General features: G+C 47.7%; 5 protein-coding genes across 13 annotated transcripts; 4 read left to right on the top strand and 1 right to left on the bottom strand.

The window, feature by feature from the left end:
* Positions 1-15,188: 15,188 nt before the first annotated feature.
* Positions 15,189-38,482, top strand: RBBP8NL (RBBP8 N-terminal like). 3 transcript variants are annotated; one of them, XM_075022589.1, is made up of 16 exons: positions 15,189-15,262; positions 20,643-20,816; positions 23,659-23,721; positions 24,226-24,368; positions 25,684-25,726; positions 26,253-26,348; positions 26,740-26,828; positions 27,926-27,998; positions 29,279-29,445; positions 29,958-30,040; positions 31,498-31,661; positions 32,720-33,539; positions 33,968-34,076; positions 36,191-36,252; positions 36,576-36,702; positions 37,922-38,482. In XM_075022589.1, the coding sequence occupies exons 4-16, from the start codon at positions 24,302-24,304 to the stop codon at positions 38,038-38,040; spliced, it is 2,019 nt and encodes a 672-aa protein (XP_074878690.1). In that variant the 5' UTR covers positions 15,189-15,262; positions 20,643-20,816; positions 23,659-23,721; positions 24,226-24,301; the 3' UTR covers positions 38,041-38,482. The 3 variants fall into 3 exon arrangements, with proteins under 3 accessions (XP_074878690.1, XP_074878688.1, XP_074878687.1); XM_075022587.1 differs by having other exon boundaries at positions 26,716-26,828; positions 33,983-34,076; XM_075022586.1 differs by having other exon boundaries at positions 26,716-26,828.
* Positions 38,483-46,062: 7,580 nt separating this feature from the next.
* Positions 46,063-70,760, top strand: CABLES2 (Cdk5 and Abl enzyme substrate 2). Of its 2 annotated transcripts, XM_075020548.1 has the most exons (10): positions 46,063-46,946; positions 60,614-60,685; positions 60,869-60,961; positions 61,693-61,770; positions 63,246-63,354; positions 64,014-64,179; positions 64,936-65,039; positions 65,417-65,523; positions 66,843-67,047; positions 67,515-70,760. In XM_075020548.1, exons 1-10 carry the CDS (start codon positions 46,429-46,431, stop codon positions 67,653-67,655), a joined length of 1,593 nt encoding a protein of 530 aa, XP_074876649.1. In that variant the 5' UTR covers positions 46,063-46,428; the 3' UTR covers positions 67,656-70,760. The 2 variants fall into 2 exon arrangements, with proteins under 2 accessions (XP_074876649.1, XP_074876658.1); XM_075020557.1 differs by lacking the exon at positions 60,614-60,685 and having other exon boundaries at positions 46,366-46,946.
* A 272-nt stretch (positions 70,761-71,032) lies between these two features.
* Positions 71,033-75,224, top strand: RPS21 (ribosomal protein S21). The gene is made up of 6 exons (XM_075020536.1): positions 71,033-71,097; positions 71,328-71,421; positions 72,444-72,507; positions 74,243-74,314; positions 74,924-74,979; positions 75,160-75,224. The coding sequence occupies exons 2-6, from the start codon at positions 71,372-71,374 to the stop codon at positions 75,167-75,169; spliced, it is 252 nt and encodes an 83-aa protein (XP_074876637.1). The 5' UTR covers positions 71,033-71,097; positions 71,328-71,371; the 3' UTR covers positions 75,170-75,224.
* A 36,594-nt stretch (positions 75,225-111,818) lies between these two features.
* On the top strand, positions 111,819-209,204 carry LAMA5 (laminin subunit alpha 5). 2 transcript variants are annotated; one of them, XM_075020480.1, is made up of 80 exons: positions 111,819-112,180; positions 118,291-118,443; positions 152,518-152,635; positions 156,554-156,672; positions 157,051-157,221; positions 157,700-157,797; positions 162,783-162,898; positions 163,823-163,941; positions 164,755-164,845; positions 165,585-165,719; positions 166,188-166,250; positions 167,604-167,744; positions 168,127-168,264; positions 168,522-168,656; positions 169,151-169,285; positions 173,465-173,602; positions 173,785-173,837; positions 174,029-174,128; positions 174,643-174,695; positions 175,098-175,203; positions 175,910-176,009; positions 176,209-176,365; positions 178,495-178,624; positions 181,033-181,175; positions 181,277-181,383; positions 182,112-182,265; positions 182,644-182,804; positions 183,355-183,463; positions 183,983-184,080; positions 184,627-184,828; positions 185,241-185,367; positions 185,561-185,700; positions 186,507-186,622; positions 186,915-187,126; positions 187,360-187,564; positions 187,792-187,936; positions 188,521-188,661; positions 189,051-189,212; positions 189,366-189,467; positions 189,553-189,636; positions 189,899-190,129; positions 190,708-190,821; positions 191,108-191,235; positions 191,459-191,539; positions 191,984-192,198; positions 192,768-192,868; positions 193,351-193,531; positions 193,816-193,959; positions 194,043-194,194; positions 194,270-194,380; positions 195,424-195,535; positions 196,090-196,260; positions 197,253-197,449; positions 197,545-197,661; positions 197,739-197,893; positions 198,117-198,258; positions 198,564-198,666; positions 198,751-198,864; positions 198,985-199,164; positions 199,562-199,704; positions 199,945-200,130; positions 200,416-200,552; positions 201,002-201,155; positions 201,294-201,427; positions 201,552-201,714; positions 202,206-202,337; positions 202,547-202,698; positions 203,080-203,212; positions 203,497-203,637; positions 203,855-203,985; positions 204,068-204,235; positions 204,331-204,463; positions 204,605-204,762; positions 204,889-205,075; positions 205,341-205,493; positions 205,613-205,772; positions 205,858-205,988; positions 206,093-206,183; positions 207,044-207,163; positions 207,302-209,204. In XM_075020480.1, the coding sequence occupies exons 1-80, from the start codon at positions 111,896-111,898 to the stop codon at positions 207,454-207,456; spliced, it is 11,073 nt and encodes a 3,690-aa protein (XP_074876581.1). In that variant the 5' UTR covers positions 111,819-111,895; the 3' UTR covers positions 207,457-209,204. The 2 variants fall into 2 exon arrangements, with proteins under 2 accessions (XP_074876581.1, XP_074876574.1); XM_075020473.1 differs by lacking the exon at positions 178,495-178,624 and adding an exon at positions 178,083-178,221.
* A 34-nt stretch (positions 209,205-209,238) lies between these two features.
* Positions 209,239-257,933, bottom strand: LOC142026966 (proteasomal ubiquitin receptor ADRM1). 5 transcript variants are annotated; one of them, XM_075020523.1, is made up of 22 exons: positions 257,859-257,896; positions 256,922-257,018; positions 243,093-243,257; positions 234,598-234,745; positions 234,282-234,357; positions 232,809-232,943; positions 231,630-231,727; positions 230,730-230,912; positions 227,701-227,808; positions 226,309-226,398; positions 225,538-225,661; positions 223,493-223,614; positions 216,851-216,946; positions 215,662-215,872; positions 215,280-215,396; positions 215,076-215,199; positions 214,561-214,647; positions 212,196-212,277; positions 211,730-211,959; positions 211,258-211,415; positions 210,126-210,228; positions 209,239-209,462 (listed from the first exon to the last, which is right to left on the bottom strand). In XM_075020523.1, the coding sequence occupies exons 3-22, from the start codon at positions 243,127-243,129 to the stop codon at positions 209,356-209,358; spliced, it is 2,436 nt and encodes an 811-aa protein (XP_074876624.1). In that variant the 5' UTR covers positions 243,130-243,257; positions 256,922-257,018; positions 257,859-257,896; the 3' UTR covers positions 209,239-209,355. The 5 variants fall into 5 exon arrangements, with proteins under 5 accessions (XP_074876624.1, XP_074876616.1, XP_074876594.1 ...); XM_075020493.1 differs by lacking the exons at positions 209,239-209,462; positions 210,126-210,228; positions 211,258-211,415; ... (5 more) ...; positions 215,662-215,872; positions 216,851-216,946 and adding exons at positions 217,913-220,688; positions 221,853-221,943; positions 222,623-222,746 and having other exon boundaries at positions 223,486-223,614; positions 257,859-257,921; XM_075020510.1 differs by lacking the exons at positions 209,239-209,462; positions 210,126-210,228; positions 211,258-211,415; ... (6 more) ...; positions 216,851-216,946; positions 256,922-257,018 and adding exons at positions 217,913-220,688; positions 221,853-221,943; positions 222,623-222,746 and having other exon boundaries at positions 223,486-223,614; positions 257,859-257,933.
* Positions 257,934-282,915: the final 24,982 nt, after the last annotated feature.

Genomic DNA, 282,915 nt, shown 5'->3' with positions numbered 1-282,915 from the left:
TGAAGTTCCTCAAGAAAAATCAGTCATGTCCCTCCGGTTCCTGGATCAGTATTTCCTAGGCTAGAGCTTAGGCCAGGTTTTCTGCTGGTGTACGATAGCAAGGCTTGGTGGCTTGGACTGGTGGTGTGCTGATTTCCACCCATGGAGAAGCTGGTCCACCTTCTTAACAGTAGTTATTAATTTCTAGGAGGGCATGGAGAGAGGACATGCAATGCTCACTTGGAGGCTTGGGAAGTCCCAGGATGTTGAAGCTTAAAATAACAGTGGGGTGATGGATGAGGAAACTATTGCAGGTGCATTTTAGGATTTCTGAAATGTTTGAGCTATAACTCGTCTCTCTTTACAAGTCCCGGGTGGCCGGATTCACAGCAAAAAAATACACCTGTCTTTTTATGCAAAGGGATAAAAGAAGCAATACATATAAATGATATTAATGCTCTCTAAAACACCCTGGAAATATTCCTTCTGTGAAATATATATGACAAGTATAGATGACATCTCATAAGGTGACCCAGATGATTCAGCACTTGGCTGCACATGAGTAATGTGGCCATCCCTATCTCTATAACAGTAGCCTCTTTATGCCGTGTAATGCCGTCCAGGAGAAGATGTACAGTGTTTTCTATATATCTAAATGAAGGCTGGGGGATCCAGGTGCCGGATTTCGGCAAGCTCTCTTAACCGTTGCAATGCCCCAGAAGACTTGACGTGGGCAGGGAGCCTTGTTTGTGCATTCGCTCTGGCCGGTCGACGGGCTGCCAGGGCAAGTGCTTCTGCTCTTGCTTTGCCCCCTCAAACATGCCCCGTTTACACTCTCTTTTTATTTGCATTTAAGATTAAGAGCCACTTCTATCCTACACCAGCACAACGAGGGCAGGATGGGACCTGGAGAAACTTCCTTCTGCTTGGCACCAGCTCTGAAATCGCCTTCTCATCAACGAATCCCTACAATGAGCCACGCTTAATGAATCAAAGTGTTAATTAATGCATGCATAAATCCAGCAGCCCTGCCTGGATGATGGCTGGCCCCCTCTGCTACTATGAATTCCTCCCCCTCATCATCATCACATCTTCTGGCTCTCTCCTTCATTAGTTTTTATTTGATGATTTAATACCACCGTTAGCCAAAAAATTATCAGTGCTAGCATGCATGCACAGCAGACTGCAAGTGAGTGTTGTAAAACATGAGGCAATTCATGCTGCAAAGATGTCACACAACCAAAGAAATATCTCCCTCGTTTCCGCTGAGGACTGAATGGACACAGAGACCTGAAAACCTGGGCAGCACCGGTGGCTAGCACTTAACTCTTGTAGGAAGAAAAGCATATAATGGCCAGGTAAAATGAAAGAAAAAGTCGCTTCTTTGCAATAAAACCGGCTATCCTGGCCAGAAGGAAGAGGACCATCACCTCTTAGGACTGGCATTTTAGAGAACATTTTCTTCTCGTTGCATTTGGGATGAGGTGGAGCAAGTCCTGTACAAGCCATGTTACATTTGAAGTCTGAAAAGTGTAAATACGGCTCCAGACAGCCTGTGACCAGCCCTGCTGGCTTTCCCCTTCGGGTCTGCCTCCGAGAACAGCCCGTTTGCTTCTGAAAACAGGAGGTATTGTGTTTTCCTCATCGGCATGGGTTTCAGGAAAGCCATGGTCATTTACTCTCCGGTCTAGTGGTTTCCACCCATCGTACCGCAGACACCCCGGTTCAATGGTCTGAATCAAATATAGTGGTAAGAGAATGGATGGGAGCCCTGAATGCCAAAACACAGGGAAAAGCCACCAGCAGCACGAGAGGAGCTGTTGGTGCGGGCAGGGGACATTTGCCAGTGGTTTGACTGGTCGGCAGTTTGGCTGGGGTGGTGTTAGAAGGAGTTTTCCAGAAGCAGAGCCACGTCTAGCCCTTCCACATACCTTGAGTACATCTTAGGCATCTCTCTGCTCTGTAACCCAGTCAAAAGGGGTCATTAATTCCTAATTAGTTAACCCTTAGTGGTGGTCCTTTGCATTCTTGATATCACATTGTAAGAGCAGCTGTTGACGTGGTCACGTAACCCATGGGGGAACCCTTGTTTCCCAGCTGTAGCGGGATCTCCATCCAGCTGGAGCATCCCATGGGTGCTGCCAGACTTAGGGAAAAGGCCAGTGTGCCTTAGGGATGCACCTAACCCCTTCCCCCGAAGCTGCACCCAAAAGCAAGTCACCCACAGCCACAGACAGTCTTGTTTTACTTGCAAAAACCATAGGGGTGGTATTTTAACATGTTTTCTTCTAATGAGCAGACAGTGCCAGCAGGCATGATTGACCGCCCTGGTAGAAACCACTCACAGCCATGGGCCAAGGAGCTCTGGGCTGAAAATAAAGCCCAGGATTGATGTGTACCCTCCAGGGCGCCTTCTCCTGCCCATCAGCATCCACTCAACATGTTCCTATCAGTTTGAATTTTGGGGACCCAGCATCAATCACCACCGGGAGAAGTGTTTGACACCAGAGCCTCTGGGTGGGCTCAGACTAGTTGCTTTTCTTTGGTAATTAGGAAAGATTACACAAATGATTAAGCCTTTATTTACCATTAGTGACTTGAGTTTACCAAGCCAGGGCAGTGATCTGTCAGCCCCACATTCTGGAGACTCATCCTGAGCACCAGGAGCCAGAGGAGCCGTTGGGCAAGCGCAGAATTGGACTTCAAAAGGGACTTTTGGAGAAGGATGGGTGCTTACCACCCTGGCTCTCTAAAGCTCTTAAGCTGCCGATGGTGCTGCTGCAGCCGTTGCCTTTTCTGGGTTTGCCCTCGGATGCTGAGCAGAAGAGAATATGTTAAGCATCCCAGGCACTGACAGCTAAACGTACACACAGCCTAGATGGCTTGTGCGCTAGATAAAGGAGAGAAAACATCTCCTTGAGAGAAAACACAGGATTTCTCCCTCTGCCATTCTTCATCTTTGTTGACTCCTGATTCCGATCTCCCAGCCCACCGGGCGGGCGGCTCCCAGCTGCCGTCCCTCGGCCACGGGGCTTTCAGAGCCACTTTCTGCAGGGTAGAGTCGCCTTCCCTGTGAACCATATAATCATCGAGGTTCCCTATAGACTGTGCAGGCTTTATGGGGGAAAACTGGTTCCCTGTGGTCTTTGCTGGGGTTGTTGTGTGCCAGTGATGGCTCCAATAGCACACCCTGGTCCACTCCTTGCCCTCTCTTTCTGCACTATGTGGTACAAAAAAATTGCAAATGCCTTTTTTTCGGCTTAGAGAGAGGGAAGTGTTTCTGGATCTAAACCAAATATTCAAACTCTTGCTTTCTGGCATCCAAAGAAATCCAGAGCGGTTTGGTTTGGGAGAAAGGAAGTGCTAGAGCTTGAAAAGTGGTCTGCACTGGTTAAATACAGAGAAAGGTGCATGGGGGGGGGGTTAAAGGAGAAAGCACCTTAAGAATAATGTTAATTATTCAGGACTAAGTGCACTGAACAATACGTCGGGAATTTTTTGTCCATCAGACAAGAGTTTGGATCAATTTGTGCTGCCTTTGCACTGCCATCGATTTCCACTCCCGGACCATTAGTGCTGCCAGGGGGACCTGCCCGTGGGTGGGGGTGGCAAGCTCTGCCAGAAAACCTCTGGGCTCATCTTCAAGTAGAAAAAAAAACCTCAGAGGCTGTGCAGACCCTCAGAGACAAGTCTCTTTGCCTGGCTCATATGTGCCACCGCTTGCTGGTGATGGGCGTTGGGACCCCTGGCCAGACCCCCCCATACTGAGCTTCAGGAAAGCTGCTGAGTGTAAGTCAAGGACAGATTGGGTGAATAGGCACAAAATCTTCCACTAATGGCCAAATCCTGCTGCCAGCCCAGATGGCTGGAGGGCTGCACGTGTGCCAGCATGGGCAGATTTGCTTCCTAAAATAGCTTTTTGGGGTTGATGCTCACAAAGCTCAATATTTCCAAAGGTGTCGGTGTGATGTTTTGTTATGACGTGCCGTGCTGGCCTGTTAAACAGCGTGCCGTCTTCCCTGATAAGCATCGCAGGGACTAAACAAGCTGCAGGGAAATTAATTGGAAAACTGCATCAGTCTCCCCCCGGCTGCTTGGAGCAACAGCAGAGCAGAGCACTCTCATAGAAAAGCAGAGATTTCAGGGATTTCCTTCACTCCTGCCCCAGGCAGGGCAAAGTCTCTCTGGACATGTGTTAGTGTGAGATGTTTTCATTTGACCGCAGCACTGTGAAGGATTTAAATTCAGGATTTTGCACAGACTGCTTCAGTCCTGCCTTTTTGATTTTCTTTATTTCTTTCATACTCACAAAAACCAAAACTGAAATGGGATATTTGTACCCCACAGCTCTGCAGCCCTTGGATGCCACAAATATCTCCTAGCATTTTCATAATGCTGAAATATGGCCACTGCAGTCCATCCTTTGGGACAGGGAGACCTCACGGTCCTGGTCCACCAACAGCAGAGGAAAAAGGGATCAACCACTTCTGAACCAGGGCGACCAGCATCACCAATGAAGCGAGAATTGGCTTTAACTATTTGTCTACATCCTTGCTTTTCTGTTAATCTTCAGGAGTGGGGCGAAGCTGCAGGGATGGGGTCTCTGCATCGAACCGGAGCCCGAGCAGCCGCTGCGCTCCTGCTGGGATTTGTACCCGCACCGGGGTCCTGCCAAAGCAGCAAAGCAGTCAGCACACAGAGATGGGGAAAAAGATTATTGAGAAAGGAAAAGGCTCTACTCTATCCAGATATAGATTAATAAGTGAACCATTCATCTGATAGGGACACGAGGGAAGTTTGCAGGTATTCGGCCCCACTACAATTCAGTAATACCACTTGGCTTTATCTCTTGCCCAAGTAACACAAACATTTATGGAATTACATTTTAAGGCTTTTAAAGGTGTATTTAGAGCGTGTTTCCTTTGAAGTGTTATCTTTGCAAGCTCTCATACGCTGATAAAACCCATGTTTAACTGCCTCGCAAGGAGCGCTCGAAAACTGTTGGTTTGGAGATATTTCACTCTCTTTGGCCAGGGAGAGGGCAGCCTCCGCAGGGACCGTGCTTCGCCCCGTGCCGCCGGTATTTGCCACAGCCCTTTCCCAGCAGAGCCACGGTGCTTGCAGGAAAGCAGCAGTGGGAGGTCTGCCGTGGTGGGATTGATGTGGTGGGTTGATCTTTGGAGGTGGGTAACATCCTCGGGGACTGAGCAGCTCTTCCAGGGCTGTGAAGCTTTAACGCAACGAAACAAGAGCCCTGGGCTTTTGCAGACCTCGCCGCCTGCGAGCTCCGCTTCCCTCCCTGGGAGCCTTCAGGAGAAGCAGCGTGGTGAAACAAATTACTTCACTCCAGGCTGGTTCCAGTTAGCATCCCCATCCCTCCTCCCAGCTCTGCCCAGAGATGAAGACGTTGTTCAACAGCTCATCACTCACCGGCAGGCTCCGAGCAGGCAGCCAACACGCATACCCCGAGCCTCATTCCGCAGGCAGAAGACTTGACCCAAAGCTCCTCGAGATCCATGGAAAGGCTCCAGTGGATTTCTATGGGTCTTGGATCTCAGCAAATGTTGGCAAACTCCACCAAAGCTAATGGGAATGTTGCTGGCAGCGCAGGCTGACGGGTCAAGCAAAGGGAGAAAATTAATTCATCAACCAAGAGGATTTGTCTTCCCTTGAAGTTTCCAAGGAGTTTCTTAATGGGGTACTCATTAACATACCTTCGAGGGAGGAGAGACACCTCTCTACGTGCCATTTTAAATACCAACAGCTCTGGATTGGCATCAGCCGTATTGCAAATAGCTCAAGGGGGTGTAAATATCTCTCCCCATCCCCTTTGCCCCTTTTCTGGTCCTCCCCAGCTCTGCACAGGCTGTCTTGCTCCTGACCTCCACCCTCGCCTGGAGCCGAAATCTTGGCACTGGAGCCCAGCCACGCTCGCTCCAGCCCCTCTCGGCCACCCTTTTGGAGTTGCTTTCATTCATTTTCTTCCCCCCCAAACATGCCCCCCGCCTCCAAAATCACCAGGCACGACTTGTCTGAACGTATGCCGAACCCGATAAGCCTTTGGCAACCGCAAGAATAAATTGCTTTAATAAAAATGAAAACCATTTCGAGGCTGGGGGGGGGGGAGGAGGCAGGGAGGGAAGGGAAGCAAAAGCAAATGCGAAAATAATGTGCAGGCGAGGGCCCATGTGATCACCTGGCAGGAAGAGGCATTCGCAAATCAAAGCATAAATCACGGGGCTGGGAGCAGCCAGGCCAGGCGTGGAGGCAGGCGGCGAAGCCCTTCACCTTCAGGTTTTATTTGCACGTTCATTTCTGCAAAGAGCGCAGAGTGGGTGTTGCTTTTACCTGGCAACGGAGAGGAACTTGCTAAAAATACTTCCCAAAAGGAGTTGCACGAGAACCGGGCTCCTGCTGGGGCGGGGGGGGACCTGGCAGTGCGTGGCTGCAGCAGTTTTGCTGGGGTGGGTGTGCTTGGACCCCTCCAGGCAGGGCAGGCAGAGGTAGGGGAGAAGGAGGGTTTGCAGGAGCTGTCCCCCCCCGGCCACCCTCGTGTGCCGAACACGCTTGCTCAACATCTTCCCACGCCAAGGCGAGGGAGCAAGCCAGGCGAGGGGACCTTGCAAAGATCACGGCTGGAAAGTCATGATTTGGACACAGCTCTTGGCGTGGGTCGGGGGAGAAGTTGGCCCAAATAACCCACGTTCCCCAAAGGAGCTTTCACGCTTGGAGAAGGAAATTTCGCAGAGGTCCTTGCAAATACATCTGATGACGTTGTCTTTTATTTGGGCTCAGGAGGAAGGGACATAAATCACGGGCTCGCACAGCTCGAGCTGTGGCATTGCACAACTGCGTACACCACTCTGCGAGTGTTACACCATGCAAGCGGCTGATCAGCAATGAGGCCCTAGGGCAAGTCTTACATTTCCAAAGGTTTTGGCCCCAGAAGGAGAACATAATGTCAGTAGCACCAGCTTAGCAATTTGTCCACATAAATGCAGTGCTTTTGTTCGCTTTCTGGGTTTGGAGGCAATGGGAAACCTCGTCTAGGGGGTTTTGCAGCCTATCTTGGCAGAGAGCTACTTCTTCTTGCCTAAGAGTTGATTATCCACCACTGCAAACAAAAGAATTAGGTTTTCTATGGTTTTTTCTAAAGAAAATCATTAGATAACAGAAGACTGGTGAGAAACCAGTGATGGGTTAGTGGCACTGGATGCTCCACAGATGGTTTGACATTCACTCTTTTCACTTCAGATGATCTCAGGCAAATCATGTTGTCCTGCCTTTTATTGTGGTATGACCACTTTGCTGCTGGTTTTCCATCATGGGGAAGAGGAGATGGAAACACAGTGAGAAAAAAAACAACTTTGGCATTTTTAGGGTTTGTACATTGGATATTCAGGTGCTGCCCCATTGGAGATAATACATCAAGGAGAGCCAAGAAGAGGAGAGCAGTGAAGCATCTTTCTTTCCAAGGATCTGTGCCAGAAATGAAGTTCAAAATAAGTTTTCTTGTCTTTAAGACTGAGATATTATTGATTAATTAATTACAGAGGGATAAATGATGTAGTTGTGTGTTATGGGTAAATCATTTAAAGCCTACCAAAAAATAAAAATCTGTCATCTTTCCCCAGCTCTCGAGAGCAGGAGCCTTTCCAATGAAAAGCTTTGCTAACGAAGCAGTTGTGAAAAATATTTACTGCCAGAGTTTCTTTGATTGACATTTGCATCTTCTGTAATTTGCCAAACTCTCTGTCCAATTGGAGCGATTTTCATGGGACTATAATTTATGGGAAGGGGTTTTTCCTTCACCTCTCAGTGTCTGCTTAAAAAAACCAAAAAGCATCTTTGGCTCTGAAATTCACACTTAATTTTTTATTTCCTTTTGGCCAGGGAAGGAGGGAGGGGCAAGAGAAAATGGATATAGTAGGAGACAGAGCAGAGATGGAGGAGTAAGAGATAGGAAGGGCTGTTAAGTAAAAAGTTTCTCAAACTATGGGTCGTGGCCACTTAAAAGAGAGCCAAGACGTGTCAGAGGACAGAGGGGTCCTCCCTGGTTCAGCCAAGCGGGAGCCAGCTGAAAACGGACCTGGCTCCCCTCTCCCTATGGAAAAAAAGATTAATCTGGGGCAAGATCAGCATCCTGGTCCAGCTTAGATGGAAGCAGAGGCTGGAAGAGGGGCTGCCCAGCCATCCTCCATCCCCTGGAGGTGGGAGCCAGCCATGAACACTGCCTACATGTTTTCATGTGAGTGAGAAAATGGTTAAAGAAACCCTAATTGCATTAATCTTCTTGCAGAAGGAGGGAAAGGCAGAGGCGGAGGGGAGATGAACCCCAGCACATGAAGCCTTTTCTCATTTCCCCACCCTGGGCCGAGCCGCTGCCAGCTGAGGGGGTCACATGAAGATGGATGAATCAAAAAGAGGGCATTTTTGTAAAGTTTAAGAAATGCTCATTTCCACAGGCTGATTCACCAGGAGAGAGTGGGATAGCTTCTGGCACAGCCCACCCTGTCCTCAGCATCCTCAGCATGGAGCCAGGCACCATGCGCTCTGCAAACCATACGATCCACGGAGCCAGACTATTTTTTTAGGGTATAAAATATTCATATATTGGGCTATTGGGAAAATCTGAGCAACAGTGATAGGAACAGGTGAATTTAGGTGGGATCATGAAAACTTATAATGTGTTTCCTGACCAGACAAGTTGTGCCAAAGTCTGACATCGACAGCTACGTTTCCATCATCCTTTTGCACTTCATTGAGAACAGCTGTCACCCACTTTGCTGATGTCTTTGTACTCTCCTGCACGTTTGCAGCACCTTGGAAGGCAAGAATCGCTCGCCCAGGGTGTTTGCAACCCAGATGGTGCAGGTTCAAGAAGGTGAAGGAAAACTGAGTTGGAGTGGAAAGGACTCATCTGCTTCTCCTTCCAATCGAGAGAAAAATTACAGCTAAAGGGCAAAGCGGCACCAGTGGGAGGAGATCTGGGGTGTGGGCACAGCTCACGGCTGGAGCTGGCAGCGCTGGTCAAAAGAGAAGGAAAAGAGAATTTTTTGCAGGAAATTTCCCCACTTTCTGCAGGAGTCTGGACAATATATTGCCATTTTGAGAGGTAAAAAGGATAAAAAGTGGCCGGCTCCTCAATTTCTGAGTGACTCAAAGCTGTGCTGCTGGTTTTGCATAGCATCTTTGCCAGCACTGGTGTCGCTGGAGTAACGGCGGCTGCGGGCTGGATCCGGCTCTGCTGCACGAAGGACCCCGCAGCACCACAGCCGTCCTCCCCAGAGGCATCAGGTACAGTTTCCAGGGCCACCAGTGAGCTCCATTACCCCGAACAAGTCGCTCTGATCTCTCAAATTGGCAGCTTCTGCATCTGCAAGGGGCGATAACGATATTTACCCACTTCAGAGCAAAGAGCCGGGAGATCTGCTGGAGAGCTGGGCTGCGTAAGCGTCACACATTTATCTGCTATCACCATTTACTTGGACTCTCCGTGGCCGCATCTCATGCAGGTGGGTCCTTTGATTTGGGAAAGACCCACCCAAAAAGCACTGATATTCTTACACCAAACATCCTTTCCAGAAATAGCCTTTCTCTGCCCGCAGTGCTGCTGTGTCAGCGTGAAGCTCTTTGGTCTGGGAATTGATACCCTTTGCTGTGGGTCTAAATATTTAGAGGTTTCCCAAAGTTCATCCTCTGCCTTGATATGCGTTTTGCTCCAGGTTTTGCTAATTATGACAGGAGGCTTGCAAGCAGGTAGCTCCTGGCTTTGATATCAGTGAGATGACTCAGAGAAGCTGAGTTACACTCTCCAGGAGCAGATGGCAGGAAGAAAACCCATGTAAAAACCGAATTTACTCTGTCTGTGCCATCAGTACGCTTGCATTGGCTGCCCTTCTCCCAGCTGATCTGTTTTTATATCTTTTAGTAATGGAAATTTAAGGTAAGTAACGCCTTAAAGCAAGGTTTTTTCAAGCAGATTTCCAAGATCCGTGGGCATCCCTCTCACCTGCACCCTGCGTCACCCAGTGCCACTCTGTGCAAATCCAGGGTGAAATAGTGCAACCGCAGTGCACGAAGGCAGGATGCCTTTGTTATTTAGTGTTATTTAAACACTTCTAGCACCAGCAAACAACTGGTTTAGCTTGGCCTCCCCTTATCCCACTTTTATAGGGCCTTTCCACCTTTGCAAGGCAGGAAAAGCAACAAGCAACCTCCTGGTCCCACTCTTCCAGATGATGCACCCATCCCTTGGGTCCAGCACCCAGTGCTGCCTGCTCTGCTGGGACCCCCCCCAGGCGCACGGATCCTGCCCCAGGCGAGGTCCGAAACCATGCCCTGTGCAGGCAGCTGCAGGCAGCTGCAGGCAGCGGCGGCATTTCCGAAGCTGGCGAGCAGCCTCTGGTGGCTGCTGCCTGCTATATATATATATGAAATATATATATATATTCCCTGATGAGGGGATGGCAGAGCTCTCGGGATGGGGTGGTTTTAACCTGGGAAAATTTCATTATCTCGTTGCAACACTCACCTGGTTGCATTTATATAGGTCCCCTTTATAATTTTGCCTTTCTTTCTGCAGCATCCTGCCAAAATGAGCCCAGTGATGTTGCTCCCATCAGCTTGTTCTTGCTGTGGGGAGCTCTGGGCATCAGTCAGTGGGTTTGCTCTTATAGGGCTTTATGAAAAGCCCAAGAGGATTGGGCTCTGAAGTGACCTCAGGCTTATACTGAATGTCCGGTACTGACATCAGTCAATCAGGGCCAGAAATAGGGACACATCAACCTCAGGCTTGTCCTCATCAGCACAAATCCCACTGAAGCGCTGAGCAAGGGCAATGTTTCACACCTCACCTGCACGCTCAGCTTATGGGCAGGGACTCATGGGTGGGAGTCAGCTGTTGGACCAAGTTGAAGAGTCCTGCATAGTCCATGTGAAGATTTTATTCCCCCGTTAGTATGGCTTCGTACGTGGCATGGACAACTGCGTTCAACTCACTTCGCTTCTCAGAAAACCCGTGCTGATGGAGCAGTCGTTTCCCAGAAAGGTTTCTGCATGCAGAGCCCACATCACTTGCCTTCAAACGAGGGAGAGGATGTATTTCCAAAAATTTCCTGTTCACATGATACAAGCTAACACTTCCTTCAGAGAAACTGTGCTCAGCATGGCTGCAAAAATGCCAGAGCCCTGCTGACAAGGCAATGAAGATTGCAAGCCTGGAAAAACGTTTCTTAAATCTGCACTGAGATGATGGTTAACAAGAGTGAAACAGAGAAGGTAGTAAGAAACCTACCTAAAAAAAATGTACATGGACATTTTTTATGCTGGATCTCCAATCTGGAGCTCTGGTCCTTAATTGCACTGCCTGCCCCGCTGAAGCTGCACTGGTAGGTCCTGATTTCAGCCTAATCCCAATTTATTATTTACTTGCACTGTAACAGGGATAAGGACCGAGCTTCTTGCAAAAAGACAGCTGCTGGCAAGGCAGGTGAAGGATAGAGACTGTGACCCTGCCTTGTGTCTAAATGGAAGTAAGGATGGGCAGGAAAGCTTTGTGCTGGATGGCCGTGCCATGGGGCAGATCAGGGCAATGCAACCAAGAACAGCAGCGGGTGCTGGTGCTGCTCATCCTGCCCTGGAGCTGGCAGACACCCCTGGCTCCTTGTGTCAGCCTGGGTTTCTATTTCATTTTATTTGGCCCCAAAATACTCATCAGAATGGCAGTGGGGCCCCATGGAGTTACATTAGTGGGGGGGAGGTGCGTGCAGGTGATGTTGGCTCCAGCATCACTGACACGTGCTGCAGTTGGCACCATGGATGTACCCTAAAATTAGGCATTGGGTTTTGCTCCCTGTTTGCCTGATTCCTCGCATCTGTAAGTGATTGCTGATGATGCTTTTGTCAGGGCCTTGAGGGCACTAATGGGCTTTAACAGCCCTGAGCAGCTTCACCTGGGCCTTCCACCTACATCCATGGCCCAGGAGCCCATTTCAGCCCAGCATAGGGCTGTCAGTCCCCATCCCAGTGATGCTGGTCTCCAGCTCTGGCCATGTCACCGTGAACTTGGCTGGTGACCTGGGCTCTTAGACGAACCTGCTTGTGATCTCCAGCTCTGCCCTGCTCCATGCTCAGGTACTGCAGCCCAGCTCATGGGGACGATTCTCCCCCCGGGTGTCTTTAGTCCCCTGTGGTGGCCCCTTTAGTGGGAACAAATATGTGCTTTCTTCCATGAAATAGGAATTTTTCCCATTCTGTTGAAACTTGTGAAGTGAAGGATAACCTATATCCGTAATAGATGTTATTTGTGGTGACCAGTTTTCCCTGAAAGCGTAACTCTTGTGCTGATTTGGGGTGGGAGTCAGTATGAATCAGCTCAGGGGATGGGTTTTCTCACCATCAAAACAGTTTTGCTGTTCCATATATTGAGCTGATGCCCTCAGACCAATTAACTTGTTCCTCTCTAATGTGTTATTGAGCACTCTGGTACAAAAAGGTGGTGGGAAAACTCTGAGGGTTGCTTTCTCTGTTAGCAGGAGAGAGGTCTTTTGCTCCCCTTGGGTCCTATTTAGATAGACTTCAAAGTTCTGGGCAAAGAACAACCAGCTTTGGGAATGACGGCTGTTTGGGCCCTGGCTCGGGTGGGTCATGGCAGAGGATGGAGATGGCTCCCACAGGGTAGGCAGCTGCCCAACTCGGACCTCCCAGACCTGCACCTGGGCTACCTGTCTTGGGAGCGCAGGGCTCCCTCCGTTATTTCAGTCACGTCTCTTCCATCCAGCAAATAAGTTGAAACCTATTGAAGGTCCTTCTTGTCTTGCGCAGTAAAGGCTTTTTTCTTATACAAAAAGGGCTTAGAGTTATTTTTTTTATTTTTATTTAAGTTCCCAGTTGTAAAGAATCTGATGTCCTGCCCCAATCTTCTGGCTTTTCAGCCTGGAAGCAGAGCAATCTTTGCTGTGAGCAGTCTGCATGATCTCCAATAGACACCTACAAGACAAGGTGGAGATTATTTCAAAGTGCATCACTTTCTGCTTCCCAGAAATGTCCATTCTGCCTTCTCGAGCACCAGCACAACGCTGCCAGGCAGCCGCTCCTGCCTCGAGTCTCCTCGCTCCCCACAAGCAGCCGCTACCATTAAGCCCTCCTTTCAGTGTTTCCCTTCACCGTGCCCCTGTGGGAGATGCTGCAGATAGAGCAGTCGCGGAACCGTTGGAGGCAGGCAGGAGATGGTGGTGGTGCCCCCATGGCTCATACCGCATGTCCCATGGCTGCTGCGCGGAGGTCTGGCTGCTGCAGGTTATCTCCCCCAGCTCCGTGGCTCTCTATTACCCCACCGCCGCTCCCATGATATCACCAGGCTGGTCTGAGCAAGGATCTCTCTTCCATGTGGTTGCCATTAATTCCACCACCGCAAACATCAGCCTGAGGTACCGGACCATATCGAGCAATCGATCTCTAATTGCTGTATCCCTCAGTACAACAAAAAGTCCAAAAGGAAAGAGAAAGGGAATAAAGAAGCCAAGAGCTTCCCCCTGCCCACCGCAGATGGCTCGTGAGAAGCCTCGGGTGCAAAATAACCCCCCTTCGCCCTGTGCTATGTCCCTCTTGCAGAGGAACGAGCCGGGAATTTCATGCATGCGGAACAACCACCAAACAGTCCCTACAGGTCTGCCGAGGACCACTGCTCACCAAGCGGCTGCTTGTTTCCCTGCCGCCCATTTCCATAGCGTGGGCGTGCAGCCGCGTTCCTGGGAGCCCCGGCTGCTCCCCACCTGCCCGACCTGTCCGTGCGCAGGTAACGAAGCTCAAAGCCACCGTTTGGCAGCAGAGCCGCAGATGGGCGATGCGATTGCTACGGGGAAACGCTGCCAAGGATGCTCAGCGCCGTGCTAGGCTCACCGAAGGAGCCAGCTCAGCAGCTGGGGTGTAAATCGGCGTGGTGACGTTGCTGCCGGTGGATGGATGTGACTTTACGCCGGCTGAGGGTCTGAGCTGGTGGCTGGGGGCTGAGCTCTGGGGATGCACGGCAGAGCTACCTTCCTCGCACAGGACGACGAGGAGGAGGAGCTCAGCCTCCATGCTCCAAATCCCCTTCCACAGGAGCTCTCCTTGTCCACTGGCCCTGGAAGCATCACAGGGAAACCACCCTCCCCAGCTTACGTGTCCTATTAAGCAACACGGACGCGTCCCTCCCGAGCACGGATCCGTGCTCAGAGGTGGCTGCGCCAGCACAGCAGGGCCCTGCGCTCACCAGGCAGCTCTCGGCTGAGCAGGACATGCTGTCTGGGGCTCAGATATGTAGGCGACAACTTTTTATTGCTTTTTATTGGTGCCATGCTGATGGTGAGCCAATGCATCTCTTGCTTTCACAGCCCCCGCGTGCTGCTGCTGCCGTCTGCAGCGATGCGGGGGAAGGCTGTCCCTGCCCAGCCTGGGCAGGGGAATCGGTGCCAGCATTTTCCCGGGGGATGCTGAAAGAGCTGCACTTCAAAGGCTCAGGACATGTCCACGTTGCCTTCGGCTCCACCAGCCCACGGTTCGGGGTGGAAGCTGCTTGTGTCAGCAGCTGGAGCCAGGAGGCAACCCGGGGCTGAGCCAAGGCTGCCAGCCAGGATCGGCAATCAAGTCGCCCAGCCTTTCCCTGCTGGTCCTCAAAGCATCCCCAGCCACTGCAAAGTACCCCCAAGAGACGGTCCAGGACCACGGGCTTTCATCCTGCACTTGTGTCAATTTGGGCACGTTCCTTCCCCTCTCCCGAGCTGGCTGGGCCAGGGGCTGTTGTGTCCCCTGAGCCGTGCCACTCTAGTTTAGTAGGATGCTGCTGCTGTCACATTTGATTTTTCTTTTTTCTCTTCCTCTCAGAAAGAGCCAAGTTACATAAAACGAAAAAATTCCCATCTTAATGGTGGATGAATTATTTAAATGGGTCTGTTTGCTAATGTGATTGACTTCAACCAACAGCACAGGTTGAACTGTAATTATGGGAAAACAATCAAATCTCTATCTGGGTTCGAACCATACTGGTCTTGCCACTTTTTTTGTATTATAGCAGAACCTGTTGGGCAGCTTTAGTTAAGCTGAGCCTCCTTTCTGCTGCTGGGGCAAAGAAACGCAAACCAGTAGAGCCAGTCAGACTGCAAAGAAAAATTATGGCTTATTGTCTGTGCAAGTTCACCCACACTGCTCACTCCTGTCTCCCGTGTCCCAGATGACCGTCTCTTGATCACAACTTAACCGAGCCAGAGGAGTCGAGGGAGAGACGCAGAGGCAGTCCCCCAATGTGAGTATTGTGCCTGCACTGATTTTTATCCGTCCCCTGGCATCCTGGACAGTGTTACGTAGCTGGGAAGGGAGCTGGCATGAGCCATGCATGGAGAATTGCCCAAAATCCGCACAGCAGCGCGCCGGGGAGAGCTGTCACTTGGTGCTGGCAGCCGGAGCCTGCTCCAGCTCCCATCTGATGGGCAGAGGCTGTCGTGTCACGGGTTTGCTTGTTTTTCTGTCCCCTCTCGGAGTTTGTGGAGGAAATTTGGATTTTTCTAGCAGCTGGGGAGTTGATGGCTTGCTGCAAAGTGGCGGCTCTGCCTCTGTGGGCATGCGGGGTCGGCAGGGAGAGGAGCTGAGCCAGCCTGGGTTGCACAGCCACTGCCCAGCCGGGACCCCAGGGTTCTCCTTTCCTCTAACAAAAACTTCTCCTCTGGCGTTTTCCTCTTGAGCATGAAAGGTAATGAGATATCACTGGAATCTGAAATGTAAGAAACGGCATCCAGCTCTAGCTCGGGCAAAGTGAAACAGTTGTGTGAGGGTCAGAGCAGTTTGTGGGTGTCAGGGTTTATGCGAGTACCAGGGAGTCTGGTCACGTTTGCATCTAAAGAGCAGGAACAAGAGGCAGCAAACACCAAAGCTTTCTCTGAGCAAACATCTGGGCTGCGCGACAGCCATGGTGGGAGCAGAGCCGTGTCTGCCTAAATTGACAGCATCTCTATTGCTAGGGCTAGGAAGAACCCTTTTTTCCCTCTGTGGCAGCTGGGAGGTGGGTTGCGGTGACCCCCGCTAGCTGGATGAGGTGGCCTTCTGTCCGTCCCCCCCCCCACCTTCAGACCCTCTATTCCCATGGCATTCCCCATGGGACATCCTGCTGGTGCCCTCCCAGGACAGGCAGATATGCTCCTGCAGGAATATTCAGCAATGCTGGAGCTTGCCGGAGCTCCAGGGGCAGCCCCAAGCATGAGGTATGATGCTGATGGGGGCTGTCGTCCCTCTCTCTGCTCTTCCCTACCTTAAATCCAGGTCAAAGGAAGAGATGGTGGGACTGCTGGAGGGGGGAGGCTGTGTCTGCACAGGCTGCCTCCCTGCGCAGGGATTTTGCCGCTGGGGGTTGGAGTGTCCCCATCACCTGCTCCTTGTCCCCTCTGCTGGGATGGTCCCACGATGGGGAATGCCCTGAAAGCACTTACAGGGGAGATGACCACAGATCGTCCCATAGCTTCAGTGGAGGACATGGGACACTGATGCGTGGTATTGATTCAAAACACAACCTGGGCAGCAAAGTGTCCCCAACACCAATGTGTCACCAACCATTTGGGACAAGCAGAGATGCCTCAGCCCATAAAAATGCCTGGCTGCGCCTGTGCCACTTGTTGGACAGCACAGTGTGGGGTTGAGTTGGTAAGAGAGGACCTGTCCATGATGCCACAGCGGGGCTAAAGCCCCGGTGGAACAGAGCTACCCTGGAGAGAATCAAGTCACTGCTTGATCTGGATCAGATGCAGGATGAAGCCGGCAGAGAGCTGCCCAGCAAGGTAGGGAAGCGTGGTCCCGCGCGAGCCTGTTCAAGAAGCAGATATTTCCCAAATACGGCATCTCCCGCTGAGCTTTGCCCTCGATCCACTCCGGAGCAGTGAAAGGGTGCACATGCCCCGGCTAGCCCGCAAATATGCGGTGTGTGAGGGGCTGCGCTCAGGAGTGGACTAGCTCTGCTTGGCAGACGTGCCTGCAGCTGGCTGGGCTAACGTATGGCTGTGAGGAAGGCAAAGCCACGCTGGGTGGGTTTTTCTTCCAAATTAGAGGCGTTGGGCACTTTCCTTCCCCAGAAGCAAGGAGGTAAGTGGAACTTCCCACCTGTTTTGACATGAGCTGCAGGAATTCCCAAAGGATGGAAATTTGGTGGAATTAGTCCTTGGCATCTTTCGTCAAAACTTTTCCAGGGCTTTCAGAGGCAGTTCATTTGTTCCAGCTGCCCAACACCATAGGCGTGTTCCCATAGCACGTCGGTGATGGGAACCTGGCTCCCAAACCTCACCAGGAGAAGATGCCGAGGCCAGGAAGAGAAAGCATCCACCCTTCCTGCCCCACTTGTGCTTAATCTGGGGATGGCCCAGGTGAATGACGCCTGAAAACCTGTCATTGCTCAAATTACCCAAAAGGAGCCTTGAAAGCAGAGAAGCAGCATCCGGAGATTTGCTCCGTCACTGCCTTAGAAGAGCCACGTGGGATGTGCGGGGAAACCCGAGGCACAAGGTCTTGCCCAAGACTGGAGCGGTGAGCGTGGTGAATGAAAGGGCCCCTCGCAGCCCCCCTGACCTCCCCTCGCCCCAAACCAGGCACCGCTGTGGTCCCAGCAGCTCACAGCCACCGGTGGCCAAGGGGACCGTGTCCTACGCAGGTGTCCTGTGCATCGGTGGGGACCTTGTTTGGGAAAATAACAGCAAACACGACAACATTGCCCTGGGTCTTTAAAGCAAACAGAGCCTTTCCTGCAGCTCCTGCTATTATAAAAGAGAAGTATTTACTGATGACCGAGACTTTAGCCTTACATCAGCAGATAAAAGCCTGATGTGGTCCCCCAGCCCCCTGAAAGCTGGGGCATCCCCATCGGCAGGGTGTCCCAGCCACCTGGTTTGGCTTTTGGACCTGCACCACCAGCGGCTTTAAACTGCCCTGGCCGTGGGGATAGGGCCAGATCCAGCACCCCGAGGCCCTGTGAGCTCCCACGGAGGAGAAGTGCCGCGGACCGTCCCACCCCCATCCAGCCGACCTGGTTCAACCAGTGGAGCCGAAGCACCCAGGATAGTTTTGCAGGACTCAGCCTTCCTAGTACATAACCCCCTTTTTAAACAGAGCTGTAGAGAAAAACTGATTCAGTTAAAGACTTCGTTACCTGCACCGTATCCAGGGGAGAGAGATTTATTCTTTTCATTTGCATGGCCATTAGCTTGACTCGGGATGCCCACGCACATCCTAACACAGCAGGAGCAGAGGTGCCAGTTTATGTGAGCACGATTATGATGGATCTTCACACCCCCTTACCCCCCACAAGACCTGCTTGCCTGTGCAGAACCAGGAATGATGGATTCTCCATCTGTCAGGAGCAACGTGGGCTCCGAGGCATCCTGGCTGCCAAGGTCTTCTGCCATGGAGGAGACGGCGAGACCGAGATTCTCCCCAGGTGCCATGTGCAGTGTAACGGGATCACAAGCGAAGCATGGGGTGATACCACGGTCTATCAGAGCTTCCCAGGGTATTTACCACCCGCTTTCCACAGCCGACGGCTCTGGGGACAGGGGAGGCAGCGGGAGCTTCTTGGCTGGACTGGGTGGAGGTTGGGACCACGCGCCTCCGCTCCCGACGGGGCCTTGAGCTATTCCCTGAGCCTCACCGCTTCTCAATTAAAACACCTGAAAAATGTGATAATGCTTCATTACCCACTTCCCAGAGCATTTTGAGGTGTTAATTAAGTAATGTTTATAGAAGCTGTGGTTACCCCGAGATGCACAGGCAGATAAGTGGCTACTTTTAATCATCTTCTGAATCCTCGTGTGGGCACACAGACCTGCCCACAGGTCCAGCCAAAGCCCACTGCGCTCTGGGGAGCATCACAGCATGGCCAGCGGGTCCAAACGTGAGTATGTCCCCCCCGAGTGGGAGGCAGGACAAATATTTACTGCTAAACCTCAGCAAAGCAGCAGGGAGCTGTTCATCGAAGGAACTGGGGAGGAGGAGGAGGACAAAACCTCCCTCCCAGCTGGGGATGGCATGAGAGTAGACCCCTTAACTGCTCACCCTGCTACATAAAAAACAAATTCTGGTTCCTGGGTATATTCAGGTATTGCAGAGGACTAACTTCTCCTGCTTTAGTGATCCTGCAACACCAGGGCAGCAAAGACCCTGTTCTGGGAGGAGGGATGTCCCTGGGCCCATGGGACACAGGGACACCCACCAGCTAGGGGCTCTCAAGCAGAAATAAGGTAATGGAAGAAAATCCCCGTTGCTTCGGTCATTGCCACGGCGGTTAGAGAAGCAGAAGCTGACCCCAAATGGCCAGGCTGGTGGGGGAGAAACTGAGCTGCTGGGTTTGTGATAGCCGGGGCTGCGCTCTATTATGGCAACGCACTTTATAGGGTTGAAGTAAATAGGTGTGCAGGTTGGGATTTGAGGCTGCACTTCTTCACCTTGGAGGATTCGCTCTTGTTCTTCTCTCCCTGCAACGGGGCACGTCTGCACGCATGTCAACAGGGACAGCATCTCCCTGGCGCTGCCGGTCCTGTTTAACTTGTTCAGGGGGCTGCGACCAGCGCCGGTCCCCAGCAAACCCAAAGGGCCATCAAGAGAGCTCGTAGCCCCCTGCAGCTCCGCACGGCCCCGGGTGGGTTCCCCATCCGAATTCAGCAGAGGCGACCCTGGGGTTTGCAGCAAGGGTTCGCTGCAAACCGGCCTCCCGGCTGGCGGAGCAGCACAGAGCAGCTGCCCTGCGTTGGGGAGGATTTTCGGGTTGTGCAAGGTGGAGGAAGGCACCAAATCCTCCTCCCTGGCCAGGTGAGAGCCGAAGCTGCTCCTCCTGTCTCACCCGTCGGGGGATAATTTTGCAATCTGCCAGCCCCTATCCAACACCCACACTCAAAACCAGCGCGGTGGAGAGCAAGCACTGGGCTCCATTTTAGGACAGCCTGTGCCACGTTAAGTCATACAAATAAACAAATGCCCAGAAAAAAAAACCCAATGCGCACAAAAAACTCTCCGATCTGCCAAATGCCCAGTACATCAGCAAAGCAGATCAGCTTCACGCTGGCCTGCAAAATACTCCTGGCACTGCAGATTTTCCATGAGTGATCAGGCAGCTTTTCTGGGTATAAATTCAATTTATAATTCTAAAATTAGACCAGGAACGTAGTAAGGTAGCCAAGAAAAGAAAGTTTTGCTGGTGAAAGCAGCCCTGCCCAGCAATTGCCCCGCAAAAGGTATATTACATAAATCCAGCCTGAAGCTGAAAACTCCGGCACTGCTGATGGGGAAATATCTGGTTGTAAATCCATTAAGCTTCACTGATCCGACAGTGCCAGAACTTCAGAGTCCTGCCTTTTTTTTTATTTATTTACTTTTTTTTAACATCTTAAGCTCATTTAGCTAATGAGCTGCTTTATTCTTCTGAAGGGAAACAGTGCTAAGGGTGAGGATGTGCCATGGCTCGGTGGAAGCGTGGCCGGCAGCGTTGGGGATGGTAATGAGAGGCCAGGAACCCCCCGGGGCCCAGGGAATGGGGGACGGCTGTGCTGTCAGAGCCAACTGTCTGAGTCCGACCCTTCCCAATCTGAGTCCAACCCTTCCCAAGCCCCCTGGCATGGGCTAGGAAATAACTTTCCTGCCAATTTTCCTTTCCCCAGCCGCAGTCAGGAGCATCCTGAGGAGCCCCGAGGAGCGATGCCATCGGTACCCGGGCGAGGCTGGGGGCTGCCCCAGCCCCGTATGTGAGAGCCGACGTGCCAGGGACCCTGTACCCCAACCTGGATCCCGTGTCCCCCCCCCTCGAGCTCAGCGCTGGGGGACGAAGAGAGCAGGTGAGCAAAGCCATGGCTGTCAGCGACAGCTCTGCCCCGGGGGCTTGGGCTTTCCAAACCCACTAGATTTAAGGGCTGGATGAGGAATTTGCCTTTGGTCCCCGACACTGGGGCTCTGTTTGCAGAGGGCACCCGTCACTTTGAAATACGCCCGGCCCCGCCGGCACGCCAAAGGGCTGCTCCCGGTCCCGCATCTGGCACCGCCGGGTGTATATTACAGTGACAGCTCTGGAAAGGGCTCAGGGCTGTAAATGAAATCCCTGTCTCGGGGAGCAAGCTCCACACTGAGGGACTCTGTGGTCTGGTCTTCATCAATAAATCCTCTCGAGCAGGGCGGAGGAGCGGGGGGCTGTGGCTTCATGCCTTGGCCAGTCCACACCAGGCGAGAAGGGAGCAAAGCTGAAGCCCTCAGAGAGCCTGGGCTGTCTGCAGGGTTGCTCTGCTGCAGCAAAAGGATGAATCCTGGGTACAGATAGAGCGGGGTGATGCTTGTGCAACATCTCTGCAACCGTGTGTGTGCATGGACCAGAGACCCAAAGCCCTCGCCAGGTTTGCTGCAGAGTGGCAGTCCCGTCTGCAGGCAGGGACGGATGCTGGCATCTCAAAAAGCACCAAAAATGGCAATAGCTTTTCCCCGCTGATCGGATCCCCGGCAGGTCACCGATTCCCACTGACCTGGGGACTCTGAGGAAAAGAAAATCAGGAGTAAGTCCCAACCCTGGTGGCACCTCAGCCGCAACCATGCACGGAAGGCAAAGCTGCTGCCCACACCCCAGCCCCAAATCCTGATCTGCCGGGCTCTGCCCGCAGCACTGAGTCACAGCAGCAGCAGAGATCCGGATCTGGTGCTGAGCACCTGGGCTGCCCCCGTGCCTTCCACCTCCAGCCACATCCAAGCCCAGCCCTGCCTCCCCGAACCGCGGGCTGGCACGAGCCCCAGTCTGGATGTCACCTTCCCAGGATGTCCCAGCTGGAGCCCCATGGCCCAAAATTCCAGGTGCTGTTCAGCCCTCCGAGGCACCAGCCTTGGGGAAAGGGCAGCACCGAGGTGGGAAGGGGCTGATCCGGCACCAGCGAGCATCGTAGGGAGCCCACGCGGCCACCGCTGGCTCTGCTCCCAGTTGCAATCCCTTCCCAGTATACAGCACTGGGGAACGCAATGGGAATTAGTGCCTGAGCACATCAAAGCCTTCCCAGCTGGCACTCAGGGTTTCAGCCCCATGACGGCAGCGGTGGGTCTCACAACCTCCCTTCAGCCCTGGGGAGGTGCTTTGCCCAGGGCAGAGCTGAATTTAGAACTCAGCAATCCCGGGAAGTGCTTCCCATCAGCACCAGGGGGTTTGATTTTTCTTTTTTGTAGTAGAGCTGGGTATTATTTTCCCCTGGCTCATTATTCAGTTATGGCTCTCGGGGCTGAGCAGCAGAGATCGGTTCCCAATCCCATTTCACGGCAGCTGATCCCGAGCTGCGCGAGCCGCGACAAGCCATGCCGTGCCTCGCGCGGCTTTTACTTGCTGGGAGAGATCACCCAGCCCTCGGAAAGGGTGGGTTCTGCCCAGAAAAGTGGGAGCAATGAATATTTTTTTTTTAATTGTTTCTCCAGACAGCGAGATCTCTGCTTATTTGCTCAAAACAAGGAAGCTGTTTTGCTGATCCAAGCGTGCTAAGAGCACGCAAGCCGAGCTCGCTGCTTGTGCTCGCCGGCGCGTGCCTCATTTCTTTTGAAAATCAGACGCTTTAGGGGAAAGTTTCTTCTTCCAGCTCTGTGCGCCCACATCTTGCATATGCAGGTGAGCCGGCACACCTCTGCTCTGCATGCAGATAAAGGCACAGGCAGGCTGCCGGCTGGGAGCCGGGCTGGGAGTGTGCTGGAGCCTGGCAAAAAACCTCCCTGTGCCGCCGTGAGGCTGCAAAACCCAGGTCCCAGCCTGACCTTTCACCTTTGAACCACAGAAAGGAGATTTTCTCCCTGGTCATCTCATGCATGGTTGAAGACTGAGTGCCCGGGTGCTTTGTCGCACCCCTCCTGCCCAAACCCCGGGGGACCCTCCACGCTGCTCTGCGGGGATGCTCGGACACGTGCCGCTCCCTGGTACCACCATGGTCCAGGTGGGACCTGGTCCCGCAGCCATTTCAGGGCATCGAAGACTCCCCAAGGCTTTGGCTGATGGAAAGGAAAGAGTTTATCCCAACATCAGCATCCCAGGGAGGAATGAGGTCATCGCTGATGTAATGAGCTTTCTCATCTCCAAAGTTTCCATTTTCCATCCCTGCTAGTAATTTCAAAATTTATGGGATTAGGGGAAAATTCTTAAAATTAGGGTAAAAATTCTTAAAATTAGGGCAACATTCTTCAAAAACAACCACTTTGCTTTCAGGCTGTTTGTTAACCCCCTGCCTTTCCCAGCTTACTGAGCTGGGGGGTGTCATGGGTTGCTCTCCACCTCTCCTGTTGTTTTCACCAAAAAAAAAGGGTTTTTTAGAAAGCAGAGCACTTTATCCGTTCTCTGGGATTATCGAACACTACTGCCAGCACTAAGTGATGGCATTCAGCAGGATGGAGCATTAACAACCCCATAACTTCAATGGGGAAACTGAGGCAGGGGCAGGTGGAGCAGAGACCTGAGCCCAGGGCAGGACCTGGGACACTTCTCCCAGTGCGGAGGGACTGGGGACAGCCAGCACACCCTGGAGTGCTCCAGCTCACGTCCAGCTCCACGGATGCTGTACTCACACTGGCTCTGCACCCGCCAGGATTCCTGTGGGGCTCGGCTCTGTGCATCACCTCTCCAGGTTTCACTGTAAAATGGGGTGAATAACACTCAGTTTGGTGTCTCCCAAGGGTTCGAAGAGGCTGCAGCTGGTGAGGCCACGCGGGGAGCGATGACAGCAGGGCAGCTGAGCGGTACGTGTTGCCTCCGTAGAAGCCGTGCGTGGTGCCAGAGGGAGGAGGGATGCACGGGAGCATCTCGGGACCCGGTGGGAGATGGGTCCATCAGGCTCAAGTAGAAAAGCTGCCGCGACTTTTCCCATCATCAGTCCCCAGCAACATGGTCCCAACATGAGCCCTGCCGTGCCTTCCTCAAGAAGATGCCCTGCCCACCTCATCCCAGAGAAATGCGATTTAAACAGCTCAAAGAGTAGAGGAAAAGCCTGGTTTTTTCAGCTGGGCTTTCAGTTCCCCCATTTTCCGAGCCATCACTCTCTGCTTTGCCCGTGCCCCCAGGCCAGGGCTGAGGCAGGGTGGACAAAAATGCGCCCGCGGATGAGCCTGCTGCTTTGTGCATGTCTGTGGTTTAGCAACTGATTTCACTTTCTAGATTTGGGCTTTGTCCTGTTTCTAAGACTTTCCAGAACACCACATACACAAGACACTTCTCTTTTATTGGACTTTTTCTTTCTATTTTAGGTTGAAACCTGAATAATCTGAAACGAAAGGACATCCTCACACTGGAAGCAGCCCGGCGTGCGGCACAGCCCTGAACATGACCACGGAGAGTTTTGCAGAGTTCCTGAATAAGCTCAAGGAAATCCACGAGAAAGAGGTCCAAGGTAAGGAGACATAACAAGTCTTCTTAAAAACTGGCTAAGCTCCATTTCTTTGTCATGCCACCTTGATCTGTTCGGTTTCAAATAACCTGAAGGGTGGAGGAGCAGGTGTGGATTAGGGAGCTTTGGGAATTAGGGCTCAGCAAGCATCACCCACAGGGATGGATGGGGACACAGGGTGACAGCCTGGCCCTCAGGGGAGCACACCTTCCGATGGCACCTTGGTATCTCTCACCGGTGGAGAATGAGGTTTACCAAGAAAATTGGTAACTTTTTGGATGAGGTGGAGCAGAAGAGAGAGGTTGTTCCCGCATCCCATGTTCCTGGAGAGCAAGCCATGGAGGTGCTCAGTCCCTGCAGGAGTCCCACTTGCTCCAAGCATTAATCACGGGGGATTTGGCTTCTTTCCTAATCCCACTGCCCCAGTCTATGATAAAGGTGAATTGGGAGGTTTGCAGAAGTGACATGCACACCTGCTGGGCATCTTCTCCGAGCGACATGGATTGGAGTATATTTGGATACTGAGGGATCAAAGGAAAAGTGAAAAGATGCAATAATCTATAAGACAGAAGCAGCAGGAGTATGAGGCTCTGTTAAAGAAAACCTTAGAGTCAGGTTGGATAGTTTATTCCTCTAGGGAATAAATTATTCCTCAGGTCATACATTATTAAAATAAGAACTATTAGGTTAAGCAACCAAATGCCAAATCCAATTGTTTTCCTATTAGAATAATTCCCAGTATCAATATTATGAACAAAACAAGAGCGCTTTTGGAGGATTCTGGCTTATGAATTCATTCTTCTCTTGTGTAATTTCAAGCCGTGTGAGAGTTAGAGGAAACTGTTGAGCAATTTAAACCACATGTTTACATCTACTTTGCATAAAATGGATTTGACAAGATGTAACGTCTGCAGATCCATCAGCGAAAGCTGTTCTTGTTCAGCTGTAAATATCCTCCAAGATACTTTGCAGCCCTGAGTTATAAAATACTGCCCACCTGGGAAATGCGTGCTGTAACAAGAAATAAGTAGAAACAGAACTGAAACAGACTTTTTGGGGGTGGGAGGGAAATGCAGACTCATTAAACAGTGGAAATACAAAATGTGCTCACATTTTGTACAACTTTTCCAGCTATGTTAAACTGTGATATTGTTTAACACAGGCAATGTGTTATTCCTTCTTGGAAATAAGGTTGGTAAATTGATGAGGTTTCTGCAAAGCCAGGCACCCTCCTGAAGTTCTCTCATCGCATTTTGTTTCTATGTGCCGGGGAATTGGCAATAAATACCCACCTGCCCGTCTCTGTTAATTATTCCAGGTCTGCAAAGCAAGCTGACGGAGCTGACGACGGAGAAGTGCCGGTGAGCAATGCCACGTCTGCTCTACCCACGCCACGGCGGGATGGAGGGCGGAGGGGAGGTTACACCGCTTCGTTTTCAGACCTCCCGGGCACTCCTCCAAGGCTGCCTGATTTCCAGAGCCTGGTTTGCCTTTCTGGCCCTGCCAAATTCAAACTTCTTGGTGGCTTTTGCCGTGCAAGTCCTCAGCCCAGGCAGGGCTTGGGGTGATCCCAGGCTACCTCCAGTTTGCCCTCCCACCGGCGAGTGATGCTCGTGCCAAGGGGCTCTTGGTCTATTGGGAAGCAATAAACTGGGACAAAGCAAGCTGCTGACTTCAAGGGCGGGTGTCACAGGGCAGCGTCTGGGCTCTAACATATTTGTTTCCCCTCCTGCCACACAAGCAAAAGCAATTCAGCCATACCGGTGTGAGCAGCACGGGAGGCTCAGGGCAGAAATCCTTCCCCTTGACAGGGCGCTGCAGATAAAGGCACAGATTTGGGGGAGAAATCTAATAACCCTCTTTTCTTTGTTCTGTTTCTTCAATTAGCGATGCTCAGAGAATTGAAGAGCTGTTTGCTAAAAATCACCAATTAAGGGAACAGCAGAAGGTCCTTAAAGAAAACGTAAAGGTGTTAGAAAACAGGTAAGATTTATTTTTCAATGGGGTGGTGTTCGGTGGCAGCGAGTGCACCCTCCTAGGGGGAGAGTTTGGGGTTTGCTGTCTTCCCAGAAGCGAGATGTAGCACATGAACCTCTTTTTTGCTCATACATGGCTGCTGGGAGAGTTGGGGGAGCCCGGGCACATGCAGAAGAGCTTTCCTACGCTGATGGTGGTAGGGCTGGATCTGGGGGGATGGAAGGACCAGGGCTGGGCTGCACAGGTGATAACCCCTCTCACCAATTCGGGGTGATGGGCTGGGTGTTCACGCTTCTCCGTGGGGAGGGCAGGAGCTTATTTCCCCCATGGGAACTGTGTGGCAACAAGCTGCCGGCCATGGATTTTCCTCCAGGCTGCGAGCGGGTCTCTGCGACAGATGCATGGTCACCCAGGAACTGGCAAAAAAGAAGCAGAATGAGTACGAGACCTCCCATTTCCAGAGCCTGCAGCACATCTTCATCCTCAGTACGTACCACTGCCTGCTGTAAGCTCGGCTTTGGCTGGCTGAGTCTTTGCTCAGTTAATGCCTCTCCCAGGTACTTGCACGTGAGCCCTCCCGGTGACCAGGCACCCAGGAGGGATTTGGGGAGGAGGGAGGGAGCCAACGCAAGTGTGGGGACCTTGAAAAATTGGATCTGACCAGGACTGTGGATGGCAGCCTACGTCCCTCCCACAAAGCAGAGGTAACTGCTCACACAAAGCAGCAGAGCTGGGAGGTTGCAGTCCTCTGCACCTCCAGAAAAATGAGAAATGCTCATGCCGAGAGCAGCCCCGAGCTGGCCAGGCCATGTCAGCTGCCTGGAAAAAAGATGCATTTGGCACCGCAGAAGCAACACTCTGGCAAAGACAGGAAAGTCACAGCAGCAGCTCAGCACGGGTAAATGGAAATCAAGCAACACTTGTGATGGATCTTCTCCCGAGCCTTTGGCAGAGCTCCCAGCACCGCTCAGGCTCGGAGTGTTTTTCCCTGGGGATCTGGCTGGCCCAGGGAAGGTCGTGGGGGTAAAGGAGATAAGGCATTAGGAGGGATGGAGACGTGCCAGCAGCTTTTGGGTTATCTCCCCTGTTATGCTATTGCTCCCAGAGCGCTGCTTTCGAGCAGGAGCGAGCTGAGGCAGCAGCCCACCCTGCCCAGGAGCCTGCCTGCTCTCACCGCATCACCCAGCTGCTGGGTGCTCACAACTCCCTCTGCCCTTCGGCCGATCCCCCCCGAGGCCCCCAGCCTTCCCTCTAACACAGGATCCCCTCATCGGGGGCTGCTGTGGTGCTCCCAGTCAGGATACTGGCTGTGTCCATCCCGCCGTGCCACGGCCACCACCCCGCCTGGGTCGTGCCCTCCCCTTTAGCAAGCAGACCCCAATCCTTACCAAATCCAAGCTGGAAAGTTGGTCCTTTTTATCCCTTAGCCCCCGGTGTGTTTTCAGAGAAGGAAGGAAATTCGGCATCCCCCCAAAACCTGGTGCCGTTCCCTCCTCCTCCCCCCTGCACCCCAGCAAGCTGCAAGGAGCATCAGCTCTCTCCTTGCAGCACCTGAATCCGCGGCACAACTTGTGTCCCTGCAGCTAACGAGACGAACCGCCTGAGGGAAGAGAACAAAACTCTCAAGGAAGAACTGAAGAGACTCCGGAGTCTGGAGTAAGCTCTCTGCTGGGTTTCATTCATTATGAGGGGTATTGGTAAGACTAGAGGCATCCCCACAGCTGAGCAGGGCTACGGCCAGACCACAGTGTCCTCAGGGGTATTTTAGCATCTAATTCCTACAGATTCCTGTCGCTGTGAGACACCGAAACACCCATAACGGTCTCTAAGTCCTTGTTGACCTTTGCTCACTCCCCTGTTCACCTGCACCCAAGGATTCAGTTTTGGGGGAACAAGGGGATTCAACACCCCAGCACAGGGGATTGCTCATGGGAAGCAAAGCCCTGGGCTGCTCCCCCTGGCCACGGACCTCAGCCTGGGCTTCCATGGCTCTTCCATGGCTCCAGGTCCTCTCCTGCAGCCGGCAGGTTGTGTCATGGGGGAAGGAGAGTGACAGGCAAGGGACTGAGGCAGGGCGAAGGGGGAGAAGGGATCTGCACCAACAGGTTCATATCCCAGCAGAGCACTGTGCTGAAAGCCAAGTAACCTGCCAGACTGGCCAGTATAAACAAATCAGCTCATTCCTCAAGGGTTTAAAGTCCAGAGGAATTAGCACTGAGGGATTAGTTTAGAAATGTGTTTTCTTTGGAGCACGGAAGCGCCATTTGCTTAAAGAGAAATTCTCGCTTTTACTCCTTGGTGCTTCCCAAGGCCTGAGGAGATTCAGAGCTGTAGGTCAGGCTGGGTTTGCTGGGCATCGAGTGCCTCTGCTCTGCTCTGCTCTTCCCTGGGCTGCTGGATAGGAAGATTTCCAGCCAAACACCCATGTCAGCATCAGGATCCAGCCAGGACTTTGTCCAGGACACAAGTATGTGTCTCTGAGACTCAGTGACTCCCTCGTAGTGACCAAGAGCATCAGCCCCACCAACTCGATATGGTGAAGAGGTATAGCCACCACATCCCTGTGCTGAATCCATCCCTACATCAGGCTGAAAGGCCAGCCAGGGACGTACAGGTTCTCACAGAGGTTTTGCAATCGCCACAGTTGGGTTTTGGCTTACCCAACGTCGGGGCTTCCTGCGATGTTACCCACAGCCAAGGGAAATCAGACCTTGAGCTGTCATGTTGGCTCTGTCCCATGCTCCAGACTGCAGCTGAGCTAGCGATAAGCTGCAATGGAAAGAAGTGAGTCTGCGGATCCGGTATATCCACATACATATATATATAAATATGTATATTTATATATCGGGCTTTATAACTTGGACCTCCCACTACACTGGCTCTCAAACCTTTCTTCTGCCCCTTCTCATGCATTTATGTCCTTCTTCTTTCAACAGGGACAGGACAAAGCACCCAGGAGTCACCTCCAGAGAAAGCACCTCCACCCCCAGCTCTCCTTTGGCTTTGCTGTCCCCAGTGAGCAGGAACGCTGGCACGGAGAAAGCAGCTCACAGGGGAGCAGAAGAAGCCCACCATGACGTGCCGGGCGTCGAGCTGGGAGAAGGTGGGTGCTGCTGGCTCCTGCCACACTTGAGGGACATGGGGATGGGAAGAGTGACTGAGCCGTGGTGGAAAGCTGCTCTGGGAAAGGGTCTGGAGAGCAAAGACCAAGCTGTTGGCAGCTCAGATGGACATTGCCATGGGCAGAATAGCTGCTGCGGGGGGGGGGGGGAACACATGTCAAGGGAGAAACACGCTGCTCTGCCTTAGAGAAAAAGAGTGCTTGGGTGCCCTCACTGTAAGACGAGTGCTATGCAGGTGTGGACCCGCCACCCATTTCATGCAGAGACCATGTCATTGCCTTGCTGCCACCCACACATGCGACGGAGGGTATGTTCAGTTAGGTGCTGCCTTGAGCCAGGCAGAAATTTTGGCTTGAAATCTTCAATAGGAGGTGGTTGGTGCCAGCCAGTGGCATCCCTGGGAGGCTGCGAGGCTCCAGCACACTGCAGGGCAGGGCAGCTTGCAACAGTTCTGCGGGACCATCACAGTGGCTGGTTGTGTCTTTTTTTGCAGAAAAGCCTGCAGGACAGAGAAACTCTCCAAGCAGTAGGACTTCCCCAGGCACTGTCCTCCAAGAAGTCAGCCTCGCAGAAGTGGTGAGTTGCCAGAGGTAGCCTGATGTCCTCAGGCCTTCTCCCCACCACTGTGGTCATCTGAACTGGATCAAGAGAGGTAGACTGGGATAGAGAAAGAGTAGGGGGCACTTAGTGGGTGAAACAATTAGCCAAACTTGGACAGTTTGCCGTTGCCAGAGCCAAGGAGGGCACCTACCAAATGCCAGATGCATCCTCTCTGCAGAAACTGCCACTCACTGCAGGTAAAGCGTTTGGAGTTTGGCACCGGCTCCTGTCCCTGCTGTGAGCGCGCACATCTTTGTTTGCTCCTGTGTTTATCCTCCCTGACGACACGTCTAGCATCCTTGAGTCCTCTGCCCATTGCTCTGGTTCCTCTCTCAGATGTTTTGCTGGGGAAAGCTCTGAGGAGTGAAGGACCTGGGGAGATTGTGCTGAGCCACAACTGAGTGTAACTTATCCTGAGTTACAGAGTCAGCTCTCCATTATCTGGGCAAGCAAGAAGTTGGAGATTGTGAGTGTTGGAAAAGCCTGGAGAACATGTAAACTGTGGGAGTTGTGGGTACTGAGAACAAATACACCACAGCAGCCCTGCCCAAGAGCGTTGCAGATGTCTTTCCATCTGCAGCATAATGAATACTGGTATTTTCGGAGGGCCTGGCATTCAGTGGTTGCCATTTTGTGCATTGATGCAAGCCACTCTCTTTAAAACACAGAGAGTATGTGTCAGCTGAGGGATGCTGAGTGATATGGTGATATTGAGCGTTGGGAGATGAGACTGCAGGACCTGGAGCCCTGTTCCTGGTCGTGGGAACTCAAGCCCAGATGCACACCCACATAGATGCTTCTGTTCTGGCACAGGCTTTGCTTACCTGAACTCCACAGAAAACTTGAAAGAGCAGGCGAAAAGGGGTTTTGGTAAGGCTGCAGGCAGACTGTAAGGATAATTAATAGGGATCGCAGGAAGGGTTGGTGACATCTCCAGGTGGGCAGGGGAAAGTCAAGCCAGAACATGTGGTGAGCCTTTCATGACAGCAGATGGAGATGATGATGTCCTGGCCTCACAGCCAGGTACCCCACTGGAAATACACCCATCAAATTAGTGCATGCCAGGAGCTTGCATGAATAAAGTCTAGTGGGCTGACTAGGGGTCAGGGAATTTGCAGGGTCTTATCTTGGTTAAGCCACTGAATCACGGCTTGACTTGAGGGGAGGCACAAGACCTCCTGGGCTACAAATCTGTGCAGCCAGAAAACAGAGTACTGTAGATCCCGCTAGAAAACACGAAGGGAAAATTTCCTGGGAAAACCAATAAAAATATGGTCGAGCTGTTGACCAGACCTGTATCACACAGAGCATTTAGGAGCTGTCTGTCTTGTTCACGCTGGTGAGGAGCTGCATCTCTGCTTGGCGGGGCTCCCCTTCGCTTCCCGGGGTGCACAGCAGAACGGCTCCCCGGGACATTCTCCCCTCTGCCGCAGGTGTCCCAAAGGATCGCCAACCAGCTGCACGGAACCATCGCCTTGGTGAGACCCGGCTCCAAACCCTGTCTCCTGGAAAAAAGTCCTTCGGGGGCAGCAGTGTCCCCATCGGCAAGGAAGACCCCTCTCCCGCCGGAGCGTGAGCGGAGCCCCAGCCTTGAGGCGTGAGTTACCTGCTCGGGGGTTGTGGTGTGGGCCTGATCCGTGGCCCGTTGCAGCTGTCCCACCGTGCAGACTGCGATGAGATGGCCAGTATTTGCTATATCTACCCACCTTCTTCTCCAGACTTCTCCCACAGCCTTGGGGGAGGAGGGGGGTGGGGGGGTCTCCCAGTTTACACCGGCAAAAAATGACTGGAATCCAGCCTGACGAGATCAGCCTCTGGTTACAGACCCATAAAGAGAAGCGGGTGCCCCCACCTCCAGCCGGGAGGAGGACTTGCTTCACAGGAGGCAGCAATCCCTGCTCCTCCTTATCTTTTCTAATGGGCTTTTCTGCAGGACTCAGCACTTCCCCGGGCTTATCCTCCTCATTGATTCCAGAAGCGCAAAGGGCTGAGCGAAACCAGTGAGTTCACCTGTAGAGACAGCAAGTTTCCCAGAGTGGGAGTAGATCTGCCAAGCATTCCCAGGAAAAGCCTGCACACACGGAAGCTGCCAAATAACCAGCGACAGCAGGGACTGGGTTTGCAGGGCAGGTTCATGCACCATTCCAACCTTCTTAGCATGGCTGTAAAAATCTCCCATTGAGTGAGATTAGGAGAGGGTGGGCTGTTCCTCTGTCCTGGAGGTCTTCAGGCCCACCAAGGCGCTAAGAAAGCCCAATGAGGGGTAATTAGGATGCTTCTGGCTGAAAGACATGGTTTGACAAGTGACTTCTCAGCAGCGGTGCTGATGCGAGCGGTCACTGCATCCCCCCACTCGCTCAACCCCTTCCCTGGAGCTGCCGTGGCCCAGGGACAGGAGAACGCTGTTGGACGGTGGGATGGTGATGGCTTCTTGCGGTGTGAGCACTGCAGAGACCCGCTGCCGGCTGCCTGACCCCCGCGGCCACCGGGACCCTCCTCCCCAGCACAGCACCCCAAGGCAAGCGTGATGCACGGGCCGAGAGCCGCAACAGGGCACAGAAAGAGCAGGAGAGACTATGCACATCACTTGCAGGAGCTGGGAAATCGCATGAAAATTCTCTAATTAATGTGATTTTTTTTCCCTGCTCCTTCTAGTTATTTAACAGCAAGCAAACCGGACTCCCCCAAGGTTGCTCCATCCTACGAAAATCTAAAACTGACTGCCCGGAGGGAGCAGCTCTGCCTCCTCCACAAGCACCTTTCCCCGCACCAGTTGGGGCTGGCAAGTAACTGCGCTTCGGCTGACCGGGACGGCAGCAGCTTCTCCAGCCATTTGCTCAGGGCCAAAGACACCGACGGCCGGACGCGGTCGCACGATGGCTGGGAAGATCGCGCAGCCTTGCTGAAGCTCCCTGCCACCATGGTGTACGTGAGGGACCAGCACCTGGAGGAGAAGCTGCACCTCCTCAAGCACAGGGAGCGGCTGCAGCATTTCCTCATGCAGCAATGCCAGTCAGGCCAGCGGGTGGATGGAGACCCAAAGCCCGCGTCCGAGGAGCGGGCCCTCTCCCCGTGGCCAAGCATCACGCCAGGATGCAAGGAGGAAAGGTCCTTCCCGGAGGATGCTGCTGATGGGAAGGACGAGAAAGAGCTTTGGCTGAACCAGGACAGCTCCGAGCTCCGAGAAAAGCCGAAGGCAGCAAGGGACGATGGCACAGACGTGCCGCTGGATCTATCAGACTCTGGCCGTGGCAGGGAAACAAACTGGCACAACCGCCGGGAGCCACGGGGGTCCGGCAGCCCACAGCCGAGCCCCGGGGAGAGCCTCGCCGTGCCGCCAGCCCGCGGCCCCTGCGGGAGACACGGGGCAGAGCGGGACAACTTGCGTTTCCCCTACTGCTGGCCCGATGCCACCCAGGTACTGCCTGGTGATGTCGAGGAGGAGGAGGAAGAGGAGGAGGAGGATGCAGCTGTGGTGAGTACAGCTCGTGTTGGCACCAACCGTGGCCCCTTCCCCTCCCCAGGGTGTCCGGCACTGGTGCTGGCACCCTTACGACCACCATTAACATCCCGTGGGAGGATGGCTTTGCTGTGCGTGAAGCCAACGGGGATATATTTGCACACGGTAAAGTCACGGCCGCTCAGCCCTGGCTCTCGTTCCCCACCTCCCCTCCCCTCCAGCGCCCGTGGGGTTTCTGTCCGGGTCCAAGGACCGGCAGCGCCTGTGCCCCGTCCCGCAGGCTGGTGCAGGAGGCATGCTGGGCTTCCCTGCAACACACCACCAGTGCACAGAAACGCCTCCGCGATGCTCGTCCCCACGGGTGTCACAGTCATCGCGCTGGGGCTGGGGACAGCCCTTTCCTCCTGCCTGGCGAAGGCATTTGTGCTCCCTGTATCCTACAGCTCGCACCCTCACAGGCACATCCGACAAAAAACTCCGCGCCGAGCGACCCAGAGGCCCTTCCAGAGACGGGGGTGAGACTGGATGACAGCGCACAGAAGGGAGAAGCAGGTAAAAAGCCCCAGACAAACGGGACATTTGAGAAGGCAAGAGCAAATGGCGTATTTTGGTGAAGGTATCTTGCAGCCAGGAGCTCTCCGTGCCGGGCTCTGCACGCACCTGCAATCCCCGCCGAGCGAAGCAGTAACTAACCAGCACGGGACACCCTTCCACTGACGTGGGTGCTCCTGGCTCCCAGCTATCAGGGGAGCTTTGGGTTTCACATTTCTGTCCTTGAGGGCTCAGTTTTCAACCCTAGGGATGCCCAAAATTCAGGTTCAGTATCTGTAGGGAGAAAATAACCCCGGCTGTTCTGGAGAAGAGCCCGGTATCTCTGCCCAGCTCAGACCAGGAGCCACCCGTGGGTTGCCTTTGCACACTCTGCAGAGCACCCTGCACTCAGCTGCTGAGTGGCACGGAGTTCTCCGGGAGCTAAAGAGGTCAGTTTAGCACCGACCCATTGGCAAAACCTGCTCCGCGGTAAGCCGCAACAAAACACTGCTGCTCCTGCGTTACCCACCCCTCTCAGGGAAGCAGAAGCTCAGAAGCCGCCCCAGCAGAGATGGGGAAAATGCAAAAGGTTTACACGATTAGCACTGGAAAAACCATCCCTGTCCATGCCCCCTTACTCCGAAGCGTGCCCTGTGCTGGCACAGCGCGTAGGGTTGAGCGTGGAGCGAGGGATGCTGGTACCTGCAGCAGGTAGGACAGGATGCTCTCCTCCTTTTCCCTGCTCCATCCCCTATAAGAGCCATTTCCATTCCCCAAACCAGCAGTGCCCTTCATCTGGGGGACACAGTGTGCTTTCTCCCTGCCTGACCTACGTGGGACGTGGGTGCCAGGTTTCCCCGGGTGGGTGGGAGGCAGCAGCCATGGGCAGCGGAGTGGGAAGCACGTCCGCCGAGAGCTGCTCGGTACCAGCCTTACTGGCTCGGCCAGAAAGTTGGGCTCGCCTGGATTAGTCGGTCTGGGCGTGTCGGAGCGGTTTGGGAACACTCTCCAGAGCAGGATTTTGCACGGTGGAAGAAGAAGAAAAAAAAAAAAAAAAGGGGGGGGGGGGGGGAAGTCCTTTGTGATTTACATGCTAAGGAGATAGCATCACAGCAGAAGAATTTCAGCTGATTACACTCTGGGTGTGGGAATACAGGACTTTCTTCAGTTCTCACCTTAAGGTTGACACAAAGCCCAGGAAACAATACACAAATACTTCTGCGCTTTCTAGCGAACCTTAACCTGTGGAAGGATAAAGGGAGGATGGGATCAGACTACAGGGGCTCTAGGGGTGCCTGAAAGCAGCACCGTCTGCTCGCCCACCTGGGCAGCAAGGGAGGCTGCCCTGCCAACACTCCCACCACAGCTAGACCTGGGTGTCAGGAGCAAGAAAAAATTGAGGTCCTGGAATGCCCCTGCCCCTCGGAAGAGGGCACAGCTCTGTCCCCAGCCCTTTCTGCCCCTCCACGGCCAGCACGGGTGTGCCGATGTGGGTGCAAACGGGGTGATGCCACCGCCAGCGAGGCTCCGTCCCTGGCCCGGGCAGCTTCGCTCCGTGCAAAGTTGGGGTGCGTGTCTGGTGCGTGCAGGTACGTGTCTGGGGTTGTGTAGCCTCCGGGGCTGTGCGCAGCAAAATCTTTTGGCTGGGCAGGGAAGAAGCTCCCCTGCCTTTCCTTCATCTGCTCCTCAGCACGCATTCCCGGCCAAGAGCCACCAACCGGCACTGGTAGCAAACTTGAGGATTGTCCATTTTGGCCTCTTTACCCAGACACGCTTCTTCCCACCTGGGTCTCAAACGGGAAGGTGCAGTCTGGGGTTTTAAATACCCCTCAGCTTCCCAACCTGCACATAGCCACAGACTTCGGGGCAGCGCTTGCGACCTTGGGGTAGCAAAGTCCTACGGATACAGCTTTATTGGGAGCTGGTTCCTCAACGGAGTCCTGTTGGATCTCCCATAAACATCCATTTCAAGCCACGTAGCTCGCAGTGGCTCTGCTTTGCAATGCAGTTTGTTGCTGAAACTGTCTTCTGCCTCAATGGCTCTCAGACCCATCTCAGGCCGGTGGCTTTGCGTCTGCTCGTGAGCTTGTCGGGGTCCTCACCAGCCAAAAAACCCTTCTTTTGTGTTTCCTTAGATGACAATGATGCTGAGTCTGGGAAGCAGGAATCTGATGAGCCGGACACGACAGACAGTGAGGTATGTTTGCTCTCCTCAGCCCATTAGCTTAGGCCGTCAGGTCCGAGAGTCGTAAGACAGGTTGTCCCCACCCAAGCTCGCTCCAGAAGGCGATGGCTTTTCCTACGCGAGGTGCCAAACCCCATTCCCACACTGTTACCCAACTTGATGCTGAGGGATAGAGATATCACTCTTTCCAGCTAGTCAAGAGGGTTTATGAACAACAGCATTTGTCACCACTCCATAGCAATGGTCACAAAGGTCCCCAGCAATGCAGCCAGGCCACCAGCTCCCTGGGAAAGCCAGGGTAGTTTGTAGACTGACTGTTCTTCTCGTTGGTGTAGGTGGCTGCCCCATATGAAGATGATATCCTACAAGAAGCCGAGGCTGATGGGAAATATTTTTGCACCAAAGACAAGGCTCATGCGCTGCAGAAGAAGAGAAAAAGAGGACAGGACCCCTGGACAAAAGGTAGGGAGGAGGAGTTCCTCATGGCATCAGCTTGGGGCTACAACTTCTGCTGCTTCCCAAGGGGCTCCCGTGAAAAACACCCGAGGGCACTGGCCGCCTTCCCTGCAGCAGAGACGAGGGTGTTCCTCCACCGAGTGCATGCCACGCTGTGCCGTGGTTTGGCAGCGGTTGTGTCTCCAGCCAGAGGAGCCCCTGGTAATGGTTAGCCTGGGGGGAGCCTGGGCAGGGTGGCCAGGAGAGCACTCCTCAGCACCTAAGCTAACAGGGCTAAGTCCCTTGTGTTTGCTTAACCGGTCAGGGAGGTGGTGACTGGAGAAGGCCAAATTCCCAGGGCTGAGTTATTGACTTTCAGAGAAAGGTTTCTGCCAACCCTTGTTGATCTTCCCGTCTGGCTGTGGAGGTTTCCCTGCTGACAGAGGAATGTGTTGTACCTGTGTTTCCTACAGGTGAATAAGCAGAAAACTCCTCCTGATAAGGGCAAGGATAAGACAGTGTGCCTGTCAAGTCTTAAAAAGTACTCTGTCAGAAATACCCCGCTACTATAACCCACTTTGTACTGTTGGTAAAGACAAGGAAATGTTGACCCAATTATAAATGTAGAGAGAGCGTTGCTTAAGCATGAAGGGAGCTTGTTTAACAGGCAAGCGCTGCCCCTTGCTCTGTGCCCGGCCTTTGGAGGTGCCTGCTCTCTCGGGGACACCGCCGCAGCTGAGTGAGAAGAGGATTTGCTCTACAAAACCAGCTGCCCAGAGCAATGGAGAAGAAGCTGCCCTGTGCTCCCCAGGGCAGACACCATCCGACCCTCCGGGACTGGATGGGGATGTCCCAAGTGAAGGGCTGGATGCAGTTGTGGCAGGAATGGGGATGGAAAGGCATAAGCCCTCTCTCAGCATGTGGTGTGTGCTGTGTACTGTACTGGAAGGGGGAGAAATCCAAGAAATGCATCCCGCTGGTCTGGGTACCCTCTCGGGTACGCTCCTGCACCAGGTCGGTTCTTTGCCTATTTCTGCTTCGCATGTTGTATCTGTTTCCAGGGTCACACCAGCCTCCCCCAGGTACCCATGCAGCTCACGTGTGAGAGGGGTTTCTTTTTGTCTTTCCTTTGCTGAACTTTGCTTCCTCCTGCACTGTCCCTATTTTGGGACGAGGCCACACTGGCCTCGTCCATGTAAAGCCATTGCTCTGTGGTTAACCCCTGCGGTCATCTTGCTGTTTGCAGGAGCTAAGAAGTCAATGAGAGGGAGAAAGAAAGTCAAAGCGGAGCAGTGCTCGGCAGCGATCACGACAGAACTGGAGAACTGCTCCGCTTCCCACAACGATACCTCTGAGGAGAGCTAACAGCAGGGCAGGGTGAGAAGCGACACAGACGCTGCAGACCAAAGGAGAGGGCTCGGAGACCTCAGCATCCCACCCATGCTGGGAGAGTGACTCCTCCTGCTGTGCTGGGCCAGGCAGTGGGGAATTCATAATGACTCATTAATGAGTAGACCACCCTGAAAATCCTCACCTGGTGCCCCGGGAGATGCTAAGCAAGGAAGAGCCATGCAGGTGATACTGGTGGAGCAGCACATTCGGTGACCCCCAGCCCTGCACCGGGCAGACCTTCAGACTGCTGCTAGGAAGAGGAGATGCTCTCTTTGCAGCACTCGCCCTGGGTCAGGACCGCATTCTTCCCTGGGATTTCATGCAAGGAGAACGGACTGCCCAGACCCCGCTCCCCACGTACGATGTCCCGTGGCTGGCCAAAAGGCGGTGACCGAGCTGAACACCGCAAGGCCCCATGCACAAACCTGAACTGATTAAATCCCTACCCAGGTTTCACACACGTGTGGGTCCTGTTTGACCTGGAGAAAGCCCATGGTTTTCTTTTCTAGTTAAGTGAGGAGCAAGCGCGTGGGTGGGCAGGTGGGACATGTCCCTGGAGAGGACAAGGAGAAGAGCATGGGAAGGGAGGGCTTGCGTGCTCCCTCTCCCCAAGGTGTCCTGCATGTCTGGAAAAGGCAGGTGTGTGAGACCCAGCTGTGGCTCACGGCAGAGCACCAGCTCAGCGGTTCACGCTGACCTTGGCGGGAATGCTGGGACCTTGTTTTCACATGGACAAACTGTCCTTAAACAATTTTTTCTGATGCGTTAAGCATGGGCAAGTTTTCCTTCAGCTTCAGGCGACAGGGCTCTCTAGCCAGGGGTGGGATGAGAAGGGCTGCAGTGAGCATCCCTGCAGCCACGCCATTGCACCAGGAGCCAGGCTGGGTTGTTCCTAACACACGTACGGAGAACAGGGCCAAAACGGAGGGAGACCAGAGAAGTGCCACAGACGGTACCTGCCCTGTCTGAGGCAGCACCATTTCCTTTACCCGCCGTTATTGCTATTTAAACGTGATTTCGTTTGCCCGTTCACAAGAACAAAGGGCCAAGCACAGCAAGCCAAGCACCCAGCCTGTCGAGAGCATCCTTTCTGCACACACCGCAGCGCGTTCCCACCTCCCCAGAGCAAGCAGGCAACAAAACAACAACAAAAAAAAAATCAAAAAGCAGGCTGGCTGTGGAAGCACAGCCTCCAAATAACCCTCAGCAGAGCAGCGGGGCAGAACAGGGTGTTACACCTTGTGCAGAGTATGCGGGTTAACACGCTCCTGCCTGCACCGTGTCCCAGGTGGATTTTATCCCTTTGCCAGAGATCATGTCCCTTGCTGATGGGTTTTTCCTCCTCACGTTCAATCACGTCTCTCAGCAGCATCTAATTAACACCAGGCCAGACCCCCAAAAATAGAGCGAGGGTTGACAGGTTGGAGTCGCAGCAGGAATTTGTGTCTCACTTGCACTGCTGTGGAAACAGCGTCATGCCGAAAAAACCACACAGTAGAGGCTGTGCTCAGCTGGAGAAGCTCCTTTGGGCTCAACCCTTCGTGCTCTGTGCCAAGGAGCAAAGTCCTGGCTTGTGAGTTATCCGCTGGCAGTGGATATTCTGGGAATCAACGTCCTGGTGGTCTGCGCTCAGAAATGCTTGAGGCATCCAGGTTATGAAGCGGTAACGGGTCTAACGGTGAAAGCGGCACCTCCATCCCCAGCACCAGCTGCACTGGCAATGCCCCGTGTCTGGGCGAAGCAGGGGGAGGCGGGTGGGCAGCACGGGAGGACTCTCACGGCACGACCGCCCGATAAGCAAACCCCAACTTACACGGCACCTTCTCCTGGGGACCAGCTCAGCCCAGGTAATGTCCATCTCTCATTTTGCATCTGGGTGCTGTGACGCGGATGCAGCGCACAGGAGCTGGCACAAGGAGGGGATGGGAAGCTGGGGGCTGCTTCATCCCAGCTCAAAACATTCATCCGATCACGGCCGTGGAAGGTGGATCGGGGCCACGAGTGACACCTTCACCTTTCAGTCCTGGCCAGCCAGCACTGCCTCTGTCCCTTGCTCGGACTGACTAGCAGGGGGCAACAATACCCAGAGCAGCCCTGAACACATGTGGTGAACTGGATAAATCTGTCTTTTAAAAATATCCCATCTAGAAAAAATAAAGAAGTCGAAATGTAGACCCGTAAAGAGGCCCCCTCAGACTGCAGGGAGGCAGCCTGGGTTCGAAAGAACTGAAGGAGGGAGGGAGCTTTTATGCGACTATAAAATAATCCCCTCCCTATGCCGATCCCTTGATAAGCAAAATGTGCAGAAGTCCTGCCAAAAATAATGAATTCCTCAATTTCTTTTTTTTCCACAGAGGTTTTTTTTTCCTCCCATTGTACAAGACTGCCACAGAACTCACCTTCATTTCTTGGGCTTCTATCTTTCTTTATGTTGCTTCTTGCCTTTTTCCAGCAGGCATTTTCAACTGATGCCCTGTATCTCTGTGTGGGATGTGTTTAAGGGGCTGGCAGGGACACATATTTCATAGTCAGGGCAGTCGCATGATGACAGAAACAAAAAATAGTTTTGTCAGCTCTGATCAAAGTGCTCCTCTGAGCAAGCTGCTGAATTGAAATGAACTTTATACCCTGCACTTGATCCAGTCCTGGAAACTCGGCTCCTACCCAGCCCCTGGCTTGCTGTTACCCCCCTACCACGTTGCAGAAACATGGATAATTGCTGAAGTCCATTAATTCTTGTAATTATGCTTGTCAGTCTTTTGAGTGATTCTTGACAGATAAATGTATGTATTGATTTGGTGATATGCAGGCAGCCTCAGACTTGAACTGCTGTAAGGAAGAAAACTGAGACCTGCAAGAGTCTGCTTTGCAGAGGTTTTCTGTATGCAGGTTCGGTTCTGCTTGTGGTAATGTCCTTGCAGGACCGCACTGCCCGACGGGTTGATCCTGCCTTCCCTGAGAGCACAGCAGCCTTTTAATAACTCCACTGGAGTTCACCTAATGGCTCCAAGGGGCATCTGTGTACCAGACCCAGCAATCTATGCTTTTTGCAGAGTTGAACTATTTTTGTTGCCACATTTCCGTTCAGCACGACGAGGATGTTTTACACACTGATCTCCAAGAAGCCACTGAAATTACCCCTGGAGTGCATGAGTTACAACCCACAGAGCACTAAAGCAGAAGAGAAGCTGTCCCATGAACAGATCAGTCCCTCTGGGACACTGGCAGCTCATGTTTGTTTTTTTCAGACAAATTATAGCTCTGATGTCATCAGTGACATGATGTAGGTAGGACATCTGGGCCAGTGAACTGGTTTCCCAGAGGAACGGGTTCAGAGCACAGCTTGGGTTCGCTCAGGTCAGGGGCTGGATTTGAAATCGCACACAAATCTGAAAGAGCAAAGGCATGAGCATTTCTGTTCACTTTTAGTCCATCCAAAATAGCAATGACCAGTTCCCTTATTGCCTGTCATGCAAAACAAATTCCGATAACAGACCATCGCAACTCTTTTGCTTCCTGATCCTTAAGCATCTGTACATGCTGAATCATTCTCACAGCACAGATCGTTGCTTGCAGACCCCTCCCCGGTCCTCCCTGTGCATCAGCTTCCCACTAAATTCAGCAGTAAACTGACATTTTCAGCTACTCTCTAGACTTGATTCGTAAAATTTTGTGAGAAATAAGTTTGCGCAAGTCTAGCCGTGAGTATGAATCTCCATCTCGGGGGGGAAAAAAAAAAAAATCGCCACCACACAAAGGTTCCTCTGTTGTGTGTGTAACGGAGACGGTGCTGTGCAGGAAAGTAGGAAGTCCAACAAGCTCGAAGCAAAAGGGAACTGTGCTGGGGACGCGGCTGGCTGCAATGCAGGAACCAAAAGCACCAAAAACAGAGAAATGCACATCACATTCTTCCCCCTTACCATCTTCTGCGGTGGCATTGCCTCTGTGGCAATAGATATTTTGAAGGTGACTTAATTCATGCCTTTTTCGTGAGATTGAGCACCACCTTCTCTGTAGCGAAATGCTTTTAACCAAGATCTGATCGGTAAGTAATGCCCATTTATAGTGCTGGCTTTGGAAACACAGCTTCACTCCTCAGTTCACCACAGGAAAAACTCATTCCAGGCATTACTGAAGTCTTGCTTAAGTCCTGTTTGGGGGATTTAAGTGGCCTGGGCATTTTGTGTAGGTCCTTCCCAATGTCAGATGCATCCTGCACGTGTGGAAAAGGCAGCGCGCTCCCCAGCAGCCTCGCAGGCAGCTCTGCGGTGCGCAGCCAGGAGCTCCGAGGGGCCAGGGACAACTCGGGTGTTCAGAACAGAGCACAAGGGCCAGGCTTTATGCATTTGAAAGGAGGCTGTGAAGTGGCGGATAGGTTTAGCAAGTCCCGCATGCAGTGGTGGTTCTTGGAAGGGAGATGTTTGGGGAGTTCCTTTGCTCCTTTATCTCGAGCAGAGTTTATTGTAGGAATTTTTGAGCCAAAGGGCATGTTCCTCCTGCATCCCTTGGGCTTCATGGCTTTCTGCTCTGCCTTGAACATTGTCATCCACCCTTCGAGAGTTCCCCGGCTCTGGCAGGGCTGTGCTGCACACCCTGCTCTTGCCAAACTTGCTGCTAGATGGGCTGATCTCCGGTGGGACCGCTCCAGAAGACGCATTTTGCAAGATCCTCCCATGAAAATTATTGATCTATTAATAGCAGCATGTAGTGTGGCACCATGTTGTTCAGGGGAGAGGGTTTGATTCATCCGTTCACAAATCCTCACGTAAACACCACATACATTTTTCATTACTCGAGCACACAGCCCTCCAGAGTGCAGAGCTATACGATTAAATCAATCAGTTCCATGTTTTTTAAATACTTTGTGTCACGCAGGAGAGCCTGAGTCATTTTCCAAGGCACACAGTTATCAGCCCAGAGGTCTGCTGGCAATGTTTGCCTCCTGGGGCTCAGCATGTTATTTTGCTGTAACTGGAAATCCGCAGCAAGAACAGAGGATTGCGTCACCCGCTGCGGGTGAGCACCCGGGAATCCAGGGGACACGGCCACTGCACCCCAGTAGCGACCAGGAGAAAGCAGGATTCCCAACTGGAACCGACTGGAGGCAAGATTAAAACCGTTGCAGGTCGCACGGCTAATGCACCGGTGGGGCCAGCAGCTTGAGTCAAACCTGGCTCACGGGTTTGGGATGCAGGAGGAGGGTGATGGAGATGGATGTCCCAGCGGAGAGCAGGAGTGGTCCAACACGTGAATGCGGTTAGGAAGGGTTTCATAACGTCATCCTCCCAGGCTTCCAGAGACCACCCTGGCCTCCCGTGAGGCCTCTTGGATCCCCATCCACACCCCGCTTAGGCTGGAAAAAAGTGTACAGAAATTTCTGATGCCTTATCTTAATACTAGCAGTTCCTCCAACTGGAAGGCTGTTCTCCTGGTTCCCAGCCTAAATATATTCATGACCTGTTTATCTTTGCTTGATTTTGGGCCATGATTTTGCAAAAAAAAATAACACCCAGCCCACATACATACTTTAAAATGCTTTCTCATATCAGATGCTTAGACCAAATCCAGCAGTACTTGCATGTAGAAGAATCCTGGTGACTCTGGTGACTCTACTCCCCATATAATATTGGAATAAGGACTTGGAGGCTTGGCCCACTCCACACCAGCTCCTTATTCCAGCAGCCCCTGACTGCTCAGACACGTATCCACACAGCTCAGGGCTTCCTTTAAGGTAGAGCAGGAGCGCCAGGAGCAAAATAAGCCTAAGCTGAGTATTGGAGATTCAGAGTAACGCTGGACATTTGTGCAATAATGCTGTTGTAAATGCAGAGCTGCCTGCCTTTCTGTCTGTCCAGGGGTTTGCAGTGGATAAGACTGGAGCGTGCTTCAGTGCAGAACTTGAAGCTGCTGCGCAGTAGCACGGTGATGAGTCCACCTTTCTCCAAAACAGCATCCCATTTTATGAATTAGGAGCATCTCCAGTCAAAACAGAGCTCGGGCTCCCTCCATCCCCCCGCTGCGGGGATTCCCTCTTTGCAGGAAACAGAGAAAAGGTTGCTGAGGGTTGTACCCAGCCGTTGTCTTTTATGGAAACGATGCTGATGTGCCACCCAACTGTTTTAGTGGCAGATTCCTTGAACCACAGCAACATGCCCACTGTACTCATACATTGTGAGCTAGTTTGCTTGTCAGACGTAGATGAAAGCTCCCCAGCATTAACAGCAGCAACATTCAAACCACTAAATTCAGCTTTGAAGTTAGCAACCCACTAAGCTATGGAGGCTGGCTTCTTTCTGCTTCATCCTGCACTGACTCAGTGGGACAATTTACATCCTACAGCTGTTTTTACAAGGAAAGAATCAAAAAAAAAATTTAAAAAAAAAATCCTTTCTTGTGTTCTAGAGAATCATTTGCAGCAAGCCTAGCTATGTTTCCGTGCCCATTTATCCCTTGGCTTATTTGATGAGCTTGCCAGCAGGAAGGATTTTAATTCCTTTTTATCCCAAATTATTTTTTCCACAGCTGTGATATGAGATGATTCTGCCAAACAATTTAGGCTCAAAATCTGACCTATATTGAGTAGCATAAGATACTGAGGATGTTCTCAGGATTTTAAGGGAAGAGTTTATATTTCACTGTAGGCTTTTTAATGGAAACCTACAAGAAAACATTGTCTTATGTCTCCTAGCCTAATCCTGTTATTAACTACTATTAATACTATAAGACAAGTGTTGATGTCCCACTTGCAACAGTATACAAAAAAAGATCTTATGGAACAGCCATATGAAAAGACGTAGAACCTATATGTGTTATAGGACAGTTTCAAAATCCATCTTTTATTCAGAGCCCATATTTCAGGTCACATCATCAGACATCGGTTTGATTGCTAGTGTAAACTGCAAGCAATATTAAGAGTTGTCACGTAGCTTCTTTAAACATATTTGGCAAAAGCATTTACCTTTCTAAGAGTCCAGTGTTGCAAATACATTAATACCTGCTTAATTGTAAACATCTCGGTAGTCCGTTGTTAATGGCAAATTTGGTCTGGTATGTCCATGTCTGTGGGCAAAATCCCGCTTAGGAGCACAAGCTGCTTCGGAGCATGTGAGGTGGGAAGCATGGGAGTCTGCAAGGGCCAGTTTGGTTTCAGAGGAGCACAGAGGCCACCAGCACCCCACACCCTGCTGTTCACAGCACCGGAGTCTTCATCACGCCCAGCAAAGTTCCCAAACCTCCTCTGCCAGGCCAGTCGCATGGACATCGTCAGTGCACACCAGTGTCCTCCAAGGACAGCGGAAAGCGCAGAGCTTTCTCACTTGGCAAGCGGTCAGAGCATCATGCCGGGATGTGGCAGACATCGGTTCAAGTGCCTAAGGGGTGTGTTTATTCTGTGCAGTATAAACACACCAGTCTGGGAAGTGGCGTGCTGCGCAGAAATGCCTTGAGTCACTTCGTGGAGATAAATACTAAGTTTATGCTCTCCCAGATCTGGGTCCGCCTTGCCCATATACGGCCCACGATCAGCGCTGCCTCGACTTTGCTTCAGGGGCCAGGAGGCGTGGGGATTCATCCCTCGGCACAGGTTTCGGGGGCTGCCGGTGAGTCTGAGGGCCGTGCGTGGGTATCCGTGCCACGCATGGGGATCTGTGCCCTCAGGGCCGGTGGCTTGGGGTCTATCCCAGCCCTGCAAGCCGGAGGGCCAGGTCCCAGGCTGGAGCAAGAGGAGCAACTGCCTTCATCTGCTTTTGTGGGAGCCGTCTGATGCGCCCAGTCGCCTGCCGATGGTTTTAGCAGACGTGTCCTCCCTGCCTGCAGGAAGGCCAGGAGACCTCGGGAGCGGGTGACCGCCAGAGTCACTGGGGCTTTGGGCGGGGAGGTGGGATGAGGACAAGTTTTGCAAAAATCATACAAAGGGTCAGGGTGGGTGTTTGCGTGGGGACGTGGTGGGTGGTTGGGTGGGGACACGGTGGGCTTGTGGCTGTGGGAGGGGAGGACTGAGGGAGGAAGGGGCTGCCTACGTGACGGCCCCGGGGACAGGGTCGGGGGGGGGGGGGGCACCGGGCCGCGGCCAGCCCGGCCACCGGGGGCAGCCCCTGCCCGCCCGGCGGGGGCACCCCCGAGCTACTCGGTCCCACGGCGCCGTTACGCGCCGGCGCTAGGACCCGACAGAACCCCGACCGTCCTGCGAGAGGAGGGGCGTGGCTCCCCGTCATAAGCAGCCAAACCAATGAGCGCTCGCCCCTTCCCGGGTTCATTTACATTCCGGCGCGACGCATCCAATGAACGTGCGAGCCTACCGGCCGCCCCGCCTTCCCCGCCGCCCCGCCCGGGTTGCCGAGGCGGTCGCGGCTCATTCGGAGAATGGCCGCGGCCACGGCGTGCGGCTCCCCGCCTCCCCGGGAACAGCAGCCGCCGCCGCCGCGGAAGCGGGGCGACTCCCGCCGGCGGCAGGCCGCCCTCTTCTTCCTCAACAACATCTCCCTGGACGGCCGTCCGCCCTGTCCTCCCGCCGACAAACCACCGGCAGCCGCCGGCCCGGGCGAGGCGGGGGAGGAGGCGGCGGCGGCGGCGGCGGAACCGGCCGGAGCTCCTCCGCGTTTACTGTCCCCGCCGCCCGCCTGCCAGCCGCCGCCGCCCGCCCTGCTGTTGCCCGGCGTCTCCCCCCTCTCCGCCGCCGGAGGCAAAGGGGAGGCGGACCCCCCCCGCGGGGGTATTTTTTTGCCGCAGCTGCTGCTGGGCGGTCCGCTCTGCCCGCCGCCCCCGGCGCCTCCAGCCTTACCGGGGATGCTGGCGGCGGCTAAACCGGGAGCCCCGGGGTTGTTGAGCCCCACGCAGAGCTCGGCGGGTGGCGGCTTGGCGCTGGAAGCACAGCGGCAGAGGTGAGTGAGGGGAGCGGGGAAAACGCCGGGATGGATCGCGCATCCGTGACCCCGCGGGGCGTGGGAAGCGGCGGGACCCCCCCCCCCCTGCCCCGGCGGGGGGGGGGGGGGCCTGGGAAGAACCGGACTTTCCCAGGGCCCTCGACCGGCTGGTGGCTTCGGGGTGGCGGGGAGGGGACGACGAGGGGGGTTGGGGAGCGGAGCATGGGAAACGGCCGCCCCCGGGGAAAGCGGCCGTGGGAGGCGGCGCCCGCCCCGTTTGTCGCCTGGTCCCGGGAGGGAGCACCGGGCCCGGGGCAGCCCGGGCGGAGGTGGAGGGGGGGGGGGACGACACAGACCGGGGATATTCAGCCTCGTAGGCAGCCCGGGGAGCGCTGCCCTGCTCTGCCCTGCTGTGGTTGTGGGAGCGCTGGGTGTGCGGTGAGGGGGGTTTGGGGGGTAGGTCACTCGCTGAGTCTCTGGCTGCAGTTCTGCGGTATCCTGAACCCTGCCTCCTGCTTTTCCCTAGCCTGGTTTGGGTTTTCTTTTTTTTTTTTTTTTTCTTTTTTTTTTTTTTTTGCATTTTTCTGTTTCCAGATGAAGCCGACAGAGTCCTTGCTGGGTAGGACTCTTCCTCCGTGCAACGGCCGCACTGCTGATGTAGTGCCTTCTCCTCATCTCTGCTGCTCGTCTGTGCAGTAACGCTGTATATTAATAAACGCTTGTTGTACGCTGGGAACTCGGGAGTCAGCCTCGGGGGAGGATGTTCTGGCCTTCAGTGCAGGATTACCGCTGCGTTTCCAAGGGACTTCCATCAGCCTGAAAGTGTTGGTTTTCTAATCAACTGGAAGGCGGGCTCTTGCTCAGATCTTGGGGATTTGAGCTCTGAAGGAACTCTTTTCAGGCCGTTTCTTGCATAAACAGCTTTGTAAAGTGAGCCGGCCCTCTGAGCCTGCAGATAGGCAAAGCAGTATCAAAGGCTTTAAGTCTCTGTGGTCTTTAGAGTGGCTTCCAGAGCTTTGTTAGTGAGCTGAAATAGAGATGTTGTCTGTGCTTTAAAGCTGGGGAGCTTTGCTAATGCAGTTGATGGGTGTTCCCTTTCAGGGTGCATCTCGCAATGGAGGTGTCCTGCGTATCCCCACGAAACGGCTGCATAGAGGCTCAGGTGAATTTAAAGAGTAGTAGCTGTTTGTCAGTAAGGTGTGGGGGTCCTCAGGTGCGTCATCCCTCCTGGGTTTTTTTCCTTCTTGGACTGTCATTTACCACCCGTTGCTTTTCTATGTGTAATGCAAGAGACCTTTCTTTCCTTACTTCGTGGAGAAATTGAAGCTGGGCCTGCTGGATGGATGCCCTGTGTGCACAGATTGCACTGTTGTGTACCGCTTGTGGAGTAGGAAAGCCTGAAGTGAGGGTGTTGCTGTGGCACGGCTCCTTCCTAGCACTCCTGGTCCACAATAGCCGCGTACAGCCGTGCGGTACGATTTCATTTCATTGCTTTAATATTGCAGGTGGAGCTCTCGAGGGCAAGTTTTGCATCGAGAGCTTTACAAGCACGGTTACCTCTGCGGGTGCGATGCTCGGTGTGCCTGTGTGTACTGAGTTCTGGACTGATGGAGTTTGTGCAAATGATTCAATCCTTCCCCTTCCCGTGCCAAGTCAATAGGACACTAAGAAAACATTCCTAGGATCTTCTCATTTGATGTCCTTCCTGCCTCTTTCCTTGGCATCTGATCTTACACGTTATGTTCTGCTATAGTAATTCTAATCAATCTAGCTGAAAAGAATAATAAATCAGAAATAAAAGGTAGAGAGAAGTGCGAGGAGGTAATCAAGGCAATGAAAGGGCTTCTGTCTGAATAATGACAAACCAGGCCATGATTTTTCAGCTTGGAAGAGGTGGCTGAAAGGGTATATTGTATTGCATTAATCATTTTGTATACTACTTACGAGGGTGATTTGGAGCGAGAGTTCTTCTACTTTTTGTCTTTAAAGAAGAAAAGGGTGAGTGGAGAACATCCGCTGAAACTCTCGGGCAGAAGATCCACATCTTTACCTGGCGATACACACATCTTCTGACAAAAGGACAGTTTTAAGCTGCCTGTGGGGATGTGTTGGGCCCAACGTATCTCCTCCCGGTCACGCTGGGCACAGGAGTGGGTGAGACGGACCATCCCTCGGTAATTACGATTTCACCCTTGACTTGCAGGGTGAGGGACCTGGAGCACTTTATTTTTTCGCTGGATGGTTCCATGGTTTGCTCTATGACAAAGCAGCCCTTCATCCCTGCGGAACAGCGGCGTCTCCTCTTGTTGCAAATACATGAGGAGGGATTTGGGGGCTTTCTTTCCTGCAGAACGGTGGTGGTTATGCTGCTTCCCCTTCTGTGTGTGGCATGCTGTTTGCAAAATAAGATTCAGAAATCAGCAAACAATCGCAAAATGGGTTTCCTTTTACTGGGACTCGGGAATCTGGGTAACGTTTTGCCATACAGTAACGGTATTGCTACTCTAGATAGGTTAACTGCATGCATCGTGCAAATATACAGGCATGTGAAGGCATCAGAGGGAAGGGGGACGTGGAATCTGCGCTGGGACTCTGGGCATCTCATCTTTGGTGCCTGCTTAAGGCAGCTGCTCTCCTCAGAGTCCTTTTTTTAGTCACTGTCAAGAGCTGCTTTGAATTGCTCTCAGCGGAGCCTCCCTTAAATGCACCAGGAGCGCGGGCTGAAGGGTCTCCAGGTTCGCTCCATCCCTGTTCGGTGACCGGTGCCGCTGCGGTCCTGTGCCGTGCCCCGGGGATTTCATCGTGCTGGGGCTTGCCCCCATCAGTGGAGATCGCTTTATCTAGAACTGGAGGTTTCGTTGGGCAGAGTTTTATTACAAAACTTGATCTTGAGTTGATTACGAAGTTGCGAGAAGCTGATGAGACTGGCCAGCGTAGCTCAGGGCAGGCTGTGACAGCACCTCTGCTAGGGTCGGTGGTTAGTTATTACCAACAGGCAGGATCTTTAGTACAGCCCAAGGAATCGGTGACCTGCTCAGCTGATGTACCGTGGAGTTTCTCAGAGCTGCTCGGTAGCTGGCGGGTCCTTTAGGATGGAAACTTCAGCGGCGCACGCTCCCTTGGAGGCACCCTTCAATCTGGATGCTTGGTTTCATTGTGCTGCTGGCTGAGCATTATGAACTTAATGACTTTAACCTTCCACTTTCGTTTTCGTAAGGAATCTTCTGTTTACGGGATCTTAAATTACAATGCTGTGTTATACCAGCTTGCTTGCTTAATCTGCTTGCCAACCCTTGTCCCTTCTCCCTTTCCATCTTGCTCTGTTCTTTTGTTCTTTCAAAGAACAAGCCTCACAAAAAGCAGTGGAGGGAGGCAGCAAACAGCGAACAAATCGCCATTCACAGATTTTTTTTTTAATGAATTTCTGCAGCTGGGTCTGAAACTGGCAGGGCTTTCTGGGGAAATGCAGATAGCAGAGGGCCCTGAAAATAGCCAGGTTATGAAAGCATGAAGAATGGGAACAGGCCTGAATGTCAATGCCTGTTGTGCTTCTGAGGCTTCGGTATAGCGCAATGTAAAGCGGCTGGTTTTGCCGTAATATTTGCTGCATTTTGCTGAGCCTAAGAATAAATACGGAGACTACGTTATTTGCAACTGATGCTTTAATGTCCTTGGTGTGCCGTGGTCAGGGAGCTGAACTGAATGCTCATGGTTGCTGATGAATCAGAAATGACTGAGCTAATTTAGGTCATTTTAAGGGTGGGAGTTTAAACAATAGTTGATAACAGTAGCACTTTGGACCAACTCTGCTTTTAAGTGTTAATTGGATGCTGGATTGCTGACATAGGTGTGATCAAATTAGTTGGGTGGAATGGTGGAAATGCTTGGTCAGGCTTTTTATGCTTATGATGGTTAATGTGTTGTTTTGTTCTTCTGTCAGCTTAGTGGCTGTTTTCACTTCAAGAAATAAAAATATTTTTAAAAAAACCCAACCCTCTGCTAATAAACAGATTTTGTTGAGATGGATGAAATACAATGTTTAAAAGTCTCAGGTTTAGTTTCTAGCCTTATTTGGAATAACCTGAGCCCACATGGTACCTTTCAGGAAGCAGCAAGATCTTGTCAGAGCCGGCAAGCTTTGACCTTTCAGGTATGAACAGCAGACTGGGATGTGGTGCTGAGGGCTGAAAATGAACATATTCTAAACCTGAACTTTGTTTAAAAGTCAGCTGAAACATTAAGGCTTCTCCTTCTCGGCAAGCACAGTTTGCTTTGACAGCTTTCTCTCATATTTGCAACTGCAGGTGAATTGCATGTGTCTAATACTAAATGTTTATAATTTATAGATGCCTGTAGTATTTATACCTGGCTGGGGATGTCAGATAATATTAATCAGAAGTAGTAAGTTGTATGCCTAGCAGGAAACTTGGAGATCAGAAAATCCATGTCCTTGTATCCCCCATACCTCTGCAAATGGGTCTGGGTCAAACCATCCTAAACTCTGCTAATGCCAAGGTTGTTTGACCTCTTCATTTAAAACAGTCCAGAGGCTGCTAAAGTAACTTTGATCTCCAGCCAGGAGGAGTCTGTACAGAATGAACTGTACTTGCAGTTGATTTCACCGGCTTTTCCAAGCAATTGTGCAGGAGCCCCAGCAGCGAGTTTCGGGATGTTGTGGGAAAGGGGATGCTCTGGAAGCGTGTTTCCATCTTTCCTTTTCCCTCGCTGCTGGCTCGCAGTTCCCCTCTGCAGGAGATGATGAGGGTGGTCAGAATGATGCTGTCTTGCTGCTTCAAGTCAATGAGTCATCAGCTGAGAGGGAAAATGCTACCACATGAAATGTAAACAGCCGAATAGCTTAACTTTGGGGAGGCGTTGGTGGGGCCCTGTTTCAGGCATCCAGTAAGCAAGTCCTGTAGGAGTGTTACGGTCGGTGAGGAGGATGTGTTTGGGTTGTCAGGACTCCTTACCATAACTTTGCTGAGCCCCAAAGTCCTTCTTGATAATTGCAGAGACGTGGGCTGCCCAAACTTGCATATGCTTTGCCGACTGACCGGACAGCTATCTCATTTATCTGTAGGGGAAGCTTCTTTGGGGCTGTTGTGTGCTCTTGGCACCATGACTGAACCAGTTCAGAAGAGTTATTAGTGGTGGTGATTTTTTTTTATTATTTTTTTTGCAAGCTCCTGTGAACTGTGGGATGAGGCAGGCAGGCAAGGAGGGAAAGATCTCTGCTTTCAGTTTTAAAGAGTGGTTCTGAGCTACAGATGAGCTCTTCTGCTCTGGGTTTAGGTGTGGTTTGTTTGATTTAGAAGAGGAAAAAAAAAGGTGGAGAGAGGAGAAATGACTCTTGCAAAATTCTCTATCTTTTTTTTTATTTATTTCCTGCAGTATGTGTTTTAGTTATATTAAATCTTGAAGACTTAACTTCAGCTGTCATGTGTTCCTCCTTTTTCCATCTGTCAACCAGTTAAAGCTGTGAGGCTGTCAGGCTGAGCGAGCCTGAAGATGCTTTTGAGCCTTCTTTTGAAGATTGTTCTGAAGTCTTCTGGCTCTGTAGTTTGAGTTTAAAAATGCGTATCTGACGTGCACACGAGCATAATGAAATTTGGATTCTTTAATGAGCACGAGGTATTGTTGATAAAGCAGGTGACTGCAGATGGCGGGCGCTCAGCTAAAGCCACTCTGTCATGCTAGCTCTTCAAATGCAGAGCTTTAAACTCCTAACGTTTGGTTTACAGTAAATTATATACACAACAGCTGTAAGTTATTATGGTCTAACCTCTGGAAAAAGATGTTAAATGAAGAACCTTTAACTGGTCTCGTAAGCGCGAGCGAAGCAAAAGCGTTTCACGAGATGGCATTTGTGAGATGTATTGAATCTTTAAAACTAAAAGCTTGCTGCCAGCCGACCCTGCTGCCTGATCCCAGCAGCCCTTCTCCTGGGAGCTCTGAACACCCGGACCCCGCAGCCACCTTCCGCAGGCAGCGTTCCTCTTGTGCCAGCTCTCGCTCAGCATCGTGGTACCCGAGCTCACCGTAGCCTGCAGACCAGCCTCGGACCTGGGTAGCCGTTTCATTTGCTAGCCAGCCACAGGGCTGAACTGCTACCGGTCAAAGCTGCTTGCTCGACAGCATGGACGGATTTGCATTTGCTCTGTTGTGGTCACTACAATTTAAGCATAAAATTTTGCCCTGGTCAGGCTACAACCTCTTGATTGTGGGTTGGAGGGGATGACTGATGTTGTGGTGGAAAGAAGCAAGTGCCCATAAAAACACTGGGAGACCTCTCTAAACCTCCTTCAACTGGGTTTCCTCCAGTCGCCTGTTTTGAATTTTCTTCTCCCCAGTTAAAAGCTTCTCTCTTTTTTTTTTTTTTTTTCTTTTAACTTGGGAATTTTATTGTGCTGAAGGCTTTTATTTTAACAAGGCACATGATGAAATGACAGCATCACCTCTTGGGGAAGTGCATGAATATTTCTAGCATAATGCCCCCTGTTATCAAGGACACACTTTGCATTTCACTGGCCTGTTTTGGTCAGCAGTTCAGTGCTTAGTGAGCAGAGCACAAAGCACAGAGGGAAGCAGGTTGATGAGCTAGGAGTACCTCCAAAAACTGGTAGAAACTTGGAGAAATACAGTTACTGGCTGTGTCCTGGCCAGCACACCGAGTTTGCTTTGTGAGAAGCAGCAGGGATTTTAGGAGTGGGCTTTAGAATTGGGCTCTGGGCACAGCAACCTTTATATCTGGTTTGGTGGTTCTGTTGCAACAGATGGCTTTCATACTTACTGGAAGGCCTTGTTTTATCCTTGGATTGTCTAAACACTCTTAGCACCAAAACAATGTGATTTATGAAACGCAATGAATACAAAGCTCATTTCCTTGTAGCATTAGGTCTTAATCATATGTGGTTGTGAATCAGCAGTGAAGTAGCAGCCACTGTGAAGAGTATCTGATTTCCTTCCTTGTTAGGATTTAAAACTCTCCAGGCTTAGAGCTTCCCACTTGCTCTGCCTCCACCTTCATTCAAATTATACTTAATTTCTGTTCCTTCTTGCCTGTCCCATAGGCTGCATGACACGTTCTTTTCCTTGCACGTGGCTTTACTGGTGTTTGAGGAGTGCAGGATTTTCTCCTGGCTGTTTGGGACCAGCAGGAAAGCCCCTGGTGCCCCTTCAGTTTTGCAAACAAACCTTGAATAAGAACACAAAGGTGGAGGAATGGAGCCTCCTCGTCATCCTGAGGTCTCACAGAGGGACCTGCTCTGAAGCGTAGAGGTACTTTCCATGCTCCTGTGGCTAATTTGGGTTTACTCTTTAAAATGAAGACTTGTATTCTTTATTCTCTGGCAGTCTGATACTTAAACAAATGTTAGAACGAGCTCCAGGGATGGTGGCCTGCAATCCAAATGGCACATTTGCAGTGCCATAAAACAGTGAGTAGCTGACTTTGTAAAGAAGGAGCACTTGGCTGTATGCTTATTATTGGTTATGCAGGGTATCTTCTCTGCTGCTGCCTCTCATTGAACATCAGAGCTGAAACCATCTATCCATGAAAATGGCTCGCTCGGTGCCAGGCACTTCATGGTGTTGATTCTTCATTGAAGTCATTTCTTTCACCACATATGTGGTTTTGATGGTGATTCCATATAAATGTGGTCTCTGACTTCTTTTGGCTTTAATTACTGAGAACTTGTTGCTACTGGTGAGCTGTACTCAATCTGCTTTTGAGCAGAAAACTCATTAATTTGAGCGCTGAGGGTGGTAAGGCACAGGGAACTGATATGAGAATAGGGACGTTCACACTCGTATGCTCTGAGATGCAAGCCTGAAAACGGTAAATGTCCCCTGGGCTCTATAAGTAATGGCAGTTGTGAAAAAGTCAGCTTAAAAACTGGAACTGGTTTTCTTAATCCCTTGATGCCAGTATTTTACCTAGTTAAACTGAAGCACAGTTCATACCTGGCTGTTGGCTTGCCTGTGAGGAAGGAAAACGACACAGCTTAATCTTTAAAATATGTCTTGGCAAAACAAATCTGACAGGTATGTCTTCCTACTGTAAACTGGATTTGGGATCTGTATTTCTTGTGCAGATTGCCTTTGACTGTTGTTACTAAGCTGGTGCTTCCAAAAACCAATAAATGATTTTTGTCCTTGTTATATTAATAACTCAGTCCCTTGACAGCTGTGATTATACTGAGGCCTGTAAAGGACCTTACAAAGGGACGTCCATATTAAAATAAAACTCTTTCAAGTGAGAAATAGGAAACCAAATTCTATTAGTCCCTAATTTTACACAGTGATTAAAAATCCTTGACCTCCCCCATTCCAGCCATCTATTAGCAGTACGTATTGCTAAAGAGCACCAGAGGATACGAGCCTTGCTGCTAATTTTAGCCCAGTGCCTGGGGGGTGCGTGCCTGCGTGGGTGCATGCAGCCGGGCATCCTTCCCCAGCAAAAAGACTCCATCCGAAACAAATCCGCCTTGCCAGTCCCTTTGGCTGGAGGAAATCTCAAGTCGTGTTACTGGGCTTTTGCAGCATCTTTGAACGCTCGTGTCGCAGGGCTTTTGGTGATCCTAGGAAGTGGTGAGGATAAGAAGTCATGGCAGAAGGTGGATTCCGGGTGGTCCTCACGAGAGGTGGGGGTTAACTGGGATGGGAGGAGAATCCCAGTAAGATTGTAGAAACTTCTGATTTCGCCCTTCAGGAAGGAGCGAGACCAGCCACTCCGTTCACCTGCTGCGGCAGAAACGCAGGGACCAGAAGGGCAAAACGGAGAGAAGCTTCAAAATCGCCAAACGGCAGCTCCACGCAGGGGCTTAAGTAAGATCTTTGGCCGCTGTAAGGCCCAATATTAGGGGTTAAAATGAGATTCGTGAGGGCTGCTTGTTTCCAAGCCTGGAAGCGGAGCCTGGGAGCGCTGAGCAGGGACACGGGTGCCCAAAGGGCTGCCCCGCTGTCCCTTAGAGGACACGCTGCCCCAGGAGCAGGCGTGGAAGAGGTTTGCGTGTGCCCGAAGCTACGTCTGATAGCACGGGGTTAGTCTCTCTTTTGCATTCAACTATCATACCTGCTAAAGAATGGGCGACTTGGACGTTTCCAACTGCAGCAACATCCTAAAACTTCACCCTTGTCCTCTTGGGAGTCTGCAGGTAGCCCAGCCTGTGGGTGGGAAGGGGGAAAATCCTCTTGGCGAGCCATCGGAAAGGTCACTGTTCTTTAATCTGGAGCTGTGACTTAACCAGCTTTTTCCTTTCAGTTTGTAAGAGAGGACACGTAGGGATTACCGGTGCTATACATAGATTGCTCTTAGCTGCGTCCTGTTCTGCTGGGAACACTTAAGAGCTGTATCAGCCTCGGGGCTGGGGATCCTGCGTGCTGCTTTGTGCCTTGTCGCTTGCCCTCTGCGGAGAGTTTCTCTGCCAGCACGTGGTGGGGCACGGGCAGGACGAGAAGAAGACAGTTCTGAAGCTGGAAGAAGTTGGGTTTCCTCAGTGGGAAATCCATCAGAAAGGATAAACATGTGGGCTGGTTACCCCTTCCCAGGATGGGAGTCAAAATGCGACTCTGAGCTTGATTTGATGGGGTTTTATCTGAACACAAGGGGTTTGGTGGTGTTTGGGGTTTTTGGGTTTTTTTAAGTGTGGGTTTAGATCATCAGGGATTCGGCAGCGGTGTTGGATTGTGTGTGTATCCGTGTGTGCACATGGAGATAAGCTAAGGCGTAATCCAGAATTCCTCTGCTTGATAGCCCCTTATCTCTGAGCATGTGCTGTGTGTGTTTTCTCTCTTGGCGGGTCCCTTCGGAGGCGCTGGCTGCGTAAACACAGATGATGTTTTTAATGTTAGAGTTCTGGGAGGGTTGTGCTTTATTGGCTCCTAAATTAGTGGGGGGAAGCACCCAAAAGTGAGCTCCTGGCCAAGGACGTACAAGCAAGCAAAGCCTCTATAGTTTGTCAAGGAAATAGCTGGTATTGGCTAATGGGCGTGTTTGAACTTTCTTTAGGATACTGTTGAAATTACAGCCTGCTCTACAGAATTCATTAACACTTTAAGATTGGATACTTCGATTTCTAATTGTCAGCTAGCCTGTCGGTGGGGGTGTGTGTAAGGTAACTTACAGTGCGTGTATAGATTTTAGTATTCTGGTTTAGCATTTAAGTTGTGTTTGGCACCAAATGCTCAGTGTAAACTACTTAAAATCCTTTGAATTCCAGTGGATCAGAGCACAAGCGAGAAGTGTTATTGTAGATGAAGCTGCTTAGCACAGGATACGTGACTTGATGTTTTTTCATCAAAGCCACCAGCCACTGAAGTGATCCTGTGCTGCCTGTTGTTGAAGTGTGGATTGGCTGCATGAGAAGAGCACTCAAACTGAAGAAAATATATATATATGTGTGTGTGTGTTTATATAACAATAAGTGCACACTACTCAAAGTGTTAAGTTTTGCAGCATGCTCCAAGTACTGCACTACCTAATAAAGAAGTTCTGTACGTGAGCGGTACTAAGGAATCTAGCAAGTCTCTCTTGGACTGCAGCGAGGGAGCTGTGTTGCTGTAAAACGTTGGCTTGAGCATACAAACTGTTTCGGGTACTCTTAACTGGATTAGTGAGAACTCTTTATGTACACCTTGTTTTGAGATTTGAGGGAGAGTGTCTTGCTTAGCGTCTGGGATTCCTCCAAAGTGACAGCTTCACTTGAGGACAGAAAACATTATTTACAAGCGAAGCTAAAAATGAAGTTTCCTGTTGGCAGAGTGGGGATGAGTCATTGTGGTTTTGAGTCAAGGGGCAGGATCCTCCCTTCACTGCGGCAGGTTTTCGCTTCCAGATATGCTCTCACAGAGCAGCAGGTTCAGGTGTTTGTCACTTCTGTCCCCGTTACTAAGAAAACGGGACAGTGTTCAGAAGGTGTGATGCTGCGGATGGGTCTCCACCGTGGTGGCCGAGCACACCTTCATCGACCCTGAGAGCAGTTCCACCTACAGCACTGGGGAGTTACTGGTGAGGGTCTAGCCGTGGCTCTCCCAATCCATCCAGCTACGTACGTTGGCATCCTTTTACAGAACTACGTGATGTTTTTTTGTACCGGTGCCTATTGTGGTTGGCATTAGCTGTGTTTTCCCTTTGCTCACCACACGTGGCGTCTTTCTGTCTGCACCCAGCCAGGTCTGCCCCAGGAGGGGAGGAAGGCGGTGGATGTCACCAACTGTGTTCGTGCCAGGAGGTTTGAGATTGGCCTTGACATTTCATGAAGTGGGTTTTTTTATTGGAGGTTAGATGCCAAAGTAGACTGGAGGACCGTGCGTATGTGAAAGCATTCAACTTTCCTGTGCAGTTCTTGCTGAAAAGCAAAAAAAAAAAAATTAAAAAAAATCTTAAACTGAAGTGCTGGTGAAGGGTGTTGAAGCTGTGCCAGGAACGTTCTTCAGTAGCACCCTTAATAGCTGTTGATTTGTAGGAGACAGTCTCTAGCAATACTGAAGGTGTAAGTCCTGTGGGAGGATTTACCTCTCTTGTGTTTACGGAAAGGGACGCTAATTTTTCATCCTCCCACCCGTTTGAGTTGTGGTCTTTTTTTTTCTCTTTTAAGAATGCCTGAAGAGTGCTGCTGAGAACCTGGAGACAATCTCCTTTTGGGGAAAAAGTAAAGTTTTATATGGGAATATAAATTATTACAAATTGACTGGAAAAGGGCACTAATTATATTTTATTAAGGAGTTTGTAAGGAGACTTTGGCATTCATTCTCTTTATATACTTGAAGACACAGAGAAAATGGTAAATTGTTTCTCTTGAACTTGTGGTGAGGAATGAGGAGCTAATCTGGTTTCAGGAATACTCGGGTTGAAGTGACATTTAGGGCAATGTATAAGGAAGAATACCAGAACACCATCTTTTCTGAAGTGCTGTATTTAGTGTTCGTGGTCTAGCTTGAAGCAAGAGGGGCAAATGCCACTGTTGCTAATAATCTGCTTGTTGTGGAAATCTGTAATTTTATAGCAAGTCTTGTGCCTCGGGACGCTGCCTGTAACAGCGATGTGCCATGTAGAGGGAAACTGCCACGTCTCACTGGCACAGGTTTTGGCAGGCAGCTCTGGCAATAGCTCCAAGTAGCTCAGAAGAGAAGAAATAACTTGCAAGAAGGGGGGGAAAGAGGTGAAAGCACCTGCTTAGTCACTCAGGCAATTTGCATTTCTAGACGCCACGCTTAAGAAAAAGCAGATGGATTTTGTTCATGTCCAGAACTCTGGCGTATCTCTTCTGTAGCAACAAAATAGCGTGGTTTGGTTTCTTACCCAGCTCAGGCTGGAGAGGAGGAAAGGCAAAGTCACCAGGATTAGCAGATTGACCGGCTGTTTCAAAACCTTGAAGTGCTGGGCTTCAAGACCAGACTTAATCCCAAGTAGCTTTTTTTGATCTTCAACTTGAATCAGCTGAAGCTACAAATGGCTTTGCTGTGTAAAACCTCTTCCATAGCTGTTAATGATTAATAAATGCCATTTTTCTTGACCTCTCCCCCACCCTGCCCCTTGCACCCACCCCAGGTGCCATGCTTTTGCTTTGGTGTTGGGTGTTAACGTCCAGGCATGAGAGCCTGGCCTTGGTCTGTCCACGTGGTTTGGCTGCTCATGGGTGCCAGAGCTCTGATGCAGTTTAAAGTTTGAATTTTTTCCAAAAGTAGATCTTGTCAAACCAGAGTCCTGCAACTTTTTTCTTGTATACTGCTTCTGTGTTGACTTCCATGGCAGTATTGTCCATTGAGTTGCTGTGTCACTTTGGAAGAAAACCTTGAATGCATGTGGCCTGTGCTAAAAATGTAGCACAATTTAAGCTTAAACAAAAACAGAAAATATGGACTCTGATAGTTGTAGTGTCAGCTTTTTGCTGGTGGCAGTTGAATCTGAGTGCATTGTTCCTATGGAAATTGCAGTCATAGTTTCACAGTTCATTTGTAAATCTCTACCAACAAAGAATGACTTGACTTTAACAATAGTAGTGTATCTTACTTTGGCAAAGTCTTATTTTTTTTTTGCTTAAGTGTAATATCCTATTACTGTTACACTAACTCACATGATTCCTACTATTATTCTTGTGCGTTCCATTCTGGGATTTCAGATGGGTACCAAATACACTTTGCTTCCTCTAATAACTTTCTCTATTGTTTTCTGGAGACATCTGTCAATTTTATTGAGCTACCGTCATAGACTCTCAGCCTGCTGACTCCTGCAGCTGGAGACAACTGTGTTCTGAATTGAGAGTGCACACAGATGTTCGGTCATCATGCAGATATACCTGTACCTGTCTATAGATTGATATAAAATGACTTATTCCCTTGCCTTGATGAGTGGGTGGCTTTTTGTGACATTTCTTGTAAGATTTTGAAAGGAGTATTTGGAAGCTTTTTAGGTGTTTAACTTATAGGTAGGTTTTCTTATGTGTTGAAGATAGTGAATGCTTTTGTTAATGAAGTTGGTATAAATATGTATTTCAAGGGTCCTAGAGGGGGAGACAAGTTCTTGGCCTTTTTAGGGACTTCAAACTCTTAGTTAAGCACTCTTCATCAAAAAAATCAAAAACCCCTGCCATTTGTCCTAAGAGTTCATAGATCTGTTGCAGTTCATAAACTCAGAGGCCATGAACTAATATTGTTCACTCTTCGTGGTGTTGTACATTTTACAGAAGGCGTTTTATCTCCCAGCGCTGCTCTCTAGACTTTTTAGAAGACATAGTGGAATATGCCAGTGTACGAAGGTACTTTTTTTCAAAAGCAGCATTAATCTCAACTCGTTGCATGCAGTCCTCTCCTCCCACCACCCTCTTCCACGCCAATATCTGAGGTCCTGCATGCTAGTGCTGCCATCTGATCATACAACTGGCATGACTTTTTTTCAGAGCACTTAACAGGTTTGGGTTTGTTTGTTTTTTTAATTGCAGAACCAAGCATATATCTGGGTCTCCAAGACACAAAACTTTGAAGAAGATGCACTTCATCAAGAACATGAGGCAGTATGACACCAAGAACAGCAGGTAACTTTTGGAGATCGAGGTGCCTCCTGTACCCAAATAGGATGTGCTCAGCCGTAGACTCTAATTCAATGCGATTAGCCATTTAATATATCAGTGGGAACAAGGTGATGTCCTTGGGGTCTTGTTAGTTTTATACATCTATCCAAAGCAGTAGGTGCTCATATCTGCTACATCTGCAGCAATATTCTGATGGTTCTGCCATCCTACTTTGAGGAGGTTAAATCATTCTCTTCTAACACCCTCCTTATCTCTAGCACACAGACTGCTTAGAGCTGAGGAGGATTTAAGGAGAATGGCTTGGTTTAGCCAAATTCTTGGCTCATAGTTGCTGGGCAGAAGAGAAGGGCGAGGCTGCGTTCATATTTATTATTAATAGAGGTGTGAGACTTCATCTAAATGTAAAATATTATCTACATCTTTTCACAAGGTTTATGTAAAAATTGCATAAATATAGATATGTATTTAAAGACTAGGATCTCCTTTGAGGAGCTCCCGAGGTGACGGCAGTTTCTGAATGCTGGGGTTTGATACAGAGCTTGGCTCTAAGGACCTACAAGGTCAGCATGAAACTTCTGCTTTTGTGCTGTTTTCTGAAAACATAAAATCCATAGCAGCATCTATGTGACTTTTAGAGCAATATAAGAAGGGTCTTGTGTTCATGTCCCATAAAAAGCTGCTTTGTAACTTCGGAGTCTTAATTCATATCCTCATCTTTTCCCATCTGCTTGCAGGATAGTGTTAATCTGTGCTAAACGAACACTGTGTGTGGCTTTTTCTATCCTACCTTACGGGGAGAGTTTACGGATCAGGTGAGTCATCTTTAACAGCTTTGTGAAATGTCTGGTCTATTGTTTGCAAAAGATCTTTTTAAATGAGCGTGGTTGGTGTAGGTATCTTGTTTTGATGCAGGTGAACTTATTTAACTTACCATTTATGTGTGAGGACAAGAGCTTGCTATCAGAGCAGTACAATCAGACATTGCCACAGTGTCAAAGTGTTCATTCAAACTCCAAGAGAAAAACAGTGGAAAAGGTAGACTTCTCTTCAGGTGTCTATTTGCATTTTAAAGCACTCCAGTCCTGTGAAATCCCTGAAACCAAGTTTGAACACGTGATGTGGCTTGTTGCTGTGTAAGATTTCCTGTATTCCTAAAGTGGCCAGAAATCAAATGTCTTTAGTGCAACAAACAATTGTGTCTGCAAAAAGCATACAGGGCGTCAGGGAAGGATGCCACAGCCTTTATTGGAAACAGTCATGGTTTTATAGTGAAGTTACATCTAAATAAGTTTAAGATGCTCTAAGCCATGAATGTCAGTATTTGCAGTCTAAGGAAAACAGAAGCGGTTTAGACTGATTGAAACTGCTTTTAGTGTTTGTACTGCATTTTTGTATAGAACTGTCAATATGATCACTTACAAGAATCAAAACCTGCTAATTGGATTTCCCTGCAGCTTTGCTCAGTCCCTTGTGAAGTCTTAAGTTGATTCTGTGAAGATCTGTGATTTTACAAGTATACCATAGAAAATACTAATTTTATTCTAATCCACTTTTGGCAAAACAATTGTGTTGTCACTTCTGTCCTGTACATAACTTATGGACGAAGGAAACGGATGTTTAGTGGTGGGAACTGTATTGTATGCAAATACACTTGCCGTAAAAATAGTTGATGGGAAAATAGTCTCTCACTTAATAGAACAGCAGCAAGGTCACTGGAGCTACTTTACAGCAGTTCTGAGCACTGTGTGGGTCTGCTTGTAAGCTGGCAATACAGTTCTTCAACTGAAAGCTGCTTTTTCGCATTGGAATTTAGGTGACAAAGCTGCATGCTGCCGTTGCTGAAGCAGAGTTCTGCTAGCAGCCTTAATTCTTAATTTGGGCCTGTGTGCACAGTGGTTGGAAAATTGCAATTGAAAGGCAAGTTTCTAATCCTGGAAAACTAGTAATATAAATCATGTTTGCTGTTAAGTGTTTGAGCATTAGTGTGTTTACAAATGGTATGGTCTTATGCAGAAAGACTATATTAAAAAAAGTTTACATTTGCTAGGTATATTGTTACAGATTCGAGTTAAAATTATATGAAATCTGATTCTTTAGTTAATGAACATCTCTGTTTTGAAGAATACTTAAAAATTAATGCTTTCTTGGAGATGGGATTGAGGGATTGCACTGTCCTCCATAGAACTCTGACCTGGTGGTGTTGGGTGTACCTAGTGGGGTGTTTACTGTAGAGGAAGCTGGGGTTATGCTCCATTTTCCAATAGTGCATTTTCTTATCTATATTTAGTGATCTAAAGATGGAAGGACAGAAGCAACGACATCCTTCTGGGGGAGTTTCAGTATCCACTGAGATGGTGCTTGGACTGGAAGGAGTAGAGCTGGGTGCTGATGGCAAGGTAAGGAATTTTTTTTCTCTTCTTTTTTTTCTTTTCTCTTGATATCTAATGCCAATGACCAAACCACTGACTGGAGCGGGGGGACAGCAGGTGGGTAAGCTGGCTGCTTTTACCCAAGGACCATTTCATGCTGGGGCAAATCACTTCATTTATGCAGTGCTTTGCTATCCATAAAGTGAAAGCTGTAACTTTTCAGAGCAGTGGAAGTTTGTTTTGATCCTTAACATTTGAAACGTTTGGCTTGTGGTGAAGCTGCTTCTGAGGAGGCTGTTGAAGGCCATGATCGCTTCTGCCTCCATTTCTGGAGAATTGATTTGGCTCTGGTATCTCAGGCAACATGTGAGTGATGTTTTGATAGGAATATGGGTGAAATTTGTACCTCTTCAGTTAAATTTATATACTGACGGAATTGTACTGATGTGATTCTCCCCTTTTCTTTGCCACCACACCAAATCTTCCACAACACTTCCATACTGAAGTCATGGAAGCAAGGCATTCCTCATCCAACTTTTCCCTTCTCTTCCTGTCCCACAGTTTCAGGGTCCCCATTCCCAAATACAAATGCCAGGGGACTCTGAGTTGGACAATCCTAGATGTCTGGAAATAAGCTTTTCAATAAATTTTTCCCCTATAACTACTACAACTTTCTTTTCTTTAAGGTTGTGTCCTATGCAAAATTCTTGTATCCGACCAATGCCCTAGTTGTTCGCAAAGCTGACAGCCATAGTGCTGTTCCCTCATGTCGAGCTAGTGCTTCACGGAGTCTTCCTGGATCAAGATATAAACCTGTGACAGCAAAAACAATACCAGCAGGAACAGACATTGGTAAGAACAGCTGCCAGCTTTGTCACCACTTGTGCACACAGCAGGAAAGTGTAAAAGGAATATATTTGTCTGAAACAATTGCAAGTGGTAAAGTGCATTATGAAGAAGGATGTGCTGCAGCTGGAAAGAGACTGGTTTTAGCACAACCTAGTAAAGAAGGCTTGTTAATGAAGTATAAGCAATGAGCCTTAGGACTGAGACTTGCACACATTCCTTACATCCTCTGTATATCTGGCCTAGTTCTGTTTATGCAATTCAAGGAGTGCAAAGCTTTTCTGTGGAAATGTGAAGTTTTATATTACTCAACAAGAAACATCTGGTGTACATGGATACAGGTGGTCCTCCTTGCCTTCTAGCACAGTAACAGTGCATAAGCCAATGATTTTGTGACAAGAATCCCTTCTCTTGTGTAAAAGAGCAAACCTGACAACTCTGCTGTCTGTTAGATTAGAGTATAGGCAAAATAATTCAGTCTTGTGCAGTTGTTTTCTGTGCATACTCGTGGATGACAGTTTGTACTAAATCTGAAATGGTACATCAAGCACATGCTGGAGAAAGAGCTTGTGTGATTTTTTTTAATAATTCTAATACTTGACTGGTGCATTTATGAAATACAAACTTGTGATTGTAGCTGCAGTTTGCCTGTACTATGGGATCTGCTGACAATGTTTGCTGTTTGAAAACTTTTTTAAAGAGGAAACGGGGAATTTAAAGCTCTGTATCTTATGACCCAATATGTTTTCCTTGTTCCCTCAGGAGGTGAAGCTGGGGAAGCTGCAGAGTACGATCCAAATCTTCTAGATGATCCTCAGTGGCCCTGTGGAAAACATAAACGTGTTCTCATCTTTGCCTCTTACATGGTGAGTGACTGACATACCTGAACAGAGTGAGTGCCTGAAAGATCCTCATATAAAGAACTTCCTCTGGGAAGAAAAAGTTGTGACTTTTTGAGAATTGGTTAGGAAAAATACAAATAATTGGGTTTGTACACTCAGCTTGTCGAGGACCAACCCAACACATATCTACGTGTTGTTATTTGCGGCTTGTAACCATGTGCTTATTAGTTTTTTAAGACTTTGTAGTTGAGATTCAACATGGTCTATTACTTAGGACATTACAGAAATGTTAAATTGTGAATAATAAAACTGGGGTTTGCCTTTGCATTAGTGTCTTTGGAAGACTTGTTTGTCAGTACTGTTCACAAGAGAAATGATAAATTTTGCCTCCTGTGTTTCAGACTACAGTTATAGAATATGTGAAACCCTCGGACCTTAAAAAGGATATGAATGAAACCTTTAGAGAGAAGTTTCCTCATATCAAGTTGACATTGAGCAAAATTAGGAGGTAAGAAACAAGCATTGAATAATGAGAACGTCTTCTATGATGTACGAGGCTGCTTTTATCTTCCACTTGTATGGAGCAAATACTAGATCTATTAATAGTATATATGATTAAACACTAATCTCTTGTTGCCAGTTGAGCTGACTGTAGGATGACAGCCCTGTACAGGAATGTTTAGGGTGCTGAGAAAGGGTAACAGTTGGTTTTCATAGTTCCACCTAAAAGGGTTTTGTTTCACCAGCCCTGGTGTACTAACACTAATAGCCAATTAACAATGAAGCACCATTAGCCTTGAAACAAATACTTGTAACCTGATTGTTTGGCTGTAGTGCAGTCCCACTCTAACTGGATTGTCTTTTTGGACCTTCTGGCTATTTTTGCCTTTCAATTACCAGACTCACTGATGACCATGGAGTCTAACAAGATTCTAGGATAAAGAAGAGTGTTAGGTTTGGGGAGTCTCAATAAAGAAAAGCATTTCATGAAGGCAGGACTATACCACACAGAATTCCTCATCTTCCAGGAAACACGTCTGGCCGCTCATCAGCGAGATGCGCTGTTGCGCCTTCAGAGAGCTGTAATCTTGCTGGTATTACATGGCGGTTAATGCAATCAGGGCCTGCTGAAATAGCCGGCTTAAACACGATTCTGCTGAATCACCAGGGCTCTGTGTAACTCAGCTCCACGTGGAGGGCCTGCTCAGGCAGAGTCTGTGTTCTGCCAGTGTCCTGCATACTCCTCTTTGTAGCCGTTTTGAGTAGTGTGTTTGCACAGCGATCTTCTTGCATGGGTGGCAGCCGTCAGAGGTAGCATCCACCATAAAGTCTGCCTTAATGCTGAAGTGAAGGGCTAGCTGTTGTGGGAAGTGCATAAACCAGTTTGCCTTCCCTCTCAGACCTGATTCTTCCATGAGGTGTGTAGTAGACAGGTCTCCATGTAGCAACTGCTGCGATCTGCACAGCTTTGATGTGGTATTCTGTAGTAGGTCAGGGTGGTTCAGTCTTATGATATGAATCACGAACCAGTTTGGGAGCCCGGAGGGAATCATACAGCAATAGCCTGTGTGTCAATAAGACAGCTAAGCCCCTGATGTTTATGGGCAGATGAGGAACTGTTTTTCTACAGTAGATGTTGTCAGCCAGGTTAAATCAGTTTATGCATCAGCTTCAGCTTGCTGCCAGCTGGACTTCTCCAGTCTAGGATCATACTCATCATGGTTTTCCAAATCAAAGTCTTGCCTGTGTGCTCTTCTGAGTTCCCGTGCTGCAGTGTTTCTAGAGCATTTCATAAAAGGCTGTCATTTTCTTTTTTCCTATTCCCAGTTTAAAGAGAGAGATGCGGAACCTGAGTGAAGAGTGCAATCTGGAGCCGGTTACTGTCTCCATGGCTTATGTTTACTTTGAGAAGCTTGTCCTCCAAGGCAAACTCAACAAACAGAACCGCAAACTGTGTGCTGGTGCTTGCGTTCTGCTTGCAGCCAAGATCAGCAGTGATCTCAGGAAACATGAAGTTAAACACCTTATAGATGTAAGTACTATGAGGCTTGTTTCAGGTGTTGTCAAAACTTTCTGTCTAGCTCATAGAACAAGACAAAGATTAAAGCCAAGATTTTCACCAGTGCATGCTTGCATTTAAGACCAGCTCTTTCAGTCGGTTTTATGTCTCAGTAGGGCTTTTCCTTGATTTTTTTTTTTAATTCATTAAAACTACCTGACTGGTGCAGTCCAATGTCCTACTGATCCCACAGTGAGGTTATTTTTGCACTTACTGTTTCTCGGGCAAACATATGTAACTGTTGTGTGGGTGTCACAGCTGAGCTGATAAGCTGGTTTACTTGTCTGATCCCTGGCAACGCTTTTGATTCTGTAGGTACAGCTCAGGCCATGCATCGGTGACTCCTGTTTTATGCTGACTTAATCTAACAGTGTGTTAGTATCTTGTGGATTAACTGATTCTGTTTCTCCCTCTCCTCTTTTTTGTTATTACTATCATAGAAACTAGAAGAGAGATTCAGATTCAACAGAAGAGATCTCATTGGTTTTGAATTCACCGTCCTCGTAGCTTTGGAACTGGCTCTCTATCTTCCTGAAAACCAAGTTTTACCTCATTACAGACGGCTCACGCAACAGTCTTAACCAAAGCTGCGTTCCAGCTGACAGCCAGTGGTGCTGGTGGATCGCATCACTGAACGCTGCTGCTGGAGTTGCCGCTGGCCTTTCTGTGCCGCTGTGTGTGTCCTGCCACGGCCACAGCTAGTTTTGAAGTCTGCAGTGTGTTACTAAACTGTCGAGGTGTGCATTATGGACACGTATGCCAAGTCTGGGGGATGGTACGAGAAGAGTTATTGGACTTTATTTTCTTTTGGACATCTAAAGCACAAATATTCACCAGTCAGCTGTCATGGCTGCTTATTATTCCTTATTTATCTTTTCGGTTTTACTAAAACTGTTCTTCCCTATGAAGAATACTATGGTATTGTTTGGTTTTGGTTTTGGTTTTTTTTTTTTTTAAGCCTTTGTTGTATTCCTTGAGACTAAAGGAAGCATCACTTCCATTCCAGTGCGCCATAAAGTTCAGATGTTTCTAAGAATCTTCATGCATTTTTACATTAATGAAATGCATACTTTATTTTTTTAAAGATGTGCCTAAAACTGGCTGGTCTGGTACCAGTGCTTTTTAAGTTAGTTATGTTATTTAGCGGGGAATCCTGAATTTGTATAGCCATTTATTCTTTACCTGCATTGGCCTTGCATATAAGGAAAACAATTCCAGTATATCTGCACTAATGATACACAGGGCATCTATTCTCTACTATACTATAGACCTATAAGTAGCAAGATTGAAATTACTCCGTTCCAATTTACTTAACTATTAATACCTTAAGCGTATACACTTTATTTAAAAAGGAAAGATTGTTTGAAAATGTCATGAAGTATCACGTTGAACAAGGTAGCTGCAGCAAAGTGATTGCCATCCTAATTCACTCTTCAGTGGAAGATGAGTGCTTGACTAAGAGCAATTTGCTGTTAAATGTATCATTTATGACTATTTGTTTCAGTGTTCAATAGTCTGAAATAAGCACCTTTTTAGTAGACTGTATTATATATGGTCTTATGTGCTCTGAGCAAATACTTAAGTCAGTAGAGCTACTGCTGCCAAACTAAGCCAATGTAACAAAGCATGCTCAATATTTAAAATGCTACTTTTTTACTCTGTTCTTCCAAGCATCGCATCACTGTGATGGTCCTCATAAAACTGGGATTTGTTGCACATCCGAACAGCCACTTAACGGCTGGTGCCCAGCAGCGCTCTAATGCTTATGCAGAGGTTAAATAACTTCTCTGACCATTGGCTAGTCTTTCATTTTTTTTTTTTAAATATCCAGGTTGGGAATGAACTCTTATATGTGGAACCTTCTGTGATATTGGCTCTTGGGTTTATTTTCTGAAGCAATATTATGATACAAGTAACTGTGTGTCCATTTGCAAGGAACAAAACTGATGCTTGGCTATTACGATTGAGAAATTTGTAATTTAAGTTTGACTTCTAAATGAAATACTAGACCTCGTACTGAGGTAAGGGACCTGCTATCTAATATGTAAAGTAATGTAAATTCCTGTTCCTTGTATTAAATGTTGGTTGTAGCCAAAACCAAAGCTGAATCTTTGCTCTTCAGCTGTGTTTTGTCTGAAGCTAATTTGGCTTCATTAGAATTGCAGCAAACTTTAACAGAGCCCTTTCCTCTTTAAGGCTCAAAATGTATTTTTCATATATAATAATTACAGTGACTATCAAATCTTTTGTAACTGTGTTCAGCTGTATGTAGCTTCAAGTTATTTGTGTAAAATTTAATATGCTTGTGATTTTTCTCTAACACAGAAGGACTTTCTAGTCTCCGTAAGTAAGGTGGTAGCTAATAAGTTAGACAATAAGCTTGCCAGTTATCTTCCAAAAGGTTTAAAAAAATTGCCTACTAGTTAAACATTCTACTGAATATAACTGTCCTTGCATGCAAGAAATAGTGATGCACTAAACATCTAGCATATAATGAGCCTTCAAATTAGCAAACAGTGGTGAAGACAACTGAAGTGGTCCACCACTTCCTAAAGTCATTAGGGGAGGGGACAGAGGTAGAACTGAGCGAAGAAATTTTTCACATGGTATCTCCGGAACAAGTAAAGCACTTTGGCGAGTATGAATGAAATTGGAAAATGTCTTTCTCTGGGAACTTCTTTATTTAGCATATAAAGAGTTTTCTGTGACAAAATTAACTTTCCTTTCTCACCATCTAAGGAAAAAAAAACGCATTTTGGTTTGCAACACTTTGCAGTCTCTATTCAGTGGAAGTTTGTCTAGTTGCAGTGGGCATTACACTCCCAGAATCTACGGTTTCACATCATAAACCGGCAAGCTTTTGTTTTCTCTTTCCGAAGAACAAACTGGGATAAGTAGCATTAAATTACAGAAAGCTGAATGTTGTCTAATGGTTACTCTAAACGTGGGCTTGGGCACACACAGTGTTCTTGAGCTCAAAGGCTGGAGCACGGGCCAAAAACGACGCAGTGGAGTGAACGCTGCTCCCGTGTCTCTGGTGGAGTGGGGGTTTGGGGCTGATGCCGTCCAGAGGTGTTGTCTGCGGCTTGTACATCGGTACCTCTGTTGTGCTATCTGTGCAGAAACAGTCCTTCTGCAGGGATACGGTGATCTCTGTGTGTGTGTGTATGTATAGGTGTCGATTTTTCTGTTTCTAAAGTGTAGCTTGCAGTCCTGTGTGGGAATATTTATCTTTTCACCTAAAAGCTGCCACCATGTGGCAAAGGACTATTACTACGTTATCCATTAATAAACTGAAAGCGGGATGCAAAACAGGACGTGGATGTTACCGGCTTGGGTTTTCACAGCCCAGCTCCTCTTGCTTCGACGAGGAACGAGGTTTCGAGGTCTGTGCCGAGGGGGGGTTCTAGCTCTGTGTAACCGTGTAAAGATGCTTATGGGCTGACTCCCTGACGGAGAACCCTCTTGATAAGAGGCTGTACATTTTTATGTAAACGATACTGTTACGTTTTTGTCTTACTCCATTATTTAAAAGTCTGAGTTGTAGCCTGTTCCATTGTTTGGGGTTTTTTTTATGTTTAGTTGGGGTTTGTTTTTCCCCTTTCTGACCTTGTGAAATTAAGATGCTGTGAAATAAACACTGGTTTTGGTACACGTTTTGTAACCAAACGTCTCGTTTCGCAATGGTCTTTTCGCTTTCCCTCAGGGCTGCTCCCGCGGCCTGCTCCGCGCTCCGGTCCCTTCCCCTCAGCTTCACCGTGCCCTCACCCTCCCTCAACGAACGGCGGTCCCCGGGGGGGTGTGTATCCCGTCTCCGGGGCCGAACGGTGCCGGTCCCCTTCTCCTGGGGCCGCCTCAGCGGGAACGGGAGGGGGACGGGACGGGGACGGTGCCGCCATGGCGACCGTTTAAGGGCTGCGCGCCTGCGCAAGGGACGTCGCGCCGCCACGCCGGAAGCATTCCTCTCCTGGCGTATTTCCGCTTCCGCCGCCGGGCCTCCTTTTCCGCCGCGGCGCACGCGAGGTAGGAGCGGGCTGGCGGTGCTGCTCCGGAGGGAGAGGCCGGGGCGGCCCGGAGGGGGGCCCGGGGACGATCTTTCCTCGGTTTTTGGGCTGCCGTGAGGCTCGGGGGGGAAGGGGCGGCGTGCTCCGGGTCTGGGCCGGCTCCCCGCGGGAGGGGACCGGGGGTAGCAGCACCCTGGGTAAGCCAGGCCTTGAGGGGACGGCCCGTGAGCCTTGCCTTGCTCCTTGTAGGTGTTAGTTCTCGGCGCCTGTGCCTCAGCGGCAAGCCGAACGAGATGCAGAACGACGCCGGGGAGTTCGTGGATCTCTACGTCCCTCGGAAATGGTGAGCGGTGCCCTTCGGCGGCGAGGGTGCCGGTGGGGGCGGCGGGTCTGCGATGTGTGTACCCCGAGGGGCGGGGACCGTGGCAGTGAACCGCGCCAGAGACCGATAAACGGTCTATGCAGAAGCAGCTTTTTCCGTAGTAGCGAATACCTGGGGGGGGGGAGGCCAAAAAAAAAAAACCAACCAAAAAACCAAACCCCCAAATCAACCCAGAACCCCCCGCCTGTTTTCTGTCTGTTTCTGTATTTCTAAACGCCTTAAATACGTGAAGCAAAGACCAAAGTTCAGGAGAATACTGTGCGTCTTCTGTTGAGTAACTGTCAGCCTTGCGGTCACAGCTCATATGTGGTTTGTTTCAGAAGTAAATGTGCACGCTTGTAACACGCTCGTGTTTCTGTGCGACAAGCTCTCCTTGTGAACCTGTTAAGTTATTGTTTGTTGCTTTGGTAGCACATCTTAAGTACAACTTTGAGGTTCTAGTAAATGGATAGCGAGAAGCTTTTTGTGAATGTGTGTGTTAAAAAAAGAAAAACCACTAAAAAATAAACCATTTGTATGCACGTTATTAGATTTAAATCAAACGGTTTTTACAACGTGATTTTTGAGGGTTTGCAACCTGAGCATCTTTTGACAGCTGTAATGGCTCCGAATTAAAAAAGCATAGAAACTGCATTCTCATAAATTACCTTGATTGCTGTATTTTTTGCACTTCAGAAAAACTTTTTATTCTGTGTGTTTTGAAGGCGTGTGCTGCTGTGTGCACTGTGTAGGGGTGAACTAGGCGTATAAAAACCAAAGTGAAGGGATAGTTGGCAACTTAGCATGATGCTACCAATTGAAAGTCTCCTTTAAATGTACTTAAAACTATTTTAATTTTCTGAGCACTGAAAGCTTAAACTGTTACTGTGTAAACTTCTTGTGCGGCTTTAATTTGCATGTAGATTTGGCCTTAATGGTTTTCTTTTTCATTGTCACTGTCTGTTTCCTTTTGTTTAAATTTATCTTGTTATTTTATTCCTTAGCTCTGCTAGCAACCGAATAATTGGTGCTAAGGATCACGCTTCTATTCAGATAAATATTTCTGAGGTAAGTTTCATAGCAGAAGAACGTGATGAGAGAACTACACCTATAAACTTTTGATAGAAGTTAAGAAATATAACAGCTTGTGCTGCATCTCCAAATAATTCACTAGAGACCATATAAGTGTAGAGCTTGAGGGCTTTCAAACATACATATATATTACTATGTCATCCCTGGTTATTTTTCAGCCTATTGGAAAATACTCATTATAGGGAATTTCATAAAGCTCTGTATAGTCTGTTAACTGTTTGACTAAATAGAAGTTCCTAATTAGATATTTAGAGTTATAAATTAGGAAATTCCTTGGCCTTCTGCCTTCACCTGACTATAAGAAAGTACTGTTCTTCAGGCTGTCCTTGTGCACCGTTTTTTAATTTTTTATTCTTGTTGATCTCTGTGCTTTTTCTAGTTTGTCCAACCTTCAAGAAAGATACAGTTTGCAGAGCAGAACTCTATTTCTGTTCTACTTTGCTTAACTAAAATGCCATCTTCTGTGTTTTGCTTGCATCATTTCTGTTGATACTGCTGCTCTTGATAGGTGACAAGTGAGATTGCTTGTATGTTTTGTGTGCAGCATTATCATTTCATTAACTCAGTGCTTGGGGTATTATATGCTTAGAATTTTTCCTGAGGCATGCTGGTTATTTGTATTGACTTGGTCTTGTACATTTAGTTTTCTTTCTGTAATGTAAGGAATTTGTTCTTGTCTAAGTTTAATTTCATCTTTTCAAGGTAGCGTTATTGTGAATCCCTCCAAGCTTAACATAAATGCTGAGAAAACCGCAGTAGACTTGACTCCTGCAGGATCCCAGTTAATGCACGTGGGCTCCAGTTAATTTAAGCTCCTTTCAGTGTGCTTTTTTCCCCTCCATTTGTTTATTGGTATTCACCTTGCAGGAATTCAGTGGACACAATGTTCCTATAGCTTATGAGCTATGTAGCTTGATTTATTTCTTCTTGAATGGGAGACCACAAGACTATGTCCCATGTTTTTAAACAACTGAATCTCTTGTGTTATCTGTCTGACTAAAGAAATCATTTTAAAAAATGCTCTGTTTGCAATTTCCTGTAAATGTTAAGGCGAATACTTTTCTTGTTCACCATGTTTCATTCCTTCAGTGATCCCTGTTCCTTGTTCTCAAAGGATCAGAGATTAGCAGAACTCAAAAACAAACCCATGTAGTATTACAGGGTTTGCTACACTGTTTAAGTTCATGAGTTATATTGTTTATAGTCTTTTTTCCTGTTAAATTTCTCAGCAACTGGAGGAAGTGAGACAATGTGTGTGCCTCAGCTTGGGCATTTTTCTACCTGTGTAACAAGACTGTCTCCTTCCCCTTTTCACTTCAATTTTCCTTAATACTGATCTTAATGAAAAGAAACATGAAAAAATTAACAAAGGCAGTAAAATCCACAAGTAAACTTTACATTGAATTTTTACATTTTTTAAGAACTCAAGCATTTTCCTTTTTTTAGCCACCATTTTCTATGGTGTTCTTGTTATGCTGTCTGATCCATTAAATTTTATAGCTGCGCTATGTAATAAACTATAAATTTGCTGGGAAAAGATATTCTATAGCTGTCTTTCAAACTTCGATATTTGCCTTGGGTTTTTGTAGTTTGCAGAAAAACATTTGCAGAATTTAACAAGCAATTTTTATCTTTGTGTGCTTGGCAAGTGTGATGTAAGAGTATAAAATTTTATAAGAATCTGTGTGGAGTAACTTGCATGTAATTACAGGTTGACAAGGTAACAGGCAGAGTAAATGGCCAGTTCAAAACGTATGCCATTTGTGGAGCAATTCGTAGAATGGTAAGTACTTTCTTGACCTACAAAATGGTTGTGCATCTTTTTATATTGATTAGTAATTTTTTAGATTGATATTTGGCCCTGAAAACACAATGTGCCTTCAGCTCATTCTAGAGGAAGAGCTTTTGTGGGGATAATGAAGACAGAGTGAAGACATGGAACAAATTCACTTGGAAGAATCAGTTTCTTCTGTTTTTTTCCTCGTTTCTTTGGTTTGTAGAATTATGTAAGGGGGAGGGGGTGTTTGTTGGGTTTTTTTTTAAATCAGTGAAGGATGCAAGTGAATGTTTTTTTCTTCTAAGAATGTACCAAGCTACTAATGTCTGGCTTTTATCTGTTGTTTACAATTATTATCAGAAGTCTGCTTACCCGGAAATATATCTTATTAAAGCAAATGTATATTTTATTGAGTTAAAACTATTTCTTACCCTAAAGGATGACAAATAATTAGCAGCTTGTTTTGAAAATGCTAATCTGTGCATATAAAATGTAGCGATCTGCGGAAAGCATTCTGCATTCCACTACCAGCATTAAGTGCTGCAGCTGCCTCTCTTTTTAATGTGTATCAGCAATTATTTGGTCACTTCGTAATCTTCTTTTATTTTTTTAAAGGGTGAATCGGATGACTCCATTCTGCGTCTGGCAAAAAATGATGGAATTGTTTCCAAGTACGTATGTTTATCTTATCCTCTAACTCTTAAAGGAGTAACTTCCATACCCAAATCCAACTTCTAGGATGAAAATGTATACACTGTATTTATAGGATCACTACATAGTCGGTCAAAAATATTTACTTGAGCTGTTGAAGCAAACTGGTTTGTAACAATGTTTGTTTCATTTTCTTCTAGGAACTTCTAACTGAAGAACCTCTGGTATGGAACATCTGATATAAAATAAACAGTTCAAACCTGTATTGTGCTGTGTCTTCTGTTCAACTCATAAACATCAGTGGATTTATTATAGCTAGTCTTAAAAGACTTAGAAATGTGTGTTTTCAAAAGATACACAGATTATGATTAGGAATCTTAAAACAAATCAGCTTGTAAAGCAGTGCCAGAGTTGAAAACCAAGAATTTCCACTTCACTCTTTGGTTCCTATCACCTTTCTTTTCCAGTTTTAATAAGTTCTGCAATTGTAGCTCAAGTCCTTTCTTGATCTGTAACGGAACATTTTGCAATATAGCAATCTAATTCAGCTTGCTGAATTAGACCTTGCAGTACTATATCCTGACACCTCTGCTTTGTGTGCCAAAATATGCCAGAAGTATGTCGTTTCAAGGCCTTTTTTTTCCTTCTTTGATCAGCTCTTCACAGTCAGCTTTGGTATTGCATTTGGAAAGTGCTGTGTTCAAGGTGCTATAGCTGTGCTAATGAACCTTTGGGATCTTGCGTCTCATTCTAGTGGGCCATAGTGCTTTTGGCAGTATTACGACTTTGTGATGTCTTAACAGTGTTAAGCTGTGTATTAAATTGCAAAAGCTCTACACAATCTTTATTTTCCTCTACTTTCTGCAGAAATTGAGAAACTGAATGCAGTTAGTGCTAAGCTAGGAGCAACTGCTGTCACTAAGATACAGGTATAAGAAAGGCAAAGGGTGTTCAGAGAAGAGCAGACACTTTTTACTTTGTGTCTTAAAGTGTCTAGTTCAAATCATTGGCACCTCTATTGGGAAAAGAGATTTCTGACTTACTTTGGCTGTAATTCCACAAGGACTTAAAAGCGTGATGTCTTTCTAGTGATAAAATGTCTCTCTTTTGCAGGAGGGATACAAGGGCTATATCCATTCTTCCAGGTGCTGCTCTTGTGTTGGTAGATTTTGTTTGCACCCAGCAGGTTTATTTGTCAGTTGGTGCTTATCACTTCAATAGAATATCATGTAGGGTTTTGGTACTTTTAAAATATGCTAGTGTGATGTCACTAGTATTGAAAATTTCCAGTCAGCCACATTTTTACCAATTTCATAGTATCTACAGCTATACACAGGCTGGCCTTCAGATGGTGTGTTCTGATCCGTGCGTTCTCAAGAACTACTGAGAGAGGTTATATCGAGTTTACACCATGTTCACTCCTGTGGGATCATCTCTAGGCCAATGTTTGGAGTTGTCCTTACTCAAATCTCTGCATAGACCCTCAAAGTTTTCTCAAGTGATACAAACTCTTTTGGTGCTGCTTTCCTGTTTATGCTGTAAGCTGTCTCCATGTAGAGCAGGTTACCATGTGGCTTATTTCTGACTTACTTGCAAGTTACTGTGAACGCGTGTGGGTGTGGGAAACTTAAGCCTTAGGCTTCTCTCAGGAGAGCCTGGAATAGGGATGCTATCGCCTCTGAACTAAGGAGGAGGATGGCTGAACTACCCAAGTGTATTATCTTTCTCCTTACCTGTATTTTTCTTACTTCTCAGGCATGTCAAAATGCAGCATGTTACTTTGGAAGATCCTGTCTTGACACCATGGATGTTTATTGAGTCTAAGCAGAGCAAATCAGGCCATGTTAGTGTGTAGTTGCAGTGTGGTGTGGGTTTTTAATTTTAATCTTTTTTTCAAATCAGTAAGTGAATTAGGATTTCAAGTGTAAGCCACTGTGTGGATATAATGAAGTACATGACTAAACCTTTGTTTCAGAAGCAGTTTCATCAGAGAAAACCAAAAAGGCTGTTAACCTTTTTTAGCATAGCTGTAAACTGAAACATCTTTGGTTGCACATTCTGTCTTCCCAGTGACAATGCTTGAATTTACTAGTCCTCCTCCAAGCTGATAGATCTTTTAAAAGATAAATTCCTGAATGTTTCAAGTAAGGGGGAACTCAGCTAAAAAGACCAAAAAAAAGGCTTCATGTTGAATTCATGTTGAACTTAATAATACAGAAAGCACATGAGATACGTTTTAAATACCACAAGCAGAAAAAAAATGAACCCACACTTTATTTTTGAGCTATTTTCTTCTGACATCTAAGTCAACCATGAAAGATGCATTAAAACAAAAAAAAAAAAAAAAAGAGGGGGCCTGTTAGTTGTGATTCTCCTGGAAATAATTCATTTTTCCAGTAGATAAATCTCTGAAAACACTTTCTGGAAAGACAAATACAGTCTCCAAACTGGAGAGATTTTGGCTTGGCTTATGTCCAATCCTCATTACTTTCCTTTGCACACAGTAAAAGGAGATGAGTTTTAATTGGACTTGATGTTTCTTTCTGACATATCTTAAATTAGCTGCTTCTGCCTTGGCATTAGGGTAGAACTTTAAATAAAACCAGTAACTGTTTACTGCTGGTAAATCCCTCATTTACCAAAGAGTTTAAATATTGTTGACTTGCTTCTAATCCCCTGCGACTCTGTTCATCCATGTGGATTTCAGTGGAATTCCTCCATAAGGCAAAGTGAACTGACAGCTTAAAAGCTCAAGATGAACTTGAGGTCTCTCAGATGTCTTTTTAAGCAATAAAACTCCATTAGCATACAGCTATACCAAATTTACACTTCTGCTTTGCTTTGTGATACTGATGGTTGCCATTTGTTTTTCAGAATTTTAAAAAATTGAAACAAATTATTTTTTCATTAATTTCTTGTCAAAATAAGCTTATGAAATGTTATGGTGCCATACCCTAAACCCTAGTTCAATTGGAAATGGATTAGCGTTGTGCTAAAGGCTTCCTGAAGTTCATACCGTCTTCACCAGCAAGACTGCATGGCACATGAAGTCTTACAAAAATTTCTGCAGAATCTTAACAAGGGAGAATGTGTCCCTTTAAAGAAACAATTTTGAGTTTCATTTTCTAGTATTGTGATGTAAAATGTTCTTTGTTTTCCTGGGACAGGAATAGTTCAGATCTTCTAGAGCCATGAAAGGGAATGAACTGTACTTGTACTGTACAAGATGGACAGAGTTGCCCTTACATGGTTACATTGCACCAAGTCGTGAAATTCTTTTCTGTTACTTACGAGGACTTGGCAGTGGCATCCTAAAGACATCTGATTTAACTGGGGCTATTTTAGTGTCTTTGGCCAAAATTTTGCTGCTCAGACAAGCCTATCTACTCTGTAAAACACCTGGGGCTTTTTTGGTAGGAGCTTGTAGATGCCTCATAATACTAATTTTTTTTTCTTTTGAGCCTTGACATTCTTTTAATGAACTACATGGTGCTGAAAAGCTTTAGTCAATCTCAGCTGTAAGTGTGTTGTGATCAGAGGTCCAGGGTTAGGAGGCCACTGCATCTTCTATTGCTGGGGCCACAGAATTAGCAGCTTTGGTAACATCACACTTGCTTGCAAGGTGCCAAACAGGCAAAACGCTGCCAAGGCTGGGAAAAGACAAGAGGCAACAAGCTTCCCTGGCGTCACTCGTGCTTCACTGAAGAAAGGAGCACTGTGACTCAGAAAAGGAATAAAAAAGGCCAAAAGTGTCTTTCACCTTCGTGTATATCCATTACTGCTGCTTTCTTCTTCCCAGCTTAAGCTCCCAAGGAGTGTGTGGAGCAGAGGCTGTCTCACTAGTGCTCCCTGCAGAAAGGAAGCTGGGACAGCTTGTGAGGGATATAGTTTATTTTTCTAAAGCATGCAGTGATGCTGGAGGCTGCTGAAAGCCTACCTAGAGGACTGAGCTAAGCTGTTAAACTAGATTTGGCAGCAATTTTGGTTTTCAGTTGGATGTTAGGGAGAGCTGTCTATTCCTACCTCCTGTTTTGTTCAGTTGCTGTCAGTCTTTGTGATACACAGAGAGAATAACATCTCTGCTGCAAACGTTAATTTGACCAGGTTAAGGGAGGTTTTGATTTTAGTTAATTCACTGATGACTGTTTGTGTTGAGGCATCACAGGGGAAGCAGCTTCCCCATACATATGTTGGAGTAATTAGCCACGGAAAAAATATAGAAAACTAATCAGGCTTTTTTTCCTGCTGGGAAATACACTATTGTTTAATATTAGCCAGGAGTTCTTGACTAAATCCTCAACAGGAACTGCAGGATTAAGAATTAAGAACAATTAATAAGGTCAACAGGATTTTTTTAAAAGTATTATGATGAAAAAGGTATTATTTTAACATCTATTCTCACATAGCCAATAGCGAGTAAAACAAATGCGGCCAGGCTGAACCAAGCATATTATTCTGCAGTGTATGTACCTGAGCTTTAATGTGTTAATAAATTGTGTTCTGTGGTTTCTTTCTACTGGACTGGGACTGTGAAGAAAAGCAGATACATGCCTCTTCTGCTGAGGATGCCGGACCCTCAGTTTGGGAGCAGGGCGTTAGCTCATTTTTGCAGGGCTGTGGCGGGTTGACCATGGCCGACTGCCGGGCGCCCGCCCAGCTGCTCCCTTGCTCCCCCTCCTCCACAGGACAGAAAATGAGATGGAAAAGCTCGTGGGTGAAGGCAGGGAGATCGCTTACCAATTAGCGTCGTGGGCAAAACAAGAAAATTAATTTATTGCTTATTAAAACGGAGCTGGATGGCGAGAAACCCCTACCACCCCCTTTTCTTAGGTTCGGCTTCAGGGCAACACGCGCTCTGGCTCCCAGAGCTCCCCGTCCTCCCCCAGCGCTCACAGGGCTGTCTCTCACAACTACTGTATTTTTTTTTTTACCTCACCCATTTTGCCCATTCTCACACCCGTTTCCCAGCCACGGCCCAGCACTGCTGAGGCGCTCGGCTGTGCCCTGTGGTGAGGTGGCTGGAACCGGCCGGAACCGGCTGCGTCCGGCATGAGGCGGCCCTGCTTCTCCTCACAGAGCCCCTCCTGCCGACGCCTGGGCACCCACAGCCGGCACGACTCTCATCCCGATCAAAAGGGAGTTAAAATGAAAACCTTTGGTGCTACAGCTGGTGATGGGCTTCAGAAATGCCTCGCTTTTGTGTTGCTCTTCTCCTGCAGCAGATCTCCACCGGCTCGGGGCGGGGGGTATATGTCTATTTATCCAGGGGAAAGCAGCGGTGCTCCAAAAGTGAGGCATGGCCATCCGTCAGCCATCTGATAGCGCCAGGAATAAAATGCAGATCTTGGGAGCCCCAGAGCTGTACGTATATTATCTGTTAACCCACAGCAGATGTTCTTCTGAGAGGATGGAGGATGATCCTTGCACAGGGAGGACGGGCTTGCTGGGTGCTGAGTGGGGATTATTGCGGGGATGGAAGTAAAAGTCATGCTTTGCATTTTGATGAGCCGACCGTAAACTGTGTGCTAGGACATGCCACATATATCAAAATTGAGTTAATTGCTTATCTGGCTCTAAATGCAATAATCTTTTCACTGCTTTCACAGGGCACCAGAGTCCTGAGAAGCACCTTGATCTATCAATGCACACCAAAAGGCAACACACTGGCATCCTGATGTGAAGTTACTCAGACTGTCGCCCACTCTTATGAGTTGCAGTGCCTGTCAGGTAAGTGAGGTTGAGCAAAAATGCTAAGATACTGCGTGTTTTATTTCACGAAACAGCGTTTTCCTAAAGTGTTCAGCAAAACTCTATATGGGTTGCTCATTGAGCTGGGAAATGTGATAGTTCATGCTCTAGGCAAAGTGTTTCAAATGTCTGAGGCTGAATAAAAATAGCACTTCAAAATAAATTGGGTAGTGCACTGGGGACGTGGCAGAGATCATTACTTGCAGCTTGTCCCTGGTTCATTCAGTTCTTTCCTCTACAAGGGCTAGAAAGGCTGGGGATTTAATTCTCCCTTTGACTAGTTTGAGGCTAAAAGAAAGGAATTTATACGCCTGATTTCTGTTCTGACCGATGGAGCCATGCTCGCAGCGAACTCCCTCTGCATTCCTGGGAAAATGGGGTCATTTGTGCCAGATCACTCAGCCGAGCGCACGAGCCGGATCTGTGACGGTACAGCCCGCAAGCCAGCTGTGCTGAGGAAATAACGACCTTAAAAAGTCGACACTGCAGCTAAGTGCAGTGTCTGCTGATGCGTCATTTTTGCTGCTGTCTTGTGTCGGCTCTCAAGTGCCTGGAACCGTCATCCCAGAGTTCAGTCCATTAGCTGGTAATCTCAAACTTTGAAGAGTTTCCAGGCAAGCTGACCAAAATCTGAGGATCTAAGACTCCCTGTACCCAAAAATAAGTAAATAAAAGGAAGCTAATCCCAGATGGTGCTGATTAAAATGTGAACTACAAAAGGCAGATTAAGGAAGCAGCTTTCAGGCTACAAAGTATATTACCTGAGAGGGAGCTTGATCATTGTAGCACAGAGCTCATATTTCTGGAAACCCAGCACATCTTGACACAGCGCTGCCTTTGGAGAGCCTGCATCCTCCTGCAGAAGGTAATGGCGCCAAGCTTTGGGTCTTTTGATCACAGAGGGAATTGATGTCTCAGCAGTCACCTTCTTGCCAAGTGATACAAGTGTGACCACGTTAGGAACAAACCCTTTCAGGGTAAAGGAAGGCAATTTTGTAAGATTTTTCTGACCTTCTCCCAAATGCTGCACTGTCCTTGGGAACGGGAGGCTTTGCAGGTGTGGGACAGGTGGCAGCGTGTGTGCTTGCCAGTGACACTGTGGCCAGCGTTCCCTCCTGGTCCTGGCTACTGAATGGTTGGTATCAGACCTGGTTAGGTCTTGAGGCCCCATATGCAGATTTTTTATTTTCCAAAATGTATAGTTTGTCACACACCTCTGTGGGTTTTCTTTTTCAAGCTGGTTTGAGACTATCCTGACAGCAGAGTTAATCCTTGCCTCAGTGGGAACCAGTGCTGACTCATTGCCCTAAGTCTTAATTCCCTGAAAACTTTAAATATTCAGGAAAGTCTCATATACATATATGTATAACAACTTTCCATGTAGTTATGTAAAAACCTCAAACTATGTCACTTCATCAGATATCTTGTGGGTCATGTCTGTTCTGTTACTCAACCCTCATTGATTTCAGTGCCTTAAAAAAAAAAAAAAAGAGAGAGAGAGAAAGAAAGAAAAAAGTGCCGTTTGCTTCTGCTGAGCAGAGAGCTGTTCCTGGCATGCTTCCCATGAAGTTTGCATCACAGGCATTCAGAGAAACTAGAGCACTGGGGCCAGGGCTCAGGAGACCTGGTTTCTACTTCTGACAGTGATGTTTGTTTTGAGCAAGACCTGTCGACTGCTACATCCTATACTAGAATTTACCCATCTCTAAAATGAATCTGATGAAAAAAGTAGGAAGCTTTGAATTGGTTTGAGGAGTGCTCAGAAAATGCAATATGAGGTGGCACAGTTCTTTAAATAACTGTTATACAAGGAATATATACTTTAAAGTAGATCTGCAGTAAACTCAGTAGAGTTGAGTTAGAGGCAAGTGTCCTAATTTACTATTTTAACCCCTGGTTTTATCCTCTGTTCAGCTGGGAAATTTTACATCATGAATTTTCTGGACATGCAAATAAAATAATCCAGGTATTTTTTTTTCTCTTTTTGAATCCAGTACCATTTATGGGGGTAGGACCATTTAAACATTTTTTTCTTCCTTTTAGGGGGTGGGTAGTGAGAGGGAGGGTCATATCAAAGTTGACTGCTGGAAAGAGTGACTCTGATTTACAACGCTCTGCAGCTTAAGATAATGCCTCTGGTATTTGGAGACTTCAGAATGCAAAAAGCAATGCTCATGGGAAACCTGTTCTCAGTCACCCATTTCTAGTATCAGTAGCTGGGACCCAGGAGTCATGAATGGCACAGCAGACTGATCATTGTACAGTCCACTGCTACTCCAAGGCACGCAGTTGTAGCTGCCATGTTTTCTCCTACTGCTCTGGCCTAGTCTAAACTCTTCTTGGATCTCTGAGGTCAATGGAGACTTTAATGCAAATTCATCAGGTACCATTAGACTTAGATTCCCATCTTCATGAATTTGCAAAAGGCAGAGCTACACCCGAACACTCGCCAGAAGTGCTCAGAGCTGGGAACAGAACAAACCAAGAGAAATTCCAGCAAAGGGAGTGGTAACTGATTCTAGCTCCAGATAACAGTTGTTATCAGAGAAGCTCATAAATCCACCCAATTTAAACAGAGTGTCAGGCAGCATCCCATTCTGCATTGTGTGTTGCCTCAAGGGATCTACAGCTGCTTGTTCTGATCAACCACTTACATTCTATCTTTTGGGTTCCCAAAAGTTGCTACTTCCTGGAAGATGTTTGTGGGGATGCTAGTTCTGAGTGTCTGTGTGGCCTTAGGGAGAAGGAGCAGAAACTGTTACTGTTCCAATAAACAGACCCAAACTACTGTTTGGCTGTCGCTCGGGTGGCTGAGAAATGCACTAATGAGTAAAACAACATATATTGGCAAAACCAATGTGCCAAAAGTATGGATGTTGTTTAAATGCTGACTTTGGGATCTGATTTTCTAATCCAAAGTGTCTGTTGGAATACAAAAAGTCCCCAATAAGAAACAGTGCCAGTGTCTCTCCTGGGACTTGTCATTAAATACGTAATACCCTCATGCTCCTTGAATGAAGCATGAACACATGGGTAGCATCACCTTCACTGCATCACTGTCACCCTTTTGGTGTCATCACTGCAGTTGCAGAGCTACTCTGCATCTTGGCAGATGAAGATTATTTGAGGAGGACAGGAGACCACACCATGGTAATCTTAACTCTGGTTTTGCCTAAAGCATTTTATGGCTTAATAAAAACAAGGAAGACCTTTGGGAGAAAATTTATGTTTACTGTTTGGAAAAAAACCCATAGCTCTGTTATGGAAAACTATGGTTTTGTTGTTAAAGAATGATGTAGATGTAAGAGGATGAGCATCCCTGGCAAGTAGTTGGTCCCAAGTAGAGTGTTAGGCTGCCTCTCGTGTGCTCCAAGTGGTTTCTCAACAACTCCTTCCTGCTACATAAAAAAAAAAAAAAAAAGTACTGTGGTAAGCCATCCCTTTTAGGTGATGCTGCAACAATTATTAGGAGCAAGAGGTAGCCCTAATCTTGCTATTATTCTAGCAATTCTGTAGGGGAAAATCTGTGGATTTATTTCAGCCACATTTAGTCTTTTCCAGCAAACAGTTCTGTAGTTTCCAACATGTCAAAAAGAGCATAAGGGGATTTTGCCTCCACTATCCTGACTTTTGAATGACCTCATGGAACAAGGACTAGATGAGGAAGTAACCTCATAAAATACTCTTTTAGGAAAACATCATATCATGCACTGCCAGGACGAGTTGTCCAGAACATGATGCTGGGAATAACTGTGACATTTTGGATGAACCTACAAAACAAGACTGTGGACTTACCCCACAAAGTGGAGAGAAGGGTATGAACCCATGGGACTTGGTGTCAATCAAGCAGATGCATCAAATCTCTATGGCAGCCTGCAGTGTAAATGGGGGTATGGAGGCGGGCAGGTTGTTTCTTCTGCTTATGAAAAGGTTCAGCATTTGGCTACCTTCACAAGTATGTAATATTGCCTCCCTGACTTCTGCAGTGAGGAAACTCAGGCCACAAAAGCTGTGTCCTTCTATATAGCCAGGTACCTTCTAAATAGGCTGCTTGTGCCAAAGTAGAACAGTAGCTGTACGCTGAGATCCAGTGCTGTAACAGCCCTGGCACCAGGGGTGACACAGTGCAAAGCGGTATTCCCAAAGAACAGCTCTGGGGAGCAGCATTTGGGAGAAGAAATTGATAAAATGAGCACATGGTGACGCAATCATGCGTGGGGTTTTTTTAACTATTGTAAAAAGTCACTTAAAGAAAGGAGCAGATGGAACTGTTTTGTGTTTAGTGAATGGTGAATGCAGGTTGGGCAGCAAGCTCTTCTTACTGTCCTGAAATGAGCTGCTTACCTAAATGCTGAACCTGTGATCTTGCTTTAAAAACCATCCCAGTACAGCATCTCACAGTATGGAAGAGGCAGTACAGTGATATGCATTTCTTCCTGCACTGTTTTGAAATGCGTTGCGCAAGGTGCATGAGGTGTTTTACAGTTGGATGCAACCCCCTCTCATGGCCCAGAAGGGAGGGCAAACGGACTGTAACAGAAAACAAGAGGTGAGATGTGAAGAGAGGCAGACTGGCTTGGTAGTTAGATAAAGAGCAGGGAAGCCATGAAACTGGAGCTGATGCCACCAGAACAGGAGATCTGCTGAGCATCTAGAGTGGGTCTGTTGAATCCCCATGCCTGGCCTGCCCTGCTTGTAAGGAGGGATAAAGCAGGATAAACGCAGAAGCAATGGACACATTCAGGCAGGAGTGGGTGAGGAAGCAGTGAGCAGCTGACAAGACTGAGGTGCTCAGTGGTCATGACTTGGGGCAAATTTCAAGGAAAGCCACACTGAGATCTGGAGGGAGGTACTGCTGCCTGCTGGAAGAGATTGGGAAGGGAGAGGTTTTGTGTATTTATACGCTGTGTGGGGCCCAGACATTCAGATCACTGTGCAAGCACTGCACTGCAACATGTTCTTTGTAAATGCGTGGGCAATCACAGCTCAATGTGTACTTTCTAACCAGCAGTGCTGCATTCATCTGCACTGTCTGTTAGTGGTTAATCTTGAAAACAAGTAGTACTTCCCTGTCTGCTCATTAGAAATGACCTGAGCAGCAACAGCATAATCACTTGCACTGAACGCATGGCTGGAATCCTTTTGATAAAGTCCAAGACACAGGATAACTTCCTATGCACGCTTTCCTAACGGCCTGGCTGCCTCAGGGCAGACCTGACCGTCTGATTCCCATTGTAGTGAAATTTTAGAAGCAATTTTATTTGTTCCGGTTGGCTTTAATCAAACATCTGGATTAATAACAGGGAGATTCCCAAGGTTGGCATCAGAGTTGGGAAGGAAAAGGAGTCATTTTGGAGTCCTTCCTTAATCCCAGCTTCTTTGTTAGAAATGTCGGTGTTATTTAATTGACTGTTAAATCCTAATCACATGAGCACCCTCCCTGGGTGTAATCTCCTGTGATAAATTGCCCAGTACTCCCGTCAGAGGCACATTCTGGTCTCCAGCGTTTGCGAGACTGAGAGTGCCCTGTGATTACAGCTGATTTTTGGAGAGGGAACAAGGGAGGAATGGATCTTATTTCAGTTTAAATTGATTTAAAAAGACAATTGACTCCAGATTTGGATAAAGATACCGTTCTCTAGTCTGCTTGAGGTCTTTGTAGATGTAGCTATTTCTTCCATGGTTTTCAGCAAATGCTTACAGGGTCCAGGTATTATCAGACGATGGCAAGGTGGTACAGCCAACCCTTAGGGGGGAGCAATCAGACAATTGCACAACGTCTCATCTCACAAGCAGGAGAGAAGGAAGGAAATGGTCTAGGTTAGGGTTAGGTAGGAGCTAGTTATCTGTTGGAAGCGGCCTGCATACAGTCAGATCTCTAGGATCAGGAAAGAGAACTTGAAGGTGGAAATGATAAGGATATGAAGAAGGAACTGAGCAGATAAGAGGAGGATGGGAAAGAAGACCTGTAAGTCTTCAAGAAAATCTTTCTTGTCCTACAATCCTCTAATATTTCCCCATTTGATTCTGGCCATTCTCTGCCTTCAGACATTTCACCCTATGTCTTGGGATAGGCCAGAGTCAGAGCAAGGTTCTGGCATCCCTGAGGAGCACAGATGCTTGCACAGGGTGAGTATGCAGGGGACAGTAAGTGACTTCTGGGGTGCTCATGACTCCACTGGCACTGCGTTCCTCAAACCTTGGGAATTAGGAAGGCGGCAGCATCTGTGAGCTGCGCACCAGAAACGTCTCTGATCTCAGACCTCCGCTCTTGGAAGAGGGGAAGAATTGGATGGCTCTCAGATGCAGATTTCCACCCCACTGTAAAGCCACTTACATTTATACCTAGCTGAGAGGGCAGGTTTAGCTTTGCCTAGACAGTCTCCATTTGGAGATTCCTCACCTGATGTTTTCTTAACGCTCAGGGCAGCAGCAAAACAGCAAAAGACTCCGTGCCTGCCTCTGGGGAGGTGGTGGTGTGTAGCAGCAGCCTAGAAGTTCACTGGGAGCAAAGGCAAGAAACCAACATTCTGCAGCAGGAGAGGAGCAGCCCTGTGGGAAGCAGCTTGCGGCATGGACACGTCTAAGAAGGTAGGACAAGAAGTCTGGCCCAGGCTGCTGCACATGTATGCCAGATGCAGGCAACTACATCTGGCAGAGGCATGGTCTGGAGTGACTGTCCCTGGTGTCAGGCATCTGTCTCCTGTCTGGAATGCATGGCTTGTGCTGAGACCAGTTTGTTGGGTGCTATTTTCCCTGTAATTTTAAAGCTATGGCACTAAGGGAAATGGCAGCATGTATTGTGGTGGGCTCAGGAAACACAGCCCCAGCTGAGTCACTGGACTCGATGCACCCTATCTTGGATGCCTGTTCCCAGGTGTGCTGCCTGCGTCCAGCCTGGCAGCAGCTGTGACAGGGCCCGATGTCCCACCATGCTCCCAGCACATCCTTTGGCATGGGTCTGCTGATAACAGCATGTTCCCTTAGGCCATTGCAGGCACATCACAGGGCATCTCATTGTATCCAAATATCATTTCCCTCCCCGGCCCTGAATCATCACCAGGCTAATATCAGTGCCTGTGTGCCAGTACCAAAGGAATGCTTGATAATATCCCTTTTTCTCCTCAGCTTTCTCCTAGCTCCCTTTAAATCCAAAATAATTTGTACTTCCTTATGACCCCAAAGGCAGTACAAAACAAATGTATCAACATGAAAGTAAGCACTTTAATCAGTAAAATCCAGGATTTTTTTATTTTTTTTTTAAATAATAACAGGACCCTGAAGGGAGAGAGACTGAGAAAGGAAGAACAAATAAAAAGAAATGCTATGTATGTTCTGGCTAGGAGCCAAAGGCCCTCTGGGCCAGGTTTGGATAAAATAAGGCTTAATTTCTGGTGTGAGAAACCGCTAGAGTGAATCTGTAGCAAACAAAGGCCAATTCACAAAGGAACATAGGCCACGGATGGAGGAGGAGAGGGCAGCCTGCCAGTTCTGCCAGCTCTTGTGATTTTATCATGTCTTGCAATATCAGATGTTTTACTTGCAGCTTCCTTTTCTGCTTGCATTTTTTTAAAAAACTGCATTTCTACTCATGTATTCTGTAGGGAAAAACTTGAAGTACACCCCAAAGATGGTTCGGAAGCCAAAAGGTAGATGAAAAACACCAGAGCTCATTAACTTAATGAAAATTAAATTAAGATTCTTAAACAAGACTTAGGGAGAGGAGGGGTTTTTTTAAATGTTTGGGCTGGGCAGTGTGAAATGCTTTCTTGGACCATGAACAACTCTTTACATTTGAAAAGAAATGCTGTGTCAGCAGTCCTAGTGGGCTCATCGCTCAGTGACAGTATTATCTCCCTGGAGAGCTTCCAGTGCCAGAACAGTGTGAGATCCCCCTGAAATGGTGGGGCTCAGCACTGCCCTCTTCCAGACCACCAAAAACTCTGCTCTGCAGATCCGGAGGGTCAGAGAGATGACATAAAGCCAACTATGGTAACAGGGTAGGACAAACCTACCAAGGGAATTCTCTCCATAGTGGGAATCTTGCCCAATTCTTAAAAGGAGTTCAGTCCACTTTTTCCCTTGGGAGCATACCAGAGAGCGTGTACCCAGACCTGTGGCATTTCCATCACAGCCCACAGTATGGGTGGTACCGATGGGAACAAATTGCACTTACGTCCCGTTTTGTACTCAGATTCTTTCCAATAAACGGAGCAGAGAGAATATCTTGTTCTGAAAATCTAAAGCTTTTCTATTAATTGCACGCTGTGCTTAATACCCTTGATAATTAAACAGTTGGCTGGCAGAATATACGTTTGGGTTTTTTTAATTGCTCAGGTCTAGGCAGTGTGTTTGGTAGTCAGCACTCAAACAACAAGGCATATACTGCAGTTACAGAAACTAATGGCATTATGTGCAGTGAAGACAGCTTTAGATTCACTCTCAAGAAGGCTGTTGGGGATACAGGATTGCTTCCCCCAGGGGTCATCCCCGTGTTTTCCCATGGTATTATCTGATTTTTGAGGCCAGTTGTGGACTCAGGAATTCTGCCCACGCACATTTCTTCTGGCTGTTGTAGGTCCTGGGATGACAGTAGGTCAGCCCACACAGGGCAGCCTGTGGCCATTTACCAGCCCAAGCCAACATAAGCTCATTCCTAATTTTTCATTTTGAAAACACCATTATGGGAGTGTAGGGAACACAACTTTTGGGTCACCACGTCCACTTTGGGCTTACCTCAGGCAACCATTACTTGGGCTTTCCCCATAAGCTTTGTGGTTGAACACAAGCGGGTGTGAGGTGCATCTGTGGAGCGGTTTTGGCTGTTTTGAGGTTCAGTCCCAACAGAGGCACTTCTAGAAACTGCTGCTTGAGTTGCTGCCACTCTAGCAGACCAAATCCATTAAGTTTTCAAGCAGGGATTGAGCTAAGGAGCTGAGGCGTTATGATGTGGTTGGTTGAGAGGAGGTTGGAGGAGCTTACATCTAACCCCACTTTATGTTACTGAAGCATTCAAGCCCTATCCCAAAAGTAGGGCAGCCATATATACAGCGGGAAGGCGAGGGATGAAATAATTCACTGCAGTTTGCATGACAGCTTGTGGTAGGAATCCAAACTGCTCCATCTCCTCTGTGCTGGAGAGGCACTGCCAGGCATAGGCATATACAGGCTTTTGTACACCTGAGGCACAAACTTCAGTGACAACCGGTCTCGTAGCATTGGTGACAGATGCATTAAGTTACCTTCCAAGACAAATGTACTGGGAGTGACTGATGGGCCAGTAGCGCTCTCCCAGTCTCCTGGTGCCATGCGCAGGTGTCCCTTGCTGGGGAAGGGAGCCATAGCCACTGCGTGCTTGGCCACATGCCACCGCTTCCAGCCTGCCCATGGCTGGAGACTGGCCCCGGCATCATTAAGGACCCCTCTATGGGCACTGCCCTGCTCAGTGCCTGGAGGTGGGCAGGTGCAGGTTTTCCACTGTGTTACACAGGCTCGATGTGACTAATGGAAGGGAAACAAGGAGCGTTTGACCCTCGTTAGTGTCATAATTTCAAGTGATGCCCACCCATTGCCTGAATAGTCTTTTACACTTGCAGGGCTCTGACAAAGAGGGCTGTGTTCTTACTGTATATGATTAACTAAATCCTGTGTTAGATGTAACAGGCTGAATGGGGAGCTGAGGACGTTGTTTGCAAAGATAAAGGACGTGCAACTGTACTGGCACAGGCAGTGCCTCTGCAGTAGTGTTTTTTTGAGTGGAGAGAGAGGCTGGCTCCTGGTTTTATCCTGTTTGTAGCTATGGTACTTACAGTACATACTTGAAATTTGAAAAATCTCTTTGTTTGGCCTCCCTCAGGCTTCCCACGTGGAAAAAGGGTGTGTGGGGATGGGAGTTTACATGGCTGTGAACACAGTGTGCTCTTTGCTGCTTGCATCGCCTAGGCTAATCAGGGCAATGGTGAGGGAAAGAAAAGTCACTCGCCTGCGTAATGGGAATTGCTCAGCTACCACTGCTGTGGAGGAGAGGCTCTGCATGTCACCCACCAGGGAAGCCCCCCAGCGATCAGGTTCTCCTGTACAAAAACTGTTCTCTTCCCTGCCTCCACCCCAGTGTTTCCCACTGTTTAGGCATAGACTTGCTGAGACACCACTTTGCCCCCACTATTTCCACTTGCCTCTGTTCTCCTGAACCAAGACCACATACATCAAGTATTACAAGGATCAGCTTTTTGCAGGATGAGGAGATACACATAAGTCCCCAAGAGTTTACATGCTAATTCATTTCAGCATCACCTGTCTCCGCTGCTCATCAGCTAACACTATTTATATTACTCATAATTTTTCAAATGGAGTAAGTAGTTTGGGCAGCTCAATTTGACTGCAAATGCTTTTGAAGATTGACAGGAACAACACTTAAATTGTTGCATTCCAGGATGAGCATACCTTTCACATCAGTGATTGGGATAAAAATGATATATTGTCATGGTGTTCCAGGTTTAGTTTCACCGACAGCATCTGTATATTTTATGGCAGCAGCTATTAGAAATGAATGATGCCAAAACCAGACAGAGCCTGTGCTCTTAATTGTAGGGGCCATTTGCTCTGCTGATGACAGACAGTGATGGCCTGTGTACGCTGACTTCACCCTATTCATGTGTTTCTATGTTTTTCCTGCAGTGTTTGGTATGGAGGCAAGTGAGAATATCCCTTTTTTTACCATTTGCGGTGGGTTTTTTTCCCCAAGCGTTCTGAAAGATTAACTTGTGCTCAGACAAGTGCGGTGTCTTTGAACTGAATGGAGAGATGCCCACAGGAATTCATGCCAGCTGCAGGAACTGGTCTATGGGACACCATTCAGAAATATTAGAGTCCAAAAACTTCTCCACCTCATCCTGGTATTAGCTGAGATTGCTGCCCGCAGCACAGCCCCTTCCAAGTGCATTCACTCAAGGGAGGAGCAAGTGTGGAGGCAAATGTGATACAACTGCCTATGTACTTTATTGCCCAAATATGAGTCCTTTGCATGTGGAAGTAGCTCACTACATCATGGTGTGGTGTTCTTAACACACAGGGCATCATTTTTAATGGGTTTATGTTGGTGTAAATATTCAGTTGGTGTAAATGGGCTAGGGTAGCCAGTGGGATTAGTGGGACAACTGTGAGATCTAGTATAGATGCTTTCTGAAAGTGTCATTAGGACAGTATATTTCATAAGGTTTTTTCTGTTTGCAAATGTTTGTGGGTCTATGTATGCACATGGTGAGCCTCTTTTGTAATGAGTCTTCACCTGTTTGCTAATTGCTGCAATGCAAAGCACTGCTGCATTTGGCATCTGGTTTCCTACAAACACCTTCACTTCTGGATATTACTTTGGTAATCCTAACAAAAGCCATCCTGATAGCTCTGACTGATTGTCCCCATTTATAAAAATGCATCTTAATACATAATCCTCACCACCACTGCCAGCCAGGCAGTTTCATTGTTAAAAAGATTAAACTATTATCCCATGCAAATACCAACCTCTAATTTTTAAATGTTAAGCTAGAATCTTCCAATGATGGAAAATGCCAGGATGCATGGGACATTGTATCCTCTGGAGTTTTGTGGCCAACATGTTTAAAACTCTATGAAATATAACCTACTGTCTCATTCATTATTTCTGCAGGTGAATTAGTGTCCCCTCCCCCAATCCAAACTCAGCTGGTTTGTAACTCAGAAATGAAAGTGAAGCATCTTTTGTTTTGCTTTTAAAATATTTTTTAAATTCTGCTTGAGTCACAGGCTAAAATTATAGTTGATTTTGGACTATTTACAGCACAAGGATTTTAATAGCAGGCGTTCACCAAAACTCAAAGAACAGTCCCCAGACATGGACAATTTAAACTCTTTGCTACTGTGTCTTGTACTAATACCAACTTTTTCCCATGGATCAGTATCAGACAGAGACATGATCTAACTGAGGTGCGTTTTGAGTCAGATTCCTGCTCTCTCAGAAGAGCAGCCTGCTTGGCTTACATATTTAGGAGGCTTTCATGAAAAGTCATTTGTACCGCATTGGGTCTTCAAGCACCTTTGAGTTTTATCGAGTCCGCTTTGAAAGGTGCAATTACACCCCAACATATGCTTTAAATTAAGCCATTTTGGCTGATGGGAGTCTAATGTAGAACAGATTTAAGTACTTGAGTTACAGTCAAAGATCCCCATGAGATTGAGTTTGGCCAGCTGAGCACTTGCTAAAGGATGACTCATTTAATCTTTGTCAGCATGGTAGATGGTGCATGTTAAACCGCACAAGCGGACATACCTAACAGTAAACCTTTGTCCGGGCCAGCTCTTGGTGTGGGGCACTGCTGTAAAACAGCCCTACTGCAGCTCACAGGCTTGTTGCAGATGCCTGTTCCTGTGTGTGAACGAAGGCAGCAGCAGCCCGAGCCGTTGGGGAGGGGGTACATCAGGACGACGCATTCGTTCACGTCACTTGCTGGAACTGCTGAGCTATTGCATGCAAGATCTGGAAAGTCAGCATGGTCTAGAGAAAGAGATTAAACAAAGATACGGGGGCCTAAGGAAATGCCCTGGTTAGCTGAGATTTATGAGCCATGGTCGGATGTGTCAGTTGAAACTGCCAAAACAGAGGGGGGTGGGCCTTGGCCCTTCCTGGATGTGGCGGAGAGCTGCAGGCAATATTTTCCCATCCATTTGGTGTCCATGCTACAATACCGCCATCTGAGTGATGCCTGTAGCTTCAGCTGTCTAGGCTCTTCCTCGGTGTTTCTTGCCTTGTCTACTTCCCTTTAGGAATTCTGCAGTCTCACTTATTTTACGTCTTCAGTTTAAAAAAAAAAAAAAAGATATTTTTCTACTGGACTTGGATTTTTCTGCAAATTTTTTACTGAGCAGGGGCGCTGAGGTAAAGAACTGTGAGGCTGCATGGTGGTGCTGTGCGGTACTTGTGTTGTGATGGCACTGCACTACACTCAGGACAGGATCCAACACTGATAGAGCTTCAGTATGGGCTGAAGAACAGATCTCTGGGTTTGATCCATAGCTGCTGATGTGGTGGGGGAGTCTCCTGCTGACAGGAGAGTGCCTCTGTCCATAGCAGAAAGGGACTCTGAAGGGTTATATTTTAATAAGGCAGCATCTCTCTACTTTGCCTGAAGTATGAGAATGACTGGAGTTAATGGCTTGTGTTTCAGTGATTTCTGCTCCCACCAGTTCTGGAAATGAAGGGTAATCACCAGCCTCCAGAGCAGCTCCTGAGGCTTCTTTTCAGAGATAAAAAGAGCCAGTGTCCAAGGTGGGAAGAAGATAAAGGAGTACCCACTAACTACAGTGCCCTGAAGAACCAGGAGTGACCTGTGGGATGAGGATCTGTCCTATCCCTCCATGTTGTACAGCAGTGAAAGGGGTGAGAAGATGGTGCCGGGTCCCCTGTGGCCGTTGTCCCCTTTGTTGCAGCCGCCTTGTTGTGCCAGGAGGTGACTGGGAAACCCACCAGCCACGAAGCATGGAGATACCTGGAGTTTCAACTGTCTTCATCTCAAGGAGGGGATCTTCTCCTTGTACCTTTTATCATTAAAACAGCTTATTAGGGAAAAAAAATGAGCTACAGGGACTAGAAATGGCAGTCAGGCAGGGGAATGATTTCAGAGGAGAAAAATGCTCATGAACCTCTCTGCTCCTCCCAGGCAAAGAAGCTGCCAGCCTTGATGTGGCATGTCATTCGTCAAGCCGTCACCCCGGGGCCTGGAGATCATTCTGCCGACTTTGGTTCACCCAGGAGGGGAGCGCAGGGCACACCTGTAACCTTTGCCTCCCAGAGCTGTCTGCAGTTGTCCCCAAGGCTTGCTTTTGACTGCAAATGCAACAATAATAGGCTGCGGGGGAGGTGGGGAGGGGCTGTGGATTTCTGTGGGTGCTCGTACCTGCAGGGGTGGGAGCGGGGAGCGTGTGGAGAGTGCCCTGGAAACCCTCGGCTCCTCTGTTGCAGGGGTTGTTGTAGCTGAACCGGCACTCTTCTGTTAACAGTGAGCAGCAGCACAGCCCATCTCTGCCCCGGTGGTCCCGGCATTAGCTGAACCACAACCCACAGAAGATTCATTTTTGGGGAGGGATCCCTAAGTGCTGGATTTGCTCTTGCTGAGGGTGGTTGAGAGCTGCTCCAGAAAATTGCTGGTCGCCTTTCTGGGATGCAGAGCACCTCCCAGACCCGACTTACTGCAAACAGACAGCTCCTGTCTAAAGGTTGGGGCTGTCGGGTTTTGTTTTGAAGTAACTCTTCTTCTCCCCATCAGCTAAAGACCTGGGCATGCAAATTCAGATTTTCTTTTTAATGCTAGTTTCCAGATGTTATGGCAGCTTAGTCCGTGTGGCTTATCTTACAGCAAAGCACAAAAGAAGAGTCCTGTGCCCATTCCCCGGCTGTGCACAGGCAGGACAGCTGCTATGCAGCCCATTCGAGTGATGGTGAGCTGTACAGGCTTTGTGTTTGCTGAGGATATGAGCTGCAATATGCTAGCAGAGACAATAGCTAGGCAGGAGATGAAAAACACACCTGGTAGGAAAAATGAATGGATGCCAGCTTTTTTTCAAGTAACATGCAAGTATCTGTATAGAGGGAGTGGTCTTTAAATGAGGGTAAAGGCCTATCAGGCCAGTAAGTCCCACTCTTCTTGGTTATTGTATAATTTATATAGTACTTCAAAGGTATCAGGGCACTCTGCAAGCAAATACTAGGGGAGAATCCACTCCCCAGAAAGTCTGCAATATGACCTTACAAGCATTAAATCCCTGACTCTCCCTTTTTGCCATAACCCGGAACATCTTCCTGCTCCAAAAAGTCTCCTGAAGTCCCTTTTTCTTCCCTTCATCAGTTGCTTTGCTCTTATTACATACAAGTTTCTAGATTAGAGCAGACACTGTTCTTCCTGATATTTAAGATGCTCTCGTGCATCAAGGAATCAATTTCATTTCTTAGCCACTGAATATTTACAAATATTTTATTGATTTTTTTTAAGGTCTTGCTACTTTTTTTTTTGTTTTGGTTTGGGTTTTGTTTTATTTTTTTTCTTTTAACCTTCCAGCTCAAAGGGAATTGGAAGCTGGGCGATACCACTTATTGCTTCAAAACAAAAGCTACAGTATTTCTGATATCAGGGCTGTAATGTTTGCTGAGGATCAAAGGAACGCTTTCAAACGTCATTGTTACCATTAAGAGGTGGCAGCCGCATCTTAAATAACCAACTTTTTCATCCAAGAGAGTAGGCATTGGTGATTGAGATACACTAAATCCAGCAGCGTGGGCTGGACTTCAGTTACTTTCTGGTCAATTTGGGCAGCCCAGTTCTTGTAGCTGAGCTTTGGCCCCAGCGAGCCCCCAGGGGATGATTTGACCTTTAGTATGAATTTAGATCGGCACTGTGACTTTTCTAAATTACGCCCGCCAGAGGTCTTTGGGTCACAGCGCTCTATCGTCAGAGCACTTCCAGCTCCCAGCGCGCTCCCGGCTGTGCAAGAGAAGGGATGTAATTATTGATATTAATTTCAAAAAAAGCTAGATGGAAACTGTGTGTAAAAATGACAATCTGCTTGGGGTGTGTGCTTGTTATTTGTGACTGCTATGTATTTAGAGATGCTTCTGCTGATATAAATGGCACCACCTAAATTACTGGTGTAGGACAGCAAATTAGCTTTGCACATGTCCCAGACGGTAATGTTTCTGCCACCGTATAAATGGTTAAAGTAGAAGGGCTGCTCTCTTTGCTTAGATAAACAGGGTCCCTGTGTGAATAGCTTGCAGCCCCTGGTCATAATCCCTTTCTGATCTCTGGTTATAAAAATGATAGATGGAATGTAAACTCCATAAAGATTAGTAATCACCAAGAGAGTAGAAAAAATATTGGGAAGAGTTGTGAGGTTTTTCTGCATTCCTGAGGAATTCTGCAGGGATTCCTTTACTTGGCGAAGCTTGTGCTATTCCCCAGCTCATCTCCTTTCAAACTTGCTGTCTGGAGACAGTGGAGATGTTTGTGGAGGATTTTCAACTATTTTTAAAGAAGTCTGGCATGGATTCACTGTGACATTGTGTAAATGACATGACAGTTGTTTGCCTTAATTTCTGCAGTTGTAAAGCAGGGTAACAGGATGTATGTACTTGTCAAAGAATTTGGGGATTTACTGCTGGCTCAGATAGTGCTGTGGTGTTCTCAGAGAAGGAGTTCTGACCGTGAAGCGTTGTTGTTATATGGCAGAAGAGCAACCCTCTGTCATTCTATACATTTCAGTGTATTCATGTGCGATCCTTTTCTTCTAATCTTTTGCATGCAGGGCAGCACTTCTGAACACAGCTATTGATCTTGAGTGTCTAGTGTAGCATGTCTGGTTTTTAGAAGTTGATGGTTTACCTTAAAATGTAACCATTTTACAGTGTACAAATTTGGATTGCAAGTCACATATCTCTCTCTCTCTCAAAAAAAAAAAAAAAAATCTCGATCCTTTAGTACACCTTGTGAAATACTCTGGGGTTAAAAAGTGTGAAGGCAGATCTTCCCAAAAGCTGAATAGTTGGGAACTGGGTTATGACAGATGCAGCCTTTGAAAAATCCAGCCCATTGCACATATGGAGGATTTGCTGTATTTGAAATAAATTTCTGCTAACTGGTGATAGTAATGTAATTTGGAGGAGGGGGAAATGCATTCAAACTAGTCTTTATCCATACCTATGAGTTAGGATATTGTTGGTCTTGAGATCCATCTGTTATAGTGTATTAGGAGGTTTGTGATAGATTGGAGGAGCTTAATGATTGATTGCTAATGCACAGCAGGTGGTAAAACAGAAGATCTAAACCTCTGGCTGGCTCCTGCTTACCGTTCCCTGGGTGTAAACCACCGAGCTCCATGGGGGTCCTGGGCAAACTGCCAGCAGCAGTTCACCAAGCTTGTCATTTCACAGAGCTCTGCTTTGGGGTGGCTTTGGATGCAGTTCAACAAGAGAGATGTTCCCATCCTTTGGAATGGGATGGGGCAGGGGGGTGAAGGCCCCAAGTCCAGTTGGTGCAGGCGGCTCAGTGGGGCAGGGAAGATCTGCTGGGAATGAACCCATCGAGCAATTGTGGTGTGGTTAAACCACCAATGCAGAAGCTATGTCTGGGCTGTAAGCTGAGGCATTTGGGGAAATTGAGGAGGTTGTTTCACCTACACTTCTGCAGGGTTTTCCCATGTACCTCCCACCCTCTGCAGCACCTTTGGACTGTGTTCAGAGCAGCTGTGTCAGGTTGAACAGTACGCTCCAGGGACAAAGTTGGGCTTTCATTTAGTAGGAAGGTGTTTGTGGTATGTTGCCAAGATGGTGTTTTATTGCAAATTACCAGTGTAAGCTGCATCAGAGACCACCCAGATCTCTTCCTGAGAACATGGCTGTGCTTTGAAACTCCTGTCAGGAGATCCCATTGCCATCTTGTCCCTGCAGTGGGTACAAGCTGCCTGTCCACTGCTGATGCCATGTGCTTTTACATGAGTCTTTTTTTTTCAGTTACCTTAGGAGAGTGTTTTACCTCAGCGATTAGTGTCTCATCTGCTGTGTCTGCAGTGCTTATATCTGTTTTACAGCTAGGAAACTGGGTGCAGGCAAGCAATTCTTCCAAGACCATGTAGGAAACTCATGAAAATCAAGGCCTCAATCCAACACCCAGATATGCACTTAAATTTTTTTTTTCCTCTTTTGCTGCTGATTACTGCAGCTGATTTCTCTTTCCTGACTAACTCTGCTGTCCCTATTGCAAATCTGGATTTGGCTGGAGACTGCTTCAGCAAAACATTTGGGTTTTTGCCCTAACAAGATCTGTAAGGCTAGCTGAAACAGCACAACTTATGTGTGGTCCAGGAATTAAAAACCCTGCTTTAAGTGCATTGACCTGTCTTCCTCTCCCCCAAAATGGATGGATCACTTTCAGTTCTGGCCTATTGACACTCTGCTTTGCTAATATTACTCTTAATACTAGGAATTGCTGTCTTAAATCAGCAAGAGCTGGATGTCCCTTTCAACAGCTTCTAGGTCTTACCTGTGTTAACAGCTTCTTACAGAAATAGTTGTGCTTCCAGACATCTGACTTGTGCAGTCTCACAGAAAGGGCTATTTCTTAAATGGCTTAAGATAGCTTAAAAAAAATAAACTGTGAAAAAATTGTTTACACCCCTTTTTGTAGCTGGGTCAGTTCCCTCTTCTGGTTCATAGCCTGGTTCCACAAATGGTTCTGTTGGCACAACCAGAAAGGGAAGGAGGGCAGAAACAGATTAGGTCTATGCTGCTGCCAAAGACAACATGTTGTCAAACCACAGCCTCGGTCCCTCCTGTGTGGGTAGCAGGCCTCCTCCGTTCTCTCCAGCCCTAAACATGATCAACAAATAGCAAAAGAGAATCTGACGCTTCCTCTCCCAAAGCCAGCGAGTGCCTGTAATAATAAGGATTTGATAAACACCCCAAAGCACTTAATCTGCTTTTTCAGAGAGCTGCAGGCCAGGGAACAGCCAGAGAGACATTAAACAGTAAAAGCAGAATAGATTGTAATTAACTTTAAAACCCTGTGAAACTCACACTGCTGTGTGTGGCAGGCTCACTTTGGAACAAAGTTGGGTTTAGTGCAAGTTCTAATCTTGGTATCGAGTCAAGGCTTGTCCAGAGAAAGTGTATCTGCCTTTATTAGCATGCAAATCACATACCCTCTTTATTACACTGTCTCTGTATCCCTCCCTCTAGAGCGGTTTAATAGAAGCAGGCAAGAACTAATTAAATTCCTTTATTCATACCTCATGCTTTAAGTGCAGAGCTCAAGGCAAGAATGCCAATGGGCACACGCCCATACCCTCTCGTTTCCAGAACGAGCGTGGCATGCCTGACCTTCACCTCATTAGGGAAGGAATAAATCCCCTAACATGAAGATGAGGATGTCAGGCACTATATGCATAAATCACATAAGGAGTTTCCAAATGGCTTTCATCTTGGGAGTCCTTAAAAGTTCAGAGCTATGGATCAATCTAGAGTGGATACCTTTCAGCAGTAATTCCACATCTGAAGCTCTTTAATAATGTGGCTCCTTTAAATAAAATTCTAAAAGCCCAAACCAGCTGAAATGGCAGTATACAATCAACTTAATGACTTTAATTACTATAAAATTACCAGACAATGTATTTGTAATTTTAATCTTCTAATCCGCAAAGTACCTTTTCCCCTTTAGTGTTCCTAAAGAAAGTAAAAGCGCTTTTGGTTTCCTTGCCAGTTTTTCAAGGATCTTTGAAAACTGAGGAGAAACCTCCCACAAATAGCCCAGCTATGGTTATGAGGTTTCTTTTTTCTTTATTTAAAATATTATCCTTGATATTAATGTGAAATATTTAAAAGCAGTAACAGGATCTATCCCAGCAAACCAGCCATTCTGAGTTTTAGAAGATTTCTCTGGTTACCTGGGTGACTGTACAAAGGTTATGCACAGTATAAACCTTCCTTAAAGTGCTGAGGAAATTGAAGGTTACTGCAAGGGAGGAAAATCTCATGGTGAAAACCAGTAGTCAAAGAACTGACCCAGGACTAGTCTCTGTTATGTTTCCAGCTACCTTATTTGATGTGTTATGGCTGGAAAAACCGCACTAAAATTTTTGCACTGAAGGATCCTGAAGTGCTTCCCCATGCATATAAACAAGGGTTTCTGACCTCCAGGGATGCAGAAATTCTGCACACCAGCTCGTCCTCTGGTATGAACTTAAATTCTCCAGCCTAGCCGGGCAGTTTGTAGGGAGGCTGCTGTAGCATCCTGCCGCAACTTCCTGAGCTCATGGCCTTGGAGAATCCCTCAGGCTGCCCTGTGTATGAGAGCTGGTGATGGCTTTTCCGTTCACCAGCCCTTGGAGCCGAGTTGAGGGACCGTTGTGTTTCTGAATTGTGTAAAACCTGACAAACCTGTCAGTTTTTGTGCTTCCGGTTTAATCTTCTGGAAGGTGAACTGGAGAGGCTGTGCAGAATGTGTGGGATTTTCACTGAAGTTTATTTTACCTACAAAATCAAGCAGGGCTTGGCTGTTAGATCCATTTTTTACAAACTTAAAAATACACCTACATTTGATGGTTGAACTTTTAGTTCAAAGCTCTCAGCTTTTATTCTCATCATACCCCACGACTGCTACTTCTTTTTGTTTTGAGTTGGTGAAGAGAGGCAAAGAGAAAGTTAAGTGATGTGTCCAAGGTCATGGAGGAAACTAGGAGAGAAGGGATTTGAGCCTCAGATGTAGCCTAGGTTCTTGGCTGTGGCACAGTCTTTCTCTGTGATGTTAGAAAGAGTCTCAGAGTTCTTCTATTTTGGAAAAAGCACCTATTTTCCTATTTGCTTTCTCTTCCTACTTGGGGGCGATTATTTTTAAGTGCAAAATAGCTAGCTGTTCCTATTAAGCTACTGTAGGAATAATCTGCATGGAAAAAACTCAGATGCTTTCCCAAATAGGAAGTAATTTAGATCTCAGATTAATGGCTGTGACAATGGAAATATGTAAAATCTTTTCCTGATAATGGAGCCCAAACCATGGCTAGTTCTTATCTATGGCGGACACAGGTGTGAAAACTCACTTGTGCTGCACGCAAGGGACAAACGCTAATGAAAGGCATAAATATCCCCATTACCGCAGTGCACCCATACTGCGGTGTGCATTTAGAGGGTGAGTCAGCTGGTACTGGTGAATAGCTTAAGAGTGGGCAATAATATGTTTTCCTGTATCCCCTATAAACTGATTCTTAAAAGCTGGGTCGTATGCAATTTAGTGCAGCACAAAACCAAACTGTGAGTCCCTAGTGCCAGGAGAGATTGCGCTGCTATATTTATTTTTCACTTGTTGTTAAAGCAGCTTTTTTTCAGGAATAGGCTATGCTGATCAGAGCCCAGGGCAGGCACCAGGAGGTTCGAGTACCCCTTGCAGCGCAGCTGTCCTAGTTTTTACTAGCCGGTCAGGCAAATATTGCAGCCTGAAAGGAGCTCTGCCCTGCAGCAGCTGTTCTGTTAGCGAATCTGGTGCTGCTCATTTCAGACCTCAACCAGGCACATCTGCAGGAACCACAGCTGCAGACTTGCAGCAACCCTTCTTTGTGCACCTTGAGCTGTAGGAAGGATCTAAAACTTCTGTGACCTTTTGCTTTCACCAGGAAAGCAAGGCCTTAGCTGGCTGAGGCTAATCCCTGCAGAGGATATGGTTATGGCTCATGTCCCACTTGGAGATGAAAGCTCACAGGCAAGTGTGGAGAACCAAGTGATCTCGTAGCCACAATAAGATATAGCTCAGCGGCTACCTTGTAGGAGCTACACAGTGCTCGCTGAGCTGTGCTTCGTCTTTTAGCTCAAATCCTTGGACAGCTACTAGCATCTCCCCTTATTTAGCTGAAGTGAAAACATCACAGTGCACATTATCACCCTAACTTTCTCTGCCTCTGATATTGCAATTGCCCTCTCTCGTGTCTAAAGCAGGAGTCTTGGAAGCTTGGTGTGCTGGACAGCAATAGGGGGCTCTGAATTCTGAGATTGTCTTGTCAAAGGAAATTATTTTGTGCATTTCCAAAAAGTTTTAAATAGTTGAGAACTCTGGATCTTGCAAGTCTTCCTCTCTTGCAGGCGCTCTGCATTCCCACTCAGGGAAATGAATAGTACTCTTAGAAATAAGAGAAAGACTGAGAAGTAGGGAGGATCAGGGCACTGAATCGTTCTCTCTGGGACCTATAAATCCTCAGTCCTGGCAGTGAAAGGAGCTTTGCAAAAGGAAAATTAAGGGTTGGGTGGACAGCTGGGATGGAGGGAGCCAGGACAAGGAATGAGCCCAAGTTTGGAGTAATGATAGTTCTCTGCTGCTGTCAGCTGCGGCTTACAAAGGAACCACTTAAGCTTCCCCTGCTGTCACAGTCCTGTGGGTGGAATGGTGCCAGCCTTCCTGGGGACAGCAGGACTGCAGTCTAGGGCTTTCTTTGCAGGCTTCTGCTCAAGAAGAAGAAAATCTCCCTTCTGTGCAAGGCTTAAGCTGTACATGGTCAAGGGCACGTACCTGAGCAATTCAGATTCCACCCAGCAGAACAGGAACGGTGTGCATGCAGTGCCAGGGAGCTTGTGGGGAGGGAAGTTACGGGGGGAGAAGGCTTGTTCAGGTCAAGCAAGCATCGCTGTCAGTGCCTTTCCCTGCGTCCCATGGTTCTGCTGGTTTTCTCTTACACCAACAGTTTTAAGTTGCTGAAAATTGCAATCTGGATTTTGCAGCAGAGGGGCTGGCAAGGCCTGTACATGGAGTGCTTCTTGCTTTGCATTGCATGAAGGCCCTCCACATTCCCCACATGTTACGCTCACTGATAAGGTTAACAGGATAAAGAAAATGTTACCAAATGCATTTTAACAGATGACTGCAATTTGCACTCAGCTTTTAGGCTGCTGTTTTTTCTGTCTTAGGATATGCAGAATGGGAAATCCTAGCTTGAATTAGTGAGAGGGGCAAGATGAAAGTGAGAAGCTAATGATTGCAGAGTAAGGCTCTGCAAATTTCTCTTGCACTCGGTCAAACTACAAAATAATCAGATTAAGCCATAACTGTATAAATGGCTCTTGAGTGTGTTTGCTCTGCTGACTTGGTCATGCATTCAGGACGTTCAGAGTGGTGTAACTACAGCCCAGGAGGTATTAGTCACGCTGGGAGAACTTCAGTGAATATAAGAGGGCTTCATCTGAGCAGTTACCAAGGCAACTCTTGCTAATATTTCATTACAATGCTTTCGCCCTCTGCAACTCCCATGGATTAGGACTGGGAATCTCAGAAAGAAGAGTTTATTGTCAATATTGTGCTTGGACTGAGTGTATCCCAGAGAAAAAAAAAAAAGTAAAGCATTCCCCATAGGCAGAGCCCAAAATGTGCAGCTGGAGCTAAGCTCTATCTGTCATCCAGCACTGCCTTATGCCCTGTGGAGAGTCTTGGGTAGTAACTAATCTCCCTCTTTCCAGCTCTGAGATAAGTAGAAAATGCAGGTATGAACTCATCCTCATCTGTGTTGAGATGATGCTAAGACACCCTGCAGCAGTGCTGTGCCAGTTTCCATTCAGAGTGGCTGCAGCACAGCTTGCACCAGTACAAGCTGGTGCCCTCAAACAGAGTGGCCAGCATGCTCCAGATGAGCCAACTTCACACCAAACTGCTGTGGCTGTGATCAGCATGTTTGCTGGAATCACGTCCCCAGAGCCAGCATGTGGGGGTATGCTGTTTGACCCTTCCCGGTCATGGGGGCTGAGGCATTGCACACAAATGTCTGTTGACTTTTTTTCTTTCCATTGCAGCTTCTGCCCTGGTAAAGGATGGGGACTACTGGGCAGAGTTAGTGGTATCACATTTATGTCTCCTAATGTGCTTAAATCAAATAATGCAAACACGAGGGTGTTTAGTGTCAATGGTTCATACCTAGGATACCAGCTCCTTCTGTTTGTCCGCATTGATATTTGTTACTCCAGAGGAGTTACCTTCTCCCTCACCTTTTTTTGCCCTTGCCCTATCTGAAGTAAGAAGAAAACACAAAACCTGTACATTGAGACTGGTTTTTGCCTTGACAGCTTGCATGCAGAAGGTTCCAGTAATCATCTTCGTCTATAATTCTGACAAGTAATGCACGAGGCAGGGTGGCAGATGGCTGATCTTTGCTTCCTGTCTTGGAGCCAAAACCCTGTGGCTGCTTGGTGACCCCAGCACAGCCTGCCTGTGTGGCAGAGACCTTCTGGCAGAGACCCCACGTACTCATTATACCAGTGCTCCTGGTATTGACCATTCAACTTCCTGGACATGGGGAATGAGGTTATTTCCCATGTTCAAAAAGTGCTTTGAAAGAGAGGAGGGAAGAAACCTTTCATTTTTAACATTTTTTTTTTCAAACTTTGCATCTAACTTCTTTACCAGCTGGCACTCTTTATAAAACCCACAGTTCTCATTTCATCTGGGAAAACATGTGCAGCACAATTAGAAAAGCTGCTGGGGAGCAGCAAAACTGGAGCTTTATGGCTGGAATGTGTCTCCGCTGCTTCATTCCGTTTTGTGCATTTTTAAGTATCAAGCTAAGCTGCAGATTGGAGGTAACAGGGAAATTCCAAATGTAAATGTTTGTTCTGCGAAGTCCAACAAGTCCGTTGGCTTGTTGGGTCTGTGCACCTTCCTCAAACTGTATTCCTTGTGACTGACACAAGAGCTGTTGCTGATTCCCTTGCAGAGCCACAGACACTGTGTGTTGGGCTGGGCATCCCCTTCAGCTGGCAAAATGCACATGAAAACCAAAGGACATCTGCGGATGTGGGATTATTTGTTGAGATGAATCTTCCTCTGGGGCCAGCTTGGCATTTGTAATGTTGCTGGGGTCTCTTGCTTGTTCCTAATTACACTTTTTCATTAACTATGTGTTATTTCTCATTAAAGAAACAGGACTTAATAGGAAAATGCCAATACTACTATCCTGTATGGCAGGAAGATAGTGTCTCCATGAAGTCCGTGTGCTAGAAATTGATAGTGGAGGGGCTTTAAGGCATGATTTAGGTCTCATCAGTCCTGGGAAATTGTCTTTATATAATATGATAGTGTAATTAGCTCTATCAGGAACCATTTACATTCATACTGTGTGCCCCACCATCTCATGACTCCAGTTAAATCTAGATTATAAGAAGAAAGATTTCCTATGAAAAAACAGAAGAGTAGATTTGGATCAATCTGACTATAGGAAAGGAGAAGTCTGACCTTAAAGTCCCTAAGCCTAAGTGACAAAAGTTACTGACAAAAGACCAGTTTGAAGGTAGAAGTTGTTTACATAGTAGCAGCTCCGTGCTTGCCTAGGGAGCAGGTATATCTGTATCAGCACTGTGTTCCCTGCAGACAACCGTGTTACTTACTAAACACAGCGCACAAGCTCCGTTCTGTGCTGGTTTAGTAGCGCTAATGAAATCAGAGCATTTCCCTGATCTAAGCAAACCCATAGCTTTCCAGCTGAACAGATGCGCGTTTAATGAAAACGCAGTCACATGGACAGGGCAGGCAGAGGCAAACTGTGCAATGGTCAGCTGGTGTCTTGCCCTTCTGATCTGGATGAGATCTTCCTTTTGCCATGTTAGCTACTAACTTTCTCCAGGACCTATTGTTTTCACAGTTATTTGTGACATTAGCACCAGCTCTCAAGAATGGCAAGGAGAAAAGAATGGAAATGCAGTGGATGATTTAACCCAAGCAATCCTTATTGGCGTGAATCATTCCTTCCCCTCCTTCAAAGAAATGTGCTCATTTGCATTAGAAGTGCTAACTTTTTTCTGAAATCCCTGAAATTCCTTGCCACTAATAATTTCCACCTAGATTTTGAAAAATCGGACGTGATGTGATGTGATGTGATGTTTGTGGAAGCCAGCAAGGGTCTGTCATGACCCCATGCCTGAAGAATATTTGTGCGCATAGCCACAGGGTACAGAAAGAAACCCGGGTGAAGTAATCTGTGGGAGAATGAACTTTCTGGTATTCAAAGAAGTTATAATGACTTAGTAGGAAAAATCTTATTCTCTGAGTCAGGCTTGAGTCAGTGTCCCATTTGCAGTGCTGGGTATGTCCCACCTTTCAGAAAAGAAGTGAAAGCATGTTCTGTCTATGCGTCTCTAGCTTGCCCCCACTGCTCTTTCACACTCGAGCGGCTGCATTAACTCCCATCATTGCACTGGTTTCCATCCCGAGCACATTCGCTCATCCCCCTGCTTCCTCTGTGGCTTCAGCTTGACACAGCAGTCTTCGTTGTCCTGCGGTGCTAAACAGCTACCATGTCTCACCCTAGAAGTAGCTGCACTTTTCTGGTGGGTGAACTGATCTCTGTTGACATGTCAGCTCGTTAAATCTGCAGGGCCCTTCTGGCTGAAGGGAGAGCTGTGTGGCATAAATTTAAAGCATGATTTAGTTATTAACATGAAAGCAGCTGTGTTCCTGTTTGATTTGTGCAAAGAAAAACACGTAGCTAATGATGACCAAGCCTGAAGCGTGCCTAGGAGACAGCACATATGTACGTTTTCGGTGAGCCCCAGAATAATACGGAGTTTAGGCTTTAAAAGAAAGTATTTGGGTCCTTGCCAGGTAGACAGACAGTATGAATGAAACACCTGTTCTGGCTTTGGGAGGGTTTTGGAACCATTTGATTACAGGGAAGGTACAGGCTGACCTTAAAGTGAATTGAATTCTCTGGTGTAGAGTAACATGTCCTGCTACATTATGAAACTTCTTGATCTCTTCATGAAAATGTCCACAGCAGACAAAACACAGATGCATGCCTTCTTTTGCTTTTAACTAAAAGGTGCTGCCTGGAAATGGCAAATTGACCAGCTGTGTATCAAAACAGTCTTTCAAATTTGAGTAAATGTTAAAGGGCAAACACTATAAAGGAAACAAAGATTAAGACACATTAAAGTAATTTTACAAGGGTGGGAAAAATAACTGTTAATGCCAGACGTGTCCTAATTCAGGTCTTGCTAATGCTCATTTGGCGCTTGTCAGTTTTAGGGGTTTGCATTTTCACATGACGTAATTAAATTCTGAAAAGATATAAAGGATGCCGTCTTTCCTAGAGTTGCTTCCCGTTGCATCACCTTATCAGTGTCGTCTGGTTTGTCCAGTTTTAACTATTTCTGTTAACATTGCAAAACGGGCATCAGGAGTATTTTAATAAAAGCAGAGCTGTGCCGGGTATAACACTGTGGTGGGGTAGAAGTTTATGGCCTGTAGTAGACAGTAGTGTGATGACTCCGATCATCCCTTCTGGCCTTTGGCTTTATGCATTCGTAAGAACCAGTCTGAGAAAGCAACGCAGATCCTGGTCAAATTCCTCATGCCTTCAAAAAACTCTTCAGTCATTTCCCACTGTCAGTTCAAACTGTGCCCTAGCTCCCCCTATGCAGAAGGGTTTGAAAAGCTGTAATTGAGCTGTCAGTTTGAAGAACAAACAGGGGAAATGTACTTTGGGTCTCTGTTTGCAGAACTGTCTGTATGTGCATGTGTGCGGGGGTCTGTGTGAACAGGAGGGGAACTCCTTTCCATGCCTCTGTGAACTCGGCAAACTCAATGCAAGCCTCACTTGAAACCTGCCTATGTCTTTTTTATTTTGTTTTACAGTCTTCTCAGGTACAGCCCATGAAGTTTGTAAAATTATAAAGCTGGAGATGTGCTTGAAGGATATTGATTGCTCTTCTGGCTCATGTCAGTTCAATTCCAGCTAAGGTGGAACTAGTTCTTAGCTTCTAGTAGCTGTTCTTGACACACTTGCGTCAAGACACGACATGCTTGTGAAAATGGTGATCTTGGTATAAAGTTCTTAGGTCACCACAGAGCAAAGCTCATGAAACACTTTCCTTCACACTGCTTGCAGCATGGTAGTAGAAAAGTAATTAAATCTTCTGTAAGATAACATGTTGCTGACCCTATACAATACATGGTACAAGAACCATATGCTCGCTTACTTCTCTTGGCTCAGGCACTGCTTTTTCTGATGGCTCTGACTGGTGGTACCTTGCTAGGAAATACTGCACGTGAAGGCAATGGTTCTTTTTCCATTGGCCATATGTTGGTTTTCGCAGAGTGAGGAGCGCTTCTTTCATTTCTCTATGTAATAGACAATACAAAACCAGAGAATTTATTCACAGCAAGCAGAATGTGTCTGCATTGCCACTGAATTACTTGACAGGCCTTGCTTCTTCCCTGCATTTCTACAGCAGGTTAAAGGGTCTGTGTAGACAGGAAAACTCTTGCTTGTGATTTGCTGAATCTTTGTTCAGATTTAGGAACTGAGTTCCCTCATCAAGGTAAGCTTTTGGGAGCCCCAACTTCAAATTTCTTCTTGGATCTCTTTTAAGTTCTTCCTGTCCCTCCATGCTCCCAAGACCCTGCTGTCATTCTACAGCTTGCTTGAAGAAAGAGCTTGCAGTTTCCGATGGCAGCTTCTGGCAAGCTCCTCATGGTTCTGCAGTTTTCAGGAGGGCAAAAGTAAAAACTTCAGTGGAACTCAGATGCCTTTAACGGTTGCAGATGGATAGCAGCATGGCTGAAGTCGTGTTGCTACATGTAGGTTCAGGGAAGATTGGAGTAGGATTGCTACAGGCTGGATTTTTTTTTCCAGTTCTTTCTGCATTCACTGGTAGTGGATTGGTTTTAAATGGAGAAGGCTCTTCTGCTTCAACATCTCCCATTTGCAAGTGTGTCACTATGACCAGCAGCTTTGTGAAACCGAGCCAAGAAGCGCCATTGCTAGGCTCAAGGAACTAGTAAAATTCAAAGAGGGATCAAAGCAGATAATAATATGAATGGTGAATGTCCAGGGCTGTTGAAGTTAATGCTTAGAAAAGCTTCTTAAATGGAAGAAGGGCTTCACTATTCAAGCTAAGTTCTAGCTGTTATAGATCAGGGGGCATCTTTTTGGGGAGCAGAGTATTCCTTGCCGACCCATCGTAGTTTTCACCTGAAATGTTTGCTGCTGGTGACTTTCAGATGAGATGTTGGACTAGATGGGAGTTGTGTCTGGTCCAGATTAGCAAATACGTCTTGTTTTCCTGAGTGGCTGACCAGAGATGGAATCAGGATAGAAATTCAAGCTGTTAACCTCAACTTTTTGGTTAACCTCTGAATTGGTTGTTTAGCTACGTTATAAACCCTCTGCCCCTTTCTGTGCTGGAAAAAAATCTCAGAACCCTCTTTCTTTAAACCATTTCCATTGCTTCTTGCAAAACTTCAGATCCCCTCATTATAGGTAGCCTAAGTACGTTTTCAGTCTTCAAACTGTCTTTGCAAAGTAGCTCTGCAGTTGACTACAGGCTAGTTCAGACTGCAGAAGGGTCATTTTTTCTGCATGGTGCTCCTGAGTCTGTGCCACAAAACCCACGTGCTAACTGTGATTTCACTTCCCTTAATTGCATTTTGGAGGGGTGATTAATTACGTGCCACTACATTACCACTAGAGGGATTACAGATATTAGACTGGCCCAAAGTGTTTTGCCTTGTAACTCTCTTGTGGGAGTAGGAGAGGTTTTTTCCTAATCTGTGCCCTGCTCTCCTTGTTAACTCTTTTTGCATGTTCACAGGTGCCATGGGGTGTAAGTAGCTAATTAAACACGGTATTTGATAAAGTTTAAGGAAGTTTTAATTCCTGTCCTGTGGAGTATTGGTCTCCCATATATAAACGTTAGTTAACGATTACTGCAGAGCACACGTATTTTCAAAGTTGGCTGTTCCACTTTCCCTGGAGCAAGCTACCCATTTTCAAGCACAGTTTAAAGGGCAAAACTGCCTGTCCTCTTCATAAGAATTTGTTTTAAAAGGTTCTATTTAGCTTTTAAAGGATACATTCATCTGCTGAGTCACAAGATCTTGCATTAAGTGGGGAAACCAGGGGAAAGATCTCCAAAGAGCCAGACAAGCAGGAAGGGGTTAAAAGAGGTCTGAAAGCCCTTTAGGAAGTCTTTCTAACTGAATAGGCTTGGCGGCTGTGCTCCAGTGCTTCCTCGCCATGTGGAACCAAGCACTTCTCACCACCACCCTGCGTTCACAAGTCCTGATGTCATGCTAATGCGATCTCGCACTGCGCGCAGTGCCAGGAGAGAAACAGCTGGCACTGGATGGCTCCCAGGTTCGTGATGGCATGTGGGTCTGCAGTCCTCCACCTCCTGATGTTGGGACCCACCAGCTTTCCCCAGCAGCACCTGGGCGGAGGGCTGCGAGTGTTCCACTGCCTGCAGCACAGGGCACTGCGGTGACCAGGACTCCACTCTCACCGTACGGTAATCTTACAATCTATCGCTATATGATAGGCCACGTACATAGGCTTTAGATACAGTACAAGGGTTCTTTCAAAGGCCCTTGAAAGTGCTGAAATGAGTGTAATTGCATAGCCTGCCAGGTACGCGCCAAATGCAAATGCAGTCTGTGGAGCTAGGTATTTGAACTACACACATCACAATGCTTTTTTTTTTAAAAGAGCTTTTCATATTTAAGACAGTAACTTTTCCAAGAGGGCTGGTTCCTGCTAGGCTGTCCACAAAAGAGAAACAAAGAGGATGATGTGAGGCAAATAGCAAATGCCCAGCAGCAGCCTGTGAAGACCTGGACACGCTTAAGAGCTTGTTTTGTTTCCTGTGGGGTTCAAATACCGTAGCAATCCAACTGTATGGAGTCCAGACCTATCTCTGTTGCTCTACTCTGTATCTTCTTAGTTTAAAGAAACAGTATTGGCCAGTTCAGGCACACAATTGTCTGTGTATCGTTCCGTTCTTGGATTTAAAAAAGCCTGTCTGTGCTAGAAAATCAAAGTAGAGTTTTGATGAGTTAATTTACGTATTGCTATATATAATTTCTTGTAATATGTTCAGTTTCTTATCCGTAAAGTGTCTTCCCCCAGTAGTATGTAAAGACCTGACAGCGTGTGTGTCCTTGCAAGTCACACCACGGAGGGACTGTGCGTGGGTAGCGGAGGGATGGGGAGAAGGTTGGGTTATCGCTGAGCTGCTTCTTTCCCCCTTAGGTGCGAAGGCAAAGCCTTTCCCCGACAGCCAGTCTTTCTGGGCAAAGCGGAAGCGAATTTTTCACTGTCCAAATTCAACGAGAACCAACGGCATACCCCGAGGAGAGTAAACTGGATTTTGTGGAGCCTTCTACTGTTTCGTTAATTAGTAATAGAGTTTTTCCTGGAGATAAAGCGATCTATCGGTTAATGGAGTTTAACGTACTAAAATACCAGCGAGCTCGACCAAGGCAGCGCAGCCCCGCAGATACAATAGGCACATTGTTTCCCTGAGGATCCTATCCCCCTTTTATCGGGGGAGGGGGGAATCACTTCACCCCACTTGGCCTCTCCTCCCGCAACGCTGCGGCTGCCCGCGGGGCTGGGGGGGGCGGGGGGTGTGTGTTCCCAGGGCGAGACCAGCTGCGGGTGTGGGTGCGTGGGGTGTGGAGGACCCCGGCGGCAGCGCCGAGCGAAAGGGTTAAGGGCGGCGGGGCCGCGCAGGGGGCGGGCGGTCCCTCCCCGCCGCCGGGGCAGAAGTAGCGCGTCCGCGGCGGCGCGGCGCGCAGTGCCGAGGCGGCGGGACGGGGGAGGCCGGTGCCGTTGCCCGCCCCCGCCGCTCGGGCGCTCCTCGGTGTGAAGATGGCGAGGGCGGCGGAGCGGGGCGGTGCGCGGCTGGGGTTGTTGCTGCTGCTGCTGGCGTTACCCGCCGCCGCCGCCCGCCCGCCCGCCTCTTTTCCCAGCGATGTGAACGGGCACAGCCTTCACCCGCCCTACTTCAACCTGGCCGAGGGCACCCGTATCTCCGCCACCGCCACCTGCGGCGAGGAGGCGGTGGGCGCCGGTAGCCGCCGCGCCGTGGAGGATCTCTACTGCAAACTGGTCGGGGGGCCGGTGGCGGGGGGGGACCCCAACCAGACCATCCAGGTACGGCCGGGGGAGATGGGGGTTGGGGTACACCCGCACATGGGCAGCTTGTAGAGCCTCGCCGGGGTGGCAGAGTCGTCTCCGGGGTGGGGGGGGGTTGCAGAAAGGTCTGACCCCCCCCTTTGTGCTTCCCCCGGCCATCGCTGCCTAGTCCCATCCCTATTTTTCAGGCGTTGGTGCGAGAAGAGGCAGAACCTGGGAAGGGCAGAGGCTGCGGCAAAGAGCGGGGCAGCTCAGAGCTGGGCGAGCAAGCGGTGTGCAGGGCCCCACGGCCCCCACTGCCGCGGGTGTTTTCCCACGCATCCGTGCCCTCAGCCGGACCTTGTACAGAGCTGGTGTGCACCAGCTGGCAGATGGGTTAGTGGTGGGGTGCTCTGGGAGGGGGCAGAGGACAGGCAGGATGGTCCCCAGGGCATCCTCCCCTGCCCAGGCCTGCGTACTGGAGTTGGGAGCCCATCTGAAGCCCCTTGGAGCAGTGGGGCGATGAGACGCACGTGCTCGCTCTCTCCCAGCCTTGCCAGAAGTAGCACATGTGAAACACGGCTTGCTGAGTTCCCGTGGCATTATTTTTAAAGTTGCTGGTTCTTTATGTTTATAAAATCGTGGGCAAAGCAGCTCCTAAATTCCCCCGAGAGTCGGGGAATCGGTATAATAGATGTGGTAGTGTTTATCTTTATGGGTCTTAACTCCGCCGTTTCCTCTGTGTTCAGTGGGGCATTCGGATGAGCAGAGGAGAAAGTTAAGAGGGTGAATTTTACAAGCAAATGTCAGGTGACTTATCTCAGGGGTCCCATTTTAAGTGGACCAGAGGGAGCTTGCAGCCAGGAATGTAGATGGTAAAAACTGCTGTGCAGCTATGGTCCTCTTGAAAAGAGGAAAGAACAGTTGTAAACAGGCTTGTAAAACATGAGTTTTAGTTGCAGGAACTCCAGACCCACTGCCCCCCTCAGGGCAGCCCAAGCTGGGAAGAGCAGCTCTGATTTGAAATGCTTTACAGCCTGAAACCTGCCATGGAGCGGCCAGCTGCTGCTCGTCACCGTTTTCTGCTTGTTGCTTATGAGGTTCACAGTGCCAGTTCACCTGTTGCAATGGAGCAATAGGGTTGTCCCTAACAGTAAGGAAGACCAAGGGAAAATGGTCAAGTTTCTCGGATTGAGCCTTTCTTGGCCTTTTGGTAGGGATGGCTTTGTTATAAGATGATCTCTGAAGCATTTTTCTCATTCTGGCCGCATTCTCCCGAGTTAGTGCTGTACTAGGAATTTTCTGGCTATTGTGTGGTTATGACATGGAATTTTGCTCTGTATGTAGTAGAAATTCTTGAAGATGTTACCGGATGGCAAGAAGCTGACATACCCTTCTCTGAGTTTTGCCACCTTTTAAAAGTGATCTGTTTCACTTTGCACTGTAAAATAAGCAAAGCTTCTTCAAGTTACATTTAAGTACTAGTAGCAGGAGTCTATAGGGACCTTGATGTAGTAATTGTGCCTACAGCGAGGCAAAGGTAGTAAGGAAAGGTAAAGAAGTAACTGCTGCTATGTGCACTTGCAAACAAATGTGAATGATCTGATCTGCTAAGCAAAACTGGGAGGATAAGACTGCTTGGAAAAGCTGGCAGATGTGGGTATGCATTTATCGTTCTACATCTGCCCACCTGCACTCCCGCCACACCACTAGCTTAGCATGACACACTGCACTAAGGATGCTGGTAACTACAATAAACCCTTCAGGCTGTACCAGCTCTGGGGGCAGTTGTAACTCATCCTGCAAGTGCAGCCCTTCCCTGGCACCGCAGGGTGTGCACATCCTCCGTCTTCCCCCTGCTGCCAAACAGGGCTCCTCAGCCACACATTTCTGCAGTAACCTCCTCCCATCCCCTCTGCAGCTCTGGCACAGGGTTGCTTTGATCTGAGCACCACTTCCCAAGCTAGTGGTCTTCGGTCAATCTGAATGCTTTAGAAAAATCCTTTTGTAGTAGCTCCTTTCCATGACCACAGGCAGAACCTAAAAGGGAGGGGAGGAAACAGGAGGCATCAGAGCAGAGGTCAGAGTTCCCAATTCATCCCCTTTAGGGGTTTCGGCACCACCTGGTGACTAAATCAATGAGGGAGGTGGGAGGGAAGTGTTCAATTTGAGCCGACTGAAACAACAATAATGAACTCCACATGCATACCCTTGCTGCCCTTGCTGCGTCCCAACAGACAGAGTCCCTTCCCTTCTCTGTTCACCTGCTCAGTGCCGCTCGTGCGTGGGGCAGCTGTGGTGTAAAGGGGGTTTTGGTCAGGAATTCTGGAGGAATGTCTCTTGGGACCCTCCAAGAGATTTCCACGTGCCATGGTGGTGAAGGGATGTTTGCTTGACTAAAGACCTAGTGTAAACATTAATACAATCATCTAGTCAATGAGTTCTGTCAGTTCTCTGTTTTCTGCTTGTTTTCATTTGACATTGTAGAAGACATTCAGGAAAGGGAATTCATTGACTTTAAAACGTGATGGTCTTAAAATGTCAATAATCATTAAGCTTTCTGAAATAATGCTGCCCTAAAGACACTTGCAGTGTTTTTGGCACAGCTTGTGGGAAGGCTGTAAACCTTTTCAAGGAGTTTCCTTTGGTTTATTCAGGGCTCTTTGGCAGAAGACAGCATTTCTAACTGTGGGGGGCTTTTCAGTCTGCAAGGATGTGATGCACAGCGATGCTGAGGTGTGCTGAAAGGACTTGTGATGGCGGTTTTGCTTTCCTTGTCCCACTCGCCAATCAGCATGGGCAATCCTACCTTAATGATAATGTCTTGAAGATGAGCCAAAAGAGAGATTATAGGTTTATTTTTCTGGTCAAGCTTTATTGAAGATGCTTGTAGCTAGCTGTCTTCCAAGACAGAGACAGTTCTGCAAAGGCATAGCTGTGTGCTCATGTTCCCCAACCCACCCGGCTGCCTGGTGGCTGTTCCAGAGACCTGCCAAAGCCAGCAGGGATCGTACACTGCTCTCAGAACGAGGCAGGGTGGTAGACGATTACTTTATTTCAGGAGATTAGTTGTATAACAATAAGGGAAGTTACTAGCATTAATTGAAGCAATTACAGACCTTAGAATTTAAACAAGTACAACAAACCTCACTGATTTCAAGTCAGTGCTGCTTTTGCTTTGTTTGCACGTTGAATTGCAGTGCTGAGCTACGCTTGCCTGAGCCGCGCTGGTGCTTACCAGAGGTCTTGTCTTCTTGCTCTTCTAGGTGTTGGTAACAGATGAGGTCTGAAGCCGTTTCATACCTGAATGTCTCTGAATTAAGTGGCATTCTATTCTGATATCCTGCAGCAGTCAGTGACCATCTGGTCTGATGCTTCTCAATCCCGTGCTGTGTCTCTCGTGTGTGGTGCTGCGTGGCAGAGGCGAGCTGGCTCAGCCCAGGGCGCTCTGGGCTTCGGGTGACAGTGGTGCTGTACCTCTCTGTATGTGTCTCTTCTGTGGTTACATATATGATAGCATTGAACTTTGGTGGTTTAACTGCAGCTGAAAACACACAATTTTTAGAACAAGTTGCTGTTGCCTGCAGAAAAGACACCTGGTGAGATAGCCCCTGCTTAACTCTGTGTGAGCAGTTACCTGATGTGTGAGGACAGCCCCTGTACCAGCTTGCAAGTATGTACTTTCCTTGTCTGAAATATTACTTTTTTGCCCCCCATTTCCTGCCTCTTACCTCATCCCCAGCAGCCCAGGCTGCCCCACACTCCCTGTGGTTTTCTGATAAATTAGGTGAGGAGAGCTGAGGTTGGGTCATGGCAGGGCCAGATAAATGGGGACAAAGCCATCTGCTTTCCCCCAGGCAAGCAGTGCCAGCAGGGTGCCAGGCTAGTCTTTATGCTCAAGGGAAACTTCAAAGTTCTCATTGACATGAGCGGGAACAGGATCAGGCCTTGCAGGTCTCTGGAAGCTGCCCTCCATTCAAACCTCCTCCTTATCTCTTTCCCTTTGCGGTTTGCTCTGATTGTGGCAGTTTTATGTTCTCTAAGCTGCCTTCCAACTTCTTGCATTGCTGAAGTTCGTTCTTTGGTGTACCCTGGTGATGTCCATGCCTATGCAGTTCTGGCAACCTGCCGTCTCCACTAGGCCTGTGGCTCACAGTTGCTTTTTAATTAAAATCCTCTGCTGATGTCAGAACTTCTCTCTTCCCTGTAGAGTCCTGATGTGCTGTGCAGGAGCATGAGTTGCCCTAAAATAGGAAAGCTGGAAATGATTCTCATCAGGTTTAGGTCTGGCTCTAATGAAACAACTAATGAGCAACTGGTGCATCAGAGGGGCTAATTGTACTTCTAACAGCAAACTTAGATCAGCTGTTGATATGTTTACCAGCCCAGTGGCAGCTAACGCATGCAGGCTGCACAGCAATGGGGAGGGATAACAGCAGCATTACACATGTGGAGCAGCAGATCCTAATTTTTAGTCCCCTCTTACTGAACTTGAATTGCCTGTCACCCATCAATGGGAACTTTGAGTTCAAAATGGCTTTCACATCTGTGGCAAGAATTTAAAGTATGAAAACACTTTTTTTTTTGTTATTTATCCCCATTTTGTAACCTTGCCTCACTTCTCTCCCCACCTCAGTGTTGTGTATTGTGCCGCAGAAATTTCCACACAACCTGTTGCACCGGTTCCTGTTAAAGGTTTGAGCTGAAGAGTTGGGTCGGTTTTATCTGGTCTGCTCTCCCTCCTTGCTCAATGCATGTTAAAGTGAGCCTTGTTCTGACCTCTCTGTACAGCAGGAGCTCCCTGAATGGGCATGAGGATTACCTGGATGGTTTCAGCTGCCCTTTTCTTTGGCCTTTTGCTTGCCCATCTGCTATTTTCATATCTCTAGAGTTAAATAAAAGGTGTCCTTGTTCAGGATAATTTGTGTTGCATAATTGCCCACAAATAACATAGCACATGGCTGTGGGGAAGAATGCTGTGAAATCTTTGTTTCCTTTGCACTGAGATTACTCCAGAGTTTGGGGCATCTGGAAAATCACATGCTCTGTGGTGGCTCTGCCTGGCCTCAGCCTTTGCAGGGATCCAGATGCAGTAAGGAGATTGCCTCTCTTGAGATCATGTACCTGGTATAATATTAAAGCTGGCTGCAGCTAGGACCGGCAAGGGCAGCTTGCTTGACTGGGGATAACTGTGCCTTTAAAAGGAAAACTGCCTGTACCAAGAGTCCCCTTCTACACTGTTTGTAGCAGCAATTCAAGTGACAGAACAGTGGCTCCACAAAACAAGTAACTTGCCAATTTTCAGGGCTATTTGCAGGTTTCCTTGAGAGTGCGTCAGATTCATTTGTCCATTAAATGGGAAAGAAAGAATTGCCCCTAACAGCTCAGGTCTTTGTTTCATACTGCTCAGGAGGTGCTGTTAAAGTTGCAGAGCTGTTTTCTCTGGCAGCGTGTCCATAGAGCTGACAAAGCCACCCGCACCACAAAAGCAAGGCAGAAAAGTGATTGTAGCTAGGTCCCTGGCCAGCTGACAGCAGGGGCTGTCCCTTTCTGGCCTTGCATTGCAGCATCGCCAGCAAAAGGAGCTTGGCTGCTAGACTATTAAGCTTGAAAATGTAGCTGAAAGGACTATGCTTGCGAAATGAATAGGTTGACAAGAAACAGATTGCAGGGAGTTGGGCACAAGAACTGCCAGTCTGGGTCCATAGGAATGACTGAATGGTCTGGGTCAGGATCTCTGAGTGCCAACAGAGGTGTGAGTGGCAGCCTCAGCAGAGGAGCTGGTGGCCCTGGAGCTTGAGCTACTGCTCTCCGTTGTGGTGCGTGCGGCTTCTCCCTCTGCATATTCTTCTGCATCTGGCAACCAGTTCTTTGTGTCTGGGTCCCCTTTGTCAATGCTCAGTGCATATCCAAAATACAGACTACTTAGAGCAGCCTAAAATCTACACTGGGTGGTTGTTGTGGGTTTTTTGAACTTTTTCTTGTTCCTTTTTCCATCCATGCTCTAAATTGGTGCAAACGAAAGGTTTATATATTGATTTGCATTAGCAGGCTTACACCCCATATTTTCAGAATTGCTTTGATACCTGTCTGCTTTGTGCCACGTTTTTCTGGCTACAGTTAAATGTTATTTTTGTACTTTCCAACAGGGCCAGTACTGCGACATCTGCTCCTCTGCAAACAGCAACAAGGCCCACCCCATAACAAATGCCATTGATGGGACAGAACGCTGGTGGCAGAGCCCTCCGCTTTCCCGGGGGCTGGAGTTCAACCAGGTCAACGTCACTTTGGACCTTGGACAGGTAACCCAAGTCCTTCTTGGTTATATTGTAGACTATGCTAGCAAGGACCTGCTCCTCGGCTTCTAAAATCCTTCACTGGTCCTTGCTGGAAGGGCGGGACAAAACCTGCTCATTTAATGATAGGGCAGGAGGCTCTGGTTAAAATGTGGAAGGGAAAACCTCTTGTCTGTCTGTTTGTAGTATTAACTGCAGTCTGTGCTATTTGCTGTTGCTATTTGGCCTGTCCCTAAGAGTCACTCGTGGAAACCTACCATGTGCTATGCAGATGTCATTGCCCTGAAGAAGGTACCTGCTTCCCGAAAGGGGACGGTTAGCAAGGCTTCACCCCAGAACATGAAAATACAGCCCTGAGGAATTTAAGGTTGTGCTGTAAAACTTCAACTGGTTCGTTTAAAGCTCTTTAAAAAAAGCAAGTCTGTGCTGAAGATCTTTGTATACAAGACAAAGAATGACAATAGATGTTTGGTCTCTAATGCTGGCAAGTCAAAGGGAATTAACATTGTAATAGCATGGCTGCCAGCCCTCACCGCCTCCTATTCATCAGCAAAACCATCCCTCTGGAAATGGGTTATTCTCTAAGACTTTGCTGCTGCTTTCCTCTAAGCTGAGGAAAGATGTCCTGCCTGAAGCTGCAGAGGCAGGAAGGTGTTGTAAGCCAGAGACCTGAAGGGCTGTGGGTCTGCTTTCTGGTATGGGGCCATTGCTCTGGCTGTTGGATGGGGCAAGTCCTCGGCTCGGGGCAGGGGGTGCGTGAGACACCCCTTTCTCTGCAGTGCCATGCAGCCTTGTCTATGGGAGCAGCCCCAGCTCCTCGCTGGCAGCCGTTAGCCCTTGTAATTCAGGATTTGGGGCATTTGCTCTGTAGTCTATGACAACTTAGTAGTTGACTACTGAAGTGCCCCCATGAGTGGGTAGGGATGGTCTTTCACCTCCTCTGCTGTACTTCCCCAAGCTCTGCTACTGGCCCTACAGCACCGAAGGCCAAGTTTGGGTCCTCCTTGGCTGGAAGGTCTGTGGGAGGGGGGAGTTGTGCAGCTGTGGACAGCTCACCTCTTGCATATGGAACTTGCCTGCTGTGATTGCTCAGGCAGCCTTTCAGGGGCTGAGTGCCCTGGCCCTTTCTTTGGGAGTTTGCACTGGTTGTAGCGATTTCAAACCTTGTCAGGCACTGAAGCTTTGCACTGACCTTGCAGGTGGCTATTTCACCCTCTTTGGTGGAGTAAAGGCTCATTTGTCACTGCTGTTTGCAAGATCTCTGACTCCAAATTTACAGCTGTAGATACCTGGGATGTATTGATGACATACCCTTCTGTCAGATGCTTCGAACACACCCTTTAGTCCCCAGGATTGTCTCCGATCCACTCCCTGTCCTGATGTAGCGCTTGCTTGGAGCCTCCCAAACACCCTCCACAAACTTGCTCTCTCCTGTGAGTGCCAGCTATCTAAAATTGTGCTATACACAGCACCAGCAAAATATCTCCTAATGCCTGGGGCACATCATGCATCACATAATAGCTGTGTGGGCAAAGCCTCCCAGGGCTGCGCACAGTGTGCCGATTCCGTTGGCCAACGTAGGAGGCATCTGCTGTGTCTCTTAGAAACTTCCCAGCTGGCAGGGGTGTGCTGGGTGGGTGGATCGCTTGTGTTCCCTCCTGTGACCAGGGGCCAGCCTGCGACACGGCTTTCTGATCACTCACCACTACTCTGGAAAGGGATTTTCAAAGACCACCTTTCCTTGAGAGCTTCTCCTCTTTGTTATTCTCTGTGGCAACTTTCTGGCTTTAGCCCAGAGCTAACCCAGCTGCGCTGTGCACTTGCAGGCTGCTGCATTTGGCTCACCTGGGGATTTGCAGCCTTCAGAGCTGGGAGCCAGAGCTAGGAATAATTCTGGGGGGCTGCAGTATTGCTAAAACTGAGCTGGTGTAAGTTTATCTTGTCTTTCCTGCCTTCCTCTCCCAGGCCTCTGTATTTGTTCTTGGTACCCTGGGGGGTGGGATTGCACCATCATTTCTGCAAGGCTGGTAGCAGAACTTCCACGTGTGTGCTGGTTGTGGTTGCTTCACCTGGTGGGGGGTTTCTCTGGGCTCACAGATCCTCTGCTTCCCTGCCACCTTTGCAAAGTAAGTGGTTGCCCAGCTGGTCTCAACAGGGGCACAGACCTAAAGCTTCAGCCCATTTTTAGTGGCTTCCTCTTTATACATGCCCTTATTGTATGTAATTGCTATAATAACCTGTTTATGCTCCTGGTGAGAGTCAGTTCTTTGCTTTTCCCTCCTTTGTTTTGGTAGGTCGGGCAACAGAAACAAGATGAAATGTTACAGAATCGCTAATTTCCTCCTTTTGAAGTTGAGGCTGGTTGAAAGTATGGAAGATAAAAAGAGGAATTCTTGCGACCCAGCGGGGTCTGCAGGGCTAGTGCAGGATCAGGCCGGTGTACCTGGCAGCCAGGCTTTGCAAATTCCTTGGATACCTGCGAAACAGCGCAGGTAACACCCTCAAAGGCATGTCTGAGAGCAGGGCTTTTTTTGGCTGGCAAACAAGGCCTCTCCTTGCTCAATATAACCCTCTAGGGAACTCTTGGACCAATTAAGATTTAATTTAAGGGGCTGACGGCCACTAAAAGCTTTTTTCCCTTTGGGGGATCATGAGTGCCTGGTGCTGATGGCATGGTGCTTTGGCAGGAACACGGCAGGGGGTGGCACAGGAGGTTGTGGTGTCAGCCCCCTCCCTTTGCTGCTGTGCTTCCCTGCTGTCTTGGTCCCTCTCAAGCCGTAAGTGCTTAATTACCAGCTGGAATCAGGTTTCTCCAGCATTTGGCAAGGCTGTGGCAACTGGGAGAGGGGTGGTTAATTAAGCAGCCTGTTGGTCTTTGCTTTTGCTGGCTGGGAGCTTGCTCTCCTCACAGGGATGTTAAAATCCTATGGGAAGGAGAGAGGGAGGAATATTCACAGCCAGCAAATAAGTTAAAGAACAGCTCAGGCTGGCCACCCAGCTGGTGTGAGTATATTAAACACTCACATCATGTCATCTTAGTGCCAGCAGTGGCCTAATCTTAACGGCTTCATCAGCAAGGCAGATCGGAGCTCCCACCACAGCATGGGAAGAGATTGTGTCTGATTATCTGCTGGGGGGGGTCGGATCTGAATTGCTCCCGCTGGTCCCATGTCTATTCTTGCCTCCTTGGGGAGAAGTAATTTTTCTTCTCGGAATTGGTGGGGGGAAAAGCTGGCAGAGGAGGAAAAGTCACTTGAGGGTTTCCATGTCAGACCTGGGTCTGAGCACCAGAAAGAAGGCAAACCGTTCCAAGGAGGAAAGTTAAATTAATTTTAGGAGCTGCTTGGGAGGGGACTATGAAGAGGGAATTACTTTTTTTAACTTGCTTTTAATCCTTACCTTGTGCTTAAAACTTTAGTATATTCAGGATGAATGGCTTGGCCACTTCATGGATTTGCTGCAAAATACAATGTCACGGCACCATGTTGAAGCACAGTTCAGGTTTTGCAGGGTGGAAGAATTGAAGGGTGCTGTGTGCTAGGAGGACACTGTTGTGTGTTCTGGTATTGCTGGACAATCTGGACTTGTCCCCAAAACTGGCCATCCTGCCTGGCTTGGAGGGCAAAGGCCCATGTTGTGACCAAGGGTCCTAAGCCTGCCCCACTGCTGCTTAGCTCCAAGCTCATTCCTTTCCTGCCTGGAGCCTCAAGACCAGCTGGAAATGGGAAAGTGCCTCTGCTGCAAAAGGGCTGTGTGAGGAGTAGAGGGACAGGAGACCATGACTCACTGCCACCACGGGAATTGTCCCCTGTGATCCTGCTGTGATTAAGTGCCACAGTGGGTGGAGGGGAGGAAAGGGTGTGATGGAAGATTCTTTTTTTTTTTTTTTTAAGATGGTCGTTTGAGTCAGAGCTGACAAAAATCAGGAGGTTTAAAGAAACATGAATGGCTGGCTTCTTGCCAGGGCCTGACATCTTCCTTGCATGAAGGTGAACCCAGGCCAGCCCTTCCAGAGATGTTTATGGATAGTTGGTGCTTTATGATAAACTCTGGAGAGGAATGCTTGCAGTCATGCAAGAGCAGGAGCTTCGTGCCAGTGCTTGCTTGAGGTTAATTACTGCAGTGAGAAGGTGGCTGGATAGCATCTCCCATCTCCCCCCATATCCCCAGAGTCTGTTAGCCCTGGTGACACTAGAGAACAGCAGAATTTCCAACTGAAGCTTTGCAGGGAGTTTTGAGTTACACACCAAAGGTATTTAATTCGGCAATGCCACGCAGAGGGCACGCAGCCTCATCTACACACCAGTTGCTGGCAAGAAACACTTATGTCCATTCACCTGCCACTGAGGAGAGAAGAGGTACCTCCTCCTTTGGAGAGCTCCAGGCTGTTACTGCTTAAAATGCAGCTCCCTTAAGGGTTAGAAAGAAAAAAAAACCATTGCATTCATTGGTAACTCATGAAGATAAAAAGGAAATGGAAAGGAAATGAAAAGGATTGTGAGCTGAGCTCCGGGGCCAGTCTGAAGGTGTGTTTTGTAGTCCCTGTAAGATGTGTCTGGGCAAGGGAGTAGATCAGTAGCTTACTGGGTGCCTTGAGAAGTACCTCTTGAGTTTTCCGGTAATTACGGTGTGATCTGCCAAAGTTACCATTTTTTCTGGCCTCTGTTGAAGTTAATCAACTTAGGCTTGCCAGGCTCCTCTAGCTTCACAGTAAAGGTGTTCATTGGCACAATACACACTGGACGCTTCAGTCCTTGGCCATCAGGCCGTTATTCTTTCAGTGTGAAACTTCTCTCAAAAGGAGGTAGGTGTTTTTCCTGTGGTGGATTTCCAGGGCATAAACCTACTTCCTTTCCCTCCTGCACTGCAAGCGTGGCCCCTCGGGACTGGCTTTGCACAACGGTTAGACGTGCAGGATGCTTGCAGGTTCTGCGAATGTGGCTGAATGCCTGACTTGCATGAACACGTCAATCCTCTTTGTGTGAACTGATTTCTTGTTAATGAATATTAAATTCCTATTCATCCTTGGTAGATCTGGGCTGGGTTCTGTAGGTGAAAATGCCACCTGGCCTAATGCTAAATGAACACCATTGAACCAGACCATAATACCTTGCGTGTCACAGTGTTCTGAAATCTTCTTCCACCTCAGTTTCTAGCCTCCCATTTATTTTCATTTAATTGAAACGGTAATGGAAGCTGCTGGTAGAGATCTTCAGGAGCCCTCTTTGAAAGGCAGCTGGAAGGAAAGCCTTGCAAACCGATGGGCTGAGGCTTACCTCCCTGTCCCCAGCAAAAGCCTTCAGCACACAGATGAATCTGGTGTTTATTCCCTGGCTTAATTAATTGAAAAATCCTTCTTGGTGAGTAAACTCATGAAATCCCAAGAGAAAGCCCATGGTGGTTCTCGACTGGAGCTGTTGTCCTAGTGGCTGCTTTCCCTAGGCTTGGTGTGGGATAGGGGTGATGGTCATCCAAGAAGAATTTTCAGCTGAAAACTACTTAAATTTCTCCCTCCTTTCACCTTTTTCCTTTTGCACCTTGGTTTCAGTTGCTGTGAGAGGTCTTACCGCCTCTGGGTGATGTAGCTGCTGTTGATGTTTCCCTCTGAGGCATCCTTGTTCATTCTTGCTAAACACAGAGGGAAACTTGAAGTGAGTCTCTTCCTTTCCTTCCTCTTGGTGGGGGATGTCTTCTGCATCATTTTCCCCAGCACACATAGCTGGGAAATTCACAGCTTCCAGGCCACAGGTTGCCTTGTCTGCCTGGCATGTGTTTTTCACTGCGTGTTGCAAGAATGGGTGAAGATTTAAGATTTTTTGTATGTAGTTTTTACTTAATTTCTCTTACTGTGAGGACTACTTGGTCTTCGCTGTGCTTGGGCACCACTGTGGGAAAGGGTAGTAGGAGGGCTTAGTGACATTTATTGTGAGCTTTTGCACCTTAAGTAAAGGGCTGGGGCGTAAAATCTCTAACAAAGACATTCTTTCTCCAAATTGTGCTCTAGCTCTTGGAGCAAAAGCAGTATTAAAAATAAAGCATGTTAAGCAGGCTGAGCGGAAATCCTTTTTGCTCTCAACAGCTGAGCCTACAGTCTCTTCTCTTGTGTAGAGTCCTCTGCAATTGCCATAAAATGCTCCAAAAGTAGATCAAGATCTCTGTTTGTCTGTTTACAGGCTTCAGAATCCTAGTTCCCTGATGTGAAATGGCCTGTGACTCCCCTTTAACTACAGAGCCTGTTCAGTGCTGCTGTATTTCAACGTGACTGTCAAGTGGAAGCGGGGTGCATATTTGTAGTGCTTCTCTGGAAAAAGCAGAAAAGGTGTGACTGTGAGAGAGTTCACAGCACTGGGAGCTGGCGCTGAGCCCAGGTGTATGGATCTTCTCTTCTGTCCCTATATTCTCCCCCTTATTGTTTGAAAAAACTTAGCTTTTGAAGACTGTCCTGTTTTTTTCAAAGTTGCAGTTCCCCTGACCCAGACCAGCAGCTGCTTGGGGTTTTTTTTGGTTTTTTGGGTTGGTTTTTTTGTGTGTGTGTGCTGATAAGGGGAGATTTTTGCCTTCGCTTGCCCCTTCTCAGTCTTTTTGTGCTTTCTGCCAGCTCCCACTGGATTCCTGTCTCCAATGGCTGTGCAGGAGCCACTCAGGTGAGCAGGAAGGGAGTGCCTGATTGTTAATCAAGTGGGGATCTGTCTCCTCTGGCAGCAAGAGCAGACCCATCCTCTGCTTTTCAAAGAGCCTTGCCAAGTCGAATGCCAAGTTCACTTCTCCGGCATCCAGAGCAGCCAAGGCTGAGACTTCTTTCCTCTATATTACTGCTGTTATTGGTTGCTGTAAGGGAAAAGATGTGCAAAATATCAGTTTAGGTAAATCACGGATGACATGTGAATTTTAATTGTATGTTATGTTTACTTAAGTCATGAACCAGTTTTCCAGGGCTGCAATGAGTAGATGGTATTTCACTTGTAACATTTGATTCCCAAAAGACTTGCCATGCCTCATGTCTGCCAGGCTGTGAGTACTGAGAAGAGAAGGCTCCCAGCGGAGCACGATGCTCTGGGCAGATCACTCAGCATCATGGCACCTTTTGTGGCCTCCAAGGAGGGTGTTTCTGCCCATCCTTTACATCGTGTACAAATGACCCTTGTGCTTGAACAGCTTAATCTCCCCAGAGGCTGTGCTTGCTCTGCCTAGACCTGAACCAGCTCCGGAGAATTCAGGTGTTAAAATAAGCCTCAGCCTCCCCCCCTCCCAGAACAGCTCTGGGTAATGACTGATGAAAGGATAATTGCTCTGTTTCTAAAAAGTGCATGCAAGATTTCCACTGTAATTTCTCCCTAGCTATTGTTGCCTATTTTTAATTTTGGTGTGATGAGAAACGAGGAGGCTGCTGGTGAGGTCTCCTGCCATGGAGCTCCCTCTTCCCTCCAGGCTGCCTGTTCCTGCTCAACTCCTTGGGATTCTTCAAAGATTAGGAGAAAGCCTCGGGGCAAGCACGAGCTGGGGAGAGGTCAGGAGAGCTGCAAGCTGGCGTATGGGAGGCTTTAGTTTGTAATGAATAGCTGGAAGGCAAGCCTTGTAATTTCTTGCTGTTCTCCTGGAAAGTGTCTGCTTGGCTGGGCTGGTAAACAAGAGCGTGCCTTGAATCGGGTGTGAATGTGTGCAGATACGTGTGCTCCAGGGGTCAGCTTTGGCCTGTTTGTGGTTGTATCAGGCAAGTTAAAACAGACCAGAACCATCTAGGACAGGCCTCTGTTTACTGGAGAGTTGCGTTTTCCTACTTCAGACAGATGTTACAGAGAGCATTTTGTGAAGGTCAGTGTACCCCGTGGAACTGGAGAGGTTCACAGCTCTGACTTGGAGTGTGCTGGCATCCAAGTAAGTGGGTGAGCATTTTCTGCAGTTTGGCTTGTCCCATCTCCAAAATGGGAATACTGCTTCTATCTCCCTCATTTTGTGTGCACAGCCTGTGTGCTGGAGCCTGCACAGCACCAGACTGAGTACAGAATCATTTGCAGAAGAGAATGATTTCTTGAGTCAAGCCCCCAGGACAGCTCGTGGCTTGGTCCTGTGCAGCCCTTCTCTTCTGTCCGTCGTCTTCCTCCAGCAAGTGACAGCACCCCTCACCACTGCGGCACGTGCTTGGCTGTCTGTGAACTCCTGCCCTGAACACACACCTGAGTGCATGCTGCTGAAGCCAAGGGCTGTGAGCCTGGAGGTGCTGCCAGTCCTGCTCTTCGTGTGACCCACGTGTGGGCTGGGAGACATGCTCATCCTGTGGCATTGCACGGTCGGTTCAGTTCTTGATGCTTGTCCTGATCACAATGAGAAACCCCTCAAGTGGGCTGTTCCTGCTTCCTGGGGCAGCTTTCCGGGAGCCGTCCTTGCCTTCCACAGCTCTGGCACAGCTATGTCCTGGCTCAGATCCACCAGTCTGGCAGGGAGGATGCGAAATACACTTCTGATCATCTGCCTAGTTGGCTTCTCTGCTCTTTCAAGCCTGTTCTAGCCCCCCGCACCTTTCTTTTGATGCTTTACCAAGCCTGGCTCAGCCCTGCTTTCATCTCTGCCTTATCCTTTTATTATAGTCATAAACGTGGGCCTCCGGGCTGTGCCCAGCCTTGATCCTCAGACGTTTCCTGTTTTCTGGATTCAGTGCTCTTCAAATTCCAGACCTCCCCTCCTATGTGTGATGCCAAGCAGTGCAAAAAGTACTACACTGCTTCCCATTTGATGGAAAACAAAAGGCAGATCAGCAGGAGGACACAAGGTGAGAGGTGCACGCCCGCTGTGGTGGGATGGAAGAGTCTTTCTAAATGGCCTATGAGTAGACTCAAGATCAGTGGCAGCTAATTAGGGAAATGTGGTCTATTCACACAGACCTGGTAACTGAGTTTTTGCTTCTGGAAGCGTGCTGAGGGGATCGTTAGAGAGAAGGGATTGAAACAGGGATTTGTCATACTGGGAGATCCGGGGAGGAGGACAAGGCCTTGAGAGTGGCACATGGATGTCTCTGCACAAGGTGAGGACAGCGCAGTGGTTTGTGGCTACTTTGGTCACCAGAGACTCTGACAAGGATGGGAGGAATGACTTTGTGCTTTGTCGAAGGACTTCCCAAGCACGACTATAAAAAAGGTCTTTGTTAACATGAGGTCACTGCTAATGGAAGATGGGTCTGGATGGTGCCAGCTCCCATTCGTGCAGCACAGGAAGAAACGGTGCCTGTTTCCTCCAAGCATCCCAACCTGGCCCTGTGAACACTGTTTTGGAAAGGCAGCCACCCAGAGACAGGGAGAACAGAGGTGGGGCTGTTTGTGTAGTTTGGGGACTCAGCATCAACTTCCCTTCTCAGTCCTCTTCTGAGATAGTTTGTTATGTTGTCTAGGTGGACTGGATATCACCTACTTGATGTCAGCAAGGGTGTGTAGCAAACTGCCTGCCAGCACGGTGCTGCCACTGCTAGGATGCGAGGTGGCTCTGGAGCAGCAGGGATGGGGACGTGCTTCTTCCTGACAGATCTGCTCAGAGGTGACAGCCTCTGGCAGAGAGGACGAGCAGGTAACGGGGGCCAGCAATTGCTGCTGCAACAAGACTTGCTGGGGCTTGTTGGTCAGAGCTCCTGGAGGACAGTGTTAGGATGGTAGTTTGACTGTCTCGTCCTTCCCTTCATCAAATAACAAAACATTCATGGGAGATGCGAGTCTCCTGGATGTGGCAGGAAGCGTCATACCTCTTGTTCCCAGCCACATCTACCTTGAGAAGCTCTGACTCTCTGCTAGCAGGGTTAAATTAGCTGAGCTCCTGTTGCAGGGGTATGTTTGCCGGTGTTGCATGGTGTACATGGTTAGCTGGAAGTTAGAACAGTTTCCATTAGAATAAGTTGCCTTTACCCTAGAAGATTTGCATATCATTGATGGCTTTTACTATTGCACCTATGTGTGCTGAAAACTGTATTTTTGATGGAGCAGATTTACTGGCAAAGCCTGTGTATATAACTTGGCTCTGGTTGGTGTGCTGTGCCTGAGAATACTTTTGTATTTTCTGCATGGCGTCCTGAGTCTTCTCAGTGATAAGACCCATGCAGTGACAAGCGAACAGCCAAACCCTTGAGATTTGCCACAATTTTCCATACATGCATTTAGTTGCTCTTTCCCGTTTCTTTCTTTGCCTGCTTTGATACAGAGCTCTCCCTCACACACACATGCTCAGCTGAGCTCTATTTATGGGTTCCTACAAGTTCCCGTCACTGTGGATCGGAGCATGCCCTGTGACCAGAAAACAGTTGGCATGCTGCTGTAGGCATCTCTTGGATCTACTTAAATGCATATGATGCCAAGCCCTGATGGGAAGGGGAAAAGAATGGCTTTCTGGTATTTGCACATAGTTGCCGACTGTAAACACAGACTCATGACTGCAAACAGAAATCTGTATTACTGGCTTCATAGTGACTTCACTGTTGTTGTCCTGGCTGTTTGCTAAAGCTGTTCCTTAATCCTTTTCCAGGCTTTTACAAAGTCTGCATCCACTCCAGGCTTTTACAAAGTCTGCATCCACTCCAGGCTTAGTGGGTATGAAGATTTTGGCTGGACTCCAGGGTGGGTTTTGTTTTTTCTTTCTTTACCAGTCATTGCTTTCTGCCTTGGAGTAGGCTTGCTTCAAGTCTCTGTAAATGGGACTGTAAATACAAGGGGCTTCTTGGGGGATCGTGAGTGCAAAACCCGTGTTCTTGTGAGCCTTGTATGTCCAAACAGCAGCAAGAAGTGCCGCGCAAACGTTGTAGCTGTGGATCTCTGCTGGTGTTAGCAGTGGCATTGGGAATGTTAATCCTGCTGCGGCCCTGGTATGCGCTGCTGTTGGGTCAGCTAACCCAGCTCTGAATGGCAGTGTCATGGTGGGGAAACTTGCTGACAAATGCTAACATAGTGTGTGGCTATAACACAGATTTTTAGAAGAATAAACCTGCTTGCACGTGTTGGGTTTGGCTTTGTTGAAATCTGCTAACTACTATAGCTTTAAACCCAGTGTTGTCAAGGCTTGCAGGAACCATGCAGAAGAATTACAGGAGCGATGTTGCCGAAATGTCTGGAAGCTTGGTTCAGTTGGGCTTGGTGCAGGTAGCTAATGCATGGTGCAAGGGAGACTCTCTTCCTGTTGGAGCTGGGTCTTCTCCGTATGTGTGGGACTTGGAGCTGCTGCCTGACGGTGGTCCAGGAAGGGACCTTCCAAAACTGCTTGACCCTGGGAATGGACAAGGTGGAAGTAAGAAAGACAGGGAATGGAGAGCAGAAAGGAACTGGCATTTGCCATCTCCTAGAACTGGGTTCAGAAGCAGACAGAAATAAGGTGTCAGAGCTGGAATGTCCGTATCCTCTTCCAAATCGAACAGAGGAAGGATTTAGGTATACTGCTCTTGGGTGCCAGAGGGCTTGGGACTCCTTTGAGGTGTGTGTGAGTCATTCATCTTTGGCATTTGGCCATTTAAAATGAAAAGCCTTTCAGTGGCTTTGGTGGCAAGCTGAGACCTCTCACTTTGTGCCAATTTTTAGCTAATTCATCCTCTTCCGTTTCCTTCCCCTCCTCACCCTTCCCATGCGCGCAGGTTTGCAACAGGATATCCATTCCATTCAAGGGAATGGGGGAAATACTTGCTTGTAGTGTGGCCAGTTGCCAAGGTTGCTTTGTTCTCCTTGTTGCTGAAAGGACGGCCCAAGGAAACCCTTGGAGCTAAAGCTGGCATGTGACCTGGAGTGGATTTCCTGCAGCTCTGGAAGTGAAATGCATGACATTGGGATTTTTTTTTTTTTTTTTTCCCCCAATATCCCATAAATGCAAGGAAAGAGAAGAGCTGGGTGGGCTACAGACAGGCTGGGTCTAAATCCTCTCTTTGATGGGAAATGGCTGTGTCATAGCCATACAAGTTGTCCCTTGTCAAGGTTGAAATCGGCCTTAGGGGGTTTTTTTTATGTGAATTAAGAGCTGAGCTTGCAACAGGCCTGGGTTTTCTAGGAGAATTCAGTTGTGTGGTTAAGAAGATGGTTGCCCCTGCACCATTCAGCATGTTGTAGCTGATGGCTCTTCTTGGTGATACCCAAGTCCTGTCATGATTGCAGGAGGTGTTTTTGTAACAAATTCAGAGCTGTAATGATGGTGGCAAGAAAAGTAGTGAATTGCAGTGTCTGTGTTTTAACTCCTTGGTATGACCAAAGCAATGATGTCCAGGGCTCTGGGGTGATGGAGTTGTGGGCTGTATGCAGAGGGTGAGACAGCTCTTCCTTGGTGAAGCAGGTAGTGCAGCGGGCTGGTGCCTGGGCTGATGCTTTAACACCTTGCTCTTGCCCACTATGCCCAGATTTGAAGATTTGACTTCTGTTTGTCAGTTTGGTGGCATTTATCTGTGTGCATGCTATGTTGCGGCAGGATTGTTACATTGCCACCCCAGGCACCCCAGAAAGCTCTGGGAACTTCAGAGACATCTAATTCACTGTTGACCACAGAGAGCAGGAGCTGTTTGAAGTCTCATCCAGTGTCTAAAGCACAAAATCCTATTTGTATCCTATAGAAGGGGACTCGAGTGTTTCTTTTTTCAGCCCATGATTTAGCCAAGGGCTTCCTGAATAAACTTAGCAAATCAGCAAGGCTTTGTCAGTAGTGAAAAGGGTCTTACTATAGCTCTTCTATAGTATTTTTTTTAATTATTATTTTTAGTACAGCAGGGCCTAGAATATCTGGTTATGGAGCTGGTCCCGGATTTGTATGCTTTGGAGAGCCCGTCCCAACAAGCTTGTGGTCCTAGCTGGTGTAGCTGTGCTTGTAAAACTCTGGGTGTAAACCATCCTGCAAGCTGTCTAAAGCAGAGACAAATATTCTTTTGTCTGGCTTTTCCATTTCACTTGTAAACTGGCCCAGGAACTCCTAAGAATATTTAAATGGTCTTGTACAGTGAACCTGGATTGATATTACTTGCTGTAACTTAACTTGTAGAATGTACAGTTGGGCACATTTGTTTGCTCTGGATGGTAGGAATGTCCTCTTGAAAACGTGCTATGCTTTGGTAAGTATGAATAGAGGGTTTTTCCACCCCCGTCTCCAGGTTTCTGAAGGCCAAAGTCTTGAAACAGCTTAGGCTGCTAAAGCTGTGCTGATAAGATACGCAGCAAATGTGCTTGAGAGCCCAATGTAGGAACAGAAATGACTAAGCTGTTTGCTTTCCCCTTAACAGTGTGAAAACTTCATATGTCTTATTAAGGAGCCTGGGGAATTGTATGCTTAGAGTATGGGCTACGCCGAAATATTATTCCTGGCTTACGTTATCCCTGGGGCTGGCAGCTGTAATGCTTGGTTCAGATTTACTAGGTAGAAGACTAGAGCTGGTTTGGACTCTGCAGAGCCCCAGTTGTTGCAGTTTTGTTTCTAGCAGGCTCCCTCTGGCTCTCCGAGCTTGGTGCAAAGATGGGATTGTCTCTTTATATAGCAAGTCCTGTGTTGTTTGGAGATGTGATTTTTCTATCCAGTTAATTCCTTATTTTCTTCCTCCACCACTTGGTTGCTGGCCTTCTTCAGCCAATGAGCCAAGTTATCCCAAACAACTTTGGTAGCAGGCTGTACAGCTGTTAGAAGAGCATGTTGGGAGCTTTTGGCAAGGCTGGGTTCATACCACCGTCAGCCCGGCTCAGAGGAGGATGCTGTTCTACACTTTCTGTTTTACACCAGTGTTCTTCTCCCAGTCCAGCACCTCATCTCTACCACCGTGTTTGTGATCCAGAGTGCAGCTTAAATTCACACCATGAGCACAAGGACTGGAGACTGTTCCCTGGAGGTGATCGGACTGCACAAAGAAATCACTAGTCAGTTGTCTGTTCCCTTTAATGTGAGCAAAGGACAGATGTGGGCCTCCTGCACTGACAAATGCAGCTGCAAATCCAGCCTTCGACAGCACGTGCTGCTCACCCAAGCCATGGTGAAGGCAGGTGCTGTAGCCTGCCCAGCAGAGAAGCAGGTCTGCTTCCAGGAAGGGGTGGATGGGTGCTGCAGACAAGACCCATGTGGCTTTGCTTCCCTCTTTGCTGCTTTTTCCCTGAAGTGCTTGAGTGGTTACCCCAGGCCATGGGCCAGAGGAGTAGGGCACTCATTTGAGCTGTGGGGCCCCTCTATGCACATGCTGGGCCGCTCTGACATCCATGAGCCATCTGCAGAGAGCCACTTCCATGGAAGGTCAGTTGGACATTACTTCATCAGACTGTGGTGCTGTGAGAATGACAATGCAGCTATTGCTTAAAAACTTGGTTTTAACCTCCCAAGTAAATGACATACCTGTGCTGTTCCCCCACCCTGGACACATGCCATTGCACGTGCCCTTCCTTCTTTCAGCAGTGGTCTTTTTCAGTGGTGTGTGCTTACACACCCAGACCTTTTATCTCCACTAAATCACAGCTTTCTTAAGTCCTTGTGTTTTCTGTAGCACTCCCCTTATCTCTGTTCCTTCCCAGGGCTGGGCAGTGGGAGCAGGGAAGCAGGAGGGGCTGAACAAGCTGTAAATGCATGTTTGCCCTGCAGTGATGCTCTATGGTTTACAGCAACAGGCAAGACTGAGAGCAATAGGAGCACCTGTAGGACAGTTGTGTTTTTCCAAATTGCTGGGCAGTTGGGCTTTCTGCAAGGCAATTTTTTTTTCTTTTTTTCTAGGATCTGAGCCAGTAGGATTTGCAGCATGGTTGTGCAGCACAAAGTTGCAGTTTCTCATGTGGATGTCAGCTCATGGAAAGGGGCTGAAAACTGGCTTGAAGGTGTTGCTGTCAAGTATCTGTATGGTCTTGTCTCAGCTCTGTCCCCTTGTCTCTGCCTTGTCCTTCTTTCCAACCATCAGAATAAGAATACTGGGAAGTGCTTTCAGTGATTCCAGGCAGACTGTGGGACCAGTAAGCATATGAACTTTCACAGCCTAGGGTGCTCTGGGTGCTGGGACAGGGCTCTGCTGTCCATGCAGTCAGTGGCTCCAGCCAAGACAGGGCTGGGCAGCCCCATGCGCTCTGCCGTGCCTTCCAGTTGCATGGAACACTGTCTACGATGGTGTGGCTGGTGTCCTGCCCAGCTCCTGAAATGACTATTTCTGATGAGAAGTATTGCGGTTGCTTCCGCGTTTTCTTTCCCTTTCCTCCAGTAAGCATTCAGCAGTGGCTTCACAGCATGCAAACACCTCCTGGTAGCCCCCAGGCTCTGGATCAACCTTGTGTGTGCGTGTGCATGTGCAGGTGTATGTGTGCATGCCCGTGTGTGTCCGTATGTGTGTATATGCTGTTGCCCTCTTGTGGTTGAACCTGCAGAAAAGACTGCGGGTTTTATGGCTGTTCCTTGCAAGGATATCTTACTTGCTTGTTGGCCCTTTGAGTTGGAGAGTGCAGAGTCTGAGCTCTGCTTCCCAAGAGGTTTGTTTTCTCTATGGGGGTTTACGATCCATAGTGAAGGGCAGCAATTCCACAACTCAAACGACCTTTGTCCGTTCTGTAGCCAGAGCTGAAGGTTTGGGGCATGGCACCAAGACTTGCATCTTCACGTGCTGTTTTGGGGGAAACCTGTGGAACATGGGTGTGTCTGGATGAGGTATGATGCCTGCTGTGATGCAAGTGGCTGTGTGGATGTACATATCCTTTGAATAATTGGTTTTGCTCCGTTTATAAGGCATCTGACCTTTCTTTTTCTAAGGCTTTCAACAAGCCAATTTACAGTCTTCGAAGGGACCACCCAGAGTCTGGTTTCATGGCCAGCAGAGGGGGAAGGGAGGGAACTCTTCAAAGAGCAGAGGAGGTGAAATTACTACTGCAGTCTGTATATTGATTTCATGAACCGTGAGGCTCAGCGTCAGATGCCAGTCTGCTTCGCTGTGATCTTAGCAGAATGTGACCCCTGTCCCTCAGCAGCAGAGGTATGGAGGCGATCACATTTCCCCAGGCAGATCCGATTTCTGGAGGCCGTCAGGGCAATGTACCCCGTGCCTGGGAACGGTGCTGGGAGGCATTGCAGGGGAGGCTTTGGCTGCGCTGGTAGACACACCATCTAGTATAAACACCCACCACAACAGCTTTGGAGACAAGTGCCAAACAGTGTGGATTGCTTGTAGCTACCCTGTTTGCATGAATGGCTTTGCCTCCCCTCCCTTGAAGATGATGACTCTCTTTGAAAACAGGAGATCAAGAATCTGGTCTCAAACAAGTTGGAAGACACAATTTACAAATATTTATCCTGGGAAATATTTATAAATCTCCCTTTGGGAGCAGAGCTGTACAGTATAGTGGCCTCCCTTGGACTGCAAAGTATAGCTCTCTTAACAGCTCGTGAGCCAAACCCACTCAGGTTAGCATTCATCCTGCTGAGGGACACTGCTTCTTCCCAACAGCCACTTATTATTGACCCCACGGCATTTATGTCACTGTTATACATGGCGCTGTATTCAATGCTAAATTGGACTCGCAAGGTCCCTGCCTCCAGAAGAACCGTAAGTGTTAAGCAAAGGATAGAAGTTAAATGGCTGCTCTCTGCAGCTTCTCTAAAGGTGTTTTGGGATACTCGTACCAGGTTGTTAAAAGCTTCTCATTAATCTCATAGTAGGATGACATGCTACCACAATGCTACTGCCGATTCCAAAATAACAGCCTTGTGTCTTCGATGATCAGCAGTGGTGCAGGGTAGCATGCACCTCCCCGCATGCGGTTGCGTGCTGCCCCTTTCACTGTCCCTGCCTGAACACGAGAGCAAATCCTGGAGCCTGATGGAGATAAGCTGCCTGTGCCTGTGGTGCTCGTGGTCCTACACCTCTCCAGTGAGGACACACTGGGTGTTCAGGGCACGCTGAGTTTGTAATCCTGGGCTTATGCTGTAGCTATAACTAGTACTTGAATTGCGGTCCTTTTTTCTTGCGTTAAGGGGTAGTAAATCCCCCCCGGTGACGCTGTTTTCTGGGCAGGGATTTCTGCAGTGGTGGGACCGCTCAGTTATCATGTACCTACACCACTGGGAAGGAGGAAACACGAGATGGCTGCCATGCAGACTTGGACGCTGTCTTTGGTGCCAGTGCTGGAAGGGCTTTGGGGTTTATTTTCCACACGTCCCAGTGTCCGTGTCTCACGTCAGCAGTGAGACCTGGTGCGGTTCAGCGTTCCTGCCCCGCGTGCCTCAGTGTCCCCAAGGCTGGGACAGGATGCGAGCGCATTCGTGGCGTAGCTGCCCTGGGTCGGATTGCTGAAAGGGAGAGGGGGCGACAGGTGCATTGCCGGCAGCATGGCCGGGTGCTGCAGCGCAGCTCCCCGCGAATAGAAACTGCCCGGATTTGAAACTAGGTCAGAAGCATGACCTGAAACACACCACTGGGCTTGAGAAGTTTTGGGCTGTGACTCTTCCTCCAGTCCCTGGCTGCTGGGGACTGTGCGTGTCTCATCGGCCAGAAATCTGGTGTTAAAGCTGTGAGCAGGTGGATCAGCGCAGCTTCTGACTTGACGCTGTCTGAGCAGAAGCGCTTACTGGAGTAATGTTGTTTGCAGTTGGTGTCGTCTTTGTGTGCTGGTACCTTTCTGACCAGGATAGCTAGAGGTGTGTTGAAAGCGTCAGTCCTCAGCTAAGTGAAGCTGTTGCCGCTGATGGACAAGCCCAGCTCAAATGCAAGACCCGCTTTCTGCAGTGACGTACCTCCAAGGCAGCCCTGGGGCAGGTCAGAGAAAAGCAGGGCTCTACAGCAAGCAAAGCGAAGCAGCTGCAGATGTCTGAGCTGCAGGAGCCACTGGGGCTCGAGACCAGAGCGACCGCACGTGTCCGCAGCGTGCTTCGTCTTAATGCGTTGTTTATTTGATGTCCTGTTTGTTCTGGCAAAGCCCGATTGCCTGCTGAGATAGATAACTGAATGCTGGAAAACAGCATGAGCTAACTGTGTTTCTCAAAAAGAAATGTCTTACATTGGCCAGAAGCGGCTTTTCTCCCAGTGGCTGGTACATGGCAGCCAGGGATCCAGTAAGGGAGGGGGGAATCTCTTTGCCTGTCCCCAAGGCAGGGGAGGTGGCAGACTTCATTTTGGAAGTGCCTTTGGTGTCCAGGGAAGAGGCAACAAACCCAGACAAAGGCTTTGGGCTTCGGTTGCCCCACAGCTATGGGAGACAGTGCATTGGATGGGGTGCACAGCAAGGCTTCGACTCTGGATTGTGCCTTCGCTTTTCCCTTGTATCTGCTGCTGGTCCTTTGAGGGGTGTCCAGTGCTTTTGGCAGTCTCCGCTACACAGCCAGCACGCAGGATACAGCCGTGGTGGGGACAGTCAGCAGCCTGCCCCAGAGGGACTGCCTTCTGTCCCACCACATAGCGAGCTATTAATTTCCTGTTATTAGTTACAATAACACAGCACGTATTTAAAAACAACCCCACATTAGTCCTCCCTCCAAAAGAATTCGAACCTGTCATGAAATTTAGAGGAGAAACATTTTCCCAGACAGCCTGTCCAAAGCAGAGCATTTCTGTTCTCACCAGCTGCTCGCGCTTCTGGGAAAAGCAATCGGTGCATCCGACAGCAGGGCTTTCCTGGAGGTGCGGGGGCAAGAAGCGCTGTCCTGGGGAGCACCCATCTGGCATGACCTGCTGTAGCCTCCCCAGCAGAGGTTCCTAGAGAAGTAGGCAGGTTTGGGCAGCCTGGCATGAGCTTTAAGTTGTTGTGGATTCAGACACGATGAAGGGCAAGGGGTCTGTGTCAGCAAATAACGCATAGCCCCGCTCCTTCCTACCATGGCTCAACACTGCTGCTCCGCAATGTTTAATCAGTGACTGGCTCCAGACCTTGGGGTACGCTCAGGGTGCAGAGAGTGATGGTGTAACAGCAGACAAAGAATAGGGGTTCCTTGGTTGTTTAGCGTGAGTATCTGGCCTGAACAAAGCAGTATTTTGCATGCATGCTTGCAAGCGTGTGTGCTGGTTGGCATTTCTTCTGCTGCGTTCATGCCGACTTGGGCTGGAGGAGCTGGTCCCAGGGACAGCTTGAAGCTTGTTGGGTACACCGGGGGGGGAGTGGAGGGGGGCTCGCTTGCCATCCCTGGGCAGAGGAACACATTAGCCTGGAGTGTATCAGCTGAAGAGATGTAGGGTGGAGATTAAAGAATTCTCTGATATTTCAGTGGCTGATGGAAACCATACTGAAAATCTCTGCCTGGGGGAGTTGCTGCATTTCATTAAAAAGCAGCCTCTTTTCATCCTACTGGAGTTGAGCTGCCAGGGGCAGACAGAAAACAAGTTGTTGATATCACACTTGCGGTATGATCTTATCAGCTCCTGCCTGTGAATTGTGACCAAGTTTAATTGACTCTTTCCCCAGGTTGGTTTGGGAGGGTTCTTCTTCCTCAGCAAATGAGTTTTCCAGATGCTTACTTCAAAGAAAAAAAAAAAAATACTTAGGGATTTTCTTTGGCCACCTTTCCAGCTTCCAGCTGTTAAGTACTGGAAATGTGTTCTTCATTATGTCCGAGAGAGAAATGTTTCTTTCTTCTGATTGGGGTGGCAATAAATATTTCAAAACATAACATGCTGTAGACAAGTGAGTTAGTATCATTTGTTTTCCGCACAGCAGCGTGCAGCAGGCCGAGCCGGCTGCAGTGGGGAGCGAATGCCAGTGTGATGAATGGGCCGGGGAGTTGCTGTGGTCTTGCCTCAATACATCAGCTGTCCCCAGGCTGTGCACAGTCACTTTATTTGGGTATAGATTCAATAACCAAGTGTCTGGTTCTGCCTTCAGGCAGCTTTGCATTAATTAAAAAATAAATAAATAAAGCAGAAATCATTAGCAATCCTTAGCAGCCTGTTTGCATTAACCTTCCAGCGCTACCGCTTTCAGCAAACACACTGCTGCCTTCACAGCACATCACCAGTCTACAACTCCTTTCTCCTCGTCTGACCCCAGAGCAGTCAAGTTCTGGAGTGAGCCTGGTGAGCCAGTGATGGGGCTATTTTGAATTAAGAGGAGGAGGGGTGAATTCCAGTGATGGAGTATTGTCTTCTCTGCCAGTGTTGTCTTTGCTCTTAGCAAGGATGCTCTAGCTTGCATGCTTCTAGTGATCTTGGCGAGGCCAGCATGGCCAGGGCACTTCCAGAAATAGAAGGGTTGCAGGGCACCACCTTGCACTTACTCTGGCTAATCTTAGGTAATTAAGTTGCTGAAGTTTGGCACATAGTTTCCCTCTTTGGTCAAGAAGGTGCGTGGAGTTAGAGGAGAGAAATTAAGGCATCTGCAAGAGTTGCTGTCTGTAGTAGCTGCACCCAGCTGGGGCTCCTACTGAGATGATGATGCCAGGGACTGCAATGGCAGCATCTAGATCCAAGGGAATCCTCTTGGAAAGACAGAGATGGGCAGAGAGGGCTGTCACTGATGATTAACAACAACCCACGATCTAAATCAGCTCATGAAAGTGGTGTTGTAATCAGGGTGCATCCATGAATAAGCCCTTGGGGCAGAACAGCAGTGGCTGATGCTGTAGATGATAATTTGTGGTGTGAGAGGAAAATAGGAAAATTTTGCTATGGCCTAATTGAAATTCAAAGGAGTATGAGCCAGCATGAGCCCCAACTGGGAGATGCGATGATTGAAAGAGAAAGAGCAGAGCTAGAAAATGGAACTGAAGTATTTCTCGGACAGGGAAGGAAGGAGTAGCCCAGCAGGCAGGAAGGTGGTTGAGCCACAGAGCTGAGGTTTCTCCCAGGTCTCTGATGCGGTCCCTGTTCTGCAGCTGGGATGGACGGCTCTCGTGCAGCCCATGTGTTGTTTGGGGACGTAAGGAGGCACAGATACCCATGTGGGAATGGATGTGCATGCTGCCTGTGGAGTGGGGTGAGTTACTAAATGTTTGTGTTGTAACTGCCATCTCTGCAAAGGCTAACTTGTAGTCATTGTGCTCTCTCCTGCCTATGTACCTTTAAAGATGTCTCCATTTTTGTTTCTCCGCTGTTTTCTATGGTAGCAGCCCAAAGCTAACATGAAAAGCAGGATGTGAGTGGACTTTTCAGACATTCTAGACCTTCATTCCCAATGTGGGAAATGCTTTAAAATATCTGTTTTGCCCACAAAGACTGCAGCATATTTTTCCTTTTTAAATAATGTTTAATAAGAACTTTTTTAAAAGAATTAAAATACCGATGAAAGCAGGAGGGCATAAGCCAAACATTAAGAAAAAACCCTTGAGGATAAAATGAGTTTGTGAGCAATTTGGTCTTGCACTCTGTGGGAATTGGACTAGATCTGTGAAGTCTTCCCGGATATCCCTACATAATTTAGAGCCCTAAAAATAACACAAAACTTGAATAGCCTGGATGACCTCAAAGCCGCTTTGCAAGAAACTTGCAGTGTAGCCAGAGTAGGTGAACACCCTGTAGCACATCTAGGTTTCAGAAACCCCTGATGAGGCAGTTGGAGGATTGCTAATTGGTTACTGGTCTTCATTAGCATCAGGCTTTGATGGATGGGGCTCCTGAGTTTGCTGCTGTGATGAGCAAATAGTGATGGGGGACAGTGGCCTCTTTTGGAAATGTGAAGGAAGTCTAAAGGGTCCAATTAAGTCAGTCCCATGGAGGGCTGTTTCACAGAAGACCGCAGCCCTTGCTGCTGCCGGCTGTGCTGGCAGGGAGCCCGCTGCAGTGATTTATTTTGGGGCTCTGCTGTTGCACGAGCCCTAGTGCTGACCCACTGGGCTGTGCAGCTTAGCAGAGGAGATGCGAGCGTATGCAAAAAGGTACTTACAATGGAGGTCTGGTTTGAAACAAAGCAGCCAATTTCCTTTCACCACAGACAAGCCTTATCTCGGGAGATTACGTTTGTCTTGAATGGAGCCTCTGGTGTCATAACCGCGCTCTTCCTGGACAGATACGGGCTTGCGCAAAAATCCCATAGCGGCAGGCTGGGCTCTGGTTGTGGCTGTGACTCATGAGCCCCGGCCTATGTGGGAGGTGCTGTGACCAGGGAGTTTGGGGCTTTTTGGTTTGGGTTTTTTTTTGGGGGGGGGGGTTGTTGTTTTTGTTTAAAAAAAAAAACAACGGCAGAGGAGTAGGGCTGCAGGGCTTGTCTTGCACATTGCTGAGTGGGGCAGCTCAGGTGCCTTTCAAGGCATCTTGTTGGTGCCCAACTGCTGCTGCGGGTCTGTGCCCCTGCAGGCGTGTGCATCCTGCTGGGCTATCGAGGGAGAGGGCTGCCTGCCACTGGGATCCATCTTGCTGGTCTGACGGATATGGAGATTTCTCCCAGTAGTCATAAATGCATGTTGTCCATAGACAAGGTCTTTTCTGGGACGTGGTCTCCTCAGCCAGACAGAGAATGTTGTTTTCTCTAGCTCCTTGGAAACACTTTTCAGTGCACTCTCACAAATACAACTGCTACGTGGTTTTTGTCGTAAAAGTGTTGCAACACAGGTTGCGGATAGGCTGCTTAATTAGTCCATCGTACCCGAGAGTAGACCATGTTTTACGCTCCTGGCACAAACGTAGCTGAGGTGTGTTTGCCTTTTCCCCTCCTCCCATGAACCCAGCGGATGCTGCCTAGCTTCACATTAGTGATCAGCTGCAGATAGGTCTGTCTGGTTTGACCTGCACTTTACCAAGCTGCACTTAAGGCGCTGTGGGAATTTCATAGTTATCCTGTCCTCCTCAGCTGGGGGAGATTGTTTCTCCTCATCTCTGCATGCAAAACCCCATCCTGCCTATGCAAGTGTGCTGGATAGCCAGGTTGCCAAAGGTTTGGGCTGGTGTATATATATGCTTGATATTTATACTTTTCCCCCTGTTGTTCTGTGATGCTAAATGTTCTTTTTGAAGCTGGGACAGGAAGAGGCTAGAGATAAGATGACAATAAAAGGCTGCAGTAAACCCTGCAAGGAGAGATAATGCACTTCAGAGAATACCGGTGACCTGGCAGACTGGAAAGCTACAGGAAGTCTAAACTTCTTGCCAGTCAGAATGCTTAACTTTTCTCACCAACTGCTCTGCACAGCCAGCTTGGCTTGTGATTTACCTGAAACAGCTTCTAGTATAACTTGGGCTACCTGTTAAATACAAGTTCGTTATGTTCAGAGCTGTATGACATCATGTATATTACTTCACTGAATTTTTATGGGTTTTTATCTTAGTCCATTTAAAGGATTTTGCTCTTATGCCTGGCCTAAATCACAAGGTCTCTCATGTACCCTCCTCAGCTTTTCCTCCCCTGCATTTTTGTTCCACAAATCCATCTTGTGATGTCTGACACCTCTACAAAGAGGAGAAATTCATCACTGTGCATTTTGTCTTGATTTTCCAGCCTCCCACCCCAGCTTGTTGGGAAGTCAGTGTTGTATCATTAGGGATTTGTTCACCCAACGGAGAGAGGTCTCCTGTCTGTCTGCATTGCAGGTTTTTTTCTCTAACTGCCTGAGTTTGGGAGGTGTTGAAGGCAGAGTGATGACGGGGAGATACAATGAGCCACAGGAACTGGTTGCAGGGTCATGCTGGCTCCAGAGGGTTTAAGACACTTTCAAACAAAAATCTTTTCTTGAAGGAAGGTTTTAAAAATTGCTGAGCATTACATCTCACAGGAGCTTGAGAGAGAGCCTGGGCTATCTACCTTCCTGCTCAGTTTGGACCCAAACTGCGAACCAAGCAGACTCTCCTTTCTGACTGTGCCAATTTCTTAGCTTGGCTTGAAATGCCTTCAGGGGTTCTGCATTGGTAGGCACCCTGTCTTTATTGGGGTGTAATTTAACCACAAACGGTGTTCACTGAGCTTAGACGTCAGCAGTACAATGTAGGTGCCACATACTGTGCCATACAGTGATTTACTTCAGCACTCCCAAGCTGATCTTCAGTGGCCCACACTGTTTCCATAGAGAAATTGTGCAAAAATTGGTGGCCGTGCAGTGCTGCTGCTGCTTTTTAATTGTGGAACAGAAGAAATAAAGTGGTATGAAAGGTCAGACCAGATTTCTCAGTGTGGAGCTGTTTGCTGTTTGGAGGAAGTTGAGGAATTTTGGCCCAGTGCATGCTGAAATTCCTCCTTGGTTGTGTGGGAGCTTTGGCTTGGGGGAGGCAGCTCTGCTTCGCCTAGACTTTTATTTATAAGGACACAAACACTTTGCATCTTGTGAGCTGTATTGTGCCTGCCTGAGTGGCTTGCAAGAGTGGGAATTAGAGGAGCTGTGCAGAAGAGCCCCTCTGCTCTCCCCAGCCTCTTCCCAGGAAGGTTCACGGAGAACAGGCTGCAGCATGGGCAGAGCCTGCAGGACCTGAGTACACCAGAGGCTTTGAGCCGTGCTGGACTGCAGACCTGCACTTTCTGACAGCTGTGCCCCTACATCTGGGTCTGGAATGTGCCATGTTTTAATGACTTGCTTTTGTCGCGATTGCTGCCAAAGTCACGGATTCCTTCTATATGTTTTAAAAGCAAACAATCTGTGACTGTGGACACTTTATTCTCTGTACCTCAGCATGCTTGCAGCTGGGTGAACAGTTAACCAAATTAACTGAGAGCTGTTAAATTATACTCAGAGGAAATGAGAAAGAGGAGGAGCAGTGCTGAGCTCTGACTGGCAAACTCTTGGTGAAATCCTCTCATGGTGACGTTGTCCTTGGCTGGTAGAGGGATGAACATGGTCTTTTAATGGGATTCTTTCTTTTCCTCTTGCTCAAGGCCATAGTTTCTACCCTGTTAGACTGCATGTTGATAAACAGGAGGTACCAGGCGGGGCCATCATTACTAAAAGTATTACAACTTTTGACTTCAAGCCCATTCTGTCTGTGTCCCAGGAGTGGATGCCCAGGGAGAGGCCTTGCAGACTGTGTCTACAGCTGACGGGACAGTTTGGCAGTACGTAGGGGCTGGGATGGGCTCTCCTCCCAGCCGTGCTAGTGCTTGCTGCGCAGAGATGGTCAGTCACTGGGGAAGAAAAGAGGGACAGGTTTTTCTCTAAAGTTGGACCTTCTCTCCTCTGCACAGCAAGAAGTAATGGATAGATAGGGGATTTTAGCCATGTGGGGAGAGGTTGTGGCATCGTACTATGCCATCCTGTACTTTGTACGGGTGTATTGTCTGTTTTTACAAGTCTTCCTTCACAACCAGTTGATGTTCTTGAAATACCAGTGTAAGATTGTCTCTGAGCAAAGGCAGCATTGGGGTGAGCTGCTCATGAGGGAGGTTGTTCATGTGAACAGGAGCATTGGAGAATGACCCAGACCGATGCAGAGTGAAGTGGACCTAAAAGGCTTATTTGCAGAGCAGTGTCATGCTGGAGCTCACTGTGAGTCAATGAGCCCTTCATCTGGGCATGGGGACCAGCCATGTCCTCCCAGGTGAGATTTGCTCGTTGTCTAAAATTTGCCGTGGGAGGGCAGGGCACTCCAAGGAGATTTTATTTTTTTTCCCATTAGCCTGTTGAAGTCTAGTTGGCATTAAAAACTGAGTCAGTTCTTTCCCATTAATTAAAAAAAATATATATATATACTCTCCCTACCTGTGAACTGACAGCTCCCTGAAAAGACTGCTGCTTCTTGCTCTCTCAAAATACTGCTGCCAGATTACATCCCTCAAGTCATGCTTTTTCTTAGCAATTTCAGATTTAGGATGCAAGCACACCAGTTAGTATTAGCAAGCAGGAACTCCCTGATTTTTCCATTTATAGAAAAGCACATTTTTCTGTATGTTTTGGGATTACTAGAGTTTTTGCTGGTATAGTTTTCATTTTGCTAAAATTAGTCGCAAACTCCTGTTAGTTCAAGGAGGAGAATTAAAGCAATGGACCAAGGGCCTTTGAAAATCAGTCTAGAGAACAATGTGGTATTTTTTTCTGCTCAAAGCCATCATCATGTAGGTGGCTGGATTTATTTAGCTGTCTGGATTTGAGTGATGTCAGTTAAATTCCTCTACAATACCAAGCGTTTTTGGGGCATCTGCTCATTGCTGACTTATCTACACGAAGCTGCTTGCAGGCAGTTTGGCTTCTTTGCTTCTGCACATCAGACAGCACAGCACAAACACATGTTACTTCACAGTGGGGGCCATTGATGCCTACCTGTTAGTGCACCTTGTGCCTCCGTGAGCCCAGAGACTGATGTGGATTCTCCATTTTTCTTCTTTGAGCCACTTTTTTCCTTACCCCTCTTTTCAAGTAATACCATATTTCACTGGGAGGAAGATCCTGGTATGAACTGCCACTCCTCCTGCCAGCGACTAATTATGATGCAGATATTTTCCCAGAACACCTGACTCCCAAAAGAATTCCCAGAAGCCTCCTAGAAGCATTTAACGGTCAAAGACAATTGACACCTCAAGGTAAATAATCTGAGAATCTGAAATCCTGACTATAGTTACTGTGTCTTATCTCTAAAGCATTAGGAAGCTGTAAGGGCATCTTTACAGCTACCACTGTGCTGGGCTTCGCTGGTGTTTGCAAGAGGATTAAAGCAACTGGGGAGGGCTGCAGTCCTTGTTGGTTGGGGTACCTGTTCCTCTCCATGTTCTGTGGCCTCAACCTGTTCCCGAGCTGGGCTGCCCTTGTGGGCCAGCATTTGTCCCCCTTTATGGGGTGCCCAAGGCTGTCTGCATTGTGGTGGCAGGAGAGTCTACTTAACCTTTCCCTGAGGGTGTGCTAGTTCAAGTTTAGGCTAAAAGACAAATATTTAAGTCTTGTCTCTAAGGGTTTACTTTACACTTCTCCCAGCAACCTAGAAAGTGCAAAGGCCGTCTCAGCCAAGTGCAGGGTATCTCCTAATGCACAGTGAAAGCCTAGTGTGGGCGAAGTCCTTATCTGTAAGTGACTGAAGCCTCACCCTGAGGAATTCCAGCCATCCCCTTCTGTCCTGACTGCATTTTGCTCTGCTGTGACGCCTCCAGTTACTTGCACCCACCTTGGGCACGTCTGGCTCCAGTAAGTGACACTTGGGTGGGTGGCTGTTGGGCAAACACAGAAAGGGCTGATGCTGAATTCAGAAGCTGGGGTTTAAGCACAACCTCATGTTTGAGCGTGTACAGGTTGGTGCATCAACATCCCCTGAATGCTGCACATGTAGCTGTGTGGCACTTGCTGTTTGCAGCTCCAGGCAGGCATGGATTTAACGGGATGCTTCCCAAACCCCACGTCCTGCCCATACTCCTCCGTGCTTCTCTCCTTGGTGTCAGCTGGCTGAACCTGCTGCGTATCAGGCTCTTGCTGCCGCCCTGTTGGCGGTCATTTCTAAAACTTGGCTATCCAAATCTTCAACTCAGCACTGTGCAGGGTCGTTGAGCCACAAGTGGTGGCACCGCTCTGTCCTGCCTTGCGCCAAGTGCCACAGATTTGGTCGCCCAAGGATTTTTGGCAGGAGGAGTGTGTGGCACTGGCTGGGGAGGGACAACTCGCACAGGAGGATGCTGTGAAGATAAAGCAGTGCTCTGTGTGAAATTAGTGAATGAGCCAAATCCTACTCAGAAGTGGTGTTTAAAGAAAAAAGCCTTTGTGGAAAACGCTCTATCAGCTGTTCACCTAAGCCAAGCTGCTTAGAAAGGGAACAGGGCTGTTTAGAAAATAACATTGTAAAATGTTGGGTTGCCGTTAGTTATGACACTAAGCAGGTTTTGTGCTGGCTGGTAGTTCCGAATCTGTGGTTTCCATGAGAGCGTTTTCTTTGATCTCTCTCAATAAAACTCTTGAATTTTGAGAGAAAAGTTTGAAAATGGGTTGGTGCAAAACTCAGTCCCTCTCCTGTCAAGTCTCGGTGCTCACCTCTCTCCCCAGCCCTGCAGGGATCTTTGAATAGCTACAGCTTTGCAGCTCTGTCCTCTCCCATTGGGCTTGGATCTGTGCAGGGCTCTGGCTCTCTAGTGCCTGTCCTGGGCCAGGCAGGGGCTGGCTGTCACCTCCCGGAGCAGCTGCAGGCTCAGGGCAGCCTGGACACTGCTGTCCCCAAGCCTCTGCCTTGTCCCAGGCTTTCTGGAGGAAGATAAGAGCTAACCTACCTACTAGGGCAGGCAGCTCTGGTTTCTCTCTGAGAGGCGTGGGGCATGCTGAAGGGTTTCTGAGCATGGGTGTGATGAGTTGCAACAGACTCTGCAGATGGTGAAAGGGGATGGGTGGTTGTTTCTAGAACTTGGCTATCAAAATCTTGGCATACAAGCATAGGGGACCTTCTCATTCAGAGCCCTGGAACCCCGCATGAATAATTTGGAAAAACGTCATTTTTAGGAGCAAGGACTTGACACACAGACATATGAGAACAAGGCAGGAGGTGCTGTGGGCAAAAGAGGGAAATTGGGGCAAAGTGTGTTTTGGTACATGCCCATCTTTCAAACACTGACTTTTGTGCTTTTTTTTTTGGGGGGGGGGGGGGGAGGTGTTTGGTCTCAGGGACTTGAGTATTTTATAAAAAGTGACTGGATAAAAAGCCATGTGTGCTTGGAGGGGAAGCACCTTTTTTTGCTGCCTGGAAGGGCTGAAATAGTTCTTGTGTGATTGGAAATAAAAGGTAGGCACATACTTACCAGCAGCTAAATCTTGAGAGATTTTAATAAAGGATTCTGATGTATGGGCTAGGAAGAAAGAAATCTGCTGTAGGACAGCAGAAGCTCAGCAGGGGGGATGGTCAGACTGTTAATGAGTAAATCCATTGCTTCAATGAGAATAAATGATTGCAGGCAAAAGATACAAAAGGGGCAGATCACTGACCTAGAGAAATTCAAAGCAAGTCAGAAGCTCTCTGGCTTTCCACGGCTTTTTCACCTTCCACATACTTATTTGTGGGGATAAAAGGTACACGAAGAAGCTTGATCGCTTATTAGCTTTAGCTTCTGCCACTGCTGGGAAGAGCAGATGCGGTGCCAGCACTGGTAAATGTTTCCAAGCCTGATGAGCATTCACTGTGCCCACAGTAGCTGGGCAGCCGCTTGTCTGAACACTGGTGCCTGGGCTGCGGACAGAGGTGACCTGTGCTCTCAGGGAGCTGCTTTTCCTTGCCACTGTGGACTGGTAACTTCATCCAGGCTTTTTGGCCTCTGCCACGTCTTCCAGGTGGGTTTGTGGCCGCAGTGTTGGGCGAAGGCAGTGCCTGGGGGATGGATGGGCTTGGGAGGAAGCAAAAGCATTGGTCACTTTTGAAAGCTCTAGGGGAGAAAAAAAAAAAACCAAAACAAAACCCCAAACCAACAAAAAAGCACTTTCTGCAGTGATTCTGAAATGGTTCATCTGGGATTTTTTCTGCTTTCTCTGCTTTGGTCTAGGTTTTATGGCTGTTTGGAGCTGCTGCACAGTGACCCAGACTGGGGTGCAGTATGCCCCGAAAGGCTGCAGGTGCCCGCTCTGTGTGTGCCGAAGCCCTTTGGGCTGGCCACTGCTCCCGGCCATGCTGCACGTATCCAGGAGGCCTCATGTGCCCCTAAAGAGTGGGATTTATTGCCCATGTGCTGCGCCGTTGAGCCGCACCTGCTCGCCTGGTCCATCTGATCCTTCCAGGAAATCCCAAGCAAGAATACGACAGTGCTGGTAACGCTATCCACACACGGGGATATTTAGCAGCAGTTAGGAAGAGATGAACTGCTTTGTTTTTACATGGTGCTATTTTAATAAGTCAACACCAAAAGTAATAAATCTGTCCTACAGAAAATTGGAGAGTGGTTGACTATATAAACTATTCCTGCGCACTCCAGTGCTGGGAGTAGAGCTATGCATAGCTGCTGGCCAACATACCTTGCTTGTACTTTTTTTGTCAGAGGACAAAAAAAGGGCCTCTCTTGCTGTTTGTCAAAATGTAGTTGCCAATATTACAACAATCTGAAGTTTTATTTTGCTTCTTAGATGTTACTGTATGGCTTTGTGGCACCTTGGAAGAATATCAGTGAGACTTCACCAGAAATCCCTCACCAAAGAAACACAGGACGTGGCTGGGTCCAGCTTGCTGTCATGTTTCCACACGTGGCTCCCAGAGCTGGAAAACTGAAATCGGTGTCTTGAGAGAGGGAATAGAGGAGAAATGAGCAAGTTTGCCATCATGTGCTGCTTATGCAGGAGGATAGATGGGCAGAGAACGTGAAAAGCAGCTGAATTTCTCCTGCCTCTCTGGATCCTGGTTTTACTCTTCAAATCTTTGCACTGTCACACTGGGCAGTAATCAGAATTATATTGTCATGGGATTTTGGTGCTGAGTAAAGCTGCCCACTATCCAAACGTGCAAAGGGATGGAGTGGGTGGGAGATGGAGGAAATGCCCTCATCTCCATCTTCCTCTCCTGCCTCTGGGACTTGCTCCATCTTTCCAGGCACTGGGGCAGTCACAAGTGATTGTTACTAAGGAAACGTGCTTCAAAACCACTAACAGCAACATCAGCTAGATGTAGGGATGTTACTATTTTCAAAGAAAGTTGGTTGCTAATTAAAATACTCCTGTCAGAATTTCCTGGCTGAAAACTCGTTTCATGAAATCCCAGGCGGTGGTCGAAGGTTGAGTTGGACCTGGCGTGCATTCAGAGGTGGCGAGAGCAAGGGATCTTCTTGTCTTGAGACAAGTGTGTGCATCAAATCTGGTGCTTCACCTCCTTCATGGAGAAGGGAAAAAAATTGCTTAAGAGCCTGGGAGCATAGAAGTTTTTATTCATCTGCCTGATAATAGGATCTAAATAAAGGCTTTGGAAAAACCCCGACCCTTTCTCTTGCAATATTGGTTGGGCAGAACTGCACTGGAACTAAACATGGAATGAAAAGTCTGGCTTTTCTGCCAGCTCTATTTTTAGAGCTACTGCTCCATCTTTGTATCTCTCTGAGTTTTCTCAGCATATGTACTTGAAGCAGGCAATCTGCCTTTATTTTTTCCGGCAGGCTGTGACATTCTGCAAGAGAAGAATGTTGGATGGAGGGACAGGGGACTCACCAGATTTGACAAAAATCCCTCTGAATACCTGAATACCCTCTGAATAGGATGCAGGTGCTGTTCCAGGATTGGGTTCACTGTGGTTACAGACTCATGAATATTTTCTGTGCTCCTTGTAGGAATGACCCTAACCCTTACGTGCTGGAGGGGAGTGGGTGTGCAGTGTTGGCTGGCTTCTTCGTATCCCAAAATTGTGGTCATGACCAGAATAAAATTCAGCAGCGGTTCAACAGTGTGCAGTAGTGCTAATGATAGGTTTGGGCATGGAGCAGAGGAATCATGTTTGGCTTTGAGAGTGGGAGCAGGATACGAGTATCTGAACTGGGCTTCAGCTGAGACACTGCAGCTGATCCAGCACTATCGAGCAAGAACCTAGAGTTGTTCTTGTTCTTTCCTGTGAAAAGAAGCAATAAAAGATAAAAAGTTAGCGCTCTAGCCCTGGTCTTGGATATTTAACCCTGCCAGTGGGGTTGGGGCTGGCCTTTCAGAGAGCTCCCAGCAAGCATGGACAGTTTTCCCCAGTGCCCAATGTGCGTACATGCATGTACATGCACAAACCTACATCTCCCATGACTTAAAATGTACTGAAATGTCATTTTCTTTCAGCTAGAGAGGGCTCATGTGGGTCATGAGCCTGCGTGCTGCCTGACCCTGCCGCTCCCCTGTCCCAGGAGCACTTACGCCAGGGCTTACAACCAGCAGCACTAATTGTTTTTTTGGCTCTTGTTTTCACTTTGTAAAACACTGAGCCCTAGGCTTGGTTTTGTGTCAAGTTTCAGTGTTTGTGCAAAAACTGATTCTCACCGTGCACCAATTTGGCTGGAGCATAACCTATGCTCTTCAGAGGCAGGGGACTTCTGAGAGCTAGAAGCCTGCGAGTTCAGACTTGAGGACATTTAATTAGGAACATTTCTTTCCAGCATGAAACTGGACAGTGAGGAAGACCCCCCAGAACCTCCAGGGGATTTACTGACTATAAACTTGTAGCTGGCTTTGCAAAAAGATAAATGCAGAAGATAGGGATGTGCCTCGCATTTCTAATTTTATGTTTGTGGTGGTTGTTCATTCAGAGCAGAGGCTCTGTTAGTGCCTGACACCAGAACACATGCAGGTATGCTGGAGCCACAGTGAATTTTGTCCAGCTATACCAGATTCCAGCAGGAGCATTAATTTGTTCCTTGTAGAATAAAGCCAGAGGAGGATTTACAGTGGAGGGAAGGTGTAACTTCACTGGCTGGTACTCAGCCCTGTTCCCATGCCAAGAGGCAGATGTTAAGCTGTGAGAACTGGTCCTGCAGAGAAAGCAGCTGCCTGAGCTGAAGCCTCTTGGGCTTCACTAACAAATAACAGCTCTGCTGAGAGGGTAAGCAGACAGAAAATGATACTCCTCCAAAAAAGCTTAGTCTCGTATGCCTTGACAACACATGGGTTGCAGAGGGGAATTAAGGCAGCATTTAGATCTCTTTTTCCTCAGTTTTTAGCAACTTGAAAAGGATGTCTGTTTCTCCCCTGATTGGGCTTGCAAGTCTTTTGGCAGCAGGGAACTGTGTTGGGTGACCACTTTGATTCCTTCATTCTGGACAGCACCAGTCCTTACCAGTGCAAACCCTGAGAGTAGCGACAAATCCCACCCTCCTGCCCATTCACAGCTGGAGAATGGTCTCTGACCTGCTGTGCTTTAGGATCATGCAAATTTCCAAGCTGGAAATTCAATCCTTCCCCAAGCATCTCACTCAAGCCCCCTTAGCCTACACCCAGGTGTAAGTTCAGGTGCCACCAGCCTGTGGTGGGAACCACAGCAATCCCTGATAAGTGGAGGAGAGGATGCCCTGGAGCCAGAGGAGCATCCGGCAGGAGCCTGAGGAAGTTCTTGTCTGTGTGTCCTGCTGAGGAGGAGACAGAGCTGGTGCCAATCCGCAGGGCTGCACCCGTCCTCTTGCTCCATACCCTCACAACAGCGCTCAGCCCTCCTTGTCTGAATGACAATAACATGACATGTGCTTTATGGATGACTTGGTAGATTTAAATGCCTCTTCCTTGTCTCTTTTTCCCTTTAAAAAGTCTTCTATGGATTGTCAGGGCTATTTTGGAGGCATGTTATTATTAGTACTCGTTCTCCGGTTCAGCGATGTGTGTGGCCAGGGCAGGGCTGAGGTGCAGGCTGCTGTTCTGGCCCTCTTGCAGCTGGTTATGGCTGGGGCGAGTGGGCTGAGAAGGGCACAGAGCTGTCCTTTTCCTCCCCTTGTAGAAGTGTCCCTCTGGATACCTGTTAGTCTTTGGGGGATGTATGCTTATACAGCACCAGCTTTGTATGAGGAGGGACTCCTGAGCTATAAATCTCTGCTTTTCAAGCGCTCGACTCCCTTTTGGGTTGTTTTTGACGTTAGGAATTTTCTCTGATAAGAGTACTTTATTTGCCTTTAAATATCACTTTGTGACAGGATGATGGAGTGGGGATTCTTGGAGCGAGCCCGTGCCAGCCGGGGAAGGGAAATTCTGCTGGTGCTTTTGTTTCTCTCTAGCACTGACATTTTAGCTCTTTAAAGAGTACGTTTATTTTATTCTTGGCAGGTGTGTGTGTACACATCAGTGTCCAGACAAATGGGAGCAGCCCAGTGTTGGAGCTGTGCTAAAGCCAAGTGGGTCTCCTGCTCTCCCCTGCCCGTGGCACCTGGGGAAGAGGAGCTGTGCTGGGGCTTTGCTGCAACCGACTTCAAAACACAGGTTGTGTGGGTGAAGCAGGGCTGCCACGTGGAGAGCCTCAAAAACAAAAAAAAAGAAGGATTTTGTGATATTGTGTGCAAGGTGCAGTCGGATGTTCCCAGGCTGGCAGTCGAGGGTGTCACCTGTTGCCCTAAGAACAACCCAAAAGCCAAGTCTCCCAGAGCAGCTTCATAGCTGGTTTATAGTGCTGCCTGCTCAGGTCAAGGCTAAGTCTAAGGTGTTGCCCAGCTCAACCTCCTGAGTATGGCCTGTAGTCACAAAGTCTGTGTTTTGTTTGCATTCAGACTGGTGGGAGCTGAGCTCCCTAATCTGGCTCTCTCCAGCAGCCGTGTCATATCACGATCCTTTTAGATACGGAGGATTTTGTTCCACAGGCTGCTTGTGAGCAGCAAGATCGGCAAAGTGCAAACTTGTTTATTCAGCTTGGATACCACTACGCTCTCCCTGGTTTTTATGATGCCTCAAGCAGCCAACTAACTTTGTGTTCCTTCCTTTCAGCTCTTCCACGTAGCGTATGTCCTGATCAAATTTGCCAATTCCCCTCGTCCTGACCTCTGGGTGCTGGAGCGATCTACTGACTTCGGCCTTACCTACGAGCCCTGGCAGTACTTTGCCTGTAAGTATGCCAGTGTTACAAGAGACCTGCAGCTTAGTGCCAGGTAGCGAGGCCACAGTGAAGATGGCTCTTCGTGCAAGTACGAGGCTGGGTTTGGAGTTGTTTCTGTGTCATTGCTGCGATGCGGTACGTGTCCTCTGTCTCTTCTGCCCAATAAGGCTGTAAGAGTTGAAGCTTAGATCAGAACAGCTGGGTGAAGTTGTGGTGCTCCTCAGGGCAGGATAAATTCTTTGCTCTCTGCGACTAACTGTATTTTTTGAAGTATTATTGGTGCCCACCCAAATCTATGTGGATGCTAAAGTTGGTACCAGTGCCAGTAGTTGAGCATTGCTGATCTAGGTCTGGAATATGAGATTTCTTCTCATCTCCTCCCTGCCCTTCTCTGTCTCTCTGCCCCATACTGTATCCAGACTGGTGTATTTCAGCTCCTCCAGAAGTAAACCAGCGGCTCGCTTCCAAGTCGCTGCTGTAACAGAAAAGTCTGGAGGCAGAAAACGGTCCCTTTGCACTTACAGTACCGGAGATCGGATACAGCCTGTGCAGGGCGGGGAACCGCTGTCCTGCCACTGTGCAAGGTGGGGCCAGAGACAGCCGGCTGGAAAGGGTGGCGTCCGAGATCCAGTCTGTGCATTTGACTTCCCCATTCTCTGATTAAAACCTGATCCCTTTAGAAACAGCTGGTTCTACAAAACTCTTCTCCCAGAGGGTCTAGGGGGTAGCCGGATGCGGAGGAACTTGTTAACCACCAGCCCCTCCCAGAAGCAGCAGCAGTAATTGGGAGAAGATGTGAGTTAAGATCTACAGCCAGAGCTTAAAACCTGGCAAGGAAGGACCTTGGAGCACTCAGAGACCTTGCCCTGGGCTGCCCCTAAAGGCTCATATTTCTGGCTTACCTGTCAGCCTATGCTTTAGATTTGCTGGCCTTTTCTTGTGCAGGAAAGTGCTGCAGACATTTTACCTGCTGTGTTGCCTTAGCATGGTAGCTCCTCTTCAGTGCGGATGTTTTCCCCTCTGCTGTGTGCTAGTGGGGAATTACTGCTGTCAAATTGCCTGCTTTGCCTTTTTCGATCTTCTCTGAGAATTTCCCTTCCAGCTCTGAAGCCTCTCTTGGGGCCTGTTACAGTCACGTTATTGCATGGTCTGGGGCTGAGTGGGGAGCTCTTGCCCTGCTTGCTTTTCCTGCATGTAGTGGCAACGCTGTAACGTCTGCAGTCCGCTTCCCTCCGCAACATCAGGCCCTGTTACCACCCCCCTTGGGAAGTGCCATGCAGTGACACAGCCCAGTGGAAAATTCCCATGGAAATAAAGAGGTGGCGGCTCCAAAACCTGCCAGATTTGCTAGTACAAGAAGTCCTTTGCGGAGGTTTATTTTTGGCATGGAGAATTCTGTAGGTGGTCTAATAAAAACACTGGTCAGTTCAGTAACAGAGTTAAAAGCAGTCAGCAGAAATGTAAGCGTTCTCGAGAGACACCAGCGAGCCTTGCCGTGGGTGACACCGTCCCTGCCGGCTCAGCGCTGCCCCTCGAGCCCTGCTCATCATGGGAGGTGTTCGATTCCCCAGGCTGCCCCATGCCCCCCAGCCAGGCTGCTGAAGTGCTTTTGGGCTTAGCTCTGTGGGAGGAGGGAAGAAATGACTGTCGTGGAAAGCATCTGTCAGTGCAGCTGATGGGCTTTCTCGGGGAGGAGGGCCGAAGGGACCGTAGCAATGCAAATCCTCCGCGCATCGCAGTGGGGAGGCACTGTGCTTTCCTCAGCCACCAAAGGAGAAGCAGGACCTCTGGGAAGAGATTTATGGTGGTGTTTATCTACATGAAAGGTTCCCCACACAGCGTTTCAAATGGGGATAAGACATGAAAGATGCCCGGTCCCAGCTGTCCATCCAGGCCTACAGAGCCTTGCCTGCCCCAGCTCATTGTCTTGTGCAGGATCAAGGTGCAGGATTAGCCCGTTTCGTTTCACCTTGCTGGCCAGTGCCACCGTGGAGGGGAAGGCAGCCATAGTGCAGAGCGAGGCTCTGTCCTTTTCTCCGCTGAGGGCAGGCTTCTGCAGTCAGCTGTTTCCTTAAAGCATTGCTGGGGTTTAAGACTGATGGGTTACTCAGTTTTATCTCAGAGTGCCCAGCTTCTGGCTCGCACAGTCATGTAGATTTGCAATAACTGGAGGAGTTCTTTGGTTTTCCTGAGGAGGTGCTCTTGCTGAGCATCCTGTTTCCATACCTAGCCGTGGCAGTGCTCTGGCAATCAATCATCTTGAGCCAATGGTGACAGGCTCCTTGTCTGAGGCTTCAGAATAAATTGCCTTTAAAAAAGCATCTGGTGAAGCAAAGCTTGGCGGCCAGAGATATGATGTTAAATGTTTCCACACTATCTTCCTGTGGATGCAACTGAGCTCCTGCTGGTGCCAAAACAGTGTTTTGTGGAGTGAGGCCACGTTGCTGGAGACAAGGTGTGGGTGGGTGCAAGCCAGAGGTGAAGGCAGGGGAGGCGGAAGCTCTCTGTGCTCCCCCCTTCCTGTTCCTCCTGCCTGGCTTAGCCTACTAGTGCAGCACATGGAGTGAGGGGCATGCCTTCTGGAGGCACATTGCAACAGATTTTGGATCATTCCCATGAATTAGGTTAACATTTCCCCATCAGCTCCCTGTGTGAGCTGAGCAGCGCTGGCACAGCAGCAGGTTGTGCCGGCTGCCTTTTCTACCACCTTCTCCCTGTGGAAACACCCTCAGGAGTGGTGCAGCGATGCGTGCTTTGGCACACGCTGCTTGAGAGCTCTTGGCACAGGTGAAACGGGAGTGGGAAAGAGCAGCAGCCTTTGTCCCAGGCTCTTCCCCAGGGGAACAGCCCCAGAGAGTGGCCTGAGAGTGGCACTGTGTAAGTTTTTGCATGGGTAGACGTGGGTGCTAGCCACTCTGCACTGTCATGTCTTTGAACTGCCCCAGCACGTTCACTGTGGTTTGGTTGGCTCTGCCAGCAGAGGGACACTGGACATCCTGGGGACGAAGGTGCTGGACTCGTAGGGAAGCCAGGACATTCCTACAGCTGCAAGGAAATTTTTGGTATGCGGTGTCCCCAAAGCAGGTTGCAGGGCCAGCAGTGTGACTGCCTGGTGGTGCCTGTCCCCTGGCTTTAGCCAGCCTTGCATTGCCACTTAGTGGCAGGAGCCCTCGATTGCTGTCCCCAAGGGGTGGTTCTGGGCGGCTTTGGCATTTGTTTTGCAGTGTTGGTTTAAGGGCAATTGCAGAGTTCAGAGTAAGGTGGGAGAAGGAGACATCCTGCATGCATTTGCTCTGCCTCTCCCAAACACTGCAGGTCCCCACCCCACACCTGCGTGCCCATCCTGCCTGGTGGGAGGTGTTGCAGCGGTGGCTGTGGTTTGTGGTTGCTCCCATTGTGTGGATCTGTGCTGGCTCACTCTTCAGGACTTACCCAAGAAGTTAAGGAGCCACGTGAACATGACTGTACAAGCACCTACATCAGGAGCAGAGCTCTAGCAGCAAACAGCCCTTCATCAGTTCAGCAGAAGCAGTGTAGCAAATCCAGTGCCAGCAAGGCAACAAGTTCAGACCAGGGTTAGATCTCAAGCTGGTTAAACTGTGAGCTTAATGCCAAAATTAAGGAGTGGGTTTCTCTGCAGGTGGTTGCAGTAGGTACAATGGCCATTGTCACTTTCTTCATTTATGTCAATGAGGTAATTTGGGGGATTTTCTGACCATGCCTATTACTCTCATAGTGACTGGCTCCTTTAGTGGAGTACATGTATGTTAGCAATGACGGAGTTAATGATACAAAGCAATCTGTATGTAGTAAATGCTTAACAAAGAGTATACACCCTTGTCTCCTGTTGGTCAGTGTGGGAAAATCAATGCAGGGCTCTGAATTGTTCCTTTTCTTTTACTGCTCTCATCTCTGGTTGATGAACAGCTTCCAAGAGGGACTGCATTGAAAAGTTTGGACTGCAAACTGTGGATCGTATCACCAAGGATGACCATGCCATCTGCACTACTGAATACTCCCGGATCGTGCCTTTAGAAAACGGGGAGGTGAGCAATTACACGTTTTCATCCCCTGGAGTTTCCAGGATTTCTCAGTGACTGTAGGTACTCTTATTAATTGGTTCTCTCTTGACTTTTGGATGCCACTTAAACTACTCAGTTAAACCAAATGAGACTGGTAGGTAACTGATTCCGTTGTCTTGAAGGGAGGTAAAGATTGGGTTTGGCTGAGGGAGAGATTAATCTCCTCCCACCTCACAGGATTATGCAGATTTGTTTTCATAGAGTCATAGACTGGTTTGGGTTGGAAGGGACCTTAAAGATCATCTAGTTCCAACCCCCCTGCCATGGGCAGGGGCACCTTCCACTAGACCAGGTTGCTCAAAGTCCCATCCAACTTGACCTTTTCCCTCCTTGCATTCACAGATTGTTGTCTCTCTGGTAAATGGACGCCCAGGAGCCATGAACTTCTCCTACTCTCCTCTCCTGCGGAATTTCACGAAAGCCACCAACATCAGACTGCGCTTCCTGCAGACAAACACTCTGCTCGGGCACCTGATGGGCAAAGCTTTAAGGGACCCTACAGTGACAAGGAGGGTAAGGCAGGCCTTGATACCTCTTGCTAATGAGGTGGAAGTGTTTGAGGGCTGTGCGTGCCACCTCTGGGGAGGAGACATCCCTGGATGTTGCCCTTGGGGATTTTCTCTCTCTGTGCTTGTGCTCCCCAAGCTGAAGGCATCTGCAGCAGATGCCACTGCTGCTGTGGCTGGAGCTGGAAGCTGCTTGGGAAGAACTGTGCTTAGTACCAACAATGTGAAACTGGGAAACATTTCTTGGTGTCACATGTGGCTTTCTGGCTGTGCTGGAAGACCCAGCTTGTAGTTAATGGACTCTGTTAGTGGTGGTGGATCTTAGCATAGGCAGATATTGCAGCCTATGAGGTCCAGCTTGTCACTGTAAGGGAAATATCCCAACACATCATTTTACTGGGTAAAGCCCTGCTGAATCCTAAGTAGGGCAGTTATGAAGCTTATTCATAAAGATGTTAATGGCCGACTTCTCTTGTGCTCTCTAGTATTACTACAGCATCAAAGATATCAGCATTGGAGGGCGCTGTGTCTGCCATGGCCATGCAGACGTCTGTGATGCCAAAGACCCTAATGACCCTTACAGGTACATTTCTCAAAGTCTCAGTTCTGTGTAAAAGTGTTTGAATTGTTGTGCTAAGAATGAAAGACACCGGTGCGAGTTGTGTCCTGTCCTGAGCTCGTAATTGTGCCAACACTGTTGTTTGTGGCTCTGCCCTGACAATGAATCGGAAACTGGTCCAGCCAAAGTAGCAAAAATTAAACATTTTGTCAGGCTATTTTTCAGCCAGATCAGCTCCCTGGTCTGGTTTCCCTGCCCACAACTTTGCCATCCCCATGGGAACAGAGTGCTGGAATTGGGGGGTGCACAAAGCCGATACTGTTGTTGAACATGGAGGTTTCTCATCAAAGCTGAGGGCTGGTTTCTGAACTTGTTCAGAGAAGTCTCTTGCTTCCCATGTGGCTTCTTAAGAACTGGGGCAATGCTCTAATAAATAGATGGTCTCCCAAGAAACCAGAGACTCTACTGCCCACTTCTACTCATTAGAACCATAAATTGGTTATGTATGTAGCTAAACAACTGCTCTTTGCCAAAGTACAAGAGCATGCAAAGCAGTTACATTTTGGCTCATGGGACTCTTCCCATCCGCCTTGGCAACTTAAAATGCCAAAGAGCTGCTTCAAACCATGAAAGTGTTGCTTCTTAGCCATCTGTTTGCAGCCTGAATGTTGCCTTTATGAAAGGGATGGTAGATTCAGCTGGACGAGGGAAGCTTATATTTCTTTCTCATCAGGATCATGTAGAGGTTTTGGATCTTCTAAAATAAAATTCCAGTGACTCCCAGCCAAGGTTAAAGCTGCTAAGTATTAAAACAAAGATATATTGGTAAGCAAGTCTGCCTTAGTGTGCCAAACTCTCCGACAAAGGGAAGTTCATAAATATTTGAATGTACAGTTCCTTGGTTTTGTTTTAGACTTTGCTGGATGCACAGTACACCTGTGTACTGGGGCAAAAGGGCTTCATGGCGTAAAGTGATTCTTTAACATAGAAACACCATGACACTTCTCGGGTGTATCGATGGCTCGGGGCTCTTCAGGAAGGGAGGGGAAAATTAAGGGAGGAGAGATGAGTTGGGAACCCTTGTTCAATGCCACTTCTGCTGATCACTGTCACTGCCTCCCAGAATTCCCCTCCTCCACTCTCATTTGGATGCATTTGGCATTTTTGTTCTTGGCCCCAAGCTCTGCTGTAATGTTGCAGCACATGTTCGTAAGCAGCTGTTGCATTTCACCCAGAGCAGATTGCACTTGCCTGGAGGAAAAACATTTCCTACTTGGGTGCTTTGTACAGTCAGCAGATAACATCTGTAAAGCCTCTTGGGATACATCAGGACAAAGATGCTGGGTGAACAGAATAACTTCTCATGGCATTGCTGTACCCTGTTAACAAGCGCAGGAGCACAGAGAAGTCAGCAGAAATACGATACTTTCAGCTCAGAAAATGAGTAATTGGTGAAACGCTGCCATTCTCCAAGGCTCCAGCAGCAGCTGTGTCCAGCCTTCCCGCTGAAGCGGGCACTGCTGGGCAGTCATCCCAGCCCTCCTGCCCTGACGTTGCACAGAGCCAGCATGGTGATACCTGCCATAATGCTGCGTGACAAGAGGCATTGCAGAGGCAGCTGGGGCTCAGACACACTGTCACTTCTTGTCACGGGCCCCAGCTGTCATAAACATGTCATTTCTTCAGAAATCTGTGCAACCCGTCTGAGTAGGAGGTGCAGTGTTGTCCCTCTGCACATGTCCTGCCTCTTCAGATGCTGTTGTGTGACAGCAACAGGGCAAGGAAGTGCAAACAGAGGGAGGCAAGGAATGTGAATTGGCTGGGCCCTGTTGAAAATCCCAGTTATGTCTCAGCCTGTCTGGGAGGTCTCTGCTTCTCATTTTAACTTCTCTCTTCTGCACATGCCTGTTTCTTGTGCCTGTTGCCCAGAAAGGCAGGATGAGCACTTTGATAGAGCTGAGGTGAGCTAGAAATCTTGGCAAAGACTTTAGGACGTGATGGAGCATGTTCGTGAGCTGACTTCCTGGCCATAAATGATAATGTTTATCCAGCTTTTGGAAAGTTTCTCTGAAGTGCCAAGTTACAGAGGCTGCACATCCAGCTGTGTTAAGTTGGCAGCAAGTCTGGTCCCCATGTGAGTGTGTATGTGCAAGGGCCTACAGCGTGGGGGCAGATACAACCTCCTCAAGGGTCTTCACACTTTTCACAACTGTCTCTCTGCCCCAATATTGGATGGGCTGAGTTAAGCAGAGGGAAGGAATGTTCTCCTGGTTAAAGGTGAACACCACCAGGTTCAGGCACCAATCTTTCTGCTGGCAAACCCCATGAGCAGCGAGATAAGCATCAGCAAGGACCTGGCACATTGCAGATGGAGGGCCCAGGAATCGTGTGTTAACACATGGCTGCTGTTGATGTGAGCTTAGGAGAACCCTGCAAGTGCTCTGCATCTGTCTGATAACAGCAACTGTTTCCGTGGGTTCACTGCCCCATCACGGATGGTACAAGCAAGAGAGGAGACAACTGGAGAGTCCAGCTGCTGCTTCTGTGCCTGATGCTGAAGATAATCAGCAAGACAACAGCAGCCTGGCTGGTCAGAAGCAGATTTGCAGGAGGAGATCAAGAATGCTTTCCCACTGCTGGATCCTGAATGCTAGCTTGCTCCTTCCCATTTTGGAAGGGAAAGCAGCATGTGTGCTGGTAGCTTTGTGCCCTCTGTGAGTCCCTTTTGTGGGTGGTTTTCCCTCAGTACAGTCAGAAGCAGTTAGAGGAAGGGGCTTTTTTTTCTTGATTGTGCTACTCAATGTCCCACTCAAATCCAGATGCTGTAGCACTTGTGTGGCACTTGTAGCACTGACACACACAGCTGCTCGCTGGAAACTGTTTATAGGCTCTGTTACTAGGCATTAACTCCAGTGGGAAGACTGGTTTTATTTTTTACGACAGGACGACCAGGAAATATGTGCTATGTGAACACAACCGCTCCCTCTTCTTCCTTGTATATATTCAATCAATGAAACATGTAAATATTGTAGCTTATGCACGTTTGTCCATAATTCATTAGCAGCATGGACTTGGCACAAGGTGCAGTAAAGCTGCCATGATAGATGAGCTCTCTGAGAGGTCATTGCTAACTGGACAGCAGAGACTAAATAAATAGCTCCTTCTCCATCTGAAACGTGCATCTTTACTAATTGAGTGCCATCTTTTTGCATTCTGGGAACTGAACCAGTGCTTTTCAAACATCTCGGATGTTAAAGAGCCAGGGTGTGTGGCTGGAGCCATGTCCTCCAGCCAGGGAGATTAACACTGCTCAGCAGGTTTATAAGTTCCTTGACTCAGTGACCATCATTCTCCACACATATGTATATGGACATTAATCTTGATCTCCAGCTGCTGCTGTGGAAAAAAAAACATAAAATTTTGTTTCCTTGTAAGTGCTGAGTGGTAGCCAGGTGAGAGGTCTGCGGCTGGTTTCATTACAGAGGTACAGCCAAGGTTTGCCTCTCCTTGAGTCTCCCCCTTCAGTCTGCAAAACACAGGGAGAACGAAGTTGCTGGTGAATGTTTCAGGGCTCATTTTTGCCGCTTAGGCTCCAGCCAACCTCTCAGGGACTCGGTTTCATGCCTGGATTCTGCCGGCCACAAACCAGCCTGTGAATATGGGTAGGGATGGGGCATCATTGAGTGCTCAAAGAGCTGACTGCAGCCAAGCTTTCCATGGCGTTTGCAAGAGGAGGACCGCCAGCAGGGCTGGGACCTCCTGCCTCTCAACCCCTCTGGCTGAAGCAAATATGCTGAGTGTGGATCCTGCCCGCATTCCCCCAAACTTTCAGATCATCCCATATTTCATTAAAATGAGTTCATTTGTCCCATGCCTCTGCCTGGCTATTCACTGTACATACACTTGCAGGTCCCACATCTTAAAAATACGTGTAGGTGGAAACCATGATACTCAGCTCATTGCAGCCATGGAAGAGTGTGTCTGCATTCCTGCATTTCACCCAGAATGACTGCTCCATTTGTTTCTAATGTTTTAAAAAATTACATTTATTTTTAAACACTGCTTTTGAATGGAAAAGCATTGGAGGAGTGAGAGATGGGAGTGGCAGACCAGCCCTGAGGGGAAATGAGTAATTGCACAGATAAAAGCTGGAACATGCTGTATTATCCATAAGTCTAATACAACAGAAAGCGTTTGTGTTGGATGGGAATCGCCTTCTGTTAAGTGGAAGTTTTGGAGGTGATGTCACTGATGTTAATGAATCACCGTTGTGGTCGAGCAGGGACAAGATCCATCAGTCGACTGTCGAGATTTCTTGCCTGGCGCCTCCGGAGCCGCCTGTTTACCCAGCACAGCCCTGCCTGTGCCGGCTGAGGAAAGCAGGAGGTGCATTTCACAGGGAGCATGGGGGGAGCAACTGCTAAAAGTCTTAATTCAAATTTCATGGCCTTCCTCTCTGCAAGCACAGGTATACCAGGAGGAACAGATGGGACCCGTGTGGCCCCATCGCTCTCCAGCTCTGGGCTGTCATTTATTCCTTTCACGCTGCTCCTGCACAGTGGTGAGGACATTTTCGTGTCCCTGCACCACACTACTCCCTCTGAAATAATTTGCTTCGGCACAGGTTTCTACTACTGCCTCCTCCAACCATTTCACATTTTACTGGCTGTAGAGCTGGCTAGGTAGTGGCACACTGATTTTTCTCTAAGCCTTGTCTCCCTGTGAAGAAATGAGGAGTGATGGTGGAGGAGAAGGAAGGGAGAGAATGGCACTGGAAGAGCAAAGTTTGGTGTTTGGCTCAAAAAAAACCCCAGCATTTCAAAAGTTAAAAAAAAAAAAAAAAAAGCCTTAGAAGCCTCTTCTCCAGAATATTTGGATTAACAAATATCACTCATTTGTGTATCTGGCTAGTGATAGTTATGCACAGCAGGGTTATGCTGGGGCTCCCCATCCTGTACATCCCTGTCCTCGCCATAGGCTTGGCTGTACCTCATTCCTCTCCTTTGCAGGCTGCAGTGCGACTGCCAGCACAACACCTGCGGCGGGTCCTGCGATCGCTGCTGCCCCGGCTTCAACCAGTTCCCGTGGAAGCCTGCCACTGCTGACAGCGCAAATGAATGCCAGCGTAAGTTGGAGTTGAGTTTTTCATTCCTTTTCCAGCTGTTTTGCAAAGCATAAATTGACCATGCTTCACCAGCCCCTTGGTGTGCAGAGAAGCCATTCGCTGAAATGGTGGGGTTTATGGTGTGTGGCACTGGGTGAGGTGAAGATCACTGGCACCACAGAGAGGACAGTTTGCACAGTGGTTAATTGTGTTCAGTGGAGGCTCACACAGGGAGGCCCACTAGGTCTGTACAGGACTCTGATTCTGCTTATGTTCCAGTTCCTTCTCCGTGTCCAAGGGTTCATGCAGGCAAGTCTTGTTGCTCAATTCTGTCTCCAAGATGAATTACATTTGGATGTGTTTACATACAGGACATCTTTATTTGTCTAGAGAAACCTTTGGTAAATGCCGACAGTGGAATTTATATTGCACTGGGAATGCAGAGCATGGAGTGTAGCTACATCACACGATCTCTTATAAATGCAGGGCAGCAAAGGACAGTTGGATCTTAATCCTGTGGGTTTGTAAAGAGCACCCTCACCGAGTGCTGAACTTTACAGCTCACCTCTATCCCGGGTGGGATAAAAGAGGCAAGAATGTTGCCCTCTAAACCAGACTACTTGAGGCCCCAAAGTTGGGTAATTTCTCTTTCTCGTCTATACATGCCTGCACATATTTTACTTCTGATTTTGTGTCTGCTGCATTTTTCTGGTTACAGACTAGACTTTGTGAGAGAGTTGCTGCTTCTGTGCTTTTGAACTGGAAGACTTCTGGGAGCTTGGGTGATCATATAATGCCCTAGATGCATTCAGGCATCTTTCCTCACTGAAAAGTGACCCATCCAATGTCAAACCCACGAGGAAGAGTTCATATCTTGAGATCCAGCTGGTGACTGAAGGACCTCCATGGACTGGTGGCTTAGCTAATGTCTCTTTGTATTTTCAGCTTGTAATTGCAATGGCCATGCCTACGACTGCTACTATGACCCGGAGGTGGATCGCCACAAAGCTAGCAAAAGTAGCGAAGACAAGTTTGAAGGGGGAGGTGTTTGCATTGACTGTCAGGTAGGCCTGAAGAACTCCTGTGGAAAAGGCTGTTGCAGAGTTTTGTGTTTGTTCCTGCTTTCATCCTGGTGTTCAGCCTTGCCGGCAGCTCTGCTAACCTCCTCACACACCCTCTGTTATCTTAATTAGGTCTCTCCCTGGAAATTTAGTCTCTTTGTCATAGATTAAAGGAGTGTGCAGCGGTAATGAAAACAGCACTTGGGTTCCCAGCTGTCCCCTGGGTAGTACCATTACCATTCTGGTGCTTTAGGGTTAGGTCTGCTGAGGCACTGTGCGCTGGGAGGGACAGGTCGGTGTTGAGCACGTTGCAAAGTTCCTGCCTAGTTTGCAGTGCTCAGGTGCTGCCATCTCTCTGGATCTCTCTCTGACCACCAAAATGCCAATCTCCTCAGTCTCTGAAGTTCCCAGTGAGAGTGAGAAAGTAGCTTTTCTGCTCCCAAGGTGACTGGGAGCTGGTTAATTCACGCAGTGGCATGAAACTTTTAGCTATGCTTTCTTGCTGGGAGGAAACAGATTGCTCCCATCCTCCTAGCACAAAGTGGTCAGGACATTTTACCATCTGAAGCAAGTGAATTGGGCTCAAGATCAGATACGAACCTGAAACACATGCTGTATTTATAGGAGGATACAGTTTGCAGGAAATGCTTTGTTTTCAAGTCAGTGTATGTGGAATTTTGAGCAGATTTAGGTCTTCTGTGTGCTGACGCTCCTGAGTTGCTTCCTTCGGACCCTGAAGCTGTTAGTAAATCTGGCAGATGAACATGAATCCTGCGGGCAGAGGAACTGATGCCCCTCTAACCCACTGTCTTTCAGCATCACACCACTGGCATTAATTGCGAGAGGTGCATCCCAGGATACTATCGGTCCCCTGACCACCCGATCGATTCTCCATACATTTGCTATCGTGAGTGTGATCTCCTCTACAGGTTGTAGATGCTCTCCTGGACTTGGTGACACTGGGGAGGGTGGTCTGGAGGACTGGGCTGAGAGATTTTTCTGGTGTCGGGAGTCCAGCACCATGAGAGGCGTGGCCACATGGGTGGTTCTTGCTGCAGCTGATACTGCCCATGAAAATGTATCTGTGCATACAGACAGTATATGTGTCTGCAGCATCCGTGAAATCAGAAGTGGTGGCATGTTCCAAGGCTGGAATAAGCTGGAATGTGTTGCCCCCCCAGCTGTGCCCACAGGGAAATCTAGTCTTAGCTGTCATCTCTGTGCTCTTTCAGCTGGCAATTGCAGACCATTGGTCTCTACGCCCCAAGACAGGGATTTCTAGGCAAGAGTGGGTTACATCTGTTTTGCTGGGGGAGCCCAGCTCAGTCTGGGAGCTATGACACATGGGCTGCTCTGCACTGTGTCCTCGAGGCAGTGTGCCACCACCACCTCGCTGGGGCAACTGGGGTCTCCTGGAGAAGCAAGTTGGGGCTGTGCTGCTTTACTTGGGACCCTGCAGTGGGAGAAGCACAGTGGCAGTAGTTCCTCTAAACCAGACCCCTTCTGAGGAGGCAAAATCTCACTTTTATTTTCAGAGAGTATTTGCAGCAGGGTTTCTTACAGAGGCTCTGTATCGTAGTGATGCTTCTGTGGTGCTCATGAGGGTCTCAGTCAGTGACAACCACTGCTGGCTTGTCCCTCTGCAGGCTGTAACTGTGAGTCTGACTTCACTGATGGCACCTGTGAGGACCTCACCGGCCGCTGTTACTGCAAGCCCAATTACACTGGGGAGCACTGCGATGCCTGTGCCGAGGGATACCTCAACTTCCCCCACTGCTACCGTAAGTAGGGTGTGCGGGACTGTGGAGTGGTCAGGTCTGGGACCCCTCAGACCCAGTGAGTGCAGGAAGGGCCAACAGCTCCAGTTGGGGCTGCTCTCCAGGTGCCTTTTCCCTGGGCCACATGGTACTCCTGTCCCAGGAAGAGTTCTTGCAGGTGGGACCAAGTCCACATTTGGCTTGGGTGGACGCTGGAACAGAGCTGAGCTGGACTGAACCCAGCTCTCTGGAGTCAACAGGAGCTTCCCGTTTGGCTGGAGTCTCATCTCTCACTTTCTGTGAAAGACATCTTTCCAGAGCCCTGGTTAAAAATGGTTGTAATGGATCTTTTAGTGGGATGTCTGCACTTTGTTCCACATTCCACGTTTTAATTCAGCCTGTTCAGCTTTGGGACTGTCAAGCCCTTGATATCCTGACAGGATTTCTTCGAGTGTGTGTTATGACCTGTGCAATGTCTCTTTCTCTGCGTAGCCGTTCCAGCTTTCGCTCACAACGATACTGGAGAACAAGTGCTCCCTGCAGGACAGATAATAAGTAAGCAGTGCAATTTTCCTTGATGCTTTGGCAATCACTGTGCTGTTATTTCTGTTATATCCTACCATCCAGTGCAAGATCAGGTCTTTAGCTTATTGGGCATGTATTTTGTAAGAGACAGAGTGGTTCTGAGACAGGAGGTAGCTGAGGGGTGAGGGAAAGGAAGTTTTATGATCCCCTTTTTATAGACAGGGAAACTCTAGCCCAGAGTGACCGTGTGATTGTGTGCTTTTTTCTGGGATCGAGGCCATGTGAGGATGTCCCTTCTGGCTTCCCTGTAAGGAACCCCCACTAAGATCACAGAGTGGCTGTGGTTGAGCTGGAACCCAAGCTGGGTTCTCCCAAATCTCAGCCTTTGTGTTCAGACACAAACCTGTCCTTCTGCCACACCTGCATGCCCTGTGTTTTCCATGTGGTGGACAGCACAGTGGGTCCGTGCCGATGGCCCTCTCTGCACAAAGCTGCAGGTAGCACTGCTGTGGGCTCCTGGGAAGCGTGCATAGGAGCTGCTCGCTCTGTGTTGCTTCTCTGTTGTTTTGAAAGCTCACCCGTGCCTTCATCCCCGCTCCCCTCCGCCTCCCTCCTCTCTCACGCTCACTCCTCATGGTTCATCTCCTCCCTTGTGTTCTTTTTTTTTTTTTCCTCTCTTTTTCCCACCAAGTCCTCCCCTGTCTCATGCTCCCCAGTGCGCTCCAGATAACCTTTTCCTTCCTTCTGATATTTTAAACTCTGTATCTTCCAGGTTTTTCTTTCCTGAGCTGGAATTTCTCACTTCCCTTCTCATTTCCCCCCCTCCCCCTCCCTCTGGTTCTTGGATGATTTTTGCCCTTCTCTCTCCCAGCCCAGCACCCCACACCACTGCCATTGGTGAAGGCAGGGCTGGCCAAGGGCTCCACCGCTGCCCGCCTGGAGCACCCACCTGCCCTGGCAGCAGGAAGGTCTCAGACATAGCTGAGCATGGAGTGACCAGAGAGCCCAAATCCCTCCCTGAAGGCTTTGGTTATTCCCGCACAGCTCTTGCACAATGCTGCACCAAATCAGCCCTGTCTGGGCTTGTGCAAACAGCATTCGTCTGCCCTGTGCATTGCCCTGCTGCCCGTCCAGCACCTTGCACGTGTGCGTGATTGCTGAGGTCTCCCAGCCACCCTGCAACCCCACGAGCCAGGCATGCTGCTCACTTGAGGAGGGTTTGGTTAAAACATTTGCATCTGGTAGGAATGTTATTAGGAGGGAAATGCTTGAGCTGCTGCCTCTCATGGTAGCTCCTTCCCCATCCTTATGGGACCTCTGCCTAGCAGCAGAAATCGACTGACAGCCATGTGTGGTGTTGCTTGTTGTATCCCCCCACTCCAGACTGTGATTGCTATGCCGGTGGGACAGAAGGCAACGCCTGTCGCAAAGACCCTCGGGTGGGGATGTGCGTGTGCAAACCCAACTTCCAGGGAACACACTGCGACCAGTGCGCCCCAGGCCACTACGGGCCCAGCTGCCAGCGTGAGTAACTCGGGGTTAGCGGCCCCAGGCTCACCCTGCTTGCCTCCCTGCTGGGGAGGAGCGTGCCTCTCCCCATCCTCCACTCACGCTGGGGAGGAGGAATTCTCCAGCCCCACTTCCAAGTGACAAATTCCCATGACTTCTGCCGATAGTTTCCACCAAGCCCTGACCCTCCAGCATCCTCCCAGCCTGCGGGGGGCTCTTGAGAAATTCCCTATGGATGTGAGCTATGGGCCAGGCATGCCTGCTGTCAGCTGTGTCCCCCATGGTTTCTCCAGCTGACTGCATTTCTACCCCAGAGGAACAGATGCTCTGGTTCCTTTCCTAGGAAGGGGAAAGATGAAGAAGCTACTTATTTACTAGTGCCCTTGTTGCTTTCCAGCATGTCAGTGTTCTGGCCCTGGTCAGTATGATGGCACTTGTGACAGCGAGACAGGGCAGTGTCTGTGTCGAACGGGATTTGAAGGGCACTTGTGTAACCAGTGCGCTCCTGGCTACTTCAACTACCCTCTGTGCCAGTGTGAGTATCTGTTCTCCTGTGGGCCTGGGTGGGTACGCACAAAGCCAGAGTCTTCTGGCAGGGTTTTGAAGGAGGACTGGAAAGTTGTTTTGTGGGCGTTTTGGAGGACATATGCAATGAGCAGAGATTGACAGTTTGAACGCTTAGAGCAGCACCTAAATGCCTGTCTGAGAACCTCAAAAAAAAAAAACCCAAGTATTGCCATGAGCTTTGCCCCATGCTCCTAGCACAGGACAAACAGTTTCTCTCTGTTGCAGTATGTGGCTGCAGTGCAGTCGGGACGCTGCCAGGAGGCTGTGACTCCGCTGGGAGGTGTTTCTGCAGACCCGAGTTTGCTGGGCCACGGTGTGAGCAGTGCAGTCCTGAGCACCACTCCTACCCCCACTGCTACGGTAAGGATATTAACATTCAGTTCCTGCTTGTCTGTCACTTTCTGAAAAACATGCCTATTTTTGCAAGGCTTTGGTGTTTCTCAAAATCAAAACCCACGTGGTTTGCACTGTGAATTTGGCAGGCTTGTTCTGGAGGTCATGGATCATGCCAAAGCCTGGAAGACAAAGCAGTTTTTATCGGTCACACTTCCTCATCACAATGCTGCTGTGACCTGGTGTCTCAGCTTATGCCTTTTTTTGTCTCTCTTTTTAATGCATTAACCTACTAAACTACTGAGGAACGTTGAACGTGCTGTAAAAAACCCTCAGTGGCATTTTGCTGGTGTGGCTATAACTCTAGCTGAAAATATTGCCTATCTTTCCAGGGGATTAAGAAATTAATTTAGTTCTGATGCAAATGGCTAATTCCTGTGGGCCTGAATGACAGTTCAGACCAGCAGTGGTTGGCCACAGATTGCACATCCATCAGACTATCAAGAGTCCTGCTCTTACAGCTTGCTCCTGCGATTCCCGGGGTGCGGTGGACAACAACTGCAGCCCAGCTGGCCAGTGCCGATGCCATGTGAATTTTGCAGGACACACCTGTAACCAGTGTGCCCTGGGCTTCTACGGGTACCCCAGCTGCACACGTGAGTAACCACTGTCAGATCTCAGGGGAGGGAAGTGAATAGCTGCTGCTGCTACTGGCTTTGTAATGATTTTTCCTTTCCATAACCTATCTCCCAGGGTTGTATATGAATATAGTTGGTTCTTGCAGCAGGAATCAGTTTTCCTGTGCACAGTTCACTGGGCTACCTCATCTGACAGGCATGCTCTGTAATGAGTAAACATCTTGAAGAAATGCTTCCCCAAAGCCTGTGCGATTTGTCTCCCCCAGTTCATTCACAGTCACTAACAGCAGGAGCTTGGGTCTGCCTGCTCATTTTGGAAACAAAACCCAGTCTGGATGAATGGCCTCTAATCCAGCGACCTATTAAGAAACAGACCTACAGAGTATGACTTGGGAAGCAGCTGTGGTTCGGACTGTCTCTCCGAAAGCATTGGGTGCAGATGCACATAAAACATGCACTGAATTGCATCTGCCTGTCCTCAGGCTTGAGTGCCTGCAGCCAGAGAGAGCAGGGCTCTGAGTGGGGTAAGCAAAGTCTCAAACCACATGTTCAGATTATACCCTGGTGCCATGAGATGCTCAGATGTGGCTCACATGACACATCCACGCTCTTCATGGCTTACTCCACCTTGGTTCATGCCAATGCAAAGGAGGAGCAACTGTGCTGAAACCAACAGGACTATGGTTGTACACAGGGTGAACAATGAGGATCAGGATTTGAGGTTTCATGTCAGCCCCAAATTCAAGTATCTGCTGGCATGGTGAGAGCTTTGCATCAGGAAATTATAGAGTTTTTGATTCTTGGAGAAGTGAGGAAGGGGGTCAGCAGAACTGCCACCTTGGACTTCTGGAGGGCAGAGTCTGGAGGGCAGGAGACTGGTTGACAGAGTCCCTTGGGAGGCAGTCCTGAAGGGCAAAGGAGTCCAGGAAGGCTGGACATTCTTCAAGAAGGAAATCTTAAAGGTGTAGGAGCAGGTGTCCCCATGTGCCAAAAGATGAGCCAGCGGGGAAGAAGAGCGGCCTGGCTGAACAGAGAGCTTTGGCTGGAACTCAGGAAAAAAAGGAGACTTCATGACCTTTGAAAGAAGGGGCAGGCAACTCAGGAGGACTACAAGGATGTCATGAGGTTATGCAAGGAAAAAATTAGAAGGGCCAAAGCCCAGCTAGAACTTACTTGGGCTACTGCTGTAAAAGACAATAAAAAAACGTTTCTAGACATATATTAGCAACAAAAGGAGGGCTAAGAAGAATCTCCATCCTTTGTTGGATGCGGGGGGAAACATAGTGACAAACGATGAGGAAAAGGCTGAGGTACTTAATGCCTTCTTTGGCTCAGTCTTTAACAGTCAGACCAGTTGTTCTCCAGGTACCCAGCCCCCTCAGCTGGAAGACAGGAACAGGGAGCAGAATGAAGCCCCCATAATCCAAGGGGAAATGGTTAACAACCTGCTACACCACTTAGACGCACACAAGTCTATGGGGCTGGGTGGGATCCACCCAAGGGTACCGAGGGAGCTGGTGGAAGTGCTCACTGAGTCACTTCCCATCATTTATCAGCAGTCCTGGCTAACTGGGGAGGTCCCAGTTGACTGGAAGTTAGCAAATGTGATGCCCATCTACAAGAAGGGCTGGAAGGAGGATCCGGGGAACTACAGGCCTGTCAGTCTGACCTTGGTGCCGGGGAAGGTTATGGAGCAGATCATCTTGAGTGCTGTCATGTGGCATGTACAGGACAACCAGGTGATCAGGCCCAGTCAGCATGGATTTATGAAAGGCAGGTCCTGCTTGACTGACCTGATCTCCTTCTATGACAGGGTGACCCACTTAGTGGACAAGGGAAAGGCTGTGGATGTTGTCTACCTAGACTTTAGTAAAGCGTTTGACACCGTTTCCCGCAGCATTCTCCTGGAGAAACTGGCTGCTCATGGCTTGGACAGGTGTACTCTTTGCTGGGTAAAAAACTGGCTGGATGCTGAGCCCAAATTGTGGTGGTGAATGGAGTTAAATCCAGTTGGCGGCCTGTCACAAGTGGTGTTCCCCAGGGCTCGGTATTGGGGCCAGTTCTGTTTAATATCTTTATCAATGATCTGGACAGGAGGATCGACTGCACCCTCAGTAAGTTTGCAGATGACACCAAGCTGGGCAGGAGTGCTGATCTGCTCGAGGGTAGGAAGGCTCTACAGAGGGATCTGGACAGGCTGGATTGATGGGCCGAGGCCAGTTGTATGAGGTTCAGTAAGGCTCATGCCAGGCCCTGCACTTGGATCACAACAACCCCATGTAACGCTACAGGCTTGGGGAAGAGTGGCTGGAAAGCTGCCCGGCGGAAAAGGACCTGAGGGTGTTGGTCAACGGCTGGCTGAGTAGGAGCCGGCAGTGTGCCCAGGTAGCCAAGGTGGCCAATAGCATCCTGGCATGTATCAGAAATAGTGTGGCCAGCAGGACTAGGGAAATGATCGGCACTGGTGAGGCTGCACCTCAAATACTGTGTTCAGTTTTGGGCCTCTCACTACAAGAAAGACACCGAGGTGCTGGAGCGTGTCCAAGAAGAGCAACGAAGCTGGCGAAGGGTCTGGAGCACAAGTCTTATGAGGAGCGGCTGAGGGAACTGGGGTTGTTCAGTCTGGAGGAAAGGAGGCTGAGGGGAGACCTTATCGCTCTCTACAACCGCCTGAAAGGAGGTTGTAGTGAGGTGGGAGTTGGTCTCTTTTCCGAAGTAACAAGCGATAGGATGAGAGGAAATGACCTCAAGTTGTGCCAGGGGAGGTTTAGATTGGATATTAGGAAAAATTTCTTCACCAAAAGGGTTGTCAAGCACTGGAACAGGCTGCCCAGGGAAGTGGTTGAGTCACCATCCCTGGAGGTATTTAAAAGATGTGTAGATGTGGCCCTTAAGAACACAGTTCAGTGGTGGACTTGGCAGTTAGGTTAACAGCTGGACTCAATGATCTTAAAGGTCTTTTCCAACTTAAACAATTCTGTGATTCTATGATTCTATCCACTTCCCTGGGCACTGCATCACTCCTGGAGCAGAGCTGCTGGTGCCAGGGCTGAGCAATGCCTGTGGCAGGTGCCTGTGAGCCCAGATACTCTGAATAGCCCTCCCCGGCTCTGGGCAGAGTGTCCCCATCTCCCTCCCTGTTGGCAGTCCAACTGGAAGCCAGATGTACTATTATGTCTCCCAGTAAGAATTTACTGCTCATTAAAAAATAATCTGTGATACAGTTTCCCTGAAGCAACAAAAGAGCATCATCACCCTCTTGCACCATACTAAATGTGGACGCCTAAGCCGCGGCCAGCTGGCAGAGCACTGCTTGCAAATGCTGATGCCGGCAATATGCCTTTGAAGAGGCTGCAGGCATAGATGAAATGGTCTCACAGGAGTTCAGTAGTCACTTTTTTTTTTTTTTTTTTTTTGTCTCATAAAGCAGCGTCCAAATTGCAGAGCTGTAGAGGAGTTATGGCAAGGAAAGAAGAGGAGAACCTGATTTTTTTTTTTCTTTTTAAAAAGTGTTGTTTTATGAACAATGTTTTGCTGTTTGCCAGTCTGGGGGTGTCAGCCTAAAATGTCCCCTTAGGTAGGGATTTGAGGAGTGCTGGCTGGCCAAGGAGGGCATGGGCAACTCCCTGACAGCTTGCTGACCTTTCATGTGATACGGCAGCAGGATCTCTACGTGCGTTCACAGGAGGCAGGTCATGCAGGAAGCAGCAGAGCCATTGCCCTGCCCTCACCCTCGGATGCTGGCAGTGCCAAGGCTATGTTGCTGGCCCTGAGCTGCAGGCCTGCTGCCCACACGCAACATCCACAGGGCAGATCCTGATGGCCAAATGCTGCTCTTGGGTGTTTGGGTGCAAATGGGCTTTTGTAGGGTCTGATCTGTCACTGGTTGCTGACCTTTTGGGAGTGAGATCACACGTTCCCCTTTTCCTTAACCCAAACCTCTTTGCCTCCAGAAATACACATAAATGTATGTGAATAGGTGTGATAAACATCGCAGCTTCTATTGTTTTTCTTTAAAGATGGGATGTTTTTAACCAAAGGGAAAGAATGAGTGTGTATGTTATTTATAACCCATATTTCTGGCTGCTTTGATGGTGGTGAAGGTCAGGTGGATGAAAGAGATTGCTGATGAGAAGCCTTGAATGCAGGAGTCCCTGTGCCTTGCAGCTCCAGCAGTTGCTCTCCCCTCTTTTGCAGCTTGCCAGTGCTCCCGGGAAGGTTCCCTGCACAGCACCTGCGACCAGGAAACGGGGCAGTGCAGCTGCCGGCCCAAAGTGACGGGACTGCGCTGCGATAGCTGCATGCCGGGCGCCTACGGATTTCCGCACTGCGAAGGTAGCCCCCCTTCTCCCTGATGGGGGGGGGGACTCCGGTGTCTTGGGACATAGTGGTGCAGTGCTGGTAAATGGGCTTATCATCCCCCAAGAGCTTTGCAAGGGAAGAAATAACTGCCTTAAGGGACAGCTGGGGTGTGAGGTATCTCTTTATAAATCCCTTCTTGTGCCTCTCTTTTCTAGTGGGCTCCTGTAACCCAGCAGGGTTGGTGACTGCAGATCCCTCGCTGGCCCCGGTGAGTATCAGATGAACCCACCAACCCCTGCAGGTCATTTTTGCGTGATCCCCTTTTTCTCGCTTTGGGCCAAGTCATTTCTTAAGCACAGCCTGAAAACAGCTATTACCCATGCCAGAGTAGCAGACACCACGTTCAGCCACCGTGCTGCAAATTCTCACCTGCTCTTTTTTCTCTCTCCCTTTCCCCAGGGCTCCTGCACATGTCGGGCATATGTTGAAGGCCCAGCTTGCGACAGATGCAAGCCCTTATACTGGAACCTGACTCCAGAGAACCCCTATGGCTGCCTGAGTAAGGAAATGGCATTTGCACAGCCCCCAAAAGTCCCCTCTGTGCTGTAATGGTGCAAGACCCAAACCCAAACCAGTGGGGACCATCATTGCTGGATGGAAGCGATGCCCTTCCTTCCATCTTCACCCTGAAGTGACACGTCAAAGCTGGAGTTGTCTGAGTAATGCCACTTGGACCAAGGAAAGGCTGGAGCCTGGAGGTTTTTGCTTGGAATGAAACACAGAGCTCATGCAATGAGTTGTGCCACTCTCAGCCCTCCCTGCAGACTTTGCACACTTAATTTTTCATGGCCAAATGTGCAGAAAAGGCAAATGTCTTTGGTAGTTGCGTCCTCAACAGTAACTGTCCAAAATTAAATGTGAGCCCTTGTGCAGCACTACCCTCTACTTGACGAGTTTCCAGCCTCTCTTATCCCTGCCGGTGTCCTCTGGTGTGGTGGGTACTGTCCCCCATTGGGCTTCTTTTCAGAGGCTGATTGATCTATTGGCTTTCTTGTTCATCTCCCTCTCTCCAGGCTGCAAGTGTGATACCAAGGGCACCGTCAGCGGAATCGCGGAGTGCCAGCAGGTAGGTTTGCTCCTCTTTGCTTTCAGGCACCTCTGAGTGTGTGCTGTGTTGGGAGTGTTTCAGCTCCATCTCTCCCAGCAGCTGCTGGAGAGGCCTGTCCTGACGCCGAGTTCTCAAAGGTTGCATCACAATCTGGGCTTGCATGAGAACATAGGATTAAGACCTGTCATAAATTAAGCACCTAAATATTTCAGGGTCTGGCCCAGGATGCCTGGATTTTTGTTTGCTTGCATTGTTGGATAATGTAACTTATCTGGCCCACCCACGCACAGGAAGCAGTGTAGAGCATGACACTCAAAATGCTTGTACAGTATCTCAGACTAGGATCCAAATAACTGAGAAATGGCTTGGCTGTGACGAGCAACGGGAGGGAATGAGCTTCCATGCCTGCTTCTCCCCTAGGGTGACGGGCAGTGCTTCTGCAAACCGAACATCTGCGGCCAGTTCTGCTCGGCATGCAAAGATGGCTACTTCAACATGGAGAATGCAAATTACTTTGGCTGCCAAGGTGAGCCCCCATCGTGATGTGTTGGGTGAGGGAGGGGGCCACAAGTGGCTCTGCATATACCAACTGACTGTTGGCCTTGGAGAGAAGGGGCAGGAGATGTCCCACCTCTTGCTTTTGATCATACCATGGCCCAGAGCAGAGGCTGGGTCTTGCTGTGGATCTGGGGACCGGAATTCACGCTTTTAGTAGCATTGGACATGGGTCCATCGGGCTCGGGAATGGAAAGCCAGGAAAGGTGTCCCTTTGGGTACCAGAAACCAGTGTGTTGTAACCACTGGCCGTGTCCTTGCAGCTCTACCCCTTCCTCCTGTTGGGAGAAGGTGGGCATGGACATGTGGGGTCGGCTGCTCTCCATCGTGCCCATGGGAAGCAGGGAAGGAGAAGATCCGGCCATTCTCAGCTGGCCCACGCAGTCCTGGCAGGGCTGGGAAGAGGCAGCAAGGCTGCTGCTGGCGGCAGGGCTGCGGCACCCAGCCATGAGGGTTTGCAGACCTTGTCCGTCCCGCAGCCGTCAGCCGTCTGGAAATAACTCAGCGCTGAGGTGGAAGAGGAGCGGATCCAAGTGGGGCCGGGGCCAATATGAAAACGGATACAATGGAATAAAAATAGCGGCCCCAGCCTCCCCGCCCGCTGGGGTGCGCCTTTGATTAGTGACCAGGAGCTTGTTAGTGCGGCGGGAATGTAAACAGGCGCTTCCTGCCCACAGGCTGCCGGTGCGACGTCGGCGGGTCCCTGGGGCCATCCTGCGAGGAGCGGAGCGGAGCCTGTCGCTGCCGGCAGAGCACACGCGGCCCCACCTGCACCCAGTAAGCTGCTAGCAGGAGATGCACCTTGGAGCGCTCTGCCTTCCCTTCGCCCCCTCGGGGACGGTGTCCTCTGCCACCGCAGGGATGGGGACCTCATCGTCTGGGCTGCTGCCGCATCAGCTGCGTGCCTGGCGGAGGTGTCCTCTTGCCTCTCCCTCCAGGTAGCCCAGCAGGTAACGGTGCTCCCTCTCTTCTCCAGACCTGCGCAGGACCATTATTTCCCTGACCTTCACCACTTGAAATTCGAGCTGGAGGAAGGCACCACGCCGGCTGGCCGGGCTGTGCGCTTCGGCTACAACCCCTTGGAGTTTGAGGGCTTCAGCTGGCGAGGATACGCACAGATGTCCTCCATCCAGGTACGCCTGGTGTCTCCAGCCCAGCCCAGCTCTCCCTGGGGAGGATGCAGCTGGTGGAGGACTGACGTGCTTTTGGCACATATCTTTCACCCCGAGTGCTTCTCAAACCCCCAAAGTCACATGATGGCCAACATAAACAAGCACAGTGTATATATAGCCTGTTTGCGCAGATATTTCCTGTAGTGCTGGGGATAGCATAGACTGATGAGGGGAAAGATCCTAAATTGGGAATCCCCTGACATCCTAATCCATTTAGACAAAGGGGGTAGCTTGGTGATTACTTACAGGGATGTCTATAAACACTGTCTCTGGGTTTCCTTGTGGCTCTTTCATCTGACTCTGCTCTTTCCTGCAACTCTCTGCATAACCTTCCCTCCCTTTTCCAAAAATAAATTACCTCCTCCTTAGCTGCCGTGTTCAGCTTGGGCCTCTTGTTACCATTCTGCCTCTGCTCTTGCTCTTAGCTGTTTTGCTGTGGCGATGGTTTACACTAATCTGGAGTTGTCTAAGCCCTAGAAGTGAAGCTATTTCGTCTATTGACCCTTTTTTCTCCTCGGTGGATTCTTCCTCTGCATGGTCCCCGTGGAAGTGTCACCTGTGTGTGCATTTAGGAATGGGGTGCAGGGCAGCAATTCTCAGACAGTTGTCCCATGTAAGATGCTCCTTATTCTGGTGCATGTACTTTCAGTTTTCTTCACTTTTTCATGCTTAGGTAAAATAGTAGAGGGGTCAAATGCGTTAGCCATTTCCCATTGAATTTGTAGGTAGGAGCTAAGCAACGAACTCCTGTAGGCTCCCTTGAGAAAACCCCAGCTTTACAGCTTAAGGATGGAGCTCGTGCTCAAGCTCATGGCTTTTGTTTTGCATTCAGTGTTGGCGTTTGAGATAGAAATAGGCCTTTATAGAAGGGCTAGGACATGGCTTTTTGCTGGCAGGTCTCGCCTGTAGTTTGTTCTCTGCAGGGTCCTTCCAGTTTGCTCTCTGGTAGGAAACCAGTGTGTAACTGGAGCTTTGAAGAACACAGAGCCCTCATTAGGAGTCTCCCTGGGCAGAACCCATCTTTTAGGCAGGAGGGTGTTTGAGCAGAGGCTTAGATCTCTTTGAAATGGGTCGGACTTAAGCATCTCCCTAACTGGGGTCTTGCCGAACAACATCCACACAGATGGAGGCCTGACAGTGCCCATCAGTGGCACACTCCATTAGCACCACTAGTCCTTAGCATCGCAGGTTCCCGAGGACAAGGCACCAGCTGAATTTGCAGCCTCCTCTGTAGGCATCTGGGCACAGCCCCGTAAATACAAGGGCAAGCGCTTCAGCGTTTGGTGCCTGCTGGCTGGTTACGGCACGCTAAGCCCAAAAGCAACACGCCGATAACAAAAGCAAGAACTTCTTAAAACCTTTCCTCTGGCATGGCGTGTCCCCCAGGATAGCCAAACCACCCTGCTGTGCCACCGTGTCTTCCAGATGTGATCAGAGCTCTTCCACCTACTTCCTCCAGGCAGGTCGCTCCCTTGGTGGCTGGTCCCAAAAGGGACAGTGTCGCGAGGCACCCGTGCCATGACTGTGCAGTAGGGCCAGCGTGCTTGTCTCCTCCTTGCGCTGTGGCATGTTGCTTTGGGAGCAGTGAGCCGAGCGGCTGCGCTTGGGCTGGTAGCTGTCGGCGGTGGAGGTAATTGAAGGTGTGCTCTGCTTCTCTCCCCTTTCTCTCTCCCACCAGCCCAAGGTAGTGGTGACTCTCAATGTGACCTCCCCCGACCTCTTCCGCCTCGTCTTCCGCTACGTCAGCCGGGGGCCCGCCAGTGTGGAAGGGAGGGTCTCGGTCGTTGAGGAAGGAAAGTTTAATGTTTGTGGCAACTGTAAGTGCATTTTTCACTTCTAGACTAACTCAGAGCATCCCACACTGCAACACTGCTCCTCTGCCCCTTCTCCTGCCCCAGGTGTGCCCGTCGCAGGTGTGCCCATCTCAGGTGGCCGGCCAGTGCCGTGCCATGGGATGGCAAGGGAGGGGGAAGAGAGGCAGGCAGGCAGGCAGGTAGGCAGGCGGGTAAGGCTCTCCCGCAGAGCAGGTGAGCAGCCAGGAGCTGGCCCCCCAGTGACATGTGCCCCGTGTGCTTTTTTGCTTTTTGCAGAATAAAATCAGAGTCACTGTAGACGTGAAGGAGGCAGAGCTCTATCTGTTCCATGTCATCCTGAGGTATATTAATTCAGGAGGGGCCACTGTGTATGGCAAAATTACAGCTTATCAGCCACGAAGGAGAGGTAAGGATCCCAGACTGCTCTGCTCCCCTGCACCATCGCCACCTCCTCCCCATCCCAGGCAACCTTCTACATCATCCTTTCCAGAAGATGCTTCCATATGGCTTTACCCCATTAGTCCTGCCCTTCCAGTTGAAAGGCTGATTTGAGTTTGCAGCTCCCCCTATTTAACAAAGCAGCAGCAAGCTGGCCTCCAGTCCTGGGGCTGCCCACTGAGGACTGTTAGCAGCCAGGCTGGTGTGAGATAAGACTGCTGTACGATTTGATACAGCCTTTCCAGCATGGGACAAGATCACCCCAGTGTCCCAGGCAGAACTGAGCTGAGTTTCCATAAAATCGGAGTGGGCCATGTGCTGGGAACTGGATCCAAACTTTGGCAGCTGGACGTGGTTTTATTTCACGAGTGCCTTCATGTGGCAGTCCTGCCCTTGCCTTGTGCTTCTCCCAAGCCAGGCTTCGGGCTTCACACATGGTGTGGAGTTTGGAAGTGACATGGAATTGCACGTATTATACACGCATTGCACTCTGGTGCAATGTCTTCTCATCAAGCCATGAGCTGCTGGAGAAGAAGACGACCCACCAAAAGATGGCTGAACAAGCCTAGAGATGTGGACAACAAATATTCTGGGAAACAATATGAGCAAGACTGCATGAGGACAGACCTGAGGCCATGCAAGTGCCCTAAGTGGGTGGTTGACTGATTGATTTTACCCCTTCTGATGCTACAGCCGCATCATCCTGCTGAAGCTCTTCCTCCAGACCATACGTGCACAGCACAAGGCTGTCAACACCAGCTACCTAATTTATCGGTGTGTGAAGTTCTCCCTCTGTCTTGAATTGACATAGAAGGTGTTTTGCCTTTGATGTGATATGCAAGGTTTGAAAAGCCAAGATACTATTTTTCTCCTTTTTTTTTTTTTTGAGGGGAAAAATACCTGGTTATTTTTATAGCCAGTCATATTACGCAGCAGAAAGACAAGAGAAGCATGAGCCATGCTCATGCTTCAGGATCCCACCAAAGGTCAGGAAGTATTTAATCTGTCCTATCCAGCAGCAGAGCAATGTGCTTCCCTCCTTGCTCAGAAGCAACATTTGATTTTTCTAGCGCTGAAGACAAGCTGCCAGACTGATGCACCAGCAATGAGATCCAGGAGGGCAGCTTTCTTGATAGGCCAGATTGGCTCCAGAAATACTGAGCCACGTTCTGCCCAGGTGGAATGGGCTTCACATGGTAAAGGACAAGCAGCCTGGAAAGAAAAGTTGGAAGATGTGGCTTGCAAAAAGGGAAGCGTTTTCCGAATATATGCTTTGCAGACTGGTTTCTCCCACCCCACCTGCAGAAGCCATCTCAGTTTGAGTTGTGTCTCATCTCAAAGGGATGTGAAAATTCAGCTTGTCAAGAAATCTACCCCATTGCTTGTTCAGGGAAATCTCTTTATTCCTTGCATCCTCACCTCTGCTTCCCATCTCAGAAAGCAAGGGCTCAGCCTCAGCTGATGCCAGGCCTGTTGCAGAGGGAGCACACCTGGGAAGGGGCCGACCCATCCCAGCAGTAGCGCAAGCCCTTGCTTTAGCTTCTGGTCCTCTGCATTATACCTTGATGTCCATGTACCACGCCAGGATAGTCAGTGTGCCACATTCCCCACTTCTTTCTTCATCTCATCTGCTCGCCTTGCAGCCATACTCAGTGAATCCCTCTCACCTGTGCTCTTCAAAACGCTCCTGAGACTGCTAGACAGGCAGATGGTCTGCTTCTAGGTGCTGTATTGTTACTGCATCCATAGTTAATGAATTCAAAGGTTATGGGACTGTGTCAGCTGAGCCAAGGAGCTGTTCAACAGCAGTAGGATCAGGCCTTAAACCCATTCTGTCCTGTCAGTTAAAATTAATGTCTAAATCTCAGATGCAGAGAGTGTGGCTGGCAAGAAAGACAGGAGCACAGGTTGGGGCTTTGAGAGTTTGCCAGAAGACAAGTATCTCGCCTGTGGAGCTGGGGTCAGAATATCCCTGAGGAGGAACATATCTCAGTGATTCTTTTTGTCTGCCTCAGAATAAATTCTTCACAGATGAGTTCCTTCCTTCTCTAGCTAGCAAAACACTCCTTGGCATGCAATACTCCATGCTTTGCAGTCCGGGGATACAGAGCACACTGTGAGAGCCGTGGATTAGCACTAAGGATTGTAGTGATTTATGTTTTTTCTCCCATTAAGCTACTGAGCAGATTCAGAGTGGATATCTCTGTTACGGGACAGTGTGGGATTGTGGTGCATCTGCTATGACAGCGCCGAGAGAGCAGGAGCCCAAGACTCCCCGCTGCACTACAGAGCTGCTTCTCTGAACGTAGCCTCCTATTTGCAGCCCCAGGTTTTCCATCCCAGTCCCTTCACAGCCTCTCATCCCTCCCGCTCCAGGTACAGAGCAGACCAAGCAGATTGTCTTTGCTCCCAGCACGGAACCAGCCTTTGTCACCGTGCCCCAGAACAGCTTTGGGGAGCCCTTCGTACTCAACCCCAACACCTGGTCTCTGGTTGTTGAAGCAGAGGGTGTGCTGCTGGTAAGGACCAGCCCCCATGCTCCATCGACCACAGGGAGCTTCTGCAGCTCCCTGGGGGCAAGTGTCCCAAACATAACGAACTCTCCCATCTCTCCTCCTAGGACTATCTTGTTTTGCTACCCAGCTCATACTATGAAGCTCCAATACTGCAGCTAAAGGTCACGGAGCCATGTACCTACCAGCCAGCCCCAGAACAAGCCACCCAGAAGTAAGGATCTCCATGTCTTTGTGCTGTGTGGGACCTACTCAGCCCCTCTTGGCCTGGGGTTAAGAAATATATACAGTCCACGCTCTGTGAGGGTCTGGATGCAATAAAACTGCTTAGTGGAGGACTTTGCTGTGATTGATAAAGCCCACTGAACCTGTGCTGTCCCAGAAAGCCAACACATAGATCTCATCCATGTCACAGTCAGTCTGTGTGTTCATGGACCTGGAGGGCCAACTCATCCAGTAAGACCATAGCCCTCTCCTCTGCTAGGCTGGGGTCCCAGTGCTGGGTCGTATGTTAGTCAACAGCCTTGGAAAATGGCTACAATGAATTAGGTCTTGCTGGACTATTTAAAATGAATGGGCAGAGCATGGTAGTGTGTAGAGCATCTCAGTGCATCTACTTGCTCTGCCCAGAACCTCTGTCCGTCTTGGCAGGAAGGCTGGTTGGGCTCTGGACACCAGTTGTCGTTCCACTACAGCAATGGTCCCCGGGATAAAGCACATTGCAAGGAGAGAAGCTTTTTGGTTTTACTGCCATTGTGGGTCCTATAATACAGAATCTCTTGCTCCACACTAACTAGAGACGTTCATTTGGGCAGTGGAGCCTTCCTGTTGGACTAAAGCCTTTTGCAAATCTTGCTGGTATCAGGCTGCATGGGTGCTCTTGACTCTTAACAATCGTGATGTAACAACCATACTTTGCAATTTTTTTCTTAATGTTTTTAGCTGCCTCTTGTATAAGTACCTGTCTGTAGATGGCTTCCCTGCTGCGTCGGGCGTGGATGCGGTGTGCAGACTGGACAACCGGTTACCCAGAGTGTGTCCCACAGAACAGCTCACCCCCTCCCATCCGCGGATGGCAACATGCAGCGGCAGTGATGTGAGTGGCACTTCTGTTTCATCCCTCTCATGGGCACTGCGGGACTCATCCCTCTGCTCCCACCATCTGCTGCTTTACATACAACCAGGCAGGTTACCAGAAGGGCTTTGCACCCACGTGCACCCCGCTGTTGCCCCATCGCTCTTGCCCCATCGCTCTTGCCCCATCGCTCTTGCAGCTGTGTGCTTGTGTGCCCTGTTGTTCAAGGCACCCAAAAGCAGTGTCTCACATGCAAAGGGCTTGCGAGGACATGGTAAGAGTTGTCCTGTTGTCCCCTGAGCTGCAGAGGAGGCTGGTTTGTAGCACAGGCATCCTGCACAGGCTTGCTATGGGGAGTGGGACAGGAGACCCTCGCTCAACCATCTCTCTGCCCTCCAGGTGGAAGTCCAGCTGTCCCTGCCTATTGCCCAGCCCGGGAAATACGTGCTGGTGGTGGAGTACGCCAACACCAATGCTTTGCAGACGGTGGGCATTGCTGTGAGCTCGCCGCACTTAGCCATGCAGCAGGGCACATTCATCTTCTACCCGTGTGTCTACAGGTACGGTCATCTCTGAGACAGGGAAAGGGACAGGCAAGGATAGGCTCCCCCCGGTTGAGTTTTTGCTGCTTTATCACATGAACAAAGCAATGCCTCAGTGTTGTACATCTAAGCTGTGCATGTCCAAACTCATTCTAGGTGGACATGGATTTTAGTGACAGGCCATCTCTGGGAGATATGTACCTGTGGCAACATAGTCCTCTAATGCCTCTGCCAGGAGATAATCTGTTGCATCTGTTTACAGCTGGATACATTGGTAGAGGTCCTTGATTTAGGGAATGGCCTACAGGCAGGTTTATTGGAGCTGTTGGTGCAGGTCAAACCTTGTCCCTTACTGTGGAAGTGTCTGACTTCAGACTGCAACCTTTGCAACAGGAAACAAATGTCTGGGGTGTCCTTGGGAAAATTCACTCTTATGACTTGCCAGAAAAGGCATCAAAAAATTTCCAGGGACTTTGTATAAATACCTTCAGGACATACAGCTGGCAAGACAAGAAATAGGTCATGACCCAGCTCAAGGCTGGCTTCAAAATCTGTGTTTCTCTTACAGTTTCCTTTGTCGAGGGATTGCTGTAGATTCCCAGAGCCGCATGGCAACTTTTGAACTTACCTCTGAGGCCACCATTCGGTTCACCTCTGATCTGGCTGACTTCTTCCTGGTAAGCCTCCTTGTGACGGCAGCTCTGTTGACGGGTTGCAAAGAGGAGAGGCAGGAGTGGCATTGTAGAAGGGTTTTCTAGTCCTGTTTGGACTGGATACTAGATCTTGGTCTATGTCATGAGCAGTCCAAGGTGGAGACTGGTCAGTGCTGTGTTCTGAAGTAGATCATGGGACTGGGATTTGGGAGAAGATGGGGAGAAGAAGCAGCTCTGGGCGGAGGGAGCTCTGCAGCAGTGTGGCAGTGCCTCTTCCTATTTTACCTTGAAGAAATTCACAATTGTTTAGCCAAGGATAGAAGAGTGCCTTAAATATTTGGAGCTCCTAAATGCCTTAGGGCTTGTGCTAAGGAAGAAGGAGCAGTAAACAAACGTGTGACCTGCCATGCATTAGCTGAAGTGTCTGTATCAGAGGTGCTTAGTGTGGTCAGCCTGATTGGTGGCAGGCGCAAAAACGGCTGTAGGCTCCCAGTGGGAGAAGCTGTCATGTAACTGGGCGTCTCTTTCTTTCACGTGTGGCAGCACAAAGTGTACCTCATACCTGCTGCACAGTTCACCATGGAGTTCATCGAGCCGAAGGTTCATTGCATCAGCGTTCATGGCACATTCTCATCCAACAGGTAAGAGTCTCAGGTCCCTCAGGGTTTTACCATGAATGTGGCTGTTTCCAAAAGCAATTGCTTCCCCCACTTCCCTCAGGTTTGGAGCCTTCTCAGTTCTTGACACAGTAGAAAGAAAGCTCTGGCTGAGGTGAAGCGCCTTGCCCGTGTCCACCAAGCAGGTGGCAATGGAGTAAGGACTGGAAGTCAGGCTGCTGGTCCTTTATCTGAACACCACACTGCCTCCTGTGGCAGACACTCAAGTGTCATCCTGAATAGCCTTTCCTGTGCCTTGGTCGCATACAGCAAGAGACGCTCGCTGTATCCGAATTCTTGACGCTGCTTTGAATCAATATTTGCACAGGAATTAGCCTGTGCAAGGTTCCTGTTCATTACACTGAGCCTGTGTCCCAGAGCTCCAGGGGTGCTGGTAGAAAGCTCTCCCTCGGCAGGCATGCTTCATAGTCGGCTAGGTGTTACAGGGCGTACTTCAGCCACCACGACCCCCATAGCCTCTCTTTTTCCTTGTCAGAAATCTTTACATCCCATTTTCTCCTTGTCTTGCAGCAGCTCCTGTGTTCCTTCAAGGTTCCTGAAGCTTTCTCAGTCGATCATTTTGGAGGGGGGCCAGGCTCTGCCCATTGCTCCTGATGTCCCCCTGGCTCAGGCAGTCCACGTGGCTCCAGCCGGCATCCCAGTGGAGCCTGCACCTCGGCCTCCCACGGCGGTGGACCCTACCACAGAGCTCATCCTCCTGCAACCACCGCAGGTAGTGGCATGGGTATGGTTTGGGGTGGTTTGCTGGTGCTGTGACACCAGACACTTGGGGCATAGAGGAGTTTTCCTTCTCTATTCAGTAGCTTTAGCAATTAGCAATTTAGCAATTAGCATTTTCAGAATTTAATCGGTACTTTAAACTTGTCTCTCAACCTGTAATTCCTGTGGACTCTCCTGTCTTAGCTCCATCCTGCTTGGTTCTCTGAGCTCCCAGGAAAAGCCTTACAGGTGGCATGGTTAGAGGGGGGAGTGTGAAGAGGAGGGGGATTGATTCAGCAAAAGTCTTAAGACCTGATAGCTGTGCAAGAAGAGCATAAATTTGTGCAGTAATAAAAAATATTCCAGCTGTGAGTGCAGCTGTAAGATGTGGGGTTTTGTCTCTTTGTTCTCCTGTTTCGGGCCAGGCTGCTGTTGTGTTTAACAGCCGGATCCAGACCCTGGGACGCTATGCTTTCATCCTACACTATTACCAGCCCAACCATCCCACCTTCCCCGTGGAAGTGTTAATCAACGGTGGGCGTATCTGGCAAGGTGAGAAGAGCAGGGACCTGGGGGAAGCTGCTGGTAGGCAGAAGCCCTGGAAAGTTCTTCATGCCAGAGGATAACTGTGGGTTCTCTGAGGAGTGCAAAGATGAAGCAAGACTGACTCATCTCTTCCAAGCTGGGAGGGTGTGATGGGGACTACAGGGGAAATGTGGGACCAATACATTTGTTGTCTTTTCAGGTCAGACCAATGCTACTTTCTGCCCACATGGCTACGGCTGCCGGAGCCTGGTAGTTTCCGAGGACCAGATTATCCTGGATGTTACTGATAATGATCTGACTGTGGTTGTTCGAGTGCCAGAGGGCAAGCAGCTGTGGCTGGTGAGCCTCTCTCTGGGAAGCTCCCAGGGCATGCTGGACCAGGCTCCAGCAGGGCTAGAGTTTGTCCTTAGGGATTTTTGTCACTGTGTGACCACAGGAATGTTTCCCACCATCACTCAGTTTCTGAATTGCACTAGAAAGTTGCAATCTCCAACCTTAGTGGTGTAGAATTGAGGGCAGAATTCTCAGAGACAGGATCTCTATATGACAGTTATTCTTTGCTGTGTGGTTTTGATACCAAAACAAGGCAGAAGCTGAAGCTGTTGTTTTGCATACGTAGCTTGTGAAGATCCAGAATAAGCCTTATTCCTGCCCCAGCAATATTTTGCACTTGCATAGCATTGTTTGGCCAGGCAGGCCTCATCATGGGAGCAGGTAGCCATTGTTATCCTCAGGGAACAGGACTAGAGGATTGACCAAAATTTGGATAAATGGCTGAAAGACAGAATTGGAACCCAAGCGCCTTCATGTCTAGGAGTCTGAGATGACAGTGACTGTCTGCCTCTGTGCTGAAGCACAGCCAGTGCTGCCCTTTTGGGGTATCCTGCCTTTTTTTACTCCAGTGAATTTGGGCCACTTCTCACATAGAGCATTAGAGTAGATGGACCCTGATGGAAAGACCCCAATAGAGAGGTGATACCTGGTCTTCCAAGTACTTGGGTGCTTTGTGTGTTATGTTCTGTCCCAGCAAGGGATGAGCTGGTGAGAAGTTGGTGCATTTGGACTTTTGAGTGAGCTCATTTTGGACTGCATCTGTCTGGCTCAGCTAAGGAGCCTGGCTTACCCATCTCGTCCTCACTTTGCAGGATTACATCCTTGTGGTGCCTGAGGACAGCTACAGCTCTCAGTACCTGCAGGAGGAACCCCTGGACAAGTCCTACGATTTCATCAGCAGCTGTGGCATCAACAGCTTCTACATCAAGTGAGACCCTGGGCTTTGGGTGGCTGCTCTGCTGTCCATGGGCTGCACGCTCCTCAGGGAGCAAAAACCCCTTCCCTTCTTAGGCCCTGTGTGTGGCAGGGGAGGCATCTGGTTAAGGCTTTCCTTATCTAATGACCAAACCTATGGGTTTTTGAGGGATCTCAGTGTCACAGGGCTGTCCCTACCACTAATTCAGTACCCGTTGCTGCAGGATGGTCCTGCTGGATCTGGGGGTGGGGGGGAGGCTGTGGGGGGTGTGCAGCACAGTGATTCCTCCTGCCTTCCCCTGCAGCCCCAGCACATCGTCGAGGTTCTGCCGCGACTCTGCCATCTCGCTCTCCCTCTTCTACAACAACGGGGCACAGCCCTGCCAGTGCCATGAGGCAGGGGCACGGGGCAGCCAGTGCGAGCCCTTCGGCGGGCAGTGTCCCTGCAAGTCTAATGTCATCGGACGAGAGTGCTCCCGCTGTGCCACCGGCTACTGGGGCTTCCCCAACTGCAGGCGTGAGTTGTCCCATCTCCCACTCTGCTTTCCCAGCACTTGCTGTTTTGGCTTTTACAGGGCTGAGGCTGGTTTGGGAAATGGCTGCATTTTCCAGCCCTGTAGTGGCTCCATTTGCATGAAAACAGCCCAGCTGCCCGCAGAGCAGTTGAGCTCTGCATCCATTGCCTCATGCTCTCCTTGGGCTGCCTGGGTCTTGCTCCCCCAAACACAGCCCCTCTTCTGCGCCTTCCAGCATGCAACTGCGGGACACGTCTCTGCGACGAGGTGACAGGGCAGTGCATCTGCCCTCCGCACACCCTGAAGCCAGAGTGCGTCATCTGTGAGCCCCAGACCTTCGGCTGCCACCCCCTCATCGGCTGTGAGGACTGCAATTGCTCTCGGCCTGGCGTGCAGGAGCTGACGGAGCCGGGCTGCGACGTGGATAGCGGGCAGTGCAGGTGAGGGAGCTCTGTCCCTGTGCAGGGCACGTCTGGCAGCATCCCCAGTCCCTGCTGGAGTGATGGGACTTGTCAGCAGGTTACAGGGAGGAAACGTGCAGGATGGGGAAATCCTCATCAGCACTGTGTCCCTGCCAGCGTGGGTGAAGCTCTGAAAGCCCGGCTTCTCCCCACACAGCAGCACGAGACAGAGGTTTCTAATGCTGCGGCTCTTGCATCCCATCCAGGTGCAAGCCCAATATCATAGGGAGACAGTGTGACCTCTGTGCCCCTGGTTTCTACCACTACCCCAACTGCCAGCGGTGTGACTGCCACCAGGCTGGCACCGAAGCAAGCGTGTGCGACCCGGTCACAGGGCAGTGTCACTGCAAGGTCAGTCCTTCGATGCCTTCACGCGATGTGTTTCTGTTCAGCTCAACTCTCCTGCTCTGGCAATACAGCTGGTTCAGCCTAGGGGAGCTGTGGGTGTCTGGCGTGCTGGGAGGGAGCATGGCTTGAGAAGGAGAATGCCTGTGTGCTGAGTTGCAACCAGCTTGCCCCATGTGTTGGTGGGTTCGGAGCACCCTGGAAGACTCCTTCTCCCATCTTTCCTGGCCATGAAGGCCTACTCCGGGCTGTCTCTGCAGAGACGGACAGTCTAAGTCCAGCCCCGTGTCAGAGCCTGTTGCAGGTAAAGCTGTCAACCCTGTTGACAACCTCCTCCTGCTTCTGTGTGACAGCCATGACCTAAACTGCTGCTGAGTTACCTACTCCAGCCCCTTTGCAGGGTTTGCAAGTGCTTTCTCCGGGTGAATTTAATGTTTGTTGGGTGGTGTGCAAGCAAACCTGTTCAGGGACTGCTTAATCCTCTTTCAGCATTGCATCATTGTGCTTTGATCGCTCATATGGCCATCTCTGTCCTCTACTAAGGTCTAGTGAGGAGCTGCTGACACTGTTGAGCATTGCTTGTCTTCCAGGAAAATGTGGAGGGCCCAAGGTGTGACCAGTGCCGCCTGGGGACGTTTTCTTTGGATGCCAGCAACCCCAAGGGCTGCACCAAGTGTTTCTGCTTTGGTGCAACAAATCGCTGCCGCAGTGCTGAGAAGCACCGAGCTGAGGTGAGAGGGGCTGGGCACCACCAGAGCCTGCAATGCAATTGTGTTCCCATCCACCTGGCTCCCTACTGCCCTCGGGTCTCTGTCCTGCATTAATCCTAACCCACTGGAAGATACACTGTGAGAAGGGTTAGCTTTGTCTCCCTGTGCCCGTCTCCCACTTCCAGTCCTTTTTTCTGGTCTCTGGGGTCTCAGTCGTGGCGTGGGGGGACTGTGGCAGGTGGGGGGCAGGGGTAGTGCTCAGTTTTCCAGTGGCTTCGTCAGGATGCATGTGAGGTTGTGAGCCCATTATCATCCCTCCTGCTGCTCTGGGACTTGCTCTTCTGAAGCGTCAGCACCCAAATACATTCTGTAGCTCCACCAGAAGATCTACGGTTGCTCTTCCCCCACAGTTCATTGACATGAATGGGTGGCTCTTGCTGAGCACTGACCGCCAGGAGGTGCCAACAACTCTGAGTCTGCGGGAGCAGCTCCTCCGTGCTGATCTCAAGAACCTCCCAGATGCCTACCAGGAGCTCTACTGGGTTGCACCCAGCTCCTACCTTGGGGACCGGGTAAGAGCACAGTGGCAGCTGAACCAGCAGTCATGCACATCCCTGACCCCACTGACTTGCAGGAACTGCTCATGCTTTGGTTAAACATGGACAGCTCTGACCAGCTCAGTGGTGTGGACTTGCAGCAACACATGCAATTTGGCTCTCCCTTAGGTTTCCTCCTATGGTGGACACCTGCACTATGAGCTTCACTCCGACCCACGGAGGGGTGACGTGTTCATTCCCATGGAGTCCCGTCCAGACGTGATCCTGAAGGTGCAGTCCGAGAAATTCCCTGGTGCCCCCTGCTAATGCATGAGCAGGATAAGGTGGTGACTGACACCTTCCTTTCTTTCCCCAGGGCAATCAGATGAGCATCATGTTTCTGGAAAGCACCTACCCTTCCCCAGGGGAGGTACATGAAGGCCAGCTGCAGCTGGTGGAGGTGAGTTTGCACACACAAGAGTGTACCAAGTTAAGTGCTCAGATGCCCCTGAAAGGACAAGTCTAGCGTGTAGACAGAAGGGACAGTTGCTTTGAGGCCAGTATTTTAGGGGCTGCCTATTGCAGCAGAACTGGCTGTGAAGATCCAGGGGCTTTTTTACCTGTGCAAAGAGGAGACATCCCAGCTGCAGGGAAGTGAAGGCTGGTCTGGATTTTCAGGTGCCTGTTCTTCCTGCCAGTAACATCAGGTTTTCTCCCCCTAGGGTAACTTCAGGCACACAGAGACACACAACCCTGTGTCTAGAGAGGAGCTCATGATGGTGCTGGCAAACCTGGAACAGCTGCAGATCCGGGCGCTCTTCTCCCAGATCTCTTCATCCGTGTCCCTGCGCCGTGTGGTCCTGGAGATGGCAACAGATGCAGCTACAGGCATCCGTGCCAGCAATGTGGAGCTGTGCTTCTGCCCAGCTAACTACCAGGGGGACTCCTGCCAGGTAGGGGTGAAAGGGGACGTGCTGCTTCAGGCAGAGGGAGGTCAAACAGCCGCCGTTTGGGACCTCGGCCACGTCTTGTGCTCAGTGTGGGTGGCAGCTGTGGGGTTTGGATGTTTGTGCAAAGCACAGGTGCCAGAGTACCAACTTCCAAGCTGACCCCTGAGGGCTTCAGTTGAAATCACAGTTTAGGTTGTGCCGGGGGAAGGAACAACATCTCCCAGGCTCCCCCACACCACCCTGCTCCCAGCTCCCTTCCCACCACAACACAGTGCACCTGGGAGAGGTGCATTAGCTGCATCTGTCTTCTTGGAAGAGGCATGATGGGGAAGTCATTCAGGTGTTGCAGACCAAAATTAAGTGCATGCGGTACCTTGGAAGAATAGGTCCTTCTGTCTGGCCAGTTATCTCTTATTGATGAGGAGCGGGAAGAAACTGCACTGAAAAATCTTTATTTTTGCTTTTAATCTCTTCTCCATCAGTACAACCCTGTGGGAATTCTGTCATGGAAACTAAATTAGTCTCTTTGCCTGAATGTATCAGGCTGTTTTTCAGATCTCCATCTTTTTCTGTCTCCTCAGGAATGTGCTCCAGGTTACTACAGGGACACCAAGGGGCTCTTTCTGGGAAAATGCATCCCATGTCATTGCAACGGCCACTCAGATCAGTGCCTGCCAGGCTCTGGGATATGCCTTGTAAGTAAACAGTAAAACAGTGTGATATTTTGGAGTTGTAAGGTCTGTAGCGTGCGATTAAAAAGCTCTTCACATACTAACTGAGCTGACAGGACCGTGCCTGAATTGGAGCATTAGCTGCATGTGCCATTTCAGGGGTGGTCCCGCTCAGGGTCAGCTTAGGGTGAAAGACATTTTTGGGAAAGAGGAAGGACTGAAGCATCCAGAGATCTGGTGAGGAATTCTTTGTGCAACACACCATTTCTTGCTGTCAGTGCTGAGCCTGCAGCCTGCCTTTTCCTTGCAGAACTGCCAGCACAACACAGAGGGAGACCACTGTGAGCGATGCAAGGATGGCTACGTGGGCAGCCACTCTGCCGAAGAACGCCTGCAGTGTGTTGGATGTCCGTGCCCTCTTTCAGTTGCCTCCAACAAGTAAGGACCCTTAGATGGGATTGCCTAGTTGGCCTCACTGCTTAACCACTGGGAGCCATGCTGTGCCACATCGGGGTACTGACTTGGCACTGGTGGGTGTCCCAATGCCAGCCTTGGCCATGGCCTCTTACCCAAGGCCCCAGCAGCACACACCAAATGATCAGCTCCCCTGGCAACACATCAGGGCTAACTGCACCTTCCTGTTTACCCCTTATCATTTCAGTTTTGCCGTTGGTTGTGTCCATAAGGGCTCCAACACACAGTGCCTCTGCAAGCCCGGCTACGCTGGACCCAACTGTGAGCGGTAAGGGTCATGGCACCCATGCTTCAGGGGCCTCAGACACACTAGTCCCCTGCAGCCACTGCTGTGGCAGGAAAGAAGTTGTCCTAGTAAAGATTGCAGAGGAGGTGGTTGGCTCTGCTCCCAGTGTGCTTACCTCTGGCAGGATTTCTTTCAGTCCTTTTCAGCCTGCAAATGCCCTATTGCTGTCTCTGCTGCTGATATATTGTTACCATGGGTGTATTCCTTAGCTATGCTTTGCCTTAACTTGCAGTGCGTGATAAAGGCAGCTTTCTGAGGTATCATGAGGCAAAACACAAAGTGCTTTGAGATCCCTGAGGGTTGCAGCAGTTACAAGTATTGGATGCTTGCGCTGTTATAATTGCACAACTCAAGCATGATGCAGGCATGAGCTGCAGGGATCGCCCCAATGCCCTGACTGTGTTTTAACTTGCCATATTTTTCCAGGTGTGCCCCAGGATACTACGGCAATCCCTTGGTGATAGGCAGCTCGTGCCAGCCCTGCGACTGCAGCGGGAACACGGATCCCAACATGCTGTTCAGCAGCTGCGACTCCCTGACGGGCGCCTGCACGGGGTGCATGCACCACACGGCTGGCGCGCGGTGCGAGGTCTGCGCCTCCGGCTACTACGGGGACGCGGTGGCAGCCAAGAACTGCACACGTGAGTGGGGCGGGCAGCAAGCGCTGGGGTGGGGGGAAGATGGATAGACTGACTGTGGATGTGTTTAGCACCTTAGCCAGGCTGTGCGTTGCCCCAGTGAGTCACACGCTTGATTGCACACCTTGCAGGCATCCTCTAAACATGACAATAAGGAAAAAAACCAACTCCAAAAACCTTCCCTCCAGCATCACAACTCCATAACCTCCAATCCACCCCCCGAATGCTAGCTGCCAAACCACACCCAAACTGGAATGGTCTTGCCCTGAGCAGCTACCACCGCAGCGGTGCTGTCAATCCCTCGGGAGTGTGGGTTTGCACAGCCCACTCCCAGCACTGCTCATCTCCCTCTGAGGAGCAGGAGCCAAATTGCAGTTCACAAAAGGGCATCTGCCCTGGGCAGGTATCGTAGGAGTAAGTTGTTGGGAGGAGCAAATCCAAGAGGAGAGAGGCTCTATCTTCGCTCTGACTGTGATAGATAAGGGGGAAATGGGATTCCATGTTGGGAATAAGGTTTGTGAGTGACTGAGCAGGCTCTTCAGTGTATAACTGGGTGTATTTTTCCCTGGTAGAATGCAACTGTTCACCTTGTGGGACTGACTCATGCCATCCACAAACTGGGCAGTGCTTCTGCAAGACTGGAGTGACAGGCCAGCACTGCGACCGCTGCGAGGTAAGGGCCACCTGTGTACTGGGATGGTGCCTTGTCCTTGGCACAGCACCGGCGTGTCATCCCCAGGCCTATGAGCAGAGCGGTACTGGCAGCCAGGTGGTTAAGGCTGGATTTGCATGACCTGCCTATACATGGCAAAAATCTATTAATGATCTGGCAGCAAGCAATGGAGGCAGCAGCAGCATTCAGCTGCAGCCTGGGCAATAATGTGGGTACCCTTTGGGAAATTGCAATAAACCCCATTTTCCTGTATGTGTCCAGCTTGGGCGTTGCAGGGCAAGGGCAGGTTTGCAGGGCAGTGCTGTGGTGTGTCTGGGTTCTTACTGCAGCTCCACATCTTTGCCATGTTGGTATGAGTTTTGTTGTGGTGAAGACACTTCTAGAAAGCAAGCTGGGGTCCAATGTCACCTCAGCCTGCCCCAGGAGGGAGGCACGCATGCCCTCTTGCTGAACAGGGCACCCACTGTCCTGCTTTTCCCTAGGAGGGATACTATGGCTTCGAGGGATGCTCTGGCTGCCGGAGATGTGACTGCGATGTCGGTGCTGTGGGGAGCAGCTGCCACGCACAGACTGGCCAGTGCAGCTGCCTGCCCGGTGTCAGCGGCTCACGCTGCCAGCAGTGTGCCCCGGGCTACTGGGGCTTCAGCGAGAGCGGCTGTACAAGTGAGTCCTGCTTCCTGGGGGTTGGGTCCTGCATGTGGAGGAGTGGGACAAGGCGGTGGTGGTATGTGTGCTTGTCGAATTGTTAAAGGTGGAAAACAACTGACTGCTGCTATCTGGGGTCCTGTGCATGTTACTAGGTTGCACAGGGAAATCCCCAGCAGTGGCATGTAGATAAGCAGAGATGCAATTGCACAGTTGGAATAAAACCACTCCTTCCCCTCTGTCTGGGGTGGTGACAGCACAAAACGATGTCATGGGCATTTCCCTGTTCTTAAACTTGGCAGAGTGTGAGTGCAGAGGCGGCTCCTGCGACCCGCGCACTGGGGAGTGCACTTGCTCCAACGGACTGACGGGGAAGCAGTGTGACGTCTGCATGCATGAGTATGAGATCCCCGTGGCAAATGGCCCAGACAGCATGAGGTGTGAAGGTCTGTATCCTGCAGTCCTCGGGAAAGAGGTAAGGGAAGCCACGGGAAAGGCCCCTGTGCTGACCGCTCCATTACCCTGGCAGTGTGCGACAGCTGTGTCCTGCTTCTGCTGGAAGATCTGCAGAACATCGAGATGTCCTTCCCCTCCATTCGCAGCCAGCTGGTCAACCTCAACGCCAGCTCCATCGCCTGGGCTCGCCTCCACGGTCTCAACAGCACTATGGCAACTGTCGCTGTACGTGGAAGGCTTGACATCACTTTCGCCCACGTTTCCTGGCCTGTTGGCCTGATTTCATCTCTTTTTTTCCAGAACCAGCTCCGTGAGTACCAGAGAGCCATGAATAAGGTCAGACAAAGGGCTGACGAGCTGGAGGACGAGAACGTGGACCTCACGCAGGACCTGAATGCACTGCAGCACAAAGTAGGGTATTTCTCCATCTTCCTTTGCCAGAGCATGAGTCCCTCCTTTAACCTAAAATGTGGCCTTTGAAGGCTGTGAGGAGCCTAGTTCAGGCAGGATGGATCTCTCCTACCCAGCTAGCACTAGGCTTGGGGATTGGGGTCTCTTACTTAGATGCTCAAGGTAGATTACCTGCATTTTTGCCTTGGAGTGCTGTTGAATGTCTTGTGATACTGATGGTTGTTTCTCAATTACTTGCTTTTGAGGCGGCTCCAACTTCAACCAGTAAAAATAAATTCAACAAAATGTCATTTATAGAAGAAGCGTACGAGGAAGGAAATGTAAACATCCATGTCCATCCTGGATGTATCCGTGCTGTGGCCAGGAGTGCCTGGGCCCTGTCAGCAAACGAGTCAACACTTTTTATTGTAATAGTCGTTGGAGGCCTCAGTACAGTAACACCTTTTGCAAGATGCAATCTCTATACAGTCTAAAAAACACCAGTCCTGTCTTCAGAGAACTTAAAAACTGAGCAAGATTTGATCTGATTTGATTTATAAACTGCCTGCTCCTAATCTAAGGGAGAGGGAAAAGTCTCTATTTGATGATGCATGTCCTTGGGCAGCTGCATGGACAAACTGCCTCTGTGTATACATACATCTACACACATCTACGCTCTGAATGGTCAAACTGCAGCCCTCCATCTCTTCTTGTGTCGTGGTCAGGACCCAGGTGGGCCTGGCTCCAGGCTCTAGGGCTTGTCCTGTGTTAAGAGTGCAGGATAGTGCAGTCCTCTGCGGTCTTAGGGCTGTTTCAGGATTCAGAGCCTGTTGCATTGGAGCTGCATTTATTGCTTTTGCTTCTCTGAAGGTACTAAATAAGACCATCACTAAACGCGTTGTAGGTGAGCACCACAGGGCAGGCTGTTGGAGGAGACATAGTTCAAAGACGTCAAAAGCTGTACATTCCCGAGCCTTATGTGCCTCTGGGGAGTATCTTTCATGCTGACAGATCACATAAAACATAATCTCATACTTCAGCTAAGCCAGTGGTTTTTGTTGTAGATGACAATGACTCACAGAGAAGCAAACCAGATTGAGCAGCACACAAGAGAGACCTACCAGAGGGGGGAGCAGCTCCTGCTGAATATCCAAAGCATTCAGAAAGGCATTACAGGTAGGTAAAAAAGGGTCTCTGCTTTGTGGGTTTCTCCTGCTGGGAATGCCATGCTCTTGCTTTCAAACAGCACTGAGTACTGCATCACTTAGAGCCGTGGAGAAAACAAGGGGAAGTACAAATGAAATGGAGATCCCTGCAGAATTCTGGCTGTTCAGGTAGACCAGGCTTATTGTGAGTCCTAGCTGTTTGGCTAAACAGAATCTTCAGAAAAAACACATTAAACTTGCACAAATGTTATTAAAATGCATAAAACTGGGGCAATCTGCGCTACTGCTTCAGGAGAGATTTAGCGAAACAGGGAGTGACTGGATCTAGGAGAGGAGGTAAAGCCACGAAAAGATGCTTAGGATGTAGCATGTGTTACTGTAACAGCCAAGGAGACACAAATGTGGGGCAATACTTTTGAGCGATCTCGAGCAATTTGGGTGCCTGAGTACTGCATGAAAGCTGGCTGCAGTTTGTTGAGGGTGATGTAAGAGAGGAAGGATCTCGGGGGATTGCAAAGGACTTGGGTTGGTCAATACTAACAGGGGATGTGGATTTCTCTGCAGACTTGGCGCGGCAGATGGCCAGGTTTGGCGCAGCAAACACCAGCACCACCTCCACTGAGGAATTTCGGCAGAAGATGGCTGAGGTGGAAAGAATGCTGAGGGAGATGAAGGAGCGGAGTCTAGGCAGCCAGGAAGAGCTGGCAAGGCATGAGCATGAGGAGGCTCAGAAGTGTGAGTCCAGCTCAGTGGCATGGGACAGGGCTGCACAGATCCTGCTGGGTCTAGCCATTCTTGATAGCCTGGCTTGGAGCCCATGCCGATGCTACACATCATGGTCACATTTGGAGAGTGCTCTTTATAGACAGGCACCCCCAACAAGTTTTACGGTAGTTTCAGAGTCCCTTGTGACACTCCAGTGGTATCATTTGTGGTTCCTTTTCCCTTAAGGCAAATTTTAGAGCAGATTGTACTAGTGGAGTAGTTCTGTTTGATGACCAAAAATTACCACACTTCGAAACAGGAGTTACCATTATTATGTGATGTATTCACATCACATGTGGATGTGAATAAGTCACCTCATGTTTCTTCATATTCACTGTGCCAGGAAAGGGTTTCAGAGTAACAACCAGCAGCCCACCACCCACAGTAGCTCTGCTGTCCTGAGAACATCCTTTGCAGGAGAGGAGTGAGTCCCACTGCATAACCAGGCACGCTGGTGCTGCGGGAAGGAAGGGCTTCTGATTAACAGGCAGTGGCAAAACATAATGCAGCACCTGAAAGCTGGAATTATAAACTGGCTCTTGCTAGCAATAAGCAATTTTTCACAGCAGGAGTAATCAAGCACTGGAACAGGCCTCAGGTGGGGTTTCTCCATCATCTGGAGCCTTTCAGGCATGGTTGGGTGTCTTTCTGAAAAAGATCCCATCCCTCTCACCAGCACTGGGGATTTGGAGACAATCTTGGATGAGATCCTCTGCTATCCAGGACATGGTTTAGTGGGCATGGTGGTGTTGGGTTGACGGTTGGACTCAATGATCTTAAAGGTCTTTTCCAACCTAAATGATTCTGATTCTATGAAAGAGGGAGGGAGGGAAGACCGTCACTTCTGGCCTTGATACCTGCCAGGTAAGACCAGAACCAGGCTTTTCTGCAGCCAAGCAAAGAAAGAGCCCTTTAACACAGGAGGATGAATTAGCAATAGTTCTCATCTTCTCCATCCTCAGTGCTGCATCAGGTGAAGAATGAGCTGCACGCCCGCTGGCAGTCCAACCAGGACCTGGTGAGCAGCATCCGGGACCGGCTGGCACAGCACAGCTCCCAGCTGATGGATCTCCGCGACGCCCTCAACGAGGCTGTGAACAAAACCAGGCAGACAGAGGATTTGAACAGCCTGAACCGCAACAACCTGGAGGAGAGTCAGGTAGAGCTTCACGAAGTGGTCCTGTACGGGCATACAGTGAAGGGGCAGCCTGCCCCAGCCCTGCCAGTGCCTAACCCTGCGTCTTGTGTGTCTAGCAAAAGAGCCGGGAACTCCAAAAGCAGCATGCACTGGTGCAGGAGACCCTGAGGATGGCCAAGGATTCCCTGGCCCACGTCTCCGACTTCCTACAAAAGATGGAGACTGCAAAGGAAGTGAGTGATGGAGGTGCTTCAGCATGGGCAGAGTGCAAGGGGGTAGCAGGCCTCAGGAGTGACGTGTGTCCTTGCAGGCGTACGAGAAGCTGGCAGCCCTGCTGGATGGGGCGAAGCTGCCCCTGACTGAGCGGGTCAAGAAGTTCTCCCCGGCCAGCAGCAAGATCCCTATTGTGGAGCAGGCGGAAGAGCATGCCCGGCTCCTGGATGAGCTTGCAAGGAACCTGTCCAGGTGAGGAATGGGTCCTGACACTCAGTAGTCAGACCATCTCCTGCCAGAGTTGGATGGGAAACTGCAGCCCCACACCATGGCAGGGGAGCAGCCAGATGCCGTCTCCAAAGCTTTATGCTGGAGAACGTGTTGTGATGAGGAACCCAAAGGGGTTCCCCAAAGGGAACACAAAGGCTGGCAAGAGCAGTCTTCGTGGACTTGACGGCTTCATCTTCCAACACAGCATTATCCAGGGCACAAACCAGGATGGCTTTATCCAGCGGGCGATCGATGCCTCTAATGCCTACGCCAGCATCATTGAAGCTGTGAAAAAAGCCGAGCGAGCAGCCCACGATGCTGATGAGGCAGCCAGCGAGGCCTTGATGGTATGTGCTGTGGGGACCCCCGTGAAGATGAGCAGAAGCCAAACTCCCTCGACAGTCCTCCAACTTTTCACACCCTCACGTAGGGCTCTGCTGCCCCTTCCCTCTGACACTTGAGCGCTTTGTTTTGTGCCAGTGAGGAGAGCTTCTGCCACAGCTGGGGCCAGATTCTGGGGGTTTGGGTCTACCCATCACACCCCAGCCTCACACACCACTGCGGTTGTCTGAATGAGCATTTTTGTGTGCAGTTGGGACCGGAGACTGGAACTCCTCTTCAGACTCCCAGGCAGTGCATGTTTGTTTTACAGAGTGTCATATCAGAAAATCTCGGGGCCATCTCTAAAGAGCTGAAGAGGAACAGCAGCAACCTGGAGGAGGCTGTGAGGAGAGAGCAGAGAAAACTCAATGGGGGTGAGAGAGGCTCCTTGTAGGGTGTGATGTCCTTAGGGCTGGACCGAAATCCAACACACAACATATACGTTTCTTTAATTGCAGCTATTAAAGGTGCTCTGCAGACAGCAAGGGACAAGCTGGCTGACCTCCGTGTGAAGAAGGAACAGCTCCTGAGCCAGCTCCAGTCTGTGCAGGACATGCTGGGCAGGGAACAAGGTTTGTCCTGGGGTAGCTAGGCTGGTTCTCTCTGCTCCTTTCCTCACACCCAGGCTGTGACACAAGGGTGTTTCCTCCCAGCTCCTGGCCATCGCAGAGATTTTTGTCCTTTCTTTCCAGAGGACACAAAAGAGACAATCCAGAATGCCAAAGCAGCAGCTGCCGAGGCCAACGAAACAGCTGCAAGAGTGGAAGATACCCTGAGCACCATGAAGAAGAATCTGGATGAGTGGAAAGACCAGTATGGAGACCTTCGAAATGAAGACCTGAACCAGGCAGTCCAGGATGCCAGGAAATCTGGTGAGTGCTGAGCCTGCTGAGCTGCCAGGGCTGAGTCTGGCATGAGCTCGTGCATGGACAGATGTCCCCAGAGAGCTCTGTGCTTTTGGAAGCTGCGCTTTGCAGCTCCAGGTCAAGAGTAGAGGGAGGTGGCGGCCAATACTGGGTGCTTTAAGTCCTGTCCCTTAATTTTTTTTCTCTCCCTGCAATGTCTATATCGCTTACACCTTTACTGCAGGAAATTACACGCATTAGAGCATTTTCACAGTGCCCCATTAAGGCTTCTGGATTTAGGGGAACATTCTGTGACTCTGCTCCCAGCTGCCATTGCTTTGACTTGCATGTCTCAAAACTACTTTGGCTTTACATCTCCCTTCCTCACTAACCTTCAAAACCCCTGGCTCCTCTCCAACCCCAGTGTCCAGCCTGGAAAGCACCATCCCGCTGTTGCTGGGGAAGCTGAGCAGCCTGGAGAACAGGAGGAACAAGAACGCCACCGTGTCAGAGAACATTGTGCGGATCCGGCAGCTCATCACGCAGGCGAGGAACGCCGCCAGCAAGGTAGGTTCATGGGAGGGTGAGGGCTGTGCACAGGGTGCCGGGGACTTGGGGTGAGTGAGGGCTTACCTGAGGGCAGGATGCAGATGGGAGGGATATCTAGAAGAGCTCTGGGGCCACCAGGCAGGGTCCTTTTCTCATGGGAAGACTCCAGAAAATGCTTTGACTTGGTAGAGCTGGCAGTGACGAGAGAGGCAGCAGCAGCGGTTTCAATGCCGTGGGTTTGGACTTCTCTCCCTCCAGGTTAAAGTCCCCATGAAGTTCAACGGCAGCTCGGGTGTGCAGGTCCGGATGCCCAGCAACCTGCAGGATTTGGCAGCGTATACATCCCTGAAATTCTACATCCAAAACCCCGAGCCCAGGAGCCGGCAACGACGGCAGGACGGGACAGAGGAGGGGCGGTTCGTGTTGTACCTGGGCAGCCGGGAGGTGAGATGGGGCTGTGCGGGCAGGAGGAGGGCAGCAGGAGCCCATATTGGTAGCATCAATGAGGGATCATGCCTGGACGTCAGCCCCTCACCCTTTTCCTGCTCCCTGAGTGTCTTTTTGGGGAACATAAACAGGCTCTGGGTGCAGCTGTCAGCCTGGATGGGGAGAACAGTGCGAATGGGGGTGCTTGGCTGGTGCAGCCCTGGGAGCATCAGGGAGAGCATCACTTGGCGCTCCCGTCTGTCTCAAATGCCAGTGTGCGGCCCTGTCTTTCCCTGCATTCAGGCCACTGGAGACTACCTGGGCATTGTGCTTAAGGACCGCAAAGTGCAGTGGATCTACAAACTGGGCAATGAGGAGCCAGCCTCCCTAACCGTCGATGAGGATATTGGAGAGCAGTTTGCTACTATCAGCATCAACAGGTAGGAGACTGATGGGATGCATCCTGAGGAAGTTCAGTGGGAGACTGTCCCTGCAGCAGATGTAGGTAGTGCTATGCCCAAGCCCAGACGGGTCCTGGGCTTGCAGGGTTGCTGTAGACTCCATCATCCAGTCATCCCTAAATGATCAACACTGAGATACCTCAAAAAAAACTAGCAGGGAGATGGTGTCTTACCAGGTCATGGAGGGTCTGGGGGTGCCTGTAGGAGAAGAAAGATGAAGTTCATCATGGAGGGTCCATTCAGCCTTGTGGCAGTGCTGATAACATGAGTGCTGAGTCCTTTCAATGCACTGCTGCTGTGGGGGTCCCCAGCGGGAGATGCACTCCTTTTTGGTGGGGCTGTGTGTGGGAGGCTCTTTGCTCAGGGAGGGCAGGGTTTGCTCCTCTTTTGGGGTCTCCCCTTGTCTTGACCACCACTCCCTGCTGCAGGATCCTGCAGTATGGGCACATGTCGGTGATCGTGGAGAGGCAGACGGTGCATGAGACCAAGGGAGACAGTGTGGCCAAGGGGGAGCAGGGGCTGCTCAACCTCGACCCGCGCAACGTGGTCTTCTACGTGGGTGGCTACCCTTCCAGCTTCACGGTGAGACAGGCAGCAGGGGGGAGGTTCGGTTTTCTAGGGTGTATCAGTGATACCTTTGGAGCTTCTTGGAGGGGAAAACCCTTGATTTCATTGGAAAACCAGGATCATCTTGCCCTAACTGTCCGGTTTCATTCCCAGCCTCCTCCCACTTTGCGCTATCCCAACTACCGTGGGTGCCTGGAGCTGGACACACTGAACGAGGAGGTGGTGAGCCTGTACAACTTCCAACGCACCTTCCAGCTGGATACCACTGCTGAGAAGCCCTGTGCAAGGTAGGGCACTGTGCCCAGGCTGGTGGCAGCTCTGGTCCATGGCACTTACCTTGACCCTCAGCTGCTCCAGAGCATGGCAGCTGGCTTTGGAGTGATGCCTCGTGCCTCTTCTTGTGTGGCTCAGGTCCAAGTCCACAGGAGACCCCTGGTTGACTGACGGCTCCTACTTTGATGGCACTGGTTATGCGGAGATCAAGTTTGAAAGCCAGTTTGGCACGACCAAGCGCTTCGAGCAGGAGATCCGTGTGGTCTCCTACAACGGCATCCTCTTCTTCTTGGAGAACCAGGCAGGTGCTTGCTCCCCTGGGGAGCCTTCATGCCTCAGCTGTTGGGATGGGACAATTCCAGCCCCACTTGTAGGCGTTCCCAGTTCAGGACACTGGTGAGAAGAGGGCTTTGGAGGTGGCAGGGCTGCTTTGAGCAATATTTCTGCACTATTGTTAAAAGCCACAAGAGGGCTGGACCAAAACCTCACAGCAATCACTTCTCTGGTGCTGGAAGGACTCCCTTGAATTTGGAGAGCACCCAAGCACAGACCCTCCAAGCTGGGCCAGGGTTCACTGGAGCAGGTAGCACTGCAAGGAGCATTTCCAGCTTGCAGTGCTATCCTTGTGCTCCAGTGTCAGGGCAATGGCAGTGGGAACATTGACAGCAATGTGTCAGGGCACTGGCAGTGGGATCTGCTCCCACCAGTCCTAAAGGACAGGTCGGGCTCAGTACCATGACTGCACGCTGAACACCAGGATGTGGGGCTGAGTGTCCATTCTGCCTCCCCCAGGGTCAGTTCCTGTGTCTGGCCATCCGGGATGGGAAGCTGGTGCTTTACTATGACTTCAGCACTGGCCTGGAGGTGGCAAAACCCAGCAGCAACTCCTCCTCCCTCACCATCAGCAGCACCACAAACAAAGCGGTAAGGAGGAACAAGCCGCCTGCCCGGCTCTCTTGGAGGGCTCTTCATCTGGAGCGTAGAGGGGATACCTGGACCCTTGTGTATTTTTTTGGTGGGGTGGAGCTGCAGGAAGTTCTTTGGCTAAAGCTATGAACCGACACCTCCTGCTGCTCTCTGTGATGGACCTAATTGCCCCAGGCTGGCAGATCATTTTTCTCCTCTGTCTCCAGATCCAGATTTTTCTCCTCAAAATGAATAACAAGAAGCGCATCCTGGTGCGGCTGGAGCGCCTCACCATCTTCATGGTGGAGCAGGAGAACTCCCTGGAGAATGCCGTCTCCTACTACCTGGGTGGTGTGCCCCCAGCTGCGCTGCCCCCCAGGTGGGTCCAGCCCGCAGTGGGGTGGGACAGTCCACATCTTCCCCTCCAGTGTCCCCGGTGGTGGCCCTGCCCCTTTCCCAGCCACATCCAGGGCTGTCAGGGCCCTGCTGAAGCTCTGGGGGGAAGATTTCCTCTTCCTGCCCATCACCATGAGCTTTTGAGGATGGGACATCTCCATCTCTGGTGAGGGATGAGGTGCTGGTGGGTGTCACTGAGTCCTCCTTTGCTATGCTGGGTGTTTTGGAGCAGCCTTGTGCCCGAGGCACTGGAGATACCCGTGGCCATCACACGTCCTTCCCAGGCACTCTGTTTGAAGGGCTGCAGGGCCAGATCCTGCCTGGGGCTGGGCTGGCCTGGTAACACCACCTGCTTCTCCTGCAGCTTGAAAGCACTCTTCCCCACGGGTGGGCCCATCCGGGGCTGCATGAAGGGCTTGAAGGCTCTCGGCAAATACGTCGACCTGAAACGCATGAGCACCGTCGGCGTGAGCTACGGGTGCACCTCAGACCTCCTGGTAAGCACAAGCCCTGGCAGCCTGGCCAGCATGGTGGGGAAAGGGTCTGTCAGGGAAAGGGAGCACAGGACCTGCAGGACAGGCTCGATCTCCCCTTGTTCACACAGAAACAAGCATAAAACCCCCAGGTCCTCGGTGCAGGGGGGTTGTGGCAAGGTGCTCCATGCGGCTGGCCGTAGCGCTGGTCAGACCCAGCGAGGACCTGAGCATCTCAGTTACCCTCCCAGCACCCCTGCAGGTGCCAGGGCTGGGCTCTCGCCTCACCTCCGCGGTGTCCCTCGCAGGTGGCTCGCTCAGTCAGCGTCCACGGCCACGGCTACCTGACCCTGGCCCTGAAGGATGTGCCAGGGCTGCGGGACTTCTACAGCGGCTTCAGCTTCCGGACGAGCCAGCGCGAGGGGCTGCTCTACCACCACACCACCCAGGTGGGTACCTGCAAGACCCCCCAGGTATCCCAGCAGCAGGACAGGAACATCTGCTCCTGCTCTGAGGATGGTGCTTGGGAAAAGGGGGGATTTTGGTGGGGCCAGAGGGTGAATCCGCAGTGAAATCTGTACCCTGAGCTCCTGGAGGGTGGTGAGGAAATGGGGCCTTCTTTGGGGGTTCAGCTGCTGAGCAGCAATGGGGTGATGCTTTCTGCAGGAGGGGATGTGCCGGGTGTCCCTCCAGAGGGGCCAGCTGGCCTTGAACCTGCTGGAAACCGAAGTCACCACTGAAAATGCCTATGCAGATGACAGGACCCACTATGTGGCCTTCTACAGCGATGCCCGTGGGTACGTGTCCTGGTGGTGTATGGCGGATGGGGTGCCAACAGCCACGGGGAGCTGCTCAGCTCGTGCTGCTCATCCCCCACAGGGTCCGGCTGTACGTGGATGATGAACGGCAGGACACTGCGACAGGCGCTGGGCCTGGCCGGCGGCAGCGACGGCAGGACGGGCGGCCGCTCTTCCAGCTTGGGGGTTCACCGGAGCCGGGTGCCCTCAGCAACCTCACCGGCTGCATCGGGAATGTCTTTGTCAAGCGGTGAGCATCTCTGTGCCACTTCTGGAGAGCAGGGCTCGGCCCCTTCCCACCTCCTAGCTGGCCTGGTGACAGGGACCTCTTCTCCCTGCATGTAGGATGTCAGAGCCACAGATGGTGGTGGACCTGCAGCAGAATGTGGAGAGCATCAACGTAACCATGAGCTGTCCCTGGGGTGAGCAGCCACAACAGCTCAGAGTCACTCCGAAGAAGGACAGGCGGAAACACAAGGTACCAGCTGCTGCTGAAACTCCCCACATCCTCCTGCCCGTCCTCCTCAGATGCCACTGTTGCTCCCTCGCCAACCACCTCTGCCCCGTGACACCCACAGGGATGCTCCCCTCACTCCATTCCTTGGTGCATCTTCTGTAGGTGCCGGGCAAGCCTGCCTCGAAGGACCGCCGCCACGATCAGAACAGGCTCTGCCGGCTGCACCCACAGCCCCGCGCAGCCAGGGGAACCTTCCGCTTTGGGGGGACCCCAAGCAGTCGCTGGGAGTTCGAGGAGATCCCAGCCTCCTTTGGGCAGAGGTGAGGCTCATCCTGTGTCCACCCCACCCAAGCTTGGCCCCAGGGACCATCGCTTGGAGGGCAGGTGTCCCTTGCAGTTGTGGGCAAGCAGGGTGCTCCCATCACCCCCTCCCTGTGTCCCTGCAGGTCCCACTTCTCCCTGGAGGTGAAGCTGAACTCCTCCAGCGGGCTGCTCTTCTACGTGACAGGCGAGCAGGGTGCCTTTATGGCTCTCCTTGTCTCCAACGGGCGCTTTGTCTTCTTGTTGGATGTCGGTGGGCGCCGGCTGCGCATCCGCAGCAAAGACAAGTACCGTGACCGGCAGTGGCACACGGTGAGTAGAGGGTCAGGGCTCGGCAGGACCTCCCCGAGCCACATCGCTCCCCTGCAGGGGTTAGCTCGGTGCAGCTCTGCTCTGGGCATCGCTTCCTAATTGCACCCGGGACACCCGCAGTCCCATGGGAGCAAAGGGGACAGCAAAAATACAGCCAGGGCTGGCTGAACCTCCGAGCTGAGGTCTCCCTTCCCTGGGCACAGCCCTGGGACTCCTCCCGACCTGGGAAGCCCCCAGCCCTGGCACTGACCTTTGGTCCTTGCAGGTCTTCTTCAGCAGAGACCAGAGCCGAGCCCAGCTGGTCATCGATGGGCTACGAGCCCAGGATGCCGCAGTGACCACTGCAGGGCTCTTTGTGGCCCGAACCCCCTTGTATGTAGGGGGGGTCCCAGCTGGAAAAGCCAAGGCTCACATACCGGTAAGGGCTTGGTGGTCCCACAGCATCGGTCTATCTCTGCCAGTTCCCAGTCCCGTGGCATCACGCCATGCCTGCCAGTTTTTAGCCCCTCTGCGCTCACTCCCATGGCCTCTCTGCAGGTTGCGTCGGCCTCCAGCTTCGACGGCTGCCTGAGGAACCCACAGCTGGACGGGAGGCCCCTGGGTCCCCCTTCACGCACCTTCGGGGTGACGCCATGCTATGAGGGCGCACTGGAGAGCGGGGTCTTCTTCGCTGCAGATGGCGGGTCCATCATCCTAGGTACGCCACGGCCCCAGGACTGGGAGGGACACATCTCGGGGGAGGTCCCTTGTCCCTCTCCTCACCAGTGGCATTTGTCTTCCAGCTGATGCAGTGGTGACTGAGCAGGACCTGGAGGTGACACTGGAGGTCCGTCCCCGCAGTGCCTCTGGCCTCATTTTCCACGTCGGCACGAGGAGAAGCCACCATCTCCTGCTGTACATGGAGGAGACAAAGGTAGTGGGGGGGGTGGCTTCCTCACAGGTTTTCAGAGGCAGCGGCCGTCTCCTGCCCATCCCGCTCAGCTCACTGGGCTCTAATGCGTTTGTCTCACACACCAGGTCACTGTGAGAGTGAACACTGGAGCTGATGAGTTCTCCGCATCGGTGACGTGCCCATCTCTCTGCGACGGGCAGTGGCACACTATTGCAGGTGAGGTGACAGCCCACACTTGGCTCTGGGACGCTGCTCCACTCCTGCTCCTCAGCCCACATCTCCTAGGGGAAGCCTGGGGCTCTTCCTTAAACCCCAGCTCCCACATATATGCACTTAACTTGAGAGATTGAAGCTTCTATTAAGTCATTTTCTAATTAATAAGAGTCCTTGCCTGATCTTGTTAGTGCTGTCAGATCTGGTGGACAGGAGACAGGGTGTTTCCCCAGGTCATGGAGCAGCCGGCGAGGCCACGGATGTCGTGTCCTGCTGAAAATGAAAGCCTGACTTGCTCTGGTGCAGAGTGTGTCCAAAGGGCTCAAAGCCCACAGCTGGGACCCATGATTTGCAGGATTCACACCTGTACAGGCAAAACTCAGCCTTTAACGTAGTTGCCATTGAGCAAGTGGTAAGGTTTTGCATCAAGCCCTTTCTGGGGATGGGGGGGTCACAGCTACAGCCCCCATCTTGGCACAGCTCTATTCTAAGCCCTCATCTTGCTTGACCCAGCACTGGGTGAGAGCCATCGTGTGCTCCTGGTGCATTTTCAGCTACAGGACCCCTCCCCATCCATGACTGGAGCCCGTCTGAGCTGATCCCCTTACGCTCGGCATGTGCCATCCTGCCTCGCTGGGAGAGGGCAGTCCTCTTCGCTAGGGCAAGGCATGGTGCTTTATGGGTGGCTGTGGGACAGATTTTGGGGAGGCTGTCCAGACTCTGGGTGTTTCCCAAGAGCCAGGCCAGGTCCTCTCACCCTCCCAGTAGTTTTGCTCTGCTCCAGCACTGGTCTGGGCCCGAGGGTGGAGGTGGACTTGCTCTGCGGGTAGGGAAGCAGCACTGACTGTTGTTTTCTTTCGAAGTTACCAAATGGAAAAACATAATCCAGATTGATGTGGACACGGAAGGCAACTACACAGTGGGACCCAGCCAGGCTGCTGCACCCAGCACAAGGGCGACCTTCTACGTGGGAGGGCTGCCAGGTGAGTTGGGAAAGACACGCTCCAAAACAAAATACCCCAAAGCCAAGAGATACTACTCCTGGTGCAAGTAAGAGGTACTTAACCCCCTGCCCTGTTATTAGCCAGACTAATGCTTGCTTTTACTTGTTCCTTTTGCAGAGACAGACAAGGCCAGCACAGTGTCACCGTTACCTCCCCTCCCTCATTACGTGGGCTGTATAAGGAACCTGGTGATTAACCGGAGCCACGTGGACCTGCCGCGAGCCAGGACTGTCAGGGGCTCCGTTGGCCTCAAGGGTTGCCCTGTGCTGTAAGTAAGTGCACCTCTGTGTACAGCCTGACCGACAGAAAGCTGCACTGCTCCCGGGGCCCCAGACGTCACCTACTCGATAACATTAACTGTGGTCAAACATACTTGATCTCCAGTGACTGCAGGCGCAAGTCTGGGGCCAAAACCAGAGAGGGGCCACGAATCCAAGGGGAAGGAGGGCACAGGAGGAAGGTGGGGAGAAGGGGGCACTGTGGGGACATCTTTCACAAATACAACCAAAAAGTTGGAGCAGGATGTGGAGACAGGTCGGAGTCCTTCCCCGGTGGTCAAGCACCTGCAACAGGACTCAGCGCTGCCACATGCCTTGTGGTAAGAGCAACTGTCCTCTGTGGAGCGTGGGCTGAAGCAGACAGCAGCCGTACATCATGTCCTACCTAAATCCTGTTCCCTTTACCCCACACTTACAATGCACATAGATTTAGTTCACGAACACCGAGGCTATTAATAACAGTCACAGACTGTCTTCTGCTAAAGGCTGTAGGCAGTTTCTGTTTTATAATAAATGCAATTAGGACAAACTGGATTAATTCCATCACTTTTGTGTTTTCATAAGCAAGGACGCATTTAACCTCCCCGCAAAGGCAGTCTCAGTTCACCTGCCACTGCTATGCAAAGAGCTCTGCAAGGGGGAAATCAGACAAAATTCTGTTCACAGAATTAGCATCTTATCAGATTAATTTATAAGAATCAAAAAAAAAAAAAAAAGAACAAAATAGGCTGGGAGAACTGCTGAGGGCAAGCAGAAAGACACAAATACCACTTTGACTCTGCAGTTGCATTCAGCACTGGTAGATACACTGACAAAAGTCCTGTTGCATGAAGCAAGAAACTGTTGCTTGAAAGGGAATAAAGAAAGGTTACCTCTGAGCCTGACTGGGTGTGGGAGGTGTCGCTCAGCCCTTGCCCACCCTGTCAGCCCTTGCCTTCTCCTGTCCAGCCTCACTCAAGCCTCTTGTAGTGCAGTCTTCACTTGAAAAAAACCTTTTTCTCCCAAGACACCTAGTTCACTTGTGCACTTACATGTCATTTATATATTTGTGTGTATATATATATCTAGCCACTTGGGGACAAAATCTTGCTTCTGAAATGGACTTATAACTTATATCATTATATTGTGGTTTTTTTATGAGGGGTAAATATTGTAAAATGGGTTTTTAACATGTCCATCTTAAACAAATGTAATTATGACCTGTTTTTAAGTTGTAGTATTAAAGGTGGTCTTTGTAAATCACTGGTACATACTTTGGAGTCAAATAAAGTTTTATGTTACTCTCTTTCACTTTACTGGTGAAGAGCAAGTATGAGGCTGACGTAGAACTGGAAGAGGAATAAATCACCGCCTCAGGTCGTGGCACAATAGGGACCTTAGAGCTGTATTTGCCATAAGCAGCTCCCTCCTAGTACGGCAGCTGCGGCGGTAGCACTTGGGTATTCATGGTGGTGAACCTCCTCGTGTTCAAAGGTGAAGTCCTGCACCCAGGACAGGACAGCCCTTGCAGCAGGACATGTGGGACAACAGCTGGGTGAGCTGGCAGCCCTGCCGATCGCAACCTGGTGGGCCCAAAATGGCATGGCAGTCAGCAGTGTGTCCTTGAGATGCTCGCTACTCCTATAATCATGGGCTCAACCCTTTTATCACAAGGAAAAATCAGAAAAATAAGTCTAGCCTGATATCAAAAGCATCAAAACTGAACAGTAAGCAACTCAACATAAAGAGCAAGTACTGCTTAAGTGCCTGTTAAATAGACTGAGAAAGAACAGTATGGCAGATAAAGAAAATTCCTTTATTTGTAGATTTATATAAGCATAATATGAAGTTAGTAATCCTACTGCAGTTGCTTAAGTTAGTATCTAGGAATATCTGTAAGGAAGAGCAAATAACTTAATCTAAACTCATATCTTCCTCTTCGTCTTTCTTGTCCTTAGAGTCTCCTTCCTTTTGGTCTGACTTGACACTGTTCTGCATTGCTTTGGCAAATGCTTCTACATCTAGAAGTTAAACACATTAGTTATTTCACTTTGCTCTTTCTGGGATGGAGTTCATTGCCCACATGAGGTTAAGCTTCATTACTTGGAAAATAAACAGTTGCTTTAGTAAGAATCTGTTAGCAAGGAAGAAAATTTTAACACTCCTTTATAACACCCATTGGGATCTCCCTAACACAGCCAGTGTTTTCTGCTCTTTAACTCTGTGTGCAGGCAGCCTAAGACCAGAATTACTTCAGTCATGGAATGGATGCTAAAAGCTCATCAGGGAAAACAGCTACCCCCTCCCCCCAGTGCTACAGGCCACAGCTGTGCACTTACTTATTTGAAATTACTCTTTTAAAGACTCCCACAAAACAAGGACACTGTGACATCTCCAGAGCCTTTGGCATCTCTAGCAAGAAACAATGCCAAGGCTGCTCAGCACGTCTCTTTGCAGAACCCTGACTTCTCTAAATGCACATATGACATCACGCTGTGTCTGCTGGACAACACCTGAGGCAGTCGCCTTTTCATTGTAAAAAAGAACAGTGCAAGAATCAGCCACTGACAGTTACTCAGCAGCTAATCATTACATTCCATATTCAATGGCACACACACAAAAAAAACCAAACAACCCACCCCAACAAACCACTTCATCGTTTTCCCAACAGCACCAATACTTACCTCCTTTATTTGCTGCATCTACTGCCTCTGCGGGTAAGCCAAACTGACTCATTAGTGGGCCAAGCTGTCCTGAAGCTAAGGCAGCACTGAACATGCTCAATGCCTGTGAATCGGAGTCAACAGCGTCAAAAAAAAAAATATGTTTGCATCACGTTTCTCCAGCATCAGGTGGCTACTGTGCGATACCCGCGTGAGGAGAGCAGTGTGGTTCCAGCACAGTGACCGTACGGCCAGCCTGGGAGCAGCCGCTCTCCTGGATCAACTACTGCGCTGTGGGCTGGCTTCAAAATGCCATGGGCTGGCTTCAAAATGCCGCTATACCACAGGCCCTGTGCGGATTCTGCAATCGGGAACAATGTCTGCTCTTAACCAGCTAGATGCCAGTAAGCACAAACTGGTAAGCCTGCTAGACTGAGCAACACACCAAACCACAGTGACATAACCTCCAGCTGGTTTACTGCACGGACAACAACTTAAACTTTTATCTAGATGCAGATACTCTCATCAAATCACCAATTAAAAACACCCCTTGCTTCCGAGTCTTGCCTGCACAGAAGAGCTGCTGTAAAAACTGTTTAAACTAAAAACAGTCATCTTAGCCACTGCAATTTTGCAAATTGACAAATTTAAATCAATCAGTGTAACTAGTTCAAATTGGCCTGTAACACTCCAGCTTTAATCACCCACAGACACTCCTGGAATTAAGTACTAGTGTCTCAAGAGGAACAAGCGATGTAGTGCTGTCAACATCAGCATCTGTTCTCTTCCCTTCCATATGTTTAGTCACTTGATCTTTAAGGAGACTGCTGACAAGCCACTCCTCTCTGATGGGGAATAACAAATTTGCTACTACTCCTGTCATTTGCCAGAGAGCATTTGTAATAAAAGAGAAAGGTAAAGCCCAATTCCAAAAGGGAAAGAAAAAAGTAAACCACATTCCGATCTACCCTCAGGTGACTGCAGGAAAGAACTAGTGTTCCATTAAACCATGTTCCTCCTCCTTCCCACTTCTATTAAGCAACTCCCTACTCTGAACAGTGTCAGGAACCTGAAAAAGCAGGGCAAGGCAAATCATGCCACATGGGGGAGGAGGGAAGGAGAACTCCACTTCCCGTGACAGCTAGGCATCTACCTGCTGAAACTGAGGAGACGTCAGGGTATTCTGAATCTCTTCTGCAGTCTGCGGCAGAGATTCCCCCGAGGGAAGGTAAGGCATCAACCGTTCTTGAACTTCAGCGTTGGCCAGGATGGGAGCCATTATCTCGGGTGTCAGAACAGTTGCCAGGTCAACTAGGAAGAAAATAAAGGATTGGCTGTTAGACTATGCACAAAACCCCATGTTTTTGTCACGTAAACCAAATGATCTAGTCTGAGGAGTACTGAAACGTAGTTAGCACACTGCTAAGCATCCTTTCTCCCTCCCTCAGTTTTGGATTGAGAATAAGACTCTTGAAGCAGCCAAGAACCGCATTCAAATGAAAAAAAAGAAGCCCCCCCAAAAAAAATCTAAGAGACCCTTCAAACCAATTTGGAACAGGACAGGACAGTAAAACAGCTCCAAAGGGCTCCTGGATCCAACAGCTGTCTGGTCAGAACACCGTTACCTTGCTGTCCTCCTGCTCCAGACGGCACATTCATAGTAGCTAAAATGTTCTGAAGGTCACTCAATTGAATGGGCTGGGTTGGGCTTGTGGCTGAGCTGGTTCCATTACCCGAACTTGGTACGGGGCTCGGACTGGTCACAGACGCAGCCGCAGGAACGGACGGGGCAGGCGTTACACGTGTAGAAGAAGTTGTGGAAGATGGCGTCACAGCAGCTGATTGGCTGCGAGAGCTGGAGAAGATAATTAGTATAATTAATTCCCTGAAAAAACAGCTTTGCCTCTTGTATTCTGAAAAGCTTCTTTTCAAGCCCTTACAATGTGAAGAGCTCCCACCTCATCTTAGAGAGATAATAAGCAGTCTTAATTCCCATCATATTTCCTGCTCAGTAGGCCACGATTCCTCCCACAGAGGTGGCAACTTTACGTTACAGAACTATGACAAACCCAAACCAGACAGGCGTCCTACCTTGATGATGAACTGCTGGTCGGGGGTCCCCCACTTCCAAGCAGACTGGCCAGCCCAGGACCCGTCAGTGCACCCAGCCCACCTTCCGTAAACATAAAAGAAGAACACGTTTAGAAATTTATTTCTTCAGGTTTTTTGCACCTCTCTGCTCGAGAGAGGTCACTCTTGTACCTGAAAGGTTTTATTTGCTAAAATAAAGGAGGAGGGGGTGAAAGAGCCCAGACCAACCCCCCCCACCCCCTTCTATAAATTAACAGCTCTCGTTTTCTGATCTTGCATCCCTATTAGAAAACTGCCTTATAGAGTTGCACGTCTTAGAAATGACTCAATTTCTAGATGTACACAAGGTTTGTGCCATCCATACCAGATCGCTGTCACACAGCCCTCTCTTCTATCTACTGGTTCCCCAAAATCCAACTTTTCTCTAAAGCCAAGGCCCTCAGCAGAAGATTACAGAGTCAGCCTTTGAGTCACCACCACTGTCTCCCCGTACACCTGGGGTTTGCAGCTTCAAACCTAACGCAGAGATGCAGCAGCAGAACCAGCTGAGTCCTTAAACGCTTCGTAGGCAAAGTAAGGACAACCCCGCGCACAAACAAAGCGCTCCCAGTAGAGCAGCTATCAGGAAACGCAGCAGGAAACCAACACTCGGCCTTTCAGCCAACCACCACATGCAAAAGAAATCAGAATCGGCCTCCTTCATCCTCACATCCCAACCACCAAGGACTTATCACAGCGTCAAGAACATCAGCTAAGAAGAGCTGGGGAAAGGCCTGGCTTCTAGGTCCACTGGACCGGTCAGTGACTGATTGTCCCCCTACAATTCCTTTGAGCCACACTAGCGAAACGCTTCATTTACCACATGCTTCCCATCCAGTGGTTTCTTGTACCTCGTTTAATTAGATAACACGTCCCTACACAAGCACCTGCATTCGTCACCCACCTTTTGGAAACCACCTGCAAGCAGAGGACAGAACGACAGCGCTCCATTAGCAAACATGTCATTAACCAAAGCTGCAAACCACTGGAGGTCAGAGCAAGCACCAGCCACCAGCTCCCTCCTTTGTATAGAGCCCACTCCTATGGATCCACGCCCGTAACACTTCTGTTCACTAACCACAGAGCTTCCCCAGCAGCAGGAATGGCAGCGTGAAGCTAACCGGGCTGTACCACATGCTACTCTACTCTGTTTGTCCTTGCTAGGAAAGTTTGTCCAGGAGCAAGAAAGCTCCCTTGTTGCAGGAGCTCTGCAATAAAGACAGAGTCCCGAGAGAGATGCAAGCCAGATGCAAAAGAACAAGACGCTACTGGGGGAACAGATCAACACAGATTCACCACAACCACCATTTGCCGGCAAGCAGATGGTTTTCTTTGCGTTACAGCAGTGAGCTTCATGACAAGCTGTCTTATGGCTAGATGTAAAGGCAAAGAAGGAAGAGCTGCTGAGAAAAAGTGTTGAGAAGAAGAGGAAGACAGTCTCAGGAGTCACGTGAAGCTTCAAGAAGGAAGATCTTTTTCCAAACACATCCTAAAAAGCCAGAATCTTCCAACAGTAACAAGAGATTTGCATCTGAACATCCCAGCAACATGAGATTTGCATCTGAAGCTAAAAAGACGCGAGCTAGATCCGCAAAAATGGACTTTGGAGCTTAAGCACAGAACCTTAGTCACTGCCACCTGCCAAGCATTCCTTTGCCTACTTCCACTCGAGGGTCTGACCACTCAGAAAATGCTCTATTGGGCTTGGAGCACGAACAGCATTAAGAACAGACCACAGCAGGGACTCCAAGACACTTCTCATCCCCTTCCGAAAAACAGCGCGGCGATTCAAGCTCTCCCCAGCGTGGCCCAGGAGAGAAAGCCCTAACCTGAGCCTCACTGCTCTGACTAGAGAGTGCTGTGGGGTGGGTACGCTCCAACCTTCCTCTTGAACTCTTTCTACTTTGCACACAAATATTCACTGGACCAGAGACAACACGAACAACTCCACAGCTTAGTAACTGGGACATCCACCAGGAACGAATCCCTGGTTTTCAGTCCCTGCTCCAGTGAATATTTAGGAGGAAGAGGAGGGGTAGAAAAAAGGAGGAAAAAAAAAAAAAAAAAAGCAGAAGATTCAGTGGAGCAAGGAGCAGAACCGTTCCTTGCAGACCAAGCCCTAAGATGAGTGCCATGTAGAATCTGGTACCCTTCGTTTCCTGCATCCTTTTTTTGCCCCTTAGCTCATCTTGGAGGCAGGGCCTTGCTTTCTCACGTGAAAGAAGCGCTATTCAAATCAATAGCACTACTTGAAAATATTGTCAGGTAAGATTTAACCTGGCAGGAGAAAATACCATTTTGGCATAAATATATTAAAGCATTTTACCAAGTCCTCCTAAGCCCGTTGGTCCGATCAGCTGCATGAGCTGGTTATGGCTCATGTTTCCAAGAAGGCTTTGCAAGCCACCCTCACCTAAAAACAAAAACATTCTGAAACACAACATATTCACATAGTTTTTTTTTCACAGCACTCCGGCTCAAACAGCAGGAGATTAATTGGCATCACATTCTGTATGGAAAAAACAGTTTCAAGTGTTTACTGATTCATGATGCTCATAAAAGATAAATGCAACTTGGCTTCATAAAGAGGTAAGACTCCAGAGAATCTACTGGAAACAAAGAGAGATTTCTTCTGGCAGTCTTAACTTTCAGCCTGCACCTATTGTAACAGCACAGTTTATTTTGCTGGGAGCACGTTTACACTTCTGGTATTAACATCGTCCCCAACTCACCCTCCACAGCCATCAGGAATTTCTTCCTAGGGAACTACAAGTGCTTATTCCAAAAATAGATTTTTTAAAAAAAAGCCTCTCACATGAAGGAGCAGAGAATGGACTGTACCTCCTAATGCCGAGAGCTCGTGGCCTCCGCTTGCATTTCCACCCAAAGCACCAGGCATTGGTGGATTGTTGAGATACTCGTTCACTTTACGGCAGTGTTCTTCGTCCTTGTCCGTCTTCGGCTCCTGCAAGAAAGTTGCTCTTGGTACGAGTCAAACTGGAAGTATTTTGTTCCAAGACCTTTTGTTATTGACCTCCCACAAACCTGCATCCAGAAGAAGAGTCGTTTTGATCCTGCCTTGAACTTCAATACATACACGCGGCCGGTAGTGCACTGAGGTACCCTCTTGAATTCACAGTCATCAGGAAAAATAATCAAATCCTGGAAAATGGGGCAGTAGGAACAAGCGTGTGAGAAAATACCCAGATATTCCTTTTAGCCTCCCCAAAACCTCTGCCCTCCTCCCCAAACCTTCCTCCATCTGCTCCTCAGAGCGGAGAGGATTTGAAAGCGCAGGTCTGTCAGGCCGCAGTGGCGTTCTCCCCCTAATTTGTCTTGGAGAAGCTCTTTCAGCAGCGCCAGCGGAACAAAGACAAGACAGACCGCGACTTAACGCCTCAGCACTGAAACACAAAACCATACTCACATCTTCAACATTGCCCGAAGTCCTGTCCTTCCAGCAGAAGTGAATGAGGGAATCATCAGTCTGCTGGATGTACACGAGGCCTTTTCTCTTGTCTGGGGTTACAGTGCTGCCTTTCAGGGACATCTTCCCTGCCCGAAATTCCACCAGGTATTTGCTCGAAGAGCCACGGGAGCCTGGCACCAGGCTTGGAAATAATGCGCCCGAAGACATCCTGGAACGAGAGAGAGCAGCAGATGTGGTGAGAAACCTTCCCATATTCTCTCTTCTCGATATCAAATTTCAATCTCTATCCAGTGAGCTCCACAAAAGGAATCTGTCTCGCTGCCTGCATGGTTTCAGGGCAATCCACGAGAGCTAAAGCGGAACCCGGGATGAAGACAGGATGCTCCGCAGATCTCCCCTAATAAAGAGGAGCCTATCTGCTAAGGTCCTGGAAAACGGAACCACCGTCCCCTGCCGCTTCCTCCTTCGGTTCCTATCGCGGTTCACAGGATCGGGGACGTTTTAATTACCAGAAGCCCTGCTCGAACACCGGTCTTGGGACTCCCGCTTCAGCCTGCCGGCAGAGAACCGCAGGCTGCCGGCTGCCACCGCACCCCCGCACGGGTGACCTGCCCGGGCACCCTCCCCTCTCCCGAGGAAACCACTCACCGGCCCCGCGGGCCGGGCCGTTAATGCCGGGACACCGCTCGGCCTGCATGACTTGGCAGTTGTTTCCAAGCTCTCACTACCGCTTAAACCGCGGTCCCGGTCCGTCCCCCTCCACCCGGCGCCGGCCGATCCGAACGCACCCACCGGTACCGGCCGCTCAGACCCGGCACCGCCGCGGGGGGATGACCGGCCCCAGCCCCTCACGCTAAACCGGGAGCCGACCGGGGCTACCGGCACGCCGGGCCGCGGGGGCAGGCCGGCACCACGGCACGGCACGGCACGGCCCAGGCCGCCCGCGGCCGCCGCCTCCTCCTCCTCCTCCTCCTCCGCCGCCTCCCGCCCGGAGGCCGCGATCTCCAGCCGCCCCCCCCCCGCCCCGATGCCACCGGGCCGCGTCCGTTCCCCCCCTCCTCCCCCAGGGCCTCCCCCGGCAGCAGACCCCGCTCTCCCCGCACAGAGAGCACGGAGGCAGGCGGCGGGCCGGGCCGCCGGGAGCCGCGGAGGCCCCGGTCCCGCCTCGCCCCGCCGCTACCGGTACCTGCCGCCGCCGCCGCCCGCAGGCCCTGCGCCGCCCGGTTCTTCCTGCCCAGCGCGCCGGAAGCCCGCCCACCGCCGGGCGGAGCAAAGCGGCACGCTCACCCCCCCCACCTCCGCGGCCGAGCGCGATTGGACGGCGAGGCTGTCAGTCAAGCGGCGGCGGTGCGAGGCGCCCTGCTGTGTCACGGCGGCGGAAGATGGCGGCGCTCCCCGGCCGCGGAGGGGGGCAGCGAGGGTTATCAGAGCCGTGACACAGGAATGAACCCGGGATCCCCGAAGACGCCGCCGGTCGTGAGGGAAGGCGCCAGGCGGGAAGACCCCCCTACCCGGTGCCGGTGGCCGGCGGGGCCGGTCCGGTCTGTGGGGCCCAGGGAGGAGGAGGGAGGAGAGCAGCTGCCTCCCCCCGCCCCAAGTCTTCGTCCTGTTCTTCAGAAACAGCATTTTTAAAAATAGTTTTTCATTATTAAAGCCGAATAGAGGCTGCTGATCAGTTCCAGTGTTCCTGGGTTCATTTAGGGTACGTGCTTCCAGCCCGCATTAATCTGGGGACCGATAATTACACGAACGCCCCCAGTTCACCATACGACGTCACCTCGAAGACACCAACGCAGATGCCACGCTGCGACGGTCGTTTTTCCCTTCCACCACCTTTTCCAGCACAAGCCCCCTCACTCCTCAGCTTCCAGCTAACACCCAGACCCTCCGCCGCTGGGCCAGAGCCGGGCCCCCGCGCCGGGAGGGCTCCCGCAGCCGCAGCTTTCCAACCCCCCGTCCCTCGCCATCGCCACCACGGCCTCACGCTTCTCAGCCCCGACGTACCGCAGGGCAACGGGCTGCCAAGGGACCGAGGCCACCCGCGGTTGGGGAAAAAAGCTGCGATGGCGGGGCAGGAGGTGGTCGAAGCTGCGGCGTAAGTCATCTTCATCCAAGAGGCACGGCGGCGAAAACCAAGCCCGGACCCGGACCTGGCTGAACAAAGCCAGGGTCATCTCCAGGCCTCCCCTTGCCCTACCAGACAGCTGCCCCGGTACTGAAGTCTCACAAAAATCGCTCTGTCACCATCTAGAGGCCCAAAGGGTATTAAGTATTTATTATAATTTCTTTCTAGATGGTTTCTCTACATAGCTGTATTAACATATACTAACACAGTTATCTTATATACAGTGTTTAATCAAGTTACAAAAGTGACATTCTTTCAAAAGGTGCAAAGTTATTCATGTTTTGACACGTAAACTACTGAGGCGAGATCTGCATCGAAAATAAAACTTTTTCAGAGCATTAGGAGTCCCATGGCTAGCCAAGCATAGATGTGTCGGCAGTGAGGGGAAAGTATTTCGTAAGTGTCGTCAATGAAGAACAATAAATTAGAAGAATGGATTTGGAACTTAAATCTGAAATTCTACTAAAAACTTTACACTAAAGGAAGGGGAGAAGGGGGTAAAGACATAACTAATGAAGTGTTCTTACTTTAGAAACCTTCCCCGTTTCTTTTTAAATCCCATGAAGATTCTGTACTGAAGTTTGGATTAAACACGTTGTTACAATTTTTTCATGCTTTCACAAAATGACAAGGCTTTAGGTCTTTGAATTTAAATCATAACTTAAGACGAGAGGGATGCTAACCTGTACACTTCCTTCTTATAAATAGAATATTTCTTTAGCAATTACTCCACAGTTGTTCCATTCAGGCAATTTCTATCTATATGTATTGTTTTGAAAACACTACTCCAGCATTAAACATGGTATTTAGTTTAAGCAAGTTTTAAACTCCCATGAGCTGTTAAACTGGCTTAATACACAAATCCTTTCAATCCTCACCTAACAAAGGGTTCCCTATGCTGCTTGCAGCAAGTTTGGAAAGGGGGTTACAGTGCCCGGCATGGTCACTGAAGTCCAGTTTTTTATAAAAAGTATCTTTATGCTGTCCCATATGGATCAGCAATGTCTTTTTAAGTCAGGTGTCCATGCACTTACGAGGAACAAACAAAACCCTACTTAGTGTCTGCACCATATTACCAACTCTAGCTCGTGAGTCCTAAAGACTTGCAATGAGCACAAAGTACCATTTCTGGCAACAGAAAAATGTTGCCACGAGCACATTTCAGATTAGGCCTTTACTTACTGCCTTGAAGTTTTACAGCTTCTCGTATTTTTCCAATGAAGACAACAACTAAATTTCCCCAAAATTTAAAGTTAATCCACTCATCAGATGCATGATTTGATACAAAAGTGTTTCTCCATGAGTATGTTCATTTTCTTTTGCTTTTTAATCCTGTGGCCAGGAGAGAAGCCCTTCAAAAAAATCTACTCTTTGGATGAAACCACAGATGTGTCTGGACATCAATCATTCCAGTTCTTCCCCAAATTCCTCAAGTTACTGGTGCTTAACACCAGCAATTTCTGAATAACTGTAAACTTCATAGCAGTGTAGCCGCTCTCCATTTGTGCCTGGTTACTCAGTTAAAAACTTTCATAAAAGAAGCAACATTAGGGTTAGTTTTAATTACAGGACCTAATTTTTCAAGCCTCTCTCCCCCATTACCCCCCCCCCCCCGCGAAGTGTACCACTTGAAAGAAAACGAATGCATCAATTCAGTAATTGATTACTTCCAGTATTATAGGGGTTTGATGGTTTGATATGGAACAAAAAAATCCCGCTTTTTGACATCACATGCTCACAGAAAACTTGTAATAGGTATAACTCTGCCAAAGCTTTAAGTTGATTCTGCTTTTTCACAACATACAAAACAGACATGACCTAATAATGAAAAACATGCAAACCAAAACTTCCCCAAAATATGAACCTGTGTGGATATACATACCAAAGTGCTTCCAAATAAAAGTTTAGTCTAGAAGCATACATAGTGCCAAAGCTGCCAAAGGTAGTGCAGAAGATTTAAGCCTCCAAGTGGTAGCAAGCAGTATATTTTACATTGTAACCACCTCTACATTCCTGCAATTGCTTCCGAAGCTTCTCCTATTTTAAGAACAGCATTTGACTGCAGAAAAAGCACACTGTTTAATGCACCCTTCCCTTCTCCTAACGTATGCTTTATGTAATTTTATCACAGGTATACAGTTTAATGCTCACAGTGTCCAGAAGTTGTGAAGACTCTAACAGACAACTACAGTTTGAGAAGCTCAGGTTGGTTTTTGTTTCCCCGAGTCTCTCCATTATTGAATCGTATTGAGAGAGAGGGGCCAGGAGCTCCAGTCCCCACGTAGTGCTACATACCGTATGGAAGTTCACATGCATCTCTTCACGGGGAGTATCGACAGTACTAGATTTGATCCTGTTGGTACCATATTAGCTTTTCATCCCTGCTCCGAGTTCCAAAAACTTCAGATTCTTCACTATTGTACTAAGTAACAAGGATATTATCTCTATTTTATTTAAGTTACGTAGTTTTCAAGGATGTTATGTGCTCTACCAGATACAGCGTATCTTCTTGACAAAGAAACTAGGGGGAAAAAATGAAGAACCAAAGGTCCCTTTGATAATTAGTGAAAACATGATGATTTCAGGTGCAGCTTTATGGAAAGAATGCAACAGTATTTAAATATTTGGCAATCCAACGTTAGTGATAATTAAATCCTTGATTGTTGACCGATAGAATTTTTGTTAAAATTTACTTAGAAAAGCTGGTTTTTGCTATCAACATAACCAGAGTAACTGGCTTGGAATGAAATCTAGTAACTAGATGTCCAGATGAGATGAGCAATTGGTTCCGTAATTTCAGTATATGTCTGGACAGTCTGAGAAATTTCTATCAAAATAGCCACCTGAGTACAGCCAATCTGAAGTCCCAGTGTATGGGTTAGTGCCTTGATGAAACCATCTGGAAAAGAAAAAAAAAAGGAAAGAAACAATAAAAGAAAAAAAGCAGAGTGAGCAGTTATTAATAGGGGAAAAAAAACAATTTTGCTTCTTTCACAAAACATTGTAAAAATACACTGGTATTTCTTATCAGAAAAAAATCACCTTGTAAAGCATCTTTTAACATTTATTTTTTTTTTTTACATAAAGTCGAGGAGTATGAAATGGATTTTAAAATTGCTGTCCTATTCCAACTAACATTGATACTCTAGATTATATATTGATTACATATATTAATTTTTACTTTAGAAGAATGCCAAATCAGTTACACAATCCTTTTTGTAAACCTGTGCAAACAGGAAACAGTTTTGTTCTATGGAGCCATACTTTGCACAGAACATTAACAGATGCTCACTTTTTAGCCACGTTGACTGAAAACAATTTTATGTTCTCTGGAAGAGATTTTCAAAGGCATTAACTGGAATTAGTCTGCAGCTGCTCCTCCAGGCTTTGGGAAGAGAGATGCTTTCTCTTCTGAATTTCATGAAATCACAGGAGCATCCCAAAGTTCTTGCTTTTGAAGGAAGCACCTGCAGTAACTGGCCGTGAGCATACACTTGACTGCATAGCATTGGCATCTGTGAAAAGCAACCAGCAGGAGCAGGAGCCAAACCACACATTACTCCGTGATGCATTCTATGACTGAGAAGTCACTTGAATATGCAATCAAAAAAGCAATTTCTGAAGTATTCAAGCCAAGAAGTCCTAAGAGTGTGAAAAGAAAAGGCCCTACAGGGCCTCAATGTCTTACTGAACTGCCAAAAGCTGGACAGGAATTGATTGAAAGAGAGGTGAGACTTAACATTTTACTCATTCTAACAAAAATATGACCTCTGTAGGTTTTAAAAAAAGAAAACCAAAAAAATCCAGCATTACCACAGTGGTTAATTACGACAGGTTTCAGCATTTATTATTAGATAATTTCTCTGGGACAAAGTAATCAGCAATTTTGGCTTCCAGCTACATTACTTGTTGACCCAGCAAATGCTTTAAGTGACACTACAAATTGTACTGTCATGCAGGAAATCAAACACAAAATCAAATGCTGTCTTGAATAAAAACATTTCAAGCAGTATACCAAACCATTCCAAGCATGAAACAAATGCCCAGCTTCCTTGCCCCTTACCGTGTGTGCCACTCCACTTCATCTTTTGCACGCTCCTTGCGAGCAGCTCTTTGTTTCTCTTCTAGTCTCTCTTTTTCTTTGCTAGCCACATCTAATAAACATTTCAAGAGAAATTGGTTACTTAGCAAAATAGAGACAAAAATGCAGAAAACAGAAAAGACTGCAGAGAAATGAAATATAGTTCATTTAAGCAAGAGAAAGCATTTGCTGTACACAATCCCACTGAACAATGAAAATCTCAGGCAACAAAACCCTGTCATTTCAGAAAAGTTGCTACTACAAACACAGAGTCAAAACTGAAATTTTGGTGTTTTATCTATCAGAAACACTGCACCAAGACAGCAGGAAAGAACTTACATTAGGCGTAATAGAGAGAGTGATTTTTTCACTGTTTGGCCATGTGTTTTTTCCTGACAAACACCAGAGCAACAGAGCATGTCTGTTCACCACATGTCTTTCCAGACAAACTCCAGAGCAAGAGAGCATGTCTGCCAGTTCCCCCCAGGTTAACAAACATGCAAATACACCGTAACATAGGATAGCGGTCTTGGGATCCACCTCAGACACATTTGCTCTCCTAGACTTTTCTGGGGGAAAACAAACATCATACATTGTTCAAAAGCATGTTCATTAACACAGGATGAAAAAGAGTTAAGGCTGCTCTGGGAACGAGAAACTGAAGACCGTGTTTCTGTATCAACCAACCTCCCTTCAGTCACCCCCTCTCAAAACTTCTGAATGTGAAAGTATTTCCTCCAGCAAACACATACCCATGTTTCCGTTTTCCATATTTCTGATATCTGGACGTAGCCGACAGTCAGTGGGAGCTAATATTGCTTCCATGCCCTTTTCTAGCTCATTGAGACTCACAGCAAAACTGGTGAAATTGTACATCTTAAAAGCAAATTAAAGATAACATACAAGTTATTTTGGCAAAGTGGCACTGGGTTCCCTGTACTGAATGGATACAACGGAACTTCCAAGAGAAATTACCAAGTCAAACCTTCTCCCACTGGCTACCCTGAAAGCAAGGTCAGGTTCATACAAAACCAGTTTTTTTGTTGGAGGGGAGTGACAAAGAAGGGCAGAAGGGGATGGAAGTCCCACCTTTCATTTCTTAAGCAGTCTTTGCTTCAGAGTATCAAGACAGATTTTCCTCTATATCTGATATTTAACATCATGATTTTTATGAAAAAAAACCCCCACGTCTAAAAGACCAAAAAGTTTTGTTGAAACTACTGAAGTTCATATCCAGCTTCCCAGTTACTGCATTTTTTGGAAGGCTGCCTCCTAACAGCAGGGTCAGAAGGGAAAGTATATCTGTATTTTAGCCACTCTAAGTGCAAAGATCTCACAGGCAGCTTAACCTAAGACGCCAGACTCACACTGAAGCAGCTGCAGTCAGAGCACACATTCTTTCTACCAGCTTCAACACAGCAGTGATGCTTTCAGCACAGGAACGAAGCAGAGATCTTGCTGCAGTATACTTTTACTGCTGCAGCAAGAACTGCCAGAGCCTGTCAATACACATGCTAAGGACAGATGCTTCAACAAGGTTTCCCTTGAACATTACTCATGTTCCCTTGGGTAAGCCACTAGTGATAGTAATACACAGACTGATCGAAACAGTTACCTGTGACGAGTTTGGTGGCCTACAATTTATTCTCCAAAGCAATTTACTGCCTGGTATGAACTGCACTGTGTCTTGAACCTCTGGCATATCATCAGCCTCATCATTTTCAGATTTAATAACATCTTCACTCTGAAACAGAGATAATATTTGGCAGAGGAACAAAGGGAAATTGGACTGTTTCATCTAGAGTTCTACAGTGACTGTTGAAGAATTTGTTCAAATTTGAGATACTAAACACTCTCCTGTACTTCTGCCTCACCCCTCATTCGCTTTTCCTCACTCTGTATACTGTTCCTCTCATTTTTATCGTGTCTTGCTGCTGATATCTCTGAACAGTCTCCCACCACCCATGTACAACTTGAATGTCTGTTTAAAAAAAAACATTAATAATAGTAAATTAATGTCTTTGAGAAATCTTTTCTCTAGCCTCCCTTCTATCCCGTGCCATAGCTTTATTTCACCTAACATGACTATTACTTCTTCAGGTTGAAATGAGCCAAGACTGCAATTTAAACCAATTCCCATGATGGCCTGAGAAACATAAATAGGGCATGCCTTCTTTTGGATATTGCTTCATCTTTTGCAAAAGATTTGGATGTGCAATTAAAAAAACAAATATGCCCTTGTTTCAGTCTGAATTCCTATGATCTAGATCCTAATAACTATTATCACTGCCAATTTTCTCACTGCGAAGACTGTGTACTGAAGTTTGTAAATACGGTGTCTTTCCTTCCAAGTTCCTTTGTTACCAGATGCACTGCTATAATGCATATATATAATCAAATGCAGTATTCTTCAAGAGGCTGCTCTCAGAATCTGAGAGCATTTGACTGTTGTTGGACACAGACAGCGACATGGTGGAATTTCAGAGGGTTTTACCATGAGAAACTATTTAAAACCACAACAACCGGAAGGGAAATTTGAGGCAGAAACATCCTAGAGTGATAGTAACACAGTTTTCCTCCCTCCCCTCACTCCCACTCCTCTTCTATTTTCTTTCTGCCCCCTCTGACATGGCTCATTTATTTTACTCAAAAATACCCTATTAAGTTAAACAGGGCCTGTTTTATACACTAGAAAAGAGCTCCATATGGTTAAGAGTCTAATTTCAATCACTTGGTTTGAGTATGCATTATTTAAACACTCTTTTAGACTACTTTCCATGTCAACATCTGGTTTACTGTTAAGACAGTTCCCCATCTAAATATAGATTCAACAGGAAGGAGAGAGAGAGTTGCTTTTCATAAGACGAACAGAACCTTATTATTTTAAAAAAAAAAAAAGTCAAAATATAAGCCTGTAACATGACAGAATCCAGAGGCAAAAGCAAGGCCTGTTGCTGCTCTAGATTCTACTAATGTGAATACTTTTTAAAAAAAAAGTTTGAGCCTCTTAACGCTAAGAGCGATTAGCTTCTGTTTAACTTATCATTTTCATTTTCAATGAGCAGCAAGGGTCTGCAAGACCCTGTTGATATCAGGAAACCCAACAATCCTCTGCTTCACCTTACAACATTTTGCATTTTCCATATAACACTGAGGCTTTGGCGGTAACTCACCTGACACTGTTTACATGTGACGAAAAAACCCTGCATGTTTCCAGATCCCTTTGCTGTCAAGGCTATCTACATCATAAATTCTGAAAGGCTGCATCACCAAAAAGCATAACCAACTTCAAAACATGTAATTACTTTTTTTTTTAATCCCAAATCCTAATATTTTTACATCTGGAGTTCGCAGTAGAGCCACTTTCCTCATTCAAGGAATGGACATCATCAGCTTGGGGGTCGATATTTGATGCCTTCTCTAACAAATCTCTAGCAAAAGCCATTTCTATGAGCTCTCTCCAATACCAGCAGCTCACAAAGAAGTCTACACAAGTTAAAAGTGCAATGCCTTTTCATGGGACTAACACTGCCCATCTCTGACCCCCACCAAAAGACAGATTGTTTTAACCCTCCATTCACTACCACCTGACCATTTCTGTAAAGATGTTTTCCTTTAATTTCTCATATTCCAGTATCTTTTCTCCCTAAAGAATCCTTAACCTTACCGGCTTCAATTTCTTCTGCTCACCACCTCTCTTTTCATTCTTTTTGTAAGTCTCATACGTAGTGGGATCAGTGCACCATAAGCATTCTGTCCACTTGCCATAGATCACGCACAGCTTCTTTCTGCTACAGAGAAAGCAGAGGAGACTTAGTTTTTGCTTCTTATAAAGACTTCTAAGCGAAGTCATGCAGATTCTGGTCTATATTAAATACCCAGCTTCCTACTTTGTTGTATTTTATGTTTCTTTGCATACTTCTTAGAAGTCAGATATTTGATAATGCAAATAAAAGGTTTCAGTTTATTCCAGTCTTTCTGGCATTCAGTCCTGCAGAACACATCCTCATGACTTAGTCACATGCTTTTGCCACTGTTAAAATGAGTGTGGGTCCAATAAAGCCAATAGTTTACAATACAGAGATTCAGAGTCACAAAACAGGTTTGGGTTTGATTAAAAATTCCTAATTACCATATTTCTGGTTTTGTAAACTGAAGACTGGACTTGTGAGTGTACAACAGTGAAATCGGTTGTGACTACTCTGCATTTTCCCTGGATACCTTTATTTCCAAAGACTAGACTGGAGAGTTTTTCTAATAATGCTTGAAATGATCATCCCAGAATGAAGGGGTTTAACACTGACACAGAGAAGAGAAATGGGTTACAATCTGCATTGCCAGCAACTTTGCAGTCACATCAGTTGTGGTCACTATGCCAGCACTAAAGAAATGCCACAGTGCTCAGAAATAGAGAGGCCAAGAGGCTTTTATCACTTACTTTTTGTCCTGAATGTATCCCTCCACTCTGTGAAGCTCTTTCCCAAACAGTCCACACGGTTTAAAATTAAGGACACATTTATCTCCAGTACTGTATAGGAAATAAGTATATGATTAAAGAAGCAAGCCCCTAAATCATTAGTAAGTTTACTTTTTTACCTTATTTAGCTTTTTTTCATACAGTTACGGTTAGCTGGAGGGTAGTTATTTATATCGTTATTTTTCTTTAACTATGGTTTATTACCTGACCAGGACATTAAAAAAGGCACACATTTCAAAATTCCACAAAAAGGACAAAAAAGAAATCAAAGTGCACATGAAAGACCACTGAAAACATGACCATACTTCTGAGTTTCATGTATTTCTAAAATTTATCAAAAGTATTAGGAATAAAATGGAATGCAGTCTTGCATACTACTTAACCCACACTATTAACACACTGCATTTCAGATTAATACCTATTTACAGCTAAATGCAATGAGAAATAACTTTTACAAACAACCTACGCAGGAAAATCTAGTTAAGTGCATGCAAACGTTACCGCTAAATTGCATATCAAAAATTCTGAACTAAACATTTTACAAACATAAACCAGCACTGTATTTCACTTGCACTGAGATGTAGATGTAAATCATCTCTCCCTGTGAGGCATCAGGCCAAGTTTCTATGTCAAGCACAAAGCATACAGACACCATTCTGGGTCTTCTGTGCCAATATAGGAGACAGGATTGTAGATTTGATGCTATGACAAGTACCAAAACAGCAGCCCTGCTGGATTAAAGCTCCCATTTATTGACAGAGAAACATGTGCAGAAGTAATACAGTTTTCACAAAATTCTCTCCCTCATCATTACAAGAGGTAATTCATTTTATATAAGGTAAAAAGCTTTTATATAGGCAGTTGGCAGAGCAATTGACATGCTCGAAGTTCACGTTTTCCTACTCTACAGTCATTCTTCTGTGCTGTACCCTTAATTTAAGACATTCTCTATTTTCAAAACTAAAGAGGGCTAAATCACAATCAACATGACAGAGGTCCACTGCAAGCCTCCAACGATTATTCCACTTAATGGTTCTGGAGTTAAATTTAATTTCTGTTCTCTGTCAATAGGGCTGAATTTGAACAAGTAACTCACAAATGTAAAATCTTTGTATCCCATAAGCCATCTAGCCCTGTGCCTTTTCATTAATATTACTATGATACTAAGCTCAGTCCAACAAATAGTTTGCATTTGTCAGAAGGGAAAAAAAAAAAAGAAAGAGACAAGACTTTGGACCTACAAAACAAAGCTTCCTATGTAATTTGACAAAAATCAAAACTCTCTGCTTTGTAACAAAAGTGACCATGCACCAGTCCCTATAAGCCAACCCTCAGTTTCATGATTAGCATTACCTGTGATTTACAATTTCTACCGTTCCATATTGTTCTAACCACAGTTTACCAATAATTACATTATGTACACAACAGGTTGGATTTGTCCATGTGTAAGCTTCATTATGTCTGTAAAGAAAATAGAGAAAGAAATAATTTTCTTGAGTTTGAGATGGAATGTAAGCCTGTTTTCAATTCTGTTCACGGCAGGGCACAATATTTAGCACTCCTATGAATAGCCAGCAGTTAACTTCAAAACAGAAAAGAAACAGACTTTTCTTTATAAGCCAACAATGTGCTGCATCTAAACATTAGTGCAAGTTAATACAGTGATACCGCCTTTATTCTTCTTCCTTCTCACAGAGCTGAAATAGTGAGTTTTACAGTTGCTGTGCTTTTGATTACAAATTCCAGCCCAACATAAACAGCAGGCCAGGAATTAATCTTTTTTGTTTGCACTTTTAAAGTTCTATGTGATAAAACATAATACTTGCTGGAGAACCAGGCTGACAAACTCATGTGTGACAGCATCTTCTATTCAACTACCGTGGCAGCACTGTAAACTTCTTCCTAAAGCTCACTCTTGTAAACCTCTATCATAATCTAGAGAGTACCTTTTTGTGATAGAAAAAACACTGAATGTAAATATTTGAGTCTTCTAGCAGAGAGGTTAGTCACTACCAGTTCTGACAAAGGTCAGACATGAAGACACTCCTCCTCAAGGGCTGGTCAGACTAACCCACTTAAACAATTTTTCATTGTACAAACACTGAGTGGTAAAGGCTTTTGAATCTGAAGAGAGTGACACGAGCCAGCAAACTGCATAAGTGGTTTCCACAATCACGCCACAAGTTTCCACATTGGTGTATGAGGCCTGCTTCAGTGTCACTGAAGGCAATTTGGGGGGGGGTGGGGGTGGGGGTGGTGTTTTTAGGGTTCTTTTGGCTGGTTGTTTAACACCAGTAGGACATGATAACACTATATTCAAGGTTCATAAACATGACATGTAAAAGTCCAATTTACTACTCAACTCCATCTTTTTCCCAAAGATTTACTGGGAAGAAGGATAAGTCCTAGAAGTGAAGAAATTTCCACTTAGTTTAATTTTGGTTTTAATGTTTTGTGAAAAACTTTACAAAGATGAGTTAGCAGATTCTAAATCCTTGAAAGACATTATTCTAAAAGTGATCAAAATGTTAAACAACAAGTTTCCTATTATCACTAGCTCAGCAGAGTCAAAGCCATCTATTCTCACTCATCTTTCCATGCTGGTAAAGGAAATGCTGAAGTTACCCAGCTGGCTATCAATCCATCTTAAGAAAGCTTGCAAACTCTATTTTAATACAAAAAAATTACAAAAACAAGCAGTGTCCTCTTTGTAACAAATGCCTTGAACTTCTACTTCCAGCAAGTATGGAGAGAACACCCTTATTTAATGTTTCCAACCGGTCTGTCATTTTCCAGTACAGAGAAAAAACAGATCATTGAAGTCTGACTATTTTCCACAGTGACTTGTCTTCAAGCATACTTTAGAACAATGACTACTCTTTCAGTGGGGAAAAAATACCAGAACCCCCCCAAATCCATCCCACCAGCCTTAGCACACATTTTTATTCATGAACTACTTGACACCAAAAGCTGTATAGCATAAAACAAAACACAAGACACTCATGGCCAGTGCTGATAAATTGAAACACTTACTTGTGCTGGAGAAGTGAGGAAGAAGTGTGTTTTCTGATGTATGTTTTGAAAACTAAGTCATGGTTAACATAAGTGCAGTACGTAACATTTACTTGCAATTTTGCTTCCTAAACAGTTGTTCACTCAGGCCCTGAGCAGTTCTCACGACTACTCAAACCAACACAATAGTATGAATCACAACACTGAGAGGCTCAAAATTGTATTTCAACTTCTGCTGCTGACTTGAAGCAATTATTTAAAATAAATGCTTTAATCATTGATATTCCAGTGTAAATCTGTGCCTGTAATTTGATTAGGCAGAGCAAGAATTTTAATAGTCTTCCAAATAAAGGCTCTCTCTCAAGCAACGAACTTTATTTTTGTCATGTCTGCATTCTACACTAACATTCATAGTTCCTTCTACATTCAGAAGAAATTTCCTCTATTTCCATCACCATTTATATCCAAGACCAGTTCATACTTTTATAAGCTTTGGAAGATTAGATGCCAGCAGCTTGAAAATTAAACTATACTTTCAAAAGAAACTACAGGGAAAGTCAATGCTTGATATGGCAGGCAAGTTGACTCTTTATTGAAACCAAATGTCTAGAAAGTTCATAAGACAACATTTCAAAACAACCCCAGAGTTAGGCCTGAGGAAAGCTTTTATAAAAGCACCTTTCAGTGTTCAATTGCAGAATAATTTTTCTGCAACTATTATCTAGTGCATCCTTGTGTCCTACTTGGGAAAGCTCAAGAGTCTTTGTGCCACCAGGGCACAAAACAACTTATGGAAAGTCACATAATTTACAAGAGACATACGCAATTAGAGACAAGCCTCAGAGTAATCTGGAGAGGCATTCTTGATTTTAACAGGAAGGTGATCATACACAGGAAGTGTTAAACAGGTGACAAGGCAATCCTGACAAGTTTCTCACGTTCCCTTACCACATAGAACAGCTATTCTGAAGATGCAGTTCTTTCCACACAAACATATGTGCACAAACAATCAAAACCAACAACAATATTTAAAAGCAAGATGAGCTTGAATAGCCTGGCAATATAATTTTATCTATTTAAATTTTACATGCCTTCACAAAACAAGCTTTCAGGAGCACTCAATTTTTAAGAAACATTAATTTTCATCATGGAAAGACTGGGTCATGCAAGCATGGCATAACTTAAAAAAAAAACAGAGCCCTGAATTAAGCAGTGAAAATAACTTGTAAATAAACTCTTACAATCTCTTCAGCAAGAGGTTTATAGATAATCACCTATGAAGAGCCAATAGAATGATTATCACCTATCTTTTTATTCAAGTAAATGTTAAGGAGATCAACATAAAAAAGGTATTTACTTCTCATACTCACTTCAGAAGCTCCAAAGTAATTGTTCCTCGAGGCTCTGCTTCTATACTCTTTCCCCAGAATTTTAGTTTGGGATAGATTGATCCATGAAAAATAAAGTCCTTATTGAGGCCTTCAGAATAAAATGCACTAATAGGTGGGTGGTGGCTGACTTGCTCAGATATAAACCTAAATCCTAAATCCTCCCTAGCAACAACAAAAAAGAGCATTAAACAGTAAATACTTTTTTTTTAACATTACAAAAGAAAAGAGTTACTTGATACTTTAAAAAATTTTGAAGGATTTTTAGATTAAACTGAAGGTGAGACTTTTCCTTTTCTAGTCCCATGACACATTTACAATTTATGAAATGAAAGAATTTGTACTCTGAACACTTTCTCTTTATACCCCAAATCAACCCACATTCAAACACCTAAAAGACTTTGTACCCAGAAAGGCATCAGAAGATGATTCACTGAAATAACTTGTGAAAATGCTGAAACTCTTTGGGCAGCAGCAGAAGGTCTGACTGAAAATTCTTTTCTCCACTGCAGACATATCACCCATTTATTTAAGCAAGCTGGAAGTCCTTCAGACTAACTACTCTATCTGACATGACCAGCAAAACACTATTTAAATTAGTTGTGTCTGGTCAGGAAATGTCTTTGGTGGAAGAACAAGGATGAATTTTTCTCTGAATAACTCAAAGAATACTCTGCCTAAACCTAGAAATAAAATTATTGGCTTTTATAACAACTTCTCAAAGATTTTGAGATAGTTTGGGGAAAAGAATTTTAGCTATACTCAAAAATATATTTTAGTAGATTTTTATTTATTTTGCTGAATAAACAACTAAACTAGTATGAGAGTCTGCTAACTCAAGAACACAAATAGCTCCATCTCCCAAGGTAAAGTAATTATTACCTGGTTAATTCATAGGTTTCTCCTAACAGCGGGTTAAATGGTTTGCCAGTTCTCTCCCACTGAGAGGCTACAGCAGAAACTGCAAAAGCAGCCACAGCCTATAAGCAAATTAAGAACACATTGTTATGAGAACAATACATTAAAACTCTAAGTTTAATATATTGTATTTGTTGCACATTACAGTACTTCATTATTCTTCCAGAAAGAAAGCGCTATATATTGCTTAAGGCCAAAACATTTGTAAGCCATGGGATAAGCGATATAGAAGTGGGGAAATACAAGCAGTTAATAAGAATCTCATTTCCAAAAGGAATTATTTTCTGTCGTAAATTTTGTCAGGTTACACTCTGCCCCATGTTTCTCCACATACCTCTAAGAGTTCAACCTGTTTTTTAAAATCTACTTTTCCCCTATTTTGACTGTCCCCCACTCTAAGCTCATTGGGAAGAGAGTCTTGCTTTTCTTAGTGTCAGGCAAGCATTATCTCTAACACAGATGACATTTCTTGAATCATACCAGCAGGTACAAATGACACTTAGAAGCTTCTGCAGGCTGATAAGTAGGGGTATGTACTACACAAACACAGAATACAAGACATACATTCCAGTTTCACTTAAGTAAACACAGAGCTATGAGCAATACCAGTATAACCTAATATACACAGGCCTGGTTTCACCATATTCAGGTCCTTGTTGTGAGACCAGCCAGGTACTATATTCTATTCCCAACAACAACCAGTTTTGGAGAAGAATGGTAAAGCTTGTCTCCGTCACAACAATTTTTCATCCAGTAACTTAAAAATCATGGAGCCACTCAACAAATCAATTTAGGGTGACTTAAAGCCAAGATTTCACCTTCACAACGCATAAAACCACAAAAAGAGTCATAGTTAAAGCAGTCCTGGAAAGGATTGAGGTCCTTGGGCATCATCAGTTGTGGTACTCTTCAGCACTAGACTTTTGGCTCAAACTCTGTGCACAACATCAAGTGTGAAAGTGTCACAAATATCTAATACAGCCACTATGAAACAAGAAACTTGTCTAGACAGACAAATATGAGCATTCTTATGATAGCCCCAGAGAAAGAAATACAGTCAAGTGAGAAATTGTCTTCAAATGAAAGACTCTAGGAGAGGAAAACATCTTCCGAACTAACCAGAAGGTGGTAGCTGTTACTTACTTGCATTCTTTCCAGGGGGTCTGCATGACTACAAGCCTTATTAATGAGGTATATATGTTCCATATATTCTGTTATCCGTTGAAGAAAACTCAGTGGCTCATTGAAGACAATAGGCATCGTAATCTTAGACAGCTCCTAGGTAACAAAAGGATAAGTTAATTTCTTCGACACAACACTAAGTTAACAACTGACAACAACAAGAATTTTGAAAATAAGTTGTGGGTTAGTTTATTTCCAGCATTCTTCAAAAGACATTTGACAATCCTATAGTAGACCTCTAAGTGCTACAGCTAAAAGGGGCTAGAAGCACTACAGAAGCCTACTAGCAATCTGAAAGAATAAACAACTTCAAAAATTGATCCAGCTAACCTTGTAAATTCAAGAAAAAGTTACCTTCTCTTCTGTGGTCTACATAAAACGGAAGTGGTTAAGATTTCCATAGATAGCAGCAATAATGTGCCAACCAGCTCATTACTGATCTTTAAGAACCACGCATTCCTTTGAAATCCTCACATACCTATTTGCGTAAAATCTAACTATTTTACTGCAGTAACCACAAATTATTTTTTGAAAGGAACAGTTACATAAAGAACAGGATTTGAATTGCTCTAACAAATTTTAGTGGCTTTATTCAAGCAACCTGTTATTTGCATCAGAATGTTTCTCATTTCGCATGTGGATCCAAGACAGACATGAAGTTCACACAGAGATTTTCAATTCCCCAGGTCTTTTACTATAAACAGCCAAATTTGCTTGGATAATTAAAAAGTGGCACTCATGACTGAGCACTACAGCATCATTTGACTGCTTAAAACTTAGTGGAAAGGAGAATGCCACCAGATGAAGTTAATGAAACATTTTCCTTGCATTGTCACAGGCAGTAAGGGAAAAAAAACCAAAAAACATTACCCCTAATTGACTTAAATTGATTTGGTCCAAGCAAAGCATTCTAGTAGATAGGTCACTCATCCTAACAAAAGGAGTTTTGACAGTACAGCTGTGTCTCCTAGATGACATAAGTTAAACCAGCAGAAGTGCTCACTGACTTGTCTATTGCATTCACAAAAGACTGTACTGGCAGACCTAGACTGGACATCAATGTAATTACTTAATGCTTCTAAAAAGAGGCTATGGCAGCAAGGTCCTCCAGTGTAGAATATCATTTGCATTCCTAGTAAGAATGAAGTAATCAAACATGTAACTGAATTCTTAAAGGATTAAAAGAAAAGTGCAGTGATGGCCAATAACGATGCAAGCATTGGGGTCCTTTAACAACACAGAGCAATGCAAAGGTCCGTGTCTCTGAGTCCAAGAACAAATCTAGGACCCAATGACATCACACCGTTAATACCATAAGCCTACACTGGGCTCTCCAAGGAATTCTAACAGATCCCAAACTTTTCTATCCCTTCAATCAGATGAAAGCAATTTTTTTGGCACAAACTGCTTGAATTATGCAGGAGGGAAACTTACCAGTCCAATGCATTTTTTTAATATGCTCCACACACTAAAATCACTTCTAGAAAACATTGGGGCAGGTAATGATGTCCTGTAATTGGAAAAAAACAACTGTCATTATCAGCCCCTTAAACAACAAGACATTTTCATTTGTAGGTATTGAAGTAATTTATAAAGGAAGCAAAGCATTAACCTTGAGTTGACATAGGAAGCAGACAAGTCTTTTCAGTTCCAGAGAATTAGCCTCTTCCAATGAGAAGAGTAATGCCCCAAAAGATAATGAGCCAGAACGTACTTACTTCTCATTTACTGTGCAGTACTTTGTGTTTACCTGTGTCTCTTAATTCCATTTTCTTGAATCTCTGACTCTCCATTATGCTTTCCAGTCCTATTGCTTTGGTGTGGATCTAGATCAAGCATTTCTGCAACTTTATGATTTGCTTCTGAAAAGTCTCCTGAAGAATTGTCAGAATCAAAGCCTGTATAAAAACCATAAGGCAATAGTTTTCTTAGGAACCTTATTATGCCACAGAGTGGCACTCACATTTTGTAACTCTCACAGCATAAGTATACTTATGCCAGGTTATTTTATTTTAAAGAATATCAGAGTGAAAACCCTTTATTAAGTGACCTGATTTCCAAGAGTATTTAGAGCCAAGTACTGCATTAGAATCAAGCATTCTCAACTAATTTTTCACACTGCTGAATAGAAAACCATTTTAGAATCTTACAAGTTCTTCAGTAGCTCCTGATTAGATTAGCTGTATTGTCTCTTCTTCAGAGCTGCAATATGATTACAATAATTTTGTTCAGTTATGTAGTTTTCCTCAAAGACCTTAAAAAAAATTTAACTTAGCCTACTTAAACTGCTAACAGGCAAGGAGCAAAAAAAAAAAAAGACAAAAGGGCCATTTCACAATCCAGCTGCAAACATCCAGACTACTAGAGCAACAGAAATGTCAGATATCTAACTTTTTTGCCATCCATGTGTGCAAACCATATAAAATTCCCCTAATGGTTACAGCAAGAACTTGTGGACACCAAGATGAATCATTCCCTGAGCCTACAAGCAACCCAAAACATGACCTACAACAGTTGGTTCCATTTCCTATGACCCAATTCCATCCACTTGGGTAGATAGCTACCGGAAACACTGTTGTAACTAAATGCCAGTGCCCCCAATAACAACATGCTTTGAACAGCTTTAACCATAAAAAAAAAGTTAAACCAACAGGAATCTACAGGAACACAAGCTTCTGTAATCAAGGTGCCCTAAGTACAAGTTGGACTAAACCTAAAATCCAACATTTTAGTCTAATGATTTTATTTTTTTAAAGTCACACTACTTCCACACACACTTAGAATAACAACAATTTCATTTTTGCATATACCTTTAAATAAGAAAATTGTAAAAAACATTTTATGCATATACACACACACACACACACTTGGTCACTATCACCAGCAACAGGCCTCTTGTCAATGCTGCTACACAGACTGACTGCAGAAACAAAACAACTGTTAACAACACATAAGGATCGGTTGCAGCATCAATACTGAGCACCCTAAAACACTGCATTAACACAATCCCTCTTCACAACTGTCACAGTAAGTATCACAATAGAAAGCATTGCTGATCATTCAGTGTAATAGAATCATAGAATAGTTTGGGTTGGAAGGCACCTTTAAAGGGCATCTAGTCCAAGCACCCTGCGATAAGCAGGGACACCTTCCACTAGACCAGGTTGCTCAAAGCCCCATCCAGCCTGGCCTGGAACAATTCCAGGGATGGGGCAGCCACAGCCTCTCTGGGCAACCTGTTCCAGGGTCTCACCATCCTGGCAGTGAAGAATTTCTTCCTTACATCTAATCTAAATCCACCCTCTTTCAGTTTAAAGCCATTACCCCTTGCCCTATCTCTACACGCCCTTGTAAAAAGTCCCTCTCCAGCTTTCCTGCAGCCCCCTTTAGGTACTGGCAGGCTGCTGGAAGGTCTCCCCGGAGCCTTCTCTTCTCCAGGCTGAACAACCCCAACTCTCTCAGCCTGCCTTCACAGGAGAGGTGCTCCAGCCCTCTGATCATCCTGGTGTGCCTCCTCTGGACTCGCTCCAACAGGTCCATGTCCTTATGGGGGGGGGGGGGGGCCCAGCACTGAACGCAGTACTGCAGGTGGGGTCTCACAAAAGCAGAGTAGAGGGGGGAGAATCACCTCCCTCCACCTGCTGGTCATGCCTCTCTTGATGCAGCCCAGGATACGGTTGGCTTTCTGGGCTACAGGCGCACATTGCCGGATCATGTTGAGCTTCTCGTCAACCAACAGCCCCAAGTCCTTCTCCTCAGGGCTGCTCTCAATCCACTCATTGCCCAGCCTGTATTTGTGCCTGGGATTGCCCCGACCCATGTGCAGGACCTTGCACTTGGCCTTGTTGAACTTCACGAGGTTCGCACAGGCCCACCTCTCAAGCCTGACAAGGTCCCTCTGGATGGCATCCCTTCCCTCCAGCGTGTCGACCGCACCACACAGCTTGGTGTCGTTGGCAAATTTGCTGAGGGTGCACTCAGTCCCACTGTCCATGTCACTGGCAAAGATGCTAAACAGTGCCAGTCCCAATAGTTCCCTGAGGAATGCCACTCATCACTGCTTTCCACTTGGACATCAAGCCGTTGACCGCAACTCTGAGTGCAACCATCCATAAAGGAGTATTTTTGTTGAAAGTAATTCAAAGAGCATGAAGCCCTTTCTTAGTGCCACAAGGGTCAATTCTTCATCAAGAACCACAAGACAACTTTAGTTTCCAGCTTCCAGTTTTAGAGTCAGAATCCAAAAGCAACATGAAAACGTGTATTTGCTGGCATACAATTCTTGCCACAGTTTTAAGGAATACACTAGCATCATTTTTGTATTCCTTTCATTCCAGCTATCACAACCTGGGCAACCACTTGTCTATGTGCTGACAGTTACCACCATGCTCAGCTACAGCCTATCTCAAAGTCCAGCTGTAGGTACAGAAAGATTCTGAAATATTACAAAGCATGTAAGCACTCTAACGGAGTAATCAGTTTTGACAAAGATTATTTCAATTTTAATTAAAGTGTTATGACCCTCTGTCATTAACTTTTTAAAAAGAGAGAGTATCTATCATAAGTAGTACTTCAACTTTTCTTCTTATTAACACCTCCAACAGGGTGTTCTTACTTTATTAGAGTAATTCATGCAAGACACACATTCAGAAACAAAAAGCTGCACTTCTTTCAGGGATCAAGACCATGACAATAACATCCAAAACTGCACAAGGAAGCATTACTGATATGATCTTATTTGGTAAACAGCAGGTGTAATGGGTGATGTCATGTATTAAACCATCTCCTACGTTTTGATGTCACAAGCATGCAATTATACAGCAATAACCACACCTTAGCAGTCTTAGTACTAAATTGGAAAGTATGATAGTCATATACATATTCAGGTCATTAAAATGAAGACTACCCTGAAACACCTGTCTTAAAAAACCACATGCCTATCTTCAGTCAACCCACAACAAAATATTTATAATTTAAAAACGGCATTTCTAATCACATCTTAGCTTTTTTTTTGGAACCTCTTACAGTACAAGGAGATGGAAAGGGCAAGTACTGTAGGGCATAACAAAATAACTTTTATTAGTTTGACTGATTAAGTTGGACAAAACAGATGAGCTTTTTGGTACATGTGCCCTCAGCTAGAAAGCTGATCAAGTGCACACAACATAAGGAAGAGCATCACATTTAATGAGCACTTCAATGAGATAAGCACACCTAAATGTAGAAGTAAAGCTTCATAACAGGAATAGTCAACTGGCTTGTAGGGGAATAGTTATGAAAAATATTACTGGAATTACAGCCTTTACATCATACCTGAAACCTTGCAAATTGTATCAAATGCTCATTGTTTTTATCCACACTAGTCTTTCTGTTTTCTCCAATGATTCAGAATTGTTTTACCTTGTTCTTGTACAACACAATGGGAATTTAGATTCAGGTATATGTATAATTTATGGACAACAATATGTCATTGGTAAGTAAATAAATGCCAATTCAAACGAGCATCTCACATACAAACAAGAAACATTAAATCCCTGCCCCAGAAAAATAAGATATATCAGAAGTGTAAAGTCTGCTTTATTAAAGTGCATCTCCACCTAATTAAAAACAAAACAAACAAACCAACCCCAAAAAACCAAACCACTAGGGTACACAGCTAGATAATCACTAGACTTTCAACTATACTTTCAAGTATCAGCTGGCTTGTCTACTACAAGCCCATTGAGAAACTTTTAAAAGCTGTTTCTCAATGAAGTTCCAAGTATTACAGTTCTGTGAAGTACTATTCAGAGAATGTTATTCACAGAGGAAGTACTGATCTGAAATAAGAACAGTTTACTGAAATTATTTGGTTTAGTTTTTCTAATATACAAAAAGAGCCTTTCTCCAGTTGCTATTAAAGCCTTGAATTTGCAAAACTGAGTAGGTAAGTTTTACTTACAGGACAGTTTTTATAGTGAAGAGCCACTGGGAGTGAGGATAAAAATGGGGACTTAAAAGGGGAATAGGGGACCACACACGGAAATAAAATGTCAAAAATTAGCTTAATCAAAAGTTCCAACTTACATGTGTTAGGGGTGAAACAAAAGCTTTTAAAAAGTCTTAAATTTTCAAAGTCAAACACTTAAGTTGGGTGCCAACATTAATCTATTTCAAGAGCTTAAAGAAAAGTGACTTGCCAGTAACTCTAGTTTTCTTAGCCTTCTTCTTCCACATCCTGCAAACGAAACAAGTCCACTCAGACTATGCTATACATCCACCTATGAGGGAGCAGAGGCACACTGTTCTGAGTCATGTACGAAGACACAAGACCGCCCCTTTTGTACGGTGAGCAACTTCCTTAAATACTAATTAAGCCTTATGCCTCAAGACAGAGAGGGAATCAAAATAGCATAGTACTGAGAATCTTCAGACCTAAAAAGGGCATAAGGAATAGGGATAAATACACTGGAAGTGTAGATAGCAAGTGAAGCAAGAGGTAATTTTTTTCTTTGCCAGAAGTTACTATTCTCCACTTTTCAAAACAAGTCCATCTTCACAACACATAGCCGTATCACGCTGCTCCGACAGGAGGCAGGCTGGCCTTTCACAAGATCTGCAGTACTTAAACATTATGGCAGAATCCGCTGATTGTATTTGATCTAGATATTACGAAAATATATAAATTTGGCAGCAAGTACCTCACTTCCTCATCCCCAAATGAAAGCAATAGTTTACAGTGAACAACAGCTAAGCAACAGGAAATAGAAGAGCAACATCCTCATAAATATATCAGGCTGGATTAACGTCACGGGGACAGAACAGATTTCCACGGAACTGCAGGGTAATATTTTAAAAAGCAAAACTAAACTATTCATGTTTGTCAAAAATAAATTACCATGATAATAAGCCAAGCATTTTCCTGTTCTGTGGCAATCTTTTCACAAAACACTTTGGCAAATGGATATCTGACAGAATTAATGAAGGATACAGTTCTGACAGAGCAGAACCTGATGGCACACAGTCTTTAACAAGTCCGCGATGAGATTAATAAACCCATGCTGACATAGGCTAGAGGCAAGTGATCAAAGCTATATGCTCCCCATCTCACATAAAATTTCAAACAGCCTGAAATTCATCAAAGGATTGACCACTTTACCTGATCCAGTCTCAGAGAAGACTACCTCCTGTATTTGAGAAAAAGCAGGTGCTGGGCTGTGAAGAATTAACTGAGACCACAAGTAACATTCCCAAGAGATTCCCAAGGGACGTACTCATTCATGAAGTAAGGATGTCAAGCATCCAAGTAATCAGCAATGCTAAAAACCTCTGAATGCAAAGAAACTTCTCTCCATAGAAACTCCGTACTGGTCACTAACTCAATTCATCACCTATATAACACAGTCCATCCTGCACATTTACAAGTGTAATCATCATCCAGTTGGGGCCAAACCATCTACCAGAAGGATGATTCCCAGCCACGCAGCATACAATTCCACCACATGAGCATGTCTTTTGGATGTGACGGGGACAGCGTCAGAAGCAGGAAATTTCTCAGCCAGAGATGAAATCCACCACAACAAAAACCAGGGGTCTCCTTAGGATAGATTCATGTTCTAGAAGTGGATGTCATCAATTAATAATACAGACAAGTTGTGGCTTCCTCAAGGAGTGAACTCATAGTATCTTAAAGGAGGCAGCATACTACTTGGGCTGCTGCTGAGGCTGCTGTGGAATTCTAAAGTGTAACTTCCCACAGAGTTCAAGTGCTTTACTAAGCCTGGTTTGCTACTTATAGGACACAAACCACAGTACCCAATTACTAAAATCAGGAAACCTGGGGGAACGCATTGCAGCTCCCTCTGGGGAAGCCAGGGCCCAGGACTCTGGGGGAACAAGAGGAGAAGAGTACAGTGTACATGCTGTTTTCATCTCAACATGGAGTTAAGATACAGCTGGAGAATGTGCTTGATCCTGGTAGCCATGTCCCAATCCTAGACTTAGAGCAGAACAAGCATATGTCTAAAGGTGGCTTCTGCCCACCTACTGATCTGACCTAAAGGAAGGAGAGTATCCTTGGAAAGAACAGACCGAGGAGTCTGCCAAGGGCATTTCACTTTTTTATCAAAATCTGTAACCCCAAATCCTGAAGTTTTCACTGTGGAATCTGAAAGCTCACCTTGGCTTAGAAAGGACCTCAGTTCTGAACTTTAGCTCCTGGGAGTACTGGGTCTACACCTACCATGTCCAGAGCATACAAAAACTAAGAGATAGGCAGGCATAATCTGGATCCACTAGAACCCAAAAAATTCAGCAAAGCACCGTCTGGAAGATATACAGTCCATGGTGCTAAAAGGAGCAAAGAGTTGCTACTGCCATCAGGAGTTGGGCAACATGAATGCAAAAAGACCTATTTACAGTTGTTCTTAGCATTACATTTATGTATTACTTGGACAAGACACAGCTACAAAGAACTACGTCTAGACTTCACTAAGTTTGTGCAAGCAATCCATCAAACTGTCAGCATCTTCTAAAGCACCTAGCTGGAGAATGAGATTGAGCACCTGTCTTTAAAGACAGTCCCAAGGGAGAAAGAATCTGAAACAAACTATTGCAAACTTAGAACTCCTCTTAAACCAAAAGGGAAAAAAGTTCCAACTTCATTCAGTTCCTGGAGTGGCTGCTGCAGACCAAACACTCTCCATCAGAAGAGGGCTGTGCTGAGAGCCTATAAAGACACACTTCTTTTGCTTAGAAAATTCTCTCCTGGCATCACACTCCTCCCTGTGGAAGAATAAGATTAGGACCGGACAAGGAGTGCTCACAGAACTGATGCACAACATCCCACTTCTGAGCTGAGCCAGCCAAGACTGCAAGGTACAAGAACATCTCCTGCACAATAGCTCAGAAGTCATTACCACCTTGAGCACTTGCAGGGAGAATCAACTTTTTGAGACTGAAGAAAGGGGAAAAAGAAGAGGAAAGAGGACAAAACCAGAGTGTTCAAACGCAGATGACTCAAACACTGAGGGCTGTGTATTTCTGCAGCAAGACAAAGGAATGCATCAACATCAAAGCTGTACGACACACACCTCATACTTGAAGGCACATTTCTGTTCACCTTTTTCAGTAGAAAAAAAAAAATCTAGTTCATTTATGGCTGAGGTCCTGAGCTCTTGGAATTGAAAGATTACTAAAGACATACAGGAACAATCCATTGTGTTTTCAAGATTTTTATGGTACAACGAACTAGCCCCTATCACTCCTAGTTAGCATGAATGCAATCCAGACTTCCTTCTCTGTGACTTAATTGTGACAAGTCCTATACAGCCTGCTGTCAGTCACGTTGCTTCACCCAGCCCCCTCTGTTTACTCCTGATATGAATTTCCAACCAACCATGTCTAAGCCTACCTTCCCCACTTGTATCTACCATCCTATTTCCATTCCTTCAGCTTTCATGCTTCCCATTATTCTCTTTTCATTCCCATGATTCTACACTAAGCACTCTACACTCACCATTGGCAGCACTTCTCATTTCACCTCTATTACAGGGTTTCTGAGGAGACATTTAAGTGGAAGGCTTTAAAATTATTTGAGCTCTTGGAAAGGATTTCTTTTTTTTTATTAAAATACTTTAAGTATTTTATTTCACCACTAAAACCATGTAAGGCTCTTATAAATAACCATTCATCCTTCTTAGTTCAAAGAAAAGTACTATTTGATACACTGCACAAGTGTGAAGTGATTCATATTTGCTTTTCTAGAAACAACACTGGATTGCAAAGACTTTTGGCTCCCTATCTTGAAAGCATACTTTTACAGTAATTTGTTTCTGACTAGAAAAACATTTTCTACTTCAATTCCTCACGCTAAGTTTCCATTAAAACAAAGAAATGAATAAAATAACAATAAAAATAACCCATGGAAGATATTTCACTTTTCAAAGGGTCTTAAAAGCATTACTTCTCAAGCTGGTATTAAATTACCTGCATTTTACAGAAAATTAAAGCAAGACTTGGCCACTAGAAGACTGTTATAGTGATAAAAAGATAGCCAGCATTAAGCTTTAATAAAAACCACCTCTTTTCCAAGTCTGAACCTGAATTATAATTCTTCCTTTCTTCTTTTCAGAAGACAGCACTATAAGTTTTACAAACAGCGGTTTACTTTATTTATTAACAGCAATATATTACTAGCCCCTCACCACACACAATGCAGTTTATAGCTTTTTTTTTTATTTTCTTGGCACTATGCCCATCACTTACCCGTAACGGCATCATAAAACTCTTCTTCACTATTCATCCTTCAGTATGAAATCTCTGTACAGCCAATCCAGCTTCCTCTAATGCATCGTTGAACTTGATTTAGAGATTAGGTATCTGCGTGCTGTCGAAGCCGCCTTCTGCAAATACTCAGCTGCTTTAGATGATCTATTTGACAAGACAGGGAACAGAATTAGCAACTTCCACTTTTTTTGTGTGCACAAACATGCACACTTGACAAATACTAATTTTCCTATTTCTTCCTATGGTAAAAGATGGATTTTTGCATTCATAAGCAAACAGCCTTCTTTGATACCAAAGTCATTCTGAAGACAAATACTACCTACAACAGGAACAGCTGATGTACTATGCCACACTTCTCTCTATATAAATACATCATATACGTTACTGTAAAATAGATCTTATTTACTGCAAGTTAAATTTCAGGCAAGTACAGCTAGAAGGAGCAGAGAACCAAAGGAAGAAAAAGACAGCTGGTAAAACAAAAATTCTCCTCTTCAGCAAGAGGATCAGCCTTACCACATCCTTAACCCAGAAAGCTGGGAACAAGAAAGAGAACCTTGTATCTCAGAATCTCACTGTTGCATAAAAATGTTGGGCCTCGCTGTATATCATGCAATCAGTATCTAGTGACCATTAGAGAAGTCTTGTTAGGCTACTGCTGTGAACTCTTGAAGAGACAACTGGAGATTTTTCCCTCTAGCGGAAGAGTGTAAAGAAACGACACATTTCTTCTCAGTAAAACCAAGCACACTGCAAATAATTTACAGATTTATGAAGCATTCCAGCTCTACTTCATGGATCAACTAAATCAGACTTTTTCCAGATGGTTGGCAATGGTGTAATGTAAACATTTTTACTTCACCCAATTTTAGTCTAAGGAGAATAATGAGAAAATTTTGTTTCCACTCTTACAAATGTTCATCAGGTAGCAATGACGAGCCAAGTACACAATGATAAATGACAGCATGGCAATGCTATCGATATCTCCTCCAAAACAACCTCAATCTGTCAGTCTCAATTTTTTATGACCCTTGAAGATCCCACTGCTTTTGTGACAGTAGTTTTTCCAGAGTAATTATAACTTGCACAATACCATTCCAATTAAGAGAAACAAAGCCAGCAGAAGAGCTTGCCATGTTTGAAGCCAATTCCTTCTTCCTCTGCAAGAAATCAAACTGCATGATTCCTCCTGTGTTTCAAGTCTTTTTACCTCACTGCCCAGAACAAAAGCTATTCAGATGTGTCACACACATACAGTCCTTCCAATTCCCCATTCAGAAGGAAGAGCTAAAATAGCCCATTTTGGAACTTATCTAAGTTAATGAATGCGGTGTTCGCCTTGAAGCATTATGTCTGTCAAGGCCAGGTATTTCAGTTTGTCACTTTTCCCTTAGGAACTCCCTACTTCCTTGCCACTATAGGATTTTATGTCAATCTGTGCATCATGGTGAGTATCTGAGCTTCCACATAATATTCAGCAATTTCTTATTCACAAGTCCTCACCTCCACAAGGACAAAACTATATACAGCTGCTTCTCTTGACTGTTGCTACAGCACTGTTGCAATTGCTCTCAGCTGGATGGTAATTTCCTTCCCTTTTTCCTGTGCTGTTCTCCAGAGACCTTTAAACCTCCTTCAGCTTTCTTGCTCATCAGTGACAAGCTTCTGACTTACTTTTGTCAAAATGCTGCATTCTCCCAGGCAAGGATACAAGAGCTCAAAACATTAACAAGTCAGATACATGTATGTCTGAAGACTTCCAGTGCAAGGCTATCAGCAAGTGCTCTGCTTACATAAGAGAAAGGAGCAGCAGCCTCACTTCAAAAAGATACAGGCAGTTCAGGCCACTAGCAACCATGCTGCCTCAGAATCAAAGAAAGGGAGAAATCTTCTTAAGTAACAGTTGGTTCAAGAGTAGCAGCTAGCTCAGGTTTCTGGGTGAACTAAATAGCAGAATTGATAACATTGTTCTAAATCTGTACTGTAAGTTCAAGTCAGTGTACCTATCCCTGTGTTATCTTGCCTAGTACGAGCCAGTCCTTGACTCTGTAAAAAAAAAAAAAAAAAAAAAGCTTGTTCATACCAAAGCTGCTGTCAGTCTTAAGAGTTTCTACAAACTTTCCAGCCCCACCAGCAACAGATCTGGAAGCATCTCTTCTGAGGTCTCCAAATATGTCATATCTTTGCAGAGAATCTGTCCTTGAGGATGCTACTATGTAAACCTTTCAATCGAGGCAGAAAGAAGGAATCCAAAGAAAATTATTGTTACAGGAAACAGGAACTCGACATCTCATGACAACTGTTCACCCCAGACACCATTATCACCACGCTGGAATGACTCCACTAGTTTGCCAAAAAAGAAGTTGCATTAGAGGGCTTCTTTAATCCTCCAAGGTACTGTATCCTTGAAGATGCAAGACATTTATGGCTTCAATTGTCTGCAAGTATTGCATCCTTCTAGCAAAACAGCAGCCAGTATTTCCAGAAGGAAACTTGTATATGCACAAGATACAACCTTTATGATCAGGACTACAATTCCCTCATCTTCTCCATGTCTTCTTGCATCTCCCCTTTTTATGTTTAGTCTCTATTTTTTATTTAAGCTCTTGCAGCAGGACTATCCTGTCATTGCATACAGCTCATGTAGTGGGATTCTGTTCTGAAACAGCCTTATATCTATCTGCAACACATAAAAACAAAAAAAAGAGCTAGTTCAAAACCCACTCCAGTTCAAATGGCAAGAGCATACTTCCTCAGGGTCCCTATCCAAACATAGTCAGTTACGTATCCGCTTGCAAGCTTCAGAGATGCTTTATAACAGCAACTCCAGTATGCTATCTGTAGTCTTGTATAGAAGGCACTAAGAAATAAAAATTACGACTTAAAAAATTGTCAGTTATCTCAAGAGCCTTAAACTAAACACGGTCATATACATGAATGCCAGTTTCTCCTCCCACCCCCACCCCACTCTCCCCCCCAATAATAATTGCATTACAAAAGGACTTGAGAAGTGGAACTACAACACACAGCATGCAGTTTCACTACAAAGACAATGAAGCTTTCGTATAAAAACACTCACCAAGCATAAATGAAGTAACTAGAATCAAAGATTTGAGTTAACTGAAAGCAAGAGTTATGCTGTGTTCTCCTGATACGCGCACCTCATACCACACCTTAAGCTCACTGTTATTTGAAAATGAAAGTTCAGTCATATCCCTGTAAATTATATACAAGCTTTGTAACTATTACCTAAAGAATATTCATGAAGTCACTTTAAATAATAGCCACAAATTCTCCCAAGATGGTAGGAGCATTTTTAAAAGGATAAAGTAATATATTTTGCGTCAGAGTTACACTGGCAATAACTTAATGCTCATATCACTTCTTTTACAGTCAGTTCTTCTATTTAGCAGAGATTAACGTGAATTTGCATGTAGCTGAACACACAATGATAACAGCATTTAGCTATCATGAGCCAAAAAGCTAGGATTAAGTCCTCTTCTCTTACTAAAAGCAACTGCAAAAAGCTACTTTCAACTAGGCTGAAATGCCAGAATACAAAAACATCCTATTTGCTTCATATTCAGCATTTGTAATCTGTATTTCCTCCTCCATGTCCATGAAGTACCAAAAGAATTCACTTACACACAACCACCTGTAGTTAACAGCTTTTATCAAAATTGCCATTCAAAAGAGGGTGCAATATTCCTGTGTCAAACAGACCTTCAGGAGCTTAGGACCAACTGCCCTCATGGAAAACCTTTCATAAAGCATAAACACCGTATCATGTTCACATCTTTTATTCCGACAGTGCAGAAGGAATAAAAAAGTATATTTAGATATTTTCTTACATACATAGTAATTATTAGGAATGTAACAGTTTTCCATACAGGACTTCACTTGCTCTTTGTTGTAGAGAACACTATTTCAGCAATCGGGGTTTGATGGTTTACAGGTTAAAATTATCTTAGCGGGCTTCGCTTTAACAGCCAGTGCTTACGGGCTGGGCCTGGGTACTCAAGACACAGACACTCAGAAAGGTGCTTTTGCCTGGGGATTGCAGCCCAGATGCATTGCCACACTGATGACCAAAGAGGGACTGATATAAATAATTTTATAAATGACAGGAAAAAACTGCAAGTAGAGGTATCTTAAGAGAACTGGAGATTCATAATTTAATGATGACAACACACCCTGGACCACAAGCAGCCCAGATTTTGTGGTTTACAAGATAAGCGACAAAGCTCATCTATTTCCTCATATTTTAAGGCTACAGATTGCTATGTACTAATTGGATTTATTATGGGATTTGCGTGCATGAATAAAAACTGCTGCATTTATTTTCATTTTTGTCATAGATTGATTTCCCTACAGGAGAGATGTTATTTTTATAAGCTCAAACTGAAAGACAACAGATAAAAACATCTAAAAAAAGTGTAATACCCATCCCAACAGTACAACTTCATAATGGGTTCGTAAATCTGTACTGTAGGCTGTATTATCTTATATTCTGTTCTGAGAAATTCTCTGTACTAGGTTGTCCAGAATATTCACAGTAAGATTTTACTCCTTGAAATTACATTTAAAGTGAGTGCCAAAGCAATTAACAGAAAACAACGAAGCTTAACATAGTTTATTGAAGCAAACCTTGAACAAGTTACTTGGGCAGAACCTAGTTTTTCTAGTCATTTTTGCTTATTTGCATGCCAATGCCTACAATATACAAAACCAGACTAGCAAGAGTTAAGCTAAGCGTAGCATGTGAAGTCAAAAACTTGTAAGACCTTCTGGTATCTTCTAATCAAAGGACTACTATTTTGATTCCTCTGAAATAAGCTTTGCACATTGGTGATGTTGTTTATCCTGTTTGTAGATGGCTTTACAAGATATTATGTTGTCCAATAACACAATTTAAAAATGCAGATACCAATGCTGAAATAAAAATGCTATGTTTGTCCCAAGCAAGTAACCCCGAAACCTGAACAGGTAAGGGAGGGAAATAAAACTACTAGTCACATGGGCACAAAGTCCGGTTTGTACTTTGGTTATTAAAAAGTCTCATCAGTGCTGCACAACTAGTCAAAAGCCAGTTAGTCATTAAAACTCCTTTAAATTCTCACAATTTATCAGAAAAGGTTCACACATTCTTGTATGACTGATGACCATAGGCAGTCCTTTTCTTAAAGGACAGGAGGATGTTTTACAAAGGCAAAGGACGAAATAAAGCATGCATTTGCAATAAATACTGCAGAAACACAAGAAAATACCTGCACCACATCCATAGCACACCTTGAAATAGGTTCTACAGAGAGGAGGTAATTACTAAGATTGACATACTGCTTTCCAGAAGTACATCTGTCACAGACAGAGAGAACAAACAGAAAGGGCTCTTCCTAAACATGCATGGTACACCAGTGGTCACAACACATACTAAGACAGATCCCGAGAGGCTCACTCTCAGCAGAAAACATGCTTCTCTCAGTGATCTTTACAGCCTTGATGCAGAGAATGTAACTCTTCATACCGCCTACACTATGGTGACAGCTAAGGTCCCGTGATGAACAAAGTCGTATCGTACCTGTCAATCAGCTGGTTACGAATACTGTCAAAGTGTTCTGTCAAGCACTGTGTTGAACCTGGAACTCGACAGTGACACCTACCACGTGATCTGGCCTCCAGTAACATACTTTGCTTTCAAAAACTTAACTCTGTGCAGATCGGAGGGTCCCATACAGGCTCACAGGCCCCAGCAGTAGAAGGTACAGGGAACTCTTTTCTAGGGATACAGTATCAGTAAGATCAGTCCCAGACTTTGCACTGTTCCCACTTATTTGAAACCATTTCCTCCCACTTGAATTTATTTTAAAAATCAGGACAAAAGTGCAAGACTTTCCAAATCACTTTATGAAGTATCTAATTTGCTCAATGCATTCTGTGACACACGTGTGAGCATCTATATGAGAAGAGATGCACGCACACCTTGCAAAGAGAGTTTGCACCTTCATAGGCTTCTCTCTGAAACCAAAGGTGTGGAGATCCACTGCTGGCTGCGCGGTCAAAGGCTGCTCTCTGGCACCTGTACTCTCCACACCTAAATGCCAGATGAGGCTGTGGAGGTGACCTGTAATGGTTGTCCATAACATCATTTCATTTGCTTACAGCTCTATCAAGTACTAAAAGTTGAAATTTCCTATGCCATTTACCTGGTTAGTAATCCTTCAAATTTGTCACCACACATGCTTTCTCCTTCTCAAATTCCATTCCTCAACAGAAAAAATTTAAAAAAACCAACAGCTTATGTCCCTAAGATCCTGGATCCTTAGAACTTATACACCAGTTAAAGAACCCCAAACACTAGTACCTGTTCAAAACAACCTGTATAAGTTTAAACATGCAATTACTATGACTTAGTTAATTCGACATAACTAGTTACTCCATACTAACTTGTTCTTCTATGTTAATCCTCATCAAAGACCCAGCTGGTTAACCAAAAGTTACTCCTCCTTAAAGAAACATTTACATTTCTATAGAAAGGTAAGCCGTTTACAGCTGGAGCAGCTAATTTGACTGGAATGCAGTTCAGCAAGATCAGTTTTGAAGTCTGGCTGGCTGACTACAGCTGCAGTGTCTTATTCCTCCAGACTTGAAGTTGAAATTTCACACGTAGCAATTCTGGAAAGCCACTGCTTTATTGACACCATCCTCCTACCTTTACAAACCCTGGTTTCCTCGTTCTTAAAGCACATGTTCTAGCTCTACGAGACATGTGTAAAACACTAGGTCATGTTCATTATACAGACATTGAATCTGCTTGTGAGACCAAGGAGAATTTAAGTAAAACCAAGTACAGAAACAGTAAGCTGTCATGAAAATAAACACAGATGTTCACCAGCATGAGCAGGTAAGGTGTTAGAAGCTTAATACACTGGAACTAGAGTGCCACCAAAGAATTAAGGAACTAGCACATTCATAAGCTTTTTTACATGCAGAACAAGGTTTTGTTGGATGTGCACTTCCACAGCAAATTTCAAAACAAATTAAATATATTAACTTGAAAGGAGAATACTTGCAAGGAAGGGGGGGTGGGGGGAGAAAGTTACTTGAGGCCTTCCTCACAAGAAAAAATAATAAAAACTTTCCGTCAAATGTCATATGATGAAATACTGCACAAGTATTGCCGGGGTGGGGGGGAGAGAAGGGGCAAATCCCATGAACTCTGAAAAGACACTCAGTTTTCAGGTTTTTACTTTTCTTTAATGGGTCAAAAGGGCACAAGCTCAATTTAACAGAAATAGTAATGACAGAATTTAAAATTAGCTTGATACAAAGGAAAATTCATCCCATGCCCTGTTTAATCCACCTAACAGCATATGTTAATAAACAGGAACATTTTCATTAGTTTGATATCATGGGTTCAGGATGCACCTTCTGTCCAGAAAGAGACTCCAAAAGAGCCAGTAGAAGATCAAATACACACACCCTTCATATTAAAACTAAAAATAATTAAAAAAAAAAAAAACAAAAAGGAGAACAAAAAACCCAACAGTCCTATAGTATGACTGGTGGAATAAGAGCCAACCCCATCTTCTCTTGAGTTGCCAGCTGAAATAAAACATAGCTGTAGTACTTCAAGGGACAGAAATAAATAGCTTGAACCAGAAGATAAATATTCATGTGTTTTTCCTTCATACACATCTCCTGAAAGCATCAAACTGCAGTGTTTCATCTCTGAATGAAAGCTTCAGCAAGGATGAATCTTAATTGACTCATGAAATTAGGTTACCAACAACACTGGATCTAAAACATCTATAAAAATTAGCCAAGAAGTCAATTTAATTGGCAATTTAGATACCTGCTGTAATTATTATGCACTTAAAATCTCTTCAACGAGAGAACAGCCACACAGATGGCGGAATCCAGAAGAGAATTTTATTTACAAAGTTAGATTTGTCTCTTACTCCGAAGTTTGAATGTAATAGCATCTTCCACCAAGATGTCTTGGCAAGATGAAACTCAATTCGCATCCACAGTAAGAAAAGGGCAATTTCCTTCTCAAGTCTGTTAAAGTGCAGAGAGGCTGAGTGAGGAAGATCAGCTGAAGATGTGGCCCACTGTCACTTTTCCATTTCTTTGAAGATTGCAGCTATCCCTATTATAGGCCTTAATGAAGCTGGGAGTTATTAAATGCCCTAGGGGCAGCTGAGTACCTGTACTGGGTCCTGCTGGGATGGAGTTAATTTCCTTTCTAGCAGCCTGTACAGTGCTGTACTTTGGATTTGCGACCAAAGCACTGTTAATAACGCACCCATGTGTTACTGCTGGTGACAGCTTACACAGTGTCAAGGCTTTCTCCCTTTCTCACTCTGCCCCCCCAGTGAGTAGGCTGGGGGCGGACAAGAGGCTGAGAGGCAACACAGCCAGGACAGCTGACCCAAACTGATGAAAGGGACATTCCCTACCATATACTGCCATGCTCAGCAATAAAACTGGAGGGGAGTTTTGCAGGGGTTGCCATTGCTTGCGGGGACTGGCTGGACACAGGTCAGCTGACAGCAAGTGACTGCTTTTGCATCTCTTGTTTTTCTTTATTTCTATTTGGCTTCTCCCCCTGCCTTTACTTATTAAAGTGTCTTTGTCTCTACCCCCAAGTTTTCACTTTTGCCCTTCCAATTCTCTCCCACATCCCATGGAGTGGGGGAGCTGTGTGGGGCTCAGCTGCCTGCTGGGGTCAACCCACAACAGAACCAAAGCAGCAAAGCATCCTTAGCTGATAGTTTAGCTGAACTTACTTTAAAGCACTTGAAACAATGGTGGCAGCAAACTGAACATTTGAAAATTTAGCTTTGAACCCATGAGCCAAACAGATTTATGGCAGAGAGAATCACATTCTGTTCTCTCAGGAATACAGATTTTTGGTGATACTTCACAAGAATTAGAGCCAACTGAAACACTACAAGTCTGGTTTGCAACAGAGTTCAGGCTACAAAATTTGTTTCTGCATCAGAACAAACCACAGTAATTGTCCCACACACTAAGTATTGCCCCCAGCACAAAGCTACGGTGCTGCTATCAGAAGTATTATTTATTGAACATAAAAATTGCAAAGATGAAACTGCACAGAAAATACTCTCACGGTATAGTGCTCAATTACCTACAGAACTGATGGCTGTCCCCAGTTTCACTTCAGCCAAAAATTCTGTTCTACAGCCAAGGATACTGGCTCACAGAACTTCTACCAAACCTAACAAACAAACAAACAGACCAAGGAAACTTGATTCCAGCAGCTTAGTATTTACGGATGCAAAACACTTCACTGAAGTTCCCACAGAATTCTGTAAATGTTCTCCTTTTTTAACACTACATCAATATTTGAGACATTTTTCCACCTGAGAGCATCTGGTACAGCAATCTTTGGACTTTGTAGCCTTTCCTTGGAAACTTTAATTGTCCCCAGTAGTAAAAGATCACAAAATTCTGTTTTACACAGCTTCTCTACCCATGATGCATAATACTAGGTTTGATCATGACCAATGAACCCGCTCATTTCTAGCCACACTGTTAAAAAACCTAGTAACTCAATACTGTATTGTAAATCTAGTTACTTCTTAGTATTCCTGAGGACTTGTTTTATCTTATTGGCAAGAGACAAGGTGGGAAGTAATCAATAACTCCAAGCACAGCAGCTTTGGACACAAGTGTCAGTAGATACATAATTGATCATTTATGAATGCTTCTCTTTGAAACAAAACTTACTTTGAAGTTAAAATTAAGTATGCTTGAATATTTCTCATAATAATGTAACCAGCCCTACAAATTGATCACTGAAGTTTATGAATTTGAAGACAATTACAGCATATAACATCACTGGAGAAAACCCCTAGAACAGTAAAAATAGTTACGGGTTTAAGTTTATAGATCTTCCTACTCAAAGGCACTTTTTAAGCTTTGTCTCTGTGCACCCATTCTCTCTGGACAGGTGTAGTTTTACATTTATTCTGTACAAAATATCTTACTAATCATTTTCATGGAGACTCTTAAACAATTATGATAACAATCACATTGCAAATAAAGCAGGAGGGCAATAGCTGACTAACCTAGCGCAAAGCCCTACAGCATAAGAAACCATATTTTTATGGCTACCAACAATTCCTCACGCATTCAAATTCTGCAGCACGAGCTCATGCACACAGCTAGCAGACAAAGAGTTTTTAGAAAGTCAGAGTTTCTTCTATGGTTGAATTTCCTTTAAAGCTACACTTACAGTAGATACTTAAATGGATTCTAGTGTAAGGGTGTTACTATGTTTGCTGTTGTCAAGAGATAAAAAAAAAAAGAAAAGATAAACTTGTACTTCTCTAGACAGGACAAATATCTCTCTTTAGAGTTCAGTTTTAATAAAGAATCCACCTAGCTATCTTCTTGGTAACATTAACCCACTTGGATAGTAGCACGGTTGCACAGCACTTAGAACTACATTTAAGACAAAGTAAGACCATGTAAATAAAGTTATTTGCATCCCTAAAGATAGGTAGCATTTTTGTTTCACTATTAAGCAACCGTGCAACAGTTTCACTGACATTGTGCAAAACCTAGAAAGGTCACATTCACGGGGGAGAAGTTCTGTTCTTCTAACAAAGTTCTCATTTCGTCCAGTAAACAAACATGCTGCTAAATGGACCGTTATAAATAGGCTGGTGAGCTAACTTCTCCGTAGCCTTAACACATACAAGTTTTATAATTCCAAGTTATTAAAAGGATTCTCATTCTCACTTGATAGCACTAACACATTGTAGGGAACAGAGTCTACATTGGCCTCCACCACTTCAGTGGCTGGAGCTGGTTAGGTCTGAAGTGAATGACGTGAACCACAGGCACCTCAGAATTCAAACACTTACCATCTTCAAACTTTCCATATCATCATTACTTTTGAACTATCCCTAGAATCAAAACCCAATGAGATCTATTAACAGATTCTTTTGGGAGCCGTAAAAAAAACTGCCTTGGAAGAGTAAAAATAATGCTAGTAAAAATATAATGAAGTTATCTGTTCGTGAAAATGCATTTCTTGACAAATAACATAAGCATGCAAACTTCTTTGTAATATCCCAGAGGTTCATAGCATCCCAACAGCCACAACCCTTATCTCGTCTAAAACTCTGAACAGCACAGCAAAGGAATTGAACTCAAACAGGAATGCCACAGATCAAGGCTTCCATTCAGTCTAATGCCAAGCACAGATGTTGCGCGTCCAAGAGAGCAATATACAGTTTAAGTTTTAGACCGTAAAACCAAGAGGGCCAAGAATAAAAGGTCCAGATGTATTTCTGCAGCTGCAGGCACAATTCACCTTTTGTGTACACTCCCACCAGATTTATAAACAATCACAGGAAGACAACACTACCCAGCCTCCTGCCTTTTCTGAATGGAGGGCTGCTGTAATTTACTAAAAATCTGTCTCATTAAATTACATGCATAATAAAATATACTGAAATAATCTAAAGGATCTGTCTAGACCAGCAAATGAATTTCCAATTGTAACTGTATTAAAAAAAAAAGTTTAAGCAAGCTTAGTCTATTCTTGTAACTTATTGATCCTGAAAATTAAGACATTATGTTTGTGCACTGAATCAACGATAAATTTTTGAAAAGTATAACTGAAAGCAATGGTAAGCCACATTTGACACATTCTAATTGCTTACCGTTCTCATGCAACTTGCTATTACAAGCCTTTAAGAATACAAAGTAAATAATTACATCAACATATATTCTTCTGCATAGTAAGGACTAAGATAATGTATTTTTTAATTCCACGTTCTACACTGGTCTATTCCATAAAGGAATAAAAACCATAAAAGAATCGGTATAATGCATAACCTGTATTTTTTTGCAACAGGAAACGTATCAAAGTCCCCTATCTTCCAAAGTGGCAGGTACAGGGTGACCAATTTGTTCATTGCTCTCACTTTCCAATTTATTCAGCTAGGTGAAGATGCCCCTGTGATCAGTAACGAATATATTTGCTGAGTTTGAATACAAGATGTTGAGCACTCCATATTTAACGCATATTCTTTGCATGACTGATTTTGTTCATTTCTTCTAAAAACGTAAGAGAACCAAACATTTTAGTTATTTCACAGAGAACAGACTAAACACTAAGCATTTTAAAACACCACATTAGCATCCAACACAGACATTTCTTATATCTTCATGACTCAGGTGACAAAATGATGCTGAGGGAAAGACTAGAAAAAATGCCAACTTGTAAACGGAAGTTCTAGTTATCAAGTAGCATGATGTAACATTGCATTGTTCAAGGACAAGTTACTTCAAATACCGAAGCTAATTAATTACCTGCTTAAAAATTCACTGTACTTGCATGCGAGTCTTGCTTTCAAACACCACCACAAAAAAAAAAATCATCTGACTGGCACTACAAACAGTGATTTAAAAATATAGCCTTATCAAAAAAAAAAAGCCTGATTGGTAAGTTTTCCAGCCAACACTAAAATAACAGACAGCTAAGCTTTCCACCTTTGTTCTAGGTCAGCATGTGTGAAGTTCACACAGTAGAATTCACAAGAAGAAAGACTGAAAGAAATACCAGTTTCAATCATAAGACCTGTCAGCTTAAGCAAGTACATATCATACAAAGCAGTAACAGTACTAAAATTGATTTAAAGAAATCATAGTGAAAATTACCCTCCATGATCAGTGACCAATCCAAGTACATTTGCACAGATGCGTTAGCAAACAAATAACTACTTGCACTGCACTGTTTTTCAGCATTGCATCAGCTGAAACCTTTAACCTATCTAGTCTTCAACTACTTGCAGGCATAGAGTTTGTTGTCTAATCATCGTTGTCTATCTTGAACTTTTGTCTTCTGTTTATAAGATTATATTGGCATGGCTGAAGAGCTAGTTTTGGAGAAAAATAGCATATTTATTCCTGGACAGCAGATGTCTCAGTGCTTCCTTTCGAGCACTCCCTGAAGTTACAAGTTCATTACGAAGTGCTGTTGGTTCAGGAAAGCAACATTGAGAACCACTTCTGATCTTATCCTAGACTGCCCTCAACTTTCTGTCACGTGGTCAAACATTTGTATGACTTGACAACTATTTTAAGAAAAGCTATGTTTACAGCAACTGAAAACCCAGGGGGTTACTTAGGGGAAAATCACTGCTCGGAATTTCTTGCTTCCACGCCAGTTTAGCCAGTTCTCCTACTTTCATCCCATGGCGCAGTGCTTTATGTTTGGAAGTTACCCAAGTCACTGCTTCCAGAAATTGCCTTGAGGTTTTAGAAGTCCCAGAGCATACTGGTATAAAGTTTGTTAAGATGATATATATGTGGTTGCCCCCAGATGTCAACCTGAACATGGAGTTTCTGAACTTTGGAAGGTTAAGTCGGAATGAAACAAATTTATTTTTTCTTGCATGCATAAGCTTTAAAAAAGGAGACACAGCGAGAAGAGTGGTATGGTAACGCTAATCTACACTGCAGATCCGCATCTCCTTTTTACTTTTCCTTTTTGAAATCTTAAATGTATTTTAATTGAGAAAATTCACAGCAAATGAAAGCAGTATCTGCTTGCATTCAACATGCTTTGGCAGATACTTCTGAGGGGAAACACAAGGTTATGGCAGACATAAAAACCAGAAGACCATTACAAACCCACATCTGAAATTCCAGCCTGCAAGTGCTGCAGAGTAGCAAACAACTTCCAAAAGAAGTCCTGAATCCAAACATACAGATAGCACAAACATGATTTAATATCCAAATTAAGTAAGTGGCAACATAATTTATACCTTTGTTACCATGCAGAAGTTCTGGTGGCATGTTATTTAAAAAAAAGCCTTTTTTCCTGCTATTTTTCCCATCTTGCTTGTATCCCTTTCAACAGCTCTGCAAGAGAAACATTGAGTAGGTAACTGAAGAATAATTTAAAAAAAAAACCTCAAATAAATCCTGACTGCTCTCTGTGCTTCAGCTGTGGCCTAAAAGGCCCCTTGAGCCTGCTGTATCTTGCTGAAGCCGAGCTCAACACATTCCTCTTGGGAACTGAGGTGTCGTAGCCTCCTTTGCTAAGCTACCCAGCTCCAAAAGCAATGGGGAAATACGATTAAAATGAGAAAAATCCCTACGCTAGGACCGACAGAGCTCCGCTGACCTGCAACCCGCGCTCTCTGCCCACCAACGTCCTTCAGCCCCCGCTACCTCCCCCCCGTCCCCAGAGGAGAACCCCACGGTCGCCAAGGCGGTTCCCCCACCCAGCCCCGCCGCTCGGGCCACCCCAGAGATCCGCCGCCTCCGCTGAAAACATGGAAGGGGAACACCCGTTTCAGCCCAACACGCTCTTGACTCAACCGGACGGGCCTAGGGCTCGCAGCGCCCTCAGAAAACAACCGAGCGGCTCAAGGATCCCGCGTCCGACGGGGAAGGGAGCGCAGCGCAGCGCTGGGGTGGCCGCCCCCCCTCACACACAAACACACCTCGGCCAGACTGACAGGACCGCCCGCGGCGCTGAGGGGAGCCGTTAACGGCCCACCGGGGAGGGGACCCCCGCGGCGGGCTGGGCCGCGACGAGGCCCGAAGCGCTCCCGCCTTTCCCTCAGCGGGTGGGGGGGCGCCGCTGCGGCAGGTGTGGGGGGGGAAGCGGGAGACGAGTCCCCTGAAAGGAGAGGCTCGCCGGGGAGGGCGGCGAGCCCCGGCTACCGGGCCCGGGGCAGGCAGTGGCGGCATTACCTGACACCGCGCTCCCGCGACGGCCCCGCCGCAACAACCCCAACCGCCGCCGCCCCCCCCCCCTCCCCGCCTTGCAACCCAGCGCCCGGCACCGCTGACACCGAGGCGGAAGTGCGGCCCTCGCCGCGGCGGAGGGACGCGCCGCCGGACCAATCGTAGAGCGCGGCCTCGCCCCGCCGTCGCCGAAGCGACGAACCAGATTCTCCCATCCACTCCGCCGGAGGCGGGGCGAATGCTAAGCAAGACGCCGAGCCTCACAGTCCCCCGGACCGCACCACTGCTGGGGAGACTGCTGGCCAATGGCGCGTCGGAGGGGCGGGTCTATGCAGACGAAGGCGGTACCGGGAGCCCCCGCTGCCCCGGGGGGGCTCACCTGGCGCGTTTCGGGAGGGACGGTGAAGCCTCCGGTGCACAAACGCACACAGTCGTGATGTAGCCGGTATCATCAAGTTGTGCTTTGTCGGCTGCTTGTATCGTCCTTCAGCTGCGAGAGTGAGCGTAGCTCACCATAACCTCTGTAGGACAAAGTGTCCTCCTTACTGAGCTATGGGGAAAAAGTTGCTTCTCTGCATCAGTACCTGGCCTGTCCCTGCGTGTTCTGGTCTATGCCATCGTTTGCTGTGCACCGGTATGAATTTAACCAGTTCTGTGGGTTTTTGTTAACGTTCTAGCTAGCTTTGAGGCATGTCACACCTAGGCCACTTGGTGTGACAGTTCGATTTTTAGGCCCTGTCCAGCGTGTGTCTTCTGGGCAGTCTCAGTCACCCTGTCTGCCCGTCCAGCAAGTGGCTGCAGCCAGTGCTGCTGCTCGGAGCAGGTTAATGGGCATCTGGAATCAAATCAAAATTGAAGTCAACAAAGCCATGGGCTGGTAGCTCACAGGTTAGAGTCATTCCCTCCCAGGAGAGAAGTTGGCAGGTGCCTTTATTTCTCTCGCCCTGAACTTGCACTTGTTCATACACAACAGGTAACTGGAGGCAAGTTCGTAATCATCCACTTCAGAGTAATTACTGGCATGCTAAAGCAATTGAGACTGTTCGTAGATGTTGATACAAGTATCAAAACTGTGAGTCAGGAGTTTAATTTGACTCATAACATTTCTTTTAGATAACACCTGTTCTGCTCTTTTTATTTACCTTCTCATTTCTCAGTCTGCAAGGCGTTTTCCTTCACATACACTTAGACTTCTTCCACGATCAGAGATTTGAAACTCTTTCCCACCAAAATGTCTCCCTCCCTCCCTCCCTCCCTTTTCATACCTGAAAGCTAAGAATCGAATAAAATATCATTGGACCCAGCAACCATGACTGTAAAAGGAAAAAAAAAAATAAAAAAGATTGCAAAGCATGCACAGAGTGAGGTGCTTCAGGGCAGATCAGCCACAGAGGTAACAAGCATCCATTCTGAGGAGCTAGAAACCAATTGGTCTGGAATGAAGTACATCTCGTATCACTAAGACAAAACAACCCATTGATACAATTGCTGAGGGAGATCTCATTGTCCTAGGAAATCATACGGGATGTCACGAGGGTCCAGCACAAGAGTGAACAAAAACCGCTCGGGAACGACGAGCTGGAGCCTGAGTATGGAACAGTAGGGAGTGAAGGAGGGAGATGAGTCACAGAAATATTTATCCTCAGAATGATCTTCCCTACCACTGATACACTTCTCAATGCAAAGCAAATATAGGAATTAGCATATTAATTCTGCAGCGCAGAACTTGTTCGTCAGAGGTGGATACAAATGGTTTTTAATGGCTGCCAGGCTGGTGGGGGAAATCATGGCTACACCAGACCTTGGCCACCAGAACAACTCACCTGTGCAGGGGGTGGGAGAGAGGGCAGCCAGGCCAGGCAGGAGTGGACCTGTCCCGGTGGGGTGGCTGCGTCTCGGGGGGGTAACCCGGGTTTGGGCACCGCACCAGGGCTCCTGCTGCGGACCAGAGATCGCCCACAGACGTAGCACCATGAACGGTTGTCTGCTGTAGGCACCTTGCAAGGAATGGTGCTGGTCAGGGGTAGGAATGGCAGCAGAGACCCACGTCGTCATGGGATTTATTCCTCCACCTGCACTTGTGTAAAGTGTGTTTTCAGAGGTGCAGCAGCAAAAATACGAACCACTCCTTTGCTGCCTGGCTCTCTGCTGCCCTCCCCAAATACTTTACCTGGCACACTGTCTGTTGATTCTGGAGTATTACTCACCTCTAAATGAGCTGACAGCTCCTGGCCATCAGCCACATGCTGACAATATACAAGACAGGAATTAACAGTGATAATGCTCCTTGCTCTGGCACAAATGCAGGGATTTAAATGAAATCTCCACTGAGCATTTCTCACACACATTGGGATTGAGGAGTGTTTTGGGGTGGGCACAGCTGGCTGGGAGGATGTCTCTCCGTCTCTCTGGATCCAGTCTTGCTATACCCACATGTTGTTTCACCCCTGCAATCACCCAGGTGAAGTTGCAAGGCAGTTGTTGTTGGACTCATCTTTAGGGAAAACAAATCTTTGGGAGGACAGGATAATTTGTATCATTCCAAATCTGGTTTTAAAGTTTTCCTGCTTTGCCCGGAAAAGTGATTATTTTTTTCCAGTAGGCCCTGATTCAGCAACCCATAGTTGGATTGCTCAACATTATAGGCTCGACATTAAGCACAGAAAAGTTCCTATTGCAATGTTTAAGCAAAGGCCCACAAACAGAAAGTAAGCGTCAATTTAAATTACTTTCTGACTGAAAATGCCTTTGTTGTAAGTAAGCAGCTGATCTGGATGAGTTCTCCAAAAAGATAATGAAAAGAGAAATCCACTGATTAGATGACCAAGGAATATTGAATCTGTGTAACTTTTGCAGATGTTAATTGAAGGCATATGCATTCTGAGCCTGCCACAAAAATCATTCTCCCAGGCATTTCGTAGGCATTTGAACTAAATGCCCATGCTTAGTGAAAACAAGGCTAATTGATTATTTATTCTTTTATTAAATATTCAGGGGCTACTCGTTAGCAATCTAAAATCACAAAAGCCCAAAATTGGACAGGGAGAAGAATCTAGCTCCGTATTTGTCTCCCTCCTCTGTTGGCAATGAGGGGAGAGAGCACTTGCCTTTTAAAGGAAATGACATGGAAAATTTTGCTTTGCTGGCAAAAGTTTTGCAACATCAGAAGTAATTAAAACGGGGTTTTACAGTAGAAAGTATTGAGCAACTGTCTCAGACATAGGTGTAACCATCAGCTCCACCTATAATAAACCCAGCTGTTCCCCTCCTGCAGAGCAACGCAATCCGCTTAGAAAACTGATCCAAGCAAACCTTGTTACTGCAGCAGATTTACAAAACCTAAGTTGTGAGAGAATAAGGAAGGGCAAAATGCAAAACCAAAACACATTGATCCTGTGATCTAGAGATAATGCAAGGAAATGTGGCACGTTACAGCAAAAATACTGATTGTCTTTCACCAGTTGTATGTAGGCACAGACAAATGCCTCTTCTCTCCTCCTCCAAATAAGCCAGCAGCCAAAGGCAGCCACTTCAGTCCCAGCATGTGTGGGCAAGCGCTCACCTCTGCCATGGGAAGCTCTGCTCAGACAATGACTCCTTGCCAGGGAACTTCAAAACCAAACTTATTCGCTTAGCGAGCGCTCCAGCATCTTCTGCCTCACGTTGTGCTGGTCCCTCCTCCATGCCGTGCTTATCTGCAGCGCGAAGCTGGGGTTCCCGGCACACTGTGCCTCCACAGTCCCCTGAGAGCTGCGAGAGGGAATTTCAAAGACACAGCATTGTCCTTATGTGATGAATGTGCTTGGAAACGCTGCCGCTCCTGTTTGCCCATAGCTTCACCTCAGAGGAGTATGGGGCTTGTCCACACTTGAAAGCTAATTTGGATTAAGGGAGGGTGTGAGTTAAAAGCACAGGAGCAATTCCAAAATATCTCTAGGTAGATAAGCCCCGAGGTATCAAAACAATTGATTAAATGTACCATCACTAATTGCAAGATCAGTGGAGAAGGGAAATAAGCGTGCTCAAGAGAGAAGAAGGTCACGCATCCCAGCACCGGCAGAGACGGGGCAGGTTTGGGTTTACCCTCAGCCATCAGCCACAGGGAGATGTGGACATGGAAGTGGGATGTGGGGAAAGAGCAAACCTCGTAAGAGGATGAGCAGAACTGTAGCCAGGAGCCCAGCCCACCTCTGGTTATTGCCCAGCATGTGGTACTGGCTGTCGGGGCAGGAGCTCCCCAGCCCAGGGCAGGTACCAGCCTGGACAACCACGCTGTGCCCGGCTGGAGACGGTGATTTTCACATCCTGTTCTCTGCAGCTTTCTTGTTAAATATTAATTGTGATTATTATAAGATGGCACACCCCTGTCACGCCATGCCGGAGGCTGTGCAAACACAGAATAGAAAGAAACTTTCTGCCTTAAAGAGTTTGCAGTGGCAGTCTCCCTCTTCCCAAGTGAGAGGAGGTTGCATCCAGATACAAGTGAGCTAGATGCCACTTTGCAAAATGGGAAACATACAAATCTTTCACAATCTGAATAATAAAGATTTCTTCCTATGGCCTGTCTCATCTCAAAAGATAGACATTTTGAATTCTGTCGACAGTGACAGCGTATTTTGAGCTGCTGGCACTAGAAAAGGGAAGATACTGTGAAAGAGCTAGTGTCACATAAATTTATTTAATATAAAAAAAGACATTAAAAAAGTAGATGTTGGTAACACTGATAAGGCTTTAGTGAAAAACATGGTAATGCTGAAACCACATGAATTTTAACCAGAATCTTGAAGCAAAGCAATTCAAGAGAAAAAGGAATCCATAAATAATGAGGAACATGGCAAAAGCTGAATAAGTAGAAATAGCCAGTCTGTTAAAAGGCTGAATAAGCATGTTCTTTGTAACTGCATGGAAAGGAAAAGACACAACAGCCTGTATCCTCCGCTTCAGTGATAATTTCCCTGGGAGCTGCACCCATTCAGCTGAGGGCAGCTCAGGGTCTGGGCCACTTCAATATAAAATAAAGTTTTGAAAATCTCCACGGTCAGAGTTGTGAAAGGTTAAAAGCTGAATGCTGAGATGTACAAGGGGCTTTCCACAGTAAGCCAGAAAGCTTCTTAAAAACTATGCTTTCTCACAAAGTCTAGATGTTACCCTCTGCTGAATCCTGAATTCTTCTGATTCCAAATATGACTTCTGGCACTGAAAACTCCCGCTCCTGGAGCTGAATAGACATGAGCAGAAGGTTGTACTTGGGATAAAAATAGTTGGGCAAAACCAAGTTGCTTCCTTATCCCATCTCACCCTCCCTGGGGTGAAAATCCATGGTTTTCTTGTATCCGTAGCAGGGAAGATGGGGACAGATCATCTTTGACTCACAGCTTCAATCCTCCACACCCTTGTATAGGGTTTGGGAGGTACCGTAGGGGATACCAGAGCCCCCGTGGAGCCTGACTTTTAGACACCCACTCCCACTGGGTACCCACGAGCTTCAGCTGTCTGTGATTCAGGAGCAGATCTGAAGACACTCTATTTTCCCACTGCCCGTGCACTATCATGCTGCTGCCACTTGATCTACCAGCAATCAATGATGCTTTATATCCTAATAGAGGTTTATTTGTCAAACCTGGCTACAAGAGCATCTTATTTAGAATTAATTACAATGTCTGGTTTTAGCTACGTGTACAACAGCATGTCAAGTTACCCTTGTACTCTTTGGACCAAATTTCTGTCTGTGGATGGCAGTACTTACACCGGAGATTAGTTCAATGGCTTATATGATGCTTTCTTTCTGGAAATTCAGGTCAACAGAAGCTAATTATACTTATTGATGCAAGATCAGAATTGACGTGTGAGTAAAATTTAACCTGTCTGAGTGCTTCCTTGGTAACTTCTCTTGTCTCCAGGATGTCACCTGTCACAAGCGGCTGAGCAGGATGGGTGTACATGAGGCAGGGCAAAGGGATGCTCCTCACAGCCTACCGTGTGAGGGATATTTTCCTTTGGATACTCCCCATGCCAAGTCAGAAAGTCAAACAGATATCTACGGCCCAGGTAATATGGAGGTGTTGCTGATGTCCTGTACATTAATTTTGTTACGTTTTTTAGTGAATTAAATACTAACCATTCAGTAGCACAGTGTTCCCCAAGTCAGCACCAGTTCCCTCTCCATTTTGCTGGCTTTGTGGATGAATGGGCAGCAGAATAGTGTTTCCTGTGGCATGCACATGTATTTTTCAAGTGTTCCTGATGACACATCTGCACTGTGCCCCACAGCACGGGGAAGAGCCACCGGGGCTGGCAGGGTTACAGAACAAGGACAACTGCTTTCATACCAGGGTACCACATCCTCACAATGCAGCGTGGAGCTCAGGCATCTACCAATGCTGGGAATGGCCTCAGACCAGTTTAGCCCTGCAATTCTGTAAAAAAATCCTTGGATTTTAACACTACCACTTGTGGTTGTCAGCAACACCTGCAAAAAAAGAAAAAAAAACACAAACCACTGTGTATAGCAGACTGTAAGCTTTTTTTACTGATACACTATAGACTGTTCCAAATCAAGTCAGCATATAGTTTTCTTTATCTTTGTAAAATTAGCACCTTTGATCCAGCAAATATTTATGTGCATATATTACTTGCTGGGACAGTCTCCTGTACTGAATGTAACAAAGTCCTGTTCACTGGTCCCTAGGCAACCCCTAGAACGAGCTAATTAGTAACTACAAATTCACACATATCCATCGAAATAAGATCCACATTAATTTTATGTCGCCTCGGTGTCTTCTGTGCTTGAAAATTAGCATCTAAACTTTCCTGAAACAAATGATACTAATTTACAGATTGGTTTTAAAAATAAGTATAGAAGTGGTCTCATCATGAAATTCCACACACACACACAAAAAAGTAATAAAATAGATAGGATATTTGAGCATGAACAACAACAAAAAAATCAGATCCTGTCCCGGATCCTGTCCCAGATGGAGTTGGGAAGTTTGGCTCTGGATCTGAAGTCTGCTATACAAGCTATCCCCGACAAGCAGACAAACTAATGTGCCTCCCTCATCAGCTTCTGTGTCAGCTACAGCTGACTCTATTTACTTTTAGCCCAGAGGAAGAACTGGGAGCAGAAGGAAAAGAAAAAAAACCTTCATTGATATTCACAATGATGTCTTACATGTCCAGCATTATTTTTGTCTAAGGGAGCTCTTTCAGAAAATGGGAGAAAACAAGTGATTAGGTAGAAGAATGGCCGTCAGAAGTGAAGAAAGGACCCTGTTGTGGAGGAAGGGGCTGTATTACTCTGTGTATTAAATTGCCATGAATCATTTTGATTACTGTGTGTATATTTGGTAACGGAAAAGTAAGGTGGACTCAACCTGGACACTGTGAAAAAACAGGTTTTTACCTTAAATAAGCTAAATGCTAAATTTGACGTCTCTAATGATGAAGGCAGATTGGTTGAAATTGCAGCTGGCAAGTAACAGTTCCCTCACCCTAATAGTGAAAGGAGGATAAAATCCCTCCTTGTCCCCATTTCCATGCAAAATAAACGATGTCGTGAACCCAAAGCGCAACCCTGCTCCAGCCCAGGGAGCTGTGCTGAGGGTAGGTGTTCGCCATAGGTGAAAATACAGCCGCTGAGCTTTGTAAAGAGAGAAATCATCCCCGGGTGTCTGCCTAGGCTGGGCTGGCGGCACCGGCGTTTCCCAAGCGCTGAGCACGAACACCCGCATCTCCAGCCATCCGGCCCCACGGCCATGGGCAGGCAGGCAGGAAGGAGCCCTGCCAGCTGGCTGCCTGCTAAGGGTTTCCAGCAGTGAGAAACGGCTCTGCCTGCATCGCTGCCCAGGGCTTCTTTCACATTTCGATTGATTCCTCATCACCAGGGTTGAGAACCTGGCTGGGAGAGGAGGAGAAGAAGGTGCTTTACCTGTGCTCGGCCACTCCGGATGGAAAGCACACTTGCATTTTTCAAGCCCTGTCATTCGGAAGTGGATTTTGCAGGTACTCGCTCCTCATTTACAGGGTTTCACCCTGGCTGACAGAGCTCAATTTTGGCTTCAGGCATGGCATTTACACTGGCGTGAATAACGTCCAAGAAGGCACAACTCACAGGAAACTTCTAATTGACCAAGATGTGATTCATTAGTAGGCTTGCACTGTCTGAATTAAAACAGCATCACAAAAAAAAAAAAAAAAAAAAAAAAAAATCACTGAAACCCCCAGGCTGTCTGGCAAGCAAGTGCCCCAGTAACCCTGACGTGCTGGTGGGGGATGGCCAGGACTTCTTGCAGGCTGCTGCAGTGCCAGAGCTGCTGCAGCTTCTCAGGTGCAGGGCTGGCATCTGCCGATGATGCAGCTCGAGCTGGGTCCAGCTGAACCATCCTCCCTCAATGGCTCTCCAGATGCAGCCACTTGGTTTTTGGCAGTGGCTTTACACAAACCAGAAACAGCCCTTCTCTGGAAGCATGGACGTAGAGGGAATGAAGGTGGAGGCAGGAAGGAGTGGGGTGAGGATGGAACAATGATCAATTAGCCACTGATTTCCTCAAATTAACATTTCAGTTGTCATAAGCACAGAGCATCCACTCCAGAAGCACAGAGCAGAGATCTGGGAGGATTTCAGGCAGTGGGAAGGATGGACCTCGAAGGGAACCCCAACTCCTGCCTCCAAATTAAAGGCTGGAGTGAGGTGTGTTGTGACTTACCATCATGCCTGCCTTGTCAAAACCCTCCACTCATCCACGCCCTGCTGCGAGGTGGATCGCTTTCCCAGTTTATTCCTCTTCCCACCTATTCAATACAAACCCATGAATTTGGGTGCGTGGCCCCAGACTGCGGCCCCGTGGATATCCATCCCACCACTGCCTCGCCAGGCAGCACCAGAGGAGGGTCCCCTGCACACCTCTGTGTGAGCACAGGCAAAACCAAACACACAGAGGCAACTAGAAAGCCAGGCAAGTGATGGGGACAGTCAGGGAAGAAATTTCAGCCCGCCAAGCGTGAGCACAGGAGTGGCCACCCACTCCTCACTTGGGTTGTGCCATACATGGTCCACCTGATGATGCCCAGCAAGCTCAACCCTCTATCTGGCTGTAGAGGGGGATAGATATGCTCCCAGGAGAGGGACATTGTGAAATTGGGCTTTCCAGATTTGCAAACAACGAGGTGACAAACTGCAATGGTTGGAAACTAGACAAATAGCCATCCCTGGCAGTGCTCAGATCAGCGCTGAGTGTTTTTCTAGCCCAGAGAGGGATTAGTCCAGAGTGGCCCCATGCCAAGTGTCAGAGAGGAGCCACAAGTGCCCTTTCAGCCATGCTGAACTTTATCAGGTTTTCAGTAGGAAAGAAAGATCATCTGCTCACAACAGCAGCCTTGTGAGGCTGCACATGTTCTCACTGCTTCAGGCAAACAGAAGTGGAAGGGCTTTTTCCTATCTTTTGTACATGCAGCCGCTATTTAATGTAAATGTACTTACCAGAAATTGAATAACTCCCACGTGAGTAATTTTATACCCATCCAACGTTTAAATTATGAATGCAATAATCTGCAGCACCACAAGTTACAAGACGAGGCTAGAATTCCCGAGGCAAGAAAAGTCTATTTTTAGACCTTTCAAGCTGAAATTTTTACTAGATGTAGACATTTGCTTCCTTCTGCTGCCTCGGGTGTTAATTTGCATTAAAAGTTTCTGGGGTTTGTTTTTCAGACTTTTGGGTGGTGCCTGGTCAAACACCAGCAAAACAAACCAGTTACTTTCTGCCACCCATCACTGGGGAAAGAGTCCAAGAAGGAACCCCCTGCACATGGCTCTGCAGCTCTGCCCGGGTAATTGATTGCCTAATGGGGTTACTCTGAGACCACAGGGAAATGATGAAATTGCTGGTTTCCCTTGATGACATCCTCTGGCTGGGATGTAAACCTGGCTCAGGAGTTGTGTGTGTCCTCCTCGAGCAGGGGCTGTGCTAAACCTCGCCGAATCATTCCAGTTTTAGTCCATGTAGCTGGCAGCAGTTGTACAATGCTGCTGTCTAGAGATTTCAGAAAAGATGCTCCTGACTCATATTTGCAAATGCCATTTAAATTCATTGGCTACTTTCTTTTTGAGAGTTTTTTTTGTATTGCAGGGACTTGATGTTTTACTTGTTGCTCTTCTTCTGTGTGTGGTACCCAGGAGAGACCAAAACTTGGTGCAGACCTCTTGTTACCCACTTGTGTGTGGCAGTAGCAGAAAATAAAGGAGAGAGAGAAAAGGACTGGATACACCACAATAACCAGAAGCTCCTTTCTGCTGGGGCCCACGAGAGGTCTGTGTCATCTGGAGCACTGGTTCAGGATGAGCAGCTCAGGGTTGGATCACTTTTTGTATCACATAAAGGCGACTGTCAGCAGAGCTGATAATAACTGGTTGGCGAGATGTAATGCTGCTTCCAAATCAGGATCGTAGAGTAATGCCTTCCATGCCAAGCTCCGTCTGGGATTACAGCGGGGTGAGAAATCCCAGCCCTGGCACTCTCTTCTGCAGACAAATCACCCCATCACCATGTCTTCATCAAACACTGCCAAAATGTGAGTGCTAGTAGCGGCTTGTCTGCCCAAACCCAGCTGTGCGGCTGCTTGGTGGCAAGTGCTGAGCACTATTATTCTGCCTCTGAATATCATATATGGACCATGTACAGAAACAGATGCTAAGTCTCTGTAGGAGCCCGAGTTCCCCAATATCCCCTGAAAGGCTCTAGCAGAGTAGATGGACCTTAATCTCCTCCCCTCTGCAAAGAAGTGCACTGTTTTCCCTGATGTCATCAGGCTTCAGTTGTGCTTGGAAGAAAAAAAAAAAAGATTGTGACAAATGGAGATGCAATTCTTTTAAAATGTTGTCTTTTTTTTGAGAAGTAGCAGCAACAAAAATTACGCAAAGATCAAAGAGAAAGGAGGCTGTACTCGGGGACAACTCAAAAATAATATGGGGCAGTTGCTGAGCAACTCTCCAATGCAAAGTATTGCTATTTTCTGGTACCTCCCCCATCCGTACAAGAGGGATGGTGTCCGTTATTAGTCAAAGAAAAAGTCCGTGTAATTGCCTGAGTACAATTAGATCTGAGGTCTTTGCAAACAGCTCCTATCATTCAACCTCAAGCCATTGATCTTACATCTAAAGCACTTATTGAAAAATAAATTATGCTTTTTTGATCTAATCAACTATTAAGGATTCTTTTCTTCCTTTTTGAGGCTGGGTAAATAAAATTCTTCCATCAGAACTTGCTTAATAGTTATTCTGGACACACAGTGGACCAAATCCTGAATGCAAAGCAAAGCGATGACTCAGAAACCAAAGGCTGATTTCTTTTTCTCTGGTCTTCTTTTTTTGTTGGAATAGCTATTCTTTAACCAGGCATTCACACAATTTGGTGCACAATGCTAAATGCATTCCCATAATCAGGGTATTGTCTGTTATCTGCCTAGAGCTGCTAGGCACATGTGCCACGGGGATCTGCCTGCTCCAAAGTGGTACCCAAGGATTTTACCTTTCTCCTCCCGCAGTTGATTCATCCCTGTCCTGCTTTTGTGCGGCTGCTCGCTGTCGATTCCAGTTGCAAAAATGCTTTTGTCCTCCGAGGAGGGGCAGTGAATATCCATCCGTGGGGATCCTCCAGCATCAAGATTGCTGTGACGCTATCAGATGGTGCGTGGCCTCGGGAAGGGCCCGATGCCATGACAACTCCTTAGCAGGGCTGGGACCGAAGTCAGGCGCTCACCATCCTTTGCTCCTGCTGGGGTCTCTGGCGAGGAAGTATTTAGATCCCCGATAGCCATGGAAATATGTCGCTTCATCTCGTTTTGTCACAGAAGTGAATAAACTTGAGGCTCCAAAAAGTGAGGAATTAGCAAGACTGCCTTGGGGCTGCTGCAGGCGAGCCAGGCAGGGAGGCAGGTCTGTGTGTTCAGCTCTCTGCCAACGCACATCTGGAGTACAATGCGATGGCCCGCTGCCCAACCCCTTGTCACACACGAAGCAGCACAGGGCAAAAGCCCAAAGCTCTCCTGATCTCCGCTCCAGCCCCCAGAAATAGCAGGACCACACTTTTCCATCACCCTCTCCAGCAGGGCGGGATGGAGATGGGACTCAACACTACACCGTGCACCCCACTGGGAAAGGGTCCCTGTGAGCATCCTGGGAGCGGGATCAGCCACAGGATCGGGGACTGGTCAAGCCCCCTGCGCAATGCTTCTTCCCAGGGGATGGACCTGAGGCAAAACAGATGCTTGACCCACACTGACAACTGTGCGGCAGGGCTTGCCCTGCTATTTCCCAGTGTTTTTTTTTAAAATACCCCTTTGAAAGCAGCGCAGCCAGCTCAGCTCTGCCTCTTGGATGTTGGCAGGCTGCCACCCTTTAATTAAGTCTGCTGTTAATGTCTAACGCTGTGGCAGCGTTTCAGGGCAGCAGCGCGGAGGCTGTGGGAATAAGCGCAGGAGATCAGGTGGCTGCGGAGCTGTGTGATGACTTGGACATTTGGGCTAATAGGCCAGAGTAATAGTGTCAATATTACCACCCTCACTGATCAGATCGGCTGGTGAGCACAGATCCAGCCAGGGCCTGGAAAAACTCCTTTGCCTGCAGGGAAGAAGGTGGCTGGGAGCAGAGAGCATTGGTTTGAAACCCAACTCCTCACTTCATAGCACAAACTGTGGGGAAAAGTGCTGCTAGAGCCCTCCCTAAAGTCCCCTGGTACCAAGGTGTCTGCCCGCAGCATGGAGCCAGCTTAGCAGGCTCAAAGCCAAATTCACCTCTGCCCTGTGCACGTGGGCAACCCGCACGTCAGGGGCTGCCACTGGTCTGTTCCTGGCTGAACTGGGCCCGAGCTGAGCTTCCATCCCGGGCAAAAGGAGCAGGAACTGAGGAAGGAGCAGCTTTAGCATCTCTCACGGCACTGGAAACCAGACCGCAGGTCAAGTCTGGGTAGTTTTGCCTCCACTTCTGGTTGCTCCACATGCAGCAGCTCAGATGCATGCAGTTTCACATGCACATTGGTAAAATTAGAGTCTGTGACCAGCCGCATTTCACTGTTACGGAGCCTCTTTCCTGCAAGATGCAACTTTATTTTGGTGCATTCTTCAACCTCGCTTCTCCTCGCGCAGCCTCCCGGGAGGAAGGTCTGTTCCTCTCCCGTCCACCCAGCTGCTGCGGTTGTGCAACCCCAGGATTGCATTTTTATGCCAGTGTGCAATGACCGTGCATGGGACACGGTGACGAGACATGGCAAAATGTGTGCCCACCTCAAACCCAGGTTTCTAGCAGCCCCTGCGCTGCAACTCCCTGTCCCCACTGTCAACCGTGTCCTATAGGGAGCGTCAAAGCTGAAGTGGACGCTTTGGAAAATCAGCCTTACGTTGCAAAATGCTTTGGGATCTTGACTGGGATGTGGGACTCTGCCTCCACCAAGTGATCAGCAGAAAGAAGAGGAGAGAAAAGCCTGCTCAAGGAGGCACTTGTGTAAGTGCAGACTGGTGCACAGCACCCTGCGATTTGTATTCTGCCTCTTGATCTTCATCAGCTGTACCCCGCTGCCCTGGAGAAGCTAATCGCTCCCTTGTCCCCACAAGGCAGGCTGATTTGATCTGCTCTGCTTGCAGATAATGCTGTAGACAGAGCAGTGTTGCAATTAAATATTTTCCCCGCTCTATGCTAATGAGAAGCAGGAAGAGCTAACAGAATGCACAATGGCAGATAATTACAGGCGAGCAATTACAGACACAATCCTCTCTCCTCCTTGTCCTTGCACTGCTTTTTCCACTGCTCCACACTTGCCATGAGCCTGACACAGCGACCGGAGCTGTGAACACGATGAGCAGAGCAATAGAAAAGCTCTTTGAAGCACATCTCCTGAAGCTCCATCAGCCCTGATCATCCCGTCACAGCATGCTTCTGCAGGACTGCATGGCCAGGGCATGGAGGGGGAGGTTGACTTCAGCTGGTCTGAGCTGCTAAAATTAGTGTCGTTATAAAAAAAATAAATCTTAATCATGATATTTGAATTAAAAGAATATTATGGAATATCTCCTGCTTGTTTTCAAGAGGGCCTATAACTTGCTAAAACTTTTTGAAATCTAGCTGCTGTAAATAGCAACCCATGTGCTTTCCCAATCGCTTTCATTTCTTGCTCAATACCAAGTATCTATTTAGGAACTGTTTTTCAAAATACTGTGCACTTTGCACAATTAGTTTGGATGTGAAAGCCTGCCACTGTGTGCCGATGCACAAAAAAGGGCTGTGACAGGCTGGGGAGATCACACATATAATGTTGAAGCACATTTTTATACAGGCGAGCTCTGGCAGGATTGCTTTGAAACTGTGAAGTGCTTTAGAAAAATGCCATAACGTTCTTAAATGTCGAGTGTCACATAAAATGTTACTCAGAATCGCCTCCCTCTCCTTCCCAACCTGCCTGCAAACAAGTGGGATCCACAAAACCTGGCTGTGGGCACTAGGAACAGCATCAACTGCACGTGATGCATTATTAACAACTGGAATTATTAACTCTTTTTCAGAAAACTGCTCAGGACTGACCCCAGTGCCCCTACACACAGTTGTTAGCAAAGTGACAGAATGTGATTTGATTTGGACCATTCATCTTGTACCTGAGCAAATGCAATTAATTTATCGCTGTGCTCTGCGATCCCTCCCTTTTTTTATCACACCTTGTCATGCCATCAGACAACACTGACAGCAGAAAGCAAAGAGAAGAGGAAATAGCATCTGAAGTGACAGGTAGAGCCTTTCCTGCAAACCACCTAACTCACAGAGTTAAAGCGGAGCAAGAGAAGGGGAAATTAAAAGAGAAATTGCACTGGCTGGGAGGTGGTGGCAGGGTGATGGCACCTGGGCCCTGGTGAGAGGTGGGGAAGGTGAATATCCCAGCTCCTCACTTTCTGCCAAAGCTTTTAGCTGCCAGGGAAATACTAAAGGCAACCAGTCCCAGTTTGCTCCCCTCCTCCATTCCCAGTTGCCCTGACTGTGCTTTTCCACCCAGCCCCAGTGCCAGTAGTAGCTCCAGGGAGTGCCCCTCTGCCCGTGGGGAATTGTTGCTTTTTCTCTCCTTCATCACCTAGTTGGGAAATAGGAAAACCAGAGAGGTACCCCCAGGCCCCGTGGGAGCTGTATAACCACAGAAAACCTCAGTGCCCTCACGCCAGATGCAGCTCTGCATCTCATTCCTATTTTTGCTGCTCTCCTCTGTTCTCCAAGCAAATTATTGAGGAATCCTCCACTCGCCTAGCACCAACCCAGCCTTCATCAGCTAATACCACCTGCAAAAATTGCACAACAGGCTTTTGTGTCTGGTTGACATTCATTTTCAAGTTTCCCGTGTCTTGTAGGCCCTGTGAAAGAAAGGAAAGAAGAACAAGAGACAGGTGGGCAATTATTTCTCACTTCCCCTTCCCTGCTAACAGGTAATGTTTCACAGCTTCCACGCAGCAGAGAGGTGTGGGAAGCGACGGAGTAAGATGAGTTTCTGTGGCCACTGGTTTTGGGATAAGCAGGTAGGGTTTATCATGCAGGCTAAAAGGAGACCTGGCTCCCAGCATCTCCCTAATTCTTGCTCCTATGCCACACACTCTTGCACTATACCACGCAGGAAAATCACTCCTTGACCGTCATCCCCTGGAGCTGCAGGATCCGATCAGCGACCCTATGCATTACCAGCAGTTCTGAGGCAGAGAACGACCAGGGGGGTGATGGCAAAAACCCTCCAGAAGGAAGACCCAGCTCCTGCAGCTCTCGTGTGATTCAGTCCCTTAATTCACACCAGAGGCGTCTAAAGTTGTTCCTTGTCCTCGGCTTCTCCCAGCATCCCACCTCCCATGCGGCTGCACCCTGGTTAGGCAGAGGCCAGCGCTGGCAGGACATGATTCCTTATTGCAGAGGGGAGGACTTTCAGTTTTCCTTTTTTTCTCATTATTTGTTCCAGGATGTTCTGAACTCTGCTAAGATCACAGCAACTGTTACATTCAGTGGCAGCTGTGTAGCATTTGGAGTCCCCTGAGACAACTTAGCTGAGTGGCTTCACAAGAAGAGGAGTATCATAAATGCAGTCAGGAAAATGAGAATCCTGTTACTTACAGCAGCAGCAAACTCCGTCTCTTTACAGCGGAACAGGTCAGAAACCTCAGCAAACACCAGGCTGGGTGGTGAGATGGATTTTGTTGCTAAAATGCTGTTCACTGCAAGCCAGCCCAATAAACAGACCTGCTGGTGGTTTCAGCTCCTCTTCAGACCCAGGAGGGCTCTGCTTTCTTTGCTCCATACTATTTGTCTCTGCACAAGTCTGACTCCAGATGACTGGCTTGTCTAGAGGCAAAAGCAGCTCCAGGAATGGAGATTTGAGCTTGGAAGGGGAGGGTGGTAGATAGCAGCACAGGCAAAAGCATCCTGAGCATCATTGCAACTTCGCCTGCAGTGAGCTGATGCTTCCTAAATGTTTTGTCTTCATCCTGTCACCGTGTCCCTTTTAATCCTTTTTTTCCATGCTTTTCTAGTTGGATGCCTGACAAACTCTCTATTAGTCTCTGCTGCCTTATAACAAACATCAAAAGGAAGCCTGAAAAGATGAGGAATCACAGATCAGGACCTAGAGCAATAGCTAATAGAAGAGAATACATTAGGCACACTGAGGCTCAATATGAAATATATTTTCTATCTGTCTTTGTTAGACAGATCTAAGGGCAGGCTTGGTGTTGTCACAAGCAGCCAGGGATGGGGTTGAGACAGTGCAGTTTGTGAGACAAGCCAGGAGTCAGGGAAAATCCTTGTACAGATGAAGGTCTTCCTAAATTAGACTGATCTGGAGACTGCAGGTGACCGGGGGTCAGGCTTTGGAAGGCAACGGGCAGGCGGGGGAAGCAGCATCCCTCTGCTAGCAAACTTGTAACTGCAGAGCTGAGCAGAATCCCATCTCTTCAAACATGGAAAAGAAGGGTCACGGTGGCTCAAAGAGGGTGCAACAGGGAACCCAGCAGAGCTGATGAGGGCTGGAAGAACAGAGGGACATGTTTCCCTCTCCCCAGGAAGGGTACCTTCCTTCGGAGAAAATGCGTTTGATAACCGACTATGAAGCTGTTGGACATTTGTCATGGTCCAGCCAAGCCAATTCTGCCTGCATCTCTGCTTGCATCTCCCCAGAATCTCCTCCTTGCCCTCCTGGGCAGCAGAGCAGAGTTGTCCTATCCTCCCCGCTCGGGGACAACCCACAGGCTTCAGATGAAGTCTCCAGCCAGCACGGAGGTCACTGGTGAGAAGCCAGGTACCCATCCCAGGGCTCTGTGAGTGCGGTGTCGGGCCATTCTCAGGGGCTGCATGCGAACAGGAGCCTCTTCTCTTTCTCACGGCTGGCTCAGGTGAGGCATCCCCACCCTAAAGAGGGGCAGCCCAGCCTGGAACAGCGGAGATTGCCCTGCCTGCATGGGAGAGGGACTTCTCTTGGAGAGGGTGTCTTGGTGAATGAGAGTACTGTCCATAGGACCTGGACAGATGCCGCTGCATCATTTCACAGGAGCCACTGGAGAGGGAGAGAATAACAAGTTTCAGTCCCTCTTGGCTAGACACTGTAGAGCAGCCTGGAGACACCAGGCTTCATTGTCAGGGGCTTTGCAGAAGTCAAATGATCAAATAAACAAGTTAAAACCAGCTAGACTGCTGATTTTCCTAATCTCAGCAACAAAGATCTTGTTTGCCTTGTCCTCTTCAGAGAAATACCTTTCCTTCTACGCTGTGTTGCTTTTACAACCGCATATGCTTGGGGAATAAGTACCAGACAGCAAGTCCAAGCTTTGACTTGCAGAAAAGCCCTTCAAATATTGTGCCTGAAGGACCCTCCAGCCTGTAAGACACTGAGCACCTGATGGGAGTGTTTGGGGACAGCTTCTGCTCTCAACTACACTGGCATGACTCTGAAGGAACTCTCTTGGTTCAGTCAAGTTGTGCAGAGACAAGAGAAAAGTTGTCTCTATATTTCTTCTTGGAGATGATCTGGCAGAACGAGGGCTACGTTGTCCTCCCTGATGCACTCTATGAATTAATGCGGTTGCATCTTTGTAAGGGAGAGGAGAATCGGGCCCATGTTGAGTGGCAGCAATGAATTAAACTGAATTAAATTTTGATACATATTAGAGATATGTTAGTTACTATATAAAGTAATATACTTAATTAGCCCAGGAAGTCTGTTAAATATTACATGAGGTTACCAATGAGTTCCCCACCTCCAGGCCCCTGCGGGCCAGCGGGAAGCGAGGGAGCTGACATTTGTAGGTCTTCTCCCACGAGAACCTGGTGGTAGCTCTGAAGAAAACCATTGGCTCCATAAGTGGGTTTAAACTCTACCCCTCTAATTGCTTAGTGTCATGAAGTTTTATAAAGTTTGATGAAACGTTAAGGAGCACACTGTGCTGCAGCTTGCACCAAAGCCCAGGGAAACCCAGCTCATTTCTCTACAGCTGCTCCATTTTTCCATCTGCGTGGGAACAGCACTGGCTTCAACTAGAACTTGTTTAGTCCTTCCCAATTGTCCTCACGTCACTCCTAACCTACACCACTTACTGCCATTAAGAGTATTAGGTATGAAGCCCAGCCCTGCTTCTTAAACCGTCCCCTGATGGAGTACCAGATTTAATGGATGCCTTTTCAACAGAGCTTTAACGTTTACTCCTCCATGTGGCAAAATGCTTCCAGTGTTGTTGGTAGCAGCTCTATATGGATATCATGTCTTTGTTATTCAGACCCTGCTGTCTCTTTCTGAAAACACGTATTGGTCTTAACAGCAGCTGCCAACTTGGTCCAAGCTGACAGATGCAGGATGACTTTTGTTTCTATTCTCCTTGTGCTCTGAAATTTTCATTTCAAAGTGCAATATAGAATTGGCCTTGACAAGAACCAGGTGTTAATTCTGGTCAGACAGTTACTTCATTACTAACAGTATTATTCAACCTGCTCTGCTGTGTTTTCCTCCCCCAGAGTAGCTAAACTCAGCATTTTCATGCTCACAAAAGTGCGGTTGGTCTGCAGAAGACTAGAAATGTGACTTTCTTTGATGACAAGGTGATTTGTAATTTTAAGGAGTTAGTTCCCAAGAAGCCAAAAACAGTCACGATATTTTGGGACAGGTCCAACTCTGAACAGTCTCCCTGTGCTGAAGGATCTATTTTTGGACACTCTAGGAGTTTGGATTTGCAGGTTAGAGCTACAACTGGGAACAGAGAGAAAGAAGGAAGGAAAAGAAAGAAATGTAAAGGTGTAGGACTTGTTCTGAACACAGATGGACACATACCACGCCCAGGCCAGGGGCAATTCCCCTCCAGCCTTTGTGGTCCTCAGAGACGTGGTGGCTTTGGTGCCATTGGTGCTGTGCAGTACGGCTCTCAGCATGTGCTGCTTTGAAAGTAGAGATGCTAATGCTCTTCCTACCTTTTTGAAAGCTGGTTCACAGGCTATATCTTAGCATTTTTGAGGACTATTCCTGTCATTGTCATCTCTATCCAGCATCAAACTTGCCCAGTTAAGTCCTTTGCAGCACAGTAGGGAAAAGACCTTCTGCCACCAGCAGAAGCCATTTTGACATCTGGCTGAGCAGCAAGATGAAGTGCACTCAACAACTGATTTCATGATGTTCCATCAGATTTTGGATTGCCATGCTATTTTTCGGTCCTAATAGCTCCCCAAGTTTGAGAGACAAGTTGTTGTTGGGTTTGTTTTTAAAAGAGAAATATATATAAAAGAGTAGCATTTGACTGGAAAAGCATTTCTAGAATGGGAAATGCTCCCCCAGCATTTTCTGTGTCTTATCCTCTGATGCTACATGCAAAAAATTTATATTGAGGGTTGGCTTCCCTGTTTGTGCAGTAGCTTGGTGGTCTGGCAAAGCAGGAGCTCCAGGACTCCTCTGGAGATTCCATCCTCAGCCACTCTGGGATCTTTTTTCTCTGCCACACTGCCCTTACCCTCATCCATGTGTGCTGGTAACTTGCGAGGGGACCTCAAAAAAGGGAATTTTCCAAACTGAATAAACATTTTCCATGATGAAAGGCAGAAGAAAAGGAAATAAAATGAGGGGACGGGTTTGATAGTGACAGATACTTGTGTGAATGCCAGAGCACTTTCAACCCTCATCAGTAAAGACGTGAATACAAAGAGGTTTTTTAATCATCTCATTCTTTAAAGTTTGTTTCACAGACAAGCTGGCTCCGTGGGACAGAAATAAGCAATGGAAAAACTAGAATTCATGCATAGCAATAACAGCATCTCTTCTGGAGTTTTGGAGCTTGCACTGCCTCCAGCCCTGCGCAGCCTCACTGGCCCCAGGAAGAGCAAACACCTCGGTGTGGAAGCTCTGCCTCCATGGAAATGCAAAGACAGACAGACATCAAAGAGAAGGTGCCAAGAAAGCTCTCATTTCGCCATTAAAAGTTACTGATGCTAATGTGTCTTCTGATTTGCATAACTTGATTTCAGGACACAGCTGTCCTCACTGTGTAATTGCAATGGTGCGTATCTAAACCTGTACCAAAGTGCAAATTCCTCCATGGGAGGGTGGGATGAGGCTGATCAACATCCAGGGGACGTTACTTCTGCCACCACAGATTATTAATAACCCCCTCGTCTTTAGCACCTAATTCACTAGTTTTATTTGATTTATTCCAGGAGAAGCAGGAGTTTCCATCTCTCCCCTTCGTGAAGAAGCAAGCAAGAGCAATGCCCAGATGGGCACACACGCGTGCCCTGGCACAGCTGAGCTCACCCACGGGTGGGATGCTTTGCCCACACACCTGTGGCCCGCAACGGAAGCACTTCTACTAATGTTGAAGTGCTGTATGATTCCTGAGCTGAAGCCAAGCACATCAGTGCAAGCACTGAATTATAGATGCACCTGGAGTAGAGGGGCAGCAAACTTTTGAAACTTTTCAGCCACCTGCTGCCTCATGGAGTTGGGGGTATTTGCAGGTAGAATTTGGCTGCAACCATCTCGGTTGGTTTGGACTGGGATGCGTGTGAAAGTGATTTCAGGACACGCCTCCCAGAGTGGGGGGCAATCCAACTTCTTGCATCTGGATTTCTTGGTTCATTAGAAAGATAAGGAGTACCTAACAAAATCTAAGAACATGAGCAGGCATCTAACAAAATCTCAGCATCTCTACAGCACTCCAAAGAAGCTGAAAACAGGTTTTGTAGCACGGTTCTCTACATCCAGTGTTTTGGCATATGTCGTTTTGAGATTTACATGAATTGCAAATAAATGCATGAGGTAACCAGTGACAGTGGTCCAAGACAAAACAGATGCATGTATAATAGGCTCTGATTTGACATGCACTATAGCATGTGCCTTGTAGCTCAAGGAATCCCATGAGTGTTAAAGCAAAAACATCTTGAACTGAGTGTTTAATACAACCATAGTATTTTTATAATATGGGAATTATGAGGATTTAATAAAACTACAGGATGCTACATTTTAGAAAGAAGGAGAATTACACCTGACCTGTAGAAGGTGCCCCACTGGGAAGAGCAGATCCCAGCACTGTGTCTTCGGTGGCCAGCATAATCAGTCCTCAGAGAAACTTTATTTATTTGGATGCGAGTTCTTGGAGAAGACAGAACTTCTCCATACCTCCTCTGTCCAGCTTGTAAATCTACATGCAGTTCTACAAGTCACAGGAGAAAACATAACTGAGATGCTGAACAGAAGAAATATATCTGTGCAAAGGAAACTCCAAATTGGTCCCTCTAGGACCTCCAAACTAAAATAATAAACAGACACAGAAGCAAGTGGCACTAAGCCACATGCATACAAAGCATGTACAAAACACCCCATGAGTCAGACCGATGGCCAGTTTCCCCACAGTAACCAGTACCAAGCAGAGCAGCAATGGTCACCAGCAAGGCTTAGCAAAGCCAGCAGCAGTTGACGGTCCTCAGGCAGTGCTCTGTAATGTGTCAATAAACAGAACTTTGCAGTGCCCAAAATCCAGGATAGGGCCAACTGCTAAATTACATCCAAAGCTTAAGTTCCCTAAACACCAGGAGGCTGCAGAAGCTCTTTGTCTCTCAGCCTCCAGGCTTCACATCATAGAGAAACTAACTCTGCAGAACAGCTATCTTACAAGAGGCTTATTCACTTCTTACTCACTCTCTGCTTGAATGCGAAACAACTTTCAAGTGCAGACTTCTCTTCCAGTAAAAGCAGCCTTAAAAAAGCCACATATTATCCTTGCCTCTTTTTAAAGATACAGAAGTTCTGCAGAATTCATGTTGAAGCTAAATGCTTCTCAAAAATAAAGTAGGGAAGGAAGCAGAGAGGGGAAGAGAGCTCCCAGCTCCTTGCTCAGGAGCTCCCCAGGAGAGGAATTGTTTTGCAGGCAGTGGCAGCAGGGCTGCCTCGAGCTTTTCACTCTTCCTGGGGGATTCTAGGACATGTCTGCTCCTGTAGCTGAACCACGAGTGTGCGTTCAGGAAACACTGAATTACCTTAGCACCCAGGCTGTGAGCTGTGGCTCTTCCAGTGCCTCGCTGCAGCCAGCTGGGACATCCCCGCAGCAGGGCAGAAGCCCTCGAGAACGGATTCAGGAGGGAGATCTGGGCTGGGACCTCTGCATCTGCCATCCTCAGTTCCTGCTTTTCAGTCACGACCTTAGAATAAACAGAAACCAGGCTCAGGAGAGCTTATAGCTGAGCTATAGCTCTGACTCTCCAGAAAGGTCCCATTTTGCCCCCTCTATCTACACAAGGATTAAGCAGTATACAGGCTCTGAGGCTCCAGAGGCCTCCTAGCCCAGAAGCGGACCCCATAGCCTGACTGCGGGGTGATCAATACACCCTATATGAACATATATAAGCACTTATGGACATATGGGATATCTACATGTGACATAGGTACTGCATAAGCCAGGCCAAAACATTAGCTATCATACCATCTGCTTGTGCGTCTGTATGTAATCTGCTTTAACTACCCTTCTAGGTTGGGTGATTTCCTTTGTTTTATTACCAAGATAGCATGTTTCCTGAAATATATTAGGAGTATATTTGTCCTTCTGCTGAAGCAAGAGAGAATCAGGACCAGGAAAACTATAGTCTGCTAAGCTTCATCATCTCTTATTTATCTAACACTCCTGGCAAATTACTCTGGATAAACAGTAATTGAGATTTGTCCATGTTACAGTTTGCAAGTCACTTTATAAATTACCTTAGGTACAAACTACGGTTTCTGCTTTCTATCTGGATGGTGAAAACTCTGAATAATGAATGACAGCTAACAAACAGCAAACAGCTCCTAGAGATAGCACTGCAACATGCACACAATAATTTGGAATTTGTAAACATTTCAATGAATACTAATGATTGCCTGAATAGCTAGAGATTACAGATAACACCAGATCACAAACAGTCACAGAATGAAAGTGGTCTGTGGGTTCATTAAACAAGGGGAATAAAAGAGGCCCTTTCTCCATCACATCTGAGATGATATGCACAAAATTTGGGCCCTCTCTGTTGTGGCCATGCTGCAGCTGCACAGCCGGTCTGCTCACCACCCCGGTGGGAATTCAGTCGGGTGTGTTGTTAAATCTGATCTTCCTCCAACGGCACCCTCCAGCCGTTATCCCACCGACCAGGAGTTTCTCGCACACGCAGCATCCTCTGCTCTCCCACCCACTGCTCCCACGAGCCCACAGTGACATCCTCCGTTGGGACGCGGCAGCGGCGTGGACCGAGTCCTCTGCTTCGTGGACTGGCTTGGGGACACTTGGTTCCCTGAAGAAGGGGACACACGGCGTCAGGCAGCTGCAGGCCTGCCCGGCTGCCTGCCCATCAGGCACAACCCCCGCACCAGCACCTGGAAAAAACAAGCCCGGATCTAAACACAGAGCCAGCATGTTGTCTCAGTGCTGGGCAAGTTAAGGGACAGGATGAGGCTGGTCCTTGCTGCAGGCCACCCTTTGGTGGGTGCCATCAAGGGCCACCCCTGCGGGAGCCCTCGGCAGGCTCCCTGCCCGCGCTGCGCTGAAAGGTGCTCTCACCTCCCAGCTCTGCTGGCTGCAAGTGATTTACTGTGATTTAAAAGAGCCCTTTCAGCCTCCTCCCGGTAGGATCAGCGCCTGCTATCAAGACAGTGGCCGTGGTGGTGCGTTTGAAGAGGAATTCTGTGAGGCTGTAACAGTTCCTGATGTGAAAATAGCTTTTGGAGTAATCAGAAAGCAGCAACCCCCCGGGCATTAGCTTCATGCATACTTCTGGGTTTGCACAATTTTCTTGCTCTGCTGTTTTGATTTCTGGTCTTCAAAGATGTACACAACCTATCAGACTTCCCCAGAAAGAAAGGTGCTTGGCCAGGGTCTCCAGCCAGGATCCTGCTCTGGTTTCCAGTGTTGCTGTTCTGCACGTCCCCATGCCATTCTCCAGAGGTGGTGATTGTGGTGAGCTGATCCTACCCCGGTGACGGGACATCCGTGAAGACATTTGCACTCCTGTGGTCTGGAGCAGGCACTGCGGACAGGGGTTTTACAGTTGCAGGTAACTTCATCCTAGAGTATCACCAACTGAAGACAGTATTCAAACAAAAGTTATTTTGTTTAGCTTTATGAAAAGCTAAACGTGTGGAGGGAGAAGGGAGCATTAATCACCTCCCTGGAGCTAGGGGCTGTGGGCAAGGACTTCCTTGGTTCGCAGACCAAGTGGCATGGCCACTTAGTAAAGAGTTACCTGCTCCCAGGCAGTTTTACCCCTTCCTCCTGCTACCCATGAGGGGCATGGGCAGAAGGGTCACCCTCCTCGCTCTGCCTGCCCGGGAAGCGCTCCTGGGTGACCTCTGATTAAAAGACAAGTTAAGCCTTGACCTCCACTCCTCTCCATAGAGGCAGAGATCCCGAGGCAGGACCCGTAAGCGGTCCCCATGGCCTCTGTTTTTTGGAGGAGGGATCCTTTGGGGAGGTGCAGGAATGGGGAGGGATGCAAGGATGCTCTGGGAGAATCCAAGGATGCTCTGGGAGAATCCAAGGATGCTCCCGGGTTGAGGGAGGAGGAGTG

Source organism: Buteo buteo, chromosome 2, assembly GCF_964188355.1.
Source record: "Buteo buteo chromosome 2, bButBut1.hap1.1, whole genome shotgun sequence".
Classification (NCBI taxonomy): Eukaryota; Metazoa; Chordata; class Aves; order Accipitriformes; family Accipitridae; genus Buteo; species Buteo buteo.
The sequence above is the reverse complement of the archived record's forward strand: the minus strand, read 5'-3'. Positions and strand labels throughout refer to the sequence as shown.

What these genes read in the sequence shown, in the direction of transcription:
- RBBP8NL (XM_075022586.1), top strand. Translation starts at nt 24,302, where the DNA reads ATGACCACGGAGAGTTTTGCAGAGTTCCTGAATAAGCTCAAGGAAATC. An exon ending in GCAGCACATCTTCATCCTCA is followed by an intron (nt 26,829 to 27,925) that starts GTACGTACCACT and finishes GTGTCCCTGCAG; the next exon opens with CTAACGAGACGAACCGCCTG. An exon ending in AAGAGACTCCGGAGTCTGGA is followed by an intron (nt 27,999 to 29,278) that starts GTAAGCTCTCTG and finishes TTCTTTCAACAG; the next exon opens with GGACAGGACAAAGCACCCAG.
- CABLES2 (XM_075020548.1), top strand. Translation starts at nt 46,429, where the DNA reads ATGGCCGCGGCCACGGCGTGCGGCTCCCCGCCTCCCCGGGAACAGCAG. An exon ending in TATGACACCAAGAACAGCAG is followed by an intron (nt 60,962 to 61,692) that starts GTAACTTTTGGA and finishes ATCTGCTTGCAG; the next exon opens with GATAGTGTTAATCTGTGCTA. An exon ending in TCATCTTTGCCTCTTACATG is followed by an intron (nt 65,040 to 65,416) that starts GTGAGTGACTGA and finishes CCTGTGTTTCAG; the next exon opens with ACTACAGTTATAGAATATGT.
- RPS21 (XM_075020536.1), top strand. Translation starts at nt 71,372, where the DNA reads ATGCAGAACGACGCCGGGGAGTTCGTGGATCTCTACGTCCCTCGGAAA. An exon ending in CTCTACGTCCCTCGGAAATG is followed by an intron (nt 71,422 to 72,443) that starts GTGAGCGGTGCC and finishes TTTATTCCTTAG; the next exon opens with CTCTGCTAGCAACCGAATAA. An exon ending in GTGGAGCAATTCGTAGAATG is followed by an intron (nt 74,315 to 74,923) that starts GTAAGTACTTTC and finishes ATTTTTTTAAAG; the next exon opens with GGTGAATCGGATGACTCCAT.
- LAMA5 (XM_075020473.1), top strand. Translation starts at nt 111,896, where the DNA reads ATGGCGAGGGCGGCGGAGCGGGGCGGTGCGCGGCTGGGGTTGTTGCTG. An exon ending in GACCCTAATGACCCTTACAG is followed by an intron (nt 157,798 to 162,782) that starts GTACATTTCTCA and finishes TCTCCTTTGCAG; the next exon opens with GCTGCAGTGCGACTGCCAGC. An exon ending in CGCGGCCCCACCTGCACCCA is followed by an intron (nt 176,010 to 176,208) that starts GTAAGCTGCTAG and finishes TCTCTTCTCCAG; the next exon opens with ACCTGCGCAGGACCATTATT.
- LOC142026966 (XM_075020523.1), bottom strand. Translation starts at nt 243,129, where the DNA reads ATGAATAGTGAAGAAGAGTTTTATGATGCCGTTACGG. An exon ending in GGATACATTCAGGACAAAAA is followed by an intron (nt 225,662 to 226,308) that starts GTAAGTGATAAA and finishes CTTTCTCTGTAG; the next exon opens with CAGAAAGAAGCTGTGCGTGA. An exon ending in AACGGGCTTAGGAGGACTTG is followed by an intron (nt 212,278 to 214,560) that starts GTAAAATGCTTT and finishes TGTTTACGGAAG; the next exon opens with GTGGGCTGGGTGCACTGACG.